A 284727-nucleotide genomic window follows, 5' to 3' on the forward strand; every position below is an offset into this window, starting at 1 on the left:
TTATATTAGGACAGTGCATGCATGCTAAGTCGCTTCAGTCATGTCCAGCTCTCTGTGACCCCATGGACCATAGCCTTCCAGGCTCCTCTGTCCACGGGATTCTCCAGGCAAGAATAGTGGAGTGGGTTACTATGCCCTCCTCCAGGGGATCTTCCCGACCCAGGGATCAAACCTGCATCTCTTATGCCTCCAGCATTGGCAGGCAGGTTCTTTACCACTAGCACCACCTGGGAAGCTTGTATCAGGGCAATACTGGCCTCATAAAATGATTTGAGAAGTAGTCTCTTCTCTACTATTTTCAGGAAGCAATTGCATCAGAATATTGGTGTTAATTTTTCATTAACTGCTTGGTAGAATTTTTTGTTGAACACACATGGACCTAGAGGTATTTTTAATGAGAGATTTAAAATTATGAAGTCAATGTCTTTAATGGTTATAGGACTTTTCAGATGATGTATTTCACCTTGGTTGAGTTTTGGTAGTCTGGTTTTCAAGAAGTTGGTCCATTTCATTTAAATGACTGATTTATGAGTGTAAAGGTGTTCATAGTATTCCTTTATTGTCCTTTTAATGGCTATCGGATCTGTGGTGATATCCTTGTGTCACTCCTGATAGTCCTGATTTGTGTATTCTCCCTTTTTACATCCTCAGTTTTTCCAGAGGCTAATTTTTTCCCCCAAAGAACCAGTTTTAGTTTCATTGATTTTCTGTATCATTTTCCTCTTTTCAATTCCACTGATTTCTACTCTTTATCATTTCCTTCCTGCCGCTTGCTTTGGGTTTATTTTGTTCATCTCTTTTCTAGTTTCTTGAGGTAGGAATTTAGGTCATTGATTTGAGACGTTCCTTTTTTTTAATGTAAGCACTTCATGCTACATATTTCCCTCTCAGTTCCACTTTACCTGCACCCCACAAACTTTCAATACGTTTTCATTTTCAGTTCTATGTAGAGGGTTATTTAAAAAAATATTTATTATTTATTTGGCTGTGCTAGGTCTTAATTGTGGCATGTGGGATTTAGTTCCTCCACCAGGGCTCAAACCTGGGCCCTCTGCATTGGGAGAGCAGAGTCTTAGCCACTGGACCAGGGAGGTCCCCTAGAGGGTTATTTTTTTAACGTGGCACTAAGATGTTTGGAGGAGGCAAAGACAGCTATCTACCAAAAGGCATGCTCCTCCCCTAGCCAGCACAGATGTGTGGCCAGGAAGCGGCTCCCCAACCAGGGGCTGTGTTTCCAAGTTGTGCTTGTCTCTAGTGAGACAATATGAACAGTTCTGGCCAATGGAGCGTGAGAAGCACCGTATGTCACTGCCAAGCCAAAGCAGCTGAGAAGTAAACATTCTTTCTTCACCCTCTCCCTTTCCAAAACAGAGGCAGGTAATGATGAGGAAGTCTTAGAGGGTAGTGGAGCCAAAGATAGAAAGGGAACGGTCCCTGAGTCACTGTGTGGAGGAAAGCCTCCCGCCAATCATGAACACTCACATTGGTTTGTGACATGGATGAGACATGTGTCTTTTTGTGTTAAATTTACCATTAGTAGTTTGGGCTTTCCAGGTGGCTCAGTGGTAAAGAATCCATCTACTCATGCAGGAGACACAGGAGATGTGCATTTGATCCCTGGGTCAGGAAGATCCCCAGGAGAAGGTAATGGCAACCCACTCCAGTATTCTTGCCTGGAAAATCCCAGGGACAGAGGAGCCTGGCGGGCTACAGTCCATGGGGTCACAAAGCACTGGACACGACAGAGCATGCACACACAACTTATTAATAGTTTGGGATTTATTTGTTAACAACAGCTAACATTTCCCTGCTGTTAACCTCAACGGTCAGCAGTGGAACTTGAAAGACACCTTCTTACAACCCATTGAGGACATGGCATCCATAAATGTACCTGAAGTTATTGATTTCATCTAGGATCAATTCTTGGGTATGGAAGGTCTTAAGTTTATTGCCTGCTATACAGCGAATACCAAAAACAGTGGAACATCTTGGACATGAGACCTGAAATCCCGGTTCAAAAGCATTTGGGAGCAATTCAGAGAAGCACATAGCCCCAGAGCCATCATCTCTGACAGTGCTGGCCCAGACCTCTGCTTTCCCCCCACTAAAGTCTGCTGAACACAAGTGTCTGGAGAAATGAGATCCCTGTCTCACCAGCCAGTTTCTGCTCCCTGCCTCCCCATGAGAGTCACACAGATGCCCGAGGAAGAGCTGGCGCTATTAGACACTGACCCTGGTCTCCTGTCTCTGTGTTTAATTTTTGTAAATCAGAGAGGACATGGTTCCGAACTGTATACAAAACATGGCCCCAAACTGCCTGTCGACATGTTTTCAACGAAAATAAACAACTGCTCTAATCTCAGATCTCTTTGGTATCATTTGCTCCATCTGTCTTACTGGCCTCCTCTGTGTTTTTTTTTTTTTAAGCAAAACACACTTATATTTAAAATAGAGACACTTCCCTGGCAGTCCAGTGGTTAGGACGCCCTGTGCTTCCCCTGCAAAAAGCATGCGTTCTAATCCCAGGGAAATAAGATACTGCATGCTGCACGAGGTGGCCAGAAAACAAACAAAAAAAATTAAAAGTTAGAAAAATAAAATAGAAAGTGAGTGGTTACAGTTTTAAAAGCTAAATGTCTTCCCCACCAGGCCAAATGAGGGTTCTTCCCCCCACCCCACCCCCAACCCGCCCCTTTCTTCCTCTGCACTTCCTCTCATATTAAAGCTAGTGCATTTGAGCTCTATTAACTCCTATCCTGGTTTATAAGCTCTGATTTAGAGAACCAAATTATCCACCGGTAGCACTCAAGAAGGCACCTGTCTGTCAGATAGCTGGCATTTGATTCTTCCGGCCGCCCCCGCGCCCGTTTATTCATTCCTGGCAGGGAGAGAGTTGGAGCAGAGGAGCAATTTCATCAGCCCCTGGAATTCACAGGGCTGAGAGCCTCTTCTCCCCAGACCACGCTGCTGCCATAAATAGACATCACGTGGCTTCCTTTTATGATAAGGTCAGAGGAAACGAGTGTACAGGGAGAAGCCGTTGGGAGAGTTGAAGCTCTGAGTTCCAGGGATAAAACCTGAACAGGCCTCGTCTTCTTGCCTGGGGGCCAGATCAGTGAGGATGGGAGTCGTGGGTCACCTCCCCAGACAGCGACACCTCTGGCCGCCTGAGCTTCCCTGACTCCCAGCAGCCGTCTCTGCACTCAGCATCCTTACCCCTCAGTGAGCAGGGCACACACTCCCCGCCCCACCTGCCCCGCCAGGCTCTGCAGGTTTCCCCCCCAGCTCATTTTCTGATAGAGCTGTCAGTTTTTATTGCTGATGGGAGAAATCATTTTCTCTCTTAGCAGAATGTTAATTGGCCTTTCCCAGTTCTTTCGAACAGTGAGTACATTCAGTCCCCTAGTTTTTTTTCCAACCCCCCAAAGGAAAAGTACCTTATAGAGAAGCATTCCAGAAGGACAAGGAAGGTGGTTCTCGCATGACTGCTAATTGATCACTGCTAAATCAGAGGTTAAGAAAAAAATCTAAAGAGGAGGGCCAGGAGGTGGGGTACCCAGGCATTTCAGTAGTTGCAAGGGAGGTTTACTACCTGCATGCTCACGACTCCAGCACCTTCCGCTATAGAGGGCTCAGTACTCACTAGGGAGACCTGGGAAGCCAGCTGGGTCGGCTTGAAACATCAATTGAGCATCTTCAACGTGCCAGACGCCTAGATAGGCCCCAGAGATGACTAAGATGCCGTCGTAAGAGACAAACCGGTAAAACTGGGGACATTGGTTTCCACGTGACCAGAGCCGTGGCCAGGGTACTTTGGGATGCACAGAGCCTCAACTTCTGGAGAAAATCACACTGCAGCTCAGCCATAGAGGTCAATTAGGGGTCAGCGGCAGGGGCACCCCAGCTGGAGGAGGTGGTCTGTGCAGCCTCTCCGTGCCTGGAACAGGATGGTACGTGGGAGGAAGGTAATATCATGTGGAGGTTACGCTTATAGCAGGGCTTGGGTGCCAAGTAGGTTTCTCCCCATATAATTTCAAGCCCTTAAAAAATTAGTCTTATGTGGGACTTCCCTGGTGGTCCAGTGGCTGAGCCTCCGTGCTTTCAGTGCAGTGGACCTGGGTTCAATCCCCAGTCAGGAAACTGGATCCTGCAGGCCACAACTAAGACCCAGCTCAATCAAATAAATAAAGTTTTTAAAAAATCTCTTATTGAGACTTAATTTATACTCCATAAATTCACTGCTTAAAGTGAACAATTCAATGGTTTTAGTTGTTTTGTATATTTAAAGAGTAGTATTTGTGTATATTTACAGTCATATACCCACAGCCATAATCTAATTTTAGAATATTTTCTTTACCACCAAAAGAAACGTTCTGAGTGGGGGTTTTGATAGGGGCCTGGACAAATAACCTCACATCTATTTGGCAGCAGGGCAGAAAGGGGTTTTGAGGGGCAAGCCCAGCCGCTGCCTCCTCGAGCCCAGAAGGTAAGCAAGGAGCATCACAGGGACTGAGCACAAGGCTAAAGACCTGTGGCAGCAGCAGGTGAAATTCACTCCGTCCCTTCGATTCTTCCTCCTTGACGGGAAAAAGAACTAGGTTTATGAACACTAAGGCCATTTTTTACTGGCTGGCTATTTAGTGGCACTGATACAAATCAGTGTTTTTGATGACTGTCGCCCATGTACAGAGAAAAATGGACAGAGCCATACGTCACAGCAAAACCCAGAATTCCGGGCTGTCTGAAAAATGGGAGGAGCACAGCGCTATTCGTGTGTCTCATGCACCAAAAACCACAGCTGGTCTGTAAGCCAAAAAAGGCGAGGGCTCACTCCTGGAAGTCTCTGGAGGGTGACCGAAGTGTGGTCACGTGAACCAGGGTCGTGAGCAGGCCTTCCTCCGTATTTTGTAGATGGACCATTCAAACCCGGAGTCCTTAGCCAGGCAAGGACCAAAGAAAATGGATGTGCCTTGGCAGTGACTTTGTGGGCAGGATGGTCAGATCTGAGCATGATGCTATAGTAATTATTTTAGGTTTATTTGGTTTTAATTGCAAATAAGAAACAAAAGCAAAAACAAATTAAATCATCTTTCACAATAAAGGAAACTCAGTTCTAACTAAATCATGACCAGAAAAATGTGAAAGAACTCTTCGTACAAAAACATAGAAATGCATTATAAAGTATGCATGCTTAGTCGCTTCAGTCGTGTCCGACTCTTTGAGACCCTATGGACCGTGGCCTGCCAGGCTCCTCTGTCCATGGGATTCTCCAGGCAAAAATACTGGAGTGGGTTGACATTTCCTTCTCCAGTGATGAAGTACAACCACATAAATAAACCTTGTAAGGCTGAGATGTGTGTGCATGCTTAGTTATAACCGACAGTTTGCGACTTCATGGACTGTAGCCCACCAGGCTCCTCTGTCCAGGCAAGAACACCAGGTGGGATGCCATTTACTTCTCCAGGGGATCTTCCGGGCCCAGGGATCGAACCCATGTCTCCTGAGTGTCCTGCATTGGTAAGTGGATTCTTTATCACTGAGCCACCTGGGGCGCCCATAGGCTGAGTTAGCAAGCAAGCAAGGGATATCCCCAGGGACAGAACAAAGATGGAAAAATCAGAGTGGTGATCACGTGATTTGACCCCACAGCTGCCTCAGGGAGGGATGGAATCAGGGCTGGTAACCCAGGGACCCTGGCTTTGGCCTTCAGATTGAGATGAGATTTGGAGATGGGAGGTAAGATCTTCCGTTGACAGGATGTGGAGGGTTGGAACTCTGACTCTTTGCAAAGCCAGGCTCCACTGAAGACTGATCTCTTAGTGAAGGGGCGATGAACTAAGAAAACCTGATCTACTTGTTAACAAGGAGATAAGAAGCTTGCTATTACTGCACAGGCAAGAGCAGTGGGGGGCATCAAACATGATCCTCGGAAAAATTGAAACCTCACAGATGTGCTGTGAGTGGATTTGACATCCAGATTTGTATTGTCTGCATGGTCTCAGATTCTCATGCCAGAAGAAAAAATTGGTCCCAGGCTGGTGATAACCCTGGACCATCTGGTAAAGCAGATGCAGAATGACTTTAGGGACTTCCCTGGCTATCCAGTGGTTAAGACCCCTAGCTTCCAATGCAGGGGTCGTGGATTCAGTCCCTGGTTGGGGAACTAAGATCCCATGTGCTGAGTGGTGAGATTAAGAAAAAAAAAAAAATTGACTGTAGAGGAGCGCTCTTACAATTCAGACAGCAGGAAGTTCTCTTGGGAAAAACAAGCTCCTCCAAAGATGAGCTCACAATAGCGAATCCCAGGACAGGCGCACCCCATTTTTTTGCACTTTGCTTTATTGTGCTTCACAGATACTGTGTTTTCTACAGGTTGAAGGTTTGTGGCAACCGTGTATCGAGCGAGTCTTTCAGCACCATTTTTCCAACAGTATTTGCTCACTTCATGTCTCAGTGTCACCTTTTGGTAATTCTCACATTTCAAACCTTTTCATTATGTTCATACTTGTTACGATGATCTGTGAGGTTACTGCTATGACCTGCTGAAGGCTCAGATGATGGTTAGCAGTTTTAGCAAAGAGGTATTTTTGAGCTGAGGTGTGTGCCTTCGTATATGGGCATATTGCACACTTCATAGAGTATGTTGTTGTTATGCCTGGATGCTCAGTCTTGTTTGACTTTGCGACCCCATGGACGGCAGCCCAGCAGGCTCCTCTGTCTATGGGATTTTCCAGGCAAGAATACTGGACTGGGCTGCCGTTTCCTTCTCCTGGGGATCTTCCTGACCCAGGAAGATGTGAGCCCACATCTCCTGTGTCTCCTGCATTGGTAGGTGGATTCTTTACCACTGAGACTATAGTACAGGGTAAACATAACTTTTATATGTGCTGGGAAACCAAAGATGAACATGACTCATTTATTTTGGTATTTGCTTTATTGTGGTGGTCTGGAAGCAAACCCATGACATCTCCAAGGTGTACCTGTATTTATGAAGAAGGAGGCCACGCTGAATACAGCAGATGCCACAATCAGGAGGAGAGGGCCGCAAGACTCTGAGACAGCAGGGCCAAGAGAGACTATGTGATAAGAATGCTTATAATGATTCAAAGCCAAAATGAAAGACTCAAACTCTGAAGAAAATAACAATACCTTATGAAAACGAGGATAGGCAGATGTGAACATTTACAGGTGAAATGACATGGTGGCTGAGATGGGCCTCAGAGTAATCTCCGAGTAGGGACCTCCCTCGTGGCCCTGTGGCTAAGACTCCACGCTCACAATGCAGGGGACCAGGCTTGATCCCTGGCCAGGAACTAGATCCCACATGCCACAACTAGGACCAGAGCAGACAAACAAATAAATATAAATATTTTAAAAATCTCAGAGTAGACAGCTGTGGGGAGGCGTGTGTATAACACAAGACTAGTGACAGGCTGATACTTGTGGAAGGTGAATAAGTGCATAGGGATTTCTTATTCTATTGTCGCTAATGTTATGTTTGAAATATCCGAAAGAAAAAAACAAATGGCATTAAAAGCTCCAAACAGAACTTCTAGAAATGAACAATGTAAATGATGAAATTTAAAGCTCAAAACCAGTTTAATGGCACATTGGACAGAGCTGAAGAAAGAATGGATGAACTGGAAGATTTTCTTAAAATATCCAGAATGCAAAGTAGAGGGAAAGATGTAGAAAACCCTTCAAGAGAGATTAAGAGACACAGAGGACACAGAGGACAGTGTCCTTTTATTAGTGTGCAATTTGACATTATCTGGTGATGCTAGGACCTAACAGCTTCGCTTCCGGTTTTGCTTCTCATACGTGAAAATATGAGCTCTACAGCTACATGTAAGAATGTTCATAGCAGTACTGTGCGTGATAGAGAGAAGGCAGAGATAAGCTAAATATCCTTTAGTGGCAGTGAAGAGAAAGAGATTGCCCCTTAGTCATATGCAGCGGTAGGAATGAGTGAACTGCCATTCTGTGTCTCCATTAACACACAGAGTGCGCTGTACAGACACCACGTCTGCTCTACCCATTCATCTGTCGGTGAACATTCAGGCTGCGTCTGCGTCTTGGCTATTATAAACAGTGCTGCCATGAACGTTGGGGCGTGTGTGTTATCTTTTCCAATTATAGATTTTCCAGATGTGTGCCCAGGAGAGGGATTGCTGGATTATATGGCAATTCTATTTTGAGATAAAACTGTTTTTTAACTCATATATTTTAAACTTTAAATTCATGGATCACCCAATATAAGGGTCAAAGAAGGTATCCTAAGGGCAATCAGAAAATACTGAGAACTGAGAGATAATTAGATCACTTTGTACTAAACTAGAAGAATCCCACAGCAGGATTACATAGAGGGAGTGTCAGAGCTGCCAGTGCACACATTAGGAAAGAAGAGACTTTTCTAAACTCCAGTTGAGTGAGTTCGGTGTCCGACTCCAGAAGGAAGAAAGAGAAAAGAATAAAGCAAGAAACACAAAAATAGAAGGAAGGAAATTAGGAAATAACAAAGGGAAGAACAGAAATTAAGGGAAAAATAAGATCAGTAAAACCACAGCTGATCTTTGAGAAGACTGATAAAAGAAGCAGATCTCTGGCAAGAGTGGCTGGGAATATAAAGGAGAAGGGATGGGGCACGTTAGGGACGAGCAGCAAGAAGGGAACGCAGCTAGAATAGAGATTCGGCCGTGGTGAGAGCTCACAAGTCAGTCTCCATACCTCAATCTATAGAGGAACATTTCTTTACAGTTTAGGTTGACCTACAGATCCTCTCCACAGAGCCTTCTGCCTGGGTACAGTAGCAGTGATGGAACGGCATCTGTACGGAGTCTGCCTGGAGCCCCTGGAATAGAGCCTTCTGCCTGGGTACAGTAGCAGTGACGGACCGGCATCTGTACGGAGTCTGCCTGGAGCCCCTGGAATAGAGCCTTCTGCCTGGGTACAGTAGCAGTGACGGACCGGCATCTGTACGGAGTCTGCCTGGAGCCCCTGGAATAGAGCCTTCTGCCTGGGTACAGTAGCAGTGACGGACCGGCATCTGTACGGAGTCTGCCTGGAGCCCCTGGAATAGAGCCTTCTGCCTGGGTACAGTAGCAGTGACGGACCGGCATCTGTACGGAGTCTGCCTGGAGCCCCTGGAATAGAGCCTTCTGCCTGGGTACAGTAGCAGTGACGGACCGGCATCTGTACGGAGTCTGCCTGGAGCCCCTGGAATAGAGCCTTCTGCCTGGGTACAGTAGCAGTGACGGACCGGCATCTGTACGGAGTCTGCCTGGAGCCCCTGGAATAGAGCCTTCTGCCTGGGTACAGTAGCAGTGACGGACCGGCATCTGTACGGAGTCTGCCTGGAGCCCCTGGAATAGAGCCTTCTGCCTGGGTACAGTAGCAGTGACGGACCGGCATCTGTACGGAGTCTGCCTGGAGCCCCTGGAATAGAGCCTTCTGCCTGGGTACAGTAGCAGTGACGGACCGGCATCTGTACGGAGTCTGCCTGGAGCCCCTGGAATAGAGCCTTCTGCCTGGGTACAGTAGCAGTGATGGACCGGCATCTGTACGGAGTCTGCCTGGAGCCCCTGGAATAGAGCCTTCTGCCTGGGTACAGTAGCAGTGATGGACCGGCATCTGTACGGAGTCTGCCTGGAGCCCCTGGAATAGAGCCTTCTGCCTGGGTACAGTAGCAGTGATGGACCGGCATCTGTACGGAGTCTGCCTGGAGCCCCTGGAATAGAGCCTTCTGCCTGGGTACAGTAGCAGTGATGGACCGGCATCTGTACGGAGTCTGCCTGGAGCCCCTGGAATAGAGCCTTCTGCCTGGGTACAGTAGCAGTGATGGACCGGCATCTGTACGGAGTCTGCCTGGAGCCCCTGGAATAGAGCCTTCTGCCTGGGTACAGTAGCAGTGATGGACCGGCATCTGTACGGAGTCTGCCTGGAGCCCCTGGAGCTGCCATGGGCTCTCTCACCTCCGTCCATTTGGTTATGCTGTTTCCTCAGCTCAAAATACCCTTTCTCTCTTACACATCTTGGAAGGTTCTGCTAAAATGCCACTCCTCTGGCTGTTCTTATCTACCACTCTAGCCTTCTCCCTTACCAACAGAACCATAACTTTGCTCAGGATAACAAAATGTCCCATTTAAAATGGTGGCTCAGTGGTTAAAGCATCTGCCTCCAATGCGGGAGACCCGGGTTCGATCCCTGGGTCGGGAAGATCCCCTGAAGAAGGAAACGGTAACCCACTCCAGTATTCTTGCCTGGAGAATCCCATGGACGGAGAAGCCTGGTAGGCTACAGTCCACAGGGTCGCAAAGAGTCGGACACGACTGAGCGACGGAACGGAACGGAAAATAACCACAACTACAGTACTTCAGGCCCAGATTCCTCTGCATCCCAGGGTGGCATGTGACCCCGTTTGGTCAATGAGATATAATTAAGAATTTGCTGGGTATGGGGCTTTCCTGGTAGCTCAGCGGGTAAAGAATCTGCCTACGATGCAGGAGACCCTGGTTCAATTCCTGGGTTGGGAAGATCCCCTGGAGAAAGGATAAGCTACCCACTCCAGTATTCTTGGGCTTCCCTGATGACAGTAAGGAATCCACCTGCAGTGCGGGAGACCTGGGTTTGGTCCCTGGGTTGGGAAATCCCCTGGAGAAGGGAAAGGCTACCCACTTCAATATTCTTGCCTGGAGAATTCCATGGACAGAGAAACCTGGCGGGCTACAGTTTATGGGGTCCTAAAGAGTCAGACACAACTGAGCGACTTTCACTTTTTGCTGGGTATATTTTTTTAAGGTTTAAAAAACCCGTCCACCCGTCCATTCAGCCACCATCCATCCTTTCCCTCATTCACCCATCCATCCACTTGTCCAGCTGTCTACCCACCCACACCATCCATATCCATCCATCCACCCACGCAACCATCCATTTCCATCCACTCACCCAACCATCCATTTCTGACGACCTGTAAAGTGCCAGACTTAATATTTAGGTACTTGATACAGAAAATGAGCGATGTTTGCCCCCTGCCTCTAAGCGAATACACTGCTTGGGAAGAAAGATAAGGAAACAGTTTCAATGCCTTTGTGGTAAGTGCTGCTAGAGGTAAGAGAGAAATAAAATTCTAACATATTAATATTTTTCCTTCTCTTATTCAACCAGGGCTACCTGTTTGCCTCAGGGAAGATTGTGATTTTCATAGCAGAAATATAACAAGAGGAAAAAAGGCTCTTTTACCTTTGAGTGTTAAGATCAACTCTGAGTGTACATGATATAATAGTCTTGAAACTGAACTTGGTTCAGGGAGGAAAGGGATTTTCTAAATTCCATGGGCTTCCCTTTAAGAAATTATGCCTGAATCTGGTAAACTTGGACCCATAACAGGGTCAGAGGATATGACTTAGGGAAGTTCCCATCAGGTAGGAAGAAGCAAGAAATCAGAAGCTTGATCAGACCCTCCTCCAGGTCAAAACAGCAGTGGGAAGGCCCGAGGGGAGCATGACTGCTGGGCGGTACTGTAGGAGGACCCTGTGGCCAGACCCTGGGCTCGAGCCCAAGAACCAGGCGGATGGCTGCTCATCGGATCCAGGACAGGCAGCCTGGTACCACCTCAACCACGTGTCTTAGAGACAGGAATTGGAATCGGGATCCTGTCTGGGAAGGCGTGGGGAGAAGGGGCCCTGAGAGGAAACCTGAACCTTAATGTACTTGAACTCTTGCCTTGATGTGTCTGACTTAACTCAGAAGGAGTTTTTGAAGCCTGGAGAGACTGAGCTAGCTTTGATTAGCAAGTCCATGGTGTTTAAATTTTCTTTTTTTCTTTTTTTCTACCCTTAGCAGGAGTGCGGACTTGGGAGCAAGACAGAATCAATTATAGACCATTTTTCAGTCGCATTTCTGTGCGCCTTTGCTTACCGCATACAGATTTTATCCGGTGATGGAGGCATGCAGGGGGTGCGGAGGAGCCAGAGGGCTGAGGCGGGGGTGTCAGGGGGCAGGGCACGGGCTGGCATCAGGGCAGTCACACAAGGCGCCAGGCTCAGAAGGGCCCCATCCTTAGGGTTTCATGCTCTGTGATTGTGGAGCATGCTTAATAATTTTCCCTCTGAATCTGTGTTTTGTAAGTGAAGTCAAATGGGCCAATAGACAGCTGGGGACTTGGGGTCATGCCTCCCACTGCCTCCTGGGGCCAGTGACTAGACAGTTCTCAGTCACCTGCTCCCCAGTCTCACCCTGACCACCCCGGCCTGCTTCCACCTTCCGCCCAGGCCAGGGACTGGCTGGTGAGGGTGGGGGGTGGCAGGGAGGTCAGCGTGTCCCTGGCTCCTTCAGCTCCCAGCAGGAGCCTCAGAGCAGGCAGCTCTCCTCGCTCAGGGCTGGCTGTGCAGTGGCATGTTTAGCAGGTGGCTTGTTGGGGGCCCACCCCTTATCCAGGCACCAGGTGTGTCCACGGAAGGTGCATTTCCTTGGGGGTTCCCCCTCCACCATGAGCTCGGGTGGCAGGCCTGTGGGGAGGGGAGACAGCTCCCTCCCCAGTCAGGGTCAGTAACTGAGAGAACGGATCCCTGGCAACCTCTGAACCTTGCCTCTAGTGTCCTCCTGCCTGATGGAGCATGACATTAAGTAGCAAATAAAAGTATCACGACAGGCCTCAGAAGAAAGGAAAAGGCGCTGTGTTGTTAATATCTTTAATGGTGCAATTTCCTACTTTTCTAACAAGAGGCTTGAATTTTTTTTTTTTTTTTTGGCCACACCTGACCAGGGATTGACCTGCACCCACCTCTGCCATGGAAACTCGGAGTCTTAACCCACTGGACCGGCAGGGAAGTCCAAGAGGCCTGCATTTTCATTGCCCACTGGGCCCCACAAATCCTGCAGCTGGCTCTGGTCTCATGGAAGCTTCACCTGGAGGAAGTCTGCTGGGTCTTAGGCCTTCTGCTGAGCCGGCCCACCCGGTAGCAGGCCTCCCTGACAGTCAAAACTCAAAAGGCATCATCCCGCCTGGTAGGCCACCCCAACCACACAACCAAAGCGGGGCTATGGCTTCAGGAACACCAGAGTCGAATTCTGGCCCCACCAGCGGCATCTCCAAGGACCTTTCCATCAAATATTTCTGAATCGCCAGGAGCATCTCGTTTTTTTTCAAGTACAATTCTCTCACTCGCTCGTGATTTCTGCCATATTCCTTCTCTCCCTCCTGGGATGGCTGCCTTTGGAGCTGCCTGCAGCCCTCAAAGCCTGCTCTCCGCCCTCCTCTCGAGTGCCTTGATTCCAGTCCCCATTGACAGATGAGTGATGAATAGCTCAGACATCTGCTGTGCCTACCATGAGCCAGGGACCCTTCTGAGCACTGGACTCTCTGAGTCCTCTTATCAGCCCGACCAAGTATGCACTTCACACTGCCTCTTTCTACATGAGGGAACGAAGTCACAGAAGAAGCAGATCCAGTAAGGGATGGAGTTAGGATTTGAACTCAGGCAGAAATAATGATGGGTTTCCTAGGTGTCCCAGATGGAAAAGAATCCGCCTGCAATGCAGGAGACCTGGGTTCGATCCCCTGGAGGAGGGCATGGCAACCCACTCCGGTATTCTTGCCTGGAGAATTCTGTGGACAGAGGAGCTTGGCATACTACCATCCACAGGGTCACAAAGAGTGGGACACGGCTGAGCGACTAACACACGTGTCAGAAACGATGTTAATGATAAAAGAAGTCACACCTGGGATGGCATGCTGGAAACTCAAATGCAGTAGCCGAACATGCGTTTAAACTGCCAGAAAGGAATTTTACCAGCAAAATGGACACACTGACTCATTAACCTGATAGTGACAAGGCATCCGGTTTGGAGCTTCGATGAGGTTGGCCATCCCTCTCGTGATGGAAAAGGGGAGAAGGGACGGTTGGAATGATAATGTGGGGTGTCAGATGGCTGGTGGTACAAATACATCTGAAAGCCCACATCAAACCCCTCACCAAACATTTCCAATTCTCCAGGGGCATCTCCTTTCTTTTCTGCCTCAGAGCCTTGGGATTCAGGTTGCAGCAGAACTCAGGGGAGAGGCCGTGTCTCCACCATATGACACCCCTATGCCCCAACTCTAGCCTAAGAAGGCCGGTCACAGAAAGTCATAATGCTCCATCTGGCTGGTTTAGCAGCCGGGGTTAGATTTAAATTTTTAATCAAAATGTTCTGTACTTGGCCATAACTGATTTACTTGAAGGTCACCTTAATTTCTTTCAGCCCATGGGGGCTCAACTCAATTTTCAAGGTTGATTAACTCTCCCCTCCCTCTCGGTGACGACACCCCCACGGAGCCCTCTCCTCCTGCATCTGACCCCGGGGTCCTCTTGGTTTCTCCTCCAGGGATACCTGGAGCCTTTGGTGTTTCCGACCCCCTGTGGGTTTTGGTTGTCACAGCCCTTTCTAGGAACAGATAAAGATCTGCCCCACCCAGGATTGGCAGTCTCCCCAGCCTGAAGCTGGCTGGGAGACTGTCCTGGTTTCACTGCTTGGAGCCGGCAGACACTGCCCGCTCCGGAGGACCGGCCACCATTCTCCAACAGAGTGGAAGTGACACTTTGAACGTAACTCTGCAAATTCAGAACCATGACATTTTGGTTTGTAGTAGTTTCTGGGGAAGTGTCCTCATCTTGCTTAGGCACACTTTTACCTAGATATTTGCCAAAGAATCCGGAATTAAAATTCAGTCATTTGCCAATGAAAACGTAACTTCTAAAAGAATATTTAACTCTGTGCTGCCTGTATGTGTATGCATATATGTGTACATATTTTACGCATGCATGCATGTACAGTTAGCCTCTTTAGGCCTCCGCTGCATGCATGCTAAGTCACTTCAGTTGCATACAACTCTATGAGACCCTATGGACTGAGCCCGCCAGGCTCCTCTGTCCATGGGATTCTCCAGGCAAGAATACTGGAGCGGGTTGTGAGCCCTTCTCCAGGGCACCCTGCCAACCCAGGGACTAACCCTGCGTCTTTTATGTGCACCTGCATTGGCAGGCGGGTTCTTTACCACTAGTGCCATCTGGGAAGTCCTAGTCCTCAGTTAACGGTGAGAAAGACCAACCAAATGAGAAAAACAAGGCTGTTTGTTCTGAACTTGCTATAGCGAAGGAGTGGGCCAGTGTCACCTGCATTTTGGCAAAGATTCAAAGGCAGACTGGAAAGTTTTAAAGTGGAAAAAGGGGAAGGTCTCAGGTGTGCCCTGATTGGAGGCTGTTGGCCTGGGGAACCTGTGGGCAGGCTGACTACAAGCGATGTCCTATGTGATTGGTTAAGCATACAGCGTTGGCTTCCTCTGATCGGTCCTAAATTGGAAGAGAGGACAAGAAATAAGAAGGCTGTTGGTTATTAATCTAAATCTGGTCATTTGGGGTCATGCCCTAGAATTTGCTGTTTGGCTTCTTGGATTGTCACAGGGATAGGAATCTGGCTTCCAGAAAGTCTGATTTACAGCAGACTGGCTTCCTGGGCTGTTTATTGCAGGGAGGGGGGTGGTTTCCCAGGCAGGTGGAGGCAGGCTGTGGGTAAAATCTCTATTTTTATATGTGGTGTGGCCATTGTCTTTATATATTCAGTCTCTCGTAATAATGATGTAAAATGAAATTAAATGTGTGCGTGCTCAGTCGTGTCTGACTCGACTCTTTGCAACCCCATGGACTGTAGCCCACCAGGCTCCTTTGTCCATGTGCTTTCCCAAGCAAGAAAACTAGAACGTGTTGCCATTTCCTACTTCAGGGGATCTTCCTGACCCAGGGATCAAACCCTTATCTCTTATGTCTCCTGCATTGGCAGGCGGACACCTTTACTACTGCGCCACCTGGTGTGTCTCTCATGAGGTATATTCAGTCTCTCATGATATGATTTAAGAATTGGTCAGATAAGTTCATCCCTTCTCTCTGAAGGGCAGACCAGTCCATTCAGCAAGTTTAAAAGGTGACCTTATTAATGAGCAGTGACTCATCTGATTGATTCTGTGAGATCTCCAGCAACTTCATTGAACAAATCTGCAAGAATCACACAGGATCAAAATGCAGCTACCTCACACACAGAACCAAGCTCGCGTCTGGCGATAGCGTGGAAATCATCCATGACCTAGATTGAGAGAGAAAACCGAGACGTCTTCTCAGAAAACTGCAGGCAGCTCCTTTGTCCTACCTTCCCTGACCCAGCTCCACTGTCAGCGTCCCACCAGGCAGTGCTACTGGATGGATTCCGAGGGAGGAGAGAAAATTCAGGCAAGGATAAAGGTAGCTTGGTAAGGCAATTCAGAAACATTCCTGCTCTCCTCTTGAATTATTAGGACAAATAACTCTGCTTGGCAAGACCGTCCTCCCTTGTGCAGTGGCGATGAAAGCAAGGAGTTCAGAAGACTTGTCCTCGGTGTCCCGTCAGTCCTGATGGTGGGAACAGAGGTGATGCTCCTGATTCTTTGGGGTCCAGCCCAGTTCAGTGCCCTTTCTCACATCAGGAGCACTCAGAGCTTTTCCTTGTGAAATTAATCCCTGATCATCTGTAACTGTGCTTTCTAACCCCAGCACTTCCAAGGTTCTTACTTCCCCATGCACCAGGTTTCAAACAAAGGCAAGGAAACAGACCAAGGATGTGAAGCAGGGAGGCAGTGAATCTACAGCCAGGTGCTATGGATGTGGTGTTGGACGACCTGGACTTTGCTCCTGAGAAAACAATGATTTGGGCAAACCATTTATTTAATTTCTTTTGTTTCAGACTTCTTATTGGCACAATAGCATGCTATTTTACTCCAGACAGCTGGGTGCTGAGCATGCCAGACAGGCTTCCCACCCCGTGGATCTTCCATCTACAGAGGAAGAAGACAAGGGGGCCAGAAACTCACAGACTTGGAAAGTCCCTGCAGGAGACGAGCTGTCATCCTTGGCTTCCCTTTCCCTCACCCCACTTTCGGTCTGAAGACATCCTCTCATCTCTGTCATCAGACTCTGTCCCTCCAAGTCCACCACGCAGGGGCCCCTGGGCATCCCAGGCATCTTTACCAGCCTCCTGCCTCTGCCCTCTTGCCCTGAGGGTCAGTTCTCACCAGGCCAGCGAGGGAAACCCTTTTAAACATAAACCCATAGTATTCTGCTCAAAACTCTCCCATGACCTTCCACCTATCCTGGAGTAAAAGCCAGCCTTCTCACTGTGACCTGCAGGGCCATACCAAGCCCAGTCCTTGCCTCGCAGACCCCTATTCCCTCCTTCAGCCACTGTGATCCAGTGCCCGGTGACCCTGCACTGAGACGCGGCAGGTTCGTGCCTGTTTGGCCGGCACGGTTATTAATGGTGTCACTTTCACTCTCAGAGGCCCCGGTTTGCATGATGAATTAGATGGCCGTGCTGGCCACTCACTTGCCATCCTGCTTTTTCTCCTCTGCCTGGCCCCCTCCCTCCCTGGAGAGCCGCTGCTGTCAGGCACCATGCCATTTACACAGCACACTCCCCTGACCCTGGGACCCCCTCCTCCCCTGCCCTCCTCCTGGGTCTGCTTTTCCTCCCTAGCCTTCTCACCACACCAGTTATTTTTCTTATTTCTTTATCATGTCTCCCTGCCTGCCCCCTTGTGCAGACTCTGTGAGGGCAAGGTTTTATTTTTTTTCAGTTTCTGTTTTATTTTTTGGCCTCACCATGTAGCATGTGAGATCTTAGTTACCCACCCAGGGATCAAACCCATGGCCCCCTGCATTGGCAGCCCGGAGTCTTAATCACTGGACTGCCTGGGAAGTCCCAAGGGCTGGGATTTTTAATGTCCTGTTCACTGCTGTTATCCCTGGTGCCTAAAACGGTGCTTAGCACCAGAGGTGCCTGCATGAGTAACTGGATGAGGGGTGGGATGCTACTCGGGATCTGGTGGTCAGAGGAGGCTTCTCTCAGGGGTTGGCACTGAAGTTAAGGTCTGTACTGGTTTCCTCTGGCGGCTGTAACAAAGTACTACAAACTTAGTGACTTGAAACAACACGGATGTGGGACTTCCCCGATGGTCCAGTGGCTAAGACTCTGAGCTCCCAGTGCAGAGGGCCTGGGTTTGATCCTTGGTCAGGGAACTAGATCCCGTATGCTACAACTAAGAGTTCATATGCAGCAACTACAGATCTTACATGCCACAACTAAGACAGTGCAGTCAAATAAATACATATCAATTTTAAAAAACAACACAGATATATTATCTGATGGTTCTGGAGGTTAGAAGTCCAAGCTGCATCTCACTGTGCTAAAATCAAGGTGTTGGCAGATACGCACTCCTTTCTGGAGGCTCCAGGAGAGAAGAAGCATCCTTGCCTTTTCCAGCTTCTAGAGGTCACTCGTATTTCTTGGCTCTTGGCACCTGCTTCCATCTTCAGACTCTGTGATGGTCACTCAAGACTCTCTCACAATGCCATCCCTCAGTTCTGAATCCTCTGCCTGTCTCATCCCCGGTTTTGTTCTTCAGTCGCTCAGTCGTGTCCAGCTCTTTCCTATCCCATGGACGGCAGCACACCAGTCTCCCTGTCCTTCACCATCTCCCAGAGTTTGCTTAAACTCATGTCCATTGAGTCGGTGACGCCATCCAACCATCTCATCCTCTGTCGTCCCCTTCTCCCCCTGCCTTCTGTCTGTTCCAGCATCAGAGTCTTTTCCAGTGAGTTGGCTCTCATATCAGGTGGCCAAAACATTGGAGCTTCAGTTTCAGCATCACTTCTTCCAATGAATATTAAAAGTTGAATTCCTTTAGGATTGACTGGTTTGATCTCCTTGCTCTCCAAGGGACTCTCAAGAGTTTTCTCCAACACCGCCAAAGGCATCCTTTAGTCCCTAGCTTTCTTTATGGTCCAACTCTCACATCTGTCCACAATTACTGGAAAAACCATAGCTTTGACTGCAGGGACCTTTGTAGTAAAGTAATGTCTCTGTTTTTTAATACGCTCCCTAGGTTTGTCATTGCTTTTCTTCTCAAGGAGCAAGCATCTTTTAATTTCATGGCTGCAGTCACCATGCACATTTAAGGATCCTTACTATTACACTGAGCCCACCCAGATAATCCAGGATGATGTCATGAAATCAGTTGATTAGCAAGCCTAATTCCACCTGCAACCTTGATTTCCCCTTTGCAGGAAACTCACTATATTCACAGGTTCCTGAGACTGGGACATTGATATCTTTGAAGGAGGGGTATTATTCTGTCTTAATGGATAGGGTGGTCAGGAAAGCCTTCTCAGAAGAGTTGGCATTGAAGGCAAGGTCTGAAGGACAAGGAGAAGCTCATCATGTGAAGAGCCAGAAGAGCTTTCCAGGCAGGAGAAGCATGTGCAAAGACCCTGAGGCAGAGAAGAGCTTGGCTTTATCAAGAAGCAGAATGTTACCCGGAGAGACTACAATATATTGAGCAAGGGGAGAGTGGTCCCCAGTAAGGCTGGGGAGGGAGGCAGGAGTCAGATACTAATGAGGATGCCATGGTTTTGTCTCCCAGTCCAGGTCATGTACGATTCCATGCTGTTGGTTCTGTGTGTGAGACAGCTGCCTTTTCATAATACGTGATTCTTGCTGATTTGCTCTATGAAGTTGAGATCTGATAGTATAAAACAGATAACTGCTATCCGTTGATAAGGCCATCTTTTAAACCTGATGAACTGACTGATACACCCTTCAAAGAGAAGAAAAGAAATTTATTCTCTCACAGTCTTGGACACTAGAAATCTGAAGTCAACGTATCCATAGAACACACTCCCTCTGAAGGGTCTAGAGGTGAATACTTCCTTGTTTCTTCTAGTTTCTGGTAGTTCCTGGCTGTTATCAACTGAATACCTGTCTCTCCAAATCCAAATGTTGAAACCCTAACCTCCAATGTGATGGTACTAGGACTTGAGTCCTTTGGGAGGTAATCAGGTTTAGATGAGGTCATGAGGGTGGAGCCCCCATCATGGGATTAGTGCCCTTATAAGAAGACAAGATCTTTCTGTCTCTTTTTCTCTCTACCATGTAAGAACACAGGAAGAAGGCAGCCATCTAAGCCCCCCAGTCTGTGCTATTTTTAAAATTAACTTATTTAATTTTTGGTTGCATGGGGTCTTTGTTGCTGCACCTGGGCTTTCTCGGGTTGTAGGGGTTAGTCTCTAGTTGCAGTGCATGAGGTTGTTCATTGTGGTAGCTTCTTTTGTTGAGGACAGGCTCTAGGCACTCGGGCTTCATCAGTTGCAACGTATGGGGTCTATAGTTGTGGTGTTCGGGTTTAGTTGCTCTGGGGCACGTGGGATCTTCCCCGACCAAGGATTGAACCCACGTTCCCCACGTTGGCAGGCAGATTCTTATCTACTGTGCTGCCAGGGAAGTCCAATCTGTGATATTTTATTATATCAGCTGGGACTAAGACACCAGCAGTGGCGTTCTTCAGCTGGTAGCAGCATCACTCCAGTCTCTGCCTCCATCCTCCCATGCCCATCTTCCCTTTGTGCCCAAGTTTTTCTCATCTTATAAGGACATCAGCCATTGGATTCTGGCCCACCCTAAGATAGTGGGGCTCCACCTTAAACTGGATTATATCTGCAAAGACCCTGTTTCCAAATAAGGTCACATTCACAGGTTCCAGGCAGACATGAATATTTGAGGGACACCGTTCAACCCAGGACACCTTCAGTCCCCCTGTTATTAAGACTCTCCAGGCCACCCCAGCTCCCTCTCCTTAAGCCACCCTGCTTGGAGCTACCTTCTCAGCCAGACTCTCCTGTCTGTGGGTCTGTACACAAGTTACCTCTCCTCCCCATCCTCTCTCACGCTTTCCCCAGATCTTGACTGCAGCCACAGCTATTTTTTTTTTTATCAATAAGTCTTTCTACAATGCAGTTGCCTAGCAGACTGAATGCCATTTTAATCCGCCAGACACCTGCTTTCAGGTCCATTTCTTGCTGCAAAGTGCTTATCTTAGAAAATCTGGGAAGAATCTGAGTTTGATCTTTATATCAACTAATTAGTATACACAGGCTCACTCTCCTAAATGGTTACAGCTACACTGAGCTGCTGGCTGACTTCAGGCCACAGTACAAAGGTGGTTTGTGCTGAACAGGCTCAGGGAGAGGAGCTGAATGATACCAGAGACAGAATACTGTTCTCCATCATCCCCCAGTGGACACTCACTGCTGTGTCCTGTTAGTCAGATGACCTCAGAACCCAAGGTCACTGACCATCCTCTGTTTGGGAAGGGATGAAACTGGGGTCCCAGACAGAGGTTTATAGGACTTCCTCAAAGCCACAACAAGTATGTGACAGATAGAAGGCTCTGGAATGAAATTGATGAGTGGTTTTTTAAAAAAGTTTTTCTTTCTTTCTTTGGCCATGCTGGGGCTTTGCTGTTGGGCAGGCTTTTCTACAGTTGTGGCACACAGGCCAGGGGGCTCACCGGCTTCAGCAGTTATGGCTCCTGGGCTCGAGAGCAGAGCTATGCTCACTAGCTGTGGCACTCAGGCTCAGCTGCTCGGAGGCTTGCGGGATCTTACCATGATCAAGAGTTGAACCCACCAAGACTCTTGTATTGTCAGGAAGACTATTTACCACTGAGCCACCAGGAAAACTGGATGAGTGGCTTTTTGAGATGATAAAAGTACATATGCCTTGTTTCTAAAGCTAGAATCTAACTTAATGGGGAAATCAGATTTTATTTTCTTGGGCTCCCAAAATCCCTGCAGATGGTGACTGCAGCCACAAAATTAAAAGACATTTGCTCCTTGGAAGAAAAGCTATGGCAAACCTAGACAGCGTATTAAAAACCAGAGGCATTACTTCGCAAAGGTCCATCTAGTCAAAGCTATGGTTTTTCCAGTAGTCATGTATGGATATGAGAATTGGACCATAAAGAAGGCTGACTGCCAAAGAACTGATGCCTTCAAATTGCGGTGCTGGAGAAGACTCTTGAGTCCCTTGGACTGCAAGGAGATCCAACCAGTCCATCCTAAAGGAAATCAACCCTGAATATTCATTGGAAGAACTGATGCTGAAGCTACATATTTTGGCCACCTGATATGAAAAGCCAACTCATTGGAAAAGACCGTGATGCTGGGAAAGATTGAGGGACAGAGGAGAAGGGGGTGACAGAGGATGAGATGGTTGAGTCCATCACTGACTCAATGGACAAGAGTTTGAGCCAACTCCAGGGGATAGTGAAGGACAGGGAAACCTGGTGTGCTGCAGTTCATGGGGTCGCAAAGAGTCGGACACGACTTTGGTGACTGAACAACGACAATGACAAAGGCACTACCATAAGATCAGCAATAAATCAAAGCGGCCGTCTACTACTCAACAGCGCACAGGAGGCACCAGGCAAGCAGGGGGAGAAGATAAGTCAGTGAGAGGCGTCAGAGGACTTCCCTGGTGGGCCAATGGTTAGGAACCCACCTGCCAGTTCAGGCAGCATGGGTTCAGTCGCTGGGCTGGGAAGAATTCACATGTCGAGGAGCAGCTAAGCCCATGCACCATAGCTACTGAGCCTGTGATTCAGAGCCATCAGGTACAAGAATAGGGGAGAAAAAGAGTAAACGTACCCTTCATAGGTGATATGGCTGTGGACCTAGAAAGCCCTAAAAGTATTTTATATTTGTCTTCATTGTTATCATCTCTTGATATAAATCCAAATTTTTATCTGGTATCACATACTTCCTGCCTAAAAAACTTCCCTTAATGTTTCTAATAGCACAAGAATTTATTCTTGGCTTTTGTTTTTCTGAAATCATCTATATTTTTGCCTTAATTTTTGAAAGATATTTTCACTGGGTACAGCCTTTTGAGTTGACAGTATTTTTTTCTTTCAGCTCTTTAAAGATACAATTCTTATCTTTGGTCCTCCGAGTGTAATGTATTTTTTTCCCCTGGCTCCCTTCAAAGTTTTCACTTTATCTTTGGTTTTCAGCAGTTTTAATATAACATGTCTAGATTGGAGGGTGGGGGGAAGAAGATTCTGGCCACTTCTCTGCCCAATCTCCCACCTGTCAGCACCCAAGTTTTGGAAGGACATGCCACCATCTGCTCTTGTAAGACAGTTAAACATGCTGCATGTAATAGCCAAGGGTCCCCACTCCAGCTAGCTCAGGTCCTAGCGAATGTGTCAGGTACACAATGCCACACAGGGCCACAGCCAAGGGACTGTGGAGATTATTGCCCCTGGGGTGGGTGGTGGAAACCCGGAGAAAGAACCTACCAGATGTTTAAACCATGTTGCTTTTGTTGTTCAGTAGCTGAGTCCTGTCTGACTCTGCGACCCCCATGAAATCTAGCACAGCTAGGCTCCTCTGTCCTCCACAATCTCCCAGAGTTTGCTCAAATTCATATCCAGTGAGAGGGTGATGCTATCTAACCATCTCATCCTCTGCGGCGCCCCCACACCATGTTGCACCCACCTTTCAAACACTCTGCAAGATCTGTCTCAACACCTAGCGCTGGCCCATTCCCAGCTTTCGGGTCTTCTCCACTTGCAAACGAGCTGCGCCATAAATCCCCGCACAGGCAAAGGCATGATTTTCTCAGCAGGGGCATGAGGAACACTTGGAGACCTACATAATAAGCCCCGATCGGCAACAAGCACTTTCTCTCCCTGTTCATTATTGCTGCGCTTTAAGAGGAACAGGGAGGCCACGCTCTCGCTGGGTTCCAAAGAGACGCTCTGAGACTGACCCGGGGGCAGGGGGGCCGCTCTGGCACCAGCAGAGGCAATGGAATACATTTTGAAATGTCCTTTCCCCCGTGCGCTGCCAAGCAAAAGCCTCGGAACCCTTCTGGGAATTCACTGTACGAGGGAAGAAAACAAGGCCGGGCGGTGGGAGCCACGTGCGCACCCCTCGGCTCAGTTCCCCGCGCCCAAGGTCGGTGGCCGCCGCCCGAGGTCTCCCAGGCCGCGCCCATTCCCAGCGGCTGCGTAGTTGGGGACACGCTCGCTAAACTCAGTCGCTCAAAGGCTCACGTCCCCTTCTGTTCTGAAGGCGTCGCTGTTTCTTTCCGTTGGTTGAACTGGCCGCCGCTGAGGACGACCCGGACAGCTAAGCCCCGGAGAGCCGTCTTCCCTTTTCTTCTCTCCCCTCCGGACAGACCCGGACCGGTGGTGCACAGCGGAGGACCTGGCGCGCGGCGACCCCCAGCCAGTGCTTGAGCGATGGGTCGCTCCCCGCTCTCAGCATGACGTTCCCAAGAACACCAATTTCCCATGCTTTAAAAATTCTCCTTGAAAAAAAAAAAATTGCAAAGTCACGGAAGAGTCCAGCCAGCCGGAACTTCAGAGACGGAGAGCTTGAAGTTACAAGCTCTGAACGTGCTGCTAAACCCGCAGTCCCTCTGATGCCTGCTGGGTCAGGAATCCTCGCTACCCCTATTGCTGGTGACAGTGGTGTGTGGAAGTTTGGCCGATTTGGCCCACTTGAGGGGAAAGGCCAATCTGAGTCAGGGAAAGTTATGAATTAGACCAAGTGTAATAAAATGCACACCTTTAAAATGACCTATTTACAATCTTTATTTATAATTCTTCATGCATACTGTAAAGAAAGGGCTTATGAAGGGAAATTTGGGGCAGGACCCTATCAGTCATATTTGCATGTTTTGACTCTTGCTATAAATACAGTTGAGGACTTCCCTGGCGGTCCCTGGAAGTGTGCTAAGACTCCACACTTCCAAAGCTGGGGGCCTGGATTCGATCCCCGGTCAGGGAACTAGATCCCATATGCTGCAACTGAGACCTGGCACAGCCAAATAAATAAAAATAATAAATAAGTAAATGTTTAAAAAAACAAACACAGTTGAGGATCAAAGTAAATCTTTTATCTTCTGTCACTACCCAGGAGGAATGAAGATGCCATATTTATCACCGAGACACTCAAGTAAAGAAAGTTTTTCTTTCATTAACTAAACTTATCAGTTCAGTTCAGTTCAGTCCCTCAGTTGTGACCGACTCTTTGCGACCCCATGAATCACAGCACACCGGGCCTCCCTGTCCTTCACCAACTCCCGGAGTTCACTCAAACTCATGTCCATCGAGTCGGTGATGCCATCCAGCCATCTCATCCTCTGTCGTCCCCTTCTCCTTCCGCCCCCAATCCTTCCCAGCATCACAATCTTTTCCAGTGAGTCAACTTGTCGCATGAGGTGGCCAAAGGATTGGAGTTTCAACTTTAGCATCAGTCCTTCCAATGAACACCCAGGATTGATCTCCTTTAGAATGGACTGGCTGGATCACCTTGCAGTCCAAGGGACTCTCAAGAGTCTTATCCAGCACCACAGTTCAAAAGCATCAATTCTTCGGTGATCAGCTTTCTTCACAGTCCAACTCCTACATCCATACATGACTACTGGAAAAACCAGAGCCTTGACTAGACGGACCTTGGCTGGCAAAGTAATGTCTCTGCTTTTTAATATACTATCTTTATAAAACAGTATAATAAAATCAGTAATATTTAAATAAAAATATAATAAAGTATCTGTGAAAACCAAGACCAACTGATCATTTTTTTTAAAAAAATCAATACTTGCCTACTTAGAAGTCAATATATCTTTACCCAGAATATAAAGTTCCTAACACCAGAAAAATCATTTTAACCATGACCTTTGACCAACTCTTACTAAATGTGCTTTGCAGCTAGGACTTTCTAAGAATGTTTAGAACTCAGCCTCACTTGTGTTATTCAGAGTTCTTCAGAAAAGTTCGCTGAGTCAAAAATTAATTCTGAATTAAGACCAAGACTCTTACCAAGACTAAACTTGAGCTCTCCCCTCAAGTTACAAAATATTTATTAAATGTCTTTAAGGGAAAATCATTAAGTCCACTGAAATATGCATCACAGACAAACTATATGGGGCATATGTTTGTTTTCTTAATTTAAAACATATTCACACACAAACATTTTCCAGAATGCTTATGCCTAATAATTGTGTAATTATATTAAATGTGGGCTCAACTGTATAAAATTGTTACCTTCAAAAGACATTTTGGATAAAAATTATGGAATAAGTCATCCTTCAATACCTAACTGTCTCCATGGTGTGTTTCTGGTCCCTTTTATTTTCTATTCGGGAAGTTCTTTGGTCAACGCCCACTTTACAGACGAAAGGACTGGAGTACAGAGGTCATACACTGAGCCCGTGATAAAATTAATCATGAGCTTGTGAGCTGTTCTCTCCCACCAAGAAGCCACAGTCCTCAAGGGCTCCACATCCACCCATTTGTTTGTCTGTAGGACAGCAGATTCTAGATAAGCATGTGAGGTCAGTCACTTCATTCATGTCCGACTCTTTGTGATCCTGTGGATTGTGGCCCGCCAGGCTCCTCTGTCCATGGGGGTTCTCCAGGCAAGAATACTGGAGTGGGTTGCCATGCCCTCTTCCAGGGGATCTTCCAACCCAGGGATCGAACTCAGGTCTCCCACATTGCAGACAGATTCTTTACCATCTGAGCCATCAGGGAAGTCCAAGAATACTGGAGTCGGTAGGCCATCCCTTCTCCAGGGGAACTTCCTGGACCAGGAATTGAACCAGGATCTCCTGTGTTGCAGCCGGATTTTTTACCAGCTGAGCTACCCGGGAGTAACTAAATGCAAACTTTTTAAAAAATCTGATTTAATGTTTAAAAATGGCAACCCCCTCCAGTATTCTTGCCTGGGAAATCCCATGGAGAGAGGAGCCTGGTGGGGCTACAATCCATGGGGTAAAAAAGAGTCAGCCACAATTGAGCAATTGAGCACAATAATATCTCATAGAACTACTATTGTATGAAATACAGTTTGGAAAATCATGTTTTCATATAAATCCAATGAGTTTTAAGAGTATGAAAATTTTTTCCTTTTCCTCCAAAGTTTAAAAAAATCAAAGCAAGAATACAGTGGGCATGGGACTTCCCAGGTGGTCCAGTGGTTAAGAATCTGCCTTGGGATGCAGGGGATGTGGGTTCCATCCCTGGTCAGGGAACTAAGATGCCGCATGCTGTGGAGCAACCAAGCCTGCCCACTGCAGCTACCAAAGCCTACACACTCTGGAGCCATTGCGCTACAACTAGAGAGTCCCTGGGCCATCAGGAAAGATTCTGCTGATGCAATGAAGACCCAACAGTTCAGTTCAGTTGCTCAGTCGTGTCCAATTCTTTGAGACCTCATGGGCTGCGGGACACCAGGTCTCCCTATCCATCACCAACTCTCGGAGCTTCCTCAAACTCATGTCCATCCAGTTGGTGATGCCATGCAACCATCTCATCCTCTGTCATCCCCTTCTCCTCCCATCTTCAGTCTTTCCCAGCATCAGAGTCTTTTCCAATGAGTTAGTTCTTCACATCAGGTGGCGAAAGTATTGGAGTTTCAGCTTCAGCATCAGTCCTTCTAATGACTATTCAGGACTGATTTCCTTTAGGATTGACTGATTTGATTTGCTTTCAGTTCAAGGGACTCTCAAGAGTCTTCTCCAACACCACAGTTCAAAAGCATCAATTCTTCAGTGCTCAGCTTTCTTTATAGCCCCAACTTTCACATGCAAGAATGCTCAAACTACCGCACAATTGTACTCATCTCACACATTAGTAAAGTAATGCTCAAAATTGTCCAATCCAGGCTTCAGCAATATGTGAACCATGAACTTCCAGATGTTCAGGCTGGTTTTAGAAATGGCAGAGGAACCAGAGATCAAATTGCCAACATCTGCTGAATCATCGAAAAAGCAAGAGAGTTTCAGAAAAACATCTATTTCTGCTTTATCGACTATGCCAAAGCCTTTGACTGTGTGGATCATAATAAACTGTGGAAAATTCTGAAAGAGATGGGAATACCAGACCACCTGACCTGCCTCTTGAGAAACCTGTATGCAGGTCAGGAAGCAACAGTTAGAACTGGACAAGGAACATCAGACTGGTTCCAAATAGGAAAAGGAGTACGTCAAGGCTGTATATTGTCACCCTGCTTATTTATATATGCAGAGTACATCATGAGACATGCTGGGCTGGAGGAAGCACAAGCTGGAATCAAGATTGCCAGAAGAAATATCAATAACCTCAGATATGCAGATGATACCACCTTTATGCCAGAAAGTGAATAAGAACTAAACAGCCTCTTGATGAAAGTGAAAGAAGAGAGTGAAAAAGTTGACTTAAAGTTCAACATTCAGAAAACTAAGATCATGGCATCCAGTCCCATCACTTCATGGGAAATAGATGGGGAAACAGTGGAAACAGTGGCTGACTTTATTTTTCTGGGCTCCAAAATCACTGAAGATGGTGATTGCAGCCATGAAATTAAAAGATGCTTACTCCTTGGAAGGAAAGTTATGACCAACCTAGACAGCATATTAAAAAGAAGAGACATTACTTTGTCAACAAAGGTCTGTACAGTCAAGGCTATGGTTTTCCCAGTGGTCATGTATGGATGTGAGAGTTGCACTGTGAAGAAAGCTGAGTGCTTTAGAATTGATGTTTTTGAACTGTGGTGTTGGAGAAGGCTCTTGAGAGTCCCTTGGACTGCAAGGAGATCTAACCAGTCCATCCTAAAGGAGATCAGTTCTGGGTGTTCATTGGTAGGACTGATGTTGAAGCTGAAACTCCAATACTTTGGCCACCTGATGGGAAGAGCTGATTCATTTGAAAAGACCCTGATGCTGGGAAAGATTGAGGACAGGAGGAGAGGGGGATAACAGAGGACGAGATGGTTGGATGGCACCACCGACTCCATGGAGTTGGGTGGACTCCGGCAGTTGGCGATGGACAGGGAGGCCTCGTGTGCTGCAGTTCATGGGGTCACAAAGAGTTAGACACGACTGAGCGACTGAACTCAACTTTCACATCCATACATGAAAAGCCACAGCTTTGACTAGGTGGACTTTTGTCAGCAAAGTAATGTCTCTGGTTTTTAATATGCTGTCTAGGGTGGTCATAGCTTTTCTTCCAAGGAGACAAGCGTCTTTTAATATCATGACTGCAGTCACCATCTGCAGTGGTTTTGGAGCCCAAAAAATAAAGTCTGTCACTGTTTCCACTGTTTCCACATCTATTTGCCATGAAGCAATAAGACTTGATGCCATGAATGATCTTTGTTTTTTGAATGTTGAGTTTTAAGTCAGCTTTTTCACTCTCATCTTCCACTTTCATCAAGAGGCTCTTCATGACCCCTTTCATAGTTTGGTCAAACAACAGGGAGCAAACACAGCCCTGCCCATCAACAGAAAATTGGATTAAAGATTTATTGAGCATGGCCCCGCCCATCAGAACAAGATCCAGTTTCCCCCGCAGTCAGTCTCTCCCATCAGGAAGCTTCCACAAGCCTCTTATCCCTATCTGTCCGAGGACAGACAGTATGAAAATCACAATAACAGAAAACTAATCAAACTGATCACATGAACAGCCTTGTCTAACTCAATGAAACTATGAGCCGTGCCATGTAGGGTCACCCAAGATGATATAAATAAATAAAGATGATAAAATAAATAAAGATAATATAAAAATAAAGTCTTTCTTTATGTGTGTGTATATATATATAAAGAATACAGTGGACATAGTCTAGAAGAAAATCTTACAGGCTGAAGTTAGGATGCCTGTGTGCTAAGTTGCTTTAGCTGTGTCCGATTCTTTTTTGACCCCATGGACTATTGCCCACCAGGGTCCTCTGTCCATGGGATTTTCCAGGCAAGAATACTGGAGTGGGTTGCCATGCCCTCCTCCAGGGGATCTTCCTGACCCAGGGATCAAACACAAATCTTCTGCATTGGCAGGTGGGTTCTTTACCGCTAGCACCATCTGGGAAGCCCTTGAAGTCAGGAGGTCCTGGCAAATCATTTGATTTTGTGTCTCCAGGTCTTGATCTCGCTCCCTAAGGTCCAGGGTTCAGCTCACACCAAGATCTGTGACCTGACCTTACACCTCATACCATGGGCCTTCTCCACAGCTACAAGGCTGCTCCACATGGGCTCAACACATTTTTGCTAAATGAATCAATGACCCTAAAAATACAAATGATGTGGCGCTGTTGGGAGGAAATAGGAACAGGTATCTCTGTTTAAAACACTATCACGAAAGAGGACGTTTATTGGGCTTTTAACTTAATCTGGCTCTCCTATCTTTTACCTATGCATTAATACATGTTGTAATTTCCTATTTGGGGCTGACTGCAGTTTGCTAGGAGCCGAGGAGAGAGGAACAGTGGGAGGTGAAAAATCCATCCGGCTATCTGTGTGCTTCTACTGACACCAAAGGTTTATCATGAAACTGACACTCCCAGCGCAGTCTTGCTTCAGATCTGCTCTTTTTGTGCAAGAAAGGCTCATGAGGACCTGTCAGTAATGGGAAAACGAGATACACCAACTACTGACTGAGTCTTAAATGCAAATTTTTCCTCTCTTTGTCTGACCTGTGCCTAATTTTGCAGGTCTGTATTAGCAGTCAATTGCTGGTAGCCTCATCCTGCTTAAGTGCCACTTCTAGGATGCCCTGGCCAGCCTTGTTTTTTCTTTTTTCTTCTTTTTTCAGTGATGGTTGTAGTTTTAGAAGGAAAGGTTGATGATCCTAAATAGATGGTCCTGGTCCCCTACTGCAGTCCCTAAGGAGGCCTTGTGGCTCTACTTTTAGCAAAATTAATTCCTTTTTTCCTGTATAGCTTTTGAAAAAGCAAGATGGGGATTTTGTGCCTGCTGATATGTGTGTGTGTGCTGTGTGCTTAGAGTCTTTGCAACCCTATGGACTATATAGTCCACCAGGATCCTCTGTCCATGAGATTTGCCAGGCAAGAATGCTGGAGTGGGTTGCCATTTCCTACTCCAGGTGTTCTTTCCGACCCAGGGATCGAGCCCACATCTCTTTCCTCTCCTGCAATGGCAGGTGGATTCTTTACCATTGCGCCACCTGAGAAGCCCCAAGCGGCTGCTGGTTCGTCCTTCTAATACATACCTGCAAAATTAGACATGTGCTGCAGTTGGGCCGGAGAAGGCAATGGCAAGCCACTCCAGTACTCTTGCCTAGAAAATCCCATGGATGGAGGAGCCTGGTAGGCTGCAGTCCATGGGGTCGCTAAGGGTCGGACACGACTGAGCGACTTCACTTTCACTTTTCACTTTCACACATTGGAGAAGGAAATGGCAACCCGCTCCAGTGTTCTTGCCTGGAGAATCCCAGGGACAGGGGAGCCTGGTGGGCTTCTGTCTATGGGGTCACACAGAGTCGGACACGACTGAAGTGACTTAGCAGCAGCAGCAGCAGCTGCAGTTGGGCACATGTTAAAAAGATTTTAGGGACTTCCCTGGCCGTCCAGTGGTTAGGACTTGGAGCTTCTACTGCTGGGGGCATGAGTTCAACCCCTGGTCAGGGAACTAAGAACCCACAAGCCATGCAGTGCAGAAAAAAAAAAAAAAAAAGATTTTACATTTTAGAGAGTAAAATTTATCCCCAGTCCTACTACACAGTAATCTAGAGCCCTTCACCAGACATGACGAGCTGCTGTTGAATTTCTTCAAACACCAGGAATCACGTGGAACCTGGTCACGCCTTTAGCTTGCAGGATACCTTCATATCAGTGTCCTTGACCTCCTTTCCTTCTCCTTAAAAATTAGCCTCCATTTTTACCTCTGAGGAATGCTAGTTAGTTCATGGTCCAGGAGTCACACAGGCAATCACCCTCAGGGCCCCGGAGGCCTTGATGAGGAACCAGACTTCATTCTGAGTGACGGGGAAACCGGTGAAAGATTAATAGGTGAGGCATAGCCTGGCCTCACTTACATTTTAGAAGGATCATTTCATTTGCTCTGAAGACTATTTCCCTGGTGTAAGGGCGAGAAGATGGCGTGGATCAGAATGGGCGGTGGTGGGTGGAGGAAGAAATGGACCGGCTCTGAATTAATTCTGAAGATAAAGTCAGTGGGATTTGCTGATGAACTAGAACACTTTCACCCAATTTTTAAATCCCTGCTACTGCCTTACCTACTGTGCCAGGTGGATAAGGTTCTGCTTCATATGCATTACTCAAGACCCATTTTCCTGCCCAAATATTAAGTGGTCAGGGCAGCCCCGTTGGCTACACTCACCTCCTGCCCTAATCTGGCAGCACTGAGCTAACTGTACAAGCACATCTGAGCCTCCAATTCTACTGCAAGTGTGTGTGCTACAGCCTTGTTTAAGAGACTAGATAGGGACTTCCTCGGCGGTCCAGTGGCTTAAGACACCTGCTTCCAGCGCAGGGGCTGTGAGTTCAATCCCTGGTTGGAGAACTAAGGTCCCACGTGCTACATGGCACAGCCAAATTTTTAAAAAATAAAATAAAAAGCCTAGATGGATGGCCACAACAAAAATGCCCATTCACAGATAAATTATGGCACACCCAGACTCTGAAAACTGACACAATGGTTAAAAAGAAGGAGGTAGAAATATACGGGCTGATGGGAAAGATGTCTGCCACACAGACATTGTCAGTAAATGAATAAAGTGCAAGAAAATACGTGCGCCTTCTATCTTTATTTAAAAAGCATGATCTAGAAGGAAATGGCAACCCACTCCGGTATCCTTGCCTGGAAAAGTCCATGGACAGAGCAGCCTGGTGGGTGCAGTCCGTGGGTTACATGACTGAGCATGCGTGCATGAGGGTGGAGGGAGATGGGTTGGTAGCAATAAACTGATAGAACTAAAAAAATAAAAAGCATGTGCGTGAGCCTAGAGCAGAGAGGTGGGAGGACGCATGCCGCTTTGTGAACAGTGATTCCTCCAGGTGTGGGAGGAGGGCGATAAGCCATATATACTCCGTGCTGGTTGCTTTTCTTTTTTACAATTATTCTGTTCTTTTTAAAGTAAAAAATGAGATCTTCTCCCCCACAGGTCCTGTCCAGCTCCTGCAGAAGCTGGAGAAACATCTCTGCCCCTCCCCGCACCCTCCACCTCTTGTTATCGCTCCCAATGCCTTGCTCCCCTAGTCCTGCCAGGCAATGCCCTGCCAGGCTGCTTCTGGCTCCCAGCTTTTGGCTTCACGCCCTGGACTCCATTAAAGCCTCTTTTCCATCTGGCAGTGCTCACAGTCTGCCATCTGGGGACGGCCCTCACCCCGAGATCCTACCCCACCAGGCTGACCTGACCACCCACTGCTCCCGGGCCCCCTTCTCTAACCCGGCCCCCATGCCCATGTCCTGGAAGGTGTAAGACACTGATACACTTTGAAGCACTTCTCTGCTGGGAAACTTCCAAGGTTTCCATTGCCCGTGAATAAAATCCAAGCGATCTGGCAGGGCAATAAAGGCCCTTTGCAAAACTTGGCACAATGTCCCTGCCCACTTGGGGCCATTCTTCTGATTGCTGTTACCCAAGCTCAAGCCACACCAAACTGCTCAGGGCTCCAAACATGCCACACCCTGTAGGCCTGTGGTCCTTACACCTTTGCTCAGGGCGCCTGGGATCAGCTCCGCATGGGTCCCTGTCCTCCACCACCACCCCCTTACTGATGCCAAGCAAACAAACATTTAACTGTCAAATCCTGTGTAAAATTCCCCTCCTTCTGGAAGAATTCTCAATCTTAGTCCTGCAGGAATAGTTACCCTCTGCCTGCTCTGTATTCTGTAGCATTTTGTACATTATGAGGTCAGTCATAGCTCAGGAATCAAAGAAAAAAAACATAGCCTGTGGGTCAAATCTGGCCTGCCACTGATTTTTGTATGGCCTGCAGACCAAGTGTGTCTTTTACATTGTAAATGGTGAACAAAAATCAAAAGGAGAACATTTCATGACATATGAAAATTATATGAAATTTAAATTTCAGTCCGTAAGTAAATTTGACTGGAACAAAGCCACACTTCTCTACTTAGTTAATGAGTGTCCATGGTTGCTTTTCATGATACAATGATAGAACTGAAAAGACTCTATGACCGCCAAGCCTAAAATGTTTACTAGCTGGCTATCTTCTGTGCTCTCACCTCAAGGCGGGTGGGATCTTAAGTTCCCCGACCAGGGACTGAAACCACCCGCCCCAGCAGTGGAAGCATGGAGTCTAGACCACTGGGCCAACATGGGAGTCCCCACCTGGCTTTTTATAGAAAAATCTGCCAACCCCCCAACTGTTCCGTTTATGTATTTATATGTCAGTTTTCAACAAGACATTAAACTTATAAAAACAAGAATATGCTGTACTTGCCTGTCTATCAAAAAGATAGCCCTTAATACTATATCCAGCATGTAGCAGAATTTCAGTATTTAGTGAGCAAACGCCTAGCTGTGCTCTCAAAAGGGAGAATATACCAGGCTCCTGATCCATGAAGGGAATGTTGCTGCTGCTGCTGCTGCTGCTAAGTCACTTCAGTCGTGTCCGACTCTGTGCGACCCCACAGACAGAAGCCCACCAGGCTCCCCCATCCCTGGGATTCTCCAGGCAAGAACACCGGAGTGGGTTGCCATTTCCTTCTCCGATGTGTGAAAGTGAAAAGTGAAAGTGAAGTCGCTCAGTCGTGTCCGACCCCTAGCGACCCCAGGGACTGCAGCCTACCAGGCTCCTCTGTCCATGGGATTTTCTAGGCAAGAGTACTGGAGTGGCTTGCCATTGCCGAATGTTACCATAAAACAAAGATTAATGCCAGGTGTCACTGGGATCAGTGGTTAACATTATTTTCATGAAGTGGAGAGAAAATAAAACATGTCACTAGCTCAATTCCATTCACAATTTCTACTGATTAAGGACAAAAACAAAGACATAAAACAACAAAAGAAAAGATGCTTTTCAAGAAAAACTCCCAGGCTCCGTTCATTCCACTGATCTTATTATCCTGACACAGGCTCTTTTCAGTTCAGTAGCTCAGTCGTGTCCGACTCTTTGCGACCCCATGAATCACAGCACGCCAGGCCTCCCTGTCCATCACCAACTCCCGGAGTTCACTCAAACTTATGTCCATCGAGTCGGTGATGCCATCCAGCCATCTCATTCTCTGTCGCCCCCATCTCCTCCCCCCCAACCTTTCCCAGCATCAGAGTCTTTTCCAGTGAGTCAACTCGACGCATGAGGTGGCCAAAGGATTGGAGTTTCAGCTTTAGCATCAGTCCTTCCAATGAACACCCAGGACTGATCTCCTTTAGAATGGATTGGTTGGATCTCCTTGCAGTCCAAGGGACTCTCAAGAGTCTTCTCCAGCACCACAGTTCAAAAGCATCAATTCTTCGGCGATCAGCTTTCTTCACAGGCTCTTTTAGTAGGGACTATATGACAGAGAATGAGATGGCTGGATGGCATCACCGACTCTGTGGACATGAGTTTGAGTGTACTCCGGGAGTTGGTGATGGACAGGGAGGCCTGGTGTGCTGTAATTCATGGGGTCGCAGAGAGTCGGACACGACTGAGCGACTGAACTGAAATGAACTGAACTGAACTGATAATTATCTAAGACTTTGCTTCAGATACACAGGGCCTCTCCATTTCCTCTCTCGTCACATCCAAAAAGCTGGTTAGTTTCTGAAGTTCCCCATAATTTGGTCCTACCCCAACCCATCCAACCCCAAACAGGAATTCTCTCCCCACAGGCAAATTGGGCTTTATTCTCCCCAAACACCCATCTCCTGCCAAGGCCACCTATCGAACTCTAAGCATTCTTGAAGACCTACCTCAAGCCCACTCATCCTTCCTTGAAGATTCTGACTCCTCTAGGTTTCCAGGACGTGTGTTAAAAACAAAGCAATTACCTGGTTAACATCAAAATATCCACAAACAATAAATGCTGGAGCAGGTGTGGAGAGAAGGGAACTCTCCTACATTGCTGGTGGGAATGTAAGTTGGTACAGCCCCTATGGAGAATAGTACGGAGGTTCTAAAAACAGAGCCTGCAGTCCCACTCCTGGGCATACATCCAGAGAAAAACATATTCTGAAAGGATACATGCACCCCAATGTTCATTGTAGCACTGTTTACAACAGCCAAGACATGGAAGCAACCTTAATGTCCATCAACAGAGGAATGGGTAAAGAAGGGGTGTGTGTGTGTGTGTGTGTGGGCGTGTGCACACATGCGGTGGAATATTATTCAGCCATTAAAAAGAATGAAATAATGCCATTTGTAGCAACATGAATGGACCCTGAGTGAAGTAAGTCAGAGAAGGAGAAATATCATAGGATACCCCTTAAAAGTGGAATATAAAAGGAAATGATACAAATGAACTTACATAACAGAAAGAGACTCACAAACTTAGAGAATAATTTTATGGTTGTTGGGGAGAAGGGTGGGGGCAGGGATAGTTGGGATGAACGTGTACACACTGCTACATTTAAAATGTATAACCAACAAGGACCTACTGTATACAGGGGGAGCTCGGCTCAATGTTGTGTGGCAGCCTGGATGGGAGGAAAGTTTGGGGGAGAATGGATACAAGTCTGTGTATGGCTGAGTCCCTTTGCTGCTCACCTGAAACTACCACAAACTATCACAGTTTGCTAATTAGCTATAACTCAATACAAAATAAAAAGTAAACAAAACAAAACAATTACTTGTCCTAGAACTCTTGGCACTTAGTAGAGTCTGGGAAATCAGTGGCCACAATGGAATTACATATATTGTATACAGTATTATATACACTGTGTTATATTATATATAATAAACTGTATAATCTCTGCGACAGAAAACTTCATGTCACTGTGTTTGTGTATCCTACATGGGTCAAGACCCTCAGCAAATGCTTCGAGGTTTTTTGAGCTGAGGGGATCAAAAGAGGAGTAGCCGAGATTAAACAAGAAGCCCAAAACTGTAACACATGGAAAACTGTAAATTCTATAATGGAAAACAACATACGAAGCTAGTGACAAGTCAGTGGGATCAGCCTGAGGTTCAGGGAATAGGTTCAGTTCAGTCCAGTTCAGTCTCTCAGTCATGACTGACTCTTTGCGACCCCATGTTTCACAGCACGCCAGGCCTCCCTGTCCATCGCCAACTCCCGGAGTTCACTCAAACTCATGTCCATCGAGTCGGTGATGCCATCCAGCCATCTCATTCTCTGTCGTCCCCCTCTCCTCCTGCTCCCAATCCCTCCCAGCATCAGAGTCTTTTCCAGTGAGTCAACTCTTCGCATGAGGTGGCCAAAGGATTGGAGTTTCAGCTTTAGCATCAGTCCTTCCAGTGAACACCCAGAACTGACATGCCCTCAATTCAGGACGTTCTCTTTCACCAAAAGAAAGTGTCACACAAGTCTCCAGGACAGGATGGAAATGCACCCCACCTGAGAAGGGGTTCTAGAAGGACGGAGAACGGGGTTTGGAGGGCATGTTGAGGATGAGACACTGTTCTTGTGTGTGTGGGTGTCTTTCTGTCTCTCTCAGAAGCAAACTCACTCCTGGTAACCAGCCAAAGGGTGGGAGGCGGCCGGTGCTCGGTGGCAAGAGAATCAAATTGAGTCGAACCTCACTCAGTGGAAAGCAGTTTTCCCACCCGTGAGTCCTGCCCTACAGGACTGGTTAAAATACTTGTTTCCTCAGTTGCAACACGAGGGGCTTGGATGAAATTTTTTCTGGAGCCCATCTGAGGGCCTCTGAGCATCTATGCTACTTTCAACCTGAGACTTTTCCACAGGCTAAATGGAAACTGAACCGTGGCCTCACCAGAGGAGGGAATACCCTGAGACCAGGAACAGGAGCCAAGGGGAAGCACTGTGGTAAAATCAGCGGGTGACGGTCAACGCACTGTCGCCCACTACAGGGGTCAGAGACAGGATCCACCCAGAGCACTGTGATGGCGAGGTGAGTGCGAGGAGGAGCCCGGCACCTCACGGACCCTCAATCCCTGCTGAAAGAGAGAAGCCAGCAGGGCTGGGTGGAGCACCCCACCTCTCCACCCTGGGGCACTAGGGATGGATAGAGTGAGGGGGGCTCAGAGATAGGAGGAGACAGCTTCCTTGAGAAGCTATCCAGGGCCTGCCCTGCTATGCTGGAGGCCAAAATAATCACCACCCTGACCTCCTGCAAACTATGCTTCATTTAGTAAACATTAATTTAGGGAGGCCCAGCACTCCCAGCAAGAAAGCAGCCTATGCTTATTGGGAGGAACCACTGTATCGTCATAGCAACCACGGGTTATGCCACCAGTCCCTTTCAACTGAAAGCCTCATGTCTTAGGTTGGGTAACAGAGCTGAAGTCTCTTTCTGGTGCATTCAGACAGCTAATTTGGCAGCCTCTCAGGAACTGGCCTTTGAGCAAATCAGACAGGCTGGGCAGAAGTTGAACTCTGATGCAGCTGGGAGTTGTTGCTGTGTTAGCCCACCAGGCTCCTCTGTCCATGGAATTCTCCAGGCAAGAATATTGGAGTGGGTCGTCATGCCCTTCTCCAGGGGATATTCCCAACCCAGGGATGGAACCCAGGTCTCCATCTTTGCAAGCAGATTCTTTACCACTTGAGCTACCCGGAAAGACCTGCTGGGCTGCTGCTGCTGCTGCTAAGTCACTTCAGTCGTGTCCGACTCTGTGTGACCCCATAGACGGAAGCCCACCAGGCTCTCCCGTCCCTGGGATTCTCCAGGCAAGAACACTGGAGTGGGTTGCCATTTCCTTCTCCAATGTGTGAAAGTAAAAAGTGAAAGTGAAGTCGCCCAGTCGTGTCCGACCCATAGCGACCCCATGGACTGCAGCCCACCAGGCTCCTCCATCCATGGGATTTTCTAGGCAAGAGTACTGGAGTGGCTTGCCATTGCCTTCTCCGGACCTGCTGGGAGCCTCACCTAATTCCACAGGGAGCTCAAGAGCTGGGATGGACTTTCAGAGTGGTCCTGAATCAAGGTAGGGGGCCAGCCTCTTGTACCCCCAGCATGGACTGGATGTTAGAAGAGAACTACCCAGGGAGGTCATATCCTTGGGCATAGCAGGCCCCTTCAGTAAAAGGCAAGTCTCGGGGAAGGACTCAGCTGTGAGCTTTCACAGCTGACGGCTGGAGGAACAGTGCCTCAGGCCTCGGAGGATGCCGGGTGGGGCACCAGGCATCCCCTCCACTTCTTGAGGGCAGCCTGTATCGTTCTCCTCTGTTCTCTGCACGCCAGATTTTTCTTTTCCTGCTCCTTAGGTTGCAAGGATAGATGATGGTCACACCATAGCTCCCAGTTTTTTAAAAATGTGTTCCATCCTGAAGGCAAGCCTAGACTAAGGCTGGAATCTCAAACCCAATTCCAGATTTGTGGGGCAGAGACCTTGGCTCAACTTGGGTCACGCTGCTCACCCAATAATTAGCTATGGTCTCAGGTTAGAGTCCAAGATAACAACAAGGCTGCTCAGGACCCACCCTGGTGACTGTGTGCATGGGAGGTGGATAGATCTCCCCAACGGAGAATTCTTGTGAATTAGGCATCCATCCAGAGATAACCACAGCAATGAAAGGAGCTTCTAGACTGAAGTAACAACATATGCCAAGGCATGGGAGAGTGGGGAGGAGGCCATTTCTGAGAGTTCATGCATTTATTCATTCGACAAACATTTACTGAGCACCTGCTATGTACCAGATGTAATTACAGGCTAGAAATACAACTGCGAAGAAACTGGGAAACTGACAACAGAGACGTTAAGCAGCCTTCCCCAGAGCACTTCCCAGCAGTGCTGAATGTAGAACCTACTAGAATAATTCCCTGAGATGTTTTGGTGAGACGTTGATGTGTAAAGTAGCAGAGGCCGAGTTGACCTCTATCATGGCCATTGAGCAAAAAGAAAGAAAACCCCGCTTATTCCGTTATACGGTAGCGGATGAAGCATTCTAGTCTGTGTTGCGATAAGGCAACGGCACCCCACTCCAGTGCTCCTGCCTGGAAACTCCCATGGATGGAGGAGCCTGGTGGACTGCAGTCCATGGGGTCGCGAAGAGTCGGACACGACTGAGTGACTTCACTTTCACTTTCATGCACTGGAGAAGGCAATGGCACCCCACTCCAGTACTCTTGCCTGGAAAATCCCAGGGACGGAGGAGCCGGGTGGGCTGCCGTCTATGGGGTTGCACAGAGTTGGACACGACTGACGTGACTTAGCAGCAGCAGTCTGTATTGCTCTGGTTGCTTAATAAACCATGAAGAGCCTATCTCATTTGTCTATGGAGACCGTGGTGGGCAGGATGCAGGATTCGAGGCACGGGCATGCCCTGAACCTGAATGGGGGATGCTAAAACATTAGAACTCTGAGACCACTGCTTCATTTTACAGCAAGAAAATGTGTCCCACACCTGGTACAGGAACTAGATGCAGTTGGACTCCCTGTTCTGTGCTCCTTTCATGCCCCAGAGAAGATTTGAGTCCTGGGCTCACCTGTCTGACTCTGGCAAGTGACCGAGGCAGTTGACAATGGGCGATCTGTCAGCCCTCCTCCCTCCCATCCCTCTCCCCAAGCTCTGCCCTGTGGCTTGAGGATGCTGACCCCGTGCCATACACTGGGCTTGGAGCCTTCTCTGTCTTATCTAGTCTACCCTAGGAGTCAGATGTTAGAGATTTGCAGGCTTGCTTATCTTCTTTTCCCCTACCTCTTGATAAGACAATCAAGATTTAATAAAAGATAACCCATACTATCTGAATTTGTATAACAAGAACTTATTCTTCTTGTGATTAAAAAGGTAAAGCGGTTATCCACATGCAAGACAGTCTACGAGCCTAAGCTGTAACGATATCTTGAAGAAGCAAGGACAACCTAGAATGTAGTTTCCTTACCTGTAACCTTTGAAAAGAAAGAGAAACCCAAAGTGACAGGATCTCTGACGGTCTGTCAGGACTGTATTTGCTGGGCAACAGCAAAGATCTGTAGGTAATGCAGTCCTAGGTAACTTAAGCATTTCTGGGTAATGCCCGGGTGGCAGCAAGGATCTCTGGGTAATGCCTGGGTGGCAGCAAGGGTCTCTGGGTAATGCCTGGGTGGCAGCAAGGGTCTCTGGGTAATGCCTGGGTGGCAGCAAGGGTCTCTGGGTCATTTAGTCCTGGAAAATGCAAGGGTCTCTGTGGCAAGTGTTTCTGGGTCACAGCAAGTGTCTATAGGTAATGCAGTCTGTCGCTGATACTGCAATGACACAAATGCCCTGACACGGCTTTGTTTAAACACCCAGAATGTGTTTCTGATGCATTTGGCTATACCCCCTCTTCCCTGTGGAAGGACTCTATTTGGATCAGCCCCTCACCCATTTTACACTTGTTCATTGTAAGGGTGGGTAATGGGAAGCCTTCTGGAGACTCACACCACATGGACTTCACTGCAGAGGCCCACATGGCTATCATCCTATCCCAAAATATCTGTGACTGGGCTCCAAAACAAGAGACGCCTGTGTCTTGTATTGTGTATAATTTTTGGTTATTAATTTACTTTTAAAACTTCTGTAATTCTCATTTGACCATTCCTTATCAAAATTTTTTGTTTATTGGCTGTGCTGGGCCTTGACTGTGGCATATGGGCTTTCTCTAGTTGTGGCGAGAGGAGGCTGCTCTGGTTGTGATCCGCTGGCTTCTCTTGTTGCAGAGCACGGTCTCTAGAGCATGAGGGCTCAGTAGTTGTGCTTGTGGGCTTAGCTGCCACATGGTATGCAGAATCTTCCAGGGATCAAGGCAGGCAGGTTCTTAACCACTGGACCATCGGGGAAAGCAGTCCCTCAAGCTCCTTAAGTTAATCGCATCTGCAAGATCTCTTCTGCCATGTAAAGTAACACAGCCACAGGCTCCAGATATTAGGACGCAAACATCTTTGGGAGGTTTTTGTTCCTACTACAAGGTAAACATCTATTTCTGCTTCATTGACTATGCCAAGGTCTTTGACTGTGTGGATCACAATAAACTGTGGAAAATTCTGAAAGAGATGGGAATCCCAGACCACCTGACCTGCCTCTTGAGAAACCTGTATGCAGGTCAGGAAGCAACAGTCAGAACTGGACATGGAACAACAGACTGGTTCCAAATAGGAAAAGGAATATGTCAAGGTTGTATATTGTCACCCTGCTTATTTAACTTCTATGCAGAGTACATCATGAGGAACGCTGGGCTGGAAGAAGCCCAAGCTGGAATCAAGATTGCTGGGAGAAATATCAATAACCTCAGATATGCAGATGACACCACCCTTATGGCAGAAAGTGAAGAGGAACTCAAAGGCCTATTGATGAAAGTGAAAGAGGAGAGTGAAAAGGTTGACTTGAAGCTTAACATTCAGAAAATGAAGATCATGGCATCTGGTCCCATCACTTCTTGGGAAATAGATGGGGAAACAGTCAAAACAGTGTCAGACTTTATTTTTTGGGGCTCCAAAATCACTGCGGATGCTGATTGCAGCCATGAAATTAAAAGACGCTTACTCCTTGGAAGGAAAGTTATGACCAACCTAGATAGCATATTAAAAAGCAGAGACATTACTTTGCCAACCAAGGTCTGTCTAGTCAAGGCTATGGTTTTTCCCGTGGTCATGTATGGATGTGAGAGTTGGACTGTGAAGAAAGCTGATTGCCGAAGAATTGATGCTTTTGAACAGTGGTGCTGGAGAAGACTCTTGAGAGTCCCTTGTACTGCAAGGAGATCCAACCAGTCCATTCTAGAGGAGATCAGTCCTGGGTGTTCATTGGAAGGACTTATGCTAAAGCTGAAACTGCAATACTTTGGCCACCTCATGCGATGAGTTGACTCACTGGAAGAGACTCTGATGCTGGGAGGGATTGGGGGTAGGAGGAGAAGGGAACGACAGAGAATGAGGTGGCTGGATGGCATCACCGACTCGATGGACATGAGTTTGAGTGAACTCCGGGAGTTGGTGATGGACAGGGAGGCCTGGCGTGCTGTGGTTCATGGGGTTGCAAAGAGTCAGACACGACTGAGCGAATGAACTGAACTGAACTGAACAAGGTACGTTATAGATTTTCTTTTTTTGAACTCCTTGTAAAGTGTATTACACGGTCATTCACTTTTGTGTCTCGCTTCTTTCACTCACCATTACGTTAGTAACATTCGTCCACGGTAATGTGCATAGCATCCATTTATTTTTTGTCATTGCTATATTGTAGTCCCTCAAATTCACACACCACAGTTTATTTATTCATCTTCACTGATGGCCATTTAGAGCATTCGGCTTTTGAGTTTCACAAGCAATACTATTTGTACACCTGTATCTTGATGGTCAGAATCCTTAGCGTCATCCTGGTTCCGCCTCTTCCGTCTCCTCCCCACTCTCAACCCCCCCAGCCTGCCTGTCCTGCCTCCCCGTCTCTCTAATCCCTCCTGTCATCACCGACTGCGGGCCTCCTGACACGTCTCTCTGCTCTGGCTCCCAGCACAGGGTCTGAGGAAAACCGCCTGCCCACAAAAGTTTCCTCTGATGGATCTGAAAACAGAAGTGTTGGGGGCAGATGAACCTTGAGACCCCCTTAGTGACACATGCTGGGATAACGAAAGCGGCTTCCCTTTCTCACGTGAGGCAACAGGAAGGCCCTGGTGGCGACATGATGGTGCAGCTGGGCCACCCGCTGAGCTACTGAGATCTTCTTACACCTAATGGTCAGGAGCCTCCATAAGACCCTCCACGGATGGCTTGCAGACCTCCCCAGCAAACACAGGGTTAAGGTGGACTCCAGCCTGGCAAGTGGTCGCACACTTTGACTATCACTCCAGAAGGGTGGGTGTGGAAGGAGAGTTAGGTTTACTGAGTCAAGGTCTATTGTTCTAAAAAAAAAAAAAACAACTGTTGGTTTGGGTGAGCTCTATTTTATGACTTCTCAATTAATTAATTTTACAGTAGGTCCTTGTTGGTTATTTTAAATAAGCAGGGATGTCCCTGGTGGATCCGTGGCTGAGAATTCATGCAGGGGACACGGGTTCAATCTTTGGGTGGGGAGCTAAGATTCCACGGGGCAACTAAGCCCATGTGCCACCACTGCAGAGAACCCCCCACATGCTGCAACGAGAGAAAGCCCACGTGCCGCAACAAAGACTCAATAATAATAACTAATAAATGTAGCAACATGTCTGTTTTGTGACTCTAAGGTCTAAATGAAATGAATTGAAACCTCCCAATAATAATAATAATAAATAAATAAATAGAGCAACAAGTCTATTTTGTGACTTTTAAGGTCTAAATGAAATGAAGTGAAAATCCCCAGTAATAATAATAAATATAGCAATGTGTCTATCTTGTGACTTTTCAAGTCTAAATGAAATGAAATAAAAAATAATAATAATAAATAAATAGAGCAATATGCCTATTTGTAATTTTTAAGGTCTAAATGAATTGAAGTGAAGATCCCCCATAATAATAATAATAATAAATATAGCAATGTGTCTGCTTTGTGACTTTTCAAGTCTAAAGGAAATGAAGTTAAAAAAAACCCAAAATAATAATAAATAAATATCGCAACGTGTCTATTTGACTTTGGCCACCTCATGCGATGAGTTGACTCACTGGAAAAGAGTCTGATGCTGGGAGGGATTGGGGGTAGGAGACGGGGACGACAGAGAATGAGATGGCTGGGCGGCATCACCGACTCGATGGACATGAGTTTGAGTGAACTCTGGGAGTTGGTGATGGACAGGGAGGCCTGGCATGCTGTGGTTCATGGGGTCGCAAAGAGTCGGACATGACTGAGCGACTGAACTGAACTGAACTGAACTGAAGGTCTAAATGAAATGAAGTGAAAACCCAAAGTCCCTGGGCCAAAAGACCTAAAAGGAAGCTATGGCTCTTTCTCAGAAGGAACCGGCTATTTAGTCCCTCAAAGAAGAGGTTTTGTTTGTGGAGGAGAAGGAGAGAGCCGGGTCATTTCCCTCCGTCTCATCAGTCACCTGTGGGCTCTAAGGAAACAGGTCAGGCCTGGCCTCGGGGCACGAGCGGGAGGAGAGGCGGAACAGCTGGCCCGGCAGAGGGTGCTGAGGTCACTGTGCTTCGGGCCAGTAGGACGGGGCTGGACGGCAGCCAGCTCGGGCTGAGGACAGCAGGGCACAGACAGCTCTTGTGACTGCGTGGGGAGAAGAACCAGAGCACATGGCCAGCCTCAGGGCTGGGTCAGCTGCCCTCGGCCACCTCGCTCACCCTGAGGCTGCTTGCCCAGGGCCGGGCACCCCACCGGGACCTGGCACTCCCTTCCCTCAGGCCCCCCTCGCTGAGACCCCAGCACACCAGTCCCCCAGGCCGACCAGCCTAGGCTACTGCCGGTCGCTGTTTCAGTTGGCTCTGATACGCCCCCTGTCCCCTAAGTCACCATCTAAGTCCTGAATCCAGGCCCCAACCAAAGAGGATCTGCTCTCTCAAAGCCTCCGGAGCATGTGTCCACTCACTCCTGCCCTCCCTGTCTGCAGGGGATGGTGGGGCGGTGGGGGACAGGGCAGGGGTCTGTCCTGAGGCTGAGCCCATGCAGGTCACCCTCAGTCAGGGCCCTCGCGACTGGGCTTGCATTTGTGTACAGCGGGGACATCTCTAACGGTGTGAAACTAAACTGACCCACAGGGGACTGCAAATAAGATATGAGCAACATTCCCCAGAGACTGACCCATAAAACTGGACACCAGAGGCCCCCGAACATCCTGGAGCATTCCCATGGGTACTGCATCCAAGGAGCTAAAAAGAAAAGTACAATTCTTCAGGGGCCCTTGTTTCCTGGGGTTATGCACCATTCCTTATTCTTTCCTGTATTAATTCGTTCAACAAACAAATCTTCAAGCTCTTTTCACGTGCCATGGCTGTTCCAGTAACCTACTGCCATGTAACCGTCCGCTCCAAGACTTAGTGACAAAGGCTTTTCTGGGGTTGACTCAAAACTAGAAGTGAAATAACACTGAGTCAACTACATTAGAAACAAAACAAAACAAAAAAACTTCTGTGTTGCAATGAATACACACATAAGTTAAATGAAAGACATTTGGGGAAAACATATGCAACTCATGTCACAGAGGAAGAACTAATCTCTCTAAAAGTTAAGTTCAAAGAAATCAGGAAAAAAAAATAGAGAAAGGACATTTAAAAACACAAATGGCCCTGAGATTCATAAAAAAATCAAGCCCACTTAAACCAAGAGAGAAATTCTAATAATATGCGCCCTCTTCTAGAAGATTGACACAAATTCAAAAGCTGGAAACTGGCCTCCTCTGTCAAGGCCACAGGGGAGCAGGCAGGCTTGTCCAGCACAGGTGCAGTGCAGCATGGGACAGTCTGGCAATGTGGATCTAGCAACATCACGGGAAAAGTGGGAAAGATTTATCCCCATGTGCATTACAAACCAAAAAACTGAGGAATACTAAGAAATTAATCGAAGTTTCCTGAATTGAGTGGTAAGTGTGGTTTGGCCAAGGATGGGGTAAAAACAAGATACCCCACTGCATACATTCTTGTGTGTTCCTTCTTTGAACAACAGGAGTGCCTTACTGCTTCAAAAAACTTAAATATGCATAACTTAATGAGACATAAAATGCACAACGTCAAATTGTATAGGATATAGCTAAAATCATCTTTAGAAGTGTAAAGCTTTAGGGGATTTCCCTGCTGGTCCAGTGGTTAAGATATCACGCTTCCACTTTAGGGGGCAAGGGTTTGATCCCTGGTCAGGGAACTAAGATTCCATATGCCTTGAGATGCAACTCTCCCCACCCAAAAAAAAAAAAAAAATGCTTAAAGCTTTAAATTCGGTGAATAGGATACAAGGAAAAAAATTTTTTTTAAGTTAAAGCAAGTTGGAACACAGCAAAACAGGCTTCTTAATAACGGCTGAAAACATTTCACAGTGCAGCATAGTTGCTATTCCCTCATGTATTTAATCATATCTAAATTATAAATCAAGGGTTCTTGTCGGGTTTTTGGTTTTTCAGTGGAACTCTTAAGTTTGGGTATAATTTTAATTCACAGAAAAAGCTGCAGAGATAGTACAGAATTTCTTCTATGTCCTTCACCTAGCTCCCTATGATGTAAACACCTGGAATAACCATGATACAAAGAAATTAACATTAGGATGTTCCTATGAACTAAACCCTAGATTTTAGATTTTTCCAGTTTTTCCAAGAATGTCCCTTTCCTGTTGTAGGATCCGATCCAGGATACCACACTGCATTTAGTGTCAGAGATTGCCTTTATTTCATAATAAACTTAACTGAGGGAAATTTCCCTTTGCTAATGGACTAGGAACTCCTGGGAACATTTCTGCCTCTCACTTATTAATACCTTCCTATCTCTCTGGATGTGGACAGCATTCTAACCCGAGGAATGTAACCAAGGTAGTAAGGACACAAGACCTTAAGAATTACTCCCTGACTTCCCCCACTCTGGGCTGTTGCTTTTGTGAGTCCAGAGGGACAGGCTGGGAGGAAATGTTCTTTGTAATTCTCAGCCAATTCAATTGGCAGAAGTTGATTGAGCTTCTACTGTGTGCAAGGTGCTCTGGTAGATGCTAAAAGGGAAAACAGAGTTGAGGAAGACCTTTTCCTAATTTTAGAAGCTGACATCAAGGGAGTGGACGCAGTTGAATACAACACCATACAGGGGGTGAGAGGTGGTGTACCGGCAGCAAAAACAAGAGATGGGGAGATACGCGTCTCACCTGCAAGGACTGAAGGGAGCTCCCTGGAGCAGGTGACTTTCGAACCATGCTTTGAAAGAAGGGTAGGGTTTCAATGGCAAGGCAAAAGGGAAGAGTATTCTGGACCAAAGAAATAGGGTAAACAAAGGCACAGCAGTGAGAAAATGCGGGCACAAGCAGAGAACCCATAGCCTGGGCTTCCTGGAGCTGGATGTGTGCCCCAGAAGGCAGGGAGACAGGAGACTTCCCTGGTGGTCCAGTGGCTAAGACTCCGGACTCCCAACGAACTCAAGGGGCCTGAGTTCAATCCCTGGTCAGGGAATTAGATCCCACATGCCACAACTAAGAGTCTGCACGCCACAACGCAAAGATCCTGCATGCCAGGACTTTCCTGGTGGCCCAGTGGTTAAGAATCCGCCAGTGCTAAATGGGAGATCCACCTCCCTCTAGCGGGTAGTGATGCCAAAGGTCAGAGCTGCAGCCGTGCAGCAGGGGGAGCTGGCGGCAGCAGGACGTGTGAGTTGGTGCAGAGGGCCTAGCTGAAAGGAGTCCTTGTCTTCTTGGGGTGATGGGCACCCAGTCAAGGGGGTCACTGGAATGGGAGGGGTCAGAGGCAGGCAGTGAAAGGGTGCTGTGGATCCCGGTCAAGATGTCAATGTGAGGATGAGGGAGAGGATGGGGTGGGGTGACTGAGGGGAGCCTGACAGAGTTGAGGTAGCGGGTAAGGTCTGTGCGGGAAGGGCTGACTGGACTGTGGGGTGCAGAGGGGTGCATGCATGCTCAGTCGCTTTAGTCACATCTGACTCTTCGGGACCCCATGGACTGCAGTCCACCAGGCTCCTCCATCAATAGGATTCTCCAGGCAAGAATACTGGAGTGGGTTGCCATGCCCTCCTCCAGGGGATCTTCCCGACCCGGGGATTGAACTCGCGTCTCCCTGCGTCTCCTGCATTGTGGGCCAATTCTTTACCCACTGAGCCACCTGGACTAAGAGAATTTGAGGTTAATTTGCTAGCTAGAGAAGTCCCCACTCCGAGGTCAGGCTGGAGCCTGGTGCCAGGTATAAATGTGGCATCATCCATGACAAAGAGGTGGCACCCAGGGCAGTGGAGGAAGGAGCCTCTTCACAGGGGCCACGTCTCTCCCCGTGACTTCTATACCTCAGGGTCTGTGACCCCTGCTTAACTTGTCCAGGAGGCCACAGCATTTCTGGAAATCATGGACACCACCGTGCATGTACCCACTGAGAGATGGTCTTGTCAACCCCAGGTCCCAGCTGACCCTCACCACTTAGTAAGGTCCAACCTCCTTAGCTCCACACTCGGCCCCATCCTCGCCCTTATGCACACTGTCCAGCCACCAGCACCTTTCCCTGCACTGTGACTCGCTGCCAGCACGTCCCCCACCAGCCCTGTCTTCATAGCCTGGGTCTCTGATCTCCTCCCTCCTGACACATACCCACACCCCAGGGAGAATTCACTGTATAACTCTCTCTCTAGCCCTCAGCCGCCTGGATTCTGGGCTCCAGTTAGGGGCTCTGCTGGGCCATGACCCCTCAGGGTCCTAGGCTTTCAACTAGCAAATGGTGCTAAACAAAGAGAAGTATTTCCCCTTATTTGTCCTAGACCTGTCACTTTCAGAGGCTCAAAGGATGCACTTTTGCACGTTTATTATAGGATTTGGTACCCCAAGTATCCCCTTCATGATTTGGAGTTCTTGATCCTCTCCAAGCTCAATGTCATTGTCTATAATCCTCCCTCACCTGGAGGTTCCTCCAGGTTCCCAACTGACACATTCATTGGTTCACTGGTACAACCAATACTAAGGCTGGCTCGTGCCAGACACCTTGAAGACCCCAGGACACCGTGAAAACACAATGGAGGCAGTCCCGCCTTCCAGGAGAACGTAAAACCACTAAATAAACAGCCTCCCCACCTTTAGCCCTCCAGTGGGGGTCCGTGAGGAGCCAGGGGATGCCCCGATCGCTGGGGCTTTTTCCAGCTCCTGCTCCAGCGCAGGGGTAAGGGTGGCCATGGGGATTGCGCAAGTGTCTGGTCCCATCACCCCCATGTAAGGCAGAGCCGGATCTGTTACCTGCGACACAGCCCCGGGTGCAGCCCAAGATTTTGGAGGTCGTTTGTCCAGATCCCGTGGGCTCCCCAGCCGCTCTGCTCACAGCTGAGCGCTCAGCCCACGGTGGGCGCGTGGGGGCTTCCCACTGCAAGCACGATCGGGGATCAGGTCTCGGGGGAACCCAGCCAGCACCCCGGAAGTCCTGCACGTGGGGGCGGGGGCGGGGACGACCATTGGTGGGCGGGGCCGAGGGCGGAGGGAAACAGCCTCTGGTGGGCGGGGCCGGGCCGGGCCAGGCCAGTGGTAGGCGGGGCCGAGGGCGGGGCGGGAGAACGGATGCTGGTGGGCGGGGGCGGGGCAGGGCTGAAGGCCATTCGTGGGCGGGGCCGACTGCTGGTGGGCGGGGCCGACTGCTGGTGGGCGGGGGGGCCGACTGCTGGTGGGCGGGGCCGACTGCTGGGGGGCGGGGCGGGGCGGGGCCGGCTCCCGAGGAGCCAGAGCCAGAACGCACCTGTCTGTCGCTCGCGGAGAGACTTAGCTGGAGTGAGGGCTTCTGTGCGACCTTGGGACGCGAACGATGGGTGAGGCTCCGCAGTCCCGGGCTGCCTAGACCGGAGTGGGATGGGCGAGGCCACCCACCTGCTTGGGACCGCGCAAGCGGGGTGGGCATGCCGCCCTCCCGGCGGTAGCAGGCCCAGCCCCACCGGCGCGAGGGTGGGGCCCCGAGAACGGGTCGCACGGGGTCTCTCAGGATTCCGGGAGCCCCAAGTTAGAGAAGCAAACTCGCGGGGGCTCTGGGGGAACGCGGGTCTCAGGCCTGGCCAGGAGCGCCTGCCGGTGAAAAGGTCAGCCCTGGCGATGGAGGAGGCAGCTGGACCTGAGCGGGCCGGTGCCCCGGGGGTCAGGGCAAGGGGCCTGGGGTCGCGCCGCCCGCGCTGAATCCGCGCTCCACCTGATTTCCCCTGTGTGACCTAGGGCGTGGACTGCACCTCCCTGTGCCTCAGTTTCCGAGTTTGGGAAGGAAGGGCGAGAGTGCTCCAACTTACTGTGAAGATGTGGGGAGATGGGCCACCCCATTGGGCCCTCCGCGAAGGCTTAGAAAACCTCGGCCATTGCTTATTACTGTTTACTCCAGTTTTGCAGAAAAGAAAACTGGGTCAAGAGGTTTTATAACTTGCTCCAGGTCACACAGTCATAAGTTACAGAGCCCAGGCATAGCTAACCCCCACCCCCAACTTATTCTAGAAAATTCTACTGTGAAGCCCTCCCAAGGTTTTTCCTCACCTAGCTTAGGGAGTTGCCTGAGGTCACTGGGCATGGACCCAGCTTACCTCTCCCTCCTCCAGGTAGCCACAAACCCACATCTGGCTCTCTTTATTTCAGGTCTCATCTCAGAGCTGAAGCTCGCTGTTCCCTGGGGCCACATTGCGGCCAAAGCCTGGGGCTCCCATCAAGCTGCCCCCGTTCTCTGCCTTCACGGCTGGCTGGACAATGCCAACTCCTTTGACAGACTCATCCCTCTTCTCCCGAAAGGTGGGCCTGGGGGCTGAAGGGAAGCCATGGGATGAGGCAGCGGGTCTGCAGGAGAATCAGGAGTGGGGGAGATGGCTGACCTGGATGCCCCCCCCACCCTCTCCCTCTGCCTCAGACTTTTGTTATGTTGCCGTGGACTTTGGGGGTCATGGGCTCTCATCCCACTACAGCCCAGGTTTCCCGTATTACAATCAAAACTTTGTGAGTGAGGTCCGGAGAGTCGCAGCAGGTGAGCAAGAGACAAAGCCTGTGTGTTTGTCTGTAGGGGTCGGGGGTGGGGTGGGGTAGGGAATTGGGGAAGTACTCTGCGAGTGGGGTGTTATGGCCAGGAAGCAATGCTGGCCTGAGAGTGCCTTGGGGTCTGGCTCCAGTTCTGCCAGCAGCCCATGGGTGACTTTGTGCAAGCTGGAGAAAGCTCACTTCTTCCCATGAGTTCCAACCCCTCAGGGGCACTGGGGGCCCTTTCAGGGTGTTTCCTGAGTGGAGCACCCCAGGGCACAGGGACTGTGGGGCCGAGGGCAGGTGGGGGAGGCTGGGCCCACCCCGACCTGGCTCCATGTGTTTTCAGCCCTGAAATGGAACCGGTTTTCCCTCCTGTGCCACAGTTTTGGTGAGTACACTGGTCTCAAGCTGTGGGGCTGAGAGGGAGAGGACTAGTACACAGGTACTTTTCCCTGCACCCCTGGGAACTGCAAGGAGATATAAAGGAGTTCATGGGCACCATGCCCAGTGACCTCAGGCAGCTCCCTAAGGGACAGGTGGCCCCATGGATGGCCGTTGACCCCAGAGAGGGAGCCTCAAGTTTGATGGTGAATGCAGAGCCCTGCCTGCTGGTGGGAGACAGGTGCTGGGGGACCTGGCTGGGTTAGGTCCACCTCTGGGAAGGAGTCTTGGTAGGACTCGGAGAGCTGGGGAATATCCGCCAACTACTCTTTTGTCCCCTCAGGTGGCACTGTGGGTGGAATGGTGAGTAGATGGCTTTGCAGTGACCACCTCTGGCCCCTCCTCCCGGTGGGATGGGGAGAGTAGGAGGAGGAAAGGGTAGTGAGTTCCAGGCAGCGCATTAGTGGCTTGTGCCAGCTTCCTTCGGAAGGACCCATGATAATCACTATTGTGAGGACATTCTTGATGGAGTTAAGTGTTTCCACTGCCCATCCCCTTTGTCACAGAGAACCCTAGAGAATCCAGCCATCACCGGGGTCAATGCTGGGTGTGGACTGTGGGGGGAGGGGAGAGAAAGGTGCCCTGAAAGGATAGGAGATTCCCGGTGGCCTAATGGTCAGTGCCCTGTCCCCACCTGAACGCCAGTGTCCCCAGGGGACAGTCTGAGTCCTTCTCCTTCCTCTCCTCTTCACACTTCCTTTCTTCGGTGTCGCATCACAGTTTTCCTGTATCTTCCCCGAGATGGTGGATAAACTCGTCTTGCTGGAAGCCTCACCACTTGTTGTGGACACGAATGTAAGGATGGGGCTGGTGCACACGGTGTCACCGGGGACCCGGGTCCCAGGTGGCCTCCTCAGCCCTGCCCCCCTTGGCGGGTACCAGGGAGGCAGGAGGAGGTGGCAGACGGTGGACAAGAGGGCACAGGATCCCCCCGCCACCCCCGAGGGCAGGGAACAGAGTCATGGGCCTGTGTCATCCTCGGAGGCCCTGCCTGTGGCCTGGAGCCTGCAGAAGGCCAGGTTGATCACACGGCAGAGGTGGGAGAGGGGAGGAGCAGTGGGCTGCAGAGGCCCTGGGGGCACACAGGTGGGTGGGCCCGCCTGCACTCAAGTGCCCTCACTGTGTACACGCACCGCACAGCTGCACACCGGAGGCCTGAGTGTGGCCTGGTGGGCAAAGCGTTGATCCCTCTCGCCAGCACCACCAATGACGACCACCAGGGCTGTCTCTAAATCTGAGTCCTGGCTCTGCCATTTTCTCTGCTGTGTGACTCCGGGCAGGTCACTTTGCCTCTCTGGGCCTCAGTTTCCTCACCCGTAAACTGAGGAGGCTGGACTAGGGCAGGGGTCTGCAGCCTCTGGGCCCTAATGCCAGGTGGTCTGCGGTGGAGCTGATGTAATAATAACAGATGTCAAGTGCACAGTAAGTGTGAAGCGCTTGACTCGTTCTGACACCATCTCCCTCCCCTACCCTGGTCCGAGGAAAAATTGTCTTCCATGAAACTGGTCCCTGATACCAGGAAGATTGGGGTCCCCTGGACTAGACGATGTGGAGGCACCCTCCAGCTGTGACAGGAGTCTTTCTGTTCCTGAGGGCTTAGCCTCACACAGCTCCTTCATCAGTTTCAGTTTTCTTGTCCATAAGATGCCCACAGATTCCTTCAGGGCAGGAACCACAGCTGTCTCTTTACCACCACACGCCTAGTCCCGGCACACAGTAAGCGCTAAATAAGTGTGCATTGCGTGAGTGGAGAGCTCGTGGGTTACAGTGAGGATCTCTGAGACTGTGGTAACCACCACTCTGGCATCTTTATTGGTTTCACCCACTGAGCTGACAAACACCATGCCCCTCGGGGGCTCCCTCAGGGCTTTCTGGTGACTATTTGCTCCTCCCTGCCTCCTGCCTCCTCCCGGGGTGGATGGGGGTGTCACTTCCCATTGCTGCTCCAGGTGGTGGACCTTGGACGAGGCCAGGCCGTGCTGAGAGTGAGCTGGGCTGGAAATGGGTGCACTGGAGGCTCCCCCCGGGTTGTACCCCTCCACAAGTTCCTCTCCACCGTGTAGCGTGGGAGTGTCAATTAGAGCAGATGAACTTGCCATTCAGTTGGACCCTAATAGTACACCTTTGCAAAGCACTTGGCAGGTAACAGAGCTCTCCCCTCCCCTCCGTCTACAGCCCGACCCCTCCAGTCTCCTGGGCTGCAGGCTGGGCTGGGTGACTGTGACCGAGGCTGACAACTTGCTCCGGGTCACAGGGCTGACCGGCAGGGGCTGATCCGGTGCCCTGCCTCTCTCAGGTTCAGAGTATTCTCGGGCTGAGAGGGTGTGCTGCTGAGTGGAGGGTGGGGCTGGGCGAGGAACTGGGTCCCCGGCTGCCCAGCAGAACCCATGGGCCTTTAGGAGACGGACAACTTGCTGACCTACAAGCGGAGGGCCATAGAGCACGTGCTGCAGGTGGAGGCCGCCGGGAAACCAGCGCAGGTGGTCAGCCCGGAAGAGATGCTGCAGGGGTGAGTGGCGGGTAGGACCGGTGGGGTCAGAGACCTGGGGATGCTATGGACCACCGATGGGGGAAGTCTCTGGGGCCTGGAGGAAGCTCCGTCTCCTAGTCCCAAATCTGCAGCACGCCTGTTTCTCTGCGTGCTCACCTGGTGCTCCTTAGCCACCCCAGCTGGGACTTTGCCCTCATTCACCCCACCCTGTAGCCGTGCCCTTCTCCCCGCCCCTCCACAAGCTCTCTGCCACGCCCAGTACCCACACACACACACTCACACAGCACTGACGCAAACATCCCCATTGGTACAGGCGCGTGTCCTTGGTGGGTTGCCTTTCCCCCCTTTCCTCTCCGTTCGCCTGGCCCCCCACCCCCACCCCTGGCATCCAGTGTCCCCTCTTCCCCAGGTTCCTGAAAAACAACAGCCACGTGGGTGAAGAGTGCGGGAGGCATCTCCTGCAGAGAGGAGCCACACAGGTGGCCACGGGTAAGGGGCTCGCTGCCCAAGACTGTTGCTTATGGGCACTGTCCTTTCTGAGGAATGACAGTGGCTAAGCTTTACTGCTGCTTGCTCTGGACCAGGCGTGATCCTAAGCGCTTTGCCAAAGCACCTCCTTTAATGCTCCTACTGACTTATACGTCCTAAGTTGCTTCAGTCGTGTCTGACTCTTTGCGACCCCGTGGACTGTAGCCCGCCAAACTTCTCTGTCTTTGGAGTTCTCCAGGCAAGAATATTGGAGTGGGTTGCCATGCCCACTGCCCTATACTTGTTCCATTTAAAGCAGGAGAAACGGAGACTCGGACGGGCCAAGCAGCTTGCGCTAGGTCAGACGGCTGCCACACATCCCAGAAAGTCACATACTATGGGGAACTTGGTCAGGGGTCTGGGGGCTCATTGTCGAGGCACAACGCTGCCCTGCCCTGCTGACCCTGTGTGCTGGGCACCCAGTGTCCAAGGTGAGGCTTAGAGGACCCGCGTGGGGCAGGCAACTTTGAAGATGTTTTTCAGAATGGAGAAGTCGAGTTGGTGGCACCTTGGTTTCAGGGCAGCATCAGGCCTGTGTTTTCTGCATGTTATTTCCCAATATATTCAATCAGGAAACCTTTACCCAGAGTCCGCTCTGTGCTCAGGCCCACGGGTGGTGAGCCAGAGCCAAAACCTGGCTGACACAACCCCAGGGGGTGCCATCCACCAGTGCCCTCGCTGGCAATGACTCCCCAAGGAGCTCAGAGATCGTGGGCAGGCTCCTCCCGCTGTCAGACTCCTAGACCTTCTCAGGGGACTTCAGTTTATGAAGAACCAAATGAGGCTGGAGTCCAAAGTCCAAGTGCCCTTGGGGAGCTGAAGGAATTGTGGAATTACCCCAGCTGCTGGGGATGGGGCCTTGGGAAGTGATGGGGACCTTGAATGGAGATAGCAGGGCAGCCCTCAGTGGTCATCACGTGGGGACTCGGGTGGCCAGAATTTCTAGTTGATCAAGAGAAGCCAAAGGTCTGCTGTGCTGTAATTTTTTTTTTTTTTTTCTTTTTGGCCACATGGTGCGGCATGTGGGATCTTAGCTCGCCAACCAGGAGTAGAGCTGTGCTCCCTGCAGTGGAATCGCGGTGCCTTAACCACTGGACCACCAGGGAAGTGCCTGCTGTGCTGTAGCTTTTCTCAGAAGTTGCCAACCCACCGTTAGGTCAAGGGGAATATCCCTGAGTGGGTTGGTGACCTGCTCTTGTCTTAGTCACCACCTCTGCCCCCCCCACAAATCCATCATGGAGAAGGGAGGTGGAGTGCAGAGGCCTGTGGGCTCCGGCTCCCTTGATGGCAGACTGGAGGGGCCCCGAGGCAGAAGTGAGCTAATCTGGAATAAGATGCCTGGGGTGCGTGGCGAGGCTGGGGAAGCCGATTAGGGCAGCCCTGGGTCACGTGAGCAGACACTGAGCCAGGTGTCAAGGGGGTGGGAGCAGAGGAGAGCGGCGTCCTGGGCAGTGGGCAGGCAGCTGGATGGCTGTGTTGGGACAAGTCCCTCCGCGGTAGTGTGGCCCTTTGAGACCTGGGGTTAACCTAAAAGCAGACCAAGCAGCCTCCCAGACCCAACCAGACAGGGTGACCCCGGGGAGCTGGTGTTCCTGGCTCCTCCTGAGTCCCGACCCCCTGATAGCCCCCCACTGCATTCTGGAGCAGGTCACACCCCCATCATCCAACCCAACCCTCTAGGATGTGTGTTTCTTTCCTAGGGCTGCCAATACAAAGCCCCACAGACGAGGCAGCCTACACAGCAGACATTTATTCTCAGTTTGAGGCCAGAAGCCAAGATCAGAGTGTTGGCAGGGCTGTGACAGGCCGTCCGAGCCTCTCTCCTGGCTTCTGGTGGCCTCAGGCATTCCTTGGCCCATGTGTGGCCCCATCTTTCTCCCCAAGTCTTCCCAGAGCCTGAGATGAGGGCGCTCTAGGGAAAAAAAGAAAAAAACATCGAGTAAGGGAGGCCAGAGTTGAAGCCAAGCTTGTCCTTTGCTCTCTTCAATAGAAGGGCCTGGGTTGACCTCGTGGACAAGGTGACCTCTGAACCTAGCGACGCAGGGAAAGCTCCAGGAAAGGCTTGAGGCAGGAGCTTGATCAGGCTTCTGGGAAAAGCAGGAGGCAGCAAGCAGGGAGAGGAGGGAGGTCAGCTCCGATTTCATCTGCCTCTTGTCTGCGTTCCTGTCACAGCCCTGGCCCAGGCTGTCTAGAAACAAGCTCAGTTGTTGGCGTGAGGTGGGGAGAGTCCTGCTTCGGGTGGTTTTGGTGACCGCAGACAGTCCCGTGTCAGCACTCGGCTGCTGCAGCTCTGACTCGGTCACTATCTGGGCTGCCCTGGGGCTGCAAACGTGATTTGTTTTGACTTGTGTACTTGAAACACAAAAATTTGACACGAGGGGAATTTTGAATAGGTCGCTTGTATTTAGAATAGAAAGATTGTGTGTGAAAAGGGAGAGTTCCAGTTTCTTTTTGTTCATTTGTTTGGCTGTGCCGGGTCTTAGTTGCGGCATGTGGGATGTTTAGTTGTGGCCTGCGAACTCTTAGCTGTGGGTGTGGGATGTAGTTCCCCAACTGAGGATCTAACCCGGGCCCCCCGGGGTTGGGAGCACAGAGTCTTAGCCGCTGGACCATCGGGGAGGTTTTCTTTTGAAAAACGTCAAGAGCTGATGACACCTTCCCCAAAGGCAACAGCAGCTGGACGGGGACCCCACTACGTGCTGGTGGGTGCAGCACCCGCTCTGCCCGGCTCCTGTGTGTTTGAGTTCGTGACCTTGGCAGGTCCCAGCAGAGAAGGGGAGTGGTGTGCCACCTTCCCAACACCTCCCGCAAGCTCTCCAAACGCAGAGATTTCTATGGACTTTACCCCATAGGCATGCTGCTGCTGCTAAGTCGCTTCAGTCGTGTCCGACTCTGTGCGACCCCATAGACGGCAGCCCACCAGGCTCCCCCATCCCTGGGATTCTCCAGGCAAGAACACTGGAGTGGGTTGCCATTTCCTTCTCCAATGCATGCATGCATGCTAAGTCACTTCAGTCGTGTCTGACTCTGTGACCCCATGGACAGCAGCCCACCAGGCTCTTCTGTCCACAGAATTCTCTAGACAAGAATACTGGAGTGGGTTGCCATTTCCTTCTCCCAATTCAGCCTCTAGTCCCTCTCTTTTCCCCAAAGGACCAAGGTGGGGCTGAAAGTTCCAAGCTCCTGCTCATGGCTTGATCTTCCTGGTGATCAGCTCCCATCCTAAAGCCACCCAAGAACCACCCAGGATCACCCCATTTGAACAAAAGACACTCCTATTGCCCAGGAAATCCCAAGGGGTTTAGGAGTTTTGTGTCAGAGACCAAGTGTTAGGACAAAAGATGTCCCTAGCATTTCTACTGCTTTAGGAAGTGACAGTTTTTAGGAGCTCTGGCCAGGAGCCAAAGAGCAGGACTAAAAAATATGTTGTATTATATCACCATGGCACAGTCTCGAACTATTGGCTGTTGCAAGAAAGAGGGGAGTGTAGGGTGCTCATAACATCTCCTGCCTTCAAAACTATTTTCTTATAAAATGTACATTTCATGCAACTTTCCAGGGATTTATAAACCCTTGGAGGGGGCGTTCCTCACAAGTCAGAGGATGGGCCAGCCTGAGGGATCCCAGCCGCCAGGCCGAGCTCACCCTCAACTCTCCCTGATTCCTTCCCAGTAAAACAGATGCTGGCGTCTGCCTCTGTGTGGTTGTTGAGGGAATTAAATGAGGTGAATTGGCACAAAGCCCTGCTCATGGCTGCTGGCACGCGGTGATTGTGGGATTGGAATCTAACTGAGAAAACACCATGCACCAGTCTCTTTCACGACCAGGAGCGCCAGGGCCACTTACTCTTGGACCTGGTACTTGGACTCCTTATTTAAGTGACATCTGCTGTGGCCCACCGGTCTGAGAAACAGCGTTCCTGCCCTCACAAAGGTCACTGTCAGAGGAGAGGCAGGCAGAAAAGCACACAGGTGCGGTAGTGGCCAGGCGGGGCGGGTGTCAGCTGGAGGCAAGGCTTGGAAGAGACAGAAGATGACCTCAGGGAGGGGCAAGGCCTCAGGGCAGGGAAAACGGCATTGTGGGGTCCTTAGTACCTTGGGGGTCACCCCACCCCCAAGATAACCCCCCCCTTTTAAGTCTTTTCACATCGTCTAAGCAGCAGAATCTCAGGCTTGGAGGAGGGAGGAGGGCAGTGAGCCTGGAGGCCAGGAGTCCCAAGGGTCAGCTCCAGTCCTGCACACGCAGCAGAGCCGGTCATCTGTGCAGGGAGGTCAGGGCTGGAGCTGAAGGCGGCCTGGAGGCCTCGGCCGTGGTGACATCAGACAGCAGTGATCTAGCAGCGCGGTGACCAGAGAGTCTTCCAATTACGTGCTCCTTCTAAGTATTTTGGGTCACGAATGTCTAAGAACCCCTAACAACAATTAGCTATGGGACTGCCCTGGTGGGCCAGTGGTTAAGAATCCACCTGCCAATCAGGAGACACGGGTTCCGTCCCTGATCCTGGTAGACTGCACTTGGTGAGGGGCAGCTGAGCCATGAGCCCGTGCTCCTCATCAAGAGGAGCCATGGCAGTGAGAAGCCAACACCACAGCGAAGAGCAGCCCCCGCAACAAGAGAAAGTCAAGTGCAGCAACGAAGACCCAGCGCAGGCAAAATTACTTTAAAACATCAGCTGCGGACAAAAAAGAGACCAAATCCCCTTGTCCTCGTGGAAGCTGTGACCTAGCAGAGGAAAGAAGCACAGAGGGCAGATGACAGAACGCGTTAGAAATTTCTGGGGAGAACGGAGAGAAAGAAATCATCTGTGGTCAGCTGAGCAGGGAGGTCGGGTGTGGAGGAAGGTCCCGGAGGCCTGGCTGGGAGTGTGGTGTTTGCACAGAGGCGTGTGCGAAGGAGGGAACAGCCCTGCTTCTCTCAGGCAGCACATCTGTGGGGTGACCGGTGTCCCTGCATTCTCGCCCCTACCAGGCCCCGCACTGCTCAGACCATGCTGCCTCCAGGCTCTGAGTTTCATCCTGCAGCCCCGACATCCTGCAGCCCTTTCTTTTTTTTTTTAAGTATGAAAGAACACAGGAAAAACTGTTGGTTTTATTGGTATTAGAGAGTAGTTTTAATATAAGCTAAATACAAACGATTGTTAGATATTCAGTCACTTGTCTTGTGGAACAATATGCCAAGATCAACCTTGAAGCATTTATACAAATGAAAACGTTTTCATTTTTACAGAGTCCTCAATTAACTCTAAGGACTCCGTATACAAATGCAAAAACTTGAACTTATCAATGATCCATCAAAATGTTGCCCTACTAATAGCAGTAAAAAAAAAAAAAAAAATTCTGATTTTAAAATTAAATAGCTCCAGGTGAAAGCATGTAATTTCCCGCATCTATTATTTTCGTATTCTGCACGGAGTTCCAAGGCAAAGATTGCTTCTAGCTTTATGCCCTACCAGAGGATGACCTGTGTGACTGGCTTATCACGGCCTCTTAGCCTTCTTTCCTGAGAGATCCTCCACTTCTTTAGGGGGAGGCATAGGAATCGGCTTCCATGGAACTGGGTTATAAAAGGCTGGTTCTGGATAAGAATCCTCACTATAAAAAATGGGTTCTTTTTCTGAACCCATTCCTTGTGCTTTTCTTCAGCAATTATCTTTCTCTTTTCACGTTCTTCCACTTCTTTCTTTCTTTCTTTTTTCAGCTGTTGATTTAATTCCCACTGGTCTTGGAGAGTCTCCTAGGCAGTCATGAGGTGGCTGCGACTCACCCTGGGGACATGGACACTTGTGACAGAACAGTTGGGAGTGTTCGGCTACATGAGCTGATGGTGGCTGCCATCTTGACTCCTGCAGCCCTTTCTTGACGGGACATTGCCTAGGCGGGAATTGTTGGGTCATATGTCACTGTGCTGTGCTGTGCTTAGTTGCTCAGTCGTTTCAGACTTTGCGACCCCATGGACTGTAACCCGCCAGGCTCCTCTGTCCATGGGATTCTCCAGGCAAGAATACTGGAGTGGATTGCCATTTCCTTCTCCAGGGGATCTTCCTCACCCGGGGATCGAACCCAGGCCTTCCGCGTTGCAGACAGATTCTTTGCCGTCAAGCCACACAGGGGATAGGTGGCCCCCATAGGGACCGTGGCAGAGAACCCAGATGGACCTGGGACCACCCAGGCCTCCCCCTGACACACAGCCTTTATTTTTTGGCTCAATTCTCTCCAACAAGTGATGATGTTCTTCTTAGCTCTTTGGTACTTCCTGGTACATAAAGATCCCAGTGAACATTTCGGGGTTCCCAGAGATGAGATTGTGATGCCAGGTGGGTAGTTGTCCCCACCACCACCGTCACTCTGAGCTCCCTCCAGGATGGCCCGGAGGCACCTGCATGAGCCACTCCAGTCCATGGCAGGGTAGCTTTGGACAGGCTCTGTTCTGAGGAAGCCCGAGAGGATGCTCAGGGTGGTCCCTGCGGGCCCTGGCTGGAAGGACCCAGGGTCCCTGGAGAACCGAGCTGTGTCTCCACCCACCTCCACTTGCGACCGGCGGTGCTGAGTCCATGTCTCTCTGCTTCCTTCCAGGTGTGCGGCTGAACAGAGATCGGAGGATTGCTTGGGTGAGTGCTACTGTCTTCCCGACCCTTCACAGTGCCTGTCAGCCGCTTTCCCTTTTCATGGTAGTGAGAGAGATATATATAGCATGATAAATAGCCGCTTTCCAACCATTCAAACCATAGTCAGTGTCCTGCTCGGTGGCGTTAAATGCATTCATGATGTCGTGCAGTTGCCACCACCCCAGAATTGCTCATCAGCCCCAATAAAGCCTCTGTACCTGCTAAACACCAACTCCCCATCCTCCTCACCCAGCCCCTGGAAACCACCAGACTGTTCTCTGTCTCTCCCAGTTGACTCCTCTAGGCGCCTCATATAAGTGGGATCACACAACGTGTGCCTTTTTGTGTCCGGCTTCTTTCACTTAGATAAATGTTTTCAAGGTTCCCTCGTGTTAGAGCATGTGTCGGAGTTTCATTCCTTCTGTGTCTGAGAAACATGGACGTGGGCCTCCCTGGTGGCTCAGCAGTCAAGAATCCCCCTGCCAATGCAGGAGACATGGATGCGATCCCTGGGTTGGGAAGATCCCCTGGAGAAAGGAATGGCATATTTGCTTGGGAAATGCCAGTGGACAGAGGAGCTTGGTGGGCTACAGTCCATGGGATCTTTGCCTGGGGAAGATTTTTTTTTTGCCTGGGAAATCCTGTGGGCAGAGGAGCTTGGTGGGCTATAGTCCATGGGATCGACAAAAGTCGCCACCACTTAGCAGCTAAACAGCAACAACACATACGGATATACCATTCATCCATGAAGGCGAGGCCTGCCGTCGGCCACGTCGTGGGCAGACTTGCAGTCCATCTCTTTTCTTACGAGTGCCTGTGTAGAAAGACACTCTACACAGAAAAACACAGAAGTTCTACAAAGACAAACTCTTGTTCTAGGACTTTTTTTTTTTAATTGTTTAGATGTTTGCAGGTTATTTAGTCATGAAGTCATGTCTGATGCTTTGGGACCCCATGGACTGTAACCCACCACGCTCCTCTGTGCATAGGATATTCCAGGCAAGAATACTGCAGTGGGTTGCCAAATGGTTACAAATGCTTAGATGGGTTTGGAACGACTGGAAGGGCAGTAGGAGTTCTGGGGCAAGCCAGCCGGCACCTGGGGGAGGGCATGGTCAGAAGTCGCTTAGAGCAGGTGGGCCGTGCTGGGCCCCAGGAGGCAGGTGGAGAAGGGAACTGTGACCACACAGGTGAGGCCTTGGAGTCAGTTCTGGGCATCTGAGGGGCGTTCCTGCTGGAGGGTTTGAAAGCTGAAAGAGGAGAGAGAGGGACTGGTTAACAAAAGGCCAGAGGACTTCCCTGGCGGTGCAGTGGTTATGACTCTGCACTTGAGGGCTCAGGTTTGATGCCTCGCTGGGGAAGTTCTGCATGCCGCAGGGTGTGGCCAAAAAACAAGCCAACTCAAGGCAGGCAGCCTGGAGGCCGGCAGGTGTGTGACAGGATACTTTAGAAACTCAGTCATCTCTGCCACAGAGAGGCTGTGTGACCTGGGCAAGGCGTTTGCCCTCTCTGAGCCTCAGCTGCCTTGTGCAGAAAGAAAAGCTTTCATTCGCTTATTCATTCACGCAGCCAGCTGGTGAGCTGCCAGGAGGCGCCAGCCCCTGCGCGTGCCCCCCTGGGGTGGCTGTGCAGATGCGCTGAGGTCACGGGCTGAGTGGCCAGGCACTGTGCCGTCACTTCTGGCACTCACAGACATGCTCCTCCTGCGAGCGTGTAAGAGGGTAAAGTGCTCTGCACTGTGAGACGCTCGCACTAGAGGAGGGGCGTTCTGGCCCCATGGAACCCGCCGAGAGCTGTCGCCCAGGCCCAGGCGTAGATGCGAGGCCTGGACCAGGGCATCAGCCAAGGGGACGGGAATGTTCGAGTTTTGGTTTTGATCCAGCTGGAATTCGTTCGCAAGCGAGGAGGGGTTGTTTAGTCGCTCAGTTGAGCCCAACTCTTCCTGATCTCATGGACTGTAGCCCGCCAGGCCCCTCTGTCCATGGGATTTCCCAAGCAAGAATACTGGAGCAGGTTGCTCTTTCCTCCTCCAGGGGATGTCCTCAACCCAGGGATCGAACCAAGGTCTCCTGCACTGGCAGGCGGGTTCTTTACTGCTGAGACACTGGGGAAGCCCGTGGAGGGGTAAGGGATCCATTTTCATTTTTTTCCCAGAGGAACACCAACTGGTCCACCACCAGTTATCCAGGCCATCCCCACCTCAGGGATCACTCTCTGTGGCTTGTCTTCTGGGTGCCCATCCTTGGCGGGGGAGGCGGAGCTTATGGCTCGATCCTGATCAGCAGGGTCCCGGAGGCCCTGATGGAGAAGCCTTCCTCCAGGGAGAGTCTCCTGGCTGGCCCCCCTGGGCCCGAGTCAGGCCACTGCCCCAGCTGTCCGCCTCCCAGAGCGCAGTTTGGGTTTATTTCTGTAGTAGTACTACTTACTCTTGCCAGTTTATTATTTTTTAGAATATTGATTCACTTTTGTATTTATTTGGCTGCGTCGGTTCTTAGTTGTGGCACAAGGAGTCCTCACGGTGTCTTGCGGGCTCAGTCGTTGGGGTGCGTGGGCTGAGTTGCTCTGCTGCATGTAGAGTCTTAGTTTCCCCACCCAGGGTCGAACCTGCATCACCTGCATTGCAAGGCAGATTCTTAACTGCTGGACCACAGGGAAGTTGGTTGGTTTGTTTTTGAGGCTGTTTGGAAATGCCCTTCCAGCCTCGGGGACTGTGCCCACCGGCCCACAACTGTTCTGCAGGGGGAGCCGTGTGGTCATCACAGGGCTCAAGGGAGAGGACCACCCACAGATGGGACGACTCCCCTTGGGGCAGAAACTAAATCACCAAAGAGACAAATTCCAGGATGGGCCTGTCCCTGCTCTGCACGTGCCATCGATCTCTTTGTCCACATCAAGTCACGCATTCTAATTCCCGTTTCTTTCTAATGTGTTTTGATAAGAACTAGTCCACTCTCCTTGTTCTTTCACACATTTTCTTGGTTTTTCTTGCATATTCCCCCTTCTGAATGAAGTTTAGAATCATCGACTTCTGTTAAAAATTATATTAGGATGAACTTGTAGAATACTTTGGAAATTTAATTATGAAAGTTATGAATGAGGATCTCCCAACTTATAGTAAAGGCACCACCTCAGTTCAGTGGGGGGCGGGCAGTGGGTTATCTAGATGGGAAAGTATGACCCCAGGTCCCTGCCTCACACAATATACAAAAAATTAATTCACCATGGATCATAGATCAAATATGAAGGGTAAAACTGTAATGTTCTAGAATAAAAATTAGGGAATGGCCTCATGACCTTGAGGTAGAAAAATATGTTTTAAGTAGAACAATACACACACACAGACCATGAATCAATGAAAATGTTGATAAATACAGCTTTATTAAAATTTAGAATTTCTATTCATCAAAATAGAATATATATATAAAAAAAAAGGACTTCCCTGGTGGCTAAGACTTTGTTCTCCCAATGCAGGGCCCTGGGTTCGATGCCTGGTCAGGGAACTAGATCCCACATGCTGCAACTAAGGCCCAGTGCAGTCAAATAAACAAACACAAGTAAATAAATTTTTAAAAAACAGAATATTAATGAAAAAGGGGACTTCCCTTGTGGTCCAGTGGCTAAGACGCTGTGCCCCAATGCAGAGAGCCCAGGTTCGATCCCTGGTCAGGGAACGAGAGCCCACATGCCACAACTGAGACACAACAGAGCCAAATAAATAAAAATACACAGGTTTGCTGAAGGACTCATATCCGAACTATGTAAGGAACCCCTACAAATTAATTAAGATTAGAGGCTGACAACCTCATTTTTAAAAACTGGTGAAAGATTTGAACAGACCCTTTCTGAAAGAGGCGATCCAGATGGCCGATGAGCACATGAACGGTGCTGGATGCCATCAGTTATTAGGACAACGCAAATCAAAGCCCCAGCGAGAGACCTCCACACCCGCTCCTGAGCAGCTAAAACCGAAGTCCTGACAGTAAATACCAAGTCTCGGTGGGGATGAGGAGAATCCAGAACTGTCCCACACTGCGGGAGGAAGTATAAGTTGATGTCGCCATTTTCAAAAACTGGCAGTAACTACTTTAGGAACATATATGCAAATTCTGTGCCCAGCAATCTCAGTCCTAGATATATACCCGGCAGTGTTGCGTGCTGTGTGCTCCAGAAGACACGGCAGTTTGATTCGTAATAGCCCCAAAGTGGAGATCACTCAAATGTCTATCAACAATAGGATGCATAAACTGTCACACATTCATACAGGGATGTGAAAAACACACACACAGACCAAAAGAAGTCCGAACCCGAAAAGAACGCTATGACTCCACGTGTATGAAATGCGAACAGCGGCAAAATCGATCTAGGGAGCTGGAGGTCCACCACCTCCAGGTGGTGTCCTTGGAGAAGACCCCCAGAGGGAGCCAACTGGTTGCTGAGCGGTTCCAACCTCCATCTGTGTCATGGTTACATCCTTACGTGACACATGTATCCATGTGTCAGAGGCCATGATGAGGTAACACTCAGGTCTGTGCACTTCACTATAAGTTACACTTGAATTTATTGTTGTTGAGTTGCTAAGTCATCTGACTCTTTTGCAGCCCCATGGACTATAGCCCATCAGGCTTCTCTGTCCATGGGATTTTTCAGGCAAGAATACTGGAGTGGGCTGCCATTTCCTTCTCCAGGTGATCTTCCCATCCCAGGGATCAAACCCATTGAATCTCCTGCATTGGCAGGTGGATTCTTTACCGCTGAGCCACCTGGGAAGCCCACACTTGAATTACAAAAGAAAAATACAGACCAGGGAATGGAAGCAGACTAGGAAAAGAAGGTCAAAGGAGGGATGGAGAAGAAAAGGAAAAAAGACAGAAGGAGCTAAGATGCGCCCAGCAGCTGTCCTCAGAGGCTTTTTGGAGCCTTCATATTGTTGCCTTTGAGGAAGTGCTGCACAAACCCAGATCTGTGTTCTATTTTCACATCTGGAGACGTGCATGGAGGTGATATCCCTCAACCTCGGCCTCTGTTGAAGGCCTGCCTGGGCCATCAAGCCACAGGGTCCCAGTCCTGATGGGAGAAGCAAAATTAAAGCAAGGCTGAGAGATTGAGCACTGAAGAATTGATGTTTTTGAACTGTGGTGTTGGAGAAGACTCTTGAGAGTCCCTTGGACTGCAAGGAGATCCAACCAGTCCATCCTAAAGGAAATCAGTCCTGAATATTCACTGGAAGGACTGATGCTGAAGCTCCAATACTTTGGCCACCTGATGCGAAGAGCTGACTCATTTGAAAAGCCCGTGATGCTGGAAAAGACTGAAGGTGGGAGAAGGGGACGACAGAGGATGAGATGGATGGATGGCATCACCGACTCAATGGACATGAGTTCGAGTAAACTCTGGGAGTTGGTGACGGACAGGGGGGCCTGGTGTGCTGCAGTCCATGGGGTCGCAGAGTGTCGAACACGACTGAGCGACTGAACTGACTGAACTGAGAGACTGGGGGTGGGGAGCAGTCCGTGCCTGAGCTGAGTCTGGCGCCATCTCCTGTCACCTGTTGTTGTTTAGTCGCTAAGTCGTGTCCAACTCTTTTGTGACCCCATGGACTATATACAGCCCGCTAGGCTCCTCTGTCCATGGGATTTTCCAGGCATGAATACAGGAGTGGGTTGCCATTTCCTTCTCCAGGGGATCTTTCCAACCCAGGGATGGAACCCACATCTCCTGCCTTGGCAGATGGATTCTTTACTGCTGAGCCACCTGGGAAGCCAGTCAGCTGCTGACTGAGACGCAGTTGCTTTGCCTTTCTGATCCTCTGGGGAAGAGAAAACGTGTGGCATGTCTGGGTCCTCAGTAAATCTTCATCCATCAGGCCTTGTAGTTGACAGGGGGACCTCTGTTTCTGGACATTGCAGCCTGCGGAGAAGGAGATAGCTGGGAGGGGTCAGGGCAGAACAAGGATGTGTTTTCTTGGCTGACCAAATAGCTGTGTGTGCGCGTGCAGTTTCCTCGAGATGCTGTAGGGGAACTGGACATTAACAGTCAGTCCATGTGGGGGCACTCCTGAATTAACCCACTCGGCACACACTCACTGAACGTGCCTGTCAGACGTGTGCCTACAGCTGTGGACACAGGAAATCTGGGAGTGCCTGCCCTCAGAGGGCTCTCAGCCCAGAGCAACGCAGTCCAGTAGAAGTACAAGGTGAGCTCGTGTCACCTTCTGATGGCCATACAAAAACAGTGAAAAGAACAGGTGACGTCAACTTTCATAATACCTTCTAACTCAGTGTATCCAAGGTGTTGTCACTTCAGCATGGAGTCAACATAAAAAAATAGTCGAAATAGTTGACATTTTTTCAAATTAAGTCATTAAAATGCAGTGAGACAGCAAGTCTCAGGCTGAACGAGCCCCATGCCAAGCCCTCAGTAGCCACGTATGGTTATCGTGTCGTGCCTCAGTCCTAAAACCTCAGCCCGAAGTGGCCCAGGTCACTTCTCTGCCTGTAGTTGCGTGGCCACACTTGGCAGAGGGGGGCCTGGACGTGTTGTCTGCCTGGGCAGCCATGAGCCCAGGAGGAGGGAGAATGATCACGGGGACAAGAGTCTCCAGTCTGAGGGAGGTGAAGCCTCTCTTGAGGTGGTGATGTGGCTAGGCAGTGGGCTTGGTCCTGGTTGGGTGCCTGAGGGGGTGTCCGCTGCTCCCAAGAGAGCTGGGTTTCCACCCACAGTAGCGCCTGGGGCCTCGTGGCGAGAATTCACTGGGGTTTTTTGTCTCTGCAGCCAGAGCACTGCTTCGATTTCATCAGCAGGGAGCTGTTTATGCAGTACATCAAAAATCTGCAGGCCCATGTCCTGCTCATCAAGTAAGTCGGAACCAAGCGCCCCAGACAGACCTGAGCTTCAGGAATGCCCAGGTCTCCTGGTATGAGACCACTTTGCCATCTTTCCTGGGCAGCACCACCACCGGTTGCTGGTGTGTGGAAGGCAGGCAAGGGGAGGGGGGACGGGGAGAGGGCGCTGGGGGTGGCCAGGGATGGCACCACACCTTTCCACAGGTGTCTGTGTCCGGGGGGGCGGGGCACACTCAGGTGTGGCAGAGGCACTGGCAGTCAGTGCTGCCTGGCCCCGTCCTCCCAAACCCTCCAGCCACGCTGGGCCCCGCGCATCAACAGGCCGGCCCTGCGCCTCCATCTGCTGTCGCCCCCTCCCACATCCTCAGCCAGAGGCCATCCGCCGCCTCCAGGCCCCACAGCCTGTTGAACATCCTTCCCGGGGGCTCAGGTGCCACCCCTGCTCCACTGCATTCATCCTGGACCTGGGCCCTGGCAGGAACTGTGACTTGCGTGGACACGTCGGCCGAGCACAGGGGTTCAGGAGGCAGGGACTCACGGGGGGGCAAATCCCAACCCCAGGGAGGGACGCTGCACACCCTCTGGGACATCTAGACTTTACAAGTGAGATAACGAGCGCTGCCAAGGGTGTGGAGGAGCTAGAAGCTAGAACCCTCCATGCTGCTGTGCGACTGTGAAACGGCGCAGCCACTTTGGGAAGGTCTGGCAGTTTTTCAAGCCCTGGAATCACCATGTGACCCAGCCGTTCCACGCCTCAGTGTGATCCCAGCATCTGTCCACACCACAGTGAGTGCTGGTGGCTCACAGTGGTGTCCTTCAGAACAGAATGAACCGAGTGTGGGAGGCAACTCTGATGCCCCTCAGCTCACCAACAAGCAAATAGTGTCCATCCATCGTGGACTGTTTTCTGCGATAAGATGGAATGACGCATTGACACTACAACAGGGAGGAATCTTGAAAACATTAGACTCATTGAAAGAAGCCCGTCAGGAATGTCCACGTACTGTGTGATTCCACTCACTTGCAAGTCCACATCCATCATGTGCTCAGTTCAGTTCAGTTCAGTCGCTCAGTTGCGTCCAACTGTTTGCGACCCCATGAATCACAGCACGCCAGGCCTCCCTGTCCATCACCAACTCCCGGAGTTCACGCAGACTCATGTCCATCGAGTCGGTGACGCCATCCAGCCATCTCATTCTCTGTCGTCCCCGTCTCCTCCCGCCCCCAATCCCTCCCAGCATCAGAGTCTTTTCCAGTGAGTCAGCTCTTTGCATGAGGTGGCCAAAGTATTGGAGTTTCAGCTTTAGCATCAGTCCTTCCAATGAACACCCAGGATCGATCTCCTTTAGAATGGACTGCTTGGATCTCCTTGCAGTCCAAGGGACTCTCAAGAGTCCTCTCCAACAATCATGTGCTCAGTCCTGTCCAACTCTGCGACCCGTGGACTGTAGCCCTCCAGGCTCCCCTGTCCACAGCCATTTCCCAGGCGATACTGGAGTGTGTTGCCTTTTCTTCCTTCAGGGGATCTTCCTGACCCAGGGATCAAACCCACATCTCCTAGATCTCCTGCCTTGCAGGCAAATTATCGCTTGAGCCACTGGGGAAATGTAGAGACAAGGCCAGCTGGTGATTGAGTAAGACCTGGAGCTGTGTGTGCCGACTATAGGGTTAGGTGACGGTGGTGGTGGTGGTTGTAGTTTAGTCCCTTGTGTCCAACTGTTGTGACCCTGTGGACTGTAGCCCACCAGGCTCCTCTGTCCATGGGATTTCCCAGGCAGGAATACTGGAGTGGGCTGCCTTTTCCTCCTCCAGGGGATCCTCCCGACCCAGGAACTGGACCTCCTGCATTGCAGGATCCCCTATGGCTCAGTTGAGGTGATAAATAGGATTTAAAATTGACTGTAGTGATGGTTGCTCACCTCTGAATATACCAAAATCCATGGACCTGTTCATTTTAAATGGGTGGAACTAACTCAATAAAGCTGTTAAAAAAAGAGAAAGCACGCACTCAGAAGCCCGTTCAGATCCTGGCTCCACCATTCAGTGGCTGTAACCCTGGGCGGATCCCAAGATGAACCTCCTGCAGGCCTCGCTGAGCTGTGAGGGCCAGTGGGGACTGAATGACTCAGCCCTGAACTAAACCTGGGTTCAGAGGGCTTGGCGGTGGGAAGGTCAGAGGGATGTTCGGGCTTGGTTCCGTCTCAGAGCCTAGAGCCCAGGGCAGAGGCAGGGTATGCAGGGAGTGGTCCCAGATGAACCTTCCTTATCTCCCAGAGCAACCGAAGGATATTATGCCGTGAGAAGAGTGAACGACACCGACAGGGAGCTCATGGTGTTCGTGACCAGCTCACTTAAGTCTGTCCTTAAAGAGGTGGGTGCCCAGGGCTCAGGGAAGCTGGGGTCAGGAGGGGCTGCCAGGCTGCCCTGGGCTCCACCTGTCCATCTCTTTTCTAGCACTGGGACCCCTGCTCTGGGCCCAGGTCTAACAAACCCCAGGAGCTACCAGGCCTTGTGTTCCACTGTGGTCCCTGGAATCACATAAATCAGCACAGAAAGCAGGCTTTTCATTGGCAGAATCTTCTGGTTTTATTGTCCTCCTGTATTCCTGGGCCATACCCAACTGAGTAAGCCTACAATTTCCTAGGGTCTCAAATGGGAACAGATGACCAGTCTCAGCAGTGGGTGCCAGGCTCCAGGTTGGAGGCCTGGGACGTGCTCTGTGACTTTGATGTTTGCCTGGGCTCCTGGGAGCACCTGGCATTTTAGCAGCAGCATCCACCACAGAGAGCTGACCCTGGGGCCCCAGCAGATGGCTGGGCATCATCACAAAGGGGAAGCCCCTGTGTGGCTGGCTGGGCAATGTTCAGGGTCTTTCTTCCTGCCCCTTGGGCCTTTCTCCTGGGCAGGTTGGAAAGGCTGCTTGTTCTTTCTTCAAGTAAATATTATCTGATGACCAGACCCAGACGCAGCTCCTGGACTGTAGGCCCCTCTCTAGCCGAGCTCTATAACCTCAGCTCGGAATGGCCTAGAACCCCAGGGCTGGGCACTTCCCTCCCAGGAAGGCCTTTCCCACTGGCCCCGAGCCAGGCCTGACTGCCCCTCCCCTGACTGACTAGGGCCCGCAGAGCTGTGGACACGCGGAACTGCTGGGAGGAGGTCACCTCATCCCATGTCCCCTCCCTTCCCCAGAGGTTCCAGTACTTGGAAGTCCCAGGCAATCACTACGTCCACATGAACCAACCCCAGCTGGTGGCTGGTGTCATCAGCTCCTTTTTACAGAGCAAGGAGGGGACCCCCGCCCCCGTATAGCCCAGGGCCTGGGGCTACAGCTGCCTGCTTCAGCACCAGACTCCCCGCTCCCAAGCCCAGTCCAGCGTGCTGGAGACAGAGCCCCTGGTCCCGAAGACCAGCACGGCCAGAAGCGAGTGCTATGGCAGAGCTGGGCGTGGGGGCGCAGAGGGGTGTAAGATTCTGACTTTAACATCTGTGATTTCCTGGGGGCAGGATGGTGTCTGTTTTGTGACTGGGCAGAGGGCGTGTATGAGGCCTGGGATAGACCCAGCTGGCTTTTGTAGTCCTTTCTTGCCACCCAGTTGCATGAAAAATAAAACGTTCTTGTATTCTGCTTGTGAGGCCATCTCACTGCCCACAGGGGCTTCTCCATCGGAGGAAGGGGCGAACACAGTGGACAGTCAGCCCTGAGAGGAGAGTCCGGAGACAGGCGGGGACAGGACCCAGGACAGGGAAGGAGCCAGCTCTGGGCCACGGGCTTCCGGAGGCCAAGTCCTCGCTCCGGGCCCTAGGATGGCCGAAGCACACAGGAACCGATGGCTGACTCTGTCCTTCAACCCACCCCGTGGGCTCAGGTCTCTGGGGTTTCACACAGCGGCCCCTTGGCCCGGGCACAGCTGTTGAGATGGGTGTTCCAGGACCCCAGGTCCTCGCTGGCCACACACTGCCACCTGGTCACCACCCTGCTGCCCGGGGCCTGTGGGGGCGGGCGAGGCTCAGTAGGGTCGGAACTTGCGCTGGGCCCGCATCAGCTCGATTCTCTGCTTGTCCTCCTCGAACTTCTTGCGCAGCTGCGCAATATCTGGGGCGAGAGAACAGGAGGGGAAACAGGGCCAGGGTCAGACGGCAGGCCAGGCAGGAGCTATGCCCCGCAGCCCCCACTTGAGAGGACAGCGGTGCCTCCCCTCAGCCCCCACTCGCCCAGATGGGCGCTCAGCACGGCCTCCCCCATCACCTCTGTGCTGGGAAACGGTGCGGATGCTGCCAGGAAATGGAACTGGGCCGCAACCCAGTCAGAGAGCAGCGGCTGAAGTGGAGATGGCATGCTTGAGGTTTCAGACAGAAACTTTACCAGGTCAAGGGGGCTTCCCTGGTGGCCCAAGGATTAAGAATCCGCCTTGCAATGCTGGGGACTCGGGTTCAATCCCTGGTCTGGAGACTCAGATCCCAAATGCAGCGGGGCCACTAAGCCCTCATGCCACAACTACCCAAATCCAGGCACCTCAACTAGAGAGAGACCCACGCATCACAGTTAAGAGCCTGCTCACTGCAATTAAGACCCAAAGCCAAAAAAACAAAAACCTCTGTTATCCCCTCCACCTCCAACACACACCCCAAGGTGAAGGAAGAAGGCTTTGGGGGTGCTGGGAGACCCCCAGGACCCCCTCCCAGCCTAACAGACCAGGGAGCTCCGCGCGGCTGGGGCTGGCAGAGCGGCCACAAGACCACAGCCCAGGACCCAGGCAAGGGGGTGAAGGGCAGGGCCCTGGGGCGCCTTACGCTCCATCTTGGTCTCGCGGTGCTGCCAGGCGTAGAAGTTGAGCAGTTCCTTGCGGGCGCGCTTCCGCCTCTCCCGCTCCAGCACCCGCAGGCTGGCCGCCTCCGTCCTCGGGAGCACCGGCCGGCGGCCCCGACGGGTCACCTTCACCCAGCCCTCCTCGTCGGGGACGCCTTCCTCCTCCTTGGCCTTGGCCTCCTCCTGCAGGGAACAGGGCCCGCTGACGGGCGGCCGCCTGGGACCCACCCTGCGGCCCCAGGAGCCCCTTGCCACCGCCTCTTCGCTCCACCCCCCACGCCTGGCACCTCGGGCCCCGGCTGCTCCCTCCGTGCCCAGGACCGTGTGCCCTCCCGCTGCTCCCCTCCGGCCCTGACCACCCTCCCCCAGAGACCATTTCCCCGGAGAGGTCCGCCGGGAGGCCCGGCCAGCCGCTGCCGAGCGGAAGCCCCACCTCCGCTATCTTCCGGTCGTACGTCTCCATGAAGGCGTCCACCTCGACCCTCAGGGCCTCGGGGTCCGGCACCGAGTCCGTGTAGTCTCGGATCCATTCTGAGGGAGAAGGGGGCGAGGGAGACAGCGATGCCAGGCCCGGCCCTCAGGGGCCCCCAGGACCTGGCAGCAGGGCGGGCCGCCGGGTGGGCCCGGGGCCGCGGCTGAGGAAGAGTCCGGGGGCGGCAAGCGGGGGCCCTCACCGCTGCCCACCCTGAGGGCCAGGCGACACGGGCAGTCGCGGCCCCCAAGCTGCCCTCCCCACCCGGGGCCCGCGGTACTGACTGAGGACGCCGCTCCTCACGGGGTGACTCTCGGTGGAGACCAGCAGGGGGCCCTTCAGGGCCAAGGCGGCCGACACACCGCCTGGCTTCCGGAACAGCACGTAGGCCACCTGGAAGCCCTGGAGGAGGGGCGCTGTCAGCGGCCGGAGCCTTCCCCAGGGGGACTCACCCCAGGGCCCGCCACCCGCCTCAGCCTGGCTTTGTCGCGGGACCTGGGGGAGAAGGGCTGTTCTAACCCGGGGCTGGGGCGCCCACACTCCTAGCTACGCAACTTCTGCCAAGAGTGACCCGATCCCATGTCTTCAGCAGGGAGCGATGCACCCCGGGGCCCCGTTCCACTTGTGGGAGGGACTCAGGGGAGGGCGTGCTCTCCTGGGGCCGGGGGCGCCCACTAGTGCAAAGTCCACTCATCAGGAAGTGTGGGCTCCCTGACGCAGAGAAGGGAGACCAGGGCCACCGAGCCTAAGGAAGAATTGACTTCCGCTGGGGGGAGCCAGCCCTGGGGGTGCTCGGGGAGGCCCCTCCGGCGGGGAGCAGAGATGTCTCTGAGCTTCCCCCAAGGATGATGGAAAGAGGCGGACAGGGAAGCTCCAGGATGTGGCCACTTGGGTGGAGGCCGCTCAGCTAACAGGCCTCCTAGACCACACAGGTCAGGACGGGCCTGACCACAGGGAACACCTTAATTGCCGCAGCCACCCCCGATGCCACCGGGGACTCCAGAAGGAGGAGACAGAGGGGAGACGGAATTCAGGTATAATGTCCCCTCACGCACCGGGGACACCGCTCGGGCCCCGCCCGCACCCTCACTGGCTCAGCCCAGGTCCTGCAGGCTTACGGGAACTGGTTTGGGGTGAAAGAACTTCGACGGGGGCTCCTTTGGGCTCTCAGCAAGCTCCGGCTTCTCCTGTAACTCCACCGACTGGACCGGCCCGCAGGGGGAGAGGAGGCGGGACAGGCACTCCTGCCAGGGCGGAGAGAAGCGCATGGTGAGCCTCCCACCTCACTGGAGCCTCGGGGTCCAGTCTGGGGGCGCGCTCAGAAGGCCTGGGCACGCCACCCCCTCCTCAACACCGAGGTCACAACCCAAGACCCCCACGGCCCAAGGGGGCCACCTTTTTTGACTTTGTGTTCAAAGCTGTGGGTAAAAAGGGACTCCAGAAGGAGGAGACAGAGGGGAGACGGAATTCAGGTATAATTTTTTTTGCTTTATGACAGGACCCTGTGGGAAGTATGTGCCCAGAGTATGCTGTCTATTCTGGAAAGGGCATGCTTCCTTTGAAAGGCCATCTGGCTGAAAGCTCTCTCGCCCCCCATCAATTTCTCTGAAGGATCACCAAAGGAGGAGTGGGTTCTCAACTTTTTTTTTCCCAATTATTAAAAGACTGCATGTGTGCTAAGACACTTCAGTTGTGTCGGACTCTGCGACACCATGGACTGTAGCCCACCAGGCTCCTCTGTCCCTGGGATTCTCCACGCAAGAATACTGGAGTGGGTTGCCATGCTCTCCTCCAGGGGATCTTCCCGACCCAGGGATCGAACCTGAGTCTCTATAAGAATAGGTGGGGATGTTTTTAGTTGTATTCTGATTTTATAAGACAACCAATTAAGTTTTACTACCTGAATCAGCCATTTAGAAATAATTAAATCTACCCTGTTGGAATCAGGATGGTGGTTATCCTTGGCAGGGGGAAGGGGCACAGGGAATTTCTGGGGTGTGGGTGATGCTCTGTTTTTCAGTCTGGGTGTTGATGACACAGAGTTGCTCAATCTGTGAAGTGCTGCGAGTGTTACACTTGGGCCCAGGTGCTTCTCTGTTCATACACTAGTCTTCAGGAAAGGTTAAAAATGACACCCTCCCCTCTCAGTGTTTAACTGCAGAGGAATCTTTTAGAAATTAATATTTCTTTTCTGAAAAAAAAAATTCATCGAAAATCCAGCAATTCCTTTAGTTTCTCTTCTGTAAATTAAAGAAATACTAAACAGCTTTTGTGAAGAAAAAAATAAAAGTAACAGACATGTCTGCACAGTAGTTCATGCATACTAAGTCACTTTAGTCATGTTCAACTTTTTGCAATCCTATGGACTGTAGCCCACCAGGCCCCTCTGTCCATGGAATTCTCCAGGCTAGCATACTTGAGTGGGTTGCCATGCCCTCCTCCAGGGGATCCTCCTGGAGGGATTGAACCCGTGTCTCCTATGTCTCCTGCACTGGCAGGCAGGTTCTTTAACACTAACACCACCTGGGAAACCTCTGCATAGCAGACTCAGAGATAATTTTATATCTCCTACTTTTCTTATTTTTACTACTATGGACACATATTTAAAAAAAAAATAAAGAATGGTTATGTTGTCAGACTTCACACAAGTAGTTAGCATGACTTTCACAATACTCAAGAAAAAATGTCTAAGAACAAGTGTCTCTGTCCTGGAGGAGGGCATGTCAACCCACTCCAGTATTCTTGCCTAGAGAATTCCATGGACAGAGGAGCCTGGTGGGGCCACTGTCCATGGGGTTGCAAAGAGTAGGACACGACTGAACGACTAACACTTTCACTTCCAAGTGTCTCTGTCTTTGGGTGGAATTATGCTTGGCAGACGTAGTTAAGCAACAACTGCTTTAGGCAACAGAGCACTTCAGCTGTACTGTAACACTACTCGCAATGGACATGTATCAATTTTATAATCGGGGGAAAAACGTAACTCAAACAATTCTGGGTAACATACAAAAAGCTTTGGGCTCCCTAGAGAATTCTATTTAAAAAAGCACACCTTTAAAAAGCCAACTTCCTGTCACAAGAGATGCAGACTTCCAGACATCACCCCTCCGGGCTTTAGTTAGCTGCTTCCCGCTCATCACTGAGGACTGGGGAGTGAGGGGCCTGCAGGAGCCCCTGCCCCAGGCTCAGGTTCCCTCCCAGACACCCACTTACCTCTGTGCAGTATGGGGGCACGTTGAGAACAAAAAGGGTCCGCTTCTGCGGCCAGGAAGACTTGGTGCCTTCTCGAACTTTGTGCTCTCTCACATAGAGGTAATGAGAAGACTGCTGCTTTTCAGAGAATTTGATCGGAATGGCTGGAAGGAACACAGGGACGGGGAGGGACGACCCATCAGTCAGGTTCAGGCTGTCCCTTTTTAGTCCTGTGTGCCTGTCGGTCTGTCCATCCACCCATCCATCCTTCACTGAGATCTTCTCCTAGGCAAGGTCTGAGCAAGATGCTTGGGCAGGCTACGCGGCTGAACGAACATCATCTGCTCAGGAGGGGCTCCCAAGTCGGCAGTAGAGAGAATGTAAGTGGGATGTGAAAGGAGAGAGGTTCAAACTCTGCTGCTCTCAGGGTAAACCCCAAATCCTTACCACGGCCCCCCGTGTAGCCTTTCTTCACCCCATCTTCCGCTCTCCACACCACATGCCTCCTCTCTGTTGCTCCAATCAGCCAGGGCCTCACCCATGCTGTTCTGAAACATCAACCCTCATCCTTCCATCCGTTCTTCAGGTTTTCACTTCCTCAGGAGAGCCTTACATGCCAGGTTAGATCTACCTGCTCTGTGCCTTCTTAACATCTCTCTCGGTCTCTAAGTCCCTTGGTGTGTGATGATTTGGATAATCGGTGGCATTCCCATAAACTTTAATCCTCAGAAAAGCTAAGGATTATTCTGTCTTTCTCCCCATCTTCTTCTCTATCTATCTACCTAGATAGAGCCCATGCACCAAAAAAGAAACCACTGCAATGAGATAACGCACTGCAACCAGAGAGCAGCCCCACTCCTGGCAACTAGAGAAAAGCCTGAGCAGCAACCAAGACCCCGCACAGCCAAAAATAAACAAACAAATAAATAAAATTCCAAACGGGAAGGAAACACACAGAATGAAGTAGTGCAGGCTAATGGGTGACAGAGGCCTTTAGACAGGCATCTATCCGGACCACCTCTTTGAGGAAGTAACATTAAAGCTTTGACCAGAATGACACGAAGCCCTGTAACAGGGCAGAGCTGTCTGAGGAACTCAGAGGAAAAAGATACAGTAAGTACAAAAACTCTGTGGTTGTAAAGAGCTTGTTGTCTCGGAGAAACAGAAAGACAGAGCTGTAGGTTAGCTAGAGCCAGGATAGGAGGGATGTGATGTCTGGATTTTGTTTTACGCGCTAACTTTAGTCACTGAAGACAGTTCGGTGGGGATGGGCGTGTGAGGCAAGATCTGAGTTAAATCTGACATTAGAAAGAGCATTCTGGCAGCTGAGTGAAAAACAGAAGGCAGGGGAACCAGTGAGGAGGACACAATAACAGGCGAGGTGAGCGCTGAGGGGGCTGGACCAGAAATTGCAAAGAGGGGCTAATAAGTGGATGGGTTTATCTCGGGGGTGGGGGGTGGAGAATGTAGACGGACACAAGTTCACCCTGGAAAAGTGTAGACGCCCGTGGGTTCACTCAAGGAAAGCGTTGGCCAAACTAGGCTCTACCCGAGACACATGAAGCCAGACGAAAACAGGCGCCGCGTGAGCTGACGGGGCCCGGGACTTCAGAACCTCCTGGGGCTCAAGTCCAAGAGTGTGACTGCTCCTCGGGGTCCTGAGCCACTGCCGACCCCCTAGGCTCTTCGTGGAGAAGCATGGCCACTCCCCGGCCTCGCGCCCCGCAGCCCCTCACCTGAGTAGCCGGGTAGGGTTGGAACCCCGGAATCAGACTCCCCGGCCGCACGCTTCCTTCTGCGCGCCACCATCTTGCCGACCGGAAGCTGCGGGGGATGTTGGGAGTTGTAGTTGGTCGCCTGTAGCCGTTTCCGTGACGACGGCGCCGCCTGGGGCCCCGCCCTCTCGGTTCCAGGCCCGCCTCCTGCGACCCTTACTCCCCGCCTGCCCCCTCTGGCGGTCCTCCCAGGGCCCTTCAGTTCAGCCCAGTTCAGTCCCTCAGTCGTGTCCGACTCTCAGGCCTGAGAGGGATCCACTCTGTGATGGGGTTGTTGTTCAGTTGCTTAGTCCTGTCCGACTCTCTGCGACCCCATGGACTGCAGCACGCCAGGCCTCCCTGTCCATCGCCAATTCTTGGAATAAGGAATTACGTTAAATTACATAATTGCATTATGTATATGTAAAATAATACTTGAGTATGTAAACACTTATTTTATATGCAAATATTTATTATGTAAATACATAAATATATTAAAAAGTTACCACAGTATACTATTGTTGATACTTTATCAGTGATATTTCTAAGTGCAGAAACATTTCTTCTCTAGATATCCCTTAGCCCTTTCCCATTTATAAAATAATTGTTTTAAATATTTACTTTACAATCATTGAGAACATCAATGTTATTATTTTTGCTAACCACTAATGGCAACCCACTCCAGTGTTCTTGCCTGGAGAATCCCAGGGACAGGAAGCCTGGTGGGCTGCCGTCTATGGGGTCGCACAGAGTCAGACACGACTGAAGCAGCTTAGCAGCAGCAGCAAGCCACCAGAGAACTCCCAACTGCCATTATTTTCTCTTTCTGGGACTCATGTCACAGATTTTAGACTTTTTGTTACAGTACCATAGGCCCCCAAAGTCCTTCATTATTTTTAAATCTATTTTTCCTTATTGTTCAGATTGGGTGCTGCTACTGCTGCTGCTAAGTCACTTCAGTCGTGTCCGACTCTGTGTGACCCCATAGACAGAAGCCCACCAGGCTCCCCCATCCCTGGGATTCTCCAGGCAAGAACACTGGAGTGGGTTGCCATTTCCTTCTCCAATGTGTGAAAAGTGAAAAGTGAAAGTGAAGTCGCTCAGTCGTGTCCGACCCTTAGTGACCCCATGGACTGCAGCCCACCAGGCTCCTCCATCCATGGGATTTTCCAGGCAAGAGTACTGGAGTGGCTTGCCATTGCCTTCTCCGTCAGATTGGGTAGTTTCTATTGTTTCAAGTTCACGGATTCTTCTCCATTGCTTTGGGAGGTGGGGGCAGGAGAGGGGAGAATGGTACATGTACTATTCAACTTTATTTGGCTGCACTGTGCGGCTTGGAGGATCTTAGTTCCCTAACCAGAAATCAAGCCCACAGCTCCAGCAGTGAGTGCAAAGTCCTAACCACTGAACCTCCAGAGAATTTGGTGTATTTTTCAACTTGAAAAGGTTTTTCTCTACCTTTGAAACCAACTTAAAATGGTTTTCCATTTCTTTACTTCTTCAATTGTTTGAAGTTCAAAGATTCCTTCGTTTGGTGTTAATTGCTCATTGACACATTTTTAATGGTTGGTTTAAAATCCTTATCTGTAACTAACATCTCTGTCATCATGGAGTTAACATCCATTGTCTTTTCTCCAGGGTGAAATTTTCCTGATCTTTAGTATGATTGACTATTGACTGAAACATGGGCATTATGAAAGCTCTGTATCTTATTTAAATGTTACAGCACACCTTCTCTAATGGGCATGGAAAGAAACTGCTTCATTACTACCAGGTTATGTGTGGCAGTGAGCTCCATCATCCTAGACCCTCTGCTAATACCCTGGTTGGGAGGAGCTGTGGGGGGGTGCCCATTTCTCCTCCTGTGGCCTCCACTGACATCAGCTTAAACGTCCCAGCTCCCTGTTTGGCCTTCTCTGACTCTACCCCTCCAGATTTGAGGGTGCCCCAGTACAGCCTAGTGAGTGAGGATGCATGTCTAGGACTCAACTTGGCATTTGCTAGTGAAGGTGAGGCTGCAGTTTTTCCTGTGGTGTTTCACTAGTTTTTTTTCAGTCTTGTTATCCCTTTTCAGGTCCTCACTTGGGTTTTTTGGTTGTTTATTGGTCTGCTTATTCAGCACCCAGCTTGGCATATATGAAGCAAAAAGGAAACCCAGGAACTCAATGCCGGTCATTCATTGGGTCCCCAGTTCAGTTCAGTTCAGTCGCTCAGTCGTGTCCAACTGCTTGCGACCCCATGAACCACAGCACGCCAGGCCTCCCTGTCCATCACCAACTCCCGGAGTTCACTCAAACTCATGTCCATCGAGTCGGTGATGCCATCCAACCATCTCATCCTCTGTCGTCCCCGTCTCCTCCTGCCCCCAATCCCTCCCAGCATCAGTCTTTTCCAGTGAGTCAACTCGTCGCATGAGGTGGCCAAAGGATTGGAGTTTCAGCTTTAGCATCAGACCTTCCAATGAACACCCAGGACTGATCTCCTTTAGAATGGACTGGTTGGATATCCTTGCAATACAAGGGACTCTCTCAAGAGTCTTCTCCAACACCACAGTTCAAAAGCATCAATTCTTCAGCGCTCAGATTTCTTTATAGTCCAACTCTCACATCCATACGTGACCACTGGAAAAACCATAGCCTTGACTAGACGGACCTTTGTTGGCAAAGTAATGTCTCTGTTTTTTAATATGCTGTCTAGGTTGGTCATAACTTTCCTTCCAAGGAGTAAGCGTCTTTTAATTTCATGGCTGCAGTCAGCATCTGCAGTGATTTTGGAGCCCAAAAAAATAGTCTGACACTGTTTCCACTGTTTCTCCATCTATTTCCCATGAAGTGATGGGACCAGATGCCATGATCTTTGTTTTTGGAATGTTGAGCTTCAAGCCAACCATTTCACTCTCCTCTTTCACTCTCATCAAGAGGCTTTTGAGTTCCTCTTCACTTTCTGCCATAAGGGTGGTGTCATCTGCATATCTGAGGTTATTGATATTTCTCCCAGCAATCTTGATTCCAGCTTGGGCTTCTTCCAGCCTAGCGTTCCTCATGATGTACTCTGCATAGAAGTTAAATAAGCAGGGTGACAATATACAACCTTGACGTACTCCTTTTCCTATTTGGAACCAGCCTGTTGTTCCATGTCCAGTTCTAACTGTTGCTTCCTGACCTGCATACAGGTTTCTCAAGAGGCAGGTCAGGTGGTCTGGTATTCCCATCTCTTTCAGAATTTTCCACAGTTTATTGTGATCCAGTCAAAGACTTTGGCATAGTCAATGAAGCAGAAATAGATGTTTTCCTGGAACTCTCTTGCTTTCTCCATGTTCCAGCAGATGTTGGCAATTTGATCTCTGGTTTCTCTGCCTTTTCTAAAACCTGCTTGAACATCTGGAAGTTCACAGTTCACATATTGCTGAAGCCTGGCTTGGAGAATTTTGAGCATGACTTTACTAGCGTGTGAGATGAGTGCAACTGTGTGGTAGTTTGAGCATTCTTTGGCATTGCCTTTCTTTGGGATTGGAATGAAGACTGACCTCTTTCAGTCCTGTGGCCACTGCTGAGTTTTCCAAATTTGCTGGCCTATCGAGTGCAGCCCTTTCACAGCATCATCTTTCAGGATTTGAAATAGCTCAACTGGAATTCCATCACCTCCACTAGCTTTGTTCATAGTGATGCTTTCTAAGGCCCACTTGACTTCACATTCCAAGATGTCTGGCTCTAGGTGAGTGATCACGCCATCGTGATGATCTTGGCCGTGAAGATCTTTTTTGTACAGTTCTTCTGTGTATTCTTGCCACCTCTTCTTAATATCTTCTGCTTCTGTTAGGTCCACACCATTTCTGTCCTTTCATGCCCATCTTTGCATGAGACGTTCCCTTAGTATCTCTAATTTTCTTGAAGAGATCTCTTGTCTTTCCTATTCTGTTGTTTTCCTCTATTTCTTTGCATTGATCGCTGAGGAAGGCTTTCTTATCTCTCCTTGCTATGCTTTGGAACTCTGCATTCAGATGCTTTTATCTTTCCTTTTCTCCTTTGCTTTTTGCTTCTTTTCACAGCTATTCGTAAGGCCTCCTCAGACAGCCATTTTGCTTTTTTGGCCCCCAGCCAGTCTTTTTTCTTTCCACCTTCCAGTCTTATGTTTTATGTAAAATATCCAATGTTGTATTTAATGGAAAGGATAGGAATAAAATAGTTGCATTCCATCTTCCCATAAAAGAATGTAAAATGGCACAGCCACTGTGGAAATCAAAATGGTTGAGTCTTCAAAAAATTAAAAATAGAACTGTCATATGATTCAGCACTTCTTCTTCTGGGTATATACCCAAAGAGCTGAAAACAGTCTTGAAGAGATATTTGTACATGCATGTTCATAGCATTATTCACAATCCCTAAAACATGGAAGCAACCCAAGTGTCCAACAGATGGATAAGCAAAATATGGTATATACACAGTGGAGTATTATTTAGCCTTAAAAAGAAATGACAGGTGCTACAACAGGGATGAACTTTGAGGACATTATGCTAAGTGAAAGTCAATTCAGTTCAGTTGCTCAATCGTGTCCAACTCTTTGTGATCCCATGAACTGCAGCATGCTAGGCTTCCCTATCACCAGCTCCCAGAGCTTGCTCAAACTCATGTCCATTGAGTCAGTGATGCCATCCAACCATCTCATCCTCTGTCGTCCCTTTCTCCTCCCGCCTTCAATCTTTCCCAGCATCAGGGTCTTTTCCAATGAGTCAGCTCTCCCCATCAGGTGGCCAAAGTATTGGGAGTTTCAGCTTCAGCATCAGTCCTTCCAATGAATATTCAGGACTGATTTCCTTTAGGATGGACTGGTTGGATCTCCTTGCAGTCCAAGGGACTCTCAAGAGTCTTCTCCAACAGGACAGTTCAAAAGTATGAATTCTTCAGTGCTCAGTTTTCTTTATAGTCCATCTTACATCCATACAACTGATGAAAAAACCATAACTTTGACTAGATGGAACTTTGTTGGCAAAGTAATGTCTCTGCTTTTTAATATGCCATCTAGGTTATAGCTTTTCTTCCAAGGAGCAAGTGTCTTTTAAATTTCATAGCTGCAGTCACCATCTGCAGTGACTTTGGAGCTCAAGAAAGTAGTCACAGAAAGACAAACATTGTATGAGTCCACCTATGCTAGTAGTTAAAATCATGAAGACAAGAAGCAGACTAGTAGTTGCCAGACGCTTGGGGGAGGGTGGAAGGAGAATGAGGAGCTGGTGTTTAATGGAGACAGTTTCAGCTCCATAAAATGAAAAAGCTCTGGAGATGGATGGTAGTGATGGTTGTACAACTCTTGTGAATTTAATACCACTGAGTACACTTAAAAGATAGTTAGCATGATAAACTTTATGTATATTTTATCACAAAATAAAAAACCTACCAACTAATTTTTTTCTAGTACATAGTTGATCTAAGAGGTAAATTTTACCCGTAAGTGTAACTTCAAGGCGGCGACTCCCCTCTTCCTTATTAATAGACCTAACTATGTTCGAGTTGACCATGCTTATACTTGTGAGGCACTTTAGGCCCAGGAGGTACTGAGTTCCTGTGCTAGGTCCTTCCCACACAGTCATGCTCATATTCTCTCCACTGTGGAGACCGAAGTTCAGAGTCCTGTGAGGAACTGTCTGAAGGTCACAGCTGGTGAGCAGCAAAGCAGAGACAAATCTCTGCTTTCTGGTGCCAAATTCCAAGAGGCCCCTTAACATCATCTTTTAAGAAATGACAGCTCAAAAGTAGGAATAACAAATGTTTATTCAGAAATGGGTAAGTAACACAGTCTCCTCCATCCCTTAATGCCTCTTCCTCTCCTTTTGGAAAAAAAAAAGAGACAGACGGGGAATGTAGGGGAGTGGGAGGTGGAGAGGGACACAAGGACTGGCCTACCACCTTCTCTTCTGTTTCCCATAATGACACCTGTAGAACAGGGGGGCAGACTCTACCCGGCAATGGACCACACAGATACCCAGAGGACAAGGTCCAGAGAGCCACTGGGAGGATAAAGGCATACAGGCAGGGTAGTTACATTCCCTACTGAACGCAGAGTCCAAGCAGTGATCTGACTGTCTCCAGACCTGAGAAGCCAGCTCCTAGTGTCTTATGGACACTCTCTGTGGTCAAGAAGGGGAAAGCGTAGGAGGAATGTCTTCTAGCTGATGAAGAGAACTTAGTTTGCACCTATTCAAAAAGGGAACAAAAGCAGCCTTCCTCACAGTACTGGAAAGTGGACCACCATCAGGCACATTTCCTGGACTTCCCAGGCCTGGGCAACCTCAGAGCTGGAGGACTGAGCTGAGTTAAAACCCTAGGTCCTTGCTGCTTGATCTAACTCTGTGGAAATGTGAGTTTCCAGGTTTTTCTTTGCTAGACTGGCCCCAAGTAAGTCATGAGAAACTCTGTCTCAGGTCCCCCTTCCACTTTCTAGGCTTGTGCCTTTCACACTATTTACTTACAGAATCTTGCTCCCCAAGACTCACCAGCTCCGCTAGGCTGGATTCCCTCTACAGTCCCAACAAACCAGTAAGAAACTGAGGATAAACGCCCCTGGAGTAATGCTGCCCTGGTGTATTCAGGGCTGCCCCCTTTGTTCTAGAGTTGTGCCCCCAATGCCTGGAACCACACTGAGGGGACAACCTGTCCACTTGCCTGGAAAGGCTGCTCCACTCTCTCAACTCCCTCCTCACCGCCTCCTGCTCCCCTCCCATCTCTGTCAAGTTAGGAAAATGCCCCTCTGGTCAGGATGGTCAGGTCACTCACAGCAGTGGAGGCAGTGCCCCCTGGTGGCTGCTGGATATTTGCCACCTCTCAGCATCCCTGACTATCACATGAACCTGAGGCCAGGAAAAAAACATCTTGGAGCAAGCCAACATCCCCTATTCAAACAACCCCCAAGGTCCTCAGTGTCACAGAACAGGAGGCAGACCCTTTCAAAACCCAACTAGCAGAGAGCTGGCATTTGCATCAAAACCAAGTGTGACGAGTGCTAGGTTGGGTGAGAAATGGGGGGCTAACAAGGCAGCCCCGCCCAGCAGTGACACTCAGAAGGCTGTGCTGGGCCACTCGGCACAACTGAGGAGAAGGGGAAATGTAAGCTCAAGAATTTACTCTGGGTCGACTGAGACAGTAGGGTCCCCCAAACCAAGAACTAGGGTACACTCTTCCTAGCAGAGCAGTAGCCTCACCCTGCCCTTGCCACAGGGCTCTCTCCAGAAAGCACTGGTCTGGAGCCAACTGCGGGGAGAGGACAAGAAGCCCATGACCTGATACCCACCTAGGCCATCTCCACTGACCAGGAGAGTGAGTGGCAGAGCTTTTGAGCTGATGTGGTTCCTATTAGGATGGCAGGGGCTTCCATTCCCTACTTTGTTTGGGAAGTTTTAAAAAGAGAAAGGGGAGTCAACCCTCACCCTGAAGAAAGCAGTATCCTTCAAACAGCCCCTGCCCTGCCTTCTATGGGGCCACAAGAAGGCCACCCAGAGAATTTAGGGCACTGTTTCCAGATTGAAAAAAATCTATTTGGGGCTGAGTTTAGGGGGAAACACTCTGAACAACACAAGTCTACCTTGGTGATGAGGTGGAGAGAGAAGAAACGTACTACAGGAAACGTTAACATACAGAAGAGCACAAGGCAGAACACAACACAGAAAGGCGGATGCCACCCAGTGAGGAGGCTTTCTACCCCCGGTGACCCTTCCTGCACTTGGGGGCCCTCAGCCAATGGCCCATTGGTCACAACCTTTGTTTAGGGAAACAGAGCCACTCTTCTCTGCCCCCGCTTCTGGCTGTCTCGCTCCCCCGCTCAAAGTTTGATTTTGAATTCTGTGGGCTGTGTGGTCACAGAGGCCCCCGATGACTTGAAAAGCGCCTTCAGGATGGTGTCAGGATCCACTTCGGCTGGAGGGTTGGATGAGACGGCAGAATTCACTCTGCGAGGCAGCTCACTCTCCTTTTTCACTGAGGGGCTATCACTCAGCCGTCTGTAGAGAGCAAAGAAGAGTCAAAATCCTTGTCGGGTCCCCCTTCAGTGGAGAAGGGTCCCACCATTAGCTGGAGATCTATTATAAGCTAGGTACCAAACATAATGCTTTCCATACCCTTTTACCCCATTTCTTATAGCAAACCTACCATTCTTTAAATTTGCCAAAAAGTCGAGATACAGCCTGCTAAGATCTGGGGTATTAAGTTTAAGCCTCAAGGATAGCCAAACACACATCAGCGTATCACACATTCTGAGAAGTCCAGCAGATTTAACTGAGTCTAGCCCAGGGGTTCCCAAATCCACTAGGTCATAAAACCCACATTTTTCAGAATACAACTTAATCCTGGAACACAGTTTAAGAAACTTATCTAAACCACACAATTCAATATCCAGGGTTCAAACTGCAATCTTTCTAAATTTCAAAGTCTATTACAGGGCTGCCCCCCACTACACCCATGGTGGCAAGCCTAATATTCTCCCTGGGTCTCTGTCTCCTCCTCAAAAGGAACTCCTTTTACATATCAATCTAGACATTTTATGCATCTCAGGCTTCAAAAAGTCCCCAGTCCTGGGCCAGGCACTACACCGGGTCTGTAACAAAACAAGGGGGAGCACCCAGCACAGTCCCCAGAAGAGTCAATCATGAGGAGGTGGGTTTTCTGCTCATCTGACGATGAACATCCAATCATACAAACAGTGTGCTCTCCACTTTCTAAATTATAAGGCAGGGAATGAGGTTAAGTTAGCCCCTGTGGGGTCAATCTCCAGTTGAAATGATGTAACAACCCACTCTGTACAAATTTAAGCTTCCTAGTCAGCTCCCTGCTCTCAGAGCAGAGGAAATGGAATGGAGCTGTGATGCAGGCATTTCAACCCTCAGAACAGAGAGATGATCATGCCCAGTAAGCAAGCAGAAAAGCCCCACATGGTTGGTTCCCAGCACCTTTGCCTTTGGAACTTACAGCAGGATGGGCTGGTCTGAGGTGATAACGTTCCCATTCATGTGGAGGTTGCACTTCATTGGTTGCCCTGAAAAACCAAAAAAGAAAAAGTTCTGCCATGAGCCCTCAGCTCCTCACATGGAAGGACAGGGACTGCCACTTTCGTAACCAGGAGTCAAAGCACCCACTGCTGGCAGCTCTGGCTTCACAGCTAGGGCTGAGGCTGTCAGGTTTCAACAAAGCCTAAAGGCTATGAGGGTTATGAGGTCCATGAAACTTTGGTAATGACAGTGTCAAGAAGCAAACTGGCAACAGACCCTGCTTCATGCAAGAGGAGATCAAAATCCATGTAAGGGAGAAAGTACACACAGCATGAAACAACCCAAACTGGTTGTGAAGCAAGTAGAAAGGGGAAATGTTTATGGTACAAAATAAAGTGAAAAAAAATTCAAAAATGTTCAGATTTCTACTTTGTCCATGAAAGATTAACCTTACAAGTACCAGATTCCACTTTGCATTTTATGTAGTAAGTATAAAAGTGACTCAAAAAATATAGTGGAAAAAATCATTAAAGGAACTAAAATGCTACACTAAAAAATACTTATATAATGCAAAAAAGGCCACATAAAATGTAAATGGATTAAATAATACAATCAAAAGGCAAAGGCTGCGATAAGCAACAAGGATCTACTGCATAGCATAGCACAGGGAACTATTCTCAGTATCTTGTAATGACCTTTAAGGGATGAGAATCTGAAAAAGAACACATACATAACTGAATCACTGTGCTGTGCATCTGAAACTAACACAACACTGTAAATCAACCACACTTCAATTAAAAGCAAAACATCACTGCTTGTTCTTAGTACACAGGAGGCCCTGGAGAGCTTAAAGACTAGGATGTCACCCACGTGTCCCAGAGGAGGGCTCCCCCGAAGGCCTGCTGTGAGCGGCGAGCAGCATCAAGGTGAGGAGGCTGCTTTCTCTGACTTACCATCCAGACACCGGTTGTTATACTTCTTATACGCGGTGATGGCATCGTCCTTCTTCACAAACACTACCTCTGCTACCCCAGGATGGACCAGCCGAGCTCGCTTCAGGGCTCCACAAACACAAAAAAGCTCCTATGAAGAACAAGAGGGCTTGGGTTGGGGAAGAATTTCAGGTGGTTGTTCTCCCTGCCTGCAACTCACACACTTCAGACAGGGCTCTGGGTTGACAGGTGGCTTCACTATGATTGAACATGCCAAGCAGCCAAGATTTCAGGAAGGCTCCACATCAGGTAGTATTCCTGGGACATTCAGAGGCCTCAACCTGGGGCCAGATGAAGGGACGAGTTGTGCTGGGCTCATAAGCCTTGGGATCCCTGTGACTCAAGTCACCCCCAAAGTCCTCCTGCCTCAGGGCCCACTTCCTCCACAAGGGTAACAGTTATGGAATATGGTATTTCTGTCAGGAGTGCTGTGTCATGAAAAGGGATGAACATGTAGGCTCCACTGGATGTCAACATGGATGGACAAAGAGTGGTTAATATATCACCCGGGAATCAGAAACACAAATTCTGCAGTTCAATGCAGGGTGACCAACCATCCTGGTTGGCAAGATTGAGAGGTTTCAACTGAACCCATTTTCAAGGCAGTGCTTTGTACACGTGTTGTCATCATCCTTTACTCCAATCCCTCAATTCTCAGATGAAGAGACTGAAGTCAGAGAGGGAACACAGTATAGATACAGACTGCAAAGGCTAACTAACAACCATACCATTTCTTCACCTCCAACTGCCTTCACAAAGTTGTAATGAGGACAAAGGGAAGATTTGTGAAAAGGCCGTTGAAATGATTTCCAATGATAAAAGAGAAAATGGTACGTATCAGAACCAAGACACAAAACTGAATATTAAGTGTGATCCTACTTTTATTATTGTTTTTAAAGATCTACTTTAGGCCATGCTGTGCAGTATGGCCTAAAGTAGATCTTTAAAAACAATAATAAAGGGATTGAACCCAGGCCCCAGCAGTGAAAATGCTGAGTCCTAACCACTGGCCATCAGGGAATTCCTCTGGCTCTGGTTTACAGGCTATGAGGAAAAGGGGTTAACATATCTGGCCTGCCTGCTCTCCTTTGGAAGGCCTGCTTCCAAGGTTGACCCTTAACTTGCGTTTGGAATCTTTGATTCCGGGAGGGTGCTCATCACCGTAGCTGGTAAGAGTGGCAACCTGCACCTGAACTGTGCCAACAATGTGGTTCACGCCAAACACTTGATTTCCTTGTGTCTGGAATTTTGGTATGTGGCAAGCAGACGGTGCCTATGTGATTAGTCCCTGAGATAAACTCTGGGGACTGAGTCTCTAAGGCGCTTCCCTGGTTTCACATGTGTCTTACAACTGAGTGCTGGGGGAGTAAGTGCATCCTGTGTGACTCCCCAGAGGAGAGAACTCCAGAAGTTTGAGTCTGCTTTCCTCTAGCTTTCCCTCCACAAGTTGTCTCCCTCTGCTGATTTTGCTTTGCATCCTGTAATGCATCTCAGCCCTGACACAACGCTATGCTAAGTCCTGTGAGTCCTCTTAGACAATCAGCTAACCTGGGGGTAGTCTTGGGGACCCTTGGAACAGAAGTGGCTTGAGATCTGAAATTCTGGCAGGCCACAGTACTCACAACAATGTCCTCCTCGGTGACTCGAGGGTGCAGATTATTCACGGTCATCTTGGTGCCTTCCAAAGGGCTGAGGACAGGCTGCCACAGATAGAACGTTACCAGAAGTTATCAGAGAACAGAATGTTACCATAGAACAGAACGTTACCAGAGAACAGCTGTGCTTGAAAGGCAGAACTCATTTCAGCAAATGACCAGAAGGCCCAGAGGAAACCTTTATGGAAAGTTTCCTATCACAGCTGGGCCCCTCTAATCATGTCCCCATCACCTAATGCTAAGGAATGGAACTTCTCATGTTTCCCAAATATTCCAGGCCCTTTCAGGCCTGAACCCCTGCACAGAATGCCACTCATGTTTCAAGACCCATCCAGCTCAGATGGTACTTTCTCCTTAAAGCCTTCCTGTACTTCCCCAGTGGAATGAGATGTTCTTTCCTCAGTGCTCCTGGCAGCCCTGTGCTGTACCACAGACACAGTGCTGTCTGCAGCTCTGTTTTCCCTACCTGCTTGCCTGCAGACTCTCTGAGGGCGGGGGCTAAGGATCATGGTTTGCTCACTTGTAAAACAGGGGTGGCAACACCTACCTCACAGAGGCACTATGAGGACCGAACGAGACGCGCACTGCCCACCCAGCTCAGGCTGACTCCTGACCAGTGTGAACACTTCTCCTTCACCTTCACCTCACCTCTGCAGGCGGCAGCTCTTTGGGGGGCTCCTCCTTGTTCACTAATGTCCGGGACATGTTGGTCAAGGCTTTTGTCCGAACAGAGGAGGAGAGAGCAGGAGCAGTGTACGCATCATTCTGAACCACTTTGGTGAGAGGAAGGGCCTTGGACATGGAGAGCTTGGAACTGCTCACCCCGGCCTAAACAAAGAGGCAGACAGGAATCTGAGAAGCCAGGGACCCAGATACCCTAGGGGACTGACGACCCCCAATTTCAAGGCCTCCTACCTCCCCAGTTCCGTTACTGATCTAAAGCCAGAAAGGTACCAGCTGCCAGGGAAGGGATGGGAGGAGAGAAAAGCAGACTGCACATGTGCTCGCAGAAGCCACGTTCCAGTGTCACGAGCCCTTGGCAAGAAGCGTCCAGGCAGTTCCCGAACAGGAGCTACAGCTCAGCCTTACCACGTAGACTTGATAAAAACCTACAATCTGGAGTTAGTCAGAGTCCAAAAGCTTGGAGTCAAGTTCATTCTCAGATATGCTTCTATCACCATGGGCTGGCTGGGACTAGGAAGTCACTCTTAATAAGGCCCAAACTCCCGCTTTTTGGTCCCTGTTCTGGTCATATAGAGGAACCACAAGTAGCTCACCTTTGCAGCTCCCAGATGGTCAGGTGCATGCTAGCAGAGTCAGCACGTGCAAACCAGCAGAAACCATTCCCTCCCTCCCTCCCCTGCTACCCTTAACTGGGAAATTGATCCCTTAGAAATATAAACCAGTGAACTGTCTGGTTTTAATGTGTCTGGAGAAAAAAAATGCATGAGGCAGAAGTGGTTAGTGTTAGTGGTCTTGCTGACTGAGGACAGTGTCTACCAGGCATTGATTCATGGAGAAAGGAGGAATGCAGCGGCCAGAGAGACAAATGATAGAACAGAGTTAATTCACCAGCTTCTCCCAACCCAGGTGACTCAGTGTGGATCCCACACTTCTCAAGCTGTTTTCTGAGTCTCAAGAGCCAGCAGAGTGCAGTGGTTAATATGTGGCCTGGGAGCCAGATTGCTGAGGCTTAAATCCTAGATCCACTACTTACAAGCTGAGCAGATTTGTTTAACCTCTCTGTATCTAACTCCTAGTCCATACAATAGGGATAGTAACAGTACCCATCTCATAGGGTGGGGAGAAAGGGAACTCTTGAATAAGTTAACATAAACAGATTTTTCCAATTAGGGTTAGCCACTAACTGAGTTAGCTGACAGGCCCCCTGGTAACAGACACAAGCACTCTAATGACTAGAAAGGCTCAGCCCCTTTGTAACAAACTGGCATCACTCAGCTTCACATTTCAAAGTTAAGAGCTTCAAGGGTAACCAGGAAATTGGTCCACATATTCAGTGCAGTGACTAAAACTGGCGTGAGTACCCACTCGCCTATGTGTGATTTGGTTGCAAGCACTGAGCCGAGCAGTGCAGAGCTCCCTGATGTTCCCAGATATACTGCTTTCTTTCCTTCTCTGCACGGCAGAACATCCATCAAACTTTCCCTCCACACAGGCTGCACCTGGTGGAGCTTTCAGGGAAGGTTCAGTTTATTCTTGCTAACACATCAACCAATGGAATCCATATTCAAGAATGGGGCCACAGCTGATGACCACAGAAGGAAGGGAACCAGCAGAATGTCCTACCCTAAAGGAAATAAAATGTGATTCTGTCCTGTGGGATCACTCACATTTCCCCTGAAGTCGCCAAACATGGCAATTGGGAATTAGAGCCTGCACTTCACTGTCTGTCGGATCTTGAACAAGTCCACAGACATGCTAAGCCTCAGTATTTATAAAAACCAGGGGTTGCATAAATTAGTTCCAGTTCTGATAATCTTAGGACCCAAATAAGGAAATATTTCTGAATTGAAAGATCCTACTCTCCACATCTCCCATGCACCTGATCAGACACACAAAGAGTGTAAGAATGTAAGATGACATACCATGTGGTGGAGAAAGCTGCCTGAGGCTGCAAATTTCATCTGTTTAGTAGGAATGGGAGCTATAACATCATCATCATCATCCAGGTCGTATAAATTCTGAAAATAAAGAAATACATGCTAATGTAGCATGCAGCTCTCAGCAGACATTTGGAGTAAGGACAGCAGGGAGATAAGAGCTGGAGTAATTAAGCGAGGTGAAGGGAGAAGTGGATACACGTGGAGTGCCTGGGCAAACTGGCCTGGGCGAATGGGGCTCAGTTCTGGCAGGCTCCCTGTGTGTAAGAGCCAAATGAAAATGCTGTGAAATTTCAGGTACATCAGAAGTGCCTTTCTACAAGTGGGCAATATCTATTACGGATCCCTAAAATGCCTGTTTGTATCCTTTGGCTTAGAAAGTCTGTGCCGGGCAATCTGGTCTACAGAAATAAACTCAAATTGTAGAAAGAGCTTTAGCCTTCAAGATGTTCACAGAAGGATGTCTAACAGTGAAAATTACAGGAAAATGGTTGAAATTAACTAAATGTCTACTCAACGGATCAAGCAGTTATTAAAATGTTTACAGTAAATGCAAACCACAGAAAAATGCTTGAGTTATAAAGTGAAAATAGAACAATATGAAACTGGATAACAACATAATCACAACATAAACAACAGCTATTCATTAAATAAATAATAATCTCTCTCACATATACACACATACAAACAAGAAAAACACAGGAAGAACTCAGGGAAGAATTTCAACAGGGGCTCACTATGGAGAGCCACAGCTTAAGAACTACCCCCACTCCCCGCCCAGTCTTTCTGTTTTGCTAATTTTCTATAGTAAGCACACACTACTTTTACTTTAAAAAAATAAAAAGATTTTCAATTTGCCTCTCTGCTTCTATGCATTTAAGAAATTTCTTCTTAAAACTCATAAACAGCAAAAAGTGTCAACCTCCAACTCTTCAAACTGGAACCCTGGGCCAGGCCTCAGTTAACCCACTTGGAAGACCATATCAAAACACACATTTGTGTGCAGTCTCTCTCTCACACACACATACACTCCACCTGTTTGGCCTGGTGGTTATTGACGACATTGATCCTCATTCCAGCAGGATGAGCATGAATTGGTGCCATGGCCTTCTGCTGTGGAACCTAGAAACACCCAGCGGTCATAATTCATCCCACTTGGCCTACATGCATTCTCTACAAGTAGGGGATAAATGAACTTTAATATGGTGGGCATTCAGTTTTGGTCTGTGGTAAAAGGTCCTACAGAGTGCCTCATTCGTAAAGCAGGAAAGCGACAGGAAGACTCATTATCCCAGAGATCATGTAACAATGCACCTGCAGGGCTCAATGAACCTGGCTTAATAAATGTTCACTGCTTCAGTAGTTCCTATTACCAAAGTTGCTGTGAAGATTAAACGATACTGTTTCTATTCCCTTTGGGGCAGTGGCTCTGCAGGTGGCCAGGACTCTGCACTAAGAGCCAGGTCTGAGAGGGCTTCTATCCTGATGCTTCCACTGACCAGCTATGTAACTGTGCACAAAGATTCACATCTTTGAGACTTAGATACTTCTTTTATAAACTCTGGTAATAACTGGGGTTGCATGAGAAATAAATATTCAGTGTCTGCACATAGCACTAGCTCAACTAGTCTGTCCTCTACTCTCTTCCCTCTACCACTATTTCACCTGGAAAGTCACTTAATTTCTCTGGACAAATCCCCACCACCACCACCCCACCCATTTTCTTTTACACGAAACAGATGATATCTTGCCTCCACATATGGTTACTCTGCAAACAGTTGGGGGGACTGTCATTTTGCTTAAACACACCTAGTCTCTGCCTGATTCCACAGTTGCTACCAGTTTCAAGGAGTTTTTGGCAGGAGTCTCAACCTACCTGGATGGTTTTAGTGAGCTTCAGAGCAGGGGTCACTGTCCCAATGGGTGGGCTCATGAAGGCAGCGGGGGAATTCCGCTTCAAGCTGATTTTCTCCCGGGCATCAGCAACCTGGTGGGGCTTCTGGGGCACTGTGCTCTGTTGCTTGCGCGAGTTCAGCATCTCTCTGGCATCCTGCACTTTCCCTTTGATCCGGAACCGAGCATCTTTCTGCAAAAGCTTTTCCCGGGCATCCTTGACTCCCAACTTGAGGCGGGCATCTGAGAGGCCAATTTTCTGCCGGGCGTCAAACCTCTGCTGGAAGGTGGCTGTGCGTGCTGGCTGGCTAAGAAGGTTCTGTTGGATCCCAACGCGAGATCGGACACCTCCCACTCCTGGTCTGGCATTGAGCCTGCAAATAAAAACTGCAATATTAAGAAGATCTGGATATCAACAGTAGTCTGTGGTAGCAGTAGAGTCGTGGTAATACTGGGAACAAAGGAGGTCCTGGAGAAATCAGAAAGCTGCTTCCTCTTAGAGAAAACAATTAAGTCTATACAGAGACTGCTTTCATAGTTTTACGCCTTTTAAGTCTGCATGGTAAACAAAGTAAGGGAGGAGGGCCTGGTGGTTTCTATCATTAGGCAAGACTGTGCAAAATTGCACCCCAGACCAGGTGTTTTGAGACACTAGCATAGATCTAAACAATACCAAATGAAATAAGCATATTTCCCAGATATCGTAACCCCACGCAGCCAAAGAGTAACTTCAGTTTCCAAAATTCTTTCATATCCTTGCTCTCCATCAGCCCTCTCAACACTCTGTGAAGCGAGCAGGATTATGCCCATTTTACAGGGGAAGACACAGGCTGAGAGAGGGTCAATGATCAACAAAGGGCGCCCAGCTGACCTATGACAGTCTCGCGCCTCCAGGGCAGGTAGACACCCCCAACAGGCTGGGACCAAGAAAGTCAACACATGGGTCTGTCTCAGAGTCTGAAGTCTAATAAAGACATAAAGACTTGGAAGAAAAGAAAAATAATCACTCTGCCTGAACTGTTTCTATTCATAACACTGTGACTTCAAATGTGTAGGTTTTTTCCTCACGCCAACCAATTCTCCAACTCTCAAGACACCAACTGGATGTCTCACAGCCCAATTCTGACACTACCTACCTAGAGCTGGCACAGACTCCACCGGTTAAAGGCTCAGTCCCACAAGACTGCCCTCACTTCAGAGAACAATTTCAAGTCCTAGGCTTCCTGTTCATTTGACAACAGGTTATAAAATGGAGGGTTCACAGGACCCTCCCCCCAAGTTACATAATTTGCTAGGGTAACTCACAGGACTCCAGAAGACACTTTGCTTATTATTATTACCAATTTATTACAAATGATATAACTCAAGAACAGCCAAATTAAAAAAAAAAAAAAGAACAGCCAAATAGAAGAGATATATAAGGCATGGTATGGAGAAAGGGTATGGTAACACCATCTTCCTGGAACATGGATGTGTTCATCAACCCAAAATTTCTTCAAACTCAACTGTATAAGGGTTTCTATGGAAGTTCCATTACCTAGCATAATTGATCAAATCACTGGCCACAGATGATAATCGCTTAGTCTCTAGATCCTCTTTTCTCCCTGGAGGCCCAGGGCAGAGAGTGGGGGTGGAGTTGCAAGTTTCAACAAGCTAAGCAGGCCTCCATCTTTCTGGAGGTCAGTCTCTGTCCTGAAATGATCCGGGGCCCACTGAGAGCTGCCTCATTAGAGCAAAAGATGCTCCTAACACCCTTACCACTCAGGAAACTCCAAGGGTTTTAGAAACTGTATGCCAGGGACAAGGACCAAGTATATATTTACTACACTCTGAAACAACAAAAACATCAAGTTCAGAAACTTAAAATTGGAAAGGAACAAAACTCCATTAAACAAGCTCCATTCTCTTCTGGGACTCCTTTGTTGGCTCTTCAATGACTTGAGAGTAAACAGAAGAGGCCGTCAAGTACAATCCTTAAAGTCCTCCATGGGGTCTGAGGGTTTCTGCTTCACACCACCTGCCCACCCCACCACAAAGCCTCCAGCCACACATACACTCCTCCTGTGGCAGGTGCCCTGCCTGGGGACACAGACTCCCAAAGCAACATCTCCTTTTTGGAAACCTCTGATCCTTCCAGGACAGCACTCCTTTGTGCCTATTATCAACTGTTCGCGTTGTTCTTTTCTCTCCCCACCTTGGACTGGGAGGGAAGGGGCAGGTGGGGATCACTCCTGTTTCAGAGCCCTGTGCTTTGTAAGTGTTGCTCAGACCTGGCTCAGTATCAGAAATGTCTAAGGAGCTTCTTAAAAATACAGCTCTCTCTTAAAAAAAAAAAAAAAAAGCAAGAAAGAAAACAAACAAAAAGATACAGCTCTCCAAACCCCACTCCAGAGCTACTGAGTCCAAAATTTGTGTAAAGGCCTGGGCATACGCATTTTTTCACTCCACAGGTGATCCTGGAGTAGAGCAGTGCTGAGAATCTCTGACCTGGAGTTTTAAGGTAAAACCGCTGAATAAACAAGCTCCTGTATCACGTCCCACGTCACAGCCCAAGCCTCCCAGGAGGCATTCTTCATCATCAGCAAGCCTCTAGGTTTCCCTACTGCCTCGTTCTTCCTCAGCTGGAAGCTGGAGTGAGACTGTTTCTCAGCTTTTCTGCTAAGAGCAGAAGCACATCCAAAGGTGAGTCTTCCTAGCACCAGTAAAAGCAAATCTGGACCTTCATTTGTGTTATTCAAGCACAGCGGAAAAATACCTGCTGCCTCTAATAGGCCAGAGCCAGACCTAAGGCAGTGATGCACAGTACCATTTTTCCTTGAAAATTGACAAATTACTTTAGTACTTGCCAGTGGGTTTACACAAAAAACAGGTGGGAGAGTGGAAGGGGTCATTTACAGAACCGATCAGGTTAGGCTGAAGGTGGGTGGGACTGCTTGTGCATCCCTGCTCTATTTTCCCATGTAGTCTCTGGGAGACTGAGGTGCTAGAAAAAGCAAGGCCCAAAGAAATGAGGTGTTTGGGGAGACCAGTAAGCACCATCAGAGAGAGGGAAACAGCTGTGTGCAGCAGGAGCATCTATGGGGCTACCCTAGGCTTTGTAGCCTGTGAAGCCATGGGAAATAGTGAGGCTGTGCTCTGTGGTAACCACAGAAACCTGTAGCTACAGAGGGGCCCTTGGTATTTATGGAGAAACTTCGTAACAAAGCCCTGTCCCCAAGACCAACTGGCAGGTAAGGCCTCCACTAAGGTTTTTTTTTTATGCTTTCAACTCCCTGTATCTGTTGATGATGCCCATCGAAGAAAAGCAACAGGCTGTCGGTTCAGACCAGGGGCTACTACTGAAGTCTATTCATAAAATGGGGGGAAAAGATTCACATCAATATTTACAAAGCATTCCAGATGAAATTCCTCACTTGTCAAGCACTGGAAACCTCTGAAGGTAGAGGCCTTGGGTACCAAAAGGAGCACAGTGAGGAACAGGACACCAAACTATGGGATGGGGTGGAGCAGATGGGACCTACAGATCAACAAATAATCAGCATGCTCCCGCTCCAGGAGACAAAGGGCCAAAGTCTGTGGGCAGGCTTCCAGGATTTCTGGAAAGAGTAGTGTCAAAGGACATCCTAGGCAGACCAAATATAGAAAGCACCCCCAACAGCCCACGGCTTGCAGCTTCTTTACTCTTGGAGCCCTCAAAGCACTGGACAAAACTTATATCAAAGCACTTACCATGCAGCATCACAATGATTTGTTTACAAGCCTGAATCTCCCACAGGACTAAGAGCTTCTGAGGGTTGATCCTATGTTTCCTCCTCCACATCAATACTGCCCCAGGGGAATGACAAAGGCTCTAAGAGTTCTGTCAGGGACCCCACAGGCTTCTATCTTATCTTCTCCTTTTAGGCTCACCATCTCTGAGATTACCTGCCATCAGTTCCACCTTACAGGAGAGAAACCAAATCAAAGAGCACAGTCTTTCCAATAATAGATTTCAAGCTTCCCTCTTTCCTACTCTAAGCCTCAGGGGAGTTAAGATGGGAGAAAGGATGACTGCCCTGGAAGGGCTTCTCCTAGAAAAGTCTGCCTCTGCAAACGCTGTCCTCCACCATGCCCTAGGATCCTGGCCACCAATTGCTGTCCCAGCTGAGAGAGGGCACCCACAGAGCCATGACACAGGGGCCCCTCTGGCCCTTACCCCAAAAGTGGACCCACAGGATATTGTTGAACTGCAGGCGCTTCAGGAAAGGCCTTCTAGAAGAGAAAGCAGCTGGTCACTGACTGAGTGGACATTACAAAGGGAACCAAGCTACATAAACACTGACAACGAAGGCATCACTGATGACCAGGTCCACCACACAGGAGGGGTCAGACACATCCACATCCAAATCTGAGCAGGGCCTGAAGGAAGATGTCCTATCTTCATCTGTCTCCTCTCATCACCAGGGTACCCCTACCACAGGCTCCTGATATTTATAACTATGGGAGGTAGGGTGATCTTATCAGGTAATACACCATGATCTTCAGTTCAGTTCAGCTGCTCAGTCACGTCCCACACTTTGCGACCCCATGGACTGCAGCACGCCAGGCCTCCCTGTCCATCACCAGCTCCTGGAGCTTGCTCAAACTCATGTCCATCGAGTTGGTATGCCCTCCAACCATCTGATCCTCTGCCGTTCCCTTCTCCTCCTGCCTTCAATCTTTCCCAGCATCAGGGTCTTTTCCAATGAGTCAGTTCTTTGCATGAGGTGGCCAAATGATCTTCAGTTCAGTTCAGTTCAGTTGCTCAGTCGTGTCCGACTCTCCGCAACCCCATGAATCACAGCACGCCAGGCCTCCCTGTCCATTACCAACTTCCGGAGTTCACTCAAACTCATGTCCATCGAGTCAGTGATGCCATCCAGCCATCTCATTCTCTGTCGTCCCCTTCTCCTCCCGCCCCCAACCTTTCCCAGCATCAGTCTTTTCCAGTGAGTCAACTCGTCGCATGAGGTGACCAAAGTATTGCAGTTTCAGCTTTAGCATCAGTTCTTCCAATGAACACCCAGGATTGATCTCCTTTAGAATGGACTGGTTGGATCTCCTTGTTGTACAAGGGACTCTCAAGAGTCTTCTCCAACACCACAGTTCAAAAGCATCAATTCTTCGGCGATCAGCTTTCTTCACAGTCCAACTCTCACATCCATACATGACCACGGGAAAAACCATTGCCTTGACTAGACGGACCTTTGTTGGCAAAGTAACATCTCTGCTTTTTAATATACTATCAAGGTTGGTCATAACTTTCCTTCCAAGGAGTAAGCGTCTTTTAATTTCATGGCTGCAATCAGCATCTGCAGTGATTTTGGAGCCCAAACAAAGTCTGACACTGTTTCCACTGTTTTTCCATCTATTTCCCATGAAGTGATGGGACCAGATGCCATGATCTTTGTTTTCTGAATGTTGAGCTTCAAGCCAACCTTTTCACTCTCCTCTTTCACTTTCATCAAGAGACCTTTTAGTTCCTCTTCACTTTCTGCCATAAGGGTAGTGTCATCTGCATATCTGAGGTTATTGATATTTTTCCCAGCAATCTTGATTCCAGCTTGTGCTTCTTCCAGCCCAGCATTCCTCATGATGTACTCTGCATATAAGTTAAATAAGCAAGGTGACAATATACAGCCTTGACGTACTCCTTTTCCTATTTGGAACCAGTCTGTTATTCTATGTACAGTTCTGACTATTGCTTCCTGACCTGCATACAGGTTTCTCAAGAGGGAGGTCAGGTGGTCTGGGATTCCCATCTCTTTCAGAATGTTCCACAGTTTATTGTGATCCACACAGTCAAAGGCTTTGGCATAGTCAATGAAGCAGAAATAGATGTTTTTCTGGAACTCTCTTGCTTTCTCCATGATCCAGCGGATGTTGGCAATTTGATCTCTGGTGCCTCTGCCTTTTCTAAAACCTGCTTGAACATCTGGGAGTTCACGGTTCACATATTGCTGAAGTCTGGCTTGGAGAATTTTGAGCATGACTTTACTAGAGTGTGAGATGAGTGCAATTGTGCGGTAGTTTGAGCATTCTATGGCATTGCCTTTCTTCGGGATTGGAATGAAGACTGACCTTTTACAGTCCTGTGGCCAATGCTGAGTTTTCCAAATTTGCTGGCATATTGAGTGCAGCACTTTCACAGCATCATCTTTCAAGATTTGAAATAGCTCAACCGGAATTCCATCACCTCCACTAGTTTTGTTCGTAGTGATGCTTTCTAAGGCCCACTTGACTTCACATTCCAAGATGTCTGGCTCTAGGTCAGTGATCACGTTATCGTGACTATCTTGGTCGTGAAGATCTTTTTTGTACAGTTCTTCTGTGTATTCCTGCCACCTCTTCTTAATATCTTTTGCTTCTGTAAGACTCTACACATGGACATCACCAGATGGTCAACACCAAAATCAGATTGATTATATTCTTTGCAGTCAAAGATGGAGAAGCTGTATACAGTTAGCAAAAACAAGACCAGGAGCTGACTGTGGCTCAGATCATGAACTCCTTATTGCCAAATTCAGACTTAAATTGAAGAAAGTAGGGAAAACCACTAGACCATTCAGATATGACCTCAATCAAATCCCTTATGATTATACAGTCAAAGTGAGAAATAGATTGAAGGGACTAGATCTGATAGAGTGCCTGATGAACTATGGACAGACGTTCGTGACACTGTACAGGAGACAGGGACCAAGACCATCCCCATGGAAAAGAAATGCAAAAAAGCAAAATGGTTGTCTGAGGAGGCCTTACAAATAGCTGTGAAAAGAAAAGAAGCGAAAAGCAAAGGAGAAAAGGAAAGATACAAGCATCTGAATGCAGAGTTCCAAAGAATAGCAAGGAGAGACAAGAAAGCCTTCCTCAGTGATCAATGCAAAGAAATAGAGGAAAACAACAGAATAGGAAAAACAAGAGATCTCTTCAAGAAAATTAGAGATTCCAAGGGAACATTTCATGCAAGATGGGCTCAATAAAGGACAGAAATGGTGTGGACCAAATGATCTTACCATACCGTAAAACTGGGCAAATCTAGACCCCATAGCATAAATTATGCTTTCAAAAATCTAGTTACCGAATTTCACCATTCAATTAAACATTACTGCCAAAAAAGAAACAAACGAAAAGAAAAAGCTGTTGAAAGCAACTATTTTGAATAATTAGAGGAACAATGAGACTCTTGAAAACAAAATTCATATCCCTGGACAAAAAACGAGGAAAGGGGCAGATTCAAAAGTTTTCTGGTTCATTCCAATTGGGTCTGAACAGACTAGGTCTCTGCAACCTTAATTTAATCATATTCCTCAACAATTTCCCTTCTCTGATAAGCTGCAATGGCTGTTTGAAATGTTAGTATTGAGAATTCACAGGAGTTTGTGCTTGATAAGCAATGTCTACCATTGCCAATAAGGGACAACTGGCTACCACGCTTTATGTAAAGATTTTACAATGAAAGTACTCTCAACTAATTGTTTTGAGCACTTAACTGCAGATCCATAAACTCTGACTCACCTCCTTTAACCCTCACAACTCTTGAGAATTAGATTATCATCCACATTTTATAGATGGGGAAACAGATTCAAGGAGAGTAACTATTTCAAATCATAGAGCTATAATGTGATTTGAACTTCACTACACCTGATCACTGGAAAAGACTCTGATGCTAGGAAAGGTTGGGGGCGGGAGGAGAAGGGGACGACAGAAAATGAGATGGCTGGATGGTATCACCGACTCTGTGGACATGAGTTTGAGTGAACTCCGGGAGTTGGTGATGGACAGGGAGGCCTGGCGTGCTGTGATTCATGGGGTTGCGGAGAGTCGGACACAACTGAGCGACTGAACTGAACACCTAATCAAGGATTTCTCTGGTGGCTCAGTCAGTAAAGAATCCACCTACAATGCAGGAGATGCTAATTTGATCCCTGGGTCCCCTGGAAAAGGAAATGGCAACCCACTCCAGTATTCTTGCCTGGGAAATCCAAAGGACAGAGGAGCCTGGTGGGCTACAGTCCTTGGGGTCCCAAGAATCGGACACAACTTAGCGACAAAACCACCACCACCACCACCATACCTAGTTAAAATACCAATAAATCAAGCATGGGTCAAAAACAAAGAACAAGACTACAAAAGTTACGGAAGGGTGAATACTGTCCTTAAACTAAGAAAAAAATGAGGACTCCAGTTACATCCAGGGACACAGGGCACCCTCTAGTGACCAGAGGGTGTATATTGTCACCTTGCTTATTTAACTTATATGCAGAGTACATCATGAGGAACGCTGGGCTGGAAGAAGCACAAGCTGGAATCAAGATTGCCGGGAGAAATATCAATAACCTCAGATATGCAGATGACACTACCCTTATGGCAGAAAGTGAAGAGGAACTCAAAAGCCTCTTGATGAAAGTGAAAGAGGAGAGTGAAAAGGTTGGCTTGAAGCTCAACATTCAGAAAACAAAGATCATGGCATCTGGTCCCATCACTTCATGGGAAATAGATGGAAAAACAGTGGAAACAGTGTCAGACTTCATTTTTTGGGGCTCCAAAATCACTGCAGATGCTGACTGCAGCCATGAAATTAAAAGACGCTTGCTCCTTGGAAGGAAAGTTATGACCCACCTTGATAGTATATTAAAAAGCAGAGACATTACTTTGCCAACCAAGGTCCGTCTAGTCAAGGCAATGGTTTTTCCCGTGGTCATGTATGGATGTGAGAGTTGGACTGTGAAGAAAGCAGATTGCCGAAGAATCAATGCTTTTGAACTGTGGTGTTGGAGAAGACTCTTGAGAATCCCTTATACTGCAAGGAGATCCAACCAGTCCATTCTAGAGGAGATCAATCCTGGATGTTCATTGGAGGGATTGATGCTAAAGCTGAAGCTCCAATACTTTGGCCACCTCATGCGACGAGTTGACTCACTGGAAAAGACTCTGATGCTGGGAAAGGTTGGGGGCGGGAGGAGAAGGGGACGACAGAGAATGAGATGGCTGGATGGCATCACCGACTCTGTGGACATGAGTTTGAGTGTACTCCGGGAGTTGGTGATGGACAGGGAGGCCTGGCGTGCTGTGATTCATGGGGTCGCGGAGAGTCGGACACGACTGAGCGACTGAACTGAACTGAACTGAAGGATGGTGGACTCACCAGAGACCCACACACCATACCACTTACCTGGCAAGAAATACCACCATGATGGCCCATGTTGGTATTTTTATCTACTTGAACAGCACAAAAGGTAAATTTTCAGGAGGGAGGTGATACAGTTGTGGATGTAGGAGCCTACGTAAGCTACTTTCCCTCAATTACATATATTTGGTTCCCTGGTTGCATCACTTCTCAACTCCTTTCATGAGCAGCTTTAGGGGGTTTCGGTGTTCAGGATTTTTTAAATCACTGCTCCTCTCCCTGCATGAGAAGACAGCTATTCATCCCAGCAGGCAGTGGTACTGCTTATATGGCAGGCATTACCCATCAGGAACTTTTCAAGTAAACACTCCTGCTAGGAGCAGGTCTCTAAAACATAGAACCAATTCTATTCCCCTCCTGGCTCCAATAACTGCTAAGGACTCCCTAAAAAAAGGTCAACCCCTCAGTGGAACCCCCAGTCTGTCTCCCACTGACTGCAGCCTCCCTTCCCATTGCAGACTATCTGATGCTCCTGAACACATTCTGGGGTTTTGTCCTCAGTAAACGTTTGGGAGGGGAAGAGAGGAGGGTTTTTACTGCCCTGCCTCATGATACCTGTAACAGTGCAACTGTGCACTGCTTCCAGGCGCTCACCAGGTACTCTACCAGGTCCTAGGAAGAGTGGTGTGGGCAAGAGAGCAGACACTCACTGGAGCCTGAGCCCTCTCCCCCACCACCCCACCCCCTCCACTGGAGCCTGGCAGACACATGACCAGGGAAGGTCTGTCTGGGGCTAGGAATGCCTCATCTGCTTGGATCTGCCTGTGGTGGGCACAGTGGCCCCTGACTCTGGACAGATGTCCAGTCCAAAGGATTTGGAGGGACCCTGAATTGTTCAAAGTGGATTTCAACCCATGGAGTCTCTGGGTTAGAATGTGTGTGTTGAGTTCATCTTAGAAAACAGAGTTTAGTTCTAACAATTACTGAGGGTCAATTCTGAACTATGTGCTTTAGAGACACAAGGAAAAACAAGACAGGATCCCCTTACCTTTGTGCAAATGTTTCATTTTAAATTCTAATTCTTCCGTTCCAAGCTAACGTAACAACTCATTTCCTTCCTCTTTGTTTTAGGTCTAATTTCTTTTACCTTATTTCAATAAGGAAACCAGCAGAGAGTATGGGAGCAGAGCCCTGGTCTCAACTGGAAAATTCCCTAACCTCCTCTCCCCACAGCTCCGAGGATTCTCCACATATGTATCTAGCTCAGAGTCACTCACCTCCAGCACACTCTAGGCCCAACTTCCCCACTAAGACTGCCAGTCACCATTTACCTGCACGGAAGCAGTGACAGCTATCCTCTGAGGGCTGAACTAAGCAAACCAAAGAGGAGGGTGACTTGACTAACCAATTACATCCAAAGGAAGAAACTGACAAGAGAGGCAGGCCCACACTGCAGCTGGTACCCAGTGCTACCCTGGGGAGACTCATCTATGGGTCTTGAACTGAAACCACTAGAGACACACTGTGTTGGGGGAAGGACAGCACCTAACCACAGCCTGGATGAAGTATCATAAAATAATTCCCCACTTTCTCAAATCTCATATTATTCAAAGAACTTTCTGATAATTGAGGGCCAAATAATAATGATGGTAATGACACCTTTCTTGACTTATACAGTACAAGGAACACAAAACACAATGGCTGTTCTGAAAACCAAGCACATTCCACGACTTTTTAGGAGTTATTTACACTTGCAGAGGCTCAGTCCTTTGTTATTTCCTTTAAGAAGAGAAAAGAAGTTTTCTGAGATAGTCATAGGCTCTTCCTAAATTGCTAAGCACAAAGTTCTCTCTGTGACATCCCGACACTACACCGAGGTGCCAGTAAAGAGCAAGTAGAACAGCATTTACTTACTGTAGGAAATGTCATTTGTTCAGCCCTTTCACAGTTCTTGACAAGAACCCTAACCCCCTCACCCCCTATCTAGTTTTTCTCTGTTGGCTGTGCAAGCAAAATGGAGTTTCCAGTAAGGTTTAATTCAAACCCAGCATGTGGTCCAGTTTCTTTCACACTGTCTCTTTGCCTGCATTTCCCCCAATTCAATCTTTATATAATAGCAACGCAATATTATCACACTGAAGACTGGATATTTCCTTAAAAGCCTTCGTTAACAATAATGATGAGAGCTAACATCTACTGGGCACTTAGTACCTATTAGATGTTTTCTGAAGTACTTTAGATACATTAATTCACTTAGTCCTGACGATACCCAATAAATATTACCCATGTTTTACAGACCAGAAAAGAGAGACATGGCATGGTTAAGTAACTCTTACATGGCAAGTGCGACTGAAACTTGGCAGTCTGACTCTAGGACCCCCGAGAGGAGGGATTTGGGTTTCTACTCCTTTAAAGCCATCTGCTGAACACTTACTATCTGGTACAAAGTTTAAAACATACACTCTTACATCCTCATATTTATTCTTCTCAACCACCTACCTGGAACCATTATTACAAAGGAGGAAACTGCCTAAATCAGAGGTCATCAGGCCACAGAAGCACAGAAGCCCACAATGGGGCCTGCCAAGGGACCAGGTCTGCCTGGCTGCAGAGTCTGCTCTTGTCGTGGATCCACACGTCCTCCCTTTCCTGCAGTCCCACCCAAGGCCCAACACAAGACACTGCACACACCAACACCAACTGCAGGCACAGGCTGCCTATGTCTATGCCTATGTCTATCGGGTCGCCAAAAATTGCACACGACTGAGCACACAACACAACCACAACAAGGATACAGGAAATTAATGCTGCATGCCTATTATGAACCAGAAACCTCTTGAAGGACTGGCTGGGGAATCAGGAAGGGGCGGGAGCAGTTGTGATGGATCTGTGTGTACAGGTTGAGGGTGAGGGATACCTTTCACACAGTGAAAAGAATCCATTTTCCAGCCACAATAAACATCTGCCAAGCGAACGACTGTCGGAGAAAACAACATCCTTCTTTACAGCCTGGCTTCTCCAGGACATCTGAACTAATCTAAAGCGTGCTAGAAAACCACTGGCCCAGGTTTCCCATCTCTTTCACACAGATGAACTGGAGCCCCTATAGAGTCTGGAAATGACTACCAATATTTTGAGGGTCCAGAGGAAGTTTGGGTCACAGAACTGCAAACCAGCTCCGCGACTCTTCACCCCAACACTGAACAGGGTTCTCTGAGAGTTATCAAGAAACGGCCGGCCTCCCGCCCCGTCCCCCGAGTTTGTCTTGCCCACGCCTGAGGCTAACTCTCAGAGCGCACTCGGCCCCACTCTGAGCTCTACGCGGCCGCGGGCAAATTCCACCTCAAACCCCTCATTTGGAAAACATTAATAGCTGCTGACAGGCCTGCGCGCCGGCGGCAAAGAGCCCCCGAGAACCTGAAATGCCTCACAAAGGGCCGCGCGTGTGAACAGCGGGGAACCGGACGAAGGATTTGGAAATTTTAAAGGTCTGACTTTGGGTCGCGGTTTCGGCAGGAACAGACCCGGAGAGTCTGAGCAAGTCACTTCCCCGAGAAACTCCAGTCGTCCTAACTCGAAGGCCGCGCTGAAACCTTAGCGCCGCGCCCGTCTCCTCAGAGGAGGAGGGGGCTGCGCCGGGGAGACCCTCCGGACTCCAGGCAGGCCGCGGGGCAGCGTGTCCCGTCCGCGGCCGCTGCTCCGCCCCCAGAGGGCCGCCTCTCGGGCCGCTCGCACAGGCCCAGCAGTCCTGCCCCTTCATCGGCGGCGGCCCCACCAGCCGCCTCCGGCCAGCCGGAGCGACGGCGCCTGCGGCCAGTGGGCGGCCGGGCGACCTGGCCCGCGGCGGCGGCGGCGGCCGGGCCAATGAGGAGCGCGGCTGAGGTAGGGGGCGGGCGCAGGCCTGCCCTCCGCGTCGCTCCCGGGCCGCTCCCTCCTCCGCCCTAAGCCCCGCTAAGACGAGAACCCTGAAACCCGAAGGGAGAAAAGGCCACTCACCGCCCCTTCGCTGCAGCTCCTCGCTTTCGGATGAGCTCGTCCAGAGAGATGTCGGCCATCTTGCACCGCCGAGCGAGCCAAGACCAGATTAGGTTCCCTCAGCCTGCGAGCCCGCCCCTTCGGCCGCTGTGGAGCGACTAGCGGCTTCCGGCGTTCGGCGGATGAACTCTCGCGACAGTTCAGATTGAGAAAGGAACCGGAAGGGGCGGGGCTCTTCCCGTGAACCTTTGCGAACCGGTTGCTTATCTGCATATTGTGGCCCTAAGGTTCCCCCTCTCTCAAAACAAAAAAATAGTAAAATGAAAAGCGACATAAAACAATGAAATGAATAAGACAACCTTCAACGAACAAAGTACAGGCTTTAACGTTCCACTTTTATACTCACCGTATTGCTAATGAGAATGGGATTCATTACCTAGGAAGTAAAACAGGTACTTCCTCATGCCTTAAACTTATGAGTAAGGAAAATAACGATTCGGGGTGACGCCCGAATCCTCACTGCTAATGTGAGACGAATTTTTGAGCGGGTAAAGGTTGCCCCTAAGGTGACCCGCCTACTTTGCGGGATGCCTGGGAGTTGCGATCTGCCCGTCCCCTTTTACTTTAAAAAGTAGAATTGTCTTGGGGTGTGTGTCTATGTACAGGATTAAGGTCGAAAGTAATCATGGGTAGTGTGTTTGCTCCGGATTATAGTTTGCAGCGAACAATTTGCTTCGGCTTTTTAAAGAGGGTTGTGTGGGCGGCCGACATTTATAACGTTCCGTTCCGTTTTGTCGCTCAGTCGTGTCCGACTCTATGCGACCCCGTGGACTGTAGCCCACCAGGCTTCTCCGTCCATGGGATTCTCCAGGCAAGAATACTGGAGTGGGTTACCGTTTCCTTCTCCAGGGGACCTTCCCGACCCAAGGATTGAACCCGGGTCTCCCGCATTGGAGGCAGACGCTTTAACCTCTGAGCCACCAGGGAAGCCCTTTTTATAACGTTAGCCGTTTGTTTTTAAATGCAGCGCATGGGGGTCAAGCAGTTCCGTGTCATACTTCCAGGCTGTATAACCTTCAGAAGCCAGCCGCTTTTCCTTCCTGTGTATGTATATGCCTGTGTCTTCCTGATCTGTACTGTGAAAATGGGGCAAACAACACAGGCTTTTGCGACTAAAGTATGCAACATGTGGAATTGCTTTTTCACTGAACCTCCTGCACTGACCCTGGCATGAGATGGGTAGTCAGTCGTATCTGAGGAGTTAATGAAAGCCGGGTCTCTTCTGGGTCAGTCGGTAAAGAATCTGCGTATAATGCCAGAGATACGGGTTCAGTCTTTGGGTTGGGAAGCTCCCCTGGAGGAGGGAGGGCATGGCAACCCACTCCAGTATTCTTGCCCGGAGAATCCCAAAGACAAGGGAGCTGGTGGGCCGCAGTCCATGGAGTCGCAGAGTCGGACACGACTGAGACATTAATACACACAATCAATGGAAAATACAGGCAATGCCTTGAGCACAGTGCCAGGCACGGACTAAGTGCCCTATGAGTCACTGCTGTTGTTCTTTCCGAAGTCCCGCGAGTGGAGTTAGTTAACTCTTGACAGCACCACAACACAATAAAAAATCCGGCATCGGAAGGTCAGTGGAAAAACAAGCTGGTAAAGCCGGAGGAGGTCTGAGATTGGGCTCCAGACAGAGGGAGAAAATCCAGGTCGCCTCTGCACTGCCCCCACTGGGTGCCGGCCCCCTAAACTACCACTAGAATAGGGTCCTTCAGTGCAGTTCAGTTCAGTTCAGTCGCTCAGTCGTATCCGACTCTTAGCGACCCCATGAACCACAGCACGCCAGGCCTCCCTGTCCATCACCAACTCCCAGAGTTCACTCAAACTCATGTCCATCGAGTCAGTGATGCCATCCAGCCATCTCATCCTCTGTCGTCCCCGTCTCCTCCTGCCCCCAATCCCTCCCAGCATCACAGTCTTTTCCAGTGAGTCAACTCGTCGCATGAGGTGGCCAAAGGATTGGAGTTTCAGCTTTAGCATCAGTCCTTCCAATGAACACCCAGGATTGATCTCCTTTAAAATGCACTGGTTGGATTTCCTGGCAGTCCAAGGGACTCTCAAGAGTCTTCTCCAGCACCACAGTTCAAAAGCATCAATTCTTTGGCGATCAGCTTTCTTCACAGTCCAACTCTCACATCCATACATGACCACGGGAAAAACCATAGCCTTGACTAGACGGACCTTGGTTGGCAAAGTAATGTCTCTGCTTTTTAATATGCTATCTAGGCTGGTCATAACTTGCCTTCCAAGGAGTAAGCGTCTTTTAATTTCATGGCTGCAATCAGCATCCGCAGTGATTTTTGGAGCCCAAAAAAAGTCTGACACGGTTTCCACTGTTTCCCCATCTATTTCCCATGAAGTGATGGGACCAGATGCCATGATCTTTGTTTTCTGAATGTTGAGCTTCAAGCCAACCTTTTCACTCTCCTCTTTCACTTTCATCAAGAGGCCTTTGTGTTCCTCTTCACTTTCTGCCATAAGGGTGGTGTCATCTGCATATCTGAGGTTATTGATAGTTCTCCCGGCAATCTTGATTCCAGCTTGTGCTTCTTCCAGCCCAGCATTCCTCATGATGTACTCTGCATATAAGTTAAATAAGCAGGGTGACAATATACAACCTTGATGTAGGGTCCTTAACTGATGCCATACCTGTGACAGTGAGTGGGATGGCCCTCCACCAGGGAGATTTCGCAACTCTGGGGTCGCACCTGGCGGCCAGGGCGGCGGGGATCCGGTCACGTGAAGAGTGCACGGGGTGGGGCGTCCCGCTGGCCCTCCAACGCCCGAGACGTCCCGGGGCTGGAGGCGCGGGTTACGAGTCTCTCGGCCGGGGTTTCGCTCCGTTTCTTGTACGAGGACGCAGGACTTTTTGCCCGGTGAGAACACACATGGATTGCCAACAGTGCAGCTGCGCTGTAGCCGAAGGTACTGGGTCCTGCCTTCTTTGGAGATTAAGCAAAGATTGTGCCCGGGCCTGGGAGAACCGCAGCGGCGAGGCAGAGCCCGGGAAGCGAGACTGCGCCGGGCGGAGCCCCTGTGTCTGGGCACAGGCCGGTGCTTCCTCCGGGGCCTGCGCCCAGCACTGACATGCTGAAATGTGCATCACTTTATACATTCCTTTCTTTCTTTTTTTCTGTTTACGGCCCAACGGCATGTGAGATCTTCATTCCCCGACCAGAGATGCAACTCGTTACCCACTGCAGTGGAAGCACTAAGTCTTAACCTACTGGATCGCCCCCTTTCCTTTTTAATTTGCTTTTATAATATAGTTGGAGCTTTGCGTTGATTTCTTAAAAATTCAGTATGATATCTATCAGCTGTGAATTCACTTCAAGAGAGTAAAGGGGCTGTTAAAGTGGAAGTTGCTCAGTCTGGTCGGACTCTTTGCAACCCCACGGACTGTATCCTATGTCTCCTCTGTCCATGGGATTCTCCAGGCAAGAATAGTGGAGTGAATTGCCATGCCCTTCTCCAGGGGATCTTCCTGACCCAGGAATTAAACCCAGGTCTCCTGTATCGCAGGCAGATTCTTTACCTGGACCCTGAATGAAGGAACTCCCTTCTCTACCTATAGCCTCCACAGGACAAGGTGACACCCGCCTCACCTTGGGCCACCCCCACCCTCCTAACCCTGAAAGCCACTCACTGCCCTCAGCCTCAGTCTCTCTGTGGAGAGGGGGGCTACTAACTTCTACTTCTTTCAGGGTGTCCAGAGGAAAGTGTACAATGGAAAAGACTGGGGTCACATGGGGTTGTCCGAAGTTAGGACTGGGGACACCTTCTGACATGGCAGAGATGATCTGTGCAAGACTGGGTGTGAGGGATGCTGAACTCCCGGTGTCCACACTCTGTTTTCCAGGAATCTATCCTAAAAGAAACCACCAGAGAGGAGGCTGGAGATAGTCACTGTTATTTACAAAATCCACAAACTGGAAACAGCCTAACTGTCCAACAGCAGGGATCTGCTACATAAAACCCATGATCCATCAGGCTTATGGTGAGTTTCTGACCATAGAGGGAAAGCATACCTGCCATTAGGGCAAGCAGCAGCCGCACAGTGGACCGTGTGATTTCATCTCAGTTCTAACTGTTTGCCTCTGGATGTCCACTATTTTCCTGGGTATAGTTTTTGTTTTTTCCGCATATATATTTTTTCCTGTGACTATTTCTTTTCCTGTGTGTATTTTTCTGTACTCTCCACAAATTTTCTTTTTTTTGGGGCCGTGCTGCAGAGGCTGTGGGATCTTAGTTCCCTGACCAGCAATAGAACCCATGCCCCCTGCAGTGGAAGCACAGAGTAGAAGAACAGCCAAGGAGTTCCCCAAAGTTCTACTACAAACACAAACCTCAGAAATAAATGCCAGGTCTTGCACAGCCCCTTCCCCCGCTCCCGCCCCAACAACGTAGGTCACAGAGCCTCCAGGAGTTCCAAAAGGGTTCAAACTAGCGAAGTTTTACTTCAATGTCATGTTTGCTCATAAATGACTCTGAAAAAGCCGATATGCAAGAGGCTAACACGCTGTGTCTAAGGCAACATCGAGGCCATTGTGAATGTCCTGCAGACAAGGGGCTCTGCTCCAAATCTCCCTGACCTGGGGCAGGGGCAGCAGGGCGGCTCTGGGACGGATGAATAAATGCACACCATCTCAGCTCTGCCATCAGGGCTGGCTGCCAGGGACGCTAAGGCAGTCGATGGGAGGTGGACTGCTTGGAACTTCCAAAGCTGCCCGAACGTTTGGGTGTTTTTGCTGAGGCTTTGGGAGGGCCCATGTGCCAGCTGGAAGGGCCCTCTGCCAGCCCCCTCTTCCCACACCAGCCCCAGGGACAAGCCCACCTCCCTGCTGAGCGGACCTGCTGGGCCCTGGGTGGTTTGGCCAACCTCTCACCCCAGCAGCCCCTGCCACAGGGACTTACTGGTGTCTGCTACCACGTAGTGTCAGCTGTGGAAGGCTGCCATGGCCCTGAAGCAGGCAGGGGCAGCAGGCAAGAGTCTGAGGCCGGAGGTGAGGGCCTGCGACCTGCAGCTGAGGGTTGCCTGTACATTTCTGCTTATTTCCAGGGTGTGGGATGCTCTGGGGAGGTTGGGGAATGTGGTGCTGGCAGCCTCCACCCAGTAGTGTGTATGTTGGCGGGGGGGGCTGGAAGGAAAGGGAAGGAACATCTCCGGCGAGGCCTAAACAGGAATCTGTCTTAAAGGTGGCCAACGGCGGCCCACCTGTAACAGACACCTGCTCCCAAAGGGGCCCCTCAGGGGCCAGCCCAGCGGGGTGACCTCCCAGGCACGGGCAGGCCAGGCTGAACCCGGCGCAGCAGGAGACGTGGGGCAGGTGGTGTTAATGAACAGCGGCAGGAGGGGTGGGTGAGGTTAGGGCACAGTGACAGTGGGCAGGCCCGGCGGCCAGGGCCCGTCCCTCAGAAGGCGAAGCAGCGCTCCTTGGGGTGGCCCACGCGGTCCAGGTTGGGCAGGCAGGCGTACTGGATCATGGGTGGGGGTCCGCACATCAGCACCAGCGGTTCCTCCTCTGGGGGCGGCAGGTGGTCCCGGATCATCTCCTCGTTCACGAAGCCCTGGCTGTAGTCCCAGGCTGCGGGGCGGGAGACCAGGTGAGCCTGAGGGTGGCCGTGTGACCGACCGTCAACTGCCCACCTCCCCCTCCTCTGTGACGAAGCTGCTGCGCCCGTGAATTCCTCCTTTCTTTCAACAAACACGGAAGAATGGAGCAGACCTCGGCCCTGATCCCCTGCCCCCATGCCTGGGTCACCTGGATCACAAATACAAGCCTGTCAAGGTTCCCTAACCACACTTAACAGTTTTCAAGGCCTTTCACTTCTCCTGGCCTCTTGTGTGACCCTCGTGGATGGACAGGGCGGGGCTTACTGATCCCATTTTACAGATGTGGAAACTGAGGCCCAGAGGACCCAGAATTGCCTCAGGTCACACAGCGAGGCATAGACAGGGCTGGGACATTAACCCCACATCCCAGAGGTCCCCAGCCAGTGCTCAGTGCCAGGCTGGTCAGGGTGATGCTGCCTACCCCATGCCCCCTTCTTGCTACCTACCAGCCCTGTGCCTACTGTCTGACTCTTCCCTCCATGGGGTGTCAGCCCACGAGGAGCCATCTCTAGTCCACAGCTATAGTCCCAGTGCCTAGACAGCCGAGCACAGAGTAGTTGCTCAATAAATAATGAACAAAGGAATGTGTCCCAAGTAAGCATTAGGTGCTTTTGAATTGTGGTGTTGGAGGAAACTCTTGAGAGTCCCTTGGACTGCAAGGAGATCAGTCCTGGGTGTTCATTGGAAGGACTCATGCTGAGGCTGAAACTCCAATACTCTGGCCACCTTATGTGACGAGTTGACTCACTGGAAAAGACTCTGATGCTGGGAGGGATTGGGGGTGGGAGGAGACGGGGACGACAGAGAATGAGACAGCTGGATGGCATCACCGACTCGATGGACATGAGTTTGGGTGAACCCTGGGAGTTGGTGATGGACAGGGAGGCCTGGCGTGCTGTGATTCATGGGGTCGCAAAGGGTCGGACACGACCAAGCGGCTGAAGTGAACTGAACTGGACTGAGCCAGAAAACAGCAAGGCCAGGACACAGGCCGAGGCCCCAGATGTGGGGCCCTCAGAGCAGCAGCCCCTCCAAGTCCCGCCTGCCTCCCTGTCTTGCACATGCACGCGTGCAGTTGCGGCCCCAGGTCTCACCTGGGACCCAGAGCAGCCTTTTACTCCTCCCGGCGACTGTCGGCGCCCGTGGTGAGAGCCTGGCGCCCCAGAGCCGGCAGGACTCTAGTCCCACACAGGCCCTCAGGGCTGACCCACCCACGGGGGCTGCTCAGGGGTGGGGACCAGCCAGAACTGGTGCACGGCTCCTGCCCCCATCACCTGTACTGCCCAACAACCTGACTCCCTTTTGCAGGTGCCTGAGGAGCAATCCAGTCTGAAGCTTACCTGGCTCTGCAGTTCTTCAATGGTCAGTCGGGACAAACACTGCTTGGGGACTAAGGGCACATGCTGGCCCCTCAAATGACCCCTGTGCTGAGCAGCTCAGCAGGATCTCAATCCCATAAGGACAGAGGGACTCACCGGATGCCCACCACCCGCTGCACGCTCCCTCCCCTCCGAGAAGCCACCATTAGCCACTGCCTGATCCCACGGTGGGCGCCTGACCCCAGGTCAGCCTCTGAGCCCCAGCCAATGAGTGGGGGGCCTACCCAGGCCAGCCCTCTGGCTTGGCTCTGGCGAAACAGCAGGCCGAGGGCCGTGCGGCAGTGCGAGTAGCAGGCAGAGCAACACGGCGTCTATCCGATGAGCAGGGCTCTCCACCAGGCCCGCCTGAGGCTGGGAGAAGGATCCTGTACCCTGAGTCCCTCCAGTCCAAACACCCAACTATCTGGCTTCTCTCTGTCCTTCACAATTTGGAAGAACCTCACTAAAGCCTTTGACACCAATAGAAATGCAGCTGCGGAGTCCAAGGTCACACGGAGGTTACCAAGGGGCCTTGTCTAAATGGACACCACTCCCTGTGTCACGCCGTGTACAGCCCACGGTGGGGGGACGGGGGTGTGTCCCCTGAGGGAGGGGGGTAAGTTGGTCTCAGCTGGCTCTGAATGAGGAAGCCTCCACTGTGCTGAGCAATGGGGTATATTCTCTACCTCACAGTCACTGTGCTTAGTAACTAACCACATCTCCCCTTTCACACTGGCTGCTGGGAAGCTCAGAGTGATATGCATGGTCAGTCCTGGTAAGGGTGCACCACAGCCCATGCTCCTGTACAAACCTCACTCTAGATTCCATTTTATGGGCCTGCCCTTATTTTTCTTTCACTCTGACTCACTCCATAAGTCTCTATAAGCTGCCTAAAATCCCTCTGGAACGGGTGGGACATAGGCAGGTAGATCACATTTTATTAACAGATCTCAAAGTACTTTGTGAAAAACTTCATGGGATTAAACCCTATTTGCTATTATATGAAATGTACAGGTGTATAAGATACATCTCAGTTTTACAAGGATTTTTTTTTTTTAGCTAAATATTTCTCATTACATGTATACTGAAGGAGACTTTGTGGGGGAAACGTGGTCAGCGGGCCCCTCCCCCAACTCCTCTAGCTCCACAATTGCCACGCTGGCCTAGTACCATGTTCTTTTTCAGCATCTAAACTTTTCCAGTTTATACCTGATGGTACAGAAGTCCTCCAACTACTCTCGAATCGTGGTCAGAGTAATAAAAAACGTAAGTGTAAAATACCAGAAAACTACCCAACTGGATCTCTTCCTGGGCCATACTACTTGGTGTCTCAAAACTGTCACTAGGAGGAGGCACTTTGGTCTCGGCGTTGCCAGGTGCCACCACCAGAGGGCAGTGTCCATGAACAGTGCATGCATGCATGCTAAGTCACTTCCCACGTGTCTTTTTCAATTGACTCTGATCCCATGGACTGTAGCCCACAAGACTCCTCTGTCCATGGGATTTTCCAGGTAAGAATACTGGAGTGGGTTGCCATGCCCTTCTCCAACTAACAGTGCAGCCAGGCCTTTTGCTGGCAGGAGACTGGAGCAGGGTCTAGCTCCCAGAGGACAACCTTGTTTCAAGTTTGGGGGGCAGCCTTCATTCCCTGCCTCCTGTGTGTCCTTGGCAAACAGCCCAAACACTGGACAGGTAGAGTGAAGGTAATTGTACATTAGTGCAGCCCACCTGCAGGGCTGATGCCTGCACTGTGGAAACGATCATCCTTCACCCCCAGTGCTGGCCCAGCTCAAGGGGAGAAGGCCGGCCTTCTGTGTCCAGCATGCAGGCAGGGGTAGGCCTAGGGCTCCGTAAGAGGAAGATCCAAGTTCAAGTTCCAGCTCTGGGGTTTTCTCGCTGTGCACTGTGGGGCACTTACCTCCCCTCTCTGATCCCTCTTTCCTCACTGCCCTCCTCTCACAGGGCCACGGTGAGCTGGACCAAGGGAGACCACGCAGACAGGAGGCTCCAGCTGGCAGAGAGCTCACAGCACAGGCGGGCATGGGCCAGCGCCCCCACCCCAGCCCGCCCGCCTGGGGAACGCTCACCTTCAGGGGCTTTGTCCACCGTGTACCAGAGCTTGAAGCGTGCAGAGTGCTCGTTCCTCAGTTCCTCCAGCTCGGGCCGCAGCAGGATGTCCTTCTCGGTCTGGGGGGGCGGACAGGGCCCAGTGGTCAGGAGGGACAGCGACAGGGACTGCGCTTGGAGACCCTTGTCATCCCGCCCACCCGTGGGCCACATGCTTGGCAAAGCTTCCAGGGAAAGTCCAAGTCTTTATGTTCTGGCGGCTGTATCAACAGGTCCATAATTTACGGAATATAGATGCGACTCCCCAAATCACACAACCCGAAACCTTGCCCACATCGATCCCTCTGCTTGGCCTGCAGCTCCCCACCTTCACCCCCACTGATTTCACTCAGCCAGCCCCACGTGGTCCTGTAGAGTTCAGCTTGTTTCACCTCCTCCAGGAAGCCTTCTTAGACCCCCAGGGAGTGTTAGCAATCTACTCTGGAAATACTCCCTCTTTCCATTCCTAAGCACAGGCTTTGCCCAGAATGTTTGCAGGTCACTCACAGATCTGGCTCCTCCAGTCAGTGAGCGGTACGACTACCTCACAGGGCTGTTGTGAAACTAGGGCCAAAGAGCTCTGTCAACCAGCAAAGGTCACCTGTTCACTGACCTCTCCTGAGCCCCTCGCTGGGACAGGCAGGCAACGAGAGGCATGGAAATTGTTCTGAACATCCTCCTTTGTGAACACCTCTCTGACCACCCTCAGTGCCCTGTCAATTCCTTAGGATCAACTCGAGGAAGTGGAGTCCAGGGCAGAAAATTCCACATAGTTAGGGCCTTCAGTGCAAGCCGCTGCTTTATTCCCCATGTAGGTTACAACCAACATACACGCCAGCAGGGAGTCCTGGGGTACTCACCCCTCTACACCTCTACCAGGACTGGGTAACAATCATTTAAGCTTTGCCAATCAGACTGATGGAAAATAAAGCTTGTGTTTTATCTTTTATTCTTAGTAAGCTTGTCACTGGTCTGCTCATATTTTTTTGTTATTAATTTGTAAAAACTTTTTATATGAAGGATATTAATTTTTACTGATGATACATTATGTGTCTCATCCTCAGTTATCTTTCTACCTTATTTATAGTTTGTGCTTTTTCCCCAGAGGAGCTTTTCATTTTTGAGCAGATGGCTCCATCAGTCTTCTCCTTGATGGGCTCTCCTCCAGTGTCCTGCTTAGCCTGACCATCTTTGTTCACTCGTTCAGCAATACTTCTTGTATTTAAAAATGCTCGCCCTCTACTTTTAAAGCTCCACTTTTCCACACATGTATCCTTAACCTGCACTTCACTTTTCTCTGAGGTAAGGCAGGGACCGGCTTCACTTTTCTCTGAGGTAAGGCAGGGACCGGCTTCAGGGTTCTCTGAGGTAAGGCAGGGACCGGCTTCAGGGTTCTCTGAGGTAAGGCAGGGACCGGCTTCAGTGTTCTCTGAGGTAAGGCAGGGACCGGCTTCAGTGTTCTCTGAGGTAAGGCAGGGACCAGCTTCGTTTTTCCCAAGTGCAGAGCAACTAACCAACATTCCTTTTCGCCTCCTCAGGTTTGACACGTCACCTGCATCAGATACAGAGTCCCACTTACACTCAGGTCTGCTTCTAGGTCAGGGCTGTTCAACTGAGCCTTCTACAATGATGGGAATGTTCTAGATCTGCGTTATCCAGCAGGGAAACAAACCACTGGTCACATGAGACTATGGAACCAACAAAATGTGCCTAGTGAGACTGGGAAAGGGAGTTTTTAATTTTATTTAATCTTAACTAACCTCAGTGTAAATAGCCACATATTCTCGCATGTTCCAGCACGGTCCAGACTTCCCACTGTATTACACAGCCAGTCCAGTAAATCCAGGTCTCACGTGTGGCTCCAGAGCCGCGCTATTTTTGTCACTAACACTTCTTAGTATTCTTCCTTGTCACTCTTCTTTTTCAAAACTTTCTTGGCTGCCCACATATATTTTGTCTTCCAGGCCACAGTGCATCATTTTGTCATATTATAACAGGAAAAAAATGATACTACTGCGACTTCTGAGTATTACTTTCTGAAGAACCAATGCCTTCAGAACATCAGTCTCCCTGCCCAAGAACCAGGCTGCCCTGCTGTTTATTGTCTCCCTGGTGCCCTTCTGAAAGTGGGGCTTCCCTCCTCACCCTGGGTCCCCGCCGGCCTTCCCTCCTGGCCACCCGGTCCCTCCAGGAAGAATACACACATCTGCAATGTTAAGCGCTCTGGTCCCAGGCCACCTCAGTCCTCACGCGGTCCTGAGGTGGGCCCCTGTTACCCTACACTGCAGATAGGGAATTGAAGGGGCTGCGGCCCCCGTCCAAGCCGAGAATGCCCGTCACTCAGGGGAAGGAAGGAAGAGGCAACAACCCAACTGGAGCAAAGCCGTGGTTCCCCATGTGGGGTTCCCTGTGGACCCCCGGGGTCCCTGAGACCCTCCAGTGGGACCCTGAGGTCAGAACGATTTTCACATGATACTTTTTTTTGCACTTTTTTTCATTCTCACTCCCTTGCAAGCATGGAGTGGAACTTTCAGAGGCTACGTGACTTGTGACACCGCACCGACTAAATGCAGAAACAGATAACAGAAGCCACCGCCCCCACCGATGGGCAAAACGCTGCCACTTCAGGCGACGGAGGGCCTCCACGGAGACCGCCCAGCACCACCAAGCCGAGTGCAGCCCATCCACTCACCCCACCAGCCAGCCTGGAATTTCTGGCTCTTTCCATCCACCCCTGGGCCTGGTCAAGGCTGCGCTGGTTGACCTCAGGGCAGTTTTCTGCAGCTGTGTGGGAGTCCAGGGACCTCAGGCCAACCTTTCCCCTCTGGGCTCAGCGTCCTCGCAGATGGACGGGGCAGAGCCTGGGCCAGACGGACCTGGGGCAGGCTGACCTGAACCGTATCTGAGAGGTGCACACCCCCTCAACGCAGGCAGGGGGTGTCCCATCTGAGCCTCCCCACAAAGGGGCCTCGCTACAAAATCTATATATTCAGTCATGAGGGGCAGAGCCTGGGCCAGACGGACCTGGGGCAGGCTGACCTGAACCGTATCTGAGAGGTGCACGCCCCCTCAACGCAGGCAGGGGGTGTCCCATCTGAGCCTCCCCACAAAGGGGCCTCGCTACAAAATCTATATATTCAGTCATGAAATGCTGAGCCTGGAGAGATCCTCGTGATGACCTGGCTTTATCAGCTCATTCCTCAGGGAGACAGGGAAGGCCAGAGAGAGAGAATGACTTGTTCAAGGCCACACAGCAGGCAGGGCAGGCAGGCAAGTGGCAGGCATGGGGAGGAGGACATGTACTCGGGAGCCAGAGAGCCCAGGTCCAGACCCGATCCCAACACCCCCAGCTCAGGGACCTCGTGCGGGTGTGTCCTCTGCAGCTCATCTGTGCAGATGCACCCTCAGACTTCCCACATCCCTGGTGGGTCCCAAATTCCACGTGCGGTAGAGGGAGCGCTGGGGTGCCGAGGAAGCGGCCAGGGAAGCCAGTCTCGGTGTGGGGGTGCCCCAGGCGCCTCACACCCCCCACCCAAGCAGCCCTGTTCGGGTCAGATGCTCTAGCTCTGCCCAACCTCACCTGCTGCTGCAAGGCTGCTGTGCACAAAACACTCAACACACCTTCCAGCCACCGTGAGTGTCTCCGCAGTGCCTTGCAGACCCCTGAGCAGTGCCTGCCCGGCACCCCACCCTTGGGCCTGCAGACCTCAGGACTGCCCACTGACCTGGTTAGCAAAGAGCAGATGGCACACGGTGTGGTCATCAGGGTCCTTCATGATGGCGCGGATCACCTGCAGCATTGGGGTGATGCCTGCAAAACGAGCCACCCCCACATGCTGTGTGAGCACCTGCTGCATACACACAGCGCCAGGCAGATGCCTGGGGAGGTGCCAGGACAACGCTGACCTCAGGCAGCTCCCGGGCTCTCGTAACCTGTGTGGCGTCCCACACCTTGCCCCCGACTCGAGACCCCCGCCCACCGGGGTGTCGGGCGGGCCTCCAGATCCACATACCCGTTCCTCCCGCGATCATGCCCACAGACTTCACCGTCTTGATGACAGGGTCGGACTTCTTGTCTGGACGAATGGCAAACTTTCCTGGGGAGAGCAGACGGGGTGAGGCCCAGCTCTCAAACACACCGTGCTTGGGAGTCAGAAAGGCTGGAGGCCCTGTCCCCATCTAAAGGGTTTGGGTGTGGTGACCACCATACCCGCCCCAGCCAGTCAGGTGAGCGGGATGGCAAGGGGGGACTAGGGCCAGCTCAAATGCCGAGAGGAGCAGGAGGCTGGAGAAGCAGGGGGTCCCAGCTCAGCCCTCCCCTGGTTTGTTTTCAGCCTAACAAAGCTAGTCTGTGGGCAGGATGTGCCCCCCAAGACTGGTCTGCAACCCCTGCGCTGGCCACCTTGATCCCTAACAGTTGGGGAAACTGAGTCCCCAGAGAAGAGGTGGCCTGCCTTACAGGAGTCACCCTTCAAGACAGCAGCAGGGGCGGGTCACCCGCCAGGTCCTTGGGGATTCCAACCCAGATCACCTTTGCCCTGGTAGACAAGCAGCCCGTTGGGGCCCCGGAACTCAATGGTGTCGCCAATCTTCATGCTTTCCAGGTACTGGGACATCTTCCCTCCAGCGGGAAACTTGGGATGGGTGTCTTTGAAGTAAACCTGCAAGACACACGCACCAACCTCAGCCCCCATTCCCAGGCTGCTGGGGTGAGCTCTGGGCACAGCGGGAAGAGCCTGTTCTGGGGTCTTTTGTGGCTGCGTGTGGCCTGCTCACTTGGTGCTCCTCCCACCCATCAAAACTTACCTATCTGTGTCCCGTCCCCCCACCGGGGGCCTGCCTTCCCCATAACGTTCCCTTGGTGGGCAAAGCATCAGCCTGGTGTCCATGGCAGCCGACCCAAGGGCCTGATGTTCTGCCAAGACCCGTGTCTGTGACCCCTCCCGGCAGGAGATTCCCACGCTGTCACCCAGTGCAGGCCCTGCTGCTGGATGTTCAGTTCTTTCCACTTTGTGCTGCCATGAAAACGTCACTCTTGGAACAACTTCCTTCTCTGTGCCCTTTGGGATTTCAGCTTTGGGAAAAAGGGGTGCAGCTACAACCCTTGACAAAGAGATGGGCAGACAGAAGAGGAGCTCCAGGACAGAGAGGGCATCTGTGCTGGGTCTTGAAGGGCAAGCAGGAGTGGATGTGCAGAGAGGGGGCAGGGGCAGGGTGTGCCAAGGCCAGGGGCCTCACAGGGCTTGAAGCTTCTGGGGTGGGGACGGGAGAACTCGTGGCTGCAGGACAGCTGGGGAAGGGAGTGGGCAGAGCCCACTGTGTACCAGGCCAGCACTCTGACCTTTAGCCAGGGCGAACCAAGGGGGCCACGAGGTCTCCAAGCCAGGAAGGACCTGGTCCTCGTGAGCGTTTCATCCTCTACTTGAATCCCCCCAACACCTCCTCCACATCTGGCTGGGGTGAGTTCAGCAAGAAGAGATGCATGAACCCTCACCACCTTCCTGTTCCTTCTGGACAAAGCCCCCCTCCCCGCAGGGCCGCCAAGGTTCTGCCCAGCCCCGCTGACCTCTCCCCTTCTTGGCCCTTGAGTCTTCAAGCCTCCTCCTGACCCCAGGGCCTGTGCACTGGGAGGGTCCTTTCCCTCCATTTCTACCTGCTCGCTTCACGGTTGCCTGCTCAGAGGGATGGGGTGGGGGGCACAGCTGTCATCACCCTGCTCCAGCTCCAGTGTCCGTCCCCTGAACAAACACTGACCTCTGTGTGCCCACCTGTTCAGTGTCCACTCTCGAGTCAAAGACAGGCTTCCAGGGCCGGGTGTGCTGGGCACCCGGTCTGTGACCTGAGTGACAGCTAGGAAAGAGAGGACCCAGGCCAGAGCCAGGACTGCCAGGCCAGCTCCCTTCCTGCCCTCACAGACCCAGCGCCCAGCCTGGGACCTGAAACCCCCGGGGCTGAAGGTGCAGCCCAGCAGGGGTCTGTTTCTGCCCCTCAATCCTGGGGTCCAGTGAGGGGGCCTGGGACCTGCACAGCGGCGTTGGGACAGTAAGCCTGGTCCCTGTGGGGGTGCTGAGCCAGGGTGCCTGTGGGTGGGGGTTGTGGTTTGGGCCTTGACTGGGGAAGGTGTCTAACACCCCACGCCCACCACCAGCTCTGGCAGGTTCCCACTTTTTGGGTGTGTCATCAGAGAAAGTGACTCACTGCTGTAAAGCTTGTTTCTAATTTTCACAAAAATGTACTGGGTGAGAGGTGTCACTTCCCCTTCCGCTCAGTGTCGTTTTTTAGGGTCCTTTCTGGGTGGTCTGTGTCCCTCTGGTCTGTTGCTTCTAACGGCTGTATCTTCCCCATGGTGTGCACCCACCCCCTGACTGGAGAGCCCCTCACCCCAGTGCCCACACAAGGACCCACGAGCCCCACACACTGCATGCCCAGAGGGTCTGTGGGGTGCTTCTCAAGGGGGAGCGGGCGCCCAGCTCCCTGGGCTTCCCCTGTCTGCGAACGGGAAGGTGGGCCCTGCGTGAGCAGATGGGCCTGCCTGCTTCCTCTCCGGCAGACCATCTGTCCTGGTTTGAAGACACTGAGCCTGAATCCAGCCCCCCTGCCCTCTACTGAGACCCCCACGCTCCGCCTGTGCTAAGAACCACAGGGGGCCCCTCACTCCAAGACCACGCTCAGCGAGCACAAGGCCTTCAGAGACCAGACTCTGGGGCGCGTGGGCCCCGTGGAGGCCTGGGCTGCTATGTTGTCACCCCTGGCCCACGCAGGGGGGCCCCGGGGCTCACCTTGATGACCAGGTCCACAAAGCCCTTGTCGTCATCGCTGGAGACGGGCGTGTAGGGCCGAATGACCAGGTTCCCGTCGATTCGAGCCGAAAGGTAGATGTGCTGGCCTGCAGGATGGCGGTGGTGAGTCTGGGCCCGGGGCCGGCCCTGCAGCGCCCCCTGGGTCTCAACCCACTTCCCTGTGCCCCACCCAGCATCCACAGTCTGGACTGACCCCGGCTCCCACTGTGCCCTTCACCACCCCCCACCCCAGGGACTCCCATCACATCCCAGCCCTCTGCCTTTTCTCATGCTGGGGCCACTGCCAGGGACACTGGGGCATTCTGCCCTCTCGTTCTGACACTCACCCTCAAAGGCCCGGGATGGTTGACACCTCCTCCTTGAAGCCCTCCCTGCTCTCACTGAAATGCAAACCCACCCCGTCCCCCCACCTCCCTTTCCCAGTGCTGGCTCCGTATGGGCTGGGTCGGGGCTGCACTCACCGACGGGGAGGCCCAGGATGTGCTCGGGCGATGGCAGCGCAAAGCGGAACCGCCGGGTGTCATGGCTGATGACCTGCAAGGAGGCCGAGCTGCTGGACAACACCCAGGCTCCCAGGGCAGAGGGGCCACCGGACCCAGAGCCCCCACCCTGCCCCAGCACCAGGGTGTCACTAAGAGATGACACTGACAGGTGGACACATGCCCTGCTCACACGTGTATGTGAGGGCACAGAGATCAGCCACACACTGCAAGTGTTCTGTTCTCGTTGGCCCAGAGAAGGGCAGTGACCCGCCCAGGGTCACAGAGCAAGGTGGCTAGGGCAGGGAGCGAGCTCCAGATCCCACAGGGAGGATGCCAAATCGCCCAGAAAATTCTAGGGCTTCCAGGGGAAGGAGGGAAGGAACCACCTCCACCATAGCCTGAGAAGTGTCCTGTCCTGGGGTGGTGGGAAGAGCTTGGAGGCTGACCACAGAGGGGGAGGGCTGAGACAAGGCTCCTGTGAGTCTTGGGGCTGGGACTTGAGAGAGGGGCTCTAGAAGCCACTAAACTAAAAGTCCCCAAAAGGCAGGATGGCATGACTGTGGCAGGGCTACACGGGGCAGGAAGCATGGCAGCCTCACTGCCTGGGAGGTGGACATGGCCATGTGCACCCAGGGCATGGTCAATGGGCAAAGGCCATTTCCGCTCCAGGGCAGAGCAGAGGCGGCTTAGGACCAAGGCTGGGCTGAGGACGGGGCCTGGTCTTAACAGAGGCCAGGGAGGCAAGCGTCCCACAGTGTCAGAGCTAGGACGTGAACCCAGTGGCCAGACCCTGAGTGAGCTCCAGAAGGCCCCTGGGGGATCTCCCCTGCACCAGGCGCTGTAGGACGGTGGTTGCGGAGGGGCATTGGAAAGGCAGGCAGCTAGCTGTCCAGCACTTGTGTTCATGCTCACAGGAGGCAAGGTCCAGTGATGGACAGTGCTACCACCCAGGGAGGGTCAAGAGATCTCTCCAAAGGGCCAGAGAATCACTGGAGTGAGCAAGCTGGGGAAGGAGGCCTGGATCTCAGGAAAGATGGCACCCAGCCCCCACTCAGGACACAGGGCTTGTTGGAGGCCGGTGGGTCTCTCTGCCCCACAGTCCAGCTGCGAACAGATGCCCAAGGCCTCCTGCAAGTGGATTCCAGCATTATCAACCAGTCCTGGGGTTCGAGGTCAGAAATCCACATGCCAGACATTTTTGGAGGAAGAATAGAAATGAGGCAAAGACTCTGATGATTACTATGTTCGACAACTTCTAGCCCAGGACAGCAAAAGTCACGAGACTAATGTCTGAGAGGGCTTGGCACACTGCTGCTTCCAGGAAGCCACTGGCCATGACAAGCTTAGCAGTAGACTCTCAGAGCTCAGGGTGACCCTGCCCATCACCTGGTCCAGTCCCTTTCGGAGAGGGGAAGGGCGGGCAGCCGGGACCCTTCCCTGTGCCACAGTGAGGAGCAAGAGAAGTCCACCTGCTGACCCTGCAAAGCCGCCAGGAGGCTACAACGGGGGAGGTCACTGCTAGGACATTCGCCACCTGCTCAATCAAAGGGGCCTGGAGGGTCCACTGTGGACATCCCTGTGACAAAATACAAGAGAGCTGTCAAACAGAATGAACCGGCTTTGGGTTAGACATGAGAAGGTGTCTGTGCTGTGTGTGAAAGTGAAAGTGTCAGTCGCTCAGTCGCGTCTGACTCTGTGACCCCGTGGACTGTAGCCCGCCAGGCTCCTCTGTCCATGGGATTCTCCAGGCAAGAATACTGGCGTGGGTTGCCATTTCCTCCTCCAGGGGATCTTCCCAACCCAGGGATCGAACCTGTGTCTCCTGCATTGCAGGTGGATTCTTTACTGTCTGAGCCATGAGGGAAGTCCATGTTGTACAGCCAGGTAAAAATGTCATGTTATTTAAAAAGAGAAACTAAGTATACACACACCTGAACGTCCACACATCATGTACACAACCAGTGTGACACCAGAAAAGGTTCATGATGACCCATGAATGGGACCCTCTTGCACAGGGGTCACGGTGCGGGGAAGGGGAACATTCACACCTTGAGAACAGAGCATGTATAAATATGTGCTTTTTTTAATAAAAGTACAATTTTCACAGTGAGCACATGTAAATCATACATTACTTCTGGAATTAAAAAACAGTAACAAGGGCATTCCCTGGTGGCCTAGGGGTTAGAATTCTGGGCTTTCACTGCCGTGGCCGGGGTTCAGTCCCTGGTCAGGGAACTAAGATCCCACAAGCCACGTGGTGAAAAAAACAAAGAAAAAGAACTTTATGAAAGGAAAAGGATTCAAAATGTCGTGATTTCATTTTAGGAGGAAAAAAACTGTGTACAGGATACACTGAAATGATGAGTCTGGTCTCATCTGGGAAGTGGTCATTTTTTTTGGGGGGGAGGCCTCTTTCTGGTTTTCGACTTCTAAGAAGAACTCCTGGTACAATTACAGCCACAGGTGCTCCAGCTCTGATGTGGAGCCCAGGGCACAGACCAGAGCCCGGGATTCGGGCTTGTAGCAGGTGATTGGCTTTCTCTGCCCCATGACTCAGTTCCTCCATGCCACACCCCTTCCAAGGCAGCTGCTTGTGGCCAGAAATAGCACGGGGGAGGGGCTTTGATGGGATAGTGAGGAGGGAGGCGGCCTTACAGGGTGGGCGGCTGGGCAAAGATGGGGAGAGGATGGTTTCAAATCAAAACCACGATCAGAGGTTTGAAAAAGGAAAAGCATCAGAGGGGAAGGGCAGGAGTGAGCCTGCCGGAGGTGCAGACTCAGCCACAGTCGAGATCACGGGAACACGCAGGGAATCAGGACTCTAGGAGCCCTGAGTGGGTGGGTCTGGGAGTGAGGGAAGGAGAGGGGAGGAGACCTTGTCTTTAAGGAAGGGGCCCTGGGATGCGGCACCTCAGATGACCACAAGGCCTAGGCCTGAGTCTTAACCCAACCCCTAACTCACAATGTGACCTGAGTTAATCCTCTCTTGCCCTCTGTTTTCACATCTATTAAATGGGTACCTGGACCCAAAAGTCGTTACAGCATCCCTCCCACTCTGATTTTCTGTGGGATAGTAAATGTGGCTCAGAGAACCTGCTCTGTGGTCAAAGACCCAGGTTCAAATCCCTTAGTAATTTACTGGTAGCCTTAGAAATGGATATGCGTGCATGCATGCCAAGTCGCTTCAGTCATGTCTGACTCTTTGTGACCCCTTGGACTATAGCCCGCCAGGCTCCTCTGTCCATGGGATTCTCCAGGCAAGAATACTGGAGTGGGATGCCAGGCCCTCCTCCAGGAGACTGAACCCACATCTCTTATGTCTCCTGCATTGGCAGGCAGGTTCTTTACCACTAGTGCCACCTGGGAGGGCCTTAGAAATGGATCACCTCACTTTCCCCATCTGTAAAATGGGCAAATAATGGGATCTGCTTCAAGAGGGTCCGTGCCCTAAGCACACAGTAGATGCCCATGAAATGCTCTGATGCTGAGAAGGAGAAAGAGGTGCCCGTGATCCATGACCCCTCGGGCCCCGCACTGACCTCCTTGTCAATCAGCCGCAGTGGGTACTTGATGTCTGGATTCTCGAGAGTGATGGCCGGGCTGGAGCGCTGGAACAGCTTCATGATCAGACTGTACAGGAACCAGACTGGGGAGAGGACCACGTGGCCCAACTGTAATGACAGGGTAGACCCAAGAGGTCAGCTTGGCCCCAGGGAGAGTCTGCCCCCTGCCCTTCCCCCAAACACACCAGTTGGTCCACACCTCCAGACCACTCCTCTGCCAGGAACACCCTCTCCCCACTTCATCAGGCACCCTGGCTCCATCTTGGTGCCAGCCGGGAAACACTATTAATACAAAACTCAAACTCGTGAAACCCATCAGTGTGTTACTACGTCACTGGAAAAGCTCCATTTCCCCTGAGGAACAGGGACAAAGAAAGTTCCGTAACTGAGCATGTAGCCCCTTTTCACTTTGGCTGCCAGGAAGCTCAGCACAAAGTTCCCAAGTACCTGTGCTTAACCTTGAGTACTGCGTATCTGTGCTCCCTTCCTCCCTCCTCGAGTCAATCTCCCTGACCCCACTAAGTGATATCAAGTGCTACAGACAAACCCCTGAGCCCTGGGGTTCTGCTTTCAGGTGTGAGGAGCAGCCAGGGCACTGAGCTGGACGCTGGGAAGCTCTGCTTCTTGCTGGCTGGGTGACCCTGGTTGAGTCCTTTCCCCTCCTCTAAACTGAACTGGACAAAGGTGATCTGCAAGGTCCCCTGAAGCTCTCTGCACTGTGCTGAGCCCCACAGGGGGGTTAACCTCACAACGATCCTGAAGAAGGTGCTAACGCCACTGCCGCTTTACAGACAAGGGAACGGCTCAGAGAGGCGAAACAACTCACCCAAAGGCACACAGCTGGCAGGTGGGGAGCTGGAATTCAAGTCTGAGTCCACCTGCCTTCCCAGCCACGCTCTTAAAACATCAGTCCTCACCCTCAACATCATGCTAACCCTGCTTTGTGGCTCTAAGAGGCTCTTCCTCGCCAGCCCCCTGAACCCCCTGCCCCGTACCCTCAGCCTCACAAAGACCCTCAGAGGTGGTCTGGATACTTTGAAGACAGAGAAAACTCAAGTCACATGGCCAGATAAAACTGCTTATTAGGTTTTACCTGGAGAGGACATCCTTGCAAAGAAAGGCAACTAGCCTGCTGCTCTTTCTATGTTCGTCCCTGGGAAGGAAAACCACTGAGCCTCTCTGCCCTGCTTCTCCATCTGTGAAATGGGGATCGGAAAACACACTTCCTGGTTGTTGAGATGGAAATCAGCCATGGAAAGCAGCTAACCCAGCCTGTCCCCCAGCAGGCCTGTGACCTCACTGGGTATGTATGTGGGTGCAGTGGCTACCCTGGGCCATCCGGAAGTCGCATCCTGGGCAGCTTCCACAAACTGGACCACAAGTGAGACCCAAGGAGAAGACAAGAACAGCCTCAAGACCGCTCAGACCAACCCTGCAGCAGAGAACCTGGCAGACCCCACCCTGACCAGCGAGCAGCACAGGAACGGGGCCAGCCAACACCAGTCAACTCCTGACACGGAGCGAGAGGGGCCAGCACTGCCCCGTGCCATCTTCAGGACCCGCCTCTAACATGAGGAAACAGCAAGGGGCCGTCCTCTGGGGCCACTGGCGCGACTCTTCAAAAATATCAAGGCCACGAGAAACAAAGGCTGAGGAACGGGTTCCAGATTAAAGGAGGCTCTGGTGGGTTGCAGGGTGGCCCCCAAAAGACCTGTCCACCCAGACTGTGGGGATGGAAAAAGAGGTTTTGCAGCTGTAATTAAACCAAGGAGGACTTCCCTGGTGGTACAGTGCATGAGAATCCGCCTGCCGATGCAGGGGACACGGGTTCGATCCCTGGTCGGGGAACTAAGATCCCACATGTCGCAGTGTAAGGAAAGCCCAAACGCCACAAATACTGAGCCTGCACTCCAGAGCCCACAAGCTGCACCTCCTGGAGTCCCCGCACCACAACTGCTAAAACACACACACCTAGAGCCCGTTTCCACAACGAGAGAAGCCGCTGCAATGAGAAGCCTGGGCACCCAAGCAAAGAGTAGCGCCCGCTCGCCGCGACAAGAGAAAGCTCTCACAGCCAGGAAGATCTGGTGCCGCGAAATAAATTAACCGGGAGGAAAACCCAAACTAAGGATCTGGACGTGAGATCCTCTTGGATTCTGCCAGTAGGCCCCAAATCCCATGACAAGTGTCCTTCTAAGAGAGAGAAGACTCAGGGGAGAGGGTTGCATGAAGGAGGAAAAGACCCTCCCCTTGGCCTCCAGAGCCCGCCCTGCCAGTACCCCGATTTCAGACTTCGGGCCTCCAGAGTGTGAGAGAAGGAATTTCTATTGCTTAGTGCCACCTAGTTGTGACGATTTATATGCAGTCAGAGGAAATGAAGACAGGGAAGTCCCCTACCTACGAACAAGTTCCGTCCCGAGAGCCCTTTTGCGAAGTCCAATTTGTTCGTAAGTCTGACACAGGCACCCAGCTCGCACAATCGGCTATGTTGTACTGTACTGTAATGGGCTTAGAATACTTCTCACACAAATAATACACAAACAAAAATAAAGATGACATTTAAAACCTTACAGGAGAGTACCATGATAAATACAGTAGTCCAGTACAACAGCTGGCACCCAGGGTCTGGCATTGAGTAAACAGACAAGAAGAGTTACGGACGGGAGGCAGGAGAAGAGGTGGGAAACGGTGGAACTGAAGGACCGTCAGGAGGCGCCGGAGGGCGAGCAAGGCACTGACTTCACTCGCGCCTCACGTGCAGGGAGCACACGTTCGCGTCTTTGAAAGGCTGCAGCTTGAAGGCTCTTGTGTAAGGGACGGACTCTACACCCCTGTGTTTCTGTGCTACTGAGTCACTGGGAAAACCTCCACTTCCCCTGAGGCAAAGGGACAAGGTTCATATGGAGGAGACTCACTGTTCAGAGGCCAAAGGGACAGAAAAACTGAACGAAGCGTGGGGTTCTGAATTTGATTCTGGGCCGGGGGCGGGGAGAAAAACAACACAGCTGTAAAGGACAATCCTGAGACAACTGGCGGAATACGCGTTAAGGGCCATGGACGAGACAGCAGCGCTGTATGTTTCTGATTTGATCACCATCCTGAAGCTATGCAAAAGAAAGTCCTTCTCAGGAGACAGACACGAGTATTTAGAGGCAAAGAATTAACATAATGTCATTCACTCTCAAACGGTGTAAAATACACACATACAACAATAAAGCAAACACAGCAAATGTTAACATCTGGTATATTTTGGTTTATGCACTCTTCTAAACTTACTGTAAGTCCGAAATTATTTCAAAATAAAAAGTGAAGAAGGGAGTCCACACTAGCAGTTCCAACAGCGAGGTCAAGAACCGAAAGTTCTCCCAAAACACTGGTTCTCAAGAAAACGGCCTCACAGCTTGTTCACTCGTCCTCCCTAGGGTACCTCCCTGAGCTTAGTTCTCAGGGTAGACAGCCGTGCATATTCTTCCACGCAAGTTCCCCTTTTTCCTTGGCCGCTAGGAAGCTCAGAGCCAAGTTGCTCGCCTGCAGGGAGGCCTCTCTGCTTCCTCTGCAGACCTCTAGAGAAGATCCTCCCCTCTCTAGGCCCAGTCTCAATGTTCCCTCTCTTCCTGGAAGCCCTGCCAGTATCTGAGGCCTCTCTGAGCCTTGGTGTTCTTATCTATGTGTGTGTGCGCGAAAACACACACACACAGAGGAGCTTTCTCTACCACCCTCATGGGGCTCCCCACCACAAGCGAAGGAAGAGCATAGGCACCAGGATTCCACACCAGGCCTGGCCCTGCCCGCCAAACCGGCCCAGCGGCTTCAAGTTGCCCAGCCGCAGCTTTGGTTACAGGCCTTTTGTTGGGCTCAGAACACCATGGACAGTGCCTCTCTGGCGGACAGGGCCTCCAGGCTGCGTGCAACCAAGGCCTCACCCTACGGGGCCCCTGGTCTGCGTCAGTGGGTGTAAAGGGAAGGCCCCAGGGAGCTGGCCCCAGCACCCCGACCCCTGGCCCACACAGGGCCACACAAAGGGTCTCTGGTCTCCTGCTCATTTACCCAGCACCTACCATGTCCTGACTACCACGTGCTATTTCTCCCACCCTGGATTTCATTCAGGGCCCACTGGGGGGACTTCCCTGTCGGTCCAGTGGCTAAGACTCCTTGCTCCCAATGCTGGGGGTCCAGGTTCAATCCCTGGTCAGGGAACTAGATCCTATGTGCCACAGTGAAGACCAGACACAGCCAAATAAATAAACGAATACAACAAATATTGAAAAAAGGCCTGTTGGTAGCCCAGGACTCCAGGGTCAGGAAACCCGGGTTTGAGACCTAGCTCAGGACTTCAGGAGAGAATCTTCACTTCTCCAGGCTCCACCTTTCTCAGGAAGGTCCCACCTAAGGCTGGGGAGAAATCGAGGCTGAAAAAGGCCATGCACAGAGCACACACAGCCCCGAGCTGGCTCTGCTCCACGAGTGGGCTGTGAATCCGCTGAGCTAATCCTCACTTCAACCCCAGGCTGCAGCACTGGGACGATCATCCAGTTGAGGATAGGAAAGTCTGTCCTCAAGGGACCACGCTCAAAACAAGTGAGACTGCTGTCCCCATTTTTCAGAGAGGTTAAGTGACTTGCCCAAGGCCATGAAAGCCAGTCCTGTGTAGTCTGGTTCTTCTGGAGGCACCTCCCAAGACAGATGCCCTGGAGCCCACAGCCCAAATCCCCGGCTCCACCGAAATCCCATCTCCCACCTCCCGCAGCCAGGCCCCAGCAGCCCAAAGCAACGGGCTGCTCCCCCCGACCCCCAAACACCCACCACCATGGCTCCCCACTGCCTATACTCAAGGTCCCTACCATCCTGTCACCAGCCTTTTTTGCTTCAGGCCTCTGCACACTCTTCCCTTGTCCAACCAGCACATTCCTTTCCTATTTAGCTTCCAAGAGTCCGGCTCAAACCTCAAATCTCACCTGCCAGGCCCCTCCCTGGCTAATCAAGCCCTTAGCAGACTTCTGGAGCCCCCATTGCCCTCTGCCAACTCCCCGGGGATGAGGGTGGGGCACTCTGATGATTCCTCTGCTCCAGGCTCCTTCCGCCTATCAGGGAAGGCATATCCACCGGGAACATTGTTTAGGAAAAAAATTGAGCCAAGTTACATTTGCAGGAAATCACTATTGTGGGCAGTCCTGGAAATAAACTTAAATGCCATTAAGAGCCAAGTGGAGCTGTGCTCCCTGGAGTTTTACCTCCTCCCAGCACAGCTGTTTGAGTGCATGCACAGCCAGATTTGATAACTAAGACCCCTGGCCGGCAGGTAAAGAATCTGCCTGAGATGCAGGGGACCCGGGTTCGATCCCTGGTTTGAGAAGATCCCTGGAGAAGGAAATGGCAACCCACTCCAGTATTCTTGCCTATAGAATTCCATGGACCAGAGGAGCCTGGCGGGCTACAGTCCATGGGGTCACAAAGAGTCAGACAGGACTGAGGGACTCACACACAGCCCTGGCCTGCAGTTCACTGCGCAGTCTGCAAAGCACCTTCCTCTGCGCTTCCTCGTTGACCCTCAGCTGTAGGAGACGGGCCAGATGCCTTCCTCATTGGCTTGGCGAGGCCCAGGGTAGAGTCTGGGCTCCGGATCCCAGGCTTCTGTCTCTCCCCTCCAATCTCCCACCTGCCCCAAATGCCAACCCAGGGCAGGTGCTGAGCCGTGAAAAAGGCTCATTCATCAACAGCTCTGAAGGCGAGCCCTCAACACTGACCTTGGCCCTCCCACAGAACTTGCACATTCCAGGCACCAGCTCTGTGTGAACTGGATGCCAACCTGGGGCTCACACGCCTGGGCCAGCTCCCCATGCGCAATCACAATGCAGAATGGCAGACACAGGGAGGCGAGGGCCCTGGTGTCTCATCTCCAGCAGTCAGAGCAGAGACTTGGTAAATATCTGTGGATATATTCACACGGGGACGAGCACCAGCGCCTACCCCGCAGTCTCTCACGTTGTCTGAACATTCCAGTAACCAGGACAAGAGACCAGATGCCCCCAGGGGGAGGGCGGGAATCGGACCTCCACAGGCACTGGCCAGATGGGTGGATCCTGAATTCCTGGCGGACACACCTGCCTCCCAGAGGTGGGGCTGGAGCCCCTGCTGGAAGGAGCTGACCAGGGACTGACGGGTAAACATTAGCGGCCTTTCCTCCAGTCCCCGCGCCCACTGCTCCGCGTGGGCACAGGTCCTCGAGCCCAGCACGTGGGCACTACGGCCACCCCACTTCAGTGGGGACACTGAGGCAGGGCAAGCGCTGGTGGCCAGTTCGGTCTATGCGCCAAGCCCGGTGCCCACCCTCTGCCCCGCGGGCAACGAGGCCACTGGAGAGAGCAGGGGAGGGCTCTGCACGAATTCCTCTCCCGGGGCAGCTGCGGGCAGGCTCTCGCCGTCAGCTGGTCCTTCGGGACACAAACCCCAGTGCGCACAGCTGGCAGAGAAAAGGGTGCCGTGGAAAGGCCAAAGTTTTGTCTCTGGGAAACTGGAGGCTTCACCAGACTCACAAGGGATTGGGACGCCCTGCCACCCCTGCAAACAGTGGGCAGAGTAAACAGGACGGACGAGGCTAAGGCCCCACCCCAGCTCCTCAGTGCACTGCACACACACGTGTGTGCACACACACACACCACCTTCCCCCAGCCACCCGGGGGGCGAGGGGACAGCTGCCTCCCAGGCCTTAACCTGACGCCCCAAAGGTCACACTCTGCCCACCAGGGAGCCCATCTGCCTTTCCCCACCTCTGATAACATAGGACAGGGAGAGGAAAGCGGGGTGCCAGGGTGTCTCCAGGGAGCCCCCAGCCTGCCCAACAGAGCGGAGAGGCTGGGTAGCCCTGCCACCCCCATGTGGCACCCTGCCAGCTGCTCACCCCCTGGAATTCCGCCCCCCCAACCCTGGGACCCTGCCATCCTCTCTACCCAGGTCAGGGTTCAGCAGGCAAAGGGACCCGCCAGGACCTCCACCTGGCAGGTGTGTTCCTCCCCAGGTGTCCACCCCCTGTGCTGAGGTTTACCTGCCTGCTGCCGCCCGCCAGCTGTCCGGCTGGGATCTGAGCGTCCACCTCCCTCATAGCCCCCTTCTCAGGAAGTAGGAGGGAGCAGAGGAAGTCCTGCAGCGAAGGGCTCCTGGCTCGGGGCTTGGGCTGAAGGAGACCCAGGAGGAGGGGCGGGTGCAGAGCCGACTCGCCCTCCGCAAGGGACACCCAGCCCTGCTGCCCAGGGGCGGGGGGGTTGGGACCACAGGCTAGGCACAGGGCTGCCGAGGCAGGAGAAAGCCTTGGACTCTACCTGTGGTGGCGGCCTGTCCTGGTCCACTGAGCGCTTACGTCTGTGCTGGGGGCAGGGGAGTCAGGGCTGAGGCCGGCCAGCTAAACCCCCCAGCGTGTACCCCCAGGTAGCTGGCAAACTCCAGAGCTAACCCCTCTTCCGTGAGTGGGAGGAGGCCTCTTGCAGGGCCTGCACATCCCAGATAAGAAGTCTGGTGCCCCAAGCCCGAGCGGGCCTCCGACAGACTGCGTGGAGCCTCTGTGCCCGGAGGCAGGGCTGGGGTCTGCTCCAGGTATTCTGGGTCAAGTGGGGACCCCAGCAGGGCCCACGAGGAAGGGACCATCCCACCACCCCTTGGACAGAGGAGGCTCAGGAGTTGGGGCAGGTCTCCTGACGCTCAGATGGGGCTCTGTCCCTCACCGAGTGGCTACAAGGGGTCCTTGGCAACTCGGAAAAATACTGAGCAGCCACATCCCAGGGTGCGTGCTTAGTCACTCAGTCGTGTCTGACTCTGTGCGACCCCGTGGACTGCAGCCCACCAGGCTCCTCTGTCCATGGGATTCTCCAGGCCAGAATACTTGAGTGGGTTTCCATGCCCTCCTCCAGGGGATCTTCCCGACCCAGGGATGGAACCCAGGGCTCTTGCATTGCAGGTGGATTCTTTACTGTCTGAGCCACCAGAAAAGCCCATCGAAGGGACGCAGAGACAAATCCAGGCAACGTGGATGGCTAGCAGGTGAGAAGCCCTGTGGGAAAACAGCAAGGGGTGGGGGGTGTCTGGGCTGACGGGTAGAAGGCTGAGCAGGGAGGAAGGAAGACGATTTCTGGGAACACGGTCAGGACGTTCCACTGAGCTGGGGTGATACCCCCAGGCTTGCTCTGAGCAAAGCTGCCCCTCGGTCTAAATAGCCCCCAGAGTCCCAGGCTGGGCCACTCACCCAGAGCAAACTGGCCAGGCCAGGAGGCTTTCTGCCTCATTCCCAAGGGGGAGCCGCACAGAGCCGGAGGGCGAAGGTGTGGGAGGAGGCCAGGCAAGAGGCTCTGGGCCTCGGGCTCCTCGAGAACCCCAGCCAGCCCCAGGGACCAGAGTGTGGGGGGCGGACCTGGCCACAGTCTCGAGGGGGAACACAAGCCGCCCACCCCCACTGCGGCTTCTGAGGAATCCCAAAGGAGGCGGCCCTGGGCCCGGCCAGCATGACAGCGTGACAGAGGACTTTGCGGCCCGGGAGTTCAGACTCGGCCAGCCGGGCAGGTGGCCAAGGCCCCGGCGGCATTTTCTTCATCTGTAAAATGGGGCCTCGCCAGTTTGTCGGCTTAGGAGAAAACCTGAGCCCAGCGTGCAGTCCAGGACAGGGCTCAGGGGTAGTGCGTGGTTAAAAAAAAACAACACTCCGTGATCCAGCAACATCGCACATGTGCACACACACACCCCCACTCCACACGCACACACTCACCTGTTCACACTCCCGCACAGCTGCACACTCACTCAGCATCCCTAAAACCTAAACACACCCCTAAACACACGGTGGCACCTGCATACACGTCACCCACACCCCGGTCACACCCACACCTCACACTCGCACAGAGGCGACCGTTCACACTTCACACGTGTTCACACTCATGAACGCACACGCGGGGTCACCAGTCTCTTTCACCGCCCCCACCCCGCACTCCCGGGCCGGGCAGAGGGGCGGGGCTCCCCCGGAAGGCTCGGCCACCCCCGCCACCCCAACCCCGGCTCCGGGCGACGCCCCTCGGCCGGGAGGGCCGGGCCGGAAGGCAGGAGCCCGGGGCCTGAGTCACGGCCGCCGGGGGACGGCTGGGGCGCGGCGTGCAGGCGGGGCCGGGGGGGTCCTGCGCCCCACGTCCGAGCCGGACCCCGCGCCCCGACCCCGAGGCCGGCCGCGGTCGGCGCCGCCCGAGATGGAGGCGCGGCGCCCGCGGCTCCGGTGCGCAGCGATGCCCCCGGCCCGCGGCGGCCGGCGCCCCGCTCCCCGCCTACCGTGCTCAGCTGGGCCCCCATGTTGGCGCCGCGCTGCGCTCGCTCCGCCGCCGACACCGCCGCGCCCCGGGCCCGCCCGCCGCCGCCGCGTCACCCGGGAGGAGGGCCGCGCCGAGCCCGGCCCCGTGGCGGCGCGCGGGGGGCGGGAGGCCGGCCTGCAGGCCCCGCCCCGGCCGCCTGCGGCCGCCGCCAAAAGACACCCAGGAGCGGGGCGGCCGAACGCGCGGCCGGCCGGCGCGGTTGGCTGCGGCCCCCCGCCCCAAAGCCCACCCACCGACCCGCGGCGTGGCCTCCAGCAGGACGCTGGCGGTCTCTGGGCCTCGTTGGCCGTCCCCAAAGGGGAGAAGATGACGCATCCCCCTCCCGCATTGTTGGGCTCTAAAGTAAAATCCGGAAACTCTGTGGCTTCCCAGGCTGGCAGGAGGAAGCCCCTGCTTGGTCTGACTTCTGGTCGCGCCCCTGAGCCTCCCCCGGGCCTTCTCTTTCCTCAAACTGGCCGGCTCCCACCTCCAGGCCTTTTCCTCTCCCTGGAAGACCATCCCCACTTGCCTCAGGGTCAGTCCTGCCTTATTGCTTGGGCATCAGGTCAGATGTTCCCTCCTCAGTAAGACTTGCCCTGACCGGCCCGCCCCCTCCAGGCCGCCCCTGGTGGTCTTCCCAGCACTCAGCATTGAGCTGAAGTCATCCTGTGTGTTTCCTCAAGGGTGGCCTGGCCTTTGTCCTACCCCATCACAGTGAACTGTGGGCTGCCTGCATACCTGGAGCCTAGCACAGAACATATGGTAGCAAAGAGGGGTGGGGGGCGGGTGGAAAAAAAGTGAAAGGGTTGTGTTAGTTGCTCAGTCCTGTCCGGCTCTTTGTGACCCCCCGTGGACTGTAGCACACCAGGCTCCTCTGTCCATAGGGATTCTCCAGGCAAGAACGCTGGGCTGGGTAGTCATTCCCTTTCCCAGGGGATCTTCCTAACCCAGGGATCGAACACACGCCTCCCACATCATGGGCAGATTCTTTACAGTCTGAGCCACCTAGGAAGCCCAGTTGCATATAGTTGGTGCTCAATGAATACTTGTTGAATGAGTGACTTAAAAACAGGCAGTGGGCACCTGTTCTGGATAAACCCATGTTGGCCCCATGGGGCTCTCTAGCCTTGCTCTAGTCTTGGACCGGAATGTGAGCTCCTGGTACTGTGATCAGCAGCCTGCGGCAGGCAGTGTGTTCCTGCGGTGTGGAGCTGGAGGTGTGGAGCTGCGGTGTGGAGAGGACAGCTGGGCCTTCCTGGCAGAAGGAACTGGGCAGAGCCTGGGGAAGAGGTGGACAGAGGCAGGGTCAGAAAGACCAGAGGGGCTGATACAGTCGGACTTGGAGGCACTGGTGTGATGTGAGGTCAGGGTGAGGCAGTATGGGGACCCACGTGGAGGGAACTGGGATGTAGGGGGTTGTAAGGAGCCCTGGAGGATTTTGGAGGAGGAAATGGCAACCCACTCCAGTATTCCTGCCTGGGAAATCCCATGGACAGAGAAGCCTGGCGGGTTACAGTCCATGGGATCACAAAGAGTCGGACATGATTGGGCAACTAACACTAACTAACTAACTAACTGGAGGATTTAGGCAGGTGGGGGAGTGACCAGTTGGTTTTGAAAGGGAAAACTAGGACTTCCCTGGTGGTCCAGTGGTTAGGCGTTCACCTGCCAATGCAGGGTACACAGGTTCAGTCCCTGATCTGGGAAGATTCCATAATGTGATGGAGCCATGAGCTACAGCTACTGAGGCTGTGTGCTGCAACGACTGAAGCCCACACACCTAGAGTCCGTGCCCCACAAGAGAAGCCACTGCAGGGAGGAACCCACACCACCCGCAGACAGAGAGAGCCGGCGTCCAGCAGCAAAGACCCAGCACAGTCAAAAGTAAATGAATGAGTAAATCATTTTAAGAAGGGAACACTGGGCACAGCATGGACAGAAGGACAGGGAGAGAGACCTCTTACCGTAGAACATGAGGGAAAATGTCACCACAGATCAGTTAGGTGTTCTTTCAGTTTTAACGATCACGATTTTCTTATCACAAATAGGAAAGCTTGATGTCAGCCTGTGCAGCCGGTAAGTTCCTGGTGCCAGGTGCTTCCTAGGCTACCCATGGCACAGGTACCCTCTCCAGAGCCACCTTCTACGGAGGCTGGGAGAGCAGCAGGTCACCCCCAACCTCTGTGTCTCCCCCAGTCACTTCGAATTTTCTCCCTGTTTTTTGTCACACCTGGACCCATGACAGCTCTGGCGAATATGGGTGTGTGATGCTGGGTTTTCTTCTCCTTGTGAAATTTGGAGGTGTCTAAGTTGGCTTTCTCCTTTTAATCATCCTCTCACAAGCCGTGAAGAATTCCCACAGGGCTTTTCTTCTAAAGACTAGTCACCTAACTGGCATTAAATCAACAAAACTTAAATCCTATTTAGATCAAATCTGTAGACACTAGTCCAACCAAAAAAAATCCTACAGAATTTCAATTAAGATTGAATCTTTTCTGTCTTATATTCTCACTTCAATTACTGTATGCACATGTAGACTCAAAAAGGAAATAGCTTTACCTCTTAAAGTTATCATTGCTGTTGTTGCCTCTCTTAAGGTCATATTAACTGCCCGTTTCTTTTCCTGTTTATCTTTTTTGAGCCTTTTCATAATTGTTTTGATATATAAAATTTACACGATCAGTTCAATTCAGTTGCTCAGTCGTGTCTGACTCTTCACGACCCCATGAACTGCAGCACGCCGGGACGCCAGGCCTCCCTGTCCATCACCAACTTCCGGAGTTCACCCAACTATGTCCATTGAGTCGGTGAGGCCATCCAACCAGATAGCAATCAATATAAATTACTGAAGCATTTTACTCTCACCACAGTAAAACCTGTTGTGTTGACACCTCACCCCTCTGACACACTTCTGTTTGTAAAGTGCAAAAGGGGATTTCATTTCTGCTTCCATCTGAAGGCTTCTCTAGAAAGTAACCCGCATGTCAGGCTTAGCCTCGCAGGCAGGAGTTGTGGCCCAGTTTCTTTGTAGGATTACAGGGTAAATTTCTCCCCAGACTCCAAAGGGGCTGTTCACCTCTTGCTTGACTGTAGGGTGGCCTCAGTGGCAGAATGTTGGCAAGTGAGAGGGAGCAATGAGAAGAACGAGGGGTGACATTGATTAGGTGGCCCGTCCCTACTCTGGGGACTCAGACCCAGTGGGGCGGGTTCAGCAGCCGATTCACTATATGACCACAGGCCAAGACCTTTCTCTCTCTGGGAAAGTGCTACTTCTGATATTTTATTCTGGGTCGGCGTTCCTTCAGGCTTTTAAACATTTTGTTTTATTTCTTTACTTTGGCTGCACTGGGTCTTTATTGCTGCGCATGGACTTTGTCTAGTTGAGGCGAATGGGAGCTACTCTTTGTTGCGGTGTGTAGGCTTCTCATTGCAGCAGCTTCTTTTGCTGCAGAGCACAAAAGGAAAGCTGGCTTCAGTAGTTGTGGCATGCTGGCTTAGTTGCCCCAGGACATGTGGAATCTTCCTGGACCAGGGATCAAACCCATGTCCCCTGTGTTGGCAGGCAGATTCTTAACCATTGGACCACCAGGGAAGTCCTCCTTCAGGCTTTGTATTTGGAAAAATGTCCAATGTACAGAGAAGTTGCAAGAACAGTATGATGAACTGTCAGATTCACCAACTGCTATCATATGGTTTTTCCAGTAGTCGTGTATGGATGCGAGAGTTGGTCCATAAAGAAGACTGATCACCAAAGAATCGATGCTTTCAAATTATGGTGCTGGAGAAGACTCTTGAGAGTTCCTCGGACTGCAAGGAGATCAAACCAGTCCACCCTAAAGGAAATCAACCCTGAATGTTCATTGGAAGAACTGATGCTGAAGCTGGAAATTCCAATACTTTGGCCACTTGATTCGAAGATCCGACTCAGTGGAAAAGATCCTGATGCTGAGGAAGCTTGAGGGCAGGAAAAGAAAGGTGTGACAGATAAGATGGTTGGATGCCATCACTGACTCAATGGATATGAATTTGAGCGAACCCTGGGAGATAGTGGCAGACAGAGGAGCCTGGTGTGCTACAGTTCACGGGGTCAAAAACAGTTGTGCACAGCTTAGCGACTGAATGACAACAGCATCATTTGACGTCTTCCTTCTTTCTTCCCTATCTATCTGTTTGCTTTGGCTGAACCATGGAGAGTTAGTTGCAGATAAATGGCTCTTCACCTTTGAACCGTTCACCACACATCTCCCAAGAACGAGGCCATTCTCCTACACACCACTGTGCAAGCATCAAATTCAGGGAATGTAACACTGAGACAGCACAGTTATCTTATCTCCAGTCTACATTCCACTTGTCCCCGTTGCTCCATAATGTCCTTTCTAGCCATTGGTTTTTCTGACCCAGGCTCTAATCCCAGGTCAGGCTTGGTGTTTACTTGGCAGGTGTCTTTAGTCTCCTTTAACCAGTGGACAGATTGGATCACAGGGCGGGTGACGGGTCTGTTGGCGCCTGCCTGGTCTCCCTATTGTAAAAGGAACTTTTCCTTTGATACCGTGTGAATGTCCTAATTCCCAACAAACTTTCATCCAATGGTTTTAGCATCCGTTGATGATCTTTGTCTGAAACAATATTCTCATTAAGGTGGTTTAATTGATTTACAAGGTTGTTGTTTAGTAGCTAAATCATGTCCGACTCTTTTTGACGCCATGGACTGTAGCCCACCAGGCTTCTCTGTCCATGGGATTCTCCAGTCAAGAATACTGGAGTGGGTTGCCATTTCCTCCTCTAAGGCATCTTCCCGACCCAACGGATCGAACCCATGACTCCTGCTTGGCAGATGGATTCTTGACCACTGAGTCACCTGGGAAGCCAGGTTTTACAAGGTACTTTTGGGGGAAAGGAAATGGCAACCCACTCCAGTATCCTTGCCTGGAGAATCCCATGGACGGAGGAGCCTGGTAGGCTACAGTCCACAGGGTCGCAAAGAGTCGGACACGACTGAGCGACTTCACTTTCACTTGGGGGAAAAAAAGGACCTCTGTCTTGGTCACTCCTCAAGGCCCTTTAGCGAGTCAAAGAACAAAACTCTTACAAGCCTGTTTGCCTTCGGGGTAGGCTGAGAATCCCCTTCTCTACTCAAGTCTCAGATCCCTGGGAGAGGTGGAAAAACAAGGCAGAGAAACCATGAGTTTCTTTTTGTACAGGAGGAACCTTTTATATAGGAGGAAACTAGGTCCAGAGAGAGGAGAGAGGGGGGAAGCTGTGGAATAATTCCTCCCAAGGAGTCTCTGGGCTCCCGTCTGTTCCATGGACCAGGGCAGGAGTCTGGAAAGGAGGCTTTCAGGCCAACTGCGGGGCAGAGCATCAGGGTCCAGGTTGACTATCCAACCCCTGCCAGCCCCCCTGGTCTCTGTTACCTATGTAGGACCTAGGTTGTCAAATTTGGCAAATAAAATTTCTGGATGCCCAATTATATTTGAATTTTGGCTAAAGGATGAGTCATTTTTTGGTTCAAGTATTCTAGGATATTGCACTTATACATGAAGTGAAAGTTGCTGTCGTGTCCGACTCATTTGAGACCCCGTGGACTGCAGCCCACCAGGCTCCTCTGTCCATGGAATTCTCCAGGTAAGAATACTGGAGTGGGTTGCCATTTCCTCCTCCAGGGGATCTTCCCAACCCAGGGATCAAACCTGAGTCTCTTATGTCTCCTGCATTGGCACGTGGGTTCTTTACCACTAGCGCCACCTGGGAAGCCTTAAACATACCTATACATACCTATGCACTTAAACATACCTATATTTAAAAAAAATTAAACCTCAAGATGTCCAGGGTGTTTGGACTAACATGAGGGTTGCCAGGTAAAATGTGGGACACAATTCAAATTTAATTTCAGAGAAACAGTGAATAATTTTTTCACCCGGGTATGGGGAATTAAAAAAATGTATGGCCCATGTGGGACTTCCCATATGGTCCAGTGGTTAAAACTCCAGGCTTCCACTGCAGGCGGCATGGGTTGACCCCTGGTTGGGGAAGTAAGGTTTCACATGCTGGGTGGAATGGACACATAAATAAATAAATAAATAATGTATGGCACTTAGAGCTGATTCACTTAGTTACATAGCAGAAACTAATGCTAATGCTAAGTCACTTCAGTCGTGTCCGACTCCGTGTGACCCCATAGACGGAAGCCCACCAGGCTCCCCCATCCCTGGGATTCTCCAGGCAAGAACACTGGAGTGGATTGCCATTTCCTTCTCCAATGTGTGAAAGTGAAAAGTGAAAGTGAAGTCACCCAGTCGTGTCCGACCCATAGCGACCCCATGGACTGCAGCCTACCAGGCTCTTCCATCCGTGGGATTTTCTAGGCAAGACTACTGGAGTGGCTTGCCATTGCCTTCTCCGGCAGAAACTAATACAACATTGTAAAGCAACTATACCTCAATTTAAAAAGAAAGAAAGAAAATCATCAGGAAGAAATCAGAGTCAAAAGCACTTTCAAGGAACTTCCCCAGTGGCCCAGTGATTAGGAATCTGCCTTGAAATGCAGGGGACGCAGGTTCAATCCCTGGTCAGGGAACTAAGATGCCACATCTTGTGAAGGAGCAAGCCTCCGTGCCACAACTGTTCAGTCCACACGCTGCAATGAAAGATCCCACCTGCTGTAACTAAGACCCAAGAAAGCCAAATAAATTTATTTTCCTTTTTTTTTTTTTTAAAGAAAAAGCACTTTCAAAAGGGGCAGAGGGTGATCTCATAAATTTTGGTAAATAAGTAAAATTTAAAAATGTATGGCACTTGTTACCACGTGTAGGAAATGAGGCAGGTAAAGTCAGTGGGGGCCTTGAATGTTGGGCTGAGCTGTGCTTCTAATAGTAGCTGACAGCTTTGAAAGAAAGGATGAAAGCTTGGAGGTCCATTGCCAAATAGTTCTAGAAAGTTCTCTGACTATGGAGCATGGACAGAGGGGAGCAAAACTAAAGGCCAGGGCAGTTGGGAGAGACTGCGGTGGCCAGCAACATGCTATGAGGCTCGGGCCAGTGGTCAGGGGATGCAGAGAGCATTCTGGAGACAGGACTGATGGGGCCCGAGGCCCCCCAGCTGGGGCGAGTAGGCAGAGGCTTCTGGCCTGGCATGCGAGGGGGGCAAGTTTCAGGGGGACTTTGGAGGGAGTGGGGAAAGTCTGAGAGGCAGTAGAGACCAGAATCTGAAGTTCAAAAGGAGGAGAGAGCGGCCCTGCCGCAGGGAAAGGGGGACACAGAGCTAGGGCAGGTGGTGGACTGTGGAGTGACCGCCCAGGAGGCAGTTCTGCCCAAAGTACTCCCCCGCCACGGGCGGAGGAGCCGGCTGGACCTAAGGGCCCTGGGAGAGGAGGGCTGTGTCTCCTGGCTCCTGGAGGCGTGAGGGGGTGCAACCAGAACAAGCCTTACCACCCGCCTACCTGCACTCAGAGCTGAGTGTCTGAAGAGACCGGTGAGATGATATGTTGGGAGCTGATGTTATTAATCCCCTTGAGCATTTTGCAATCCGAAGAGAATGTGTGTGCTCAGTCTCTCAGTCGTGTCCAACTCTTTGCAACCCCAAGGACTGTAGCCCCCCCAGGCTCGTCTGTCCATGGAGAGAGTTTGTTTGTTTTCTAAAAAAAAAAAAAAATGGAAGGAGCAGCAGGGACTGGAATTGCTTTTTAGCCAGTGACTGAGGATTTAATGGTAGAATTAAGCACCTGTTCAGGCTGCGAATGGGCTTCAGCAGGATGGGGATGCTGGGACCGGAGGGAGGCTCCGGTGTCACCAAGCCTGTCCTGCGGAGGCCTTTCTGGAAGCCACACAGTCTGCTCTGGTGCAGTCCCTGTGCCAGTGGAGCTGGAATGTTGATGCAACAGGAACTGGTGCCCTGCATGTGCTGTGGCAACCGCGCCAAGTTCTCCAGAGGTATTCACAGCACAGGCCCAGCCGGCAGGATCCCAAACTCCATGGAGCCAGTGGCATCTGGCCAGCACCCCTGGACTGGTGAGGCTGAGAGTCAATCATCAGGGCTTCCTGTCTCCATCTCACAGAGGAGAGGCCGTCGCTCAGAGAGGGAAGAGCCTGGCCCAAAGCCACAAAGCTGGCGAGGGCTGGGAATGGAGTTTGAACCCAGGTCTATTGGCTTCTGAAACTCAGCTCTCCCTGCAGCCTCCTGCCCCTGGAATCAGACATCTGTTTTCCTATTTCCTGCTGACCTAAGCCACCTTCCAGAGAAGGTCAGAGACTGAGTAGGGACTGAGGGGGTCTGTGTCACTTCCTCCAAAGCTTGCCTTCTCTGGATCAGAGATTTTCAAATCTTGACTCTTGCTGTGTGACCTTGGGCAAATTCCTCTCCTTCCTGGGCCTCAGTTTTATCAGCTGTAAAGTGAGGGATTATCTAGAATCTAGCAGAATCTGACTGGAGAAGGCAATGGCAAGCCACTCCAGTACTATTGCCTAGAAAATCCCACGGGTGGAGGAGCCTGGTAGGCTGCAGTCCGTGGGGTCGCTAAGGGTCGGACACGACTGAGCGACTTCACTTTCACTTTTCACTTTCACACATTGGAGAAGGAAATGGCAACCCACTCCAGTGTTCTTGCCTGGAGAATCCCAGGGATGGGGGAGCCTGGTGGGCTTCCGTCTATGGGGTCACACAGAGTCAGACACGACTGAAGTGACTTAGCAGCAGCAGAATCCGACGGAGAAGGCAATGGCAAGCCACTCCAGTAGTATTGCCTAGAAAATCCCATGGATGGAGGAGCCTGGTAGGCTGCAGTCTGTGGAGTCGCTAAGGGTCGGACACGACTGAGCGACTTCACTTTCACTTTTCACTTTCACACATTAGAGAAGGAAATGGCAACCCACTCCAGTGTTCTTGCCTGGAGAATCCCAGGGACGGGGGAGCCTGGTGGGCTTCCGTCTATGGGGTCACACGGAGTCGGACACGACTGAAATGACTTAGCAGCAGCAGCAGCAGAATCCGATAGAGCAAAGGTGACAAACTGTTGGCCGAAGGTCGGCATCCTGCCCACCTAGAGTCTGTTCTGGGTTTGAGCTTCATTTGAATCAATTGCCAAGTTAGGATTTCTGGCTTCTTGTGATGAATCTGAGGCTCCTGCCACACCAGCTCACAGCTGCAGGCCTTGCAGGTGCTGGGGTCGCAACCTCTGGTGCAGCTGATTCTAAGATCCTCCCGAGGTGCTCCCACAGTGTAATTTCCATACTCTTTGCTTCCGGGGAAGCGAGAGATGGGTTCTAGGCTTGGCTCAGCTCCTAATCAGCTGTCTGATCTTGAACCAATCACCAGCCCTCTCCAGGCCACAACTGTAAAAAGCGGTGACACACCCATCTCAAAAGTCTATGGGGAGGATGAATTGAGATGTCAGGTGTCAACCTGCTTTACAAAACCAGTTCTATGGACAGGTGGAAACTAGAAGCATCATTACCTGAGTGTTTACGTTATGCTGAACACTAGGCTGAGGAATCACACCTGAATGAGGCTTCGTCCCCAGAGACACACAGAAGGACTGAGCTGAGAACAGTGGGGAGGAACCCCGGGTCTGGGTCTTTCACTTATGAGTGAAATCAAGGGAGACCTCATCGAGGAGGTGACACTGAGCTGCTGCCACCAGATTCCTTCATTCATTTCTCATATCTTCTTTTGGGTGGGGGGAGCTATGCTGTGTGGCTTACAGGATCTTAGTTTCTGATCAGAGATTGAACCCATGCCTCCGGCAGCAAAAGCGTGGAGCTTTTGGGCCACCGGACCACCAGGGAATTCCCTCATTCCCTGTATCTTTACTGAGTCCCTTCTCTGTTTCAGGCACTATTCTAGGTACTGGAGCAGTGAGCAAGACAGACAAAAGTGCCTTGGAGGAGCTGACACTGGGGGTAGGTGGAGAGTAAATAAAAAATGATTTTTAAAAATAGACATGTGACTTCACTGGGAAAAGGAACAGCAGACCAGAGTCACAGGGACGCAGGTAGTAGCGGGGGAGTTGCTGTTTTATTTAGGAGCCAGGGAGGCCTTCCAGAGGTGTTGCTATTAAAGCAGAGAGCTGCAGGAATTCAACAAGCAAGCCCTGTGGATAACGGGGGAAAGAGCATTCCACACAGTGAGAACAGCAAGTGCAAGGGCCCTGAGATGGGAGGGTGCTTGGCTCCTTAAAGAAGCAGCAATGATGTCAGTTTGTTCCTTGACTGTGAGGCCACCTTTGATCACTTGGTCCAGCCATGTCTGCCAGGCTTCTCCCTATAAAGGTCTTTTTCCCCCTCTTTGTATTTAATGTCAACCATGGAGTGGTCTTTTGAGACCGTGATTACATGATTTGATTTAATCCTCATAGCAACCCTAAAGCAGTTTTAAAATGTATCTGTAAATTATTTGACTTTCCATCTGTTGATAGATGGGCGTGTGTGTCCCCTCCCCTTGAATCTGGGTTCTGTGACCTCTTGACCAATAGAAGCTCTGTCGACTGAGTGACATGCTGCCGTTTTGGTGGGGGCCAGACCGTAACAGATTGGTGGCTTCCACTTCCTGTCTCTCAAGATTCTTGCTCTGTTTTTGGATTCTTACGCGGTATAGTTGATTCACAACATTGTGTTCGTTTCAGGTGTACAGCAAAGTCAATCTGTTACGCGTACGCATATGTTCACTTTTTTTTAAGATTCTTTTCCCATATAGACTATTACAGAGTTCTGAGTAGAGTTCCCTATGTTATACAGTAGGTCCTGATTAATTATAAATTATATATATAATCGTGTGTTTTTGTCAATCCCAATCTTCCAATGTATCCCCCCCACCCCACCCCTCGGGAGCTAGCTCTTGAAACCCAGCCTCCATTCTGTGAGGAAGCCCAAGCTGTCCATAGAGAGGTCCATGTGGAGAAGAACTGAGGTCTTTGACCCTCAGCTCAGCTGAGCTCCCCAGCCAACAGTCAGCAGCAATTTGCCAATTTGCCAGCCATGTGAGTGTCAACCCGGAAGCAGGACCGCCAGCCCCTGCCCCCCCACATCCTGTTAAGCACCCCAGCTGACGACACCTTGTGGAGCAGATGAGCCAACCCCCACAAGCCCTGCTCAAATTTCGCATCCATAAGCAAATTAAAAGACTATTGTTGTTGGGCTTCCCTGGTGGCTCAGTGGTGAAGAATCCACTGCCGGTGCAGGAAACATGGGTTTGATCTCTGATCTGCGAAGATCCCATATGCTAAGCCCACGTGCCACAACTCCTGAAGCCTGTGCACCTACAGCCCACGATCAGAAACAAGAGAAGCCATCGGAATGAGAAGCCTGAAGACTGCAGTAAGGAGTAGCCCCTGCTTGCCGCAACTAGAGACTGACCACACCCAACAGCAAAGAGACAGCACAGCCAATACAATCAGTCAATAAACTAAAAATCCAAAAACCACTGTGATTCTGTGCAAACCAAGGGAGGGGGCCAGCCCCTGGCGCCAGGCACTTTGCCTGTGTGGAGAGATAGGATCCGAGACGTTGGTCGGGGCTCTGCTTTCTCCCGTTTCCCCTGTCTTTTTCTCCTTCCCTTTCCATGAGCTCACTGCCCCAGGGGAAAGGCCGGGAGAGAGGAAAGCCAGCAGTCTGGGCCAGGGGGAGGGTTCCCGGCAGGGACAGGGCTCCCTGAGGACACAAGGAGGAGGGAAGTCTCCCAGGCCTGCCTGGAGAGATGGACCCAGGGCTGGACCAAGAGGAGACAGGCTAAGGGAGAATGCAGATCCTGGGGCCGAGGGGTCTGCGTCCAGCACCAGTGCTGGCCCATAGGACGCCTTGTGTGAGTTAGGGAGAAGCCCCCACCTCAGCCCCACGCTGGGATGCAGGGTGTGGTGAGTGACCACGCTGGGTGTCGAGCCGAGTGTCCACTCCTGCCTGCACTGGGTTCCTGCACAACAAGACAAGATGGTTCTGGCTGCACCTGCTTCCTGGTGGGCTATACTGCCATAGCGCAGGGGTCCTCTGGTGTACATGGGCCACTGGGACCCAGGCAGTCTCCCCAGAGAAGCCTCTTGGGCACACAGGAGTGGGGAAGCAGCAATTGCTGCTCGGTTTCAGCCCCCCATGCTGATTTGTGAAGACAGGTGACCAGCAGAAGCCTCTGAGGACTGGCACCGAGGCTAGCCCCACCCAGTTCCTCATCTGAAACTTCCTCCCTTTCTTCCTTTCTTATCTTCTTTCAGACTGTTCAACCTTTGCTTACCGGGAGCTCTTTCAGTTAGTTGGTCCATGTCCCTTTAACACAGTGTACATGTGTGTATGTGTGTGTTTCAGTCTTTCCGTAGTTTCTGGCAGTGCAAAGTGCTCCAGGCTCATTCTGTATAAGAAAAAAGAAATTCAGTGCTAAGTCACGTCCGACTCTTGCAATGCCGTGAACTGTAGCCTGCCAGCTCCTCTGTCCACGGGATTCTCCAGGCAAGGATACTAGAGTGGGTTGCCATTTCCTTCTCCAGGGGAACTTCCCTACCTTAGAATTGAACCCAGGTCTCCCGCACTGCGGGCAGATGCTTTACTGACTGAGCTACACAGGAAGCCCAGACAAGCCCAGACATTCTATATAATCCCTGCCCTAGTTCTGCTGCTACGGCAGCTAAATTGCTTCAGTTGTGTCCAACTCTGTGTGACCTCATAGACAGCAGCCCCCAGGCTCCGCCGTCCCTGGGATTCTCCAGGCAAGAACACTGGAGTGGGTTGCCATTTCCTTCTCCAATGCATGAAAGTGAAAAGTGAAAGTGAAGTCGCTCAGTCGTATCCAACTCTTAGCAACTCCATGGACTGCAGCCTACCTGGCTCCTCCATCCATGGGATTTTCCAGGCAAGAGTACCAGAGTGGGGTGCCATTGCCTTCTCCGATCAGGCATTTATCCAAGGAGACCATGTTTCTTTTATTGGAGAATGGCATTAGAAGCCAAGATCTGGCTTTGTGATACTCCGTTGTATGGATAAATACTTTATTTCCATCTATTTATGGATATTTAGGTTGTGATTCATGGGGTCGCAAAGAGTCGGACATGACTGAGTGACTGAACTGAACTGAACTGAGGCTGTTTTCCACTTATTTATGAACAGCATCTGTGTACAAATTTGTGTACAAATTTCTGTGTGTGCATGTTTTCATTTCCCCTGGCGGCATACCTAGGAGTGGAGTTCCTGGGTCATATAATTCTATGTTTATCTTACTGAGGAACCACCAGTTTGCTAAAGCAGCTGCACCATTTTCCATAACCACCAGCGGTGTAGGAGGGTTCCAATTTCTCCAGGTTCTCACCAATGCTTGTTATCATCTCTCTTTTTGATTATAGCCATGCTGGTGGGTATGATGTGGTATTGACTTGTATTTCCCTAAGAGCTGATGACCTCAAGGGCGTCTTTTTACATGCTTGTTGGACTTCTGTGTACCTCGGAGAAATGTCCATTCAGACCCTATGGGTGGTGTTAGTTGCTCAGTTGTGTTGACTCTTTGCAACCCCATAGACTATAGCCCGCCAGGCTCCTCTCTTCATGGGATTCTCCAGACAAGAATAATACTGGAGTGGGTTGCCATTTCCTTCTCCAGAAAATCTTCCCAGCCCAGGGACTGAACCTGGGTCTCTTGCATTGCAGACAGATTTTTTACCGAAGAAGCTACAGGGAATTGCCCACTGTTAAGTGGGTTGTCTTAATCACTGCTTTTGGACGCCCCTTCATTTTGGGGCCTGAGGGGACAGCCTCTCTGGCTTCACCCAGTCCTGACCTTAGTTTTAAAGAAATGAATGGGGGGCAGTGGATTTTAATGAGGGGGTGTCTCATCAATTCCTGGAAGTTTTGGTCACCAGATGTGGGATTAGAATGTGGCAGCCACAAGGATGAGGAGCCCCAACTCCGGTGGGGTGTATGCCCTGGTGTGTGTGTGGGTCGGGGGCACTGGAGGGCTCACTTGGCCCGTAGAAAAGGAGTGGGAGCTATAGGGGTATCTGACATAAAACAGGCACAACCTGCTTGCTTCTCTGACACCCCTGTCCCTCCATGCCTTCAGGAGCCCTACTGTGCACCTTCCCAGGTCACCCCCAGCTGAGCCAGCTCCAGGATATTTGTCCCCGAACCGGTTTGTGCCTGTTGAGTCCTTCCTACTGTAACCCTTCAAGTAATTCAGTGTTACATAAGCTGCTGAAACTTGAGGGCTAACAAAAGAATTGTGGGGGCTTCTGTGAAAACAAACTTGAATCCCATGGAAAAGTTTGATATAGGCAACTGGCTTAAAAAGTTTCTGCAGGATGGGAAATTCCCTACTGACCCAGTGGTTAAGACTCCATGCTTCCACTGCAGAGGGCATGGTTTTGAACCCTGTTTGGGGAATGAAGATCCTGCATGCAGCCAAAAAAAAACCCAAAACTCTGCAAATTAGGTGAGTGAAATGACTGCTTAATTCTGCACTCGGATGGCTTCTCAAATCTCTGAAGATTCGAGCTCCACCTGGGAGCCAAGCCTGGAGTCCCAGATCCTGCCTGGTGGGGGTGATTGTTGTTTAGTCGCTCAGTCGTGTCTTGACTCTTTTGCAGCCCCATGGACTGTAGCCCGCCAGGCTCCTCTGTCCGTGGGATTTCCCAGACAAGAATACTGGAATGGGTTATCGTTTCCTTCTCCAGGGGACTTCCCTCACCCAGGGATCGAACCCACATCTCCTGCACTGGCAGGCAGATTCTTGACCATGGAGTCACCAGGGAAGCCCCACCTGGTGGGCATGGGTTAGGGCAAAAGCAAAGACCTGTCTCCAGGCAGCAGCTCCAACCTCCAGAGACGTCTGGGGTCCTCATCAACAAATTCCAAGGGGATGTCCACTCACAGCAGTTAAGGCAAGCTGCTTAAGGCACACATGCGCCTCTGAGTCCGCGAGCTCCTTCACTAACTGACCATCCCCATCCCACCAGGGAGAAGAGGGAGCCTGACCACATGACCGCATCCTGTGTGGGGAGATGGATGGGAGAGACTCAGGGTCCGGGAGAGGAGCGCTCGGTGAGGGCCGGGTTTCAGCCTCAGCTTGCCTACCATGTCCCTGGGCCCACACTGCAGCCCTGGGCGGGCTACAGACAGAGTTAACAGCCCCGTCTCCCGGGGGCCATGACATGCCCACAGCAGGGCAGAAGTGGCCCCATGGCTGGTGTGTCGACTGGCATTCGGGGCTCCTTTATGCTTCTGGGTCTGGCCCCAACCTTGTGGGGACAAGCACGGCATAAAGAAAAGCATCCAGGCTTTCCTGGGGGTCCAGTGGTTAAGAATCTGCCTGCCGGTGCAGAGGACACGAGCTCAGTTCCTGGTCCGGGAGGATCCCACTTAACTAAGCCCGTGTGCCACAACTACTGAGTCCAAGTGCTGAGCTACTGAAGCCCGCTCGCCCTGGAGCCCAGGCCACCGCTTTGAGAAGCCCGTGCACCAAAGCGCAGACCCCACTCGTCACAACTAGAGAAAGCCCGTGCGCAGCATAACCAAAAATAAATAATGAAATGAAATTTTAAAAAATTTAGAAATGAGTCCAGAGAGCCCAGGGGTGCGGGTCCCCCAGGAGACGGTCTCCAGGATTCAGAGCCTCAGTACAGCTGGGGCGTGGGCACAGGAAAGAACTCAGGTCTGGCGTCCAACAGACCCGGGTTCAAGGCACGGTCCCTCCATGCACTGGCTGCATGGCCAGGCTGGAGTCTCCCCCGCCGCAGCGTGGAGACAGTGACACACGCACCCTCCTGTGGGTTTTTGTTCCCTCCTCCACCAGGGGGTACCTCTCAGGAGCCCAGCGCTTCGGTAACTGAACTGCCGCTCAGGCTCCCGACACCCCAGGGCTTTGCCATCCCAGCCCCCAAGCCCAGGTACCAGCCAAGGTGTGGGCTCCTGGCCCCATGAGAAGGGGCCTAGGCTCTGGGATGCCAGGTGTGGGCAATGGGGGAAAGAGGGAAACATATTCCCACCCAAAGGGCTTTTACTGTCATGGTCACTTCCCTGCTCGGGGCCTCAGTTTCCTCATCTGTGCAAGGAGACGATACCACCTACCTGGTGGTTGGGAGGCTCAGAAGAGCACACCTTCCATTTCCCAAACTCCAGCCATCCCAGGGCCTGTGACGGTTTGTTCCCCTGAGCCCCACCTCCTCTATTAAGTCCTTAAATCGATTTGCTTTTTTCCTTCATAGCAAATAGATGGGGAAACAGTGAAAACAGTGGCTGGCTTTATTTTTCTGGGCTCCAAAATCACTGCAGATGGTGATTGCAGCCGTGAAATTAAAAGATGCTTCCTCCTTGGAAGGAAAGTTATGACCAACCTAGACAACATATTAAAAAGAAAAGACATTACTTTGCCAACAAAGATCTGTCTAGTCAAGGCTATGGTTTTTCCAGTGGTCATGTGGATCTCACATTCAGCTGAGCGCCGAAGAATTGATGCTTTTGAACTGTGGTGCTGGAGAAGACTCTTGAGAGTCCCTTGGACTGCAAGGAGATCCAACCAGTCCATCCTAAAGGAGATCAGTCCTGGGTGTTCATCGGAAGGACTGATGTTGAAGCTGAAACTCCAATACTTTGGCCACCTGATGAGAAGAGCTGACTCATTGGAAAAGACCCTGATGCTGGGAATGACTGGGGGCAGGAGGAGAAGGGGGCAACAGAGGATGAGATAGTTGGATGGCATCACTGACTCAATGGACATGAGTTTGAGTGAACTCTGGGAGTTGGTGATGGACAGGGAGGCCTGGCGTGCTGTGGTTCATGGGGTCACAAAGAGTCGGACACGACTGAGTGACTGAACTGACGTTTTCCTTGAAAAAGAAACTGTGTCATCACTAGTAGAGGACAAGGATCCCTTGTCAGAAATAGAAAGTAACCATAAAGATAAGCACAGCGGAGATTATGGGACCACATTCTAGCTGTGCGCTGGGATGACCAGAGGCCTGAGGGGGGCCCACTGTCCTCTGGGTAGAAGGTGCTCAGAGGCGGCCGAGTCTCAGAGGCGGCCAGGTGTCCTCGCCCTGAACTGAGCTGTCTTCTGCACAGAAGGTGGGAAAGAGACTTGAAAAGGTAGGCGCCGTCTCTCCACGACAGTCCACATTAGTTAATGCCTGCCACACCTCGTTGTTGTTCAGTCACTCAGTCGTGTCCGACTCTTTGCGACCCCACGGACTGCAGCACGCCAGGCCTCCCTGTCCATCACCATCTCCCGGAGCTGGCTCAAACTCATGTCCATTGAGTTGGTGATGCCATCCAACCATCTCATCCTCTGTCACCTCCTTCTCCTCCTGCCTTCAATCTTTTCCAGCATCGGGGTCTTTTCCAAGGAGTCGGCTCTTCACATCAGGCGGCAAAAGTATTGGGGTTTCAGCTTCAACATCAGTGCTTCCAATGAATACTCAGGACTGATTTCCTTTAGGATGAACTAGTTGGACCTCCTTGCAGTCCAAGGGACTCTCAAGAGTCTTCCCTAGCACCACAGTTCAAAAGCATCACTTCTTCGGCGATCAGCTTTCTTTACGGTCCAAGTCTCACATCCATACCTGACTACTGGAAAAACCATAGCTTTGATTATATGGACCTTTGTCAGCAAAGTGATGTCTCTGCTTTTTGATACACTGTTTAGATTTTGACTCAAGGACCCCCTGGCCCCAGTGGGATGTGCCCACACTCAGGTGAGTCCCTCTGTGTAAACTAAGGTGTGTCCTCTCTGTAAACTAAGATCTGGCCACTCTGGGTTCTTGGTCAGTTGCTTGGGGTCTGGTTAATAGAAAGTCAAGTCTCACAGTCCATTCCTGCTGGGAACGCCAAGGGCAGAGGACCCCAGGGCAGCCCCCCTGTGGTTTGGTCCTGCGGAGCCCTGTCCTGTCTGGATACACCTCTCTACCCCAGGGGAACTTGTGCTGTTGGTGTGCCCCGCACACTGCGTGGAGGCCCCTGCGGGCCTTCCTTCGGGAGCTTCAGGGATGGGGTGCAGGCCCAGAAACAGGTGTGACAGAGGGAGATGTCAGAGGCGGGCACCAAGGAGGAGGGAAGGCCAGGCAGCCCCGGGAGGTCACCTGTGTGGGGCCTCGGCTTTAAGGCAAAGATGGAGAAGGAAAGGGAGGAGAAAAGAGAAGGAAAGGGAATTCTGGCGATGGAGGAGGTAAGGGGGCAGGGCCCAGGGCCTGGCTGGCCCCGTGAGAGGCCAGCGAGTGGGGCAGACCGCCCAAGTCTTGATGTGTGACCTTGCACAAGCCAGGCCTCTTGCACTCAGGGCTGGGGAGGGCGAGCAAAAGATGTCACCTGAGGCACCTCCCTGGTCCCCTGGGCCGGAGCGGAGGAGGAGCCGGTGAGCTGAAGCAAGAGGGAACAGGGGGGCCCAGAGCTCTCTGCAAAGCTCCCTTCACAACCTTATTATCCGGCGCCCCCAGGTGGACAGAGAGGAAACCAGCATTGCTCTCCCTTCCCACGTGGAACAGCCATAGGCAACCCCATCTGAATCTCCATCTGAATCTCCACTTCTTACCTGCCCTGGGTCTTAGGCAGGCCACTGGAATTCTCAGCTTTGTCATTTGTAAAGTGGGATTCAATCCCAGGAGATCATCAGCTAATTGGCTATCCCTCCCCGCTCCCTGCTGGAGAAGGAAATGGCAACCCACTCCAGTATTGCCTGGAGAATCCCAGGGACAGGGGAGCCTGGTGGGTCTCTATGGGGTTGTACGGAGTCGAACACGACTGACGTGACTTAGCAGCAGCGGACACGCCCCCTGACACCGTGTTTTCACTGGTGTGGACAGGACAAAGGTGACCTTTCAGGTCCCAGAAAGACTGCAGAAGGCTGGAATACTGACACCCTGACACTGCTGTAGCCACACATTCCGGGAAACAAACTCACTCAGAAGGATGATACAGATAGTGGAGTGCAGTTTACTACACAGGCAGGCCCAAGGCAGAGTCTCCTCTTAGCCAAGGACCCCAACCAGTTTTTGTGAAAACCTTACATACCCTAAGTGTTCGTGCCCAAACCCACCTCCCCAAATTTCCTGAAACTAGTCTAAACAAAGAAAAACAAAGATACAATCAAAGTTAACTGGTGATTCATATGCCTTAAGCCTGGGTAGTTAACAGTGGACAATTATCAATAGGCCTGTGGTCATACCCCAATAAGCATAATAGAATGTATGATTCTAATGGGTTACACAGATAATTAGGGTATTCTTTTAGGCGAGGGAGAGTGTAGGTAAGAGCCCTGGGGCTCTTCCATGTTGGGGGTGGGGAGAGGGAGGGTCTGGTAAATTGGTAAGTCGTTTCCATGGATACTGGGCATATAGCTCAAAGTACATAGTCCCACCCAAGATGGAGTCCTGCTTTCAGGAGGGAGCCTGTTCTGTTTTCCCCTTCACCACCACCCCCCTAGATAACCCCAGGTAAGGATTGTGTAAGTCCCATGTGAAGAAAGACTTAAATAAAAAGACAGGCTTTACTCTTGAATGAGAAATCTAATCAACATCATTAAAATGCCCATTTTTTTTTCCTGAATTACTTACTCATTTAAAAACTCCAAACAGGATATTTAAAAGTTAGTCAAATGGCTCATCTAGAAGAGTAAATGTGTGAAAATAGCTAGGAAAATTCTGAAAAGGAAAAGTAATGAGGAAGGGCTGACTCTATTCGCTGTTAAAAGATGTGATGCTTGTTATTATAATTTTCCACAGCAATTGAGCACCTAATATGTTTCAGGCCCTGTTCCAACGGCTTTATAAAGACAAAAGCATTCGATCTTCATTACAACACTTGTGGAAGTAGGGGCTTAATACATCTACTCTTTTCTCCTGCAAAGGTTCAGATCCACTGAGAGGAAGACAAGGAAGTCAGGGATCAATATAAGCTTATTACTGATAGAAGCTGGATTTGGGGCCAAGGAAGAGGCAGGGGCAACAATGGGCTTCTTTTTTCTTTAATATTTATTTATTTGACTGCACTGGGCCTTAGTTTTGGCACGTGGATCTAGTTCTCTGGTCAGGGACTGAACTCAGGCAGCATTGGGAGCATGGAGTCTTAGCCATTCGATCACCAGGGAAGTCTCAGCATTTTTGTTCTTTTTTTTAAGATTTTTTTTTTTATTTACTGTGGTGGGTGTTTCTGTGCATGGGTTTTCTCTAGTTGTGGCGAGTGGGGGCTACTCTTTGAGGTGCTCAGGCTTCTCATTGTGGTGGCTTTTCTTGTGGAGCAGGGGCTCTAGGGCATGTGGCCGCAGTAGTTGCAGCCCCTGGGCTCAAGAGCACAGGCTAACTAGTTGTGGCATGCGAGCTTGGTTGCTCCACGGCATGTGAAATCTTCCCAGATCAGAAATTGAACCCGTGTCTCTTGCATGGACAGGCGAATTCTGTACCACTGAGCCACCACAGGCTTAAGTAGAACTCCATCAAGGGAATGAACAGACAAGTCAGACACTGTGAGAAAATATTTGAAAAACACATATCTGATAACATATGTGAAGTATACAAAGAACTCTTCTAACTCAGCAATGAGAAAAAAAAAGAATGACCCAGTTTAAAATGGTTTAAAGATCGAGGCAGACACCTCACCAAAGACGACATACATACAGCACATAAGCATAGGAAAAGATGGCCAATAAAATACATATCAGGCAATTGCAAATGAAAATAGATACCACTACATACCTATTAAAATCCAAATGGCTAAGATCCAAAAAAACAGAAAAACAAGCAAAACCCAGAGCTCCAAATACCCAGTGGAGCTGGAGCAGCAGGAAGTCTCACTCATTGCTGGTGGAAATGCAAAGCAGCCCCTTTGGAAGACAGCTTGGCGGTTTCTTACAGAGATAAACAGCCTTACTATATGATCCAGCAATCACACTCCAAGGTATTTACTCAAAGGACTTGAAAACTTATATCCACACAAAAACCTGCACATGGATATTTATAGCAGTTTTATGATTTCATAATTTATTAATATTAAATGATTAATTTCATAATGTTTTCATAATTGCTGAAACCTAAAAAGCAGGCATGACGTCCTTCTATAGGTGAATGGATAGTGAAATACACATCCATAAAGTGGAATATTATTCAGCACTAAAATGAAATGTGGATATCAAGCCACAAAAAAGATGTTGAGTAACTTCAAACTATCAATTAGTTAAAGAGGTCAGTCTGGAAAAGCTATTTACTGTATGATTCCAGCTATATGACATTCTGGAAAAGACAAAACTATGCAGACAGTAAAAAGATCAGTGCCTTGGGTCCTAGGGGAGTAGGGAGAAGGATGAACAGCGGATGTTCAGAGCAGTGAATTATTCTGTGTGATATGCTGGTGGGCCCCGGACATGCATCTGTCTAACTCACAGCACTGTGCAGCACCAAGTGTGGACTCCTGTAAAGTGTGTGTACGTGTGCTCAGTCACTCAGCCGTGTCTGACTCTTTGCAACTCTATGGACTGGAGCCCTCCAGGTTCTTCTATCCCTGGGATTCTTTAGGCAAGAACACTGGAGTGGGTTGCCATGTCCTCCTCCAGGGGATCTTCCCAACCCAGGGATCGAACCTACATCTCATTATGTCTCCTGCACTGCAGGTGGGTTCTTTACCACTAGCGCCACCTGAGAAGCCCTGTCCAATGTAAAGTGGACATCAATGGAACTGTTTGAGAGTCTAGAAACAGACCAACAGATACAGGTGGCATTTCAAATTGAGGAGGAAAGATGATGAATTAATAAACAAAGTTCTGTCTAGTCAAAGCTTTGGTTTTTTCAGTAGTCATGTATGGATGTAAGAGGTGGACTATAAAGAAAGCTGAGCACCGAAGAACTGATGTTTTTGAACTGTGGTGTTGGAGAAGACTCTTGAGAGTCCCTTGGACTGCAAGGAGATCAAACTAGTCCATCCTAAAGGAAATCAATCCTGAATATTCATTGGAAGGACTGATGCTGAAGCTGAAACTCCAATACTTTGGCTACCTGATTCAAAGGACTGACTCATTAGAAAAGACCCCGATGCTGGGAAAGATTAAAGGCAAGAGGAGAAGGGGATGACAGAGGATGAGATGGTTGGATGGCATCACCAACTCAGTGGACATAAGTTTGAGCAAACTCCAGGAGTTGGCAATGGATAGGGAGGCCTGAAGTGCTGCAGTCCATGGGGTCACAAAGAGTCGGACACGACTGAGTGACTGAACTGAACTGAGATCTCCTCCCCGACCATAGCCTGTCACATGACCTAAAATTCCACCAACATAGCCCCTCATGCTGAGTTAAGGTGCAGTCACGCTAGTCGTTGTCAACCCCACTCATACAGCACTGCTAACGTATCCCATAGTCTGTTCCCAGGGGCCTGGCTCATGAGTGGGTTATGTGCAAGTAGGCAGTGGAAGGGCCTAGTCTGGAAGGTGGGCATCCCCGGGGGATTCTGGGAAATACCAATACTACCCCTGCCAAAGCCTTTGACTGTGTGGATCACAATAAACTGTGGAAAATTCTGAAAGAGATGGGAATACCAGACCACCTGACCTGCCTCTTGAGAAACCCGTATGCAGGTCAGGAAGCAACAGTTAGAACTGGACATGGAACAACAGACTGGTTCCAAATAGGAAAAGGAGTACGTCAAGGCTGTATGTTGTCACCCTGCTTATTTAACTTGTATGCAGAGTACATCATGAGACATGCTGGGATGGATGAAGCACAAGCTGGAATCAAGATTGCCAGGAGAAATATCAATAACCTCAGATATGCAGATGACACTACCCTTATGGCAGAAAGTGAAGAAAAACTAAAGAGCCTCTTGATGAAAATGAAAGAGGAGAGTGAAAAAGTTGACGTAAAGCTCAACATTCAGAAAACTAAGATCATGGTATCCGGTCCCATCCCCTCATAGCAAATAGCTGGGGAAACAGTGGAAACAGTGGCTGGCTTTATTTTTCTGGGCTCCAAAATCACTGCAGATGCTGATTGCAGCCATGAAATTAAAAGACTCTTACTCCTTGAAAGGAAAGTTATGACCAACCTAGACAGCATGTTAAAAAGCAGAGACATTACTTTGCCAACCAAGGTCCGTCTAGTCAAGGCTATGGTTTTTCTGGTGGTCATGTATGGATGTGAGAGCTGGACTATAAAGAAAGCTGATCGCCGAAGAATTGATGCTTTTGAACTGTGGTGTTGGAGAAGACTCTTGAGAGTCCCTTGGACTTCAAGGAGATCTAACCAGTCCATCCTAAAGGAAATCAGTCCTGGGTGTTCATTGGAAGGACTGATGTTGAAGCTGAAACTCCAATACTTTGGCCACCTGATTCAAAGAGCTGACTCATTGGAAAAGACCCTGATGCTGGGAAAGATTGAGGGCAGGAAGAGAAGGGGATGACAGAGGATGAGATGATTGAATGGCATCATCGACTCGATGGACATGGGTTTAAGTGGATTCTGGGAGTTGGTGATGGACAGGGAGGCCTGGTGTGCTGCAGTTCACAGGGTCGCAAAGAATCAGACACGACTGAGCGACTGAACTGAACTGAACTGAACCCCTGCCCTTGCTTCCCAGGTGGCTCGGGGGTAAAGAACCTGCCAATGCAGGAGGCACAGGAGACTCTGGTTACCTGCCTGGGTCAGGAAGATTCCCCTGGAGGGGAAAAGGCAACCCACTCCAGTATCCTTGTCTGGGAAATCCCCTGGATGGAGAAGCCTGGTGGGCTACAGTCCGTGGGGTCAGATAGGACAGAAGGACTGAGCAGGCACCCACGCCTGCCCTGCAGCTAACCTGAGCAGCAAGAGGGATTGAGGGGGGAGGCCAAGGCCTAGGGAGCACCATCTGGGGATGACCCAGGCGAGGTGAGGTGGGCAGAAGGGCGGACCACACTTGCAGAAAGGGCGCTGTGGACGCGTGTGCGAGGAGGCACAGGTGGATGTGTGTGAGCGCGTGTCGTGTGTACTCAGGGTGTGCCCGTGTCACCCAGAGGAGGGGGTAGTGCAAGACAAGAGGCAGGTTCCTGGCGGATTCAAATCTGCCCTCCGGGCCGCTCCTTCTCCACTATAGACCTACGGTCGTGGATGGGATGCTGGCGAGAGGTGGTGGTGGTGGTGGTGGGGCTCTCAGGGGCGCACCCGGCCAGAGATCAGACTTAGGGGGCGCTTCGAGCCGCGGAACGTGCCCTCTGGGAGGCTCTGGCCTCCAGGGGGCGGCCTTGGTCCAGGAAAGGGCTCCCGGCGGCCACGCCGGGTCCTGCGGTCTCTGCCTCCATCCACGTGGCCGCCCCTGGGAGGCGGGCGTGGGGGTCCATCCGGGGCGAGGGTGCTGACCCGCCGCGCCCCGGGTTCCCGCCGCTCCAGCTGTTCAGGTTCGTTCGGCCTCTGTCTGTCGGAGCCAGCGGACCCCCCTATGGGGAGGGGAGAGGACGCTGGACCCGAGGGCTGTGGGGCTCTGGGGAAACTGTCCCCGGGCGGGGTGCACGGCCGAGGGAGGCTGCTGGGGAGGCCTGGCAGGACGCGGAGTTAAATGCGTGGAGGGAGGGTTCCAGGCCGGTGGCGCAGTCCTGAGGCTGCGAGATCTGGGGGTGCGGGGCCCTAAGCCAGGGTGGGAGAGGCCGGCTGGGCGCCCGTGAGGGGCGGGGGTCCACCTGCCGAGACCTGCGTCCCCCGCCCCGCGGCCGTCGTCGAGGGCGCCCGCAGACTCCCCGGGGGGCGGCGGGTGTCCCCGGGCGCCTCGGAGCCCCCTCATCTGCCTCCCAGGAGGCAGCACCGAGCCCCCCAGCGCTCAAGATAAAAATCCTCCTCCTGTCCCCCTCCAGCTTCTTCCCGCGCCGGCCTTTCTCCGGTTTATTGCCCCGCCGCGCTCAGCTCGTCTAGCCGGGTCCCCTAGTTCTTCTGCGCCCCTGGTTCTCCAGAGGTCGGTGGGATGGAGAGCTTGCACTGAGGACCCGCTGGGGTCCGGGGCGGGACCTGTGGACGACTCGCCGCTGGTCCCCACCTGGCGGGTTCATGGAGCTCAGGGCCGGGCACAAAGAACGTTCTTCATCCGCGGGAGCCTTTCCGAACTGCAGTCTCCCCCCGCCCCCCGAAACTTCCCGGAGGTGCCAGTCCACCCCGCCTCTGACTTCCACACTCTGGACTTTTCTTCCATGCCTTTCCACTTCCCTTCCTTCCAAACAGACTACATCCTTTGACTAAAAATCCAGAAAGACACCCAGCCCTTGCTGTCTGCTACCCATTAGGAACTCAACACTCTCTTCCCGGTAATTTCTGTTTCTTGAGGAAGTTCCAGCCACATAGCACCTTAAACCCAAAGGACCCAACAATGGTGCACCAGCCAGCTGGGGGCGAGGTCCTGAGGGTCTCCAAGTCCAGCTGTCCCTGCTGCCCCCGCACTCCCCCCTACACTCACCCACCCCCACCTCCATCCTCCTAGGCAGGCGCAGGTGCTGAGCCCATTGGGAGGGGGTGGGGCCTTCCTGAGCCTACATTTCCCAGGGGACTCCCTGCAACACTTGAGCAGGTGAGACCTGAGCTGGTGAGGCCCGGGGCAGATGTGACTGGAAGGTTCAAGCTACTGCAGGACCTCCCATCATCTCAGGCCACTTGTCCTCCTGCCCACTGGTGACGACGGCCACCTGTGCCTTCTGTGAAACCCTGCTGGGTTAGGGCAGAATTCTGAAGAGGGGGATGTGACTGAGGACAGAGAGGAAGCTTGGGCCTGCCTTTGACACTGCCTTTGACCTTGAGTTTGTTACTTAACTTCCTGAGCCTCAGTTTCCTCATCTGTAAAGTGAGAATAATTGTACCCATTCTGTCTCTGGCAACCTTTTTAATACCTCTGAGCTTCAATTTTCTCATCTGTAAAATGGGGTTAATTATAGCCTTTTCTGTCTACCTTATGGTTTCCATTCATCTTCCATTCATCTGTTCATTAGATGATTAGGCTGATGGTGAAAGCAGAATGCTTGCTATATGCCTGACACCGTGCACACACGTTAACTCATCCATTCCTTGGACTGCTTTGGGAGGAAGATGTCTGTGTTACCCCCACTCCACAGACGAGCAAACTGAGGCCGCCTACTCACTCAGGGTCTGCTTTTATCCAGCCTTGGCTACCTACCGGGGTCCTAGTTTTTTCTTCAAATTTCATTTTCAGTTAATTAATTTTTATTTTTATTGGATTATAGTTGCTTTACAATGTGTTAGTTTCTGCTGTACATCTCTGCATGTGCACATATCCCCCTTTTTGGATTTCTTTCCCATTTGGGTCACCACAGAGCCTGAGTCAAGTTCCCTGTGCTGTCCAGTCCGTTCTTGCTGCTGCTGCTGCTGGGTCGCTTCAGTCGTGTCCGACTCTGTGCGACCCCATAGATGGCAGCCCACCAGGCTCCCCCGTCCCTGGGATTCTCCAGGCAAGAACACTGGAGTGGGTCGCCATTTCCTTCTCCAATTGCTTTATACGTAGTATTTGTATGTGTGTCAACCCCAGTCTTCCAATTCTTCCCCTGCTCCTTTTCCTCTTAGTGTCCACATGTTTCTTCTTTATGTCTGTGTCTCTGTGTAGGCTTTGCAAATAAGTTCATCTACATCATTTTTCTAGATTCCACATGTATGTGTTAATATATGATGTTTATTTTTCTTGGGGTCCTATTTTCTTCAGCATCCAATAGCAATCTCCTCACGGTTCTTTAAGCTTCACTAACAGTTCCCTCGAGTCCTTCCTACCATCTGGTTCCCAAACCAGTGCCACATGTTTAAAGTTTTTATTTCAACAGCATCCTACTTGTACCTATCAGTCTGCCTTCTGGTCATCTATTGCTGTGCGTTTCACTGGTGGCTCAGTGGTAAAGAATCCGCCTACAATGCAGGAGATGGGGATTCGATCCCTAGGTCAGGAAGATGTCCTGGATAAGGAAATGGTAACCCACTTAAGTATCCTTGCCTGGAAAATCGCATGGGCAGAGGAGCCTGGCGGGCCACAGTCCATGTAGCGAGTCACAAAAGAGGCGGACACAACTTAGTGCTTAAACAGTAACATCTGTTGCTGCATTAAAAACCATCCCCAAAGTTAGCAGCTTAAAACAACAATCATTTCTTTGCTCACAGTTTGCATTTCAGGGACCCTTCAGGATCACCCTTCAGCTCTACAGCAACAGGGATAGCTGACTGCCCGGAAGATTCCCTTCCCACAGGACTCCCTCACAAGGCTGGGAGCTCAGTGGAGACTGTTGGATGAGCTAGGAGCCTAGTTGTCTTCCATGCGGGCCTGTCCAGGCAGCTGCTTAGGCTTCAGGTTCAAGAGGGAAGAAGTAGAAACTGCCTGTTTTCTTAAAGGTCAGGCCCAGAGTGGCATGCCCAGCACTTCTGCTGGGTCCTAGTCCCATCCCAGACTCAAGGATTAGATGTAAGCTTCAGTCGTGATGGAGGAAGGGCCTGTGTGTATGGGGGGCTGGGACTGTTTGGGGTCATCTTTGGAGACTGACAACCACATCCCTGATTTTACAGATGAGGAAACTGAGTCACAAGCAGGTAGGTAACTTGCCCAAAGCTATCTGCCTTGTGAGAAGAGAGCCCAGAATCAAGTCTAAGCAGTCCAGAGTCCACCAGCAGCCAAGTCCAACAGCCATTGCATTTTTTTCTTGAGATGTGATTTTGGCATTAACAACAAAGTGGAACTGTGCCCAAGATGCTAGCGAGTTCCAAATAAAACAAAATGTGACATTCTTCATGCTTCAGCACAATGAATTCTGGAAATTTGTGTTATAAAATGACTTGCATTTTTCCATAGGAGCCCTCTGTGGCAGACATGGCCAGTTCCTCCCTAACACCCATTTCTCTATCTTATGTAGCAACAGATTTTTTGGTTGGGCACCTGGCTTCCCAACTAACAACTGTCTTTGTTTCCCCCCAGCCCGTTCCCCTTGAGAGCAGAAGTGATGAGAGTGATCTTTGGGTCAGGTCTGCTGACTGAGTATGGGTGCAATGGCAGGAGCTGGAGCAACTGCTTTGGACCATGAGATGAAAACTGAGTGTGAATGGACAGACTGAGTAGCCGAAGCCTGGGGTGTTTGAATGAATTCGGGGGGTGGATAAATCCTTGAGCCCTAACTTCCCACCTCTGGCCTCTGACCTAAGAGAAAAGAGAAATAATTCTGCCTTTTTCTGTTGTTGTTCCGTTGCTCCGTCATGTCTGACTCTTTGCAGCCCTGTGGACGGCAGCACGCCAGGCCTCCCTGTCCTTCACCATCTCCCGGAGCTTGCTCAAACTCCTGTCCATTGAGTCGGTGATGCCATCCAACCATCTCATCCTCTGTTGTCCCCTTCTCCCCCTGCCCTCAATCTTTCCCAGCATCAGGGTCTTTTCCAGTGAGTCAGCTCTTCACATCAGGTGGCCAAAGTATTGGAGCTTCCGCTTTAGCATCAATTCTTCCAATGAATATTCAGTCCTTTAGGATGGACTGGTTTGATTGCCTTGCTGTCCAAGGGGTTCTCAAGAGTCTACCTTCTTTAAGCCATTGTTAATGTCAGTGTTTGTTTTCACATATCAAATCATGGTAATTGAAGGGAAAATGCTTGTCCAGGGATGTAACAGCTGGGCCAGTAGGTCTACAGTAACTTTCAGTCCTGAAATTCTGTGGCTTTTTGATGGGAAAGGGTTGGGCTGGGCTGAGGGCTTCCAGCAGTTTCTTGGCTCTGGACTGGATGCTGATCTTGTCTTCCTTTTCTTTGTGTGAATATTTTCCCTCAACCTCAGTTCTGACCTTCTGTAATTGAACTAGGGGTCGGACTATATTTAAAACCCAAATGGAAAGTAAGAAGCTGTTTGTAAATGAATTTTCCTTTCAGTCTCTCTGGGAAGTAGGGACAGTTGATGATCATTTTGCAACAGCCAGAAATCCATTTGGTGAAATGCTGTTTTTTGTTTGTTTTGTTCTCTGCCAAAGCATTGCGAAGTAATTGGAGGTTTCATGAACTCTGATTAAAAAAAAAAAAAAATGCTGTTTTTCCAGTATGGCTAGGATGTGAAGTTTCCTGGTGAAGAAATATTCAGGTTTATTTGGCTTCTCTTGGGTTTCTGGTTATGTGGGGACTTTCCTGGGACAGGGAACAGCATGGGGAGGCTCAGGAGTTGGGGGAGACAAATGCAGAAGTGAAGGGGGTTGGGGTTGCCAGGAGATGGAGCTTGGAGCTCCAGTATGGTGAGGTTAAGGCAGAGGCAGAAATGGAAGAGAGCCTGACAGGGCAGCGTTGGCTGAGAACAGAGGTCTGAGGGCAGGGGAGCCAGGTAGCTGGTTCCAGGGACACGGTCCCCATGCTGGTCTCTTTCTGATCTTTCCAGGGGGACTCACCTTGCATGCTTCATCAGGAGTCAGACTGGCCAAACACGGAAGTGGAAAGACCAATGTCAAAATGACATTGACTACAAACAAATCATCCCAACTTAGAAGGTGTTTCCAGATCTTGCGAAGTGGGGTCAATATACACCCTTAACTTAGAAGGTGTTTCCAGATCTTGCGAAGTGGGGTCAATATACACCCTTCCTCAAAGGCTGAATGTGAAGTAAATGAGTTAGTGTATAAAAAGTGCTTAGGTGGCGCTAGTGGTAAAGAAGCTGCCTGCCAGTGCAAGAAACCTAAGAGACATGGGTTTGATCCCTGGCTTGGGAAGATTCCCTGGAGGAGGGCATGGCAACCCACTCCAGTACTCTTGCGTGGAGAATCTCATGGACAGAGGAGCCTGGAGGGCTACAGTCCAGAGGATCGCACAGAGTCGGACACAACTGAAGTGACTTAGCACGCCATGATAGTGCTTGACTGAGAATAAGGGCTGGAAAATGTTAGCAGCCACTGCCACTACCATCATCAATCATCACCGTTACCATGTCTTCATCCTTCCTTCCCACCGCCCCCGTTTAAACAGACAGTTATTCACTGGAGTCAGCTGTGGCCTTTCAGACCAAGAAAGTTTTGTCATGAGAGAGTTCCATGCTACTTTAAAAACAGTGGATGGCTAAAGGCAAATAGTGAGCTGTTTAAATTTCCCTGAAATTTGAGGACCTTCTGGTTTGGGACTTCTGGCTTTTAAGCATAAGTCAGCCTTGACACATATCTGTTGGATGACTTTCAAATTTGAGCCACTGACTTTGCCATAGTGCTTCCTGACCTGGCTTCACACTTCCCATCTCCTTTTTATTATCATTTTAAAAACTTAATTGTGGTAAAATATGCAGAACATATAATGTATCCTCTCATTTACAAAATAATTTTTTTTTGGCTGCAAGGCATATGGGGTCTTAGTTCCCGGACCAAGGATTGAACCCGCTCCCTCTGCATTGGAGTCTTGACAACTGGACCACCAGGGAAGTCCCCTCTCAGGCATTTTTAAGTATAAAGTTCAGTGGTGTTTGGTATAGGCTTCCCAGGTGGCTCTGTGGTAAAGAACCCACCTGCCAATGCAGGAGATTCAGGTTCAATCCCTGGGTCAGGAAGATCCCTTGGAGAAGGAAATGGCAACCCACTCCAATATTCTTGTCTGGAAAATCCCATGGACAGAAGAGCTTGCCTGGTGGGCGTCAGTCCATGGGGTTGCAAAAGACTCAGACACGACTCCGCAACTGAACAACAACAACAATAATTTTTCAGTCCATTCACATTGTTTTGGTTCATCATCATTTCCATTTTGAATATCATCTTGTAGGATCTTGATGGTAAAATTCTCTCTCAGCCATCGCTATTCAATCCTTGTTTCCTTTCCAGTAAAATGAACTCTTCCTAAACATTTCAGCTGGGGTGGGGGTGGGGGTGAGGTGGGGATGGGATTCATGTCTCACTCATGACTTGGGTCAGAGCTGCTGCTCCCCCCGCCCCTGTCCTTCTTGATAGCTGGGCGAGCACAATTGGGCACACTTCATCTACAAGCCAGGGCAGAGTGGGCCTTTCTTAACCTATTGTCTCCAAGATGCTTTGCCACTCAGAAACAGCTGGTTTAGGACTTCCCTGGTGATCCAGTGGCTAAGAATACACCTGCCAATGCAGGGAACACAGGTTCGATCCCTGGTTCAGGAAGATCCCACTTCCCAGGGGGGCAGCTAAACCCATGTACCATGTTCTGCTGATGCCTGGCTGCTCTAGAGCCCATGCTCTGCAGCAAGAGAAGCCTCTGCAATAAGAAGACCCCACTCACTGCAACCAGAGAAAGCCTGAGCACAGCAACAAAGACCCAGCATGGCCAAAAATAAATAAATACAGTTTTTTAAAAAAGTAAAAGAAACAGCTGGTCATAGAGTATGGGGCATGACCCATACCATGAAGACTCAGGGATGACTAGTTGGGAAGCAACACCTGAAAAATGGGGTCCTGACTTTAGAGGCTACACTGTCTGTGAATCAGAGACCAACAAATCCTGTAACAAAACACACAGGCAGGAATCATGACTATACCCGGCGCTTGCTCACAGAATTTTTGTTTCCTTTCCCTGAAACTTGCAGGGGGAATGTTTCCAACAGTGGGCAGATCAATGGTTTCACTGAATTGGAAGCTGGGACTGCCACAAGGCTGTGCTAGTCTCCTCATCCCTGGGACCAAGGTAAACAGATAAATATAACATATAAAATATAAATTATATATTTAAAAATAATATTATTATTACCATAGCATTTGCCCCATTGGCTTTTTAAAAGTATATTCACAGAGTTAGGCAACCATCATTACTAATTTTAGAACATTTTCATCACTACAAAAAGAACCACGGTTCCTATTAGTAGTCACTTCCCTTCCCCACTCCCTCCAGCCCCTGGCAACCATTAATCTGTTTTCTGTCTCTATGGATTTGCCTATTTGGTACATTCTATATAAATAGTATCATATGATTCTCTTAGAATCGTATGAATCTATTCATAACGATTCTAAAGCCTTTTCTGTCTGGCTTTTTTCACTCCGCATGTTTTCAAAGTTCATCCTTGTTATATCACGTGTCAGTACTTGCTACCGTTTTATTGCAGAATAATATTCCATTGTATGGATATATCCATTCATCAGTTGGTGGATATTTGGGTTGTTATCGCCTTTGGCTATAACGATAATACTGCTATAAACCCTCATGTATGTGGGACTTCCCTGGTGGTCCAGTGGCTAAGACTGTGCTCCCAATGCCTGGGGCCTGGGTTATATGTCTGGTTGGGGAACTAGATCCCACGTGCTGCAACTAAGATCTGGCACAGCAAAAAAAAGAACATTCATGTACGTGTTTTGTGTGGATACATGTTTTCAGTTCTCTTGGGTATACACTGGTGAAGGGAATTTCTGGGTCATGAAGTAACTCCATGCTTAGCTTTTTGAGGAATTGCCCAAATGTTTTTCAAAGTGGCTATGCCATTTTATGTCCCCCAGCCATGTGTGACATCTCTCTGACACTTGTCATTGTCTCATCTTTCTGATTATAGCCATCCTAGTGGGTTTCCAGAAAAACATCTATTTCTGCTTCATTGACTATGCCAAAGCCTTTGACTGTGTGGATCACAATAAACTGTGGAAAATTCTGAAAGAGATGGGAATACCAGACCATCTGATCTGCCTCTTGAGAAACCTGTATGCAGGTCAGGAAGCAACAGTTAGAACTGGACATGGAACAACAGACTGGTTCCAAATAGGAAAAGGAGTACGTCAAGGCTGTATATTGTCACCCTGCTTATTTAACTTGTATGCAGAGTACATCATGAGAAATGCTGGGCTGGAGGAAGCACAAGCTGGAATCAAGATTGCTGGGAGAAATATCAATAATCTCAGATATGCAGATGACACTACCCTTACGGCAGAAAGTGAAGAAAAACTAAAGAGCCTCTTGATGAAAGTGAAAGAGAGTAAAAAAGTTGGCTTAAAACTCAACATTCAGAAAACTAAGATCATGGCATCTGGTCCCATCACTTCATGGCAAATAGTTGGGGAAACAGCGTCAGACTTTATTTTTCTGGGCTTCAAAATCACTGCAGATGGTGATTGCAGCCATGAAATTAAAAGACGCTTACTCCTTGAAAGTTATAACCAACCTAGACAGCATATTAAAAAGCAGAGATATTGTCAACAAAGGTCTGTCTAGTCAAGGCTATGGTTTTTCCGGTGGTCATGTATGGATATGAGAGCTGGACTATAAAGAAAGCTGAGCACTGAAGAATTGATGCTTTTGAACTGTGGTGTTGGAGAAGACTCTTGAGAGTCCCTTGGACTCCAAGGAGATCTAACCAGTCCATCCTAAAGGAGATCAGTCCTGGGTGTTCATTGGAAGGACTGATATTGAAACTGAAACTCCAATACTTTGGTCACCTGATGCGAAGAACTGACTCATTAGAAAAGACCCCGATGCTGGGAAAGATTGAGGGCAGGAGGAGGAGGGGACGACAGAGGATGAGATGGTTGGATGGCATCACCAACTCAATGGACATGGATTTTGGTGGATTCCGGGAGTTGGTGATGGACAGGGAGGCTTGGCATGCTGCAGTTCATGGGGTCGCAAAGAGTCGGACATGACTGTGACTGAACTGAACTGAAGTGGGTGTGAAGTTGGTATCTCACTGTGGCTTTGGTTCCGTTCCCCAAATGATTAATGATGTTGAACATCTTTTTATGTATTTTTTGGTCATTGTATATCTTCCTTGGAGAAATGTTTTAATTCCATTGTGCATTTTTAATTGCTTTTTGTTGTTGCTTTTTAGCTGTAAGAATTCTTTATATATTCCAGATACAAGTCCCTTATCAGATATATTATTGATAAAAATTAATAATTGATTCCAGGGAATTCCATGGTGGTCCAATGGTTGTACTTCCACTGCACAGGGCATAGAGTTCCATGCCTGGTCGAGGAACTAAGATCCTACAAACTGTGCAGTAGGCCCCTACAAGCACTGCCCCCCCGCCACTGAAAAAATAAATTATTCCATTCTGTGAGTTCTTTTTTTTTTTTGCTGCACCAGGCAGCTTGTAGGATCTTAGTTCCTTGACCAGGGACCTCAGCAGTGAAAGTGCAGAGTCCTGACTAACCACTGGACTGCCAGGGAATTTGGTCTTTTTCCTTCATTGATGGTGTCCTTTTGAAACATAAAAACAAATTTAATTTTAATGAAGTCCAATATAACTATATTTTTCTTCAGTCACTTGTGCTTTTAGTGGCATATTTAAACCGCTGCTTAATCCAAACTGGTAAGGATTAAATTCTATGTTTTCTTCTGAGTCTTATAGTTTTAACCCTTACATGACAATACATTTTGAATTGGTTTTCAAATATGTGTGTGGGGAGGTCCAACTTCATTCTTTTGCCTGTGGATATCCAGTTTTCCAGCACCACATGTTGAGAAAATGATTTTTCCCCATTGAATTGTCTTGCTACCCGTGTAAAATAATTGACCATAAGTATAAGGGTTTATTTCTGGGCTCTTCAGGCAGCAGTGACACTTAGTCCCAGTTATAGATTTTTCTCCAAACACTGCATCCCACCTCCTCAGAGACTCTGGCCTCAGCTGACTGCAGCCCATCTTCAGAGGCCTGGGGCTGAGTCAAGCGGATCCTTCCTCCAAGCTCCTGAGTCAGAAACACCAGAAGAGGTCATTTGCCTGGGCTGAAGAAACTGGCTCATCCCAGGTCATTTCTTCAGGGACAGCCTGTCTCCAGTGACAGATCAGTGTGGACCATAAGGACCTAGAAACTTGCCCCAGCTCAGGACAGCTCTGCAAGTCCATCTCAGCATCAGGGAGTTGCCTGAGCCTCGTAAAGGGACTGCGTCACAGTTCACCTTCTCCTTTAGTTAAGTTGTCCTCTACGTTCTTAGAAATGATTATGGAGCAGAAATATCACATGCCCTGAGGGTGATTCTCAACAGGTCTTAGGCCACTTTTGGTCATGCCACTCCCTTTGCTAGTAATTGGAGCAGGAATGGACATGTAATGCTATTCTGGCCAAGGAGAGTTAGAGGAAGTCAGTTGGAGAAGGGGATTTCTGAGTTTTCATAGACGCAAGGAAGGAACATTCACTTTTCTGCTTTTTTGCTTTAGTGCCTAAGGGTGTGATGCTGGAGTAGTGGCAGCCATCTTGAGGCCATGAGGGAAGAAGCCTGAGACTATACTGGATCCTTTAAGACATGAAGACATTGGTGAGCTACTGAATTAATAAACGTTGGAGAAACCCTATCACCAGACTCCTTGTTGCTTGTGGTTGGCACTGTTAACTGTCCTCTAGTGGCCATTCTTCCTGTAATCCTTCTAGTAATAAAACTTATTGAGTTTCAGTTGGACATCTGGGAGCCCCAGTTGCAGACCACACTTTCTAGCATCCTTGGCAGTTGGGTGTGGCCATGTGACTAAGTCCAGGCCAATGGGACATAAACAGAAGTGATACCTACAATTTCTGTATTATTTCCTTAAGGATGTTTGCCTTCACACTACTATATATAAAATAGATAACTGATAAGGACCTACTGTACTCTACTCAATATTCTGTAATGACCTACATGGGAAAAGAATCTAAAAGAGTGGATATATGTATACGTGGGTTTCCCTCGCGGTTCTGACAGTAAAGAATCACTTTCATTTGTTTATGTATACAACTCATTCACTTTGCTGTGCAGTAAAACAAACCCTTCCTAGGTGGCGCTGGTGGTGAAGAACCTGCCTGCCAGTGTAGGAGACATAAGAGATGCAGGTTTGATCCCTGGGTCAGGAAGATCCCCTGGAGGAGGAAATGGCCACCCACTCCAGTATTCTTGCCTGGAGAATCCCATGGACAGAGGAACTTGGAGGACTACAGTCCATAAGGCCGCAAAGAATCAGACATCACTGAATAGACTTAGCAGGCAGAAACTAACAGAGCATTGTAAACCAACTATACTTAAAAAAAAAAAAAAAAAAGACATTTGCCTTGGGCACTCTGTTCTGCCGTTCCCACTAGCTGGAAAATTGCAACAGCTAGAGTCCTTTGGAGCCTCAGTGGTAAAGAATCCGCCTACAATGCAAGAATCACAGGTTTGATTCCTGGATTGGGAAGATCTCCTGGAGGAGGAAATGGCAACCCACTCCACTATTCTTGCATGGATAATCCCATGGACAGAAGAGCCTGGTGGGCTACAGTCCATGGGGTCACAGAGTCAGACACTGACTGAAGCGACTTAGCACACATGTAGTCTTTTGGAAGCCCCATCGGCCTTGGCACACTCACCTTGGAGCAACGATTTGAGAGAGAAACAATCTTTTACTTTATTTAAGTGACTTTATTTTGGGGTATTTTTGTTACAGCAGCTTCTCAAGTACCTTAGCCAATATATCATGTGGGGTAATAAATGCCCTCTTGGGACTTACCTGGACGTCCAGTGGTTAAGAATCCACCTTGCAACGCAGGGCATTTGGGTTTGATCCCTGGTCGGGGGACTAAGATCCCATATGCCTTGGAGCAGCTAAGCCCGTGTACCACAGCTAGAGAGTCTGTGCTGCAGAGAAAGATCCCACATGACACAATGATGTCTAGTGTTGCAGCCAAGACCTGATGCAGCCAAACAAACAAATAAATAAACACTTTGTGAAAAAACATTAAAAAAGAAGTGCCCTCCTGATTTCAGCCACCTGAGTTGTTGCTAGCAGCCAGGACCTCCTCTCTGATCTTTCTTCCTTGGAAGTTGGTGGGTGCTGGTGCTGAGTCCCGATTTTTGTTGGTGGTGGGCTATATCTGCAAGGAATGTCTTCCTGTTTGAGGGTGTTTCCTCCCGACATCCCACCGAGTTTAGTCTCACCTACCACCTTTCCCTCCTGCTCCTGCTCCCAGCCCAGGGAAGGGGATGACCTCCCCGACCCCCACTGTGGAGCCTAGATTGCACTTGAGTCTTCTGTCCATTGTCAGGTCCTGAAGGCCTGTCCGACCCTGTCCACCTCACAGCAGACTTCCCAGCATGCCTTGTGCTGGCTGGTCCATTTTAGGACAGAGATTCAGGAACAAGTGAACCATGAAACCAGACTTCCAGGAACAGAGTCCTAAATTATCCTCCATCTTTTTTCTTGGATAGAGGACATTCCAATTTAATGTTTAAACTAGTCGAATATTGATACAGCAGCAAGGGGGAATTATTCCCTTACCCCAGAGCTGCTGGAAATGCTACCTCCTTGCTTGCGTGTGACTGGTCAGCTTGGAGGGTTCATTAAATAATTGACAGGACACCTGCCACGGGCCCCTACCGTACCACACACTGCCCCCCAGTGGAGGGATGGGACCTCATCTCCCCCAGACAAAAATATCTGTAAAAACATGGGCCAGAAACAAACAACAGGATTCCTAGGATCTGATTACTGTTGCCAGGGCGGCCTTCCACGGGAGTCCACCCCTCCCTTCCTTCTCCTTTCAGAGAATTTAAAAGCAAACGCACACCAAAGGTTCTGACAGGGTCAGCCGACACGCTGCCAGGCATCAGGCCGATGGTGAACTTGGGATGGGGCAGAAGGGAGCTGAGGATCTCTCTGGAATCCAGTCCAGGCCCAGGGGTCCAGGAAGGGCTCTGGACTGTGGGTGTTGCACCCAGAGGTGATGAGGAGGGCAAGCTCTCACCTGGGCTCTACTATTATAGTAAAATCTACTCATTTTCAAAAGATTTTAAAAGACAGGTGAGATGATGCTGTGGTTGGAGAATTACCTCATACATTCATTGTTTTAATCAAAAACATCACCTGCTCTTGATTACCCCTAGAGCCAGGGACCTCACCTCCTTACCAGGCTGCCCATGATCTTCTACTGGCAGGATCCAGAGGCCTCTGAACACCTCTGCCTTGGCTGCCAAAGAGCAGCCTGCTGAGCCCGAGTTCCTGACAGTATCCCCAGTCCTCTGTCCTACAGGGAGGGCTTCTTCAGCCTGCTGGAAGGCCCAGCTCTCACAAGAAGCCTCCTTCCTCAATACAAACCAGCTGGGGCCTCACCCTGTGAGATTTTCCTCTGGCCCATCCCTGGGGCTGCCAACATGGAACTGCAGTCTCTCCAAGGTTCTCAGCCAGACAGCCAGCGTGAGCCAGGAAGGATCCCACAGGCTTCGCGCCTCTCTCCCTGGGGCTCCTCTAACCTAGGAGGCATATGCCCGGGTGGTGGGTTCCTCATCTGGCTCAGTTCAGGCCAGAACAGAATCAGGCTGATTATGGGGTGGAGGTGGGGGTGCTGGGGGGACCCAACCAAGGCTGTCTGAGCCTTGAAAAATGAGGTGGGAAGACAGGCTCCTCCCCTTGCCCACTGCAGTCACTCTCCGGCACCCAGGCCCGGAGCCCACCCAGTGGCCAGGTCCCTGGACCCCTCTGACCAAGGCAGGCCGTGTGCACTCAGGTGAGTCACCACCACTGCCCTCCCAGATGCCTGCCCACAGCTGCAGGGTGGGGCTCACAAGAGCGGTGCGAATGAATGCATTTCAGCCACCAGAAAGCTCTGGATGTGGGTGACTCACTTTATTGTGTTTACTGCGGGCAGGGTAGGGGGTGTTTTCTTTAAAATGCTTTTCCTGAGCCAAAAGGACTCCAGGCCCCTTGCCCCTGAGTGGGCAGCTGGCCCGTGTCACTCCTGCAACGTCTCTGGGAGAAAGGATGGGGTGGGCAGGCAGGGCATTTCCCAAAGAGCTCCCCAGGCCAACTCTGCCGGCTGCCCCTCCCCCCAAAAAAGAAACCAAAACCCCAAAAGCACCCCACCCCTTGGGCTCTTGAAGCTGGGTCTGCCACCCGGCACCCCCACCAGCTGCCTCCTCCCCCTCCTTCCCACGCGCTTCTCCGTGCTCCCCCCACCCCTGACTTCGTGGGCACTTCAGCCCAGCCTGCCGCCCTGCACGGTGCTTTCATATTCGCCGGGTTTGCCCATTGTGAACAAGACCCAGGGGTGCTCACCCAGCCCACTGCAGCTCATTCTGTCTGGAGAGGCCTCCCCCACCACTGGTGGTCTCAATGCTGTGACGGTGCGCGGGCCCAGGGGGTGGCTCACCAGAGCAGGCCCCAGGGGCCGCGGCACGCCCTCCAGTAACAGCTCTCTGGCCAACAGCTCCTCGTCCTCCCCACCACCTGCCCCAGACCCCGGGGCTGCCGTGGCCCAGCCTCCCGTCTCCAGCCTCCCATCTCGCCTCCCCTGGGAAGGCGGGCCCCAGAGCTCCTCTCCGCCACATGCAGGGAGGTGAGCTGGCAGGACCCCTCACAAGTACATCTTCATGGCCTCGTGTGTTGTGGGGCAGTAGCGGGCGTGGAGCTGGGCCAGCAGGGCCCTGGACGTGGCCTCAAAGCGCGTGCCCTGGCTCTTCTTGTTCCACACATGGACCGCGAAGGTGGCATTGAGTAGCCGGGTCAGCTCCTGGGAGCTGACGTCTTCGAAGTACTTCTTCCAGTTCTGCCAGGGGATGGGGTAGAAGGCCTCGGGGGGCAGGGTGGTGACACCGCGGCAGGCGCGGCTCTCGCTCAGGCTGCGGATGGAGCACCACTTCTTGAAGACCCGCGTGAGCAGCTGCGGGCCCTGGTGGCCCCAGATCCAGCCGTTGTAGTGGGCCACGAAGTCGTGCATGCACTGCGCCATGAACTCGTGGTGCCGCTCGAAGGCCAGGAAGGCGCCGTTGAGGACATAGCGGGACTGGGTGCCCAGCGCGTTGGTCAGGTTCCTCAGGTCCTTGAGGACGATGAAGTCCGTGTCCAGGTAGATGCCGCCGAACTTCCACAGCAGCGCGATCCTGGAGGCGTCGGAGAGCACCGGTAGCAGGTAGGGCTCCCAGCGCCGCTGCGCAGCCGCGTACCAGGCGGCCAGCGGCGTGTCCCGGAAGAGCTCCCCCAGGTCCAGGGGGCGCATCTGGACGTTGGGGAAACAGCCCAGGAGCGAGAGGCCCAGGTGCCGCGGGCGGGAGGCGTTCCCGCCAGGCAGTCCCTTCATCAGGACCACCACCGGGGACTCGGGGTGCGCCCTGGCGGCTGACTCCACGGAGCACATGAACAGGAAGTTGGGATTCGTCCGGTCAGAGGTCTCCAGGAAGAAGATGTTGCCTGGAGGCACGGTGCCGGAGGGCGGGGAGGTTGGGGGGACCACGTGGGGGCAGGGGACGTCCACAGGCAGGTTAGAGAGTTGTCCTTGGCCCCTGGGCTCTCCCACAATGTGCCAGTAGACCATGACGGAGACGAAGAAGGTGAACTTGAAGCCGATGATGAAGAGGGTGCAGACCCGCTGCCTCGGGGTGCCCCGGAGCAGCCGCAGCAGGCAGTCGGGGGGCGCGGACGTCATCTCCCCAGATGTCAGGAGCCTCCAGCAGGAATCGACTGGTCTGTAAGAGACGAGCACCATACTCAGGCAGCCTGCTGGCTTTCCCGGCCCAAGAAGAACACTGCCCACAGATACCAGCCACGGCTGACCCCGGCTTCCAGACCCCACGGGCCAGCCAGGTGCTCAGGGCCCCCTCTCTGACCTCAGCTGTAAAGTGGGAGCAGCAGGTCATGGACTGAGATCTGGGCAGAGGCCCTTCCACTCTGTGACATACTGGCGAGCTGCCTGTCTGTAAGGTCTGTCCCCTCTGAACTGCCAGCCTGTGATGTGAGACCCAATGCAGGCATCTCTCAGCCCCATTTGGTTTCACCAGCTGGGCCTGGAGCTGGTCTAAGAGGAATGGCTGCCCGCAGCCACAGGGACTCTGAGCAGGAGGCCTGGGAGGCTGGGTGCCAGCATGCAAGCTCGCTCAGAAGCAGGACGGGAGGACCCCAGGCACGTGGGTATGCTTGCTGGGTCCCCAAGCCCTTGGGTGGACATGACAGAGTCCCCTGGGCCCCTGGCTTCCCCAGCCCTTGCCTGGAGGGAGAGGGACAGGGAGGTTGTGCTATATAAGCTGTCACTCTGTCACCTGACTAGCACCGCTGCCCCTGGACCCTTATTCTCTCTTGACGCCCAGGCTGTGGCTGGCCGGCAGCAGGAACATTCCCAGGTGCCTTGCAAGAGGCTGGGGGAGACGAGAGGCTTGTGGTGGGACCGTGTGAGTCCTGGGACACATGGGACCTGTGTCTGCCTGAACCAGCTGTAAGATGGTCATACTGGAGCAAGGATAATATTCATTCACTCAGCGAATACTGACTGCCCACCACACACATGTCAGGGGGCCTTCTCAGCATTTCAAACATATTAAGCCATTAAACACAGCCACCCTGTGGGGCGGGAATCATCCTCCTTTTACATGGTGAGGACACTGAAGCACAGAGAAGTCCGGTAACTCATGCAGAGTCCTCTAGTTGGCCAGAAGAAGGGCAGGGGGTTTGAACCCAGGCGACCTGGCTCCAGGTCTGTGCTCTCACCACTGAGACATGCTGCCCTGCAGAGATGGCACAACCGTGTGAACATGCTGGTGCCTGGGGACTCTGTACACGTCGACCTGGACAGTACTATGAACAGAATCCTGGCTGGCGTTTACTGTCCTGAATCCACATCCATCCAAGCCTCAGTAATGCCAGGGTGCAGTTGCATAGTTTCCACTTTAGAGGCCAGGAAGCTTGGGTGCAAGCGGGCAGGGTACTGGGTGCAGCCTGGGGAAGCCACAGTCAACCCTTCCCCAGGACAGAGGGGTCATGTGGTCACAGCAGGGTCCCAGGAGGCTGTGACTTGCCCAGTGGGGCCCATCCCTCCCCAAGGCTGAGGCCGGGAACCGCGGCCACGGCATGGGCTGGAAACTGACCAGCCTGGGCAGCCCATGGTGGCGAGGTGGGGAACCGGGCAGCCTGGCCGGCCTCCTGGAGACACACCCTGGGTCAGCAGCCAGCCTTCTCTGCCAGCAGGAACCGGATCCTTCCCCACAGTCTCCATGCCCGCAAATCCATCTGCAAAAGATGGCGAGAGACAGAGTGAGGCTGGTTCCCAGCCACACGGGCCAGGCAGGCTGGGCCTGCGGCTCACTTGTTCATTCGGCCCTCCACTCCCTTGGCCCCTGGGGGAACATGCTGGGGAGAAGAGAGAGTTAGGTGCAGCTCTACCCGAGGAGTGCTCGGCTTCAAGGGGAGACCATGTGGGAGAGGCAATCAACCTGATGATGGCGGAACTGGAGCCAAGGGGCCAGCGGAGCGGAAGCAGGCAGCTTCCTGGAGGAGGTGACACTTGATGAGAAGGGAGTCAGCCATGAGCGTGGAGGAGACCTGCACACCTCTCTCCCCCCAGGGCCCGGCTCAGCGTCAGATACACAGTAGTCACACAGGAAACGGACTCACAGCCTGCTTCATTCACTCAACAGCCAGAAAAGAAAAGAAAGAAAGTGAAGTCACTCAGTCGTGTCCGACTCTTGGGACCCCATGGACTGTAAGCTACTATGCTCCTCTGTCCATGGGATTTTCCAGGCAACAGCCAGGGGGACGATTTAAATACGCAAGTCTGGCCGGGCTGCTCCTCTGCTCAGAGGATGAGTGAGGTGGGAGGCCTAGTTCATGAGCGGGTGGCACGTCCCCCGACCCTGACCTCACCACCTGGCTTCCTGGTTCTGCCTCAAGCCCATCCCCCCCACGCTGCCGACTCCGGGCCTCCGCACCTGCTGTTCCCTCTGCTCAGGATGCTCTTCCTGCAGATGTGCACTGGGCTGGCTCCTTCATCTCCCCACCCTCCCCGCCCCCGGTCCCTCTAAGATCCCAGCTTCCCCACAACCCCACCGCCGCCTCCTCTGGCCTGTTCTCCCTGGACTTATTCTGATACACTGTACGTTCCTGTGCTTGTCCGTTTTGGTTATTTATTCGGAACATAACCCCTATGAGGACAGGTATTTTCGTATGTCCGGTGTAGGTTTATTTATTTTTTTAGTGTCTAGAATGCTGCCTGGCTCTTGGTATGTAATAAACAAACAGTGAGTGAGGGACTCAGCGTGTGGGTGTGTACCTACGCAAAATGAATGAAGGGGCCAATCAGTGAGTGATCACGGATGAACGAAGCAACAGATGAATGAGTTAGCAAATCAGCGCGTGGGGCAACAGCCAGCCAGCACAGGAGGGGAGGACACGGGGGTCAGAGCAGCTGCCTGGGACCCCTGCCGGGCCGCGGATGCCAACCAATAACCTCGTGTTCCCCGGGCCCTGGTTTTCCCCACAGGGAGAGAGGCTATTTCGGTCCTGAGTATTTTTAATCCTCTGTGAGCCACAGTGCTGAGTGCACACAGCCCGGCGGCGGAGGGAGCGAGGCCGGGGCTGTGTGGGGGCCCGGAGGGTCCTGGCTCTCCCATGGGGTGTGCTTTCAGGGTGGGGATAGGAGCCTGTCGAGGAGGCAAGATGTGCTGGCCGTGGCTGAGGGAGCCAGACGCGAGCAGCAGCACCGTATTTGGTGCCGGAGCCCAAGACCCGGGAATGGAAACCGTTTATGACGTGAAGCTGGCCGCAGCCCAGTAGCCGTGTGACCTCAGGCCCAAAGCACTCTCCCGTCCCCAGGAGAGCCTCACAGCCCAAGTCCTGGCCTTTGTCAGTCCAGCCTGGTGCATTCCTGCCACCTCCTCCTGTCTCCTGACCACCACCTCCAGCCCTGCCCTGGGGAGATATTCCCCGTTAGCACCTAACTGTGGTCATGTCCTGGCTCTAAGTCCTTCTCTGGCTCTCCATCATCAAGACCCTCCGTTGTCCCGCTCAGGGAGGAAGGAAGTGCAGGGCTGGTGGAGACAGAAGGCTGAAGGTCCAACCAGTCCCCTTCGGAGCTGGCCCTTGGCACTGGCTCTGTGGCTCCCACCTCAGGAGCATGGCATCAAGGGCATCAAGCTCATATGTCTAGAAAAGGCTCAGGGACCTGGCACTCGTCACCCCCAACCATGGCCTACACCCATCTCTGCCCCCGAGTAGGGAGCCTCTACCTCTGACCCTTGCTGGGCTCCTGGGTCCAGCCCATGGCAGAGAAAAGGGTTTTAAGTCATGTGTAACTGGGGTCCCCAGGGGAGACAGGGTGGTTGTCTGCTGGTCTGGGTTGTCCAGCATCCATTCCCACTTCTGATAACCACACCCCGATTTCCTTTGGGGAACCGCCCTTGCCCCACAGACTCCACTCCCAACTCTGCGGGTGGGCACGGGATCCAGGTCTGGGTACTGGCTGTGCAGTGCTCCCCAGCCACAGTGATGCCCCCACGCTCTGCTCCCAGAGTCTGGAAGGTGCCATGGATGCTGGTGGCCTGCTCATCGGGGGAGGTCGAGGACAAAACCCAGTAAACGCGGGACGGGAGCTCTCTGGCACTTACTGGGTTTAGGAGCCACCGACTGTCCCAAACTAGAGACGACTTGCCCAGCCCCTCACATGAAAGGGGGAGAAATGGAGGCTTAGTGATGCCCAGTCCCACACAGAGAGAATCACAGTCGAGGCGGGACTAGAACTCAGCTCCCACACCAGCCCACATGCAACTAGACGTCAGGGTTGCAATTTCTCCAGTGTTTCCCTCCCAAGGGCCCTGGGAGCCAGGACCTAGCTCTGGACTCTGCAGGAGCAAGCGACTACCTGTCTTCCACTTCTGTGACAGTCATTTAATTAAAAAAAAATTATTTAAAAAATTTTTAATAATTTTTCTTGACCTTGCCCATGACCTGCAAGATCTTAGTTCCCCAACTAGGAACTGGACCCGAGCCACCTGCAGTGGAAGTGCGGACTCTTAACCACTGGACTTCCAGGGAAGTCCTCTCTTCTTTTTATTAATTTATTTTATTCATTTATTCATTTGGCTGTGCTGGGTCTCGGTTATAACGCGTGGGGTTTTTGATCTTCACTGTGGCATGTGAGATCTAGTTCTGTGACCAGGGATCAAACCCGGGCCCCCTGCATCGGGAGTGTGGATCTTAGCCACTGGATCACCAGGGAAGTCCCCGATAGGTTACCTAAGACCGGGGGCCTCAGTTTCCTCACCTGTGGGAGGGGAGTGCAGAGGCTGCCCTCGGTGCCACGTGCATCTCGACCTGCACGTGGCCCTTTCTGGCTCTGTTATCGGCTGGGGGCAGTGTAGGGTTTGGAAACCAATGCCTGTGGGCAGATATGCATAGGAAGGATGGAGGAGGCACTGCCAGAGGGTCCTTCTCCTTCCTGGAGACCCCCAGGACTGCAGAGGTTGCAGCTGGCAGAACCTTGTTCTCTGACGTGGAGGGCGGACCCTGATCGGAGAGAAGAGCCTTGAAGCAAATGATGGCACCTTCCAGAGATTTCTCCAATCAACCAGTCGGCAATCCATCCATGCCTCAACCCCACCCGCCTCTTCCTCTCTCCTCCTCCTTTCCGCCCCCAGCCCCTCTCTCGGCCCCTCCCTCTCCCTCCTTTCCGCCCCCAGCCCCTCTCTCGGCCCCTCCTGCCCCTCCCTCTCCCTCCTTTCCGCCCCCAGCCCCTCTCTCGGCCCCTCCTGCCCCTCCCTCTCCCTCCTTTCCGCCCCCAGCCCCTCTCTTGGCCCCTCCTGCCCCTCCCTCTCCTCCTCCTTTCCGCCCCCAGCCCCTCTCTAGGCCCCTCCTGCCCCTCCCTCTCCTCCTCCTTTCCTCCCCCAGCCCCTCTCTCGGCCCCTCCTGCCCCTCCCTCTCCCTCCTTTCTGCCCCCAGCCCCTCTCTCGGCCCCTCCTGCCCCCCCCTCCTGCTGCCCCACCAGGTCTGTCTCTCTCTCCATCTCCTTCCCTCTCAAACAACCCCGGGGTGCCCTTTAGGTCCTTGACCCCACGATTCTGCGTAGGGGCAGGGGTGCAATGGGAGGACACAGAGACAGATGGGGCCAAAGGCCAGGTTGGCAGCACTCAAAGGACCCGGATAAGCAGCTGCCTCCCCTCACCCCAAGGAAGCTCCTCCCCAAGCTAGGGATCCAAAGGCCGCAACTGGGACCTGGCAGAGATGGGGGTGCCATGGGTGATGGAAGAGATAGGGGAGGACTTCCCTTGCAGTCCAGGGCTTAATACTCTGCCCTTCCATCACAGCGGGCTGGGGTTCCATCTCCGGTCGGGGAACAAGATCCCACATGACAAAAAGGCATGGCCAAAATACAAATAAATAAAATGGTTAATTAAAAAAAGAAGCGATCAGAGAGTCAACTGCATCTTTCTGCTTGAGGAGGATGCATCTCATGGAGGTCAGGAGGCCCTGCCCGGCCCCGGCTGGGGTCAGTGTGTTTCTCAGTTCAGCCGGACCCCCAGTGAGGGCTGCAGGATTATTCCAGCTCGTCCCTGCGCCCGCTCCTCTGTTTAACCTTCAGAAAACCTAAGTGACTTGTCCAAGGGGCCACGCTTGCCGCACTGGGGCTGGAGGGTGCTTGCAGGTCTGCCCAGCCCCACTCGAACTGCTCTGTGACTTTGGGCCACTCCCTTCCTTTGCTGGGCCTCAGATTCCTTCTGCACCATGGGGAAGGGAGAACCGGACTAGCCCAAAGCTCTGCCTGTGGGGGCGCAGGGCCCATGCTGGTCTACCTCCTTGGTAAGTTAACGGCTGAGCAGATGTGGAGGCTATACACCGAGGGATCCCGGGGCAGGTCACCCAGCCAGGAGATGGAGTATAGAATTCAAACCCAGGTCCCTGCTGACAGCTTCTGTTCCGCCACTAATTGGCTCCGTGACCTTGGGCCTGTGCCTGCCCCCATGCCCTTTACATTAATAAAGTTGAGGGGCATGGGCTTTTGGTCTTAGAATTCAGACCCTCCTTGGTGTGAAAAATCAACATCTCCAGCTTCCAAACCCTACTTGGAGGATCTGCTGTCCGGTCCTCCCACGGACCCCACCTCCACTCTTTCAGGGCATAAACGATTTCTACTCAAGAAGTAAGACTGACGGATACTAAAAGGCAGTGATCCTTGTATAAGTGGCTGTTTTCAGAGCCGAGGTTACAAAATGTTCCCCCCTCCAAAGCCTGTAAGTTGTTCCGAGGACAGAAATTCCTGAAGCCAGAATCTAGCAGGCAGTGACTTGCTCTTGGGGGGTTATGACAGACAGAAAAATAGGAGGAAGAGACCTCTGTTTCCAAGAGGAATAAGGCATAGTCTTAGTTCTGAGTCTTCCCTCTCCTACTGATGTCAGACTGAGCAATGAGGGAAAGGAAAAAAATAAACCACAAGCTACAGCGTTAGGGAAAGAAACCAGGAGCAGGAAAAACTCATAAACTCCAAGTCACATGTAAGTGCTGCCCAAGGCACCTGAGGCCAGCAGATATGGCAGTGGGGGTGGGGGAGAGCGTGGCACCGGGGTGCCCAGCAGTGCAAGATCACAGCAATCACCACCTCTAAAAGGAAGACGAGGCACTGCCCTGTTGGTCCAATAGTTAAGACTCTGCTTCCAATGCAGGGGGCACGGGTACAGTCTCTGGTTGGGGAACTAAGATCCCACATGCCATGTGGTGTGGCCAAAAAATAAATAAATTTAAAAAAGGAAGATGAATAAGACAGGAGCCAGGGGCTAAATGAACCAGAAGGGTTCAAGGTTGGAGGTGGTGGCCTCTTCAATCAGGTTGGGTTCTGAAGGCAACAGAAGAGAAGTTGCAGAGGAAAACCATATATTAAAGGAACAATCCACTCCTGTAAAAACAGAGGGAGTCTTTCAGTAGAGAAATCTAGAGAACGATCCTGGCCTATCTCCCAATTTCCATCAAAACCTCCTGTTAGTTGCTGGTCCAGGAAAATTCTGCTAATTCAAATAGAGGGAAAAAAAATTTGTTAAAGGCATAATAAACACAACATCCATCCAAAGATGCTACATGAATGAAGAGGGAAAGGAACACTGGTGTTCCCTTATGTAGAAAGATGAGTCACTATAAAAATATGGCCATAAAACAAACCAAAATTCTAAGTCAAAATGGCAGCATGAATTGAAAACAATTAAAATAAAACACACCGAGAAAAAAGTAATTCCCGCTTGAAGACCAGAAAGCAGAAATACAAAAACTGGAGAAGTTCTTGAAAAAGCTATGAGGACAACAGGTGAGAACTGATAGACCTCAGGAAAGAACGAGAAGAAAAAGACAAAAACATTTCAGAAATGAAGACCAAACTACAAGAAACACAGGGAGAGTAGACATGAAGTACAGTAAGAGGTACAGAGATTAAAATGAGAAAAGGGAACAAAACCAAATAGAAATAAAGAGATGACAGAATTCAAGAAGACAGAGAAAAGATGTAAAGGAGATACAACAAATGCATAACTAGGGTTTCTAAAGAAGAAGATGAAAACAATGGACTAGCATAAATATTTAAACTTATAATCCAGGAAAACTCTTCTGAAATAAGGGAAGATTTCATTTCATGAATCGAAACAGTACCACATGTAGTACTGGAGATCACTGACCCAGAATGGTAAGTCCCAAGACATTTTCTAGTAAAACGAATGAACTTTATAAAGACACAAAAATAAATCTTTGGGCCGCTACCCATGGCTCAGATGGTAAAGAATCTGCCTGCAACACTGGAGACCCAGGTTCGATCCGTGGGTTAGGAAGACCCCCGGAGGAGGGAATGGCTACCCACTCCAGTATTCTTGCCTGGAGAATCCCAGGGACAGAGGAGCCTAGTCCGTAGGGTCACAAAGAGTCCAACACAATTGAGTGACTGAGCACGCACACAGAAAGACCTATGAAGGAAGCAGAGTCAGGCCTGTATCAGATTTCTTGGCGACAGTAAATGACAGATAGTGGAGCAACACCTACAGGATTCTCAAGGAAATAAACTGTGAGCCAAAAATTAATATGTCATCCCTTCGTGGATACGAAGTGGTTCAGGACTCCCACAGCCACCAAAATCCACAGATGCTCAAGTCCATGACATAAAATGGTATAGTATTTGCATATAAGTCAGACACATTTCCCAAATTCTCTAAATCATCTCTAGATTATCTATAATACCCAATATAAAGTGAAGTGAAAGTGTTCATCGCTCAGTAATGTAAACGCTACATTAATAGTTGCAAGTGTGCAGCACAGTCAGGTTTTCCTTTTTGGAATGTTCTGGAATTTTTTTCCTTTTAATAATTTAGACCCACAGGTGGTTGAATCTGTGGATGTGGAACCCAGAGATTTGGAGGGTTGAGTGTATAGCCAAGCTGTTCTTTAAATACGAAGGTTACACACTAAGTTTCAAAATGTAAGGACCTGGGCAATAATGTATTATGAGTAATAAACAGTTCAGTTCAGTTCAGTCGCTCAGTCGTGTCCGACTCTCCGTGACCACATGAATCACAGCACGCCAGGCCTCCCTGTCCATCACCAACTCCCAGAGTTCACTCAAACTCATGTCCACAGAGTCGGTGATGCCATCCAGCCATCTCATTCTCCGTCGTCCCCTTCTCCTCCCGCCCCCAACCTTTCCCAGCATCAGAGTCTTTTCCAGTGAGTCAACTCGTCACATGAGGTGGCCAAAGTATTGCAGTTTCAGCTTTAGCATCAGTCCCTCCAATGAACACCCAGGACTGATCTCCTTTAGAATGGACTGGTTGGATCTCCTTGCAGTCCAAGGGACTCTCAAGAGTCTTCTCTAACACCACAGATCAAAAGCATAGATTCTTCGGCGATCAGCCTTCCTCACAGTCCAACTCTCACATCCATACATGACCACGGGAAAAACCATTGCCTTGACTAGACGGACCTTGGTTGGCAAAGTAATAAACACAGCCAACCAAATAGTGACTGGACTCACTTTAGTAACAGGTCTGAGAATATTTAACTTCAGTTCCTTTACGCCCATCAAAAAGGTAGGAAATAAGGATGACAGGATGGAATGACAATGGTATCTAGTCAGACAATATAAAAATGTAAACGAAAAATGGGTAGGATGGGCAAAAAGCTGGAAAGTAGAACAAGCTCTGGTTGCCTCATCTCTAATTGCTAGGGGGTAAAAACTAAAGCGGTAAGAGTTTAAGCATATTGAAAGTGGAAAGGTGATGCGAAGAAGGATAATCCTGCCCAATGTTACTGCGTCTAATGAGCTGCACCGTCACGTTATACACCACCAAAAACAAAACGCTGCCAACTAAGCGAAGCTGCTCTGCTTTCTTATTATGCAGGATTGTTCTTTTGCAAGAATTTTTTTTTAAGTTAGATTTTTAAATCACCTATCACATCTGTGTATACAGAGCATGGAAGGAAGGAAGGAATGGTATGAAGGAAGGAATTCCATAGGAAGGAATAATAAATTTAGTAAGGTGTTCGTGAAATTCCACCACACAGAAAAACTGATTCTCCTGAATGACTGCACCTCAGTGTCACTGTCCGTGTTTTCCTACATGGCAGCATCGAGTCCCGGAGAAGGCAATGGCACCCCACTCCAGTGCTCTTGCCTAGAAAATCCCATGGATGGAGGAGCCTGGTGGGCTGCAGTCTGTGGGGTTGCTATGGGTCGGACACGACTGAGCGACTTCACTTTCACGCATTGGAGAAGGAAATGGCAACCCACTCCAGTGTTCTTGCCTGGAGAATCTCAGGGACGGGGGAGCCTGGTGGGCTTCCGTCTATGGGGTCACACAGAGTCGGACACGACTGAAGTGACTTAGTAGCAGCAGCAGCATCAAGTCCAGTTTACATCATTGAACTTGAGTGTGGGAGGATTTTGGTAGCTGTGGGGGATTCCCTGCGTGGATACTAAGGGACAACCATATATTAATCTTTGGCTCACCCTTTCCATCAACTGTAGGTGGAGCAGCACTTCTTCAAAGAGTGCTTCACTCTTGCCTCAAGAGGTTTTTCCCAGCTGCGGACATCTCTTCAGGTTGTCATGTCACCGAATGAGCAGGAAGTGGCAGCTGTCAGGAACACTGCCTGACTGTGAGCTTCCAGAAGCACTGGATGGAGACAATATACGCCTTACTCAGTACAGTATCAGCTGAAATGAGTAGTGACTAGAGAAAGGGGAGGATGGAGAAGAAACCAGCTGAATGTATTGTTATTCACAGAAGAGAAACAATAGACACTATCTAAAGGAGATCAGTCCTGGGTGTTCATTGGAAGGACTGATGCTAAAGCTGAAACTCCAATACTTTGGCCACCTCATGTGACGAGTTGACTCACTGGAAAAGAGTCTGATGCTGGGAGGGACTGGGGGCGGGAGGAGACGGGGACGACAGAGAATGAGATGGTTGGACAACATCACCGACTCGATGGACATGAGTTTGAGTGAACTCCGTGAGTTGGTGATGGACAGGGAGGCCTGGCGTGCTGTGATTCATGGGGTCTCAAACAGTCGGACACGACTGAGAGACTGAACTGAACTGAAAGAAAGAAGGAACTAGGAATATTATATGAAGGATAAATATAAAAAAATGTAACCACTAGAACAAAATTACAAGCTTTCCCAAATATCAGAAAGATCGCTATTTTTTGTTTTGGGTTGTTTGCTTGTTTTCATCAGAATATAGCCCTCCTAGGGGCTTCCCCGGTGGTCCAATGGCCAAGAATCTGTGCTCCCAAGGCAGGGGACCTGGGTTCAGTCCCTGGTTAGGGAACTAGATCCCACATGTCACAATGAAAGATCCCACATGCTGCAACTAAGGATCTCTCATGCTTGCAACTAAGACCCAGTACAGCCAAACAAGTAGATACATATGTGTGTATGTTATATACAAAAAAGGAATGTAGCCCTCCCATAAGCACAAAGGCATGCATATATATGTACACAGCATGACTGGAAAGATCAAAGACATCAGCCACATCAATAAATATAAACAGATTTAACTTATCTATAAAAGGAAAATATTTTTTTAGTTTACATCCAAGCAAATTTCAACTCTATCTTGTATTTGAGAGACATACATCAGAAAAGGTTAAAAGTAAAAGAATGAGCAAACGTTTAAAGACACATACAAACAAACATAAAGCTGAAGCCATAATCTTAGTATCTGACAAGGGGAATTAAAGCCAGGCATCACTAGATGAGCCAAAGAAAGGCCACTTATAATGCTAAGTCATATAATTCACAAAGTGTCAGAAACACTGCAGCGATTTTCAGGAGGGAGAAATAACAGGGATGTCAGGATAAACGGATGGGAACACACTAATAACAGACTGTGACTCACCTTTCTGAGTCCAAGAAACAAGGAGATCAAACACAAAATCATTCAGAAGATCTACAAAATAACCAAAAAGTGCTACTCTATATTGAATTCTTGATCCTAATGATAAACAATTCACTTATTTTTCAAGAGCAGATGGAACATTTATGAAAATTGAAAACCTCAACAAAACCCATAAACATAAATAAAAAATACATTTTAAAAATACAAAGCAGTATGACTAGAAAGTAATGTAAAAGTCAGGAAATTTTTTTAAAAACAAAACCTCTCTCTGGGACAATTCTTGAGTCAAAAGGGAAGTACAAACGGGATTTGTGGCATTTCTAGAAAACAACCACATCAAAATACCAAGAATCTGAATCTACAAGGCACTGCTGCAGATTTATCAGAAGAATGTTTATAGCCTCCAATACACGTGACAAGTAAAACAGGACCGATAAGAAGAAAGAAAGCAGCAGGCAAAAAACGGTAGAAAAAGAACCTAAACATTTCCTTAAAATGTTAGAAAATAAGAAGACTAAGGAAAGAAAAATTACAGTAGAAAACAGTCAAGAAGCGGATAAACAGTAGAATGAAGACATAAGGCCAAAAACAGGCTCTTTGGAAAATATTCAATATATAAATCACAAGTAACCTAATTAAGAAAATAAGAGAGTGAGGAGGTGAGGAGTGGGCACCCAGTGCAAAGTAAGTCATGCCAAATGGGAAAGGAGCCAAAGAAGCAGAGGAGAACTTTGTTTTTAATTGTAAGATAGTACTTTGCAAATAACATTTGAAACCTGAAAAAAATAGTTTCTAGACAAATGTAATAAATCAAGATCGTTCCCAGAACAGTCAGTCTAGACAGGCCAACTTTTACATAAGACATAGAATTATACAAGATCATTTAGAAACAAAAGCAACAAGAAAATTTTAGAGAGGAATTTTATGAATTTACATAACAGAAGATCTCAATGCTTTTAAAAGTGTTAAATAGCAAAATATAAGAAGGAACACTTTTTAAAAATTTAAGTATGGTGGTTTATTCACTAAGTCATATTGGACTCTTGCAATCCCATGGACTGTAGCCCACCAGGCTCCTCCATCCACGGGATTTTCCAGGCAAGAATACTGGAGTCGATTGTCACTTTTGTCACTTCCTTCTCCAGGGTGCCTTCCTGACCCAGGGATCGAATCCAGGTCTCCTGCATTGCAGGCGGATGGGTTCTTTACTGACTAAGTCACCAGAGAAGTCTAAGTACAAAGAATTTACGTTAGTATAATACAGACATCAAAACCTGACAAAGACTGCACGAGACACTCTGCTGACCAATATCACTGATGAAAACCACTGTAAAGATCCTAAATAAAAAGCAAATAGAATTTAACAGCACATCAAAAGAATGAAAAATCAAAACCATGTGGGTTGGGACTTCCCAGGTGGTCCAGTGGCTAAGACTCCACACTCCCTATGCAGGGGGCCCTGGGTCAATCCCTGGTCAGGGAACCAGATCCCACATGCCACAACAAAACAAAACAAAACCAAGTGGGTTTTATTCTTGGAATGCAAGAATGGTTCAATATTAGGATGTCTTTAATATAATTCACCATATTCACAGATCTAAGGAGGAAAACCATACTAATATCCCCAGACATGCTAAAGTAATTTGACAAGATTTCCAACACTCTTTCTGGATAAATTAGGAATCAATGGATACTTCCTTAACAAAATTATGTATATCAGCATCAAAGCCAAGAGCCAGCTTCATACAGGAGTGTGAACACTCAGCTTCATACATGAGGGAACTCTTGCTGAAGATAGGAAAAGGACAAAGTGTCCAGCACCCTCGTGGGCACTGGAGGTATTCATCAAAGCAACTCGGCAAGAGAAATTAGAGCTATTAAAACTGAATGAAAGTGAATTCGCTCAGTCGTGCCTGACTCTTTGCCACCCCGTGGACTGTAGCCCGCCAGGCTCCTCTGTCCATGGAACACTCCAGGCAAGAATACTAGAGTGGGTTGCCATTCCCTTCTCCAGGAGATCTTCCTGATCCAGGGATCGAACCTGGGTCTCTGACACTGCAGGCAGATTCTTTACTGTCTGAGCTACCAGTGAAGCTATGATGCAAACAGGGAGCAAACCTCCCCCCTAAACCTTAAACAGAAAAAGCTAAAATTACTGCTATTTTTACACAATACTACTATATACCTAGACAAGTCAAGAGAAACTGTTGAAAAACTCCTGCTAATAAAGAAATATCATAAGGTGATAGGAAACAGACAGACACATACACAAATATAAAAAAGCAGCTAGAAACAGAAGATATAATGAAAAGATTCCTACTTACAACCACCACCAGAACACTTAGGGTTAAACTTAACAAAGATGTTCAACATTCATGTGAACAAAACTTTTAAGCCACTGACAGTACAAAATAAACTTGAACAAGCACTGTTTTTGGACAGAAGATTCAGCATTTTAAAGATGTCGATTTTCTCTTAGCCAGTGTATAAACTGCACTCGATTCTATGGTTCAACAAATGGATTCTAAAGTTTATCTAGAAAAATAAGCAAGGGACTTCCCTGTGGTACAGTGGTAAAGAATCTGCCCGCTAATGTAGGGGACATGGGTTCAATCCCTGGTCTGGGAAGATTCCACACACCATGGGGCAACGAAGCCCGTGAGCCACAACTGCTGAAGCCCGCGTACCTAGAGCCTGTGCTCTGCAACAAGAGAAGCCACTGCACTGAGAAGTCTGAGCTCCACAACTAGAGCAACCCCTACTCGCTGCAACTAGAGAAATGAAGACTCAGCACAAATAAAGAAATAAAATAAAATTTAAAAAAGAAAAATAAGCAAGACCCGACAGGAAAACTCTGAGGAAAGGAACGTGTGAAGAAGGGCTGGACTTTTGGAGACTGACACATTGAAGCACCAATAACGAAAAGAACCCAGTTTTTGCACATAAACAGGGCAATGAAGCAAATCACAGCACGAGTATGGTATTTGCATATCCAACACAGGCAGCATCTCCAAATGCGTGAGTAAAAATGGATCTTTTAATACAGCTGTTGGGCAAGCAGGGAAGCCAGTAGGGAAAAAGAACCAGATGAGCTGATATCTCAGAATATGCCCAGGATAAATCCCAAATGTAATAATAAATGTTTCAGACAAAACAAGAGTGAATTCCTTAATAAACTTAGAGTTGGGAAGGTTTTCTTAATTATGAATGAAATCCAGAAGTCATGAAAAGAAAAAGTTTCCCTGCAACCTTTTGCCAAATACTGAGAAAGTAAAAAACATAAGTGACATCTTGGGATGGCTTTTGTTTCTCTCAGATCCCAGATGTCCCATTTTTCTAACTTAGAAAGTGATCCCACAAATCAAGGAGAAAAAATGAACAATCCAAGAGAAAATGAGCCAAGGTCACATCTCACACACACACACACACACACACACACGCTGATGCTTAAACCGATAAGCAAGATGGGGGAGCTTTTTGTAAGAAAAATGCAGGTCAAAACAGTCAGATAGCATCTCTCACCCATCAGATTTGCAAGAATCTAAAACTTCGACAACACATCCTTCAGGCAAGGCTCTGAGGAAATGGGCACCCATACAGTGCTGGTAGGGGTGGAGGGCAAGTGACCAACATCTATCAAAATTACACATTCATGTACCCTTTCGCCTCGCAGCCCCACTATGTGAATTTATCCTACAGATAAGTGATATTTGTACCGGTCACGGGTTTGTTTGCAACCGCAAATGATTAGAAACAACCCAAGGTCTTTCTTGAAGGGACTGATTAAACACACAGTGACACTCATATCTTGGAAAACAATGTCCGCTCCCAGGGGGCCAGGAACAAGGTCACTCTGACTCATCACATGGCCAGCACAGACCCTAGCACATCAAAGGTGTTTAATACATATTTTCTGAAAGAATGAATGAATGATCCCTAAACTGCCCAGAAAGCCAGGATCAAATGAGCAACTAATCTAGGGGAGTGGCGTCTGCAAACCGCTAAACCCTGAGCCTGCGCAGAGGACAACTGTTAGAATATGTAACTGATGTGTCCCGCCTCACCGTCTAAGGGCACAAAATAAGGTTGCATGCCGTGTCCCTTCATATTCAAGTACCTGAGTATGCACCTGTCCCAGGAGAGAAAGGTGACCTTCCCAACACTACAAGGCTAGTACCTGGTCAGGGGGAGGGGTCGAGGGGGGTGCCACCAGGATCTGCTATTAGGTTTGTCTGCATCTGAAAGTCTCAGAGGCTTTTTTCTTCCCTGAGGCCATCTCAGGCCCCCCAAGGTCACTCTGCAGTAGAGCCTGGGCTCCGGCTCTCAGGATCAGGGTGAAGTCACCTTCTGCTCAGTGCAGGGAGTGATAACTCACCACGGATCTGGACATCCAGACATCTGCTCTTAGCGACCCTGGACTGGGAGGACCGGGGCGGGGGTGCGGAACAGTTATGGATGGCTTCTCTTGAAAAGCTGACATGTGTGCGGACGCCAGAAGGAGGTGAGGCAGCAGCTGGATGGATTTCTGGGGAAAGTGTGTCCAGGGAAGAAAGTCAGGGAGTGCAAAGGCCCTGAGGCATGTGTGCCTGAGGGACTGACCCTGGAGTCACCACAGGACCAGGAGAGGCCAGAGACAGAGGGGACACTGGGCTGGGGTGGGGAGGGGGCTTGAGGGCCACCGCAAGGACTTGACAGCTGATTGGCAGGGGGTACCATGGGGCAATTTTGAGGAGGAAAGGGTTATAGTGTGACTTTTTCTGGGGGGGTCACCCTGTGTGGCTTGTGGAATCCTAGTTCTCCACCTCGGCAATGAAAGCCCCAAATCCTAACCACTGGACTGCCAGGGAATTCCCTAGTGTGGCTTATGTCTTGAAGAAATCTTTCCGGATCTGGCTGCTTTTTGAGTCTAAATCACAGGTGATGTGTCGCAACAGGGCAACAGGAATGTATTACAGGGCTATTGTGATCATGGGGAGAGGGAAGTGGAGAGAAGGAAGTAGGGGGAGAGCTCCGCTAAACAGATTTCCCCTCTAACACTCCTTCCCTCCCCCCAGCCCAGCCCAGCTCTCTCCCTCTCTGGGTCCCAAGGACCTGCCACCCCAGGCTCCTCCTGCTGCAGCCCCACACAAGCCCACAGACCCCACAGTGTTGGGGTCCTGAAAGCTCTGCCTCCCCAGCCCTGTCCGCTCCGGGCACATGACCTCCAGACTAGCCGAGTTGACTTCTGCCCTATTGCTCAAGCCACGAGGCTCTGCAGAAACCCAGGTTTCTCTCCCAAAAGGTCCCTCCATGGTCCCCTGCCCAGGAACTTCCTGAGCAGAAAAGGTATGAAGGAAGTTTGCCATCTGTCCGCCTACCAGGCACCCCACTTAACACCACGCGTCCTGGATCTCCATGTCCACTGCGGTGGCCCCTCTTACAAATGAAAAACTAAGGTGCAGAGCAAAGGGGCTGCTGGGCTAGTAAAGGTGGGAGGCAGGATCGGTACCACCCAGGTATGTGTCCCCAAATCTCAGACTATCCTTCCTCCGTCTCTCCCGACCTAGGAAGCCACCTAGATACTGACTCGTACTGTAGCCCGTGGGCTGGGTCCCCATTTCTGCACACATTCACACCAGGAGGAGCTCGTGGCTACCTTCCAAAGGAGTGTGAACAGCACTCACCCCAAACCCTGCGCTCCCCCATAGCCCAGACCTCTGGCAGACCTTCAGAGCCCCTGAGCAAGTCCTGTGGGGAACCACCGGGGTGAATTTGGTCTTGGAGTGAACTGGGATTGCAGGAAAGTGGGCACCAAGCCAGATGCTGCCCACTTAGCCTGATATTAAATCAGGGAGGGCCTGGCATACAGCAGGTGCACAATAAGTGCGTGATGACTGACAGTGGTGAGGGATACAGGACAGCCATCCCGACATATCCTCAATGCCTTTGAAAATGATGGTTAAAAATTTGCAAGAAAAACCAGCTCTTCTCTATTGCTCAAGGCACCAGGCTCTGGGAACACCAAATTTCTGAAACAAGCTCTTCCTTCCCAAAATGTCCCTCCACCTTCCCGACCCGGCAACCCCTCAATCATGGTGGGGAAGATGAGCTGCCATTTGCCAAGAATCCATCAAACTACTGTCACGGTTTTCTTCATACCTTTGAGTATTGCCTCTGTGTGTCCACAGCGCGTATACACAGACACTTATCCAACAGTGGGATCATGGTCGGTGGGGCTCCCAGTTTTTCTAGAGGGATGTGTGTGTGCGTGCATGTGTGCGCCTGGGGGGCAGGGGAGGGGACGTCCAGTCACCACTCTCAGTGAACAGCTCTTGCTTTGCTCTTTATCTTGAAGGTTTGAGGGGAGGGTATGTGACACGTCAGCATTTTGGCATATGCTTTCCAGTCCTTTTCGGCCGGCTCCACTCACATGGAGCAGTGTTTACACGGGCTGTGTCCAGGAGGCGCACAGAAAGGGATCCTTACCCACACCGTTCTACACCTTGCTTTATTTTTCACTTAAAAATATGCGGGGCCCCTGTCTCCTAAAACCAGGTGGTAGTTACATAACCAGACCCATTTCCTAAAACTCCTCAAATTGGACACATGCAATGGGGTGTAAATTCTGAATTAAACTCTTTGGAAATACACGCTGTGCCTCCATAATGTCAGTAGACATGGCTCCAGGCCCTACCTCTCCAGGGTAATCCCACCTTGACTGCTGGAGGGGCGTCCCCTTGTAACTCAGCTGGTAAAGAATCCACCTGCAATACACAGACCTGGGTTAGATCTCTGGGTTGGGAAGATCCCCTGGAGAAGAGAAAGGCTACCCACTCCAGTAATCTGGCCTGGAAAATTCCATGGACTGTATAGTCCGTGAGGTTGCACAGAGTCAGACTCAACTGAGTGACTTTCACTTTTCACTTTGACTGCTGGAAATGTGGCTTCTATCTTTTTGCTTTTATAGACAACACTGTGGTATCTTAGCACTTACATCTCTCAACACATCCTTAATTACTTCTGTAGGACTGTTCCGAGGAGAAGGCAATGGTAACCCACTCCCCTGGAAAATCCCATGGACAGAAGAGCCTGGTAGGCTGTAGTCCATGGGGTCACGAAGAGTCGGACACGACTGAGCATCTTCACTTTCACGTATTGGAGAAGGAAATGGCAGCCCACCCCAGTGTTCTTGCCTGGAGAATCCCAGGGACGGAGGAGCCTGGTGGGCTGCTATCTATGGGGTCGCACAGAGTCGGACATGACTGAAGCGACTTAGCAGCAGCAGCAGCAGGACTGTTCCTAGAAATGAGCTGCTTAGGTCAAAGGAAATGAAAATCTGTTCTCAATACAGGTCATCACGGCTGTCAAGAACTTAAAAAGTCCAAGTTCTCTCCAGTGTCAGGGCTTGTCCTCCTTCCCATCCTCTCATTGGGAAGAGAGACGGCTGTGGCCGAGTTAGCATTTATTAAAAGCTCCCCGTCAGGGATGGAGCTGTGTGGTTTAATATAACAACGGTGTATATTTCCTGAGGGCTCACCATGCACAGACACTGGTTAGAGTGGCTTTTCCTTCAGTAACTCATTTAATCTTCCCAATTGCTGCGTGAGGCAGGTCCTCTTATTATCAATCACAGTTTAAGAATTGGAAACCGAGGCCCAGCTGGGATTCAAACATCCTCTGCCAGGTGAAATAACTCTGTCTGTAGCCCAGTCCCGTTCAACTGGGACTGCACTGTGGCCAGGGGCTCAGATCTTGCTGCGGTCAAGAGGAGGCGGCTGACTCAGTTCCTCGTCTGTAAAATGGGACTGACAGCTCAGAGGGCTGAGAGGGTTTAAAAAGAAGAGCAGGTTAATAAACCCCTGGCGTCAGGTGGGGGCTTGACCAACAGAAAGAAAAGCGAAAGTGCTAGTCACTCAGTCACCTCCGACTCTTTGTGACACCACGGACTGTAGCTCACCAGGCTCCTCTGTCCATGGAATTCTCCAGGCAAGGATACTGGAGTGGGTTGCCGTTCCCTTTTCCAGGGGATCTTCTGGATGCAGGGATCGAACCCAGGTCTCCTGCACTGAAGGAGGATTCTTTACTGTCTGAGCCAGAAGCCCGCCCTCAAATCAGGAGATTGCCTTGGAAGCTGCTGGAAAAAGCACCTGATGACTACAGACACCGGGGTGCGGTGGGGGAGGTGGGGAGGGGGCAGTCTCTGGGCTCCATGTCTGTATCTGGGACAATGGCGTCTGCACTTTCAAATCAAGCTGTTCATGGAATGTAAGGACCACTTTTCTGTTTTACTTTCATGTGCAGCCAGCAACTCAGACTTTGCACAGGTGTGACATCCAGAAGGCCCTGCTGACCCTGCAGCACTTGGTTCCTGCTGGGTGATAGGAGAGTTTGGAGCACTGCCCAGAATGGGAGGGGCCCTCCTAGTCCCTGTGGCCAGTTCTGCAGAGCTGGAAGCTCCTGGCTCCACTGGGGTCTGTCCAGAGGGAAGACAAACAGAGGCAGGCAGGGGAGGAAGGGATGCTCACTCACCAAGCTCTAGACACAGGAAGATGGGTACTGTTTCTCGCTAGCTACTAGAGATGGAGGCTTGGCAAGGACTCTCAAGGGCAGGCGGTGAGTGCAGGGGGAACTCGTCAAGGCACTTCCCCTCCCTCCGGAGTCTGTCAATGGGGGTGATAACACCTCCTACCTCCCAGGGAAAGGAGGAGGACTCAAGGGAAATGAGGTTGGCAAACAGCATAGGGTGCTGGGGGCCTCAGGTCCAGAACCCACCGATGATGCTTTTTTTTACTTTCTTCTCTGGGAAGATCAAAGTCAACCCATAAGATGCCTTCCCAGCCCCTCCCTCCCACCTCCTGTCTTCATCAGCTCAGAAGGCCCCTCTGGACCAGTTCCAGCCCTCTCCTGCCTCCAGCACCCTCTGGGACTTCATCTACCGACCTGCCCCTCCCTCTTCAGGGACTTCAGCCACTCCCTCCTGGCTCTTTCCCATCAGCTTATAAATGCAGCCAGTCTCCCTTATCCAAAAGCACAGATACAGTAAAACAAAAATTTAAAACGTGCTGCTCAAATACACACACCATCAGCAGCAAAAATAGTAATAGCCTAGTCATAACCCGGGAGAAGATCTTTGCCACCAAGAGACCAGACAAGCAGCAAGCCTCTCACTGATGAACTCAAACAAGAGAGTAAGAAACACCCAAAGATACTAGATGTTCATACTCTTTGACCCCAGTAATTTCATTTCCAGGAAATAACAGGAAATGCACGTTCACAGCCTAAGGAAGTACACATGGCACGGTTCCGATAGAGAGCCAGCTGACGCTACACTGATTACCAGGTAATTCCCTCTCCAGAAAAAAATATCTGGCAATGCATAAATTTATCTATGAACTGAATGTAACACAACCTAAAAGAGCCAAATACTAAAAAAAATCCAACAAAACCTAAATGTCAAATGAAACTCATTAACTAAATATGATGTCACAATATCTAAGCATTGAAAAATATAAAAAAAGAATTAGAGAAAGATGAGGAATTTGCAATGTTTGTATAAACAAGATATCCAAATATGTTGTTGTTTAGTCGCTCAGTCGTGTCTGATTCTTTACGACCCCATAGACTGTAGCCCACCAGGCTCCCCTGTCTGTGGGATTTCCCAGGCAAGAGTACTGGAGAAGGTTGCCATTTCCTTCTCCAGGGGATCTTCCCGAACCAGGGATGGAGCCTGAGTCTCCTGCATTGTCAGGCAGATTCTTTACCACTAAGCTACCAGGGAAGCCATTCAAATATGTACCAATGTGTTTTTTTAAGAGCCTGGCAAATTTTAACAATAGTTATCTCCAAGTGATAACTGGTGGCTCAGGCAGTCGTTCAGTCCCTGGGTTGGAAGATCTCCTGGAGGAGAGCATGGCAACCCACTCCAGTATTCTTGCCTGAAGAATCCCCATGGACAGAGGAGCCTGGCGTATATTCGGTCCATGGGGTCACAGAGTCGGACATGACTGAGTGACTAAGCACAGCACATCTCCAAGTGATGGGATTATGGAATTTCCCCCCTACTTTCAGTTCATTCATTCAAGCAAAAGTCAGTAAACGCCTACTATGTCAGACTGGGCGCTAGGCTTCTGGCAAGGTTCCTCCCTCCAGGAGCTTCTAATCTGGACAGGAGGAGGAAGGCAACAGAATGCAGGGCAGGTCAGTCACCAGGAGGTAAGGGCGCACCTGCGCGCTGCCTGGCTGGGAGAAAGTGCATTCCAGAGAGCGCAGCAATGAGCACAGCTTGGGTGGCCAGATTGAAGGTGGAACCATCCCCACCAGAAGGTGAAGCAGCTGCTGCGGGGTCGGGGCGGGGAAGAGCTGTTTTCACAGATTAAGCTCCCCTTTTCTCACCCACCCCTCTTCCCATCTGGTTACAAATGCCCCCCAGCAGCCACCTGGTCTCACTCTACCCTGGTACCAACCCAGACCCACAGGGAACAGCATTCTCTGCTGCCCTGGGTCCCCGAAGAGCTGGACCTCCATGGCACTGTGGAAGGGGCTGACGAGGGGCCGACTTGATGACGCGGTGTGTCACAACTTCCTTAAGTTCCAACTAAGTCACCTTCCCAAGGCAGCTCAGCTGAATCAGCCTGCAATGCAGGAGACCCTGGTTCAATTCCTGGGTCAGGAAGTTCCCCTGGAGAAGGACAGGTTAGCCACTCCAGTACTCTTGTCTGGAGAATCCTCACGGACAGAGGAACCTGGCAGGCTACAGTCCATGGGGGTCGCAAAGAGTCGGACACGGCTGAGCGACTAAGCACAAGTCACTTTGAAAAATGCTGTCCACCCTCACACACACCAGGAACAAGTCCACTAGCCTAGGCAGCTCTAGGGCTTCAACAGGTACAAAGCAAAACAAAATATTAAAGAATTTCCACTTTGGTGTTTGTCCTCTAATATGGAGCGGCCACAGTGGACAAGCAGGGACAGGCACCAGGGCACTGGAAACAAGTTTGGAAGGAAAAGGAGCAACTGAGAAGGTTCCATCTTGACTCTCCTTTTTTATTTGGGCCTGATTTGGCTGCTGGGCTCTTTGGCTGTGGGAACAGGGATGCGAGCAGGAGGGGACAGTCACAGCTGGAGGGGGTGCCAGAGGGGTAGCCCCAGGGAGTTTGATGGAGGAGGGCACAAAGGATTCCAGAGACCCCCAAAGGGCCACCACTGTGCCTCCGATCACTTCGTATTTGGCGGAGACCAAAAGGGTGTCCTCTAGAGAAAGGGCCGTGAGGTCAGGCGAGGTGGTTCCTAACCCTCTCAGAGCTGGGGGCCCGGCTGCATCTGGCCGGGAGGTGGGAACCTTTGCCTGGAACGTGTCAGAAGCGGAAACTGAGGCCGGGGACTCCGCTAGCGTCAAGGGGCGTGGGCTGAGACTGGACATCCCCGGAAAGAGCCTCTGCCAGCGCACCACAGCTCCCGCTGGGACTCGACGTTTCCCATCTGGAGGAGAGAAGCACGCCGGAAAGAGGCGGTGGTCTGCGGATCCGGATCCCCGGGACGGAGCGCTTAGACCCTGCTCTCCCCACTTCCCAGTTCCGACCCAGTAGGTCCCTTCACCTGGAGAGAGCCCTTTCCCCCTTCGCCGTCCAAAGCCTCAGCATCCTCAAAGGCCCAGGGGGACGCCTCCCATCCCCCGGCAGTCTCCCCGACCAGCCGGCCGCTCCCCCCGACCCCTCTCCCCAGCGGCGCCCCGAGGGGCCAGGGGCGATCGCGGCCGGCGGCGAGGCCTCCGGGACTTTTCCGCGCCCCCAGGCAGAGCGGCGCGGCTCGCCCAAGGGCGCAGCGCCGGCCGGGGGAGCCGGCCCTCGGACCCGGGCTTCTCGCTCCTACGGCCGCTCTGCTCCTGCCGCGGGGACCCCCCGCCCGGGCGGCGCTGCCCGGAGGGCTCCCGGGCGGGGCGCGCCCTCCCTTCTCGGGCTGGGCTCCCAGCCCAGCCGCCGCGCTCAACTCGGGTGCCTCTGGGGCGGAGGCTGCGGTCGGGGAACCAGAGCGCACAGTCGGTGCGCACGCGAGCGACCCTCCCGAACAGGTGGTCCCCGCGGGCGGCGGCCGAGCCCTCCGCAGCCCCTTCCCCTTCCTTCTCCCGGAGCGCGCCTCCCCGCCCGGGCCCGGGGCGCCCCCGGCCTGTGCCCCGGAGCCCGGCCACTCGTACCTCTGGCTGCTGCGACTCCGGCCGGCGGACAACGCGGCCCCGCGGGCCCGGCGGCGGCAGGCGGGCGGCGGGCGGCGGGCGGCTGGCCGGCGGGGCCGGGAGACCGGCGGGCGGAGCGCCGCTCCCCAGCCCGGGGCGGGGTCAGCGCCGCCCCGCCCCGCCCCGCCCCGCGGGGGTCCGCGAGTCCGCGCCACTCCCGGCGCCCGGGGCTGGACCCCGTCAGCCCGCGGGCCCGCGGGTACGGAGCACTCCCCGTGCCTCCCTGCCGCGTAGTCTATGGGTTTACGATCCCTTTCCCCCATTTAACAGATGAGCCAAACGAGGCTCAGAGCGGTTACGGGACTTCCAGGTCAAGCAGCTGGGCAAGGGCAGTAGCGGCGCTGGGACTCGGGCCGGCCTGTTGCCGCTGTGCCTCCTGCCTCCATCACCGTGTGGCCGGTGCGGGGCGCTTTGCCGGCATCCACGCAGTGTTGCCCAACCTTCCCGCCCTGATCTTCTCCCTCTCACTGCGCACTTGCCGTGGCGTCCTCACTTCCTCCTCACCCAGCCTCTCACTCAGGATGACCAGGGGAAGCCCTCTCCACTTGTCCGCAAGATCCCACCCTTCAAGCCGATGCTGATCAAGTGATTCTGCCCTCCATCCCCTCTCTCCAATATTTCCCATCTGATCACACACGGTTGCTTCTCCTATCCTAAAACCGAAATGGGGTGGGAGGGTGGATTCAGTTCAGTTCAGTTCCGTCGCTCAGTCGTGTCCGACTCTCCGCGACCCCATGAATCACAGCACGCCAGGCCTCCCTGTCCGTCACCAACTCCCGGAGTTCACTCAAACTCATGTCCACAGAGTCGGTGATGCCATCCAGCCATCTCATTCTCTGTCGTCCCCATCTCCTCCCGCCCCCAACCTTTCCCAGCGTCAGAGTCTTTTCCAGTGAGTCAACTCTTCGCATGAGGTGGCCAAAGTATTGCAGTTTCAGCTTTAGCATCAGTCCTTCCAATGAACACCCAGGACTGATCTCCTTTAGAATGGACTGGTTGGATCTCCTTGCAGTCCAAGGGACTCTCAAGAGTCTTCTCCAGCACCACAGTTCAAAAGCATCAATTCTTCGGCGATCAGCTTTCTTCACAGTCCAACTCTCACATCCCTACATGACCACGGGAAAAACCATAGCCTTGACTAGACGGGGGGTGGATAAAAACCACCAAAAACTCTCTTACGATCCCTCTGTCCCCTCCAGCTACTGCTGTCTCATTTCCCCTTTCCCTTACGCAAAAGCCCTCCAAGAGCTGTTTCTCCAGGCTGTCTTCAGTCTGCCTCCTCCATTCTCCTTAAAAAACCATCTAATCGGGCTCTTGTCCCTCTTCCCACTGATGCCCCAGAACCGCCATGCTGCGGCTCCAATGATGTGCAGTCACTGGATACAGCTCTAAGTCTCCAGCTTGTCCTCCAGGTCCCTCCAGCAGGATTTGCCCTGCTGCCCACTCCCTCTTCTCCAGTGCACCCTCCTCTCTTGGCTGCCCTAACACCACCCTTGCCTGGCTCTCCTCTTCCTCCTTGGTGACCCCCATTCTCCTTTGCAGCAGCCCGCAGCTTCTAAATGTCACCCCAACCTGTGGCTTCTATCTGCTGGGGACACCGGGAGCTGGCCCTCTTCTGAAGCTCACAGGTCTGTGTGCTGGAGCCCTCCCGTATCTCGCTCCATCCTACGGCCCTGTCTTCTTTCCCCGGAGTTGTCATCCTGCATCTTCCTCTCAGTTAATTTTCTAGGTGGTTGTTGTCTGGTCGCTAAGTTCTGTCCAACTCTTTGGTGACCCAGTGGACTGGAGCCCAGCAGGCTCCCCCGTCCATGGAATTCTCCAGGCAAGAATACTGGAGTGGGTTGCCATGCCCCTCTCCAGGGGATCTTCCTGAGCCAAGGACAGAACCTGCTGCATCTCTTATACCCCCTGCATTGGCAGGTGAGTTCTTTACCACCAGAGCCACCTGGGAAGCCCCTTATGTTGGCTATTTGATTCTAATGAACGTATTTTAAAGGGAGACTTTACATCACTGCTCTCGGTAGAGCACCACTATCTATCACTAGCTTAAACGTGAGAATAAAAGTGCTCTGAGGCTCTGGGGGGCCCATCGCCCATCTAAGGGCTGAGCCACTTTCTGCCTCTTCCTGTGAGAAATGGAGACTCACAAGGTATAGAGAGGTGGTGAAGGCAGGCCAGCACCGAGGAGAGACCAGCTCTGGACCGGGACCTTAGCTGCTGCTGCTGCTGCTGAGTCGCTTCAGCCATGTCCAAGTCTGTGCGACCCCATAGACGGCAGCCCACCAGGCTCCCCTGTCCCTGGGATTCTTCAGGCAAGAGCACTGGAGTGGGCTGCCATTTCCTCCTTCAATGCATGAACGTGAAAAGGGAAAGGGAAGTCGCTCAGTCGTGTCTGACTCCTAGCGACCCCATGGACTGCAGCCCACCAGGCTCCTCCGCCCATGGGATTTTCCAGGCAAGAGTACTGGAGTGGGGTGCCATTGCCTTCTCCGTGGACCTTAGCAGAGAACTTAGAAAATAAAAGAAAATCCAGAATCGAGCAGGCAGTGACTTTCTCCTGGAAGCCACCTCCGGTGCTGTGCTCAGATGTCCCCAGGGAATCTACCGCCTTGCAGCTTGACTAATCACACAACAACCCTCTGAGATCATGCTGTTATCACCCCCCATCTTACAGATGAGAATGCTGAGGCTGAGGTGGACGCCTGCCCAAGCTCACAGAGCATATTAAGGTGGGCAGAGACTGGAATTTGAGTTTGCCAGATCCCAAGTCCTCAGCGGCCTCTGAGGTTAAGTCTTCTCTCATCTGAGCTGGCCTGGCTGTTGGGGCAGCTGTTGGGGGAGTTTGAGGGGGCTGGCCGCAGTTTGCCCATCTATAAAGTGCTGCCTGAGAAGCACAGCCTGCCCCCCCGCCCCAGGGACTTTTGTTGCAGTCTGGAGAGAAGGGTATCCTTTCTTCTGTGTGGGTGTGGGGTGTACTCTCTTTCTTCTGGAGGAAGAGTGGGGAGACCAGAGCTGTGTTGCTGCCTGGCCACCACAAGAAGGGAGGGCCCATCTCAGAACAGAGCCCATCCCCAGGGAGGCTAGACACAGGCCGGGCAACATCCCTGGAGCCTCTGTGTCCTTCAGGGCTCGGTCTGATTGGCCCTCATCTTCCCCTTTATACAGCTTGGTTTAACCAGATGGGCTGGATTCTTTTCCCCTTGAACACAGAAGAATCCTAACTGATACAGCTCTCACTGCAGCACTTTCCGCTCCACCCGGAGCCTCTCCCATTTTAATAAAAAGGATAAGAAAACAAAAAGCCAAGTCCACCCACGCCCCTTACCCCATTACCTCCAGTTCTCTCCCGCCTCCAACCAGGTTTGTCCAAAGAGTCATCTCCACGCACTGTTTCTGACCCTGCCCTTCCCAGTGCCCCTGCTTCCTCTCCTACTGAGGATGGAGGCTCCTGCTTGTGGCCAGTCCCGTCAAGACAGGATTAACAACACTATCCCTAACCTTTGCTCACAAAGCAACAAGCTGAAAGAATTGACTGTCAACTTAAGATCTCAAAAATAAAAAGTATTTCCAGGCTTGTTTCTGACAAGAGTGACCCAAAAGCCACAGTAGCCTCTGGTCTGCCACCCTCAAGTCTCAGTGGGCACCCCAGTGCTGAGACTTTGGTTTCTAAGACCTTCTCCACCAAAGGAAAATGGGTTCCTTGGAATATAAATAAATATGTGAAAGTGAAATTCACTCAGTCATGTCCGACCCTTTGCGACCCTGTGGACTATACAGTCCATGGAATTCTCTAGGCCAGAATACTGGAGTGGGTAGTGTTTCCCTTCTCCAGGGGATCTTCCCAACCCATTGATTGAACACAGGTCTCGCGCATTGCAGGAGGATTCTTTACCAGATGAGCCACAAGTGAAGTCCAAATAAATAAATATATACATGTATATATGTATATATTAATGATCCAGAATGCCCTGTTGTGGCAGGAAGGAAGGACACTCTCAGAAATATTAGGGAAGCAAGGGAAAGATGAGGGAACAATTAGAAGTTTCCCCCAATGCTAGTCAACCCGTAGCAATACAGGCTACAGGCATCAAAGTTGTTAATGGAAATGCTGCTGCTGCTGCTAAGTCACTTCAGTCGTGTCCGACTCTATGTGACCCCATAGACGGAAGCCCACCAGGCTCCCCCGTCCCTGGGATTCTCTAGGCAAGAACACTGGAGTGGGTTGCCATTTCCTTCTCCAATGTTTGAAAGTGAAAAGTGAAAGTGAAGTCGCTTAGTCATGTCCGACCCTTAGCGACCCCATGGACTGCAGCCTATAATTATAGCTAATTTGAATAAATTCACTCCATGAAAAGCCATGGCTATAATGACACTTTAAAGTGAAACATGACCATAACACCTTCAAAGGGGGTTGTAGTATAAGAAAGATGACTGCAGTCTGACTTGTTTGGGTTTTTATGGAGCTTATTAAGTTGGGATGTATTACTCTGTGTATCTTCTTTCATTAGTGTTACCTAATTGGAGAGACATGTTTGCTTTATATGTGCAATTACAAGGTAATTGTAATTATCTCGAAGGAGTCGGGGCAGCAGGAACTGTACCACAGAAAGAGGGGTAGCTCATGGTGACCGCACAGAACCTCAGGCAGGTGAGGCTCCTTTAGGTTCACAGCATGGGGCCACTCTCAGCTGTCCCGGGAAAGAAGGGTTCACAGAAAATATCCACAACGATTAATTAGCCAAGTGTCACTCCAGGAGAAGAATTGACGCTTTTGAACTCTAGAGAAGACTCTCGAGAGTCCCTTTGTCAGCAGATAGATCAAACCAGCCAATCCTTAAGGAAATCAACCCTCAGTACTCATTGGAAGGGCTGATGCTGAAGCTGAAGCTCCAATAATTTGGCCACCTATTGCAAACAGCCAACTCATTAGAAAAGATCCTGATACTGGGAAAGATTGAAGGCAGAAGGAGAAGAGGGTGACAGAGGATGAGATGGTTGGATGACATCACCAACTCAATGGATATGAACTTGGGCAAAGTCCAGGAGATGGTGAGGGACAGGGAGGGCTAGCATATTGCACTCCATGGGGTTGCAAAGAGTCAGACATGACTTGGCAACTAAACACACACACACACACACACTCTCTCTCTCTCTCTCTCCAGGAGAGGCAGTCAAGCCCTAGTGTCCTAGCCAAAGACCAAGGTCAAACATCTGGATACAGTGACCTCAGTTAGTTTTGGAAGATTATCACAAACATGAGAGGGTATCCAGATTTCATCAGCAAAGCCCTGGAGAGAAACCACAAGTATGGCAAAACCCCTAAGAAGAAATAAAAGCCAGGATGGAAATGATGCTCATGGTCTTGACATTTTACAAGAGTTTTAAGTATAATTGTTATAACAGTGTTGTTCTTGGATGAAGCCATAAAAAATTCTGTAATTGCACTTTAAATCGACAGAGGGTTACTTACTCAAGTTTGTAATCACATTTGATACTCAAGAAAAATTGGATTTTTAAATTTTATTTGTGAGATAGAGGAGCTTTTGGGTCTGCCTAGATCCGGGGAATGAGACGTCTTGATAGCAACAACTGCATCAATAAATGCAGTGGGTGGTTTATAGGCTGCCGCTCTGATTCTCCTGGTGGCATTTGACAGCTGACCATGAATTATCTGTGCCCCTGGCCTCCTGCCCCTCGGACTGGTCATCTTCTGGTGGACTCTTCTTTCTCAACCTACCCCTGCCACACATCGGAGCCCCTGGGTCCTTTTCTAATCCCTTCTCCCTTTGCCTTGCACATTGCCCAGCTGTCTCCTACAGCTGTGGCCTGGCCTCCATCCCACCCTGGCCTCCTTCCAAAGCTGAGACCTTGTTCAGACTGCAAAGGAGTTGTAGGTACTCAGAGCAACCACTTGCTCAATCTCGTGAAACAGCAGCATCAACCCTCTTGGGCCCTTGTCTCTCCCACTCCCTTAACCAATCAACCACCCAGTCTTGCTGAACTCACCTTCTCACTCTTTCAAACACGCCTTCTCTTTTCTGTCCCCCTACAACAGCCCTCAGATAGCTGTCAATCCATCCCTCGGTACTCTCTGAGCTCTCACAGTGTTTAAGGTCCTAGAAACACAAGATGGACCAGGTCCTGCCATTCGGAGCCTAAGCCAGCCCTTCTCAAGCTTCACTGAGCACACCAGTTCCGGGGGACTGCTTAAAATGCAAATTTTGATGCTACAGGTCTGAGTTGGGTTCTGTGGCTCTGCATTTCCAAGAGGCTCCCAGGTACTGCTGCTGCTGCTAGTGATTCCAGACCTATTCTTTGAGTAACAAGGTCCCGGGTTACACAGGGGTTTTTAGTCTTGCCAAAGAGCATGGGCAGAGGGCCATGGAGGGCCTAGGGTGGAGAGTTCTTCCGACCCAGTTAAGGTATCCAGGGCAAATCTGGGTTCTTTCATCAAATCATCTTCCCTAGGACAGAGTTCTCCTATTCTTGGCTGGATAGGGGAATTTCCCATGATGCTGAGTGAGCCTCTTGCCTCCTGAGCTTGATAACTAAGATGCGTGAGGCTTTTACACCATTTCTGGAGAAGAATAAAACACTGCGGCCCTCAACCCCTTTCCCTCTCATGGCATCCACCCCAACCACTGAAAGGGCCTTGACCTGACCAGCCCTGTGCCCCTCGCCCACCAGCAACTCCTGAATGGTCTCCTGCTTCTAAGATGGCCAATTTAATTTTCTTCTGAGCTTCCCAAAGCTCTGAGGGCTGACGATGAATCCCAGCCCCTTTACACTGCCCTCCAAAGACCACCCTCCTGGGCTTCCCCACTGCCTTCCCACCCAGGGTTCCCAGTTGGCTCCAACTAGGATAGTACATCCTTCCCCTCCGACTTCTCTGCTCTCCTGCTGGTCGTCACACCATGAATGTCCCTCCCTACTGCTTGACTGACTCTCTAACTTCTTAGGATTTTACAGTGCTTACATTCATTTAATTTCTATACAAGTTTAGGAAGAGCGTGTTATGTTGTCCATTTTATAGACAACAAATCTGAGGCTCAGAGAGGCTTGGTCACTTACCTCTGGTCACACAGCCAGGAAGGCATTGAGTGGGGATTAGTTCTAAGCCTTTCAACCTATCCCTCTATTGGACCACCAGAGTTTTTGTTTTTGAGCATTTTCTTGTGACCCATACTTCGTGTGTGTGTGTGTATTCCTGCTTGGAGAATCCCATGGACAGAGGACCCTGGCAGGCTACAGTCCATAGGGTCACAAAGAGTCGGACACGACTGAGCACCTTAGCATGAATGTATGTGCATTTGCTCAGTCGTGTCCAACTCTTTGCAACCCTATGAACTGTAACCTGCCATGCGCCTCTGTGCGTGGGATTCTCCAGGCAAGAAAATGAGTGGGTTGTCATACCTTCCTCCAGGGGACCTTCCCAACCCAGGAATGGAGCCAATGTCTCCTGCATTGTAGGAGGATTCTTTACTACTGAGCCACTGGGGAAGCCCGTGAGCCCTACTTTGACGGAGGGTTATACAAGGTGTGATATGAGCCCCCAAGAGGCTCATCCACCTGGTATGTGCTTGAGCTGACGGATGTCAGCATCTCTTCCCAGCTCAAGTTCAGTGATATCACATTGGTAGCGTGAAATTGGCTATGCTGGGAATATTTACACCATGGAAATTGGCAAGCGCTGCAAATCAGGACTCCCTGCAGAGCAAGTGGTTAACACGCGGCTGCAGATCACCCAGGTCTGGGAGATGGAGACAGCCTCCTGGAGGAGACGACTTCCGAGCTTACCCTGGCAGAATGAGTGGAGGAGGGGTGGGCAAATGTTACCTTTCCCTGGAACATTCGACCTGCCTGCTGCTTACAGCTCACTCAAAAGTGAGCAAGAACACTTGGTTTATCCTAGAGAGGAAGTAAGTGGCTTCAGAGAAGAACGCTGGGAGTGCAGAAGGGATTCTGGAGGGAGGACCGAGCAGGTGCAAGGGCCACCTGAGCTTGTGTTGCCAGCCGGGAGAAACAGAGTTTATCCCGCATACACTTGGAGGCCACTGGCTGTGCACAGGCAGGAGAGGGACCCAGTGAACGTTTTGGGGGGAAGATCTCCCCTAAAAATCTCCCCTCTCCGAAGGGAGCAGTGAGTAGCAGTGGAGGATGTCTGAGAGGGGTCGATGAGGAAGTGTCTGAGACAACCCACTGAAGAGGTGTCGCCTGGGGGCGGCTGCGGGCGAACCAGCCACTGTGGACTCCACGAAACCCGGTGGCCCCCAGGTACTGTGGGGGTGGCGAGAGACGAGCATCTGAAAGGAAGTTGAGGTTTGTGCCGGCCGCTTGAGACGGGAAACCCGAGCTGTGGATTAGTTTTGGGAAGAAAGATGGTGAATTCAAGTTAACGCGCGTGTGAGATGTGTTTGGGGACTGGTACCATCCAGGTGGGGAAAAAGGCAGAGGGACATTGGTGCTAGAGCCCCAAGCATGGCTCTGGGCTGTCGGAGGTCATTGGCCTAGAGTGATGGACACCTGGGCAGAGCCCTGAGGGGCATCAGGTTCAAGGTCCCTCAGGAGAGTTGCCAGATGTTTGCCATCAGGGTAGTAACGTGTTTTTTTTTTCCTCTTAGAAATAATGAGAACTTCCAGTTTTGGGGTCGAGCATATAAAGAACTTCGAAGTCATTATTCCTATTCTCACAACAAGAAAAAAAAAATCTGAACAAGCTGAAAAGCAGTAGCTCTTCTCAGATTTATCAGAGAACTAAGTCACAGGGCAAAGCAGCGGCCTGAAAACCGGAGGGAGAGGTGGGTGCAGAGGATCACACAGCCGTGCCTGGGCAGAAGCCCGCAGCTTGAGCTGGTGCTGGTTGGACAGTTACACTGCAGGAGGCTCAGTGTAGATGAGCCTGGGAGTTAAAGACTTAAAGGAACTCACATGGTGCTTTGGGCAGGGAGAGAGGAAACCAACCATTTTGAGACGCATTCTGAAATACACAAGCCACGTTGAAATACATTCCATCTGTAATATAGGGAAAGTAAGAATGGCCCATCAACCCTCTTAAGGTTGCCAGCCGAGACTGACATAAAACAGAGTTAATGGCGGAAGTGGGAGCCCTCACAGCAAAAAGACCCAGAGAAATGATGAGATCCAAGTGCTCTATATACTCAGTTAAAGAAAGGGCAGCAACTCTGGACAAGTAGCCGAGTGTTCTTGCTGAAGAATCCCCACGGACAGAGGAGCCTGGCGGGCTACAGTCCTTGGGGTCGCAAAGAGTCGGACAGAACTGAGTGATAAAGCACAACAAAATTACTTGGGAGGACTGTAGGGAGATGAGATATATTGTATTGGTAATAGGGTCTGTTTGCATAGATTTCTCTTAACTCCCTGCCTCTGGTAATAGGAATGCTTTCTCTTCCTGAAACAGAGAGGACATCTTTCACTTGGAAATTTTGCCTCCTGTTTTCAGAAAGAAAAGCAAAGTCACAATGTGCCCTTCATTCAAATGCTGTTTCTCAAGTGCTTTGAAGTCAAAATAGCAAGTCGGTGGTGAGGTGGAGGGGGGGTTGTCCTGAGCCCCTTCAGTAACAAAGGCAGCCCTTGGCGGGGAGCCAGAGCTCCCACCTAGGAAAGGGAAATTAGTCAATTCCACTCACTCTAACCTTCTGGTCCTACAAAAGGGAAGAAAAACAGGCTATGAAACTCCTCTGAAGGTCACAGCCCAGGGACTCTGGCCTACCGAAAATAAAAACAACAACCATAGAGATTTAAATAAAAGCTTATAGAAAGTTTCTCCTGCGTAACCTTCCCAAAGAGGAAGCACCGGGCCCAGATTGTATCACTGGTGGATTCTACCAATCATTTGGAGAAGAAAGGGCACCAATTCTTTCCAGTCTCGCTTTCGACTGGACACAGGTGCAGACATAATCTCTCGTTCCCACTTCATATTAGGCAGGAAAGTGTCTGACCCTATGAGGTCGAACTAAGATTATTGTATTAGTAGAAGGGTGGTGACATTTTTCTTCCATCTAATGGCTTCAGGCATATCTTGTGGTTGTGCTTATGGTTTTATCATTAGGCAAGCCTACTTCACTGAACAGTGTTCCAAAAGCTTTCTTGAGCGATCATTAACTTACAGTGGTTCCCAAAAAGTTTCCTAGGTTTCCTTCTCTATCTGTAGTCCTCTACTGGGACGGCTACAACTATCTGCACAACTATCCTATTCTATTCCTATCAGTCTCCCCTCACGCCAGTCAGAATAGCCGTCATCCAAAAGTCTACAAATAATAAGTGCTAGAGAGGGTGTGGAGAAAAATGACCCCTCCTACTCTGTTGGTAGGAATGTCAATTGATACAGCTACTATGGAAAGATAAGTTAGGAATTGGGATAAACAGCTACACATCACTATATGGATAATAAATAAACAACTAGGACTCACTGTATAGCACAGAGCACTGTATTCAGTATCTTACAGTAGCCTATAATGGAAAGGAATTTGAAAAATGAATATTCACCATGATTGAGTGAGATTTCTTTCAGGCAGGCAAGACTGGCTGCATTCAAACATCAACTATTACAATCTATCGCGTGCTAACCCATATCTGGTTCTCTGCGACCCCGTGCATTGTAGACCACCAGGCTCCTTTGTGCCTAGGATTTCCCAAGCAAGAATACTGGAGTGGGTTGCCATTTCCTTCTCCAGAGGATCTTCCTGGCCCAGGGATTGAACCCATGTTTCTTGTGTCTCCTGCATTGGCAGGCAGATGCTTTACTGCTCAAGCCATCAGGGAAGTCTATAATCACATCAACAAGCTAAAAAGAATCATACAATCACATCAGATGCAATCACATCTAGATGCTTTAGAGAAGCATTTGACAAACTCCAACACCCACCAGCACACACAGGAACGTCCTCTTTCTTTTTTTGGCTGCTCTGTGAGGCTTTTGTGATCTTAGTTCTCCTACCAGAGGTTTAGCAACGAAAGTATATAGTTCTAACCACTGGACCACCGGGGAATTCCCAGGAGCTGACTCATCTTGATAAACACCATCCAAAGTGAAGTGAAGTCGCTCAGTTGTGTCCGACTCTTTGTGACCCCATGGGCTGTAGCCTACACGCTCCTCCGTCCATGGGATTTTCCATGCAAGAGTACTGGAGTTAATTGCCATTTCCTTCTCCAGAGGATCTTCTCAACACCAGGGATCGAACCTGAGTCTCCCACATTGTAGGCAGACGCTTTACCATCTGAGCCAGCTAAATTCTCAGAAAACTCACCACTGCTCTGAGAAATAAAGTTCGTTTGTTTAAAAATCCTATTTAAAAAAAAAGCCGAAAATATATATGTGATGATTTATTGGGGTGGGTCATACTTGCACATGGTATAAAATGCAAAAGAAGTGGAGAGAAAAAGTGAGTCTCCTTCCTGCCGTTATTCCCCATTTCCCTCTCCAGTGGCAGCTTTTCTTAGCGTGCGCGCGTGCACACACACACACACACACACTACTCACACCCAGATGCACTGTTCTGCATTTTGCCTTTTCCCTTAACAATATATCTTGGAGGATTTTCTACGGCACAATGAACAACCAGGTGTTCAGCCAGGTTCGCTGAGAGATTTGAGGACGTGAACGTGAGGTGGAGGGCTACTTTCTCAATGGTCCCATGATGGGAAGTAGCCAATACTTTCTAGGTGCCCAGGAGAGAAGCTAAGTCATCTTCATAGTGCTAGAGACTGGTGAGGCACACAGGAGGCACACTCCCTCCTGTGTGCCTGTCTCCTGGCATGGCCGTGTAATTTAAATTTTGCTGGACACCCTTTTAATTGTTTTTTTTTTTTTCCTTTTTTTTTTAACCCTGAGAGAGTGGCTGTTACAAACTGGGCTGTAATTGCAATATTCGTGCAAATTAAGCCAGACTGAGTTCAGCTCCTGCCTCTGCTCTGTACCCGCTGTGATCCTAGGCATGTTCTATAACTTCTTTGTGCTTTGATTTCTTTTCTTTGTTAACATAAACAAGTCCTGTCCTTTAATGTGTAGAGCGCTGCTTCATCCCATACCCCAAAGGTTCTGACATATGATTTTATTGCTTTTTTCCTAAATGTTCTGCAGCTTTAATTTTGATTTCCTTTTTTACCCCATCCATCCATCATCTGCTCAGTCATGTCCAACTCTTAAGCAACCCCACGGACTGCAGCCCGTCAGGCTCCTCTGTCCATGGGATTCTCCAGGCAAGAATAGTGGAGTGGGTTGCCATTTTCCTCTCCAGGGGATCTTCCCAACCCAGGGATCGAACCTGCATCTTCTGCATTGCAGCAGGATTCTCTACTGCTGCGTCATTGGAGAAGGCCTTGTTTCCCTCAAGTATGTTTAAACTTTTCTGAAAGGACCTTTGAGGGATGTGTTTTACTGTCTCCCAAGGCAATGGAAATAAAACCAAAAATAAACAAATGGGATCTAAGCAAACTTCCAAGCTTTTGATCAGCAAAGGAAACCGTTAAAAAAAGAAAAGGAGAGAAATGGGAGAAAACATTTGCAAATGATGTGACTAACAAGGGCATAATCTCCAAAATACACAGTCCACTCATACAACTCAACAACAATAACAACAAAACAACCAACCAACTCAATCGAAAAGTGGGTAGAAGATCTTAACAGACATTTCTCCAAAGAAGACACACATGAAAAGATGCTCAATATCACTAATTATTAGAGAAATGCAAGTGACAACTACAGTGAGGTACCAGCTCACACTGGTCAGGATGGCCGTCATTGTATGGCTGAGTCCCTTTGCTGTTCACCTAGAACTATCACGACACTGTTAATCGACTATGTCCCAATACAGAATAAAAAGTTAAAAATGAAAAAGAATGGCCATCACCAGAAAGTCTGCAGATGATGAATGTTGGAGAGGATGTGGACAAAAGGGGCTCTCCTATACGCTTGGTGGGAGCGCAAGTTGCTGCAGCAACTGTGGAAAACAGTGTGGAAGTTCCACAGAAAACTAAAAATGGAATTGTCATATGATCCAGCAACCCCACCCTGGGCATATACTGGGACATGTATATATTACACAGAATTAAAACTATAATGCAAAAAGGTACACACACCCCTAGGTTCCCAGCAGTACTGTTCACTATAGCCAAGACATGGGAACGACCTCAATGTCCGTCGATGGGTGAGTGGGTAAAGGAGACGTGGTGCATATATACAATGGAACACTAAGTCATAAAAGCAAAAAAGGATCTATGTCCATGCTTGCACAAGCATGGACGCCACTAGAGATTACCATACTGAGTGAAGTAGGTCAGAAAGAGAAAGACAAACATGGTATGATATCACTTGTATGTAGAATCTAAAACATGGCACAAATGAATGTGCCTACAAAACAGAGGCAGACCGCACTCATAGAGATCAGGCAGAAGGAGAAGGGGGTGGCAGAGGATGAGGTGGTGAGATAGCATCACCGACTCCATGGGCTTGAATTTAAGCAAACTCCAGGAGGGAGTGGAGGGCAGAGGAGCCTCGCATGCTGTAGTCCATGGGGTCGCAAAGAGTCAGACAACTTAGCCACTGAATAACAACACAGAGATCAGATGTGTGGTTGCCAAGGGGCAGGGGGGGGGCGGGGGGGGAGGGAGAGGGATGGACCTGGGGTTTGGGGTTGGTGGATACAAACTGTTACATTTAGAAAGGATAAACAGCAAGGTCCTGCTATACAGCCTGGGGAACTATATCCAGTATCCTGGGATAAATCATAATGGAAAAATCTTGGTGGGATCGTCGATGCTCTGTAAACTTCTCTATCAGAGCTAGAGAGAGAGATCCCCACAATTCCTTGTCAAGGGGACGTCCAACCACCGTCCCTCTAAGTTTTTTCTGAGGTGTCAACCTCGCTGGATTCTGCAGCTTCTGGACCTGTCCACATCCGCTTAGGGTTCATCTTCTCTGGGTCTGTTCGATAAGTTCCTCTCATCTATCTGCCATTCAGCTTCCAAAGTGTTATCACCATCTCTTTCCTATTTTCCCTTCTGTCCTTGAGGATTTACGCCTCTAAAAACATCCCTTTTGTGTCATTTTGGTTGAGATTTGTAAGAAGGTAGAGGTGGTTCTTCGACATAAGATCTCGACCTCACTGCCAGGCTGTGTAGGAAGGATTACCATCTTGTTTTACCGATAAAAAAATTGAACCTCAAAGAAATTGCTGGACATGTTGAAGTCAGTGTACCAGACATGGTGCCAAATCTATCTGCCTTCCTCTTTTGAGTTTGCTCAGCAGCCCCTAGTTAGGACTAATTTGTTAACCAGTCCAGCAGAGCCTGGAGGTGTCTGCCTCGCTGGAGCACCTAGAGGTGTACGAAACAGCAGCAGGGGCGCGCAAAGGGCCTTTGCAAGCCTATCCATTGCTGCGTGCATGCTGAGTCCTGCACAGAGTTTGGTCTGGTGGCTGAAGCCATCAGCCACCCGACTTGAGTGATCACACAGCCCTGGGCTGACTACGTGACCTTCCCCAGCCTCGGCAGGCCATGCTGGCCCCTCTGCATGTGTTGTTGGAGGAGTTGTCTGAGATGACGCAGGCAGAGCGCCCAGCACATATCAGACATTGATTACCATCTGTGTGGACAGTCCTCTGGACTCTAGGATGAGAGGGCGCCAGGATCCCTGGGAGGGCTTGTAACAACACAGATGGCTGGACTCCATCCCTGGAGTTTCTGACTTGGCAAGTCTAGGGTGGGGCCTGAGAACCTACATTTCCCATAGGAGGTGCTGCTGCTGCTGATCTGAGAAGCCCACTTTGAGAAGCCCTGGGGAGGATCTTTTGGTTCGTACCAGCATCAGCGGCCTGGCACAGGGCAATGCTGGGCTCTGGCCTGGGGCTTCCGAGGTGGCTCAGTGGGCAAAGAATCCACCTGCAATGCAGGAGACACAGGAGATGTGGGTTTGATCCCTGGGTCGGAAAGATTCCCTAGACAAGGGCATGGCAACCCACTCCAGTATTCTTGCCTGGAGAATCGCCATGGACAGTGGGGCCTGGCGGGCTACAGTCTGTAGGGCTGCAAAGTGTCAGACACAACTGAAGCGACTGAGCACTCATTCATGAACTCTGGTTTCAAAAGCCTGCCCTCAGCTCACGCTGACCTTGGCCACCCCAGAAATAGAGACGAGGATGGGGCCCATTCCTGGGGCACGTGTTTGCTCTGTCCGAGGAGGGTAGTGGGCAGCACAGGGGATTGGCAGCTTCCACCCTTACGCTGTCCTGGCTGCTGCCTGGTGTGGACACTTCCCCGTCAGATGGGGACCCGGAAGCCTGAATCCTCTACTGCTGTAACCTTGAAGCCTTGTAGCCTCGTGATCCTCTTCTGCCTAGAGTGTTCCTGGCCCCGGGAGATGAGCCGCTGCTGGAAACAGTGCCGGGGAGACCCCTGCCTCGGGCAGTTCTGGATCAGGAGGCCAAAACTTGGCTCTGTGATCTGGCTCTGCCTTCCAATATGCGGACGGCAGTGGGCCAGCCCCCAAGTTCTTCTTGGGATCCCCAGGGGTTTTGGTTCTCTGCCCTGCCTGGCCTCTCCCTGCCCCAATTTGGCCTGGTGACAGGGTAGGGATTTAGTCCGCCTTTTCCCCTCTTGGCCCCACTGACCAAGGGCTTCTGGAGGGCAGGCCCAGGTTTCATCCAAACCCAGGGCCTGGAAGGTGCTAGACACTCAGGCGGTGGTGGATGACCAAGTAATAAATGAATGAATGAGGGAATAATGAAGTGAGGCCGCTCCAAAAGTCTCAGCTCAGAATGCCTGTTTCCCTCTAAGGGGTTTGGTTTGACCCCCATTAAGGCGTCCAACTGGAGAAGGAAATGGCAACCCACTCCAGTACTCTTGCCTGGAAAATCCCATGGGCGGAGGAGCCTGTGGGCTACAGTCCGTGGGGTTGCAAGGAGTTGGACACGACTGAGCGACTTTACTTCACTTCAAGGTGTCCAAGAAAGAGAAACCACGCTGCTGCCATGAAATGATGGAGTCTTACCCCTCACCTGACCTGCAGGTCAGCCCAGGAGGCAGGTGGGCTGGAGGTCACTGTCCCTGCCCTACAGACTGTCCCACGATGGAGGTGGGGCTGGGGTGTGACTGACTCAGGCCTGTGGGGTTCCTGCCCCTCCCTGCACTCTGCTCCTCCAGCTCCCACAGAAGCCTGGCCTGAGATGGTGGATCCCATCGATGCTGAAATCCGAACGACGACAAAGGAGGGAGTCTTTCCTCTAGGACCGGTTTCAAAGCATGAAAGGCGTTTCATCTTGAGGGGCCAGAGTGGCAAGGGTGCGCCTGGCAGAGGGGACGGCTGGTCCAGAGGCCCGGAGGCAGGGCTCTGGGGAAGGAATGAGCTCAGTCTTGTGTTTCACACCTGGGGGCATCTCCTGTGGGGGAGGTCCACGGAGGTCAGCAGAGTCACTGGGCTGGAGACCGGGACGTGGGGATGCCGTTGCCCTTGGAACGGCGTGGAGCAGTTCTCCCTGTGAAGATGAGAGGTTGGACTGAGCTCCAAGGCCTTGCAACATTCCAGGCCGGGCCGAGCTGGGGGAGCTGACAGCCCTCCGGTGATGCAGAAACAGGCCAGAGGAGAGGTCTGCGGGAAGCAGGCTGCGGGCAGCATCGGACCCTGCGGGGGTCCAGGAGGGATCCCAGAAGCACGGGACCCAAGATGAGAGGCTGGTGGGAGGAAGGTGGACAGCAAGTGTAGACCACAGCCCTCCTGAAAAGAGTGGATAGCAAAGGGGGGTAGGGACGACCTGGAGCCAGAAGGTGACGAGCAAGCTTTGCTCCTTGTTTGTTTTGTTTTCAGGTTGGTTTTTGGGTTCTAAGTGTCAGAAACCCAATTCGCATTCCCCTGGACACAAGGGGCTTCATTGGCTGGTGGAACAGGTTATTGTGCTCTTGTTTAGTTGCTAAGTTGTGTACCACTCTGCGACCCCATGGACTGTAGCCCACCAGGCTCCGCTATCCGTGGGACTTCGCAGGCAAGAATACTGGAGTGGGTTGCCATTTCCGTCTTCAGGCAATCTTCTCGACCAAGGGATTGAGCCCGAGTCCCCTGCTTGGCAGGTGGCTTCTTTACCGCTGACTCACCGGGAAAACCGATGGAGTAGGCAGAAGATTCCAAATTGCGGGGAAGGAAAAATACCTTGCTGCCCTCTTAGGCTCTGTAGCTGGCCTGAGAATTAAACTGACCAAAGGCAGATCAATAGGAGAGAAGCACTCGTGCTCGTTTAATATTTTTACATGTACACAGAAGTCTTCAAAAGGAAAAGGATGACCCCAGGAAGGTCTTAGGTCTCAAAGCTTTTATGTCTTTTTACCTGAACAGTGGCACTTTGTGGAGACGTGATGGGATGAAGGGGCTGGGGCCAGGGCAGTAAGCTGTGGGTCAGTGACTAGGAGATATGTGGGGAAACTAATAGAAACTCAGGACTGTTTTAGCAGCTTGCTTGCACGGATCCCTGTCAGCATTACCCCCTCTCTTCCCTCCACCCAGTCTCTGGTGACAAGACGCTCTCTTCCTGGTGCAGAAGGGCACGTATCTCTTGGGAAATATGTGACCTGCCTTTAGGTGGGAAGGGGAGAGCCCTTCCTGCATCTTCTGTTTCTCAAATATCTTCAGCTTAGAGTAATCAATGTTCCAAAGTGGTGTATTTGGGGGTAGCATGTTCTGAAACCCTTCAAAACCAAATCTTGGGGAAGGCAAAAGTGCCCCGAGCCTAGGGCTCACATGCCACCCCATGCCACTCCCTGCCCATCAGGAGCAGAAGGCTCTCCCCCCACCCCACTGACTTTTCTCTCATCTCCCACCCCATGCTCCCCATCCTGGAGATCAAGTCCTTCCACGTGGTCAGAAATGGCTCTACCAAAGGCTTCCGTTTCCACCTGGGGCATTTCTTGCCCCAGGGAAACATTGCATTCTCTTCCTTGGCTCCAGTTTGCAAAATCCCCGATGCAGGTCCTGACTGGTCCTCCCGGCCAGTTGTCTGTGGTTTGGACACACGATGGCTGGTCAGAGTGTCCCCTCCCTCTGGGAAGACCCTCCCCATCAGTGACCATCTAGTGTGGCAGGAAATGGAAAAACTGTAAGGGTCTTGGGCAGGGACCCTCAGATGGCGCTGGGGCCAGAATGACCTCAGACCCGGGCTGCTGACCGACCTCTCAGAGGATAGACACTTCATTTTTGGAACTCCAGCCTGCCCCCTGACCTGCTGCCTCTCACTTCTACTGGGGCTCCCCAGGGATTGGAGAGGGCATCTGGGGCCCCTTGACTGATACAGACCCCAGAGGCTGGGGTAGGAAGCCCCTGGTGGGGTGGGGGCAGACATCTGGAGACAGGCTCAGGCTTGGCCCCAGGAAACAGCCTGGCTGGAGACCCACCTGGCCCCTCCACTCTTGGGGCCCCTCTTCTTTCTGTCACTTGGTCTTCGTTTGCTCCCCCAGAAAGATCTCTGGTCGGGGAAGATCTCATGTGCCTCGGAGCAACTAAGCCCTTGTGCCACAACTACCGAAGCCCTGGGTCCTAGAGCCTGTGCTCCACAACAACAGAAGCCCCTGCAATGAGAAGCCCACTCGCTGCAACTAGAGAAAAAGCCCGCGCGGCAATGCAGACCCAGCACAGCCAAAAATAAATAAATATTTTTTCAAAAACAAAAAACCACCACCAAATAAAGCCCTTAAAGCTGGCTCTTCAAAGGGCACTGAAGTCCCAGGTTAGTGACGATCCAAGAACCCAGCTCCTGGCAGAAGCAGGTACACATCCTCTTTGGAGGGAAATGTCCCCAGTGTGAGCTCTCTGGATTTCCAGATTAAGTTCAACAACATGTGAATTTACACCACACACACACACACTCTGAGAACTGAAATGTTCAGTCACTCAGTCGTGTCCAACTCTTTGCAACTCCATAGGCTGTGGCACGCCAGGCTTCCCTGTCCTTCACTATCTCCCGGAGCTTGCTCAAACTCATATCCATCGAGTCGGTGATGCCATCCAACCATCTCGTCCTCTGTTGTCCCCTTCTCCTCCTGCTTTCAATCTTTCCCAGCATCAGGATCTTTTCCAACGAGTAAGCTCTTCGCATCAGGTGGCTGTTAGAGTCCGGAGTCGCCCTTCCCTCAAAGGAACAGAGGCCACTCACGATAATGCAAGACACACAGCGAGGTTTATTTCCAGCTAGCTGGGGTCCAAGTGTCTGCCCGACGCAGCGGGTTTCAACAAGGACCCCAGCTCGCTGGAAATAAACCTCGCTGTGTGTCTTGCATTATCGTGAGTGGCCTCTGTTCCTTTGAGGGAAGGGCGACTCCGGACTCTAACAGTGGCCAAAGTATTGGAGCTTCAGCTTCAGCTTCAGCATCAGTCTTTCCAATGAATACTCAGGGTTGATTTCCTTTAGGATTGACTGGTTGGATATCTTTGCAGTCCTAGGGACTCTCAAGAGTCTTCTCCAACACTACAGTTCAAAAGCATCAGTTCTTTGGCACTCATCCTTCTTTATGGTCCAACTCTTGCATCCATACACGACTACTGGAAAAACCATAGCTTTGCCTAGACGGACATTTGTTGGCAAAGTAATGTCTATGCTTTCTAATATGCTATCTAAGTTGATCATACCTTTTCTTCCAAGGAGCAAGCATTTTTTATTTTCACGGGTATAGTCACCATCTGCAGTGATTTTGGAGCCCAAGAAATAAGGTCTGTCACTGTTACCACTGAGAACTGAAATAACATATGAGAAATGTAGCCGTCACTGCCCCCAAATCGAAGACTACGGGTAGTGGATATCAGATTAAGACTGAAGTCCTTCAGCTTATCTTGATGACCTTCTCTGGTTTCTTTGGTCTGGACTCAGGATGTTTCTGGGTTACTCCTCCCTTAATTATCAACTGTTTGAATCTGCCCTTGGGAACTCAGGGAACAGCATGCAGACTGGAGTCTTGTCTATAAGAAATGGGGGACAAAAAAGGCCTCTGTGCCTGGCAGCCCCACAGGGCTCCACTCAGTTTCATTTTTACAAAATTGAAATAGGAGGGAAGGGGGCAGGGCACAACCTTAAAAGAACGGCATAGCCCAAGGACACAACGTAAACTGATTAGAACCAAATGGGTTCAATATGGTTGATAAGTTGACTTCCACCAGACCTTGTGGCTCAGTCGGTAAAGAGTCTGCCTGCAATACGGGAGACCCGGGTTCAATCCCTGAGTCGGGAAGATCTCCTGGAGAAGGAAATGGCAACCCACTCCAATATTCTTGCTTGGAGAATTCCATGGACAGAGGAGCCTGGTGGGCTACAGTCCATGGGGTCACAAAGAGTCGGACATGACTGAGTGACTAACATTCTCACTTTCTTCTTTCAACACATCAGTAAGTTAAATGAAATACCCAAAAGTGCCACTACAGTTTCAAGAACAAAAGGTGGGCAGTGACCCAATTCTTGGAAATCCTCACCCCTTTCTCAAAATAACTGCAATACTCTTCCCACTCTTCTGCCAATATAATTACCCACTTCTATAAAAACTGACAGTATAAAAAATAAGATCATGGCATCCAGTCCTATCACTTCATGGCAAACAGAAGGGGAAAAAGTGGAAGCAGTGTCAGATTTTATATTCTTGGGCTCCAAAATCAGTGTAGTCATGAAGTTAAAAGATGCTTGCTCATTGAAAGGGAAAACTATGAAAAACCTAGACAGCATATTAAAAAGCAGAGACGTCACTTTGCAAGCAAAGGTCCATATAGTCAAAGCTATGTTTTCTAGTAGTCATGTATGGATGTGAGAGTTGAGCTATAAAGAAAGCTGAGTGCCGAAGAATTGATGCTTTTGAACTGTGGGGTTGGAGAAGACTCTTGAGAGTCCCTCGGACTGCAAGGAGATCCAACCAGTTAATCCTAAAGGAAATAAACTCTGAATATTCATTGGAAAGACTGCTGCTAAAGCTGAAGCTCTAATACGTCGGTCGTCTGGTATGAAGAGCTGACTATTGGAAGAAACCGGGATTCTGGGAAAGATTAAAGGCAGAAGAATAAGAGGGCAGAAGAAGATGAGATGGTTGGATGACATCACCAACTTGATGGACATGAATTTGAACAAACTCTGGGAGATGGCGAAGGACAGAGGAGCCTGGTGTGCTGCCGTCCACGAGGTCACAAAGAGTCAGACAGGACTGAGCAACTGAACAACAAAATAAGAACTGACAACCCCACACCCTGGGGTTGCTCCACCTTCAGAGATGGCCCACACTCTGTCTGGAGTGTATTTCTTTTTAAATCCACTTCTTAGCTGTCAACTGTAAACTGGCACTTGCCAAGAGCATTTGGCAGAGACTGGATAACAGCAACAAGGGCAATTGTCATCTGTCCCCTTGGAGACTGGACCCTGGGCTGCTGCGGGTGCCGACCTTCAGCTCCCCTTGAGGGGAATTCAGGGTGGAATGAGGCACTCTGTGCTGCCGGGAATCCGGTGGAACAGGTCTTTATATACTTAGAGCCTTTCAGGAACTGATTTCATGATGCTAATCCTTGCATCTCTTCCTATCTAGACGAGCACTAACCCCCTTCATGGTGACACCGGCTCCTCATGACTAGCAGCGCACTTTGCAAAGTGAGTGCTTGATTGCACTGAGCTCTCCCTCCATCAAAATCTTCTATCTTGACCTTCCCCCACTGCCTCCTTGGAGCAGTCTCTTAGAGCTCTCTGAGGTGCTGTCTCCCAGACTGCAGTCCTTATTTGACCCCAAATAGAACTTAACTCAAAACTCTCAAGTCGTGCATCTTTTTAGTCAGCAGCAGCATCACTGACTCAATGGACGTGAATTTGAACAAACTCTGAGGGTAGTGAAGACAGGGAAGCCTGGTGTGCTGCAGTCCATGGGATCGCAAAGAGTCAGACATGACATAGAGACTGAACAGCAACAACAAAATAAGAGCTGACAACCCCATACCCTGGGGCCACTCTCTCACTGTCTGTGAAGTGTGAGTGTCTTTAAATAAATCTACTTCTTTCCTATCGCTTTGTCTTTCACTGAATTCTTTCTGTGATGAGATATCAAGAACCTGAGCTTCCTGAAGCCCTGAAACCAGGTATGTGGTCTCAGTTAAAAGACCATGGGTTCAAGTCCCAATCTGAGTTACACAGTTTCAAGACTGCAAACTTCAGACACCTTCTCTGAGCTCCCACGGCCCCTGAACACAACATGCTATTCCTTTGGTGACAGCCAGCTGGGCAGAATGCGATCTCAGAGTCTTTTTGGGTCACCCTCTGCTCCCCCAGCTCCGTCCTCTCCTGAGAGTTGCTTAGCCACCCTCCCCAGCCTCGTGGGCCAGCTGCCTGCCCCTTACCACTCCCCAGGCCAGGTAGGAATGCTCTTGCATCACTGCCTGGTCCCCAAGCCTGGCTGGGCCCACTCCTACAGCCTCTCCATCCTCAGCCTCAGGAGGCCTGGGTCCAAGTTCTGCTGCGGAGCCTTTGTGGTCCTGGCCAAGCCCCTTGCCCTCTCTGGACCTAAGCGTTTTCCTCTTGAAGATGGAATGAGGTCCCCTGCCCCACTATTGGCCTTGGTGGCTGCAGGGTACAACCCACCCTGGAGGGAGGTTTGGATTCGTCAGTGGAAGAAAGAGCTGCCTCCTGTGGGGCTCAAAACATCTCCCTACCCGCCCTGTGCTCTTCTGAATTCTCATACGCTGGGGCTTGGCTGTGAGAGGAACGTCTGGCCTGGGTCCCCTTCCAGTGTCCCCGGGGCCCTGCCCTCCCCTGTGGGACCTCGGGTGGATCACTTCAGCTCTCTAAAGCAGAAATGAGCTTAATTACTGCTGCACAGCACGTTCTTAGGGTGGATGGAGTACCTGCTCACAGCAGGAACTCAGCACCAGGCCGAGCTCGTTTTGTTTCCTTGCTTCCTTGTTGTTGTTCAGTTGCAAAGTTGTGTCTGCCTCTCTGCAGCCTTATGGACTCTCAGTCCATAAGGCTCCTCTGTTCATGGGATTCCCCAGACAAGGGGTCTCCCCAACCCAGGGATCTAACCCGTATCTCTCGTGTCTCCTGCATTGGCAGGCAGGTTCTTTACCACTGAACCACCTGGGAAGCCCTTTGAGCATATGCGCCTCATAGTAATTGTTCTAACAAGATGGAATCTGGGACTTCCCCGGTGGCCCAGTGGTTAAGACCCTGCCCTTTCCAATGCAGGGGATGCAGGTACTAGCCCTAGTCAGGGAACTAAGATCCCATATGCTGCGTGGAACAGCAGGAAAAAAAAATCTAAAGCAAAACACAAGATGGGATCATCTTGTAAGGCTCAGATGCTGGGTGAAAACACACAGGGACAACCCAAGTGTCCCCGCAGGCGTTACATCCGGGTCCCTCATGTGGAGGGGATGTGGGGACCAGGAGTGATGGTGAGTGTCCTGGGCACCGAGGCCCCTGTCTTTTCCCCTCTCTTTGGATGACCAGTGAGTCCCCGGCATGTCCCATCTTGCAGGCTGGTTTATCCACGTGCTCGACTGCTGAAGCCCAGCCAAGCCCCTCTTGGGCACCTTGAAGCTAGGCCTGTGGGTGGCCGATGACCAATGGCCTCTGCCCAGACCCAGGTCCTACATCACTATTGTTGATGAAAAATCAATCAATAGTCCTTCAAAGAAAGAAATGGAAAATGTTATTGGAGGCAACCTGAGGATTTTGGAGCTTCCCAGGTGGCACAATGGATTAAAAACCTGCCTGCTAATGCAGGAGATGCTGGTTCGATCCCTGGGTCCGTGAAGATTCCCTGGAGTAGGAAATGGCAACCCACTCCAGTATTCTTGCCTGGGAAATCCCATGGACAGAGGAGCCTGTTGGGCTACAGTCCATGGGGTCTCAAAGAGTTGGGCATGACTGCGCAACTGAACACGTGGGTGTACGCGCGCACGTGCGCACACACACACACACACACACACACACAGGATTATAACACAGGAAACAGTCTTACAAAAAGCTCTGAGGACTGTTCTTCCCCTGAGAGGTCAAAGCACAGTGATCCACATGTTTGAGACAAAGAGGGTTATGCGTCAGATGACGTGTTGACTGTTTGCACAATCTAGGTCTACATGTGGAAAGCAAATGGTGAGTCCTGGGTCGCTGTGGCCTCTTAGGAGATTAAGAAGAAAGGTTATCTCCAAGGAAGCTGTGACCCTTGGTGAGATTAAGAAGGAATGCTATCTCGATTCTGAGAAGGCCGGGTTAAGGCAGATGCAGAGCGTACACCGAACGGGGGTGGGGGAGGAAGCCCAAATGGGCGAAGAAGAAGTTTATGCTTAAATGTGCCTCCTCTTGCCGTGAAATAAGAACTTCATGTCATCACTACCAACTGCAGCCCCGTGAGTTCTGCTGTCAGCCAGATTCTTCACTGCTGTGCCGTCGCTCAGTCGTGTCCAGCTTTTGGCGACCCCGTGGACTGTAGCCCGCCAGGCTTCTCTGTCCTGCACTATCTCCCTGAGTTCGCTCAAATTCCTACCCACTGAGCTGGCAATACTATCTCACCATCTCATCCTCTGCCACCCCCTTCTCCTTTTGCCTTCACTCTTTCCCAGCATCAGGGGCTTGTCCAATGAGTCGGCTCTTCAGATCAGGTGGCTGGGCTCCAAGGCCTGCTGGGCCTCTGTTTTCCAAACAAATGAGTCTCCGGGAGGCAAAATCAAGAACATTACCTGACCAGGGAGCGTGATGACCAGGTCGCATTGCCCTCAAAGAGCCTCGGGAGGTGGGATGGGACAACGGTCTCCAGGTTGCAGATGAGGAAGAGAAAGGGGGGCTGGCAACTGGGGCTGGGTTGGGCTTTGGGCCCGGGGCTCTGGGAAAGCCAAGGGCTGGGCCTGCTTCTCACCTTCTTCCTTGTGCGGTGGGGCCCGGATTCGGCAGGGCCGAGACCAGATCCCCCACAGCCAGCACTCATATTCGGAAACTGCTCCCATAGGTGGTGGGGCCTCCCAAAGTGTGAGGCCAGCGGGAGTGGAGAGTGGGGACCGGGCCAGCCGTGGGCACCTGCTGCCTGGGCTCAGCACCCAGTTAGTCTTCATGGGGGGCCTCACACAGAGCCCACAGCTCCGCGGGGCTGCCGCTGTCTCCTCCGTCCACAGAATTAGGCTGCCCGGGGTCACATCTGATTCTCTGACTACCCCACTCAGAGCTGCTTTGACCTGTCATTTGAAATAAACAAAACAGGATATAAAAACAGTCCCCCAGGGAGTCCCCTAGTGGCCTCGCGGTTAGGATTCTGGGCTTTCAGTGCTGCAGCCTGGGTTCAGTCCCTGGTCAGGGAACTGAGATCTGGGTAACTCTGAGGCATGGCCAAAAAATGAAAGAAAGAAAAAGTCCCTTGTTTCGTCTCTAAGTTGTGTCTGACTCTTTGCAACCAATGGACTGCAGTAAACCAGGCTCCTCTGTCCCTTAACCAGCTGAAAAACGGTTCCCCCAAAAGCTGGACAGTTGTGGCAACAATTTAGGAACAAAGAGAGGCCTTTAAATTGTCCCTGGGGACTTCCCTGGTGATCCAGTGATTAAGAATCCCACTGCCCGTGCCGGGGACGCGGGTTCAATCCCTGGTCTGGGAAGACTCCACACTCTGTGGGGCACCTGAGTCCGTGCGCCACAGCCACAGAAGCTCCTGCACCAGAGCTTGTGCTGTGCGACGAGAAGCCTCTGCAATGAGAAGCCCGCGCACCCCAGTCAGAGCAGCCCCACTAGCTGCAGCTAGAGAAAGCCCACGCGCAGCAACCAGGATCCAGCGCAGCCAAAAATAAATACATAAAAATTTAAAGTAAAATAAATTGTCCCCAGAATCACAAATACACGTGGGAGGGGGTGACAGGCGTCCCCTGTACTCAGGCAGCATTGAGAGGCAGGTCCCCTATGCCTGAACCTGTCCTGGGTCCCCTGGGTAGGGGGTGAGGGCGAAGGGAGAGAGGGGGATCAGAAATGTTAGGGCCCTTCCGTCCCTCTAGGCCAGAGGAGGAAGCGGCTGGCAGCCTTGGCAGACTCATCACCCACCACGGTCCTCCCTACACTGGGCTTGTCTGGGCATCTCATCCCTCAGCTGTTCATCCTCCTGGAGACTGTGGGTCACTCGGAGCCTCAGGTTTCTCATTGTTGAACCAGAAATAAAAACTCATCCTTCCCTCCCAAGTTCAGGGTGAAGAGTCGGCTCCTGGGGGCCTGTGCCAGGGACGGGGGCACCATGGAAGCAGACCGCACGACTCCCTTGCCAAGAGAGTTTGTGCCTCTGTGGCCCGTGCCTCCCTCCCTCAGTCCTCCCAGGACACTTGTCAGGCCGTCTGTCCACACAGCCTTGGCGCTAACCAAATTATCCGGGCATCTGGCTCCAGGTCTGGCAGATTTCCTCACTGCTCCACCCTCTCCAAATGGGCAAGGCCAGCAGATTAAATCCCAATTAGGTCCCCACAATCCATCACTAGGTTTTCCTGGCCTGATGTGATTTCTGAGTGAGAGGAAGAAATCAAAGAGGCAGACTCCTGCCATTTCCGAAGTACCATCTGTGTTCTGGGTGAGTTCCAGGAAGATCCTCTCCCCGCCTCCCACCCCAAACCCTGTCTACATCTCCTCCAGGAAGCCCCAGGAGTGTCTCGGCTACAGCCGTCCCGAGGTACGCCCCTTCCTCAAGTGGGTTTGTCTTTTCCTTTGGGCTCCGAGACCCTGTCCTCTAGCTGGGGCCAACCAGCAACAATGGACCAGAGTCACAGCCCCTCTCTGGATGCAGGATGCTCTGAACTGTAAAGTCACCCCAAAGGCTCAACATTGTCATCACCATCATCAATCACCATCGTCACCATTTTCCTTCAAAGCATCCTTATAGCTGGATCTGTCTGGATTTGAATTCCCGCTCTGCTGTGTGAGCACAACCTGTGTGCTGTGGGCAGGCCCCTGGGTTCCTGAGCCTCAGTCTTCTCCCCTGCAGAATGGGTACGATAGTGGACCATAGGCAGGGTGAGCTTTTAATAGGAAGGTGAGTGCACAGCCCGAGCAGTGCCAGCCACACCGCAATAACAGACATCTTTAATAAATGGTGTTGAGTCAGTGGGATGTCTATGGATGTAACTGAATTTCTATCCCATGCCCAATGTAATGGAGCAAGACCGTATGGTGCCTCCCCAGCACAGAATGCCCCCTCCGCCCATCCAGCCCCTGCCTTTGTGTCCTCTGCCTGCCTTTTGTACATAGATAAATCTTAGTCAAATGATACATTTAATCAGAAAAATGAGAAAAACACAGAAGCAAAGGGAAATAGTCAAACAAGACAAAATAATGTTAGTCTTTAAACAAAGTCAAGGAGCTTTAGTTCTCCTTCCAGGACTATAGGTAATATTATGAGCTGTGTCCTTTGAGCTGTTTTGCAGGTACTGAAACACTCACCAAGTTGAAGAAGTTAACTACACGATGACCAGATTGTAGCCATGACATAATGTGTTCCATCTTACACAATTCAGGGAGCTGGCCTCAAGGAAATGGGAACAAACCGACCTTGGAACCAAAGATTAACTGTACTTAAAGCAATCAAGATGATGCTGGTCAGACCCACCACATAGCTGATTTCAAGATGGTTGTCAGAGCTGACTGTGCTGTTTTGTACATAGCCACCCCACCTCCCCGATGTAAGCACCCTGGAAATTCCCCTTTAAAAACTTGTCCCTTCATCAGCAACAGGAAGTTGGTTCACCTTCTTCCCAGGATTGCCAGGTTCCTCGATAAAGCTGTCTCTCCTTTTACCTAACACTTGTCTCTCAGGACTGGATTCTTATTATTTTTTTTAACAGAATTTTAAATTTTTTTCATTTATTTATCTATTTCTATTTTTGGCTATGATGGGTCTTCACTGCTGTGCTCAGGGTTTCTCTAGTTGTAACAGGTTTATGCTATGCTTCACTGCAACGTGAAGGCTTCTTATTGGTACAGAGTACAGGCTCTGTGCATGGGCTTCAGTTGTTGTTCCAAAGCATGTGGGATCTTCCTCGACCAGGGATTGAACCCGCGTTCCCTGCCTTGGCAAGTGGATTCTTATCTGTTGGACCACTAAGGCAGTCCCCAGTACTGGATTATTGAGTGAGGAGCAACCAAACATGAATTTGGTAGCACCCACACCATACATAAATAAAATTTCTCAGGGTACTGAGAATCAAACAATGAGAAAGGCAAACAAAGCTTCTAAAAGAAAACAAGGGAATATTTTCATTGGGTTATGCAAAACCTTCTTAAAGGGGATACAAAAGGTACTAACCATAAAGGAAATGACTGATAGGTTAGGCAAGGCTAAAATTAAGAGTTTTAGTGTTCTCTGTCGGAGAAGGCAATGGCAAGCCACTCCAGTTCTCTTGCCTAGAAAATCCCATGGATGGAGGAACCTGGTAGGCTGCAGTCAGTGGGGTCGCTAAGGGTCAGACACGACTGAGCGACTTCACTTTCACTTTTCACTTTCACACGTTGGAGAAGGAAATGGCAACCCACTCCAGTGTTCTTGCCTGGAGAATCCCTGGGATGGGGGAGCCTGGTGGGCTTCCGTCTATGGGGTCACACAGAGTCGGACACGACTGAAGTGACTTAGCAGCAGCAGCAGCAGCAGCAGTGTTCTCTGTTCATTAAGAGAGAGAAAGGAGCTTCCCAGGTGGTGTTAGTGATAAAGAATCAGCTGCCAAGGCAGGAGATGCAAGATCCCTTGGTCAGGAAGATCCCCTAGAGGAGGAAATAGCAAGCCACTCCAGTATTCTTGTCTGGGAAATCCCATGGACAGAGGAACCTGGTAGGCTATATATAGCCCATGGGGTCACAAAGAGTTGGACATGACTGAACAATTGAGTACACAAGAGAGAGAAAAAGGTAACCCACAGAGTGGGGAACAAACATTTGAAATATAAATTTATAACAAAGGTTTGTATCTAGAATATATAGGAAATTCCTGTACATCAATGTGATAAAGAGGATCCAAACAGGAATGAATGACTTCAGAGAAGAGGATCTGGAAGTGGTCAGTAATAAAAGCGTAGACATGCAGATGTGTTGGTCATCAGGGAATGAGATTAAAGGCCTGCTGCCGTATCATAGCACTGTTCACCCGCCAGCAGGGCTCATGAAACAGCAGACGCCCCTCACTGCTGGTGAGACTGTGGAGGGAATGTGCTCCCACTGCTGGTGCCTGTGCTCTTGGTTACAGCCTCTTTGGAAAACCTTTTGACAATATCTTCCGAAGACATGCTTCCTAGCAATTCCTCCCCTAAGCACATGCAACACAAAGTGCACAGGTGTTCCCCCCCAATCTTGCACCTGAATGTTCATAGCAGCTCCGTTCATAATAACCCCAAAGTCTCAGCAAGAGAATGGATACACACCGGTGGTGTGTCCACGGAGTGGGAGGACAGACAGCACTGCTCATGAGCGACAGCGTCACCGCGGCAGTGTGGGCAAAGCCCTCCAAGACAGTATTGAGTGAGAAGAGCTGGACACACGAGGAAGAGCAGAACAGGCAGTGCTGATGGGAGCTTGAGGAGACCTCACGATGGGAGACAGCCACTGCAGAGGCACCCAAGGAGGCTTTCTGGTGCTGGTTTTATGGGAGCATCCCACAGACAGAGGATGGGGTCACAAAGAATCGGACAGGACTGAGCATCTGAGCACACGCAGGCCTTTGGGGTTGACTGCGACCTGTGGCGGTCAGTTCTATGTCCATGTGGCCAAGCTATAGAACCCAGTTATCCGATCAAATACTAATCCAGGTGCTGCTGTGAAGGTATTTTGCAGACATGATTAATGTCAGTGATCAGTTGACTTTCTATAAAGGAGATTATCCTGTATAATGTGGGTGGGGCTGATCCTACCAATCAAAAGGCCTGAAGAGCCAAACTGGGGTTTCCCCCAGGAAGAAGCAACTCTGCTTATGGGCAGCAGTGTCAGCCCTACCCCTGAGAGTTTCCTGCTTGCCCTCCTTGATGGCCTGCCCTGTACATTTCACACAGGGCCATCTGGGCATTCAGGTCAAATCTGGGCTCAGAAACTGGGGAGCTTTCCCCAGGAGGCTGCAGTGAGTCCCCAGAGGCTGTATTGGTGACACATTACCCTCTGGATCTGGGAGGTCTCTGGCAAGTGTTTCTCTGCTGGCATTTGGCTTCAGAGAAGATTTCTGCAAGTTCTGGCAGCGTATTTAGAGACAGTTCTTGATGCGTCATTGACTTAATCTTCGGCTCAATAAACAAAAGGAAGCAGTCTCACTTGTGCTGGTGGAGTCAGACGGGCAGGATGCTGTCTGGGTCCCCACTTCACAGTGTTCCTCTGTGGCCTTTGCCTCCTGTCTTGGAAATCCAGATAAGAGTGTCTGCCTCAGAACGCAGAGTAAGGCTTACAGTGTGAAATGGAAGGTGCGTAAGACAGTGTGCGGCGCACAGGAAGGGAGGCTTTGCTCAATGTGAGCTGAAATGCTTATTATTTTGTTTTCACTGCACTAGTTCCCCTTATCCATGGGATTGCATTTCCACAAGCCCCAGTGAGTCCCTGAAACCGAAACTGTGCGACTCAGGTTGGGACTCGAACTCGTGGTCTTTTCATTGAGATCACAGCTGGTCTTCGGCTTTAATGAAGTTTAGGTTCTTGATGTTTCACTGCAGAAAGAATTCAGTGAGAAGCGAAGCAACAGGTAAGAAGTGGATTTATTTAAAGAGAAACACACTCCGCAGACAGACTGTGGGCCATCCCAGAAGACGAGGGCAGCCACAAGATATGGGGGTTGTCAGTTTTTATAGGAATGGGTAATTTCTTAGGCTAATTGAGTTGTTATTTTGTTGGTAAGTCATGTCTGACTCTTTCGCAATCCCCGTGGACTGTAGCCCGCCAGGCTCCTCTATCCACAGGATTTCCCAGACAAGAATACTGGAGTGGGTTGCTATTTCCTTCTCCGGGGGATCTTCCTGCAAGGGTCAAAATTGCACCTCCTGCTTGGCTGCTGCTACTGCTGCTAAGTCACTTCAGTCGTGTCCGACTCTGTGTGACCCCATAGACAGAAGCCCACCAGGCTCCCCCGTCCCTGGGATTCTCCAGGCAAGAACACTGGAGTGGGTTGCCATTTCCTTCTCCAATGTGTGAAAGTGAAAAGTGAAAAGTGAAAGTGAAGTCGCTCAGTCGTGTCCGACCCCTAGCGACCCCACGGACTGCAGCCTACCAGGCTCCTCCATCCATGGGATTTTCCAGGCAAGAGTACTCCTGTCAGTTTTTATAGGAGTGGGTGATTTTATAGAATAATTTCATAGGCTAATAAGTGTGAGAGTTCCATATACTTATGAAAGGGGTGGGGATTTCTCAGAATTGGACCATCACCCATTTTTGACCCTTAGGATTGGCCTTGGAACTTTCATAGTGCCTGTGGGCGTGTATTGAGCTTGCTAATAACGGTAACCCACTCCAGTATTCTTGCCTGGAGAATCCCATGGACGGAGAAGCCTGGTAGGCTACAGTCCACAGGGTCGCAAAGAGTTGGACACGACTGAGTGACGGAACAGAACGGAACGGAATGTGTGGAAAAACTCTTAAAGAGACGGGAATATCAGACCACCTTACCTGTTCCCTGAGAAACCTGTGTGCAGGACAAGAAGCAACAATTAGAACTGGACATAGAACAACAGACTGGTTCAAAATCAGGAGAGGAATAAGTCCAGGCTGTATGTTGCCACCCTGCTTACTTAATTTATACACAGAGTACATTATGCAAAATGCTGGGCTGGAAGGCTCACGAGCTGGAATCAGTATTGCCAGGAGTAATGTCAACAACCTCAAACATGCAGATGATACCACTCTAATGACAGAAGGTGAAGAGGAATTGAAGAGACTCTTGATGAGGTGAAAGAGGAGAGTGAAAAAGCTGGTATAAAACTGAACATTCAAAAAACAAATTCATGGCAAATAGGTGGGAAAAAAGTGGAAACAGTGGCAGATTTTATTTACTTGGGCAAATAAATCCAAAATCACTGTGGATGGTGACTGCAGTCATGAAATTAAAAGATGCTGATTCCTTGGAAGGAAAGGTATGACAAACCTATACAGCATATTAAAAAGCAGAGCCATTACTTTGCAACAGAGGTCCATATAGTCAAAGCTATTTTTCCAGTAGTCATGTATGGATGTGAGAGTTGGACGATAAAGAAGGCTGAGTGCTGAAGAATTGATGCCTTCGAACTGTGGTGCTGGAGAAGACTCTTGAGAATCCCTTGGACTGCACGGAGATCCAACCACTCAATTTTAAAGGAAATCAACCCTGAATATTCATTGGAAGGATTGATGCTGAGGATGAAGCTCTAGTACATTGGCTACCTGATGAGAAGAGCCGACTCACTGGGAAAGACCCTGATGCTGAAAAAGATTGAGGGCAGGAGAAGAAGGGGGCAACAGAGGATGAGATGGTTGGATGGCATCACTGACTCAGTGGACATGAGTTGAGCAAACTCCAGGAGATGGTGAAGGACAGGGAAGCGTGATGTGCTGCAGTTCACGGGGTCACAAAGAATCGGACTTGATTTAGTGACTGAACAGCAGCAGTGTGTTGCAGTGAATGCGTGATGATGCTCAAGGTCTGGTGGAAGCTGACTCGTCTGCCATCTTGGACCTATTTGGTTCTACATCAGTTTATGTCATATCCTTGGGCTATGTCATTCTTTTGAAGGTTGTGCCCTGCCCCTTTCCCTCCTGTTTCAAAACCACGGAAAGTGAGAATATATAAGCTGTGTTTTTCCCTGTACATACATATATACCTATCATAAGTTATGAATCGAGCAGAATAAGAGATTAACAACAATACTACTAAAAGAGAATGATTATAACAATATTCTGCAGTGAAACTGATGTGACTGTGGTCTCTCTCAAAATACCTGGTTGAACGAATTCAATGACTTTTCCAGCCTAACTCAGCATTTATGCACTGTGGGCATAACTTTTGCAGGCAACGGCAAGCCACTCCAGTACTCTTGCCTAGAAAATCCCATGGATGGAGGAGCCTGGTAGGCTGCCGTCTATGGGGTCACACAGAGTCGGACACGACTGAAGTGACTTAGCAGCAGCAGCAGATTTTTTTTCACACTGGAAGTGTTAGTACCCTCAGCATATAATTTCTTTCCCCTCTCTTTCCTAAGTTGAGAACTGAATTAGATTTCATTCATAATGTTCCCCGTCTCATTCTTCACCAAATCAAAGTGAGGAATACTGTTGACTCCCAGTAGGTCTCTGAGTGATGGAAAGGGCGGGGAGGCATTTGTGGACAAACTGCTATTGCATGGATGCCGCATATATCAGTGTTCTCTCAAAGGTGACATCCACACGCTTTTCCTCTCCATGTTCAAAAAGCAATGGGGTGATGGGGTGGTCACACACACACACACACACACAAGGCCACACAGCACCTCTTCTCTCGAGCTTGGATTTTCATTGATAAACAGGACAGAGTGACTGAGCATTCTTCCTCAGGCACAGATTGCCTGGAGAGAGACATCAGCGGTTTTGTCCAAACATCAAAAATAACTGCTAGTCTCCTCATGTGGGTTTCATCCTGGTGTGAAACCTGCATGGCATCCTGGTATGCAGCTTCTTTTCTCTGACTGCCAGCCTGGTCTTTTGATCAAGGCATCCTGCCAACTGCATCTTGTACTTTCTGAACACAATGTCTTGGGCAGTATACTCACGTCCCGGGGCTGCCTAAGCAAGATACCATAGAACAGGCAGCTTAAACAACAGAAATTTACGTTCTTTTTTAAAAAAAAGGACTTGCTTCTTTTCGGCTGCGTGGGGTCTTCGTGGCATGTGCGGTCTTCCGGGGCTGTACACGGGCTTCTCTAGCTGTGGTACAGCGAGCTCAGTAGTTACAGAACACTCGCTCAGGTGTCCCGTGACATCTGGGATCTTAGTTCCTGGCCAGGGATTGAACCCGTGTCCCCTGTACTGGAAGACAGATTCTTAACCACTGGACCACCCCGGAAGTCCCAGAAATTTATATTCTTCCAGTTCCAGAGGCCAGGAGTTGAAGATCAATGCGAGGCCTCTCTACTTGGCTGGCAGACAACCACCCTTCTGGTCTCTCTCTGTGCCTGTCTGTGTCCTAATCTCCTCTTCTTGTAAGGACACCAGGTCAAATTGGATTAGGGCACACCCCATTCTTCATTTAACTTAATCACCTTGTTCAACACCCTATCTTGCATTACAATGTCATACTAAGGTACTGGGGTTAGGAATTCAACTTACCACTTTTAAGGTGGCTGGGGACAATTCAACCCAAAGCAGGCAGGTCTTCCTACCTTCTCAGCAGCAGGGTGACCCGCTGCTCTTTTCTTCCAGGAAGGAAGGGAGTGTTGAATGGTGTCTCTCTGGTTTGTAGATCTTCTCTGCCTTTAGTGCCAAAATTATTTTGGGGCTTCCCTGGTGGTCCAGTGGTTGAGACTCTTCTTCCACTGCTGGGATCATGATCCCTGGTCAGGGAAGTTCCAACATGCTGAGTGGTATGCCAAAAAAAAAGAAGTCGGTTTTCTACTTGAAAGAATTATTTTTCTTGTTCCAGAAATAACCTGTGGTTTTACCTAGTGAAGCTGTCGTGTTGTCTCTGAAAAGGAGCTTCCCGCCCCACTGACTGGCAAAGTTGCATCAGTCACTGCGCTGGAGCCAGGGCTAGATGGAGCCAATAGAAGCACGTCAGGCCCTCCGGGTCATGCCTCCTCCTTGCCCTTCCTTTTCCAGCTTTTTTGTGGCAACATACACCTGCAGAGCTGCTGGCAGATCCACTGTCTGCATTTGCTTTGCTCTCCTGCTCCCGTGAGGGCTTCCCTCGTAGCTCAGTGGGTAAAGAACCTGCCTGCAATGCAGGAGACCCAGGTTTGATTCCTGGGTCGGGAAGATCCCCTGGAGAAGGAAATGGCAGCCCACTGCAGTATTCTTGCCTGGAGAATCCCATAGACAGGAGGAGCCTGGCGGGCTACAGTCCATGGGGGTTGCAAGAGTCGAACACGACTGAGTGACTACACCACCACCACCTGCTCCATATTTATGTTTAGAACATCATTCTGCATGTTTACATATCTCCTTGCAGCCCCACACTTATGCCTTAATAAGTCGCTTTGAGTCATGTATTCCAGCTCTGAGTTGGGGGCTATAATGCAATACCATAGTAACAAAGAAAATGCAAATTTAACACATGTGAACTCTAACAGGCAAATGATATGAAAATGTGTCACCCGAGGTGATCTGCCTTGGACTGTCCTTGTGGCTTGTGTACAACCTTTGAGGTCGTGATGATGGTTGAGAAATGGGGAGGACTTCCCTGGTGGGCCAGTGGCTAAGAGTCACCTGCCAATGCAGGGGGCACGGGTTTGATCCCTGATCCGGGAAGATTCCACATGCAGCAGGGCAACCAAGCCCATACTCCGTGACTACTGAGCCCACACGCCCTGGTGCCTGTGGCTCTACAACAAGAGAAACCAGGCAGTGAGAAGCCCATGTCCCCGCAAGTAGAGAGTAGCCCCTGATCACCGCAAATGGAGAAAGCCTGAGGCCCAGTGCAGCCAGAAATAATTAAATAATTAAAAAAAAAAAAAAGAACATGGGGAGAGTCATCATTGTGTCTAACTGTGTCCTAATCTGGGCCAGCTGATGGGAAGAGCTGACTCATTTGAAGAGACCCTGATGCTGGGAAAGATTGAAGGTGGGAGGAGACGGGGATGACAGAGGATGGGATGTTGGATGGACATGAGTCTGAGTAAACTCTGGGAGTTGGTGTTGGACAGGGAGGCCTGGCGTGCTGCAGCCCATAGGGTCGCAAAGAGTTGGATACGACTGAGCATCTGAACTGAACTGAATCTCCTCCTTGAGTCCTAATCTCCTCTTCTTGTAAGGACACTGGTCAGACTGGATTAGGGCGCACCCCATGGCTTCATTTAACTTAATCGCCTCGTTCAACACCCTGTCTTGCGTTACAGTCTCATTCTGAGGTACCGACAGCCCAGCATCACACATTTGCGAACTTTATGTAGCAGATGAATTCACTGCTCTCTTTTCTATCAGCACAAACTCACCCCACCCCCACCCAAATCCCTGGATAAGCAGCCAGACTCAGCTTGGAGACACGCTGTGCTCTGGTGATGGGAGAAGCACGGCCTCTGCCTTCAGAGCCTCACAATCTTTCATGAAGGTATGCAGCGCTGCAAGAGAGAGGCTGTGAAGACGAGCCCCTGGGGCAAGGCGTTGGGCCCAGGCTGTGGCACCCCAAGACCTGGGTTCCAATCCCAGCTGCACCATTTACTAGCTGTGTCATGCACCCCTCCCATCAGACTCTCTGGTTCCCATCTGAGCCCTAGTTCTTATGGGACTACCCTCAGGCTGCCCCTGATTGGTCAAGAGGGCTGGGTCCTGACTGGTGAAAAGCCAATCAGAGCCCTTTCCTGGGAGTTTATTCGAGCCTGGAGCCAGTCCTGTAGAAGGAGAGGAAGTGTTTGGAGTCTTTGGCCATCCTACTCCGACCTAGTGAACAAGCCATCTGTGATGAAAGAGGATGGAGCCACGTGGAGGGTGGCCTGGGGAGGAAACGCTGCGGGTGCTGAGGTTTCACTGCCCACCCTTTCCGTGGGGTCTGACAGGACCCTCATGACAGGACCCTCTGTTCTCACCCCATGTGCAGGTCAGTCAGCATTCATCACAATCTTCCTCCCAAACCCCATTAACAAACACTTTGGTGAACACTGTTGGTTTCACAGGAGATCCACAAAGTGAGACGCCACCCAGCACTTCTCCAGGTTCCTCTTCCGTTTCTCTTTCTCTTTCCCTCACCCCCCAGTCCCCAGCCCACAACCCCACCAAGCCCTATCTCAAACTCTGTCCTCCGCCTGCACTGCCTGTGTCCACAAGCAGCATTCTGTCTGCACAAACCCCAGAGTCCTCACAGTGACCCTCTGTGGTTCTGCAGAAAGGTCCTTGGGATCCCTATCCTTCCAGTACTCAAGCCTGGAGGAACTTGGGAGTCTCTGTGAGCAGCAGGGTAGAGGGTTCCCAGAGAAAGAGAACCAGGCCTGACTTTCCTGGCAGAAGAGAAACCGTTTTAGGCTTGAGCTGTTTTGTGATCTAAGCTTGGCCGCAGTGCTTGCCCTTGATCAGGTCCCAGGATTGATAGTCTTAAAGTGAAAGGTGGCTCCGTAAGGGAGCGAACAAAAGAAAGCAGGAACAAGTGACCTTCAGCAGACAGAAGTAACAATAGGAAAAAAGAAAAAAGTAAAGTAGTGTGCGTCGCTCAGTCGTGTCCCACTCTTTGAGAGCCCATGGACTGTAACCCACCAGGCTCCTCTGTCCATGGAATTCTCCAGGCAAGGGTACTGGAGAGAATTGGAGTGGGTAGCCATTCGCTTCTTCAGGGGATCTTCCCATCCCAGTGGTCCAACCCAGATCTCCTGCACCGTAGGCAGATTCTTTACCTTCTGAGCCCACCAGGGAAGCCCACAGAAGTAACAGTAGCAAAGGGAATTAGGTCAGTTGTATGAAGGTAATAAGTTCTGTTTCAATATAAAGATTAGCCTGAAACACTTTCTTAACCTGTGGATCCAATCACCCTCAAGCAATCAACTACCAGATCAATTGGAACCTAAGGAATGATGATGCTGACTTTTTCTGACTCTCTTAAAACTTGGTCTCTGTTGACCTTTGTCCCAATTATAGGCTGAACTCTGCTCAAGCCCCTCCATGAATATGCATGTACTGACCAAACCCACTTCATGAATATGCCCGTGCAACTTAGCTTAAAACTTCCCCAGTTTTGCTGTTTGAGGAGACACGGCTTTGGGAGAGATCCCAGGTTCTCTTTACTTGTTGCAAATATGAATAATACATCCTTCCTTCATCAGCTCTTTGGCTTGGTTGTGTCTTTGGTGGAATCCAGTTTGGGGGTGTTGGCTCCACCCAGGGAGATTGTGCAGTGTTCCTTCCAGTACCCGTGGCCTTCCCTGTTCTGATAGCTAGAGCTGTGCTGATGCTGGGTCTTCTAGGGAAGACCCATGGGGAAGGGCCCGTCCATCAGGCTGGTCGCCAGAGAACAGAAGCCAGGCCTCTGTCGGGGAGTCAAGTGCAGTTGGGCTCAGTCTTGGCCCCACATCCTGGCAACTCGGGCCCTTTCTTATCCTTGAGTTTGTTTCTCTCCTGCCAGAGCCTTGGGAAGGTGAGAGGAGAAGGGGACGACAGAGGATGAGATGGTTGGATGGCATGATCGATTCTATGGACATGAGTTTGAGTAAACTCCGGGAGTTGGTGATGGACAGAGAAGCCTGGCGTGCTGCAGTCCTTGAGGTCACAAAGAGTTGGACACGACTGAGCGAATGAATGAACTGAAGAGCTTGGGAAGTCTCTGAAGGTGGTGCCCTGGCTCCTGCTGTGGGCAGTTCAAGACAGAAGGAAAAACCCATGCAGCCAATTAACTCCAGCACAGGTGTGTCTTTTCAAGGGCTGTCAGGCATGGGGCCCCAGGGACAGGACTGCGTGACTTTGAGTCCCCAGAGACCCCAGTCCCTCCCAGAGGTTGTTGACTGGAAACACACACACACATACAACGTGAGCGTTGAGAGTTAAATGTTTATTTTACATTTATACCCTATATTCTTTTTTTAAAAAAATGTTTATTTGGCTATTCCAGGTCTCAGTTGCAGCACGTGGGATCTAGTTCCCTGAGCAGGGCTCAAACCTGGGCCCTCTGCATTGGGAGTGCAGAGTCTTAGCCACTGGACCACCAGGGAAGCCCCAAGCATTAAATTTTATTTGGGACAAAATGAGGACTCTAGCCTGGGGGCACAGCATTTTGGATAGCTCTGAGAAACTGTTCCAAAGAGGTAGTGGGGAAGGTCAGTATACAAGTGATTTTGGTGAGAAGGGAATACATGCAATCAAGCACTTATCTTACTTTTTAAATTTTTAATTAATTAATGATTTTGTTGCAACAGAGCCTAACTAGGTTGCAGCACGTGGGATCTTCAATCTTCCTTGTGGTGTGTGGGTCTTTAATTGAGGCATGCAAACTCTTAGTTCTGACATGTGGGATCTAGTTCCCTGAACAAGGATCAAACAGGGGCCCCTGCGTTGGGAGTGCAGAGTCTTAGTCATTGGACCAACCGGGAAGTCCTCAAGCACATTTTTTTTTACACAAAGAGAACAAAAATTAATTAACCATAATTATACCAATTGTACATCATGCTAAATATATAGAGCCTGTATATTTCATCTGATAGTGTCATACAATAAGTTCCAAAATAACAAGTCATTAAATCCACTAAATGCTTGAAATATTCCATTATATAAATAAATCATAACTCATAGCTTACTTCTTTCTTTATTAATGGGCAATTAAATTACTATTTGAAATCATGCTTTTAGAAAAACATCTTAGCCCAAGCACATTTATTTTTCTGCAGAAAGTTTCTGCTTGTCTTGGGAAGGTTACTTTTGTTACAACTTCTTATATCTAGAATTACACTATTACAATTTTTGATCTCATGTAAAGCTACATACGTTTCTCAGAGACTCAGTCACACATTTGGTAATGCAAGAAACAACCATCTTGTGAAACAGGCAAAATAGAAATAATATAGTTAGCAGTATTATTAATGTCACAAGTAAGAATTAAGCCGAGAACTTCCTTTAAGTGCAGCCCAGTATATTCTCACGTTGTCAGACTACATCTGTTCTGTACAAAGCCTTATCTTTCAGGGAAGTTATACATTGGCACTGTCCGTAAGGCTCCCAATCCGCTTTTCTAGAGTTACTAGAAGAGCTATCCTTAGCATACTTTAATTGTTCCCAAGATAAAGGGTGGTGCTTTAAAACTTAGATGACTGGGACTTCCCTGGTGGTCCTGTGGTTAAGAATCCTCCTTACTGTGCAGAGAACGTGGGTTCGATCCCCGGTTGGGAACTAAGAATCCCACATGCCATGGGGCAACGAAGGCCATGTGCCACGACTAGAGTGAAGCCTGGGCACCGTGCCAAAGATCCCGTGTGCCTAAAGTAAGACGTGGTGCAGACAAACAACAACAAAAAAAACAACTTAAATGACCCCAGCCTAGTGTTAACCACCCAAATCTACCCCCTAATTGTAGGAAGTTTTATTCCTTGGCTGAAATTTGGCTTGTTGCTCTGATTAAGCTTGAGTAACTTTAGAGGAAAATTCATATTTATGGCCGGGGTCAGAGCAGGTATTATTAGTTGGCAGTTTGAGGGGATCGCATCTAAGATACCAATAGTAGCCTGAACAGGACTATAATTTCTTTCTTTTAGAATAAATTTTCTAAGGACCACCCAGTTATACCCTTGGAGTGGAGAAACCCACCGAGGTAATCCAGAAGGACTAGACACAGGTAATTGGCCACAAACACAACAGTTGGATTGATTTTTAAAACTTGTATAGGATCATGCCCGTGATAGAGAAACATTGATTCGTATGCAGAAGTCCAGGAAGTCAGGAAAGCGTTACACCCGGCCACGTGAGAACTCAGGTGAGCTGTCTGCTTCTGATGCCTTCTCTCCCTGCTGGGAATGCAGTTTCTCCTCTGTTTGAGCACTGTTTTTTTAATAATTTTATTTATTTACTGGTTGTGCTGGGTCTTCGCTGCGGCACTTGGGCTTTTCTCTCGCTGTGGTGTGCGGTCCCCTCACTGCGGTGGCTCCTCTAGTTGACAGGGGCCCTAGGACACGTGGACTCAGCAGTTGTGGCTCCCAGGTTCTGGAGCGCCGGCCAGCAGTTGTGGCACGTGGGGTTAGTTGCTCGGTGGCATGTGGAATCTTTCTGGATCAGGAATCGAACCTGTGTCTCCTGCACTGGCAGACGAATTCTTTACCACTGAGTCACCAGGGAAGCCCTTGGGCATTGTTTTAAGGTGAGTTTGAGGTTAGACATCCTCTCTATTAGACCAGTCCAGTGTGGAGGCCCTTTGTAAGTGGGAATTAACCTAATAGTCAATTCCCTTCAGTTTGGCAGTGTATGAATAGTTAAGAGTATCTGATAAGGATCCTTCCCTCTAGGTTGGAGATAGTCCTTTAAGTTATGTCTTTTCCAGTATGTATAATTCCCTGGTTGTTGGTCATGGGACATCTGATCTTCACCCAAAGATATATTACTGAGGTAAGTTTCAGAAACTTTGAGTGTCCTTTTAATAATCCGGTTAAAGGTGATGGACAGGAAGGCCTGGCGTGCTGTGATTCATGGTGTCACAAAGAGTTGGACACGACTGAGCGACTGAACTGACTGACTGAACTTTATATTAAGGTAATGTAACAGCAAGGAGCTATCCAGGAAGTGAGACTTAGTATACACAGACCTCCATTAACAAAGGGTGGGCTTCCCTGGTGGCTCAGCTGGTAAAAAAATCAGCCTGCAATGAGGGAGACCTGGGTTCGATCCCTGGGTTGGGAAGAGCCCCTGGAGAAGGGAACAGCTACCCACTCCAGTATTCTGGCCTGGAGAATTCCATGGACTGTATAGTCCATGGGGTCACAAAGAGTCAGACATGACTGAGTGACTTTCACTTCCACTTCCATCAACAAAGGTGGGCTTTAACAGTCATTGAAACAATCTTTTTTTCTCTAAAATTACCCTCAGTTCAGTTCAGTTCAGTTCAGTCGCTCAGTCGTGTCCGACTCTTTGCAACCCCATGAATCACAGCACGCCAGGCTTCCCTGTCCATCACCAACTCCCGGAGTTCACTCAAACTCATGTCCATCGAGTCGGTGATGCTATCCAGCCTTCTCATTCTCTGTCGTCCCCTTCTCCTCCCGCCCCATTTGTACCAAATATAACCACTGCTGCTGCTAAGTTGCTTCAGTCGGGTCCGACTCTGTGTAACCCCATAGATGGCAGCTCACCGGGCTCCCCCGTCCCTGGGATTCTCCAGGCAAGAACACTGGAGTGGGTTGCCATTTCCTTCTCCAATGCATGAAAGTGAAAAGTGAGAGTGAAGTCGCTCAGTTGTGTCCGACTCTTAGCGACCCCATGGACTGCAGCCTACCAGGCTCCTCCGTCCATGGGATTTTCCAGGCAAGAGTACTGGAGTGGGTTGCCACTGCCTTCTCTGAAATATAACCGAATTAAGATTAATTTGAAAAATAACTTTGGTCTAAATAAATTTGACCTGATGATTTATATAACTATAATAGATCATATAAGTTTATTTTTTATTTTTTGCTTTGTTGAAACCTTTGTAAGGAGTCTCAGACTGAACTTGGCTAGGAGAGCCATGTCAAGGGCTTGTCTAGGTGAATTCCTCCCTTTTCAAGGTCATCTAAACACCTTGAGATTTCTGTACTTGTTGTTTAGTTACTAAGTCATGTCTAACTCTTTTGCAACACCGTGGACTGTAGTCCACCACGTTCCTCTGTCCATGGGATTTCCCAAGCAAGAATACTGGAATGGGTTGCCATTTCCTTCTCCAGAGGATCTTCCTGGACCAGGGATCAAACCCGGGTCTCCTGAATTGGTGGGAGGATTCTTTACCACGAGCCTATGGGGGAAGCCCTGTTCGGAAGTAGTTTTCCTGATAGATATTTTATCTGATAGAGCTGCTGGGAACCTATGAATTTCCAATGTTTGGAGAGAGCAGATCAAAAGAAAAGATAAATATTTTAATTCTGCTTATAGAAATATAATTTACCAAATTACTATAAGTCACAGTTAGTTTGAGGGGAAGGTTTCTTTATACCTGGGAAACACAATGTAGACCAGTAGTTTTTCAGATTAGAAACCATAAAAATTATAACCATATTCACCAGTTCACTCGGTCCTATGCAACTAATCCTCTTTGTGAACAATTTTATGAAGCCATCAGTTTTCCCAGTAGAATTCTTTAATTTCTCACCCATTTAGCATTATGGCCTGAAAGTCAAAATACTATCCAAAAGTCCTTTCTATAAATCTTTTTAAAGAGGAAGCATTTTCACAAAGGAAGGCATCAGAATAAAACCATAACTGTCTATGATGCCAAAGATTTAAGAAGGCATATTTGAAACCTGATTACAGGGCTTCCCTAGTGGCTCAGTGGTAAAGAATCTGCCTGCCAATGCAGGAGACATGGGTTCAAATTCCTGATCTAGGAAGATCCCATATGATAGGGAGCAACTAAGCCCAAGTGTCACAATTACTGAACCTGTGCTCCAGAGCCTGGGAACTACAACTCCTGAGCCCACACATCCTAGAGCCCGAGCTCTGCAACGAGAGAAGCCGCTGCAATGAGAGGTCCGCACAGGGCGACTAGAGAGGAGCCCCTGCTCGCTGAAACTAGAGAAAAGGCCTCGCAGCGAAGAAGACCCAGCACAGCCAAAAAATAAAGAAGTAGAAATTTTAAAAAACTGATTAAAATGCAGTTGACAAAGAAGCTTAGTTGCTGCCGTGACATACTACACTTGCGGATAACAACCAGAACTATCACTGATAATGTTTTATCAGGCCACAGCCGATTTTTAGGAACTTATATGATAGAATTTCTGGAGTGTCTGTATTCATAACATTTACCACACCGTATACCCTGAGAACACGTGGCACTCGTTTGACAGTGCTGTGCCCAGTGGCTCAGTCGTGTCCGAGTCTTTGTGACCCCACGGACTGTAGCCCGCAGGCTCCTCGCCAGGGCCTCTTCCGAAGGATTGAGGTGAAGTAAGGTCCTGTGTGTAAAGTGCTTCCCACCCGGGGCAGAGGTGGGGGAGTGTGTACCCAACACCTGCTCACAGGGTCACATTCTTCATTTCACGGGATTTTCTTGAGTTCTTTCTTTGACAGTGTCTTTCCTTCCCTCCATTTTTCCTGAACTCACTTGCTCGGAGGGTGAGACCCCTGAGTTTTTCCTCCCATGTCCTTGACCTTCTTTCTGTCTCCCACTTTTCCCTCTCTGACTCTTGGCTTTCTGGGAGATCTGATCATGTTTTTCTACCCTTCTCTTGAACTTCATTTTTTTTTTGCACTGACTTTGCAGATATTTGTTTTCTTTGACTGTGCTGGGCCTTAGTTGTAGCACCCAGCATCAGTTTAGTTGTGGCGTGTGAACTCTTCTTGGCGGCAGGTGGGATCCAGTTCCTTGACCAGGGATTGAACGCAGGTTCCCTGCATTGGGAGTGCGGGATCTTCATCACAGGACCACCAGGGAAGTTCCAAGACTGACTTTAATTTGTCTGCTATTTGCTCTTATTCTCCACTGGTTTCCTTTTCTAGAATTCAGCGTTTAACAGGTGCAATATCTTTTTCTCTCTGAAGATTCTAAACATTTCTTTTCTAAAAAATCTCCAGCACGATTGCTTTCTTCTTAATTATCCTGTGCAGGATTGTGTTCTTGGTGTCCATTTTTCATATGACATGCTTTCCTCAAATGTCTGGTGAGCCTTAGCTGTCCACTCATATTTAAAAGAGAGGCGTGCGTGTGTGCTAAGTCATGTCTGACTCTGTGTGACCCCATGGACTGTAGCCCGCCAGGCTCCTCTGTCCATGGGATTTCCCAGGAAAGAATACTGGAGTGGGTTGCCATGCCCTCCTGCAGGGGATCTTCCATACCCAGTGATCAAACATGCGTCTCTTCTGTCTTCTGCATTGGCAGGCAGGCTCTTTACCCCTAGCACCAACTGGGAAACCTGTAATTAAGGTTATGAACCTCAAAATAGGGAGAGAGATTTTCCTACATTATCCCCACACGCCCAGTCTATTCCTATGAGTTCTTAAGAGCAGAGGACTTTCTTCGACTGGAGGCAGGAAATATGAGGAACTCAGAGAGTTCCTGGGAAAGAGAAGGGTTGGACTCGCTGCAGCTGGAGTCAGCTCTGATGGAGGCGCCCTGTGCAAGGACCCGAGGCCTCGGGTTGCAAAGAATAGCACCAGCTGACAGTCAGCAAGAAAGCAGGGATTTGGGCCTATAACCACAAGGAAGCCATTCCACCAACAGCCCAAATGGACCTGGAAGCATGTTCAGCCCCAGACCCTGCAGAGGGGGAGCGTGCAAGCCTTGTCCAGCGGGCCTTAGGCCCTCTCCAGCCCCCCTCTGCCTTGTGCACGGGACCAGAGCATGCCACTCTGGCATAACGATGACTCTGAGCTAGAGGCAGATGAGAACCAGCAGATGCAGAAGGACGGCTTCCCAGGACCTCCTTCACCTGGTGAAAGCAGAAACGCCTGAAGAGGGAGGGCTGCCAGGAAGCCCCTCTCCCAGAGAGTTTTATAGCCGAAAAGAAAATGGGAGCTCTCTGGGCCGTGATGGACCTGCACATACTAGCCTTACTTCATAGTTTCTCTGTGTATTTACCTTCCCACCGTTTGCTGCCCTGGAAAGCCTGACTCCCCTTCCTTTCTTTTTTTTAAATGTTATCTATGGTTTATTTATTTTTATATCCAGCTGCACTGGGTCTTTGCTGCTGTGCACGGGCTTTAGTTGGGTTGAGCGGCAGCTACTCTCGAGTGATGTTCGCTTGGGCTTTTCTTTTCGGTGACTTCTCTTGACTTCTCTGGTTTCAGAGCACGGGCATGAAAGGGCAGGCAGGCTCCGGAGCTGTGGCACGTGGGCTCAGTAGTCATGCTTCCCAGGCCCCCCGCGCATAGGCTCCCTAGTTGTGGCAAACAGGCTCAGTTGCCCAAAGGCATGTGGCATTTTCCACAACCAGGGGTCAAACCCGTGTCCCCCGCACTGGTGGGCGGATTTTAAACCACTGGGCCACCAGGGAAGTCCTCCCCTTCCTTTGTCTTGTCACTTCTCTGAGGATGTGGGATTTAAGTTCCCAGACCAGGGACTGAACCCAGGCCCTCTGCACTGGGAGCGCGCAATCTCAGCCACTGGGCCACCAGGGAAGTCCCCTCCTGTCCCCATTTGCACGACGCCGTGAGACTGCCATCGCACCTCGTAGCCCTGAACTAGCTCTCAACCACCACCCGTGAGGGCTCTTTCCTGGCAGAAGCGACTGCTGGGGAAAGGCCTGGAGGAGAGACGAGCCTGGCGGCCCCGGGGCCCTGCAAGGGGCTGATGGGGAGGAAACCTGTGGGGTCCGCAGGCCACTCTGTGTCCAGGACTCAGAGGAGCAGAAAGCTGTGGAGGCTGTGGGCTGGGCGGACAGGAGCCCCTCTGCGTGTGGGGGCTGCAGAGGAGGGATCCTGGGCTGCAGCATCCCCCTGAAACTGGAGACAGCGGGGCCTCAGGGTGGGAGGCCATGGTGGGGGGAACACCCGGGAAGAAGCCTCCGCAGGCCCGCCGGCTCTTCGCTTGTGGAAGGTGGGGGCCGCGGGGCGGCCTGAGTCACTGGGCAGGGGTCTGGCAGATGCCGTTCTCCCCAAGGCTCCCGTGGTCCTTGGAGGACCAGGAGGGGGTGAGGTGGGGAGGCCAGGGAGGAGGCTGCCTGCACGTGTGGGGTCTCTGGGGGATGTGTTTGAGGGAAGGGGGTCCCGGACGTTCCACAGGAACGTCCAGAGCTGGACTCAAATGCCCGGCAGTGATGACCGGGTGCCTGAGCCCCACGCACGGCTGCTGTCTCCAGTCAGGGGGACTCTGAAGCCTGGGGACCCCTCCTCCAGCTGCCCCCTCACACAGAGGGGCTCCTGTCCTCCCAGTCCACACCCTTCACAGCTCCTTTCTGCTCCTCTGAGTCCTGGACTCAGCGGCCCCTTGCAGGCCCTAGCTCTGTCTCTCTTCCAGGCCTTTCCAGGCCACTCGCACCTGCGTGGGGTACAGCCCTCGGGGGGCCAGCACCCATGCCGGAGGGGTGTGGAGACACGGGCACAGCTCACCAGCAGGTGGGACGATCAGAGGCTGTGAGAGAGGCACTGGGGGCTCAGGGGACCAAGGCCAAGTCTGGGGCAGGCGGCAGGCGGGATGGGGTAGGAAGGGGGTGACAGGTGCAGGGTGTGGGCACCAGAGCCTCAGGGTGAAGCTGGGACACTCAGCAGGCAGAGGGGCCCCAGGACCCCGCACCTCGGTTCCCAGAAAGGGACCTGCACAGAGGGACCCTGGTGTCTCCTGTCTGTCCATCCGTCTGTCTGTGCCAGGCCCACGGCTGGCGTTCCTGCCACCGCGCTCTTGTTTTCGTGAGACAAAGGACCTGGCAAGCAGATGATAAGAACTGCAAATAGAGGAAAACGGGCCTGGGATGGAGGGGACGGGAGAAAGTACAGGTGCCGTTGTAAATAGATCACGTGACTCAGTGCAAACAAGGGTGTCTGAGCCGCACCACCAGGACAGCAGGGCGGTTTTCGGGTCTGGGAGGGAGGTCAGCGCCCCCACATCCTGGGCACGGAAGCACCCCTGGGATGACAGAAGCCACTGAAGCAGGAGCCGGGTGGGGCCTCGGGCAGGACCCTGGGGAAAAGCAAAAGGAGAGCGGGACTGGGGCACGGAAGTGCCTGGCAGTGGGCTGCTAGTTTTAATTAAAAAATATATATATTTATTTGAGTGCACCCAGTCTTGGCTGCGGCACATGGGATCTAGTTCCCTGACCAGGGATCCAACCCAGGTCCCCTGCATTGGGAGTGCAGTCTTAGCCATTGGACCACCAGGGAAGTCCCTACAATTTTTAGAAGGGAGGTCAGGGTCGTTGAGAAGGGAAGTGACCTGAGGGGGGGTGGGCGGGAGGTGGGAGTGAGGGGCTCCCTGGCCAGCACCCAGGAGGCCTGCCCAGGTTGGAGAAGTATCCTGCAGAGTGGAGGTCCAGGCAGAGGCACTGACAGATGGAAGGGGCCAGCAAGGAGACCCTAGGATCCCGAGGTGCTGCCCCAGGATTTCGGGGGAGGGTCATATTTGCACTAGGTGTTCAGGCTGAGTATCCAGAGGTGAGATGGACACAGGTGTCCTGGATCCTCAAACTGCCCGTGTGCAAGTGTGGGGGGGCAGGTTTCAGCCCAAGTCCTGGCATCCATCTAAGGCCTTCAGGTCAGCTCTGCTTGGCCCCCAGCATCACCCAGCCCCTGCCCCCCCAAGCCCTGTGGTCTCACTGTCCACATCCATTTACCTACATTCCCAATCTCTCTCAAGGTGATCAAAAAATATTGCATTTTCAAAGAGAACTTGTCCTGGTAAAACACTCCCCACTTCCCCTCCCGACACTCCCTCCTTTGCTTTCCCAGTTTCACAAAAATACCTGGTCCTCACCGGCTTTGCTCTCAGGAGCAAAAGCATAATAAACACCTTTTCCAAAGCCCCACTGCTTAACCCTTTGGCCCGGTCTTGGCCAGTTTCCTCCGGGTCCCTGGGTCGTCACAGCACCATTTTCTTTTTTAATCAATAGATCCCAAATGTGATTTGTTAGAACAATTATTAACTCACATCTTTACTATTTGAAGCACTCACGCAAACTGATTCCAAAACAAAACACCAAGTCCCAAGGGTAAGTGGACCAGGAACACAAACTAAAGTCTGTCTCTTGAACACACACACACACACACAGACACACACACGTGCTGGGGTGAGGCAGGGTGGGGTGGGGTGAGCCAACCAGATGGGCTCCTCCAGCCTGGCTCTGCAGTCCCAGGCCCTTCCACGTGCAGAGGTTCAGTGACGGGGAGAAGCACGGCCAGAGTCGAGGGAAGCCCTTCTGCTAAGTCTCATTCGCCTCCTCTGTAAAATGGGACTGTGACCTGTTTGGAGGGTCTCCTGGAGGTGGTTTGAGCCCTGGCCCTGGCCTGGAGCGGGGTTCACCCTGTGTGGGAGCATCTCATGAACTGTTATGGACTGAACTGTGTCTCCCTATAGTTTAACACGACTGTATTTGGAGGTGGGGCCTTTAAAGAGGCAATTAAGCTTAAAAGTGCCCAGATCCCAAAGGACTGGTGCCGTTATAATAACGGAGAGAGAAGCCCACCCACGACGCCACCTTGATCCTGCACATGTCGCTTTCAGAAGCGTGAGAAAGTACATTCTGTTGTTTAAGCGGCCGTGGCTGTGGCACCTTGTTAGGGCAGCGCTTTGGGCTTGGAAGTGCCACTCTGCATACCCTCCCTTTCAACAAGGGCTCCTGCCCTGCTCCTGCACTCTGGACAACACCCCAGTGCAGGAAAGGAACACCTTGGGCCCCAGTCAAGTCAAGAAAGTCAAGAAAGTGAAAGTCGCTCAGTCGTGTCCGACTCTTTGTGACCCCATGGACTGTAGCCCACCAGGCTCCTCTGTCCATGGAAATCTCCAGGCCAAACTACTGAAGTGGGTAGCCATTCCCTTCTCCAGGGGATCTTCCCAACCCAGGGATTGAATCCAGGTCTCCCACATTGCAGGCAGATTCTATACCATCTGAGCCACCAGAGAAGCCACAGACCCACACAGAAAAACAGATTCATCTGGAATTACATCCTAATCAAATGCACACTAATGTTATACCATGAGCCCTGACTCTAGACTCATCACAAAAACTTTTGTAAAAAAAAAAGTAGAGAACGCAATCTGCTGCAACTCTTTATTATATTCAGAAGTCTACAAATTTGAGCTTTTAAGAAAAATTCACAAAATACTCAGTTGAAACCACATATCTGGTTCATCAAATTTCGAATATATTTTACTGTGCTGAACAATATATTCTAATGCTGTCTAAAACACAGCCAAATTATTTTTCATTCATTTGCACACATTCTGTCATTTTTTGAAAACCAAGATTAAGATAAAAAATATTAAGAAAACTACCCAACTGCAACTACTGTTTCCCCATAAACTGAAACACTTTATGTGGGTGTTATCTTCTCAGCTTATTTAGTTTTTACTTCTGTACACCGTATCAATTTGTAATGCACTTAGGAGTTCTCATCTTCCATTTCTCATAAAGTCAAACAGCGACACCTTGTCAAAAGATTAATTTGCTTGGCAATGTAGAAGCTCGGGCTGTTAAAAGCACTCACTGAAAATTATTTTTAAATTTATGGATCATATAAAACAAACAATTTCAAAGGGACAGACGTCTTTAGACATTATTTTGAAATTACCTTAAGATGTGGAATTATCGATGAATCAATCTATCAAATTAGACACCAGCTATTTTTGGTCTTTTATTTTTATCCTTTGTTCCCTTGTTAATGAAGTGTGTGTTGGGAGTTTTGTTTCTCCAGGCCCTTCTCGTATCAGCTGATTCGGGCAGCCTCTAGCCCGTGAGACTCACCGCGCTGAGACACCCTCCCCACCCCCAATGAAGAGAGGCCGAGGAGCCTTTGACTCCAGACCTCCAGCTGTTAGAACCAAAGATTCCAAGGAAATAAAGCAGGGATGTGCATGGATATGCCAGACGGAAGTAACACAAACCCGAAATTACAATGAAGCTTCTACTACATCAAAAACAAGAATTTCTCAAAAGAAATATTAAAAATCAGCCATGAATACATAGATACCACGAGAAAAAGTAGCAAAACAATCTGCCCAAAGCCAGCTGGTCTTCACTGCAGCCCGTGATGTGGTCACTGGTTCACGAAAAGAGGAATTTCTCCAGGAAACGTGCACCGACATCAGTGTTAAGAACCGTAGCGATCCTGCAGAGAGAAGGGACACGAGAGTTCACCAGTGTCAGCATCGGCTCCGCAGTCTCAGCACCACTGAAACAGATGGTTCCCGAGCAAGCGGGAACCGCAGCCCCAGGTGGTGGGAAGGGCCATGAGGGGTGCGAGGCCATGCGGTGAGCCCTCCGGGAGGCAGGTGTGATGGGGGACAGAGGCACACATGTGGAGCCCGAACCCCGAAATTCTGGGTCAGCTGAGTGGTCGCACCAGGAGCAGCTTCACCTCTGCGCCTCTGTTTCTCATCTACAAAATAGGGATGATCATCTACAAAGAGGGATGTCACCTCCTTGGAAGGACTGATGTGGGCTCGGCTGACCTAAGGGACATGAAAGAGCTCTGGGAATTCTAACCAAAGCTTATGCCGACAACAGCCGCTGGCCCAGGGCGGAGGATGCCTCCACAGCAGGGGCACCTCCCCAGCCTGGAGGACCCCCTTAGAGGCATCGGCGTTCATGTCTATCAGGCCCTGCTCTCTGAAGCTGCATTTCCCGTTCATAAGTGTCCTAAAATAGCTTGATGTAAGCAGGAAGGCTCACAGAATAGCCTTCAGATAGTCAGAGCCGGCCTTACAGTGGTATGCACAAGTGTGTTCCACCCTCGCCTCACTTAAAAGATTGAAACACACAATCTAAATACTCAACTTGGGGAATAGTTAAATAAATTACATGTATTTTTGCTCAACAGAATGTACTGAATAGCTTCCGAAGAATTCTGAATTAGATGGAAGTGCTCATAACAAAACATCAGGAAGAAAAAGAGGATATAAAACCACATATACAATATAATCCTTTAACATTTTTAAACAGGTATGCATAGAAACCTAGAATTAGAATAAACCAAAATATTAATGAACATTTTCCTTGGGAGGTGGGGTTATGGGCAATTTTTAACTTTGTTCTTAATATTTTTGTTTTTTAATATAAGAGAAAAATAGTAAAGATCATGACAATTCCTGTAACAATTCCTCTGGAGTCAAACTAGAAAATTTAAACAAATATGAAATTATAAGTTCTGGTTTTCATGATGTCCTGGGTTACACTGTAGCAAACACATAAATCGAGAATATAAAATCTAATTTTCTAGCAATTAAAGAGTGGTCCAAATCTCATTTTCAAAACTACGAACCCACCATCAAACTCAGTTACCGTCGTCCCTGTCTCACTGACCTGAATGGAAGTCATGACTCCGTTAGCAAAGACGGAGAGTTTTCCGGCAACCGACCTCACTCCCTGCTTGAACTGGGCCATGTCGGGAGCTGTGGGCAGCACGCTGGTGAGGTTGTAGCTTCCTGCACACAGAGCAGATGCTGGCTGGTCACTCGTCCCGCCACCGCAGCAGCGGTGCAGCCAGTGTCCAGGGGCTGCACAGCTTGGAGGAGGTGCCCCCTCCGCTCCACTGCCCACAGGCAGCAGCTGTGGTTCAGGGACAGGACCCGGGGGTGGGTTTCAGTGCCAGCCCCGCCACCATGAACCAGCTGCAAGACCCCACAGTGAGACAGGACGTGGCATTAGGTCTTAGGACTGTCAGGGGCTCAAATACTGGCATGGACAGTTTCAAGCTGTGTCTTTGGAGAGATGCCTTACCCTCTCTGGGCCCCTGTTTCCTCCAGGCACTTAACACAAGGCCTGACAGGTAATAACTCAATACGTGGCAGATGGGCGGACATCAGTAGGTTTTTCGGGCTCGGCATCAGTTCCCCCTTCTGGTGAAAGCCCTCCTCCTTTCTTTGGGAGGTCTCTCCCCCGATTCCCCCTGAAACCACGTGTGGACACGTGACCCAGACCTGGTCAATCAGAGGGATTCCCATCTACTCAAGAGAGGGGACCGTCTGCTTGCTCTGGGGTTACTGGTGGGACAGCGAACTGCTGCAGCTATCTGTGGCCAGGACTGCCCCCTCCCACCCACCCCTCAAGCAGGAGGAGGAGGAGGAGGAGGAGGAAGCCTGTCTCAGAGCAAGAGAAGGAGGCTCACTCGGGGAGGTGGCCAGACGGGCAAGGCTCCTGATGGCCAGCTCCCAGGCAGAGGCTGACCCCTCACCTTCACCGAGGCCCGGGTCAGCTGGGTCTCTCTGCTGCCTAGGTTTTGGTTCGTCCCAGCACAGACATGCACATATGGCCACCAGCCCAAGTGATGCGCGACCAAATCATCAGCCATCAAGGGTCTCCGAGCCAACAAGCAGGCTTTGGTGGCACACTCTTGTCACTCAGTTGTGATTGGGTGCTGGAGGGGCCCAGAGACTGAGTGACCCCAAACCCTGGGGTCCCTCAGGGAGCCAGCCCAGCTTCCCTTGTCTCCACATGCAACCTGTCTACACCTGCCTGCCCCTTAAGCAGTAGAAGCCAGGTCTCTTGCCAGGAACAAAACGGAAGACACATGTTTCCCCTCCAGCCCAGGGGCCACCGGGAGAGACCCTGTGTTTCCCACAGCACTCTTCCCACGCTGACCGCTGAGGGAGGGGCCCAGGGGCGGCCGCCTCCCCATCTCTGCCTCCAGGTGATTTTTCAAAATTCAGGAGCCCTTTGCCGAAGGCTTCCCATGTGGCTCATCTGGTAAAGAATCTGCCTGCAGTGTGGGAGACCTGGGTTCGATCCTTGGGTTGGGAAGATCCCCTGGAGAAGGGAAAGGCTACCCACTCCAGTAGTCTGGTCTGGAGAATTCCATCGACTGTATAGTCCATGGGGTCGCAAAGACCTGGACACGACTGAGCGACTTTCACTCACTTCACTTGCTGATGACAGAGTGGCAGCCTAGCCCAGGGGTGGGACTTGGATTCGAAACCCAGCGCGGCAGGGCTACCAGCCTGTGGGATGAGTCTTAGGAGAAACAAAGAGCTTGTGTGAGACCTGGAGCGCAAAGGGCCCTAGTTACAGCCGCTCCGTGATGTCCAGAGATCAGCGGTGGTGACCTCGGCACCAGCGCCTCCAGTTACAAGTTTCCAACTCAGCAGTGTTTAAAGGGGAGGGTGAGGCAGAGGTGGGAGGTTTAAGCTGGGACTAGAGCACCTTGGGCGCACAGACGTCCCTTCACTCAGTTTGTGCAGCCGAACTGGCCGGTGACCCCACCGCACAGCTGTGACGTGTGATACACACGTTTAGCAAGTCGCCAAGCAAAACCGCCCGATGGCTGACTGAGGTCCGTGACTTGGAGGCTGGCAGACCCCAAGAGGCCAGGTTCCTGGGCTCGGCGAGCCAGAGCCAGGAGGACAGGGGAGGGTGGCTGAGGGGCCTCACAGGAGCCTCAAGATCTGGGGACAACAGCAAACACGCTGGGGGTCCCCCCATGATGCCAGGCAAGTGCGCACGGAGCCCAGATACAGGCGTCCGCAGTGCCCTGGCAGTCACACGGGTCCCTGTTCAGACTCAGATGATCGGAATCATTTCTGGAAAGAAATACCCTAGAGGGGCAAGCTGGGTTTGCAGTTTCTTTTGTTCCAGCGCTGCTCTCACAAAGCTACCTTTGCTCTGTCATCGGTGCGCTGAGGGGCGACCTCTGAGGCAGGCCCCGGCTGACCCTGCCCTAGCGTGATCGCGGTGGCTGCTTATGTGTGCTCCTCGTCCAGTCCCTCCAAGATCCTGGAAGGGAATGGCGCCCCCGGAAACGCCAGGGTTAAGCCACACCCCCAGGAAGTATTTTTGCTTCACCAGGAGGCATTTAAAATCTGGAACTGTCTTCCCCTGGACTCCAAAGAGATTATAAAAGTGACTGTGATCCACCCCATGTGCCGATACTTCACAGACGGGGAAACAGTCTAAGATAAGGAACACAGAACACGCTCTTAAAACCAGCTTCTGCCCTTTGTTGAAATGCACTCTAAATAAAGGGGTAAATATTTAATGAGAGTTGTTCAATGCGCTCCCATTTAGAGCAGTTATTAAAGGCATCTGATGAGAGATGCAGAGATGAGAGGGGAGTCATGGTCGGAACCATCTGGGGGCCCTGGAATGGGGAGGGGAGTAGGCCCTTGGCCGCTGGGGAGGGGCTGGGGTCCCTGGGCAGCCTCACATAACCAGGGCACCCCAGCGTGACTGCGAGTCCTCAGGACGGGAGTCGTCTTGGACCCACAAGGGCCAAGAACATTAATGGACCTTTGTTCTCTGCAAGGGGACAGGAAGGTAAACAGACTGGCCGCAGCCTGCCTTCAACAACTGGAGAAGGCTGCTCATTTGATCTCTGAGGGCTTTCTTTTTTTAACAATGTTTCAGAGTGAGACTTCCAGTAACTCCAATTACAAAACACATACAGCTGGGGGTGATTTCAAACCTGATAGGTTATCTGGCTGCCCTGCATCTGTGCCAGGGCGCCCTCAAGGAGGCAGGCCTGACCCATGGGCCAGTCGAGCACCCCTTTGCCGGGGGGTGGGGGGGCCGTGACGGGCGGGGGCGGCCACACAAGGAAGTTGCCCGGAAGAGAGGCCGGGACGCCGGAAGTTCGCAGCTTCTCCTGCTGGAGGCCAGAGGGCGGCCCTGCTCTGCCTGTCTCCGGGTCGGTGCTTGGGGGGTGGACTTGGGGGACAGCTAGAATTCTCTCTCTCCCCTCTCGCCACAGCACAGCAGCCTGGCAGTGCCCGCGGCAACCCGAGGGCCACGGTGGCTCTTGAGATGCCCCCCAAACCCCATCACAGAAAGCCCAAGGCACTGGGGTCTCCCCCCACGGCCTTCTCTGTTGAGGCTGTTTCTCTCTGGGCTTCTCTGTGGCTGCAGGGCCGCCGTGTGGGTCCCTTCCTGCCTGCGCCCAGCTCCTCCAGGGCTGGAAACGAGGGTGCAGGCGGTGCTGGGCCCTGAAGACCTTGGAGAGCCCCCTCCCCTGGGCGCTCCTGATGACAAGTGGGCTCCTGAAAGGACCTGAGGACCCTGCCCTGGAAGGTTGGCTGTGACTCAAGAGGGACACTGGTCCTTTCCCTGCCCCCAAGGCCTGACTAAGTGGGACTGGAGCAGACTGACAGCTCAGGTTCAGAGGCCCAAGCAGAGGTGCAAGGTTCTCAGTGTCCGTGATGGGCCTGTGTGCTGAGGCTCACTACCTGGGGCACCCAGACATCTCCTTATCTGGGTCTGGGCCCTCCTCTCCACCTCCCTGGTTCCAAAGCCACATCTGTCTCCAGGGAAGGCGGAGGCTGGTGGAGTCACCTGTTCCAGCTGCCCTGCCTACTCCTGGGGCCTGGGAGGGGCCCCTGGGGGCCTGCCGTGTCCAGATCCCAGGGGGCACTTGATAGGAAGTACCCCATTTACAACCCAGTACATGCTTGTTAGGCGGGTATTACCCACCCACTTTACAGAGGAAGAGACTGAGGCCAAAGGCACCCTGAAGTACTCCAGGACTCAGTTAGGGAGTGGGTCACGCCACACGAGAGCCCAGGGCGGTCCCCTCCAAGGCTGTAACGCCATGCAAACCAGGCCTCATGTTCACACTATGCTACCAAACCCACCCGTCCCCCCACACCCCCTGCTGCCATGACAACGCTGCAGGAAGACAACTGCCTGAAACTGCAGGTAACTTTGGGGAGGTTGCTTAAATGTCATGACCTGACCTCTTCACATGCAAAGTCTGGAACAATAACTTCCGCTCTGCCTGACTTACAGGGGCCGTGTGTGTGTGTGTGCTCAGTCCCTCTTCATGTCTGACTCCCTGCGACTCCCACAGCCTGCCAGGCTCCTCTGTCCATGAGATTTCCCAGGCAAGGATACTGGAGTGGATTGGATCCACTCCAGGGGGTCTTCCTGACCCAGGGATAGAACCTGGATGCAAGACATCTCTTGCATCTCCTGCATTGGCAGGCAGGTTCTTTACAACTGCGCCACCTGGGAAGCCCTGGGAGCATCAAATAATGGCTGCCAACAGTCTTGGAAAGTAAGAAGTCCTTTGCAAAGAAGATGGAGGCGCGATGGAGACCAGCCTCGTTGCCCATCCACCCGCCCTGCCTGTTACCTGCCGTCTGCTTCCTCTGTTCATCGAACAGGTCAGCCGAGCTGATGGAAGAACTTGCCGAAAGCCTCTCCAGCCGAGCCCTGGCCTCGTACTAGAGGAGAGCAGCAAGAAAAGGAAAATCAGGCTCCAAAATCATGAGCAATTCTGCAGAAAGGATCACTGAGGCGCTATCACAGCGCTGGGGTTCCGCAGTCACAAGCAGACAGATCAACACCCAAAGCCACGGCCAAGGTCGGTCCGTGGGGGGAGCCCAGAGTGAGGGTGACAGTGACGGCTGTCACGGTGCTGCTGTCACCCAGCTGCCAGGGAAGGCCGCTCCATGAGCCTCCCTCCCAACAGCCTTCTGTTATTTGGTAACTGAACTTGAGTGTTGTCCACTTTAAGACAAGGCTGTGTTTAGCGGGTGGAGAACAACCAAGTGGCAGGTCTAAATGCTCTCAGAACGCTGGTGGGATTTCTGCTGCTACAAAATAAACTCAGTGCAGCTCAGGAAACAATCCTCTGTGTTGCGCAAGAAGCCTAGTGATAACCCGCATTGCCAAGAATTCCGTGTAAGCACGCGACTACTTCACAAGGAGAAGGGACCTTTCAAGGTTCCCCGTTTCCACTTGAGTCTTACTGTTTAGCCAGACTCCACTAAGATGAGCTCATTAACATCTCTGAGAAAAGAGGCAACAATCTCTCTTCTAAAAATACCTACCTTTGAGAGACAGCTATATACTTCATTTAGCTATGGTTAAGAAAATTACTAAGGAAATTACAGGTGTATCAAAAATTACTGAAATTTATTCAAAAGATAGTGAATGGATGGCTATTCAAAACCCTGGGAAAGGAATAAGAGGAAGATGTAACTAACACAGGCCCTACCTTTCCATCACTCTTCTAGCTGAAAGACGTGGGTTCGAGGCCTGCCCTGGAGACAGGGGAACCTTGCAGCCTGAGTCCATCTCACTTAGTACTCTGCACCTCCTCCCACTCCTTCCATGCCCCTGGCTTGCTTTCTGCTCTGTGGGGACCACACAGAACCTCTCTGGACACTTACATCAGCTTTGGCTTGCCTTCCAAAGTACATATCTGAGGAAATGGCTTTGACATTGCCAAATTTCTTCTGGGCCTCATCTGTATTTTCAGCTGGCTCATAGTCTGGCTTGCGGCGAGTGGTAGGCCTACAGTTAGAAACAGCCAAGGCAGGAATGACATCAGCAAGGTGGTGGAGCAGGAGTTTTTCACATTATCCCCCAGAGAACACTGGTGTGTGTGTGTGTCTGTGTGTGTGTGTGTGTCTGTGTCTGTGTGTCTATGTGTGTCTGTGTGTGTGTGTCTGTCTGTGTGTGTCTTTGTGTGTGTGTGTGTGTGTGTGTCTGTGTGTGTGTCTGTGTGTGTAATTTGGTTGCTTTTTGTTTTTATTTGGCTGCACCAGGTCCTAGTTGCAGCAGGTGAGATCTAGTTCCCCAACCAGGGACTGAACCCACACCCTCAGCAATGAAAGCACAGGGTCCTAACCACTGGCTCACCAGGGAATTGCTGAGAATATGGTTCTAACAACCACCCCCAGATGAGCGTGCCTTTGTGGGAGTCCAGGAGTCCAGCAGGGAGGCCCCAACAGGCTGTTGGAACAGAAAGAACCCCAGACTGGTAGCACTGAAGAGGGTGAGAGGAAGAGTTTCACTCTGCTCATGCTATTCCTCCTCGCAGGCAGCGCTGCTCAGTACCAAGCAAGGTCCACTCGGCCTGCCACCTATCCCAGAGGGAAAGGCACGAGGCGGGTGGGAGGGTGCCTGGTTTCCAAGGATGCCTAGGGCTTCCTCATCCACCGGGAACACTGCAGGGATCTACCTGGCTGAGGCGCTGGGAGGGGCTGCCAGGGCCTCATCAAAGGCATGTGGATTCTACTAACCACTTCCTCGACTCCACGGGCAGGCCTGCTCACAAACCACTGCGTGCACTTTACCTGTGGAGTCCCCAGTGGGCCCATGGGGGCTCTCCAGGGCTGACCCATGAACCCTCCCTCCCTGCACACACCCTGGGAAGTGCGAGCCCATGCAGACAGCTGGTGAGCATGTGCAGAGGGCCAGCCTGACTCTGGGCTGGCAGAAAAGTGCATTGACTTCAACCTCCCAGGGCACCATCCTAGGGGAAGCAAGCAGGAGGCTCTCAGCCCTGTGTGTGGGACGGAGAGAAGACAGGCCATCTTAAGATTTCACCCCCCAAAAGGGGTAAGCAGGGAGGAGAGAGTGCATCCATAGAAAAGGCCTGAGAACATCCCAGCGTCTCCAGTAGGGCTGACAGTTGATGGCATTTCTCATCCAAAAGTGAGCAGGAAAGACTGGAGGAGGTGATTCCTCTTTCAAATGCAAAGACAGCAACAAGACTCCAAGGAACACAAAACGTGATACCATAAGAGGAAACAGTAATTTTCTAGTAACCGACCCCAAATAATTGCCTGACAAAGAATTCAAAATAATTGCTTTAAGGAAGCTGATCAACCTTCTAGCTTCAAGCACAAGCTGGAATCAGGACTGCCGGTGGAGGGGGGGAGGATATCAATAACCTCAGATATGCAGATGACACCACCCTTATAGCAGAAAGTAAAGAGGAACTAAAGAGCCTCTAGATGAAAGTGAAAGAGGAGACTGAAAAAGCTGGCTTAAAACTCAACATTCAAAAAATGAAGGTCATGGCATCCGGTCCCATTACTTCATGGCAAACAGATGGAAAACAATGGAAACAGTGACAGACTTTATTTTCTTGGGCTATAAACTCACTGCGGATGGTGACTGCAGTCATGAAATTAAAAGACTTGCTTCTTGGAAGAAAAGCTAAGACCAACCTAGACAGCATATTAAAAAGCAGAGACCTTACTTTACTAACAAAGGTCCGTATAGTCAAAGGCTACGGTTTTTCCAGCAGTCACATATGGATGTGAGAATTAAAGCTGAGTGCCGAAGAATTGATGCTTTTGAACTGTGGTGTTGGAGAAGACTCTTGAGAGTCCCTTGGACTGCAAGGAGATCCAACCAGTCCATTCTAAAAGAGATCAGTCCTGGGTGTTCATTGGAAGGGCTGATGCTGAAGCTGAAGCTCCAATAATTTGGCCACCTCATGCAAAGAACTGACTCATTGGAAAAGACCCTGATGCTGGGAAAGACTGAAGGCAGGAGAAGGGGATGACAGAGGATGAGATGGTTGGACGGCATCACCGACTCAATGGACATGAGTTTGAGCAAGCTTTGGGAGTTGGTGATGAACAGGGAGGCCTGACGTGCTGCAGCCCATGGGGTCGCGGAGAGTCAGACACAACTGAGTGACTCAACAACAGCTATATATATATATATATCTGAATCACTTTGGTGTACACAGAAACTAAAACCACATCATAAATCAACTGTACTTCAATTAAAAAAAAAAAAAAACGAAGGAAAGAATATCTTGAAACAAATGAAAATGGAAACACTCATGGGATACAGCCAAAGCAATACTAAGAGGGAAGTTTAAGGCCAACAGGTATATGAAAAGGTGATCAACATCACTAATCATCAGGGAAAGGCAAATCAAAACCTCACACCTGTTAGAACGGCCATTGTCAAGCAGATATGAAATAAGCGTTGGTAAAGACTGGAGAACAGGGAAACTTTGTACACCAATGGTGGGAAAGGAAATTAGTACAGCCACATGGAAAACATACAGAAGTTCATCAGAAAGTTAAAAACAGAACTGCCATCTGATCCCACTTCTGGGTATAAATCTGAAGGAAACAAAGTTGGTATCGTGAAGAGATCTCTGCAGCCCATGCTCATGGCCAAGGTTTCCACAGCAGTCACATCGTGGAAACAATCTGCGCATCTGTCAGTGGGCGAATGGATAGAGGAAATACCACCCCACACACCCAGTGGGATAGCATGCTGCGATAAAACAGAAGGAAATCCTGCCACTGATGCCAACAGGGATGAACCCGGGGGACACCTCATGAAGTCAGACAGGGAAAGACAGATTCTGTGCGTCCTCACTTGTGGGTAGAATCTAAAAGTTTTAAAAAAAGGTTGAACTCAAAGAAACAGAAACTAGAACAGTGGTTTCCAAGGAGGTGGGGGAAATGGGTAGATGCTGGTCAGAGGGCACAAACTCTTCATCATTTATAATAAGGAGAGTAAGTTCTGGGGACTCAACACCCAGCACAGTGATTAGTTAATAACCTGTAGTGTTACTTGAACTATGCAAAGACAGCAGATCCGAAATGTGCTCAGCACAAAGAACAAAAACAGCCAAAATAGGTTAAACTAATTTGAGGTAAGGCAAATGTATTTCTCATTTATAATGTAAGCACATGCCATTTTACCTTTTAAAAAGCCAACAGCAGTAATTCTGGAAAGGGATTTTAGGCCAGTTTAAAAAGCCTGTAAATTCTATTTAGAAAAAAAAAATGAATAAATATCCAAACCACACAACATTTGAAGGAATTCTGCTACTTAAAATAGGCCTGTAACTTGACTTCAGTTCCACGGGCCAATCCGTAAATACTGAGTGCGCTGTGACGCAAGTCAAGCACTGTTCCACGCTACACAGGACACAAAGAGTAGGGCGGCAGTATACCCCAGTCGCCGAGGGCAATCCCAGGTCACACGTATTGTCCCAGTGCTGGGACTGGCCCCCTACATGCCCAGCAGCTCCCTGGTTTGGACGACACATTATTCAGCCCTTCATTCATGATCAGCAGAAGCTGGAGACAGTCCTTCGACAGGTAAACGGATAAACAGACTCAGCGATAAAGAGGGATGAGCACAGCCACACACACGGGTCTCAAGCACACTATGGAACGTCACAGAAGTCGGTCTAACAAAGCCACTTACTGCTCGGCTTTAGGACACGACCTTCTGGGAAAGGCAAAGCTGTAAGTTCAGAAGACAGATAAGGATACAAAGAATATTCTTGAAATAGTACAACACATTCATTCATTAGGGTTAGAGAATGTCCCTGGAGACACGTGTGGAGTCACAGTTTACAGTCCCACCCTTCTGGGGTCCATACCTGTCCATATAGCCTGTGTTTTTCGGAATTGGGTCAGTGTCTTTGATGGTTTCTTTCTTCCAATAGGAATCTGAACTGTCATCCCAGCTAGAGAAAGAAATGCTCCTTAACTCCACGGGCTCGTCAAAGAACCTGTATGGGAGAGAGCAGAAGAGAGACTTTGGAGGACCTTACTGGCGTCCACTCACATTGGGTACATGCGGACTGCACTTCCCAGACCCCCTTGAAGCTGGGGGCGGTCATGTGCGACAGGAGCAGACATGAGGCAAATCACTCCCAAGGTCTTTCGGGTGCCCAGTCCCCTCTTCCCTCCCAAGTGGAAGGGGTCGTGTTTTCCAGGTGCTGTAGCTTCAGGCAGGTGACACCACCATCCACCTGGACAGTCAAGGTGCCACCAGAAGGACAGCTAATCTATATCCTTAGCTGACTTCAGTGAACAAAGAAATAAACCATCACTGCACTAAGCCCTTAAGGTCTGGGGGCAGTATTAATCACTGCGACATAACCTAGCCTATCCCAACAGCACAGGACATCCTGGAGGGTTACCTGACTATAGGCTGGTCATGAATGATGCTTCAGGAGGGCTTCCCTGATGGTTCAGTCGTTAAAGAATCTGCCTGCAATGCAGGAGACCCAGGTTCAATCCCTGGGTGGAGAAGATCCCCTGGAGAAGGAAACAGTGACCCACTCCAGTATTCTTGCCTGGAAAACCCCGTGGAAAGAGAAGCCTGGTGGGCTACAGTCCATGGGGTTGCAAAGAGTTGGACATGACTTAGCAACTAAACCACCATCAATGCTTCAGGATCTGGAGAACTGACCGCATTCTAGGAGTCCCTTGTTGGTAAGCCTGCCATGTTAGCCCCAGATAAGACATCACTCCTAACAGAAACCACCACTTAGTATAAGTGATGCTAACTGGCCTCATTCTGGAGTCAGATGCAGAGCTACGATTGTTGATCACTGGACCATCCTGCAGATGCTCTTTCAGACTGGGGCTGGAAGTGGACTTGGTAAGCATCTCAGGGGGGACGCTGGCCTGCTGGGTCAGTTCACAATTTCGTTAGCTCATCATCGAGCAGGGAGTGGCTCAGAGAGCAAAACTCAACGGCAGCTTCAGGTCCTGTGTCGGGGGAGAAAGATCTTTGATGGAGAGCAGCAGGTTTTGCCTGGGACAGGACAGAAATAGACTGGTGAGGTGGATGTGCCAGAGACGCACTCATAAGTGACTGGGCCATCTCAGAATTCGTGACAGCTTAGGATGGAAAACAAACAGCCAGACCCGCACTCCTTGTAAAGGTGGTTCAAGAAGTTCAGGAGAGAGACTCAGATTCTAATGCTTAGGACTCAGGAAAGGAAGGAGGATGAAGGAGGATGCAGAGACTTTAGAGATGTTGCCAAGATGTTTCCGGAGGGTAAGAACAGAAGCACACAGGAGACAAGTGAGGGCCAAACTCTGAGGGCATAAGGAGTCATTCAGAGATGAGCTAAGATGGGAGGGTGGTGGTGGAATAAAACTAGCCACTAGGCCATGTTCTCTGCCGTGTTCTCCAAGCTGGGGAGGGAACGGGGGGCAGGGAGGGTGGGGGCTCTACCCACGATTCACCAGCGAGGCTCCCTGAGCGCTGACCCAGTGCACACGGTGTGGGAAGCACGTAGCAACTTGCTGGGGGAGGATGGGGTGACAGAACCCACTGATGGCTGTGAAGCACCTGCCCTTCCTGAGAAACACAAGTCCCCCCGGATCCCCAAGGACTTATTGACTTTTTGTTTTTGGCCACATGACTTACGGGATCTCAGTTCCCCAGCCAAGGACTGAACCCAGGGCCATGGCAGTGAAAGTGCTGAGTCCTAACCACTGGATCGCCAGGGAATTGCTTTTATTGATTTTCTAATGTTTTCACTTCTAGATCCCAATTCTAAATGCTTTTCACTTATGTTTTCTCCCTCTCACTGTGGTTTCACTCAACCTGAAAACATTCCTTACATAGGCTTCCCCGGGGGCACCACTAGTGGTAAAGAACCTGCCGAGGCAGGAGACATTGGTTGGATCCTTACTCAAGTTAGGATTTACAGCTGTAGACAGCTGCCTCTTCCACTGAAGGCCATGCTGGCTTTGTAAGGCTGAACAAATTGTTCTAGTTTCATTATTTTGTACTCAATATATAATTACATTGTTTATATCCCAGAAATAATGGAACTCAAAAGGAAAAAAAAAAGCCCAAAGATATGGCTGGTCTCATTTTTAATAGAAACAGCACTCTTTCATAATTCAATAGTATTCAAGTTCTAATGGGCTAATGAATAATTTGGAATCAGTGAGAGCTCTTCATGGAAATGCCTGCTTTCCCAGAGGCCATGTTTATCCGACTTCATCTGCCAAAGAAAGGGCTGTTCTGCCTGCAGTGGTTACGACCAAGGGGGACCAGCACTGACGTTCCTGTCAGACGAGCTGCAGGTGAAGACGAACAGCACACCGACCCTCTGGCAGGAGCCCAGCCAGTGCGGCCAATACAAAAGCACCATCTGCTCCCCGGTTTCAAGCCATAAATAATGTTCCGTAGAAACGGAGGCCTTTCGGGCTGACTCTTAGGACTAAGCTTTTGGGGAGAGAGGCTGATGGGATTCCCAAAGCTCCTGACGGGCGGACAGAGCCCCCCAGGGAGGAGCCGGGCAGTGGCCTGGGGCGTGCAAGGCTCCCCAACAGCTTCCCGGGGCGCATCCTCAGTCACAGCGCTTCTCCTTCCAACTCCACACAACTGGTGGAGCTGGAAACCCTACACTCTCTGCAGGAGCTGTAATGAGCGGTGAAAGAATCAAACAGGCTTCAATTCAGGCTTTTGTGGAGAAGCCAGGTGGGTGGGCGTAGACCCTGCACCACCGGGAGTTTCCCCGACACAGACGAACTCCCTCATCTAAAGTGACCTGACACGTAGGCAGCCTTCAAATCAAGCTAGAGATTTAATTCTATCCTGTAGAGAATGTGTTTAAGTATTTTAAAAGGCATGATTTAGGGGGCTTCCCTGGCGGTCCAGTGGCTAAGACTCCACAATCCCAATGCAGGAGGACTGGGTTCAATCCCTGCTCTGGGAACTAGATCCCGCATGCCACACCTATTAAAAGATCCTGCAGGCTGCAACTAAGACCTGGTACTGCCAAATTAATTAATTAACTATTTTAAAAAGGCGTGATTTGGGAGTTACCTCCACTTAACCTGAAATACAGGTTACTCACAGGAAAAGTGAAAGTGAAAGTCACTCAGTCGTGTCCGACTCTTTGTGACCCCATGGACTATGCAGTCCATGGAATTCTCTAGGCCAGTATCCTGGAGTGAGTAGCCTTTCCCTTCTCCAGGGGATCTTCCCAACCCAGGGATTGAACCCAGGTCTCCCACATATCCAGGCAGATTCTTTACCAGCTAAGCCACAAGGGAAGCCCAAGAATACTGGAGTGGGTAGCCGATCCCTTTTCCAGCTGATCTTCCTGACCCAGGAATAGAACTGGGGTCTCCTGCATTACAGGTGGATTCTTTACCAACTGAGCTATCAAGGAAGCCTGAGAGGCAAACATAAAACCACCCTGTCTCTGAAAGCACTGATGGGGAACACCTCTAAACTACTTTTTTCTGGTAAAAATCTGGACTTGAAGCAATTGGAAGTGATGCTAGGTGAATGATTTAAAGACAGTTCTCTGTGCTACAATTCCTTACCTGTGAACTTTGATAGGAGAATACAGAATTTCAGAATTAGAGCTTAATTAGTTAACATACATTTCTATCTGTTATGCATATGGAACTGCTTCTGAGCCTGTGTAATTGCCAGTCGACAGCGATGCCCTCTGAGATGTGAGTGAGGACATCTCCTCTAAGGACTGCCCATGCTGACGGGCACACGGGTGATCTCCCCAAATCCCATGCCTGAAGGTGGCCTTCCACATGGTTAAGTCTACAACAATAGTGATTAAGCATTCAGACTGAGTCACGTGTCTCTTGAGCTGAGTTTCTATATAAAAATAACAGCTAAACATGACATGAATAATAGCTAAGCACTACCCACAATGCCGTGTGTGCATTCATGCACTAAACCCTCACGCCGCCCTGAGAGGTTGACACTGCTGGTGTTCCCACCTTACAGATAAGAGGCAGTGGCACGGGGAGGTTGGACAGGTCAGCCAAGGTAACACAGTCATTAAGCAGCAGGGCCAGGACTCACGTCCAGGCCGCCCGGCTTCCCAGCTGGGGCCCACTTCCTGACATCCCAGGTTTACTTGGCGGCTGTTCAGCAGGCCTTCCCCCGGTGCTGATCAGGTTCTTGGAGGACTGCACAGAGTGCGTAGATTCAAGTTAAACTTGTTCTCGGTCTCTGCGGGCGGCCTGAACCTGAACCACGGCCTCGCCACGGTTGGCTTCACACTGGAGTTAGGTAAGCTGTCCTTGTCGGAGGGCGAGGGCTGAAGGATGGGGCTTAGGCTTTATCCCGGGAACCCCTCAGATGGCAACGGTGTTTTTCATCCATACATAAACACACACAAATAGCATTCATTTAAAATTCTATATCCTGACAACTGGGGACTCCAGAAGCCGGAGGTATGAAAACAAAAGAATCTGCTGAAGGCACAGCTGGGAAATATTCCAACTGTTGGAATAAGACTAAATGACTTAACATATATCTTTGGGGTTTTGCGTATTTCTCCAGTTTCACATTTTAGATAAATGCAACTTTTCCACCTCCGATTTTAATTCCTGGCTGCTGATTTTATTTTCAAACATTTCAATGTTAGCAAATATCATCCACTAAAGAAAGGGACCCCAATTTTTCTCCAAAGGACATCCTTGACTCCAGTTGAAGCTTTTAAAAACAATGAAGTAAACTTATTTGTATTTGTTCCTGATGTAAAAAAAATTAACAAACTAGTAAGTCTGTATTTATTGCTGCTTTTCAAAACAATACTTTCAGGCTGATTTTTAACAGATTACCTGGAGCTAGATGTAAAATATGAGTCATCGCTGTCATCACCATACTTTTTCCTTGGTTTTGCTGTGACTGGCGTTTCCTGTTCAATGGTCTGCATGTCTGAAGTCACTGAATGTGAAATACCACTTGAGAAAATAGAAAATAAGATGGAAAAAAAATAATATTCATGAAGATACGTGTGTTCACCAAAGAATGCCTTTAATTTATACTCTCAGCAAAAATATACTTTATTCAGGGGGTTAAAAACATGAACAATAAAAAAATATTTTTGTGGTATAAGCACTAAAAAAGTACTGGACCTCAGTGGGGACTGTAACTAACTATACAAAATACAGTCACATGTGAAAGTCATGTTTATGGCATCCATTCAATGACAATCAGACCGATTTCATTTTATCTAATAATCAATTTTGGAATTTTTTTGTGCTGGAATAAACACAGTTGTCCCTTGGTATCTGAGGGGGACTGGTTCCATCACCCCAGCCAACAAAATCAATCCTCAGGGACACATAATTTTTCAAGGCAGAGGCCCGATATGTCCTCCTTTGCTTGGCAAAGTAAGGAAGCTATCCTTCTCTACTTCACCCCCTAAAAAATCCTCATTATTCCTTTGTATTTTAAATCATTTCTAGTTACTAATAACACCAAATTCAATGTAAGGGCTACATCTGTTGCTGTTCAGTTGCTAACTGGTGTCTCTGCTGATCCCACAGAAATGCTATATAAATAATTATAAATACAATGTAAATACTATGTAAATCATTGTCCTTAAGTATGGTATGTGCAGAAAAATTTGTTTTGCTTTCTGGAACTTTCTGGAATTCTCCCTATCCCAATATATTCAAATCCCTCCCTGATTGGTTGAGTCTGCAAAGGCAGAACCCCTCGACAGAGAGCGCTGAAGGCCGACTGTATCAGAGCACAACTGAAGGAAGTGAACAAGCAGAAGACATTTCTGAGTGGAAATTAACAAGTAAAGTCCACGTGTGATTAGCAAACTAGCTTAAACTATGAAATCCAAGAAAGCAGAGTCTTCAGTTCAGTTCAGTTCAGTCGCTCAGTCGTGTCCGACTCTCTGCGACCCCGTGAATCGCAGCACACCAGGCCTCCCTGTCCACCACCAACTCCCGAGTTCACTCAGACTCACCTTCTGCTATTTCCGAATCCCATGCCAAGTCTCTCTGATTCTGCCTTTTTCTTGCCACTTGTGTTCATCTTTTCATCTTTCTTCATCTGAATTTCAAGATCTTTATAGGCTAATCGTAATGATGAAACACTGCCAGAAAAACCGAATGCTCCTTAACTTAGTGCTAATTCTGTGCTCTTAAGTTAAAATACCAAGAACGTTAAACCTGTCACATGCTTTTAGCTTGCTGCGGCTTTCCATGATTAATGATTATAAGGCAAGCTGGCGTTTTTTGGGTAAAGATCTGTTTCAAGTAGATGCTCAAGAGAAGGTGCATGAGTTTACAGCTAATTTTTGGTTGCTGCTAATCTACTTACTGTTCTAGCTTATATTACTTACCGTATCATAATATGTCACAACATAATATATACTTAAATTACTTATATAAAGGATAGTAAAATGCAGATCTTTAACTATACTTCCACATTATGTAACAAAAGTATGAGATTAGTTTCTCTGGTTTAAGATTATATATATATATATATGTGTGTATCTGTGTGTGTTGTGTTGGGCTTAGCCACTCAGTCAAGTCCAGCTCTTTCTGAGTCCATGGACTGTAGCCCACCAGACTCCTCTGTCCATGGGATTCTCCAGGCAAGAATACTGGACTGGGTTGCCATGCCCTCCTCTAAAGGATCTTCCTGACCCAGGGATCGAACCCAGGTTTCCAGCATTGCAGGCAGATTCTTTACCGTCTGAACCACCAGGGAAGCTCAAGAATACTGGAGTGAGTAGCCCATCCCTTCACCAGGGGATCTTTCCATCCCAAGGATCAAACCCGAGTCTCCCGAATTACAGGTGGATTCTTTACTGGCCAAGCTACCAAGGAAGTCCAAATATATAGGGAATGACTCCAATATTCTTGCCTGGAGAATTCCATGGACAGAGGAGCCTGGTGGGCTACAGTCCATGCGGTCACAAAGAGTAGGACCTGACTGAGCAAGTAATGCTTTCACTTTTCATATACATATAAATATATTTGACTTAACAGATAAATTAAGAAGGGATTCAGTTCAGTTCAGTTCAGTCGCTCAGTCGTGTCCGACTCTCCGCGACCCCATGAATCACAGAACACCAGGCCTCCCTGTCCATCACCAACTCCTGGAGGTCACTCAAACTCATGTCCACAGAGTTGGTGATGCCATCCAGCCATCTCATTCTCTGTCGTCCCCGTCTCCTCCCGCCCCCAACCTTTCCCAGCATCAGAGTCTTTTCCAGTGAGTCAACTCGTCGCATGAGGTCGCCAAAGTATTGCAGTTTCAGCTTTAGCATCAGTCCTTCCAATGAACACCCAGGATTGATCTCCTTGCAGTCCAAGGGACTCTCAAGAGTCTTCTCCAGCACCACAGTTCAAAAGCATCAATTCTTCGGCGATCAGCGTTCTTCACAGTCCAACTTTCACATCCATATATGACCACGGGAAAAACCATAGCCTTGACTAGACGGACCTTGGTTGGCAAAGTAATGTCTCTGCTTTTACTGCATTGCAAAAGTATTCTTCAGTTTACAAGAAAATTTCCCATAGCGTTTCTCTCTCTTTTTTAAAAAAATATTGATTTGGCTGCAGTGGATCTCTAGCTGTGGCATGTGGGATCTAGTTCCCTGAACAGGGATCGAACCCAGTCTGCCTAGCATTGACAACATGGAGTCTCAGCCACTGGACCACTAGGGAAGTTCCCCACAAGGTCTCTTTATGGAACCAAGCTCTGAGATCATTCAAAATGGAGCTGCCATTCCTCAGTCATCTGCACCACCAGTCAGATACTCACCACCTATCTAGCAAATCCTTGTGACAAATAAACACCTATTTGGGGGGAGGGAGGGGAGATGAAAAAAACACTGTCCCTTACTGTCACATTTCCAAAAACGCTATAGACACTTAATTTCTTAAGAAGAAAACCAGGCCTATATTAACAAGAGTATATTATCATATTAGTAAATAGCAACACAATTTCAGGGACTTGAAAAATGATATACCTACATTATCAAGATTTCTAAGATATTGTCCATTTTAGAAAATTATATAAAATGTCACAAATTCCTCATGAGAAAGGTACTATATAAACTCTCTAATAATATAAATACATTTCTCTTTAGTGAAAGGAAGTGATAACAGAATTTCTTACTAGGAAACAATAATCTTGCTCTTGCTGTTTCCCTTCTTAATGAGTCAGGCAGGATTTCTATTCTGCTTTTTGTTGTTGCTTATATATGCTTCTCCCACTGGACATTTCTGTACAGCAAGAACACTGTTTCATACACCTGGGGTTTAACACAACCTGTCCTTAAAGAAACGGATGCCCTCATTCTTTTCCTGTTAAATTTGGCGATGCCAGGTCTCAGTAGTGGCACACAGGACCCGCAGTTGCGACATGTGAGATCTGGTTCTCTGACCAGGGATCAAACTCAGGCCCCTTTCACTCGCAACTTGGAGTCTTAACTACTAGGCCACCAGGGAGTCCCTCTACTCTGTTTTAATGTGGCGGTTTGTTTTCTTTACTGTTATTCCTTCAGATCAGGTAATGGTAATACATCTACTGTCCCCCCCCAACGACTGCCAAATTGTACTTAAAGGAGGAAAATAAGCAATCTTCTTTCAAGTATAATTTTGGGGAGGAAACAGTAGATCTGTTTAAAATCACAAAAAGCTATAACTGTGGTAACAGAGTCTTCTGGAGATGAATGGATGGGGATGAAGAATTTCAAGACAGTATGAGATGGGGAAGTTTTCCCTTTTGGGGAACTTGTCGCGGAACTGGCGCCATTGCTCATCAAAAGTGTGCACTTTAACATGCAGGCTCTGGAAGCATTAGCAGAACAAAGGAGCTGGGACTCCACGCTTCTCAGACCTACAGGAGCCCTTCCAGGACCGCCATGGAGGAGGGCTGGCCACGTCCTCGGGGCTCAGGGAGAGCCCAGAAGCAGCTCCAGCGCCATCTCCGTCTCCTCTTAGGCTCCTACCAGTGTGCGCACAGACATCTCTGAGGACAAAATGCCCGGTAAGGGTGAGGCTGCTGCACGGATAGTTTAGTTCACACTCAGAACACACAGGAATCGAAACTTCTTCTGACAGCTGACTGAACTAACTTTATGTACAGCCATTTAAAAAAATGAAGTTGCAGAAGACTAACATAAAGCGTGGGCACTCTTGGGAACTTCCCTGGTGGTCCAGGGGCTAAGACTCTGCACTCCTAATGCAGGGGGCCTGGGTCGATCTCTGGTTGAGGAACTAAGATTCCACATGCCGCAGCTAAGACCCAGTGCAGACAAATAAATACACTGTTGTTTAGCCGCTAAGTTGTGTCCAACTGTTTTGCGACCCCATGGACTGTAGCCCGCCAGGCTCCTCTGTCCATGGGATTCTCCAGGCAAAATACTGGAGTGGGTTGCCATTCCCTTCTCCGGGGGATCTTCCTGACCCAGAGATCAAACCCGAGTCTCCTGTGCCTCCTACTTTGGTCGGCAGATTCTTTACTACTGAGCCACCTTTGTGTGCTATGAGCTTAGTCGCTCGGTCGTGAACGAGTCTTTGCGACCCCATGGACTGCAGCCCGCTAGGGGGATTCTCCAGGCAAGAATGGGTTGCCATGCCCTTCTCCACTGGATCTTCCCAACCCAGAGACTGAACCCAGGTCTTGCGCATTGCAGGCGGATCCTTCACCATCTGAGCCACCAGGGAAGCCCCTTCAGTTCAGTTCAGTTCAGTTCAGTTCAGTCGCTCAGTCGTGTCCGACTCTCCGCGACCCCATGAATCACAGCACGCCAGGCCTCCCTGTCCATCACCAACTCCCGGAGGTCACTCAAACTCATGTCCACAGAGTCGGTGATGCCATCCAGCCATCACATTCTCCGTTGTCCCCTTCTCCTCCCGCCCCCAACCTTTCCCAGCATCAGAGTCTTTTCCAGTGAGTCAACTCGTCGCGTGAGGTGGCCAAAGTATTGCAGTTTCAGCTTTAGCATCAGTCCTTCCAATGAACACCCAGGACTGATCTCCTTTAGAATGCACTGGTTGGATCTCCTTGCAGTATAAGGGACTCTTCAAGAGTCTTCTCCAACACCACACAAAGCCCCTTGGACATCTCAAATCATATTTAACCTAAATACGGTTTAGTGCTGCCCCCTAGGTGCTGTGAGTTAAATGACACTGAGGAGTAACCACCCATTTCAAATGATCCAGGCTTGTCACAGGAAGTCCACTGAGCGTGAACAGCAAGAAACTACACTGACTGAGCACCTATGGCCAGGCGCTGTATGACGCACTCTTGAGATCAACTAAATGAGCACCCAACAACCTTGTAAACCCCGCAGCAGTGTTTTCTTCATTTACAGCCTGCAGTAATGAAGCCACGCTACAAGAGACAGGGGCTTCCCTGGTGGCTCAGATCGTAAAGAATCTGCCTGCAATGCGGGAGACCCAGGTTCAATCCCTGGGTCGGGAAGATCCCCTGGAGGAGGGCATGGCAACCCACTCCAGTGTTCTTGCCTGGAGAGTCCCCACGGACAGAGGAGCCTGGCCATGTGATCACAAAGACTCAGACATGACTTAGTGGCTAACACACACACACAAGAGATACAATGACAACAAGAAAAAACACCATATAAATAAAATACACACGTGCACAAAACGGGAATCCAAGATGCCTCTTCTCTCTTCTCTCCTTACGACCCTGGACCCTTACGCCCAGACACCAGTCCTTTCCGGACAGCCATGTGTCCCTTCTGTTTTCAACACAATGACATCCTCTCAAGAACCTTAAGGAGCTACTGAAAACCAGTCTCTGGTCTGGCCTCCTGGCTTCCAGTTTTCCCCCCATTCTTTCTGCCCTGGATATCACGACCAAACGCACTTTCCAAAACACACCCCTGCTTCATGGCACTCTCCTCAGATGTAATGCAAAACCCTCGGCTGGTCTGACTTCAGGGAGACCCACGCCATCATTCCAATGTTTCCAATCCAGGCAGGACCCCAGAACCACGCCTGAATTCCCTCTTCCTCATCCTCCTAGGCTTTTCCTTTCTCCCTCTCTCTGCCACCACCCTCAAGTCTGACTCTGAGACCTCTTCAAGATCCAGGCTCAGTACCTCCGGAGATACCACTGTACCCAAAACTTTCCATCGAACAATTAGAATTTAGTCGCCAGATCCAATGGGGCTTCACGTTATAAACACCGTTTTCATTACTGAGATAAAATTCACATGTCATAAAATTCACCTTTTTAAAATGCACGAATCAATTTAGTATACTCACAAGGCTGTCACCATCACCTCTATCTAATTTCAGAACATTTTCATCACCCCAGAAGAAATCCCACCCTCCCACAGTCCACCCCATTCTCCACTCTGCCCTTGCCCCTGGAAACCACCAGTCCGCTTCTGTCTCTTGATTTGCCTGATTTGGACAGTCCACATCTAAGCAATCATAAAATATGTGGTCTTTTGTGGCCAGTATCTTTCTCAGCATAAATTTTTCAAGATTTGTGCACGCTGCAGCATGTATCAGTACCTTACCCCTTTTCATGTCTAAATAATATTCTGCTGTGTGGACACATGCATTTTGTTCATCTGTTCACTAGTTGGTGGAGATCTGGATTGTTTCTACTTTTCAGCTATAGGGATTAATACTGCTGTGAACATGTGTACAAGTTTTTGTGTTACTTTGTGGGCACATATATTACTTTCTCTGAGCATATACTGTGGAGTGGAACTGCTGGGTCATATGGTAACTCTGCCACCAGCAAAGCATGAGGGCTCCAGTTTCTCAATTCTCACCAACGCTTGCTTTCCGTCTTCTTGATCACAGCCCCCTGAGAGTCAGGCAATGTCTCCCTGTGGCTTTGACTTGCATTTCCCTGATGACTATCGACGCTGGGAGTCTTTCCTGTGGCAGTACCTCCGTCTTGCCACAGATGACAGACACATCTTTGTCTTTCCCTTCATGTTGACCCCACCCAAATCCTGTCCACACAACTTCAACTGGAAACGGTGGCTGCCCTCCCTAAATACTGGTCTCTCTTCTCATCTACACGTCCATGTGGTATTAACTCTCATAAAACCAAACTTTGCATTTCCCTCCTCACACACAGATGTAAAAATAAATGGCATTTGGAAAGCAAATCTCAGAGTCATTTAGTTAATAGCTTTACGTGTTATATATGTACTAAGTCGCCTCAGTCCCGTCTGACTCTTTGCGACCCCATGGACTGTGGCCCGCCAGGCTCCTCTGTCCATGGGATACTCTCCAGGCAAGAATACTGGAGTGGGTTGCCATGGCCTCCTCCAGGGCATCTTCCCGACCCAGGTATCGAACCCCAGTCTCTTGCATCTCCTGCATTGGCAGGCAGGTTCTTTACCACTAGCACCACCTTGGGAAGCCCAGTTAATAACTGTAGTCACTAGAATCATATTATGATTTGATCATACTTACATGGATTCTTCCTTAGGTGCTGCCCGGGACAGAAGGTCTTCCTGTGCATTCATTTTATCGACGGCTTGGGCTTGCTTTTCAATTTCATTAAAACACGTATTTGATAGTTTCTGGGCTCCCAAACTTCCTTTTTTGGCCCCAAGCTGGAGGATACAGTAGAAGATTACGTTTTACCCAAACTGTTTGAAAACATTTGCAATGACAGCTGACAGTTATTGAGGGTTATTACTTAGTCCTTACAACTCTGTGAAGCCAGTATGGTCATCATCTCCGGGTGACGGAGGAGGACCTGCGCTCCTGTCAGTAAAGAGACTTGACCAAGATCACACAGCTGGCAAGTGACGAGGTCAGGATTCAGACCTCGCCCCTGCGTCCAGGGCAGGGGCTCTGAACGGAACCTCAGAAGCTGAACGTTCAACTGCTGACGACCCTCCCAGCCCCGCCCGACAGCCCCGTTAGAAGCGGCACCATGAGATCCCAGGGAGTCTCAGCTGGTTTTTTTTCAGAGCTTTATCGCCGACAGAGAAATGTGAGACACTCACTGCAGAAAACTGTCACCGTGTATAATGGCACTCCATTGAACAAAACAAACTTTTCATCAAAGCCACCTTTATCAGATTGTGGCTCAAAAACAATAGAAGTAAAAATGACAAAGGTGGCTTCCTCAAGTCCATAAGCCATTTTAGAGCTAAATCAGCAGACAGTTTATACATAATACTCACTCCTCTTTTAGCTTGATTTGGTTTCTTTTTTATGATAGAAGAAACCTCTGTCAAAGACAAAAAGTAGAAAGTCAGACCACTGGAAATACATGATTTTCCTATTTTTAGTGTATTTTTTAAAAATTCTAAGATACTGCATTTTATTATTTAAGAGACTATAACATTTTCCACATTAGTTTGTCATCCAGAGACTCAAGTGCCTCAATGTATTTCAGATGAATAGAGCTTCATCAAAATAGAGTTGTCAGTATTTTCAGATTGCATCCAAACTCAGAGAGTATATATTTTTTTTGGGGGGGGGGACACCATATTGCAGAGAAATAAACAGCCTGAGCTTGTCTTATTCACCACTTTCTTCAGGAGCATTTTGTTTATTAGAACAAACTCACCTAGTAATCTCTACTCTTCAAAAACTTTCAAAATTGTTTTAAAATATAAAGTTAGCCAGTCATTATGTATACAACTAAAGCAGCCAGCGAAGTGCTTTTCCACCCTGATTTATGTACAGATTTTATCATACTAACCAATCAGAAACATTCTATTTTTCGATAGTATTACTTACTAAATTGCACAAAAATATATGATGCTTTTAGATAAAGTTTCTTAAAAATTGTTTTCTGGGTAAATTTTAATCATAGATTAAATACTCTGTTTTTAGAATTATGTGTAAGAGACCCAGTAAGAATAAAATCTTATTTTTCTTCTTACAAAGATGAAAATGTGACTTAACAGGAAAAGATAGCATAAAACCACAAAGATTAAAATGTTTAGTCCTTAGTGGGAGAATAACATCACTACATTTTGAGTATTAAAAAAGCCATTCACGGACATGCTCCTTTTCTTCACTTTCTTTTAGATATGCACTGTAGTAGTCATATAACCTGCTTCCAGCTTCCCACACGTCTATTAGTGCATGATGGAAATACCTGGAACATTTCCAATAGCTTGGTTTTTTTTCACCAAAGCTGTTGCTTTCCAATTAATGCAGTGTGATATGCACTAATTTCAGATTACATTTCCCTGATAATGAAAAATTAGAGATTAAGTTCACCTACAATAAAATCAGAAAGAAGAAAATGCTAAGAGTTCTTGAGTAATTAGGAATGACGTGGCTGCTCTGCTGCCTATGTTGGGACATAAACCAGCAAATCAAAAAGCATCAAGAGCAACCTGCGCCAGGTACAGAGGCTAATGCGTTTCACAGTCACCAAGCTGGCAAAAACAGAACAGCATTTTTCGTTTAAATAAATCTCATTACACTGTAAGTTCTAGGCAGAATGTATAGACAGGGTTCATTTTTTTCTCAGTTAACCTCAGACTACAGGGTAACACACACCGCCTACAGCAGCCTTCGTTGGCACATTCAGACCTTCCACACTTGGTCCTCGTTCTGGCACACCTGAAAGTTAAAGATACTGAAATCAACGAAGAAAACAGATTCATCAAATGTGCTTTTGAATATGTAACACATCCAACTTGTTCAGTACTACAAATCTTATCTAGGTAGATCAATGATTGTCTCTTCTTTTTAGCTCCATATTTTATCACTTTAAGAATTTTAATTTAAAAGTCCATTAAAATAGAAGTGTATTTTGTATCCAGTTGCTTTGTTAGTGGTCTCCCCAATCATTATAATCTGGAATCCTACCTTATGGTCTGGTGTTTTAAAGTAAACTGTTCTGAGATACCTAGTACATATGTGTACTATACCCCAACATATGTTAACATTTGGCAAGTCTAATATGAATCACATCAATGATAGAAACCTAAATTTTCAGTTGCCAAGAAATCTGCTGAGTTTTCTAGTTGATGTAAAAAACTGATCCTGGTTAGGAATTCCATTAAGGTTTTTATTTTTAAAATATATTGTTCTCTTAATTTTATTTTATTACCTTAAAATGGATAAACAAAATGAAGCATATCCATGCAATAGATGGGATATTATTTGGCCAAAAAAGAAATGAATGGACTTTCCTGACCCCCTTCTCATGTAGAGCTGAATGACTCTCCCTTCAGGGCTCTCTACTTGAAGATAAATGCCATTTATTGTCCAACCTTCCAGCAAATCCTTGTCTGAAGGCTTCTCAGGACCATCACCTGATCCTGAGGTTGCTGACTCTTTAGTTCTTCCTGTTACACTAAGTTCCTTAAAGCAGGTCCAGGCTTGACTCTCACAGGCCAGCATGACTGAGGGGCCCGCCCGCCAGCAGTTCACTGATTAGGTGAAAAATGATACCTTGTTGTTGTTAATTTATACTAATTTTCTGGCTAACAAACAATGCTCAATTCTAAAATAGAAAACATTGATGTTTTCACCCATGGGTGGTTTTTTTAAATGTAAGCAAGTGATGTAAGTAGATTTACAATAAATATAATCCTAAAATAAAACCACCAAATGTGAATTATTGACAGAATGTGTGCATTTGTGCTCAGTTGCTTCAGTCCCATCAGCTCTTTGCAACTCCACAGACCAGTCCACCAGGCTCCTCTGTCCATGGGATTCTCCAGTCAAGAATACTGAAATGGGTTGCTATTTTCTCCTGCAGGGATCTTCTTGATCCCAGGATCGAACCCATGTCTCCCATGTCTCCTGCATTGCAGGTGGATTCTTAACTGTTGAGCCACCGGGGAAGCCCATAGTTTTCTAAATTGGAATCTCGTGTTTTGATTATAAGATAGCTCAGTTAGTAAAGAATCTGCCTGTAATGCAGGAGACTCCAGTTCGATTCCTGGGTCGGGAAGATCGGCTGGAGAAGGGTTAGGCTGCCCACCCCAGCATTCTTGGGCTTCCCTTGTGGCTCAGCTGATAAAGGATTTGCCTGCAATGCGGGAGACCTGGGTTTGATCCCTGGGTTGGGAAGATCCCCTGGAGAAGGGAACGGCTACCCACTCCAGTACTCTGGCCTGGAGAATTCCATGGACTGTATAGTCCATGGGGTTGTAAAGAGTGGGACATGACTGAGCGACTTTGACTTTCACTTTTCTGATTATAAAAGTAACATATACTCATGATAAAAGTTCAGTCACTTCAAAATTGTATGAAGTTGAAAGTAAAAATCCTCAGCAATTTCATTTTCCAGTGTTAACTGCATGTGTGATTTTGGCTACGTGTGTTTTACAAGTGAGGTCATACATACTCCATGTTCAGTAATCCTGTCTCCCCATTTTATAACGGACCATGGGCATCTTTCCCTACTCTTGGTAAACGCAGGGCTCTCATTTCCTAGGAGCTCCGCAGAGGCCCGGGGCACATGGGCTGGCACTCCAGCACGAGCCTGTGCTTACCTTCACTGCTTGCTGGAGGTGTGTCCGCGTGCCTCGGAGTTAAAGAAGGTTCTGGCTGTGCTGACGCCCACCCAGTGCTGCTCACCTGAAGCCAGGGGAGAAAAGTCCTTACCAGCAAAGCAAGGAAAGTCATAAAAAACAAACTTCAAAAAAAGTGAGTCACTAAGTCCAGCCCACATGCCGGGGGAGCAGGGTAAGCCCCACGTCCTGAAGGGTGGAGTTTCCTGTAAGGAGGACGGTCCCTCCCCTCCACTCCTTTATGCGGCCATCCATTTGCACCAGTCACGGACTCCTGGATATTGGGCAGTTCTTTGTGTTACAGCCTAGTGCTGTCATCTATTTTTCTGTTCAAACGGCTCCAGCTCTGACCACCTTCAGCCATGTCCTCGTCCAATCCCCCGCCCTGGCCGCCTAGTGCCCCCTCACTTCCAGCACCACTGGCTACTCCAGGCTCCTCTGCCCGTGCAGCTCCAGTCCTAGAATCGGCCGCCTCTCCAAAGGGAGCCCTGGTTCCCTTTATTGGAGAACAGCATTTTAGAAATGAGGGTGTGGGTGCTGGGTGTGCCTGTCATCCGGGGGTCTCTGTCTCTAGGCCTCACAGTGGACAGAGCTAGGTCATATACCCTGTGTGTGCACACCAAGCCACACGTACACACAGACCTGTTCATTCTCTCAAGAGCCTTGAGAGATGTTCTGTGTACACAGCTAACAGGGGCAACGAGATCAAATCCCTTTTCAAATCTGGGTTTAAAAAAATGTCTTCATTCTTTCGGTTACACTGTGCAGCTTGTGGGATCTTAGTTACTTGACCAGGGATCAAACGTGCACTCCCACCATGGGAAGTGCAGAGTTATAACCACTGGACAGTCAGGGAAGTTCCCCAAACTGTCTTTGTTCTTTGTCAACTGCAAAGCTCTGAACTGCACTGGGCAGGCCCCTAGTAAGACCTCCTCTGCCTCCCAGGAAGCTGCAACCTCTAGACCGTAAAAGGCTGGGGTACTGCTTCCCTGGGTGTGGATGTCTGTCCTCCTCCCACTGGCCGGGAAAGGTCATGAACTGGAGCGGCCACTCTGGACCCTGAGATGTAAGCCACACAATGAGATGAGCAGCCCTGGATGACCCTGAACTACTGCTAGGAAATTTATTTCTCCCATAAGTGACTGCCTCAGGGCTGTTGATTACAGCAGCTTAGACTCTGTCCTAACTGAAACACTTTAAATATACGCCCTTTAAAATTTATGTCAGAGGAGCACACTTTAAAACTATGTGAAGCATAACACATACCTCAGGAGAAGCATGAGAGGCAAAAAAATCTTCCTCCTTCGGTGGCGGGGATGAAGGCGGGACCACACAGCTATCAAGCCACAGCTGGAACAGAACACACGCACTGCTCAGCGCTTCACCTGCTTTCGAGGGTTTATTTAATACAGTTCCCTCCCTTTCTAGAGGCCTGTTGCTAAAGATCCGTACTCCCCATTATTATAAAGTCAGGGCTCCTGAGCACATTGTAGCAAAGCATTGATCTAGTAACTTGTGCTGCCAAGCGCTATGGAAGACAAAAGGCAGTTCCCCAAGCCATTTCTGAAAGGGGAAGATCAAGGACTTCACGTCTAGGTGCACGTTCCATTCCACATTTGTGAATTCGCCTACTCTGCAATTAACTTGTGACCCTAGATCTGCCGCCCTGCCTGGACACCTGCAGAAAAGCAGAGAATGTGTCTTCCAAGGTACAATGCTCGGGTCCTTGTTTCAGCTCCTGTTGCAAGCATGGGTGCTTTTTATGGTCTATTGACTGACACACTTTCTACGTTTTTGTGCTTTTTGTTGGCATCCGTCATTTACGATGGCCCTGATCTCAGTGCTAAGTGCACCTCGTGTAACTAAGCCCAGAGACGCAGTTAGATGAGCTTCACTCAGCTCAAGCCACAGTGCCCTTGTCACGGCTCAGAGTCAATGTGTCAACAATATCCACTGAAGAAGGTGTCTTCATTTTTTTTAAGGATTTTTTTTTTTGATGTGGACCATTTTTAAAGTCTTTATTTAATCTGATACAATATTGCATCTGTTTCATGTTTTGGTCAAGGCATGTGGAATCTTAACTCCCCAACCTGGGATTGAACCCACACCCTTCCCTGCAATGGAAGGCGAAGTCTCAACTAATGGAAGTGAAGTGAAAGTCACTCAGTCGTATCCGACTGTTTGCAACCACATGGCCTATACAGTCCGTGGAATTCTCCAGGCCAGAATACTGGAGTGGGTGGCCTTTTCCTTTTCCAGAAGATCTTCCCAACCCAGGGACTGAAGCCAGGTCTCCCACAAGGTGGGCGGATTCTTTACCAGCTGAGCCACAAGGGAAGCCTGACAAAGTGGTAATAATTAAGAATGATGCCCACATTTCTGACTTAGGCACCCTGGCAGATGATGATGATGCCAATTACTAGAGCTAGGAAATACTGGAAAGGAGCCATGATGGAAGGGAAGATGATGAACATATATATTTAGTCATAATATAAAAATGTTAGGTCACATGATACAGCTGCTGCTGCTAAGTCACTTCATTTGTTATATCTTGAAGATGTAATTCTTATAATGTTAAAAACCTTTCAACTTTTCACTTTATCGATTATTTCCTTCCTACGTCTATTGGCACATTTTTATTATTAGAAATAGATATAAAGAACAATGGAGAGCCAGGGAATTCCCTGAAAGAGGCGTCTTTAAACAAAAAGCATGTAAAACGAGGTCAGTGTTGATCTGCTGACAAATAAAAGCGATGCTGCAGGACTGCTGTGTAGTGGTCACGGCAGCGTTTTTGAGCAGGATGGTGAATGATGACAACCTGCCCCACGCTGCTTCCTTGTAAGAGAACCTGGCCAGGAAGTTTGACGGTTTGGGCTATAAAGGACTTTTTCTGGTGAAACAAAGGTGTAGGATGGAGCCACCCCGCCCCGCCCCGCTCACGTCAGTGCCGTGCTTCCGGGTGGCCTGGGAGGCCAGCCCCTTGATCCTCTCCCTGTAGAGCTGGGCGGCGCGGCTGTTGTACTTGGCGTTGGTGTCATTGGTGTCACACCCATGCTGATGGAAAAAGGAAGCCTGCGGAGGAAAGGACTCGGGTGAACAGCAGGGCTGTGCTAAATCCAACAGGGTGACCAGAACCGTTCCTGCATGCCACGAAGGCCCTTTTTGAAAATACTAGTGAAAACCAAAATAATTTAAACCGGGAAAGATTTTTATAAAATTTTTCCTTGCAGAAGGAGTAATACCTTCCACAGACGAAACATTAATATTCTGGTAAAAGTAGAGAGGAGACGTGCCTCACAGAACAAAACAACTGGGCCCTCGCTGCTCCACTAGAGCACTGCCATTGCTCTGAACGCTATCTGAACGCACACTTTCCACTCAGGACAGCATCTAACTTGAGCAACTGACCTTAGCTTGCTGCTGCTGCTGCTAAGTCACTTCAGTCGTGTCCGACTCTGTGTGACCCCACAGACGGAAGCCCACCAGGCTCCCCTGTCCCTGGGATTCTCCAGGCAAGAACACTGGAGTGGGTTGCCATTTCCTTCTCCAAGCTTAGAGTCCTACTAAACTGGAGCTTTCTTTGCTTTGCATCTATATGAGATGAGTTATTTATGTGTTTAGGCTCTGCCGTGTGGCTTGCAGGATCTTAGTTCCCCAACCAGGGACTGAACCTGGGCCATAGCAGGAAGCAGCCGGAATCCTAAGCACGGGGGCTCCCTAAGTTGGACTGTCTGATAAACCAGTTAAGTAAGAGCCAAGCTGACCCCCTCCTTGGTGAGCGCTATTTCCTCATCGGTGGAGACCACAGCACAGACAAGGTACTGAAACGCACTTAGACAGTTAGGGGACTCTGCTTGCAGCACCTCTGAAGGATCTCTGTACAGACATGAATTACAGCATTCACAGCTTAATTAAAGCCTGTGTTTTAAAAGCCTGTGTGAGTGATCCTTTTGTGAATTCAACAGGACAAATAATGGTACAGGGCACCCACACGTACTGGGTCCTGTCTAAGTTCTTGGTGGATACCATTGCATCAAACCCTCATGGCCACACTCTCAGACACATACTGTTTACAGATGAGCCAGAAACAGAGAGGTCCAACAAGTTGCCCAGCGTCACACAGACTAGCAAGGCGCAGAGCTGGCATTCAAACCTAACCTTCTGCTTGAGCTTAGCAACCACTGACTGACCTGCCCCCTCCACTCTCCCACATCAGCTGGCTGAGACTGGAAACTGCTCTCTGGAGCTGGGTGGGGACCCTACAACCTTACAAAGATTTAGAAATAAGGACAGAGATTATCGAACCCACAGTATTAAGGTGAAGACAAGTTTGTGGACATAATGAACATGGGCATGGTTTTCTAATCACATGCTTGAAATACTGAAGGCTTACATTCTCAACAGAGGAATGTTTCTTGGAAAGTGAAAAAAAAAAACCAACTTAGTTATTACCATACTTTGTAGCCTTCCAAAGATCACCCCTACCTCTCAAAAATCATAGTCCTTGGTATTTAATTTCTTTCACTGCTGCTGCTGCTGCTAAGTCACTTCAGTCGTGTCCGACTCTGTGTGACCCCATAGACGGAAGCCCACCAGGCTCCCCCGTTCCTGGAATTCTCCAGGCAAGAACACTGGAGTGGGTTGCCATTTCCTTCTCCAATGTGTGAAAGTGAAGTTGCTCAGTCATGTCTGACCCTTAGCGACCCCACGGACTGCAGCCTACCAGGCTGCTCCATCCACGGGATTTTCTAGGCAAGAGTATGGGAAAACTAAATCCAATTTAAATTTAAAACAAGCTAACTGATGAATTTAAATTTCATTTTTCTGCTTAGGGAACAGTAATGAAGAAAAAGGCCGAGACACTGCTCCAAAGGAAACCGGTATTTTGAAAATTATTCTTTTAGATTTACTATTTTAATTTTGAATATTTAATTGAAGCTCGATATAAATGTACTTGAAATGGATACCAATTTGATTTCTAGTACTTTGAGTATCTATTTTTATTTATTTACTTGGCTATACTAGGTCTTGGTTGCAGCACACGGGAGCTTCACTGGAGCATGCGGTATCTAGTTCCCGAACCTGTGATCAAACCTGGGACCCCCAGCATTAGGAGCAAGGAGTCTTAGCCGATGGACCACCAGGGAAGTCCCTTTCTAAAAAAAATGCATATACATTTATTTTTATTTATGGATTTCTAATACTTTGAACATTTAATGGTATGTCTCAGGGAATTCTACTTACTCAACCTATATCATTTTGGCATATTGCTATAAACATATAATTGTATTTTACATAAAGGGAGATTTTGCTGGTTAGATTTGTAAGGCTGCCAGTTTAGTGTTTTAGAAATCAGATATACTGAATTTGTAAATGAAATTTAAAATGTTTGAGGATCCTTAGCTAGGTTTGTAAATGGGGTTAAGGAAATTTGCTCTTTTATTATAATTGAACACTTAAAAAGCTGCTTTTACAGAGAAATTACTAAGTTTATAAATTGACACATGATATTTACATACTATATTTGAAGATTTGGAAAATGGCTTTTTTAATTTATAGATTTAATAAATAAAATTGAGATAAAAGAACCTCGAAGCATTCCATCCAAGTACAAATGACACCCTCAGATATTAAAAAAT

The 284727-nt window shown here is 50.2% G+C and overlaps 6 protein-coding genes, 1 long non-coding RNA gene and 2 other non-coding genes across 14 annotated transcripts in view; 3 read left to right on the top strand and 6 right to left on the bottom strand.

Annotated features, from left to right (window-relative positions):
* Nucleotides 1-49973: 49973 nt before the first annotated feature.
* On the top strand, nt 49974-71464 carry SERHL2 (serine hydrolase like 2). Of its 2 annotated transcripts, XM_055395842.2 has the most exons (12): nt 49974-50075; nt 50878-51027; nt 51143-51256; nt 51596-51637; nt 51974-51993; nt 52411-52485; nt 54090-54199; nt 54591-54670; nt 61282-61316; nt 68085-68167; nt 70430-70526; nt 71345-71464. In XM_055395842.2, exons 1-12 carry the CDS (start codon nt 50072-50074, stop codon nt 71462-71464), a joined length of 930 nt encoding a protein of 309 aa, XP_055251817.2. In that variant the 5' UTR covers nt 49974-50071. The 2 variants fall into 2 exon arrangements, with proteins under 2 accessions (XP_055251817.2, XP_088693661.1); XM_088837535.1 differs by lacking the exon at nt 71345-71464 and having other exon boundaries at nt 70430-70794.
* On the bottom strand, nt 70697-78447 carry RRP7A (ribosomal RNA processing 7 homolog A). The gene is made up of 7 exons (XM_055395845.2): nt 78363-78447; nt 76648-76790; nt 74553-74678; nt 73719-73836; nt 73396-73493; nt 72947-73145; nt 70697-72248 (listed from the first exon to the last, which is right to left on the bottom strand). Exons 1-7 carry the CDS (start codon nt 78433-78435, stop codon nt 72163-72165), a joined length of 843 nt encoding a protein of 280 aa, XP_055251820.1. The 5' UTR covers nt 78436-78447; the 3' UTR covers nt 70697-72162.
* A 5683-nt stretch (nt 78448-84130) lies between these two features.
* On the bottom strand, nt 84131-107814 carry POLDIP3 (DNA polymerase delta interacting protein 3). 2 transcript variants are annotated; one of them, XM_055395261.2, is made up of 9 exons: nt 107657-107814; nt 94499-94889; nt 93658-93744; nt 92608-92703; nt 90650-90829; nt 89969-90046; nt 88308-88437; nt 87335-87401; nt 84131-86370 (listed from the first exon to the last, which is right to left on the bottom strand). In XM_055395261.2, exons 1-9 carry the CDS (start codon nt 107713-107715, stop codon nt 86193-86195), a joined length of 1266 nt encoding a protein of 421 aa, XP_055251236.1. In that variant the 5' UTR covers nt 107716-107814; the 3' UTR covers nt 84131-86192. The 2 variants fall into 2 exon arrangements, with proteins under 2 accessions (XP_055251236.1, XP_055251238.1); XM_055395263.2 differs by lacking the exon at nt 93658-93744.
* Nucleotides 107815-108097: 283 nt separating this feature from the next.
* LOC129537344 (U12 minor spliceosomal RNA) lies at nt 108098-108247 on the top strand. Its single transcript, XR_008682001.1, has one exon. It is a non-coding gene; the product is annotated as a U12 minor spliceosomal RNA (small nuclear RNA).
* Nucleotides 108248-112132: 3885 nt separating this feature from the next.
* Nucleotides 112133-137072, bottom strand: CYB5R3 (cytochrome b5 reductase 3). Of its 2 annotated transcripts, none has more exons than XM_055395198.2 (9): nt 136916-137072; nt 127595-127726; nt 124035-124107; nt 123553-123659; nt 121305-121434; nt 120787-120870; nt 120499-120584; nt 116755-116854; nt 112133-113280 (listed from the first exon to the last, which is right to left on the bottom strand). In XM_055395198.2, the coding sequence occupies exons 1-9, from the start codon at nt 136934-136936 to the stop codon at nt 113108-113110; spliced, it is 906 nt and encodes a 301-aa protein (XP_055251173.2). In that variant the 5' UTR covers nt 136937-137072; the 3' UTR covers nt 112133-113107. The 2 variants fall into 2 exon arrangements, with proteins under 2 accessions (XP_055251173.2, XP_055251172.2); XM_055395197.2 differs by lacking the exon at nt 136916-137072 and adding an exon at nt 134661-134683.
* A 24081-nt stretch (nt 137073-161153) lies between these two features.
* LOC129536723 (uncharacterized) lies at nt 161154-171999 on the top strand. Its single transcript, XR_008681862.2, has 3 exons — nt 161154-161235; nt 168357-168454; nt 171909-171999. It is a non-coding gene; the product is annotated as an uncharacterized LOC129536723 (long non-coding RNA).
* A 3900-nt stretch (nt 172000-175899) lies between these two features.
* A4GALT (alpha 1,4-galactosyltransferase (P1PK blood group)) lies at nt 175900-201083 on the bottom strand. 2 transcript variants are annotated; one of them, XM_055395789.2, is made up of 3 exons: nt 200988-201083; nt 178614-178688; nt 175900-177154 (listed from the first exon to the last, which is right to left on the bottom strand). In XM_055395789.2, exon 3 carries the CDS (start codon nt 177112-177114, stop codon nt 176047-176049), a length of 1068 nt encoding a protein of 355 aa, XP_055251764.2. In that variant the 5' UTR covers nt 177115-177154; nt 178614-178688; nt 200988-201083; the 3' UTR covers nt 175900-176046. The 2 variants fall into 2 exon arrangements, with proteins under 2 accessions (XP_055251764.2, XP_055251759.2); XM_055395784.2 differs by having other exon boundaries at nt 178547-178688; nt 200988-201061.
* A 38643-nt stretch (nt 201084-239726) lies between these two features.
* On the bottom strand, nt 239727-239799 carry TRNAG-CCC (transfer RNA glycine (anticodon CCC)). The gene has a single exon. It is a non-coding gene; the product is annotated as a tRNA-Gly (tRNA).
* Nucleotides 239800-250435: 10636 nt separating this feature from the next.
* The window catches only part of ARFGAP3 (ARF GTPase activating protein 3), a 58405-nt gene continuing 24113 nt past the window's right edge, over nt 250436-284727 (bottom strand). The window contains exons 4-16 of one of the 2 annotated variants that reach the window (XM_055394606.2): nt 282029-282160; nt 280352-280435; nt 279068-279152; nt 277119-277181; nt 275783-275829; nt 275061-275203; nt 268598-268726; nt 267453-267575; nt 262481-262612; nt 258498-258621; nt 257456-257546; nt 252700-252821; nt 251342-251506 (exon numbers count right to left, since the gene is read on the bottom strand). In XM_055394606.2, the coding sequence (XP_055250581.1) occupies nt 251489-251506; nt 252700-252821; nt 257456-257546; nt 258498-258621; nt 262481-262612; nt 267453-267575; nt 268598-268726; nt 275061-275203; nt 275783-275829; nt 277119-277181; nt 279068-279152; nt 280352-280435; nt 282029-282160 (1293 nt within the window). In that variant the 3' untranslated portion in view covers nt 251342-251488. Of the gene's footprint in view, nt 251507-252699; nt 252822-257455; nt 257547-258497; nt 258622-262480; nt 262613-267452; nt 267576-268597; nt 268727-275060; nt 275204-275782; nt 275830-277118; nt 277182-279067; nt 279153-280351; nt 280436-282028; nt 282161-284727 lie in introns of both variants that reach the window. The other variant, XM_088837537.1, reaches the window with a different exon arrangement.

This window comes from Moschus berezovskii, chromosome 6 (assembly GCF_049115385.1).
Source record: "Moschus berezovskii isolate FMDL1 chromosome 6, NW_MosBer_1.0, whole genome shotgun sequence".
Classification (NCBI taxonomy): Eukaryota; Metazoa; Chordata; class Mammalia; order Artiodactyla; family Moschidae; genus Moschus; species Moschus berezovskii.

Excerpts from the sequence above, each read along its gene's own strand:
- SERHL2 (XM_088837535.1), top strand. Across the intron at positions 61,317-68,084 it reads GAGATCGGAGGATTGCTTGG|CCAGAGCACTGCTTCGATTT; the intron begins GTGAGTGCTACT and ends TTGTCTCTGCAG. Across the intron at positions 68,168-70,429 it reads GCCCATGTCCTGCTCATCAA|AGCAACCGAAGGATATTATG; the intron begins GTAAGTCGGAAC and ends CTTATCTCCCAG.
- RRP7A (XM_055395845.2), bottom strand. The coding sequence starts at position 78,435 with ATGGTGGCGCGCAGAAGGAAGCGTGCGGCCGGGGAGTCTGATTCCGGG. Across the intron at positions 74,679-76,647 it reads TGCCCCCATACTGCACAGAG|GAGTGCCTGTCCCGCCTCCT; the intron begins GTAAGTGGGTGT and ends CCGCCCTGGCAG. Across the intron at positions 72,249-72,946 it reads CCGCGAGACCAAGATGGAGC|ATATTGCGCAGCTGCGCAAG; the intron begins GTAAGGCGCCCC and ends CTCTCGCCCCAG.
- POLDIP3 (XM_055395261.2), bottom strand. The coding sequence starts at position 107,715 with ATGGCCGACATCTCTCTGGACGAGCTCATCCGAAAGCGAGGAGCTGCA. Across the intron at positions 92,704-93,657 it reads ATAACCACCAGGCCAAACAG|AATTTATACGACCTGGATGA; the intron begins GTGGAGTGTATG and ends CTTTATTTTCAG. Across the intron at positions 88,438-89,968 it reads TCACCGAGGAGGACATTGTT|GAGCTTTTTTGTGTTTGTGG; the intron begins GTGAGTACTGTG and ends TGTTCTTCATAG.
- CYB5R3 (XM_055395198.2), bottom strand. The coding sequence starts at position 136,936 with ATGGGGGCCCAGCTGAGCACG. Across the intron at positions 124,108-127,594 it reads TGCGGCTGATTGACAAGGAG|GTCATCAGCCATGACACCCG; the intron begins GTCAGTGCGGGG and ends GCCTCCTTGCAG. Across the intron at positions 113,281-116,754 it reads GGTGGACAAAGCCCCTGAAG|CCTGGGACTACAGCCAGGGC; the intron begins GTGAGCGTTCCC and ends CCCGCCCCGCAG.
- A4GALT (XM_055395789.2), bottom strand. The coding sequence starts at position 177,114 with ATGACGTCCGCGCCCCCCGACTGCCTGCTGCGGCTGCTCCGGGGCACC.